This window comes from Typopeltis vanoorti, chromosome 20, assembly GCF_054136105.1.
Source record: "Typopeltis vanoorti isolate ZY-2024b chromosome 20, IOZ_Tvanoo_1.0, whole genome shotgun sequence".
In the NCBI taxonomy this organism is placed as follows: Eukaryota; Metazoa; Arthropoda; class Arachnida; order Uropygi; family Thelyphonidae; genus Typopeltis; species Typopeltis vanoorti.
The window spans coordinates 23,451,545-23,739,902 of record NC_143568.1 but is presented as its reverse complement, the minus strand read 5'-3'; the positions used below and the strand labels follow the sequence as shown (position 1 = coordinate 23,739,902).

General features: G+C 35.0%; 1 protein-coding gene across 1 annotated transcript; it reads left to right on the top strand.

The window, feature by feature from the left end:
- Positions 1-123,405: 123,405 nt before the first annotated feature.
- TfIIS (RNA polymerase II elongation factor) lies at positions 123,406-287,266 on the top strand. Its single transcript, XM_090410830.1, has 9 exons — positions 123,406-123,639; positions 150,330-150,398; positions 190,896-191,004; positions 214,259-214,498; positions 224,716-224,769; positions 235,502-235,656; positions 258,866-259,012; positions 271,189-271,260; positions 286,659-287,266. Exons 1-9 carry the CDS (start codon positions 123,571-123,573, stop codon positions 286,665-286,667), a joined length of 924 nt encoding a protein of 307 aa, XP_090266956.1. The 5' UTR covers positions 123,406-123,570; the 3' UTR covers positions 286,668-287,266.
- Positions 287,267-288,358: the final 1,092 nt, after the last annotated feature.

Sequence of the window (288,358 nt, the reverse complement as noted above, 5' to 3'; positions counted from 1 at the left end):
CCTTCGAAGATAAGATTTTATTAATGAAAGTAATGAAAGAAATAACCCTTGGCTTATTTTATCTTAAATAATAAACATCTTGTATTGAAAATATTCACTGATGACCTAGGGTATGAAATATTGTGGCTGGAGATGGGGAGGGAGGAGAAGAAATCCAAAATCGCCTATCCCAAAACAAAAAGTATGCCTGATTTAGGAATGATCCCTGTGTTCGTAGTTGTTCGCAATGAAAAATGAATAATTTTTTTCATTCAAATAGATACTTGGCGGTAATAAACATATAACAAATAGGCTTAATAAAATAACTGGAACCAATCGATTTTAAACAGGCTGCCTCTAAATTTCTCAAAGATCGAGGTCAGTTCTAAACCACGTTGGAAAAAACTTTTTAATGGAGAACAGCCAATGTTGTTCGACATCTGTAATATTCTCAATGTCTTGCATTATATACAGTCAAATAGCAGACATTTCTAAATATATATATATAAAATTCATTTATATAAATATATAAATATAAATATATATAAATTTCTAAATATGTATATATATATATATAGAAAAAAGAAAAAACACTAAAACACGGAAGCTTAAATAAACTATGAACATCATAGAGAGTCTCTATACATAATTAACACTAAATCGTTGCGGTTGTATTTAAAGTTATTCTTTCGTTAGTTGTATTGTTGGGAAAGTGCGTGCTAGTAGCATCTCGTGAACGCCGGTACATGATTACAGCTGTATGAAAATCTGGGAGGTTGTAGCTCAAGTTATTATTTAGATGAACATGATTGAAGATGATTTCTCTAGATTCCACGATTTTTCTCTCTAGTTCATCATTGCAACGGAAGATGTTAGTAGATTTTTCCCAGCAGACTTTGTGACTTTGGTTTTCGTCATTAGGATTAGCCGAGAAAAGGATATGACTAGATAATGCACTCGCTTGCTGTCTCTTGTAAGTAATGTCCCTCATGTGTTCTTCCATACGCAATTCGACAAATTTGTCAGTCTGTCCAAAATAAGGAATATCACAATCACACAATATTTTATATACACCAGGGTATTTGAGTTGATGATGACAAGGCTTTGGGTGGCTTATTAAGGAACGGATCTTTGGAAGTGGAGTGAACAAGGTTCTGATATTGTATTTTCTTAGAACGTTTGCTAATTTGTGTGAAACCGTACTTATGTAAGGAATAGATATATTGCCTTTGAATCTATTTGTTTCTTCTGAGTGATGTCTAGGAGGATTAAGAAGGAATTTTTCAATGATTCTCTTGGAATATCCATTAACTTCGAAAGAAGTTTTCAGATGGTTTATTTCTCTAAGAAGTTCATTTGGGTCATCCAGAAGAGAACAGGCTCTATGTCCCAAGGTGGAAATTATTCCAAGCTTATGAGGAGGGAAGTGATGGGACTGACTATGCAGATATCTGTTGGTATGTGTGGGCTTTCTATATATCGATATTTAGAGTTTACCACAAAGTCTGCTGGGAAAAATCTACTAACATCTTTCGTTGCAATGATGAACTAGAGAGAAAAATCGTGGAATCTATAGAAATCATCTTCAATCCTGTTCATCTAAATAATAACTTGAGCTACAACCTCCCAGATTGTCATACAGCTGTAATCATGTACTGGCGTTCACGAGACGCTACTAGCACGCACTTTTCCAACAATACAACTAACGAAAGAACAGCTTTAAATACAAACGCAACGATTTAGTGTCAATTATGTATAGAGACTCTCTATGATGTTCATAGTTTATTTAAGCTTCAGTGTTTTAGTGCTTTTTCTTTTTTCTTTCTTTTATAATCTCACCTGATGAAGGCTGTTAACCCGAAACTAGTCGTGTTTTTATATTAAAACCTTTATATATATATATATATATATATATATATATATATATATATATATATATATATATATATATATATATATATATATATATATATATATATATATATATATATATATATATATATATATATATATATGTGATATGTTCCATATATCACATATTTCAGCAAAATAGATTACTCATCTTGCCGACCGAAATATATTTAATTGTTTTTGATTCCGAACTGATAGTTTTTTTTTTCTCCCCGAAATAAAACTATCGGAGAGTACTGATAATGTTATGGAGTAAAAGGGTGAGAAATAACATTATTGGTTTTTATTGGGACTTTTAGTTACCGTACAATGAATCCTAAGAAGAAAAATGATTTATAGTCTACAAAACGTTGTATAAAGAAGAGATGGCCGATAAAATATACTTAGTGGAATACATTTCGGGTCCTCTTTGATAAGAGATGAATTATGTGACAGATCGATAAATCATACTTCTCTACAGTGTATTAACCACATACTGGGTATGGACATACTAGTCATGAATTTACACCACAGTATAATTACACTAATTACGTAAAATATTTAATGGGCATTTTTCATTAATTGGTATTAATTATCAGTTCATTAATAACTAATTATTAATGACTGGGAAGGAGGAAGAAGAAAAACGTAAAACCGGTTATTTATTTCTGTATATTAATGCAACAACGAAGGAAATTTCATGCAGCTCCTCTCTCTCTCTCTCTCTCTCTCTCTCTCTCTTTCTTTCTTAGCACTGATGTCATTCATCCTGAAAGTTAAAATTTTACTTGCAATTATATCTGAATTATTAAAGTAGCACTGCGCCGTATTATATATAGCTCCAAAAATTTTAATCTAGCACCTAGCTCCAAATCTAGCTCCTTCAGAACTAGTTTCAGCTCTTTTTATAACTTACTGTTAAAGAAATTGATATTTTAAGGATACTTGTGACATATTGATACTTGTTTACGTGCTTATATTATTCAATGATAAAGAAATTGTTTTAAAAGTTTTCCAGATGTTCGCATTTGATTAGGAATTGTATTGTAGGTTTGGTACGAGCATCGTACACGTTTCAAATACATGATGACGTCAGTCAGTCACGTGGCCCAACAGTCTGCCATTTTGTCCTTTTAAAGTTAATAGCATCGCTACAAGTTAGTCTTTGCACAGTGTTCTGGTTGGTAGTTACGATAGCGAGTGGGAAGTTTTCAAAGGTTTCAGGGCAACTCGTCCAATAATTTTCGTCCAATGAAAATCTCGTCCATTCCCACATTTCGTCCATTACTTTTCTCATCCAGTAGGACATTTCGTCCAATCCTATTTCGTCCAATCCTATTCATCCACTGCTATTTGTCCAATTGAAAATAATTGGACGAAATGCCCTGAAAGCACCTGGGTTTGAGGTTATTTGTCCAATCCTATTACTTTTTTCGTCCAGTAGGTTAGTCAGTTGACACATTGGTTGGTCAGGTTAGTTAGATTAGTCAGTTGACACATTGGTTGGCCAGATTAATTGGGTTGAGTTAGTCAGTTGACACATTGGTTGGTCAGGTTAGTTGGGTTGGGTTAGGTTAGGTTAGGTTAGTCAGTTGACACATTGGTTGGTCAGGTTAGTCAGTTCGCATAGTAGTAGGTTAGTCAGGTGACAATAATAGTCAGTTGACATCGATGGGACAAATTGAGATTGGACGAAATGTCCGACTAGACGAATCTAGTCATATCATCATCAAATTCTTGTCATATACCCTCAAGTTGAGTTGTGATTGGACGAAATGTCCGACTGGAACATTTCGTTCAATAGTAAAGAGTTGTATTACCTTCTTCAAAAATGAGCAAAGAGAAAAATAAAGCTTACAAGTAAAAATTTAGGAGAGATTGGTTGCAAATGGGAATGTTTAGTAAATGGTTATGTGAAGTTCCTGGTGACGCTACAAAAGGCCACACTATACGTTTTGCAGATGTGATATAGCTGCTAAATATTGTCAGCTTGTAAAGCATAGCGAAACTAAGAAACATCTTGCTGCAGTTCCATATAAGGCTGTTCCTATTACAAATATGCTTGTGAAAAAGTCTGATGAGACCGCGAACTTTGAAGGTAGGTTAGCATTATTTCTTTGTTGTCACTCATCATTCAACAGTTGCGATCATCTAGTAGATCTTTGCAAAAATATCTCCCAGACAGTCAAGTTATGCCAAAGGTAAAAATGCACCGAACTAAGTGCTCTGCAATTGTAAAGAATATTATAAGTGAGCATTTTGAAGAAGATCTAATTGCGGACACTGGAGATGAAAATTTCAACTTGCTAATAGACGAATCGAATGATATCACAGTGAGTAAGATTTTAGGAATGGCCATCATTTATTATAGCAGCAAATTCAACAAAATTATGCATACATTTCTGAGCATGGTGGTTCTATAAAAGTGTGATGCTAGTGGTATTGTGACTGCACTGAAAAAAGAGCTCTTGACCAAGAAACTGGACATTAAAAATCTCATTGCAATCGGTACAGACAATGCCAGTGTTATGGTTGGTGTCAATGATGGCGTTTATGAACAACTAAAGGCATATATTCTCTCCTTAATTTTAATTAGATGTGTATGCCATTCATTACAACTGGCAATGTCTCACACTTGTGCAGAATCTCTCCCAGGAAAATTAGAATTTTTAGTTGCCGAAACGTACAAGTGGTTTTCACATTCTTCTTCAAGATAAGCAGCATACAAAGAGCTGTATCAAACTATCAACAAAAATGATGCACCTCTGAAAATTGTAAGCAATTGTGCAACAAGGTGGCTCTCCATTGAACCTGCAGTAGACAGAATTCTCAGCCAGTGGTTGGAATTAAAAACTCACTTCGAAGTCGTCAGTGTGACTGAGAAATGTTACAAAGCTCAAATTTTGTGGGAGATGTACCGAGATGAAAGGAATATGTTGTATCTTTTATTTTTGCATTCTGTTCTAGTCCAAGTTCAGTAAGTTAACAAACTTTTCGCATCTAACAGTGCGGATAAGATGAGATTATTTGAAGACCTTTCTCCTTTGATTCGCTCTATTGCTAATACGTTAGTGCTACCATCATCCACAGTCGACCCTCTAGAGTCAGAGATTGATGACTATTTGGATCCGAGTACAAATCTTGGTTACAGATTTGAAAGAAAAATTTCAGAGTTGATGATACAAAAGAAAATAATGCAAAATGATGAACGAAATTTTAGAAATAGAGCACGATAGTTTCTTCTTGGCCTCTTCAAGCAGCTTAAGCAAAGGTTGCCTGAAAACTTGAATATTTTAAGAATGATGTCTTCTTTTTCTGTTGACAATATCCTAAAACATATAAAAGAACCTGCTACTCCCATCTTAGAAATAATACTGAAAACAGAAAAAGATATTGCTGCTGCTGAATACCAGTACAATACTATCCACTTAAATAAATGGGAAAAATATAGAAAACACCGAGCTATTCTGGACTGAAGTACGAGAATATAATGATGCATCTGGAATGAAGCCATTTAAAGAAATTGCTCAGTGTGTAATAAATTTATTAATACTGCCAAATTCTAATGCGGAAATTGAACGAATTTTTAGTTCCATGAATGTAGTTAAAAATAAATTAAGAAACAAGATGGAATTGCCAATGCTGACAGCTATTTTGCCAATCAAGTATGGCCTCTACAGACTATCATTTACCAGCATCTACACTGAGTAATATTGGAACGATGGCCACATATAATAAAACTGAAAATCTAAGTGAAAACGTGGGTGAATTAAGGGCAGAAGACCACATGGAAGATGTATTTAGCCACTTATATGCAAGTATCACTTCAACTTGAATACAGTAAGTAACTTAAAAGTATCAGCTACTACTTTTAAAATTTTAGCTTCCAATTTTTATTTTTAACTAATTTTTAGCTCTTTTTTTTTTTTAAGATTTAGCTGTTTTTAGTAATTTTCATTTGGCAACACTGGTGTATTTTACGGGCGCAAGGGCAAAAACCGAGACCATACTGTGCCATGTCAAAAGTTAAAAGCAGTCACAGGGTAAGAGTTGTCTGGAAAAACAGATTTATTTATTTATTTTTCATTGAAAGACGGTAACTAATTAGCTTCTATTTAATCCAGTCTGTGCTTTCACTTTCTCCTTATCTTAAACTCCATCCCTTTCTCCTTTCCCCACCTCTGCATGTGTGTGACACGTAAGTGAAAGCCTAACGTGGCTTGTCACTCCACCTTAAAGATTCTGATGTGCGACAAAATTGTTTTTCTTTCATTGTTAGTGTTTCGGAATTGCGAAATTTATCTTTGTAGGCAACGGCAGTTGATGAGGGATATGTAAACAGTCCCGCTGTGAAAATTGTAGAAGACATTAATCTTCACTTCACTCTTTACTATACAGATATCTTCCAGAAAGGTCCCCACTAATGTAAACAAACGCACATGTTCAACGAAAACAGCAATAGAGAATGAGTAAGAATTTTGTGTGTGTGTGTGTGTGTGTGTGTGTGTGTGTGTGTGTGTGTGTGTGTGTGTGTGTGTGTGTGTGTGTGTGTGTGTGTGTGTGTGTGTGTGTGTGTGTGTGTGTGTGTGTGTGTGTGTGTGTGTGTGTGTGTGTGTGTGTGTGTGTGTAGAGATATACACACAAACTGAATGCCATATATAATTTGAATCATTTTATCTGTTTCCAATTAGCTTCCAAATTAGCTGTTCGTTACTATGTTGCATCTTATGATGCATCTAGTAGTTTCATGAGTTTCAATTACAGCACTAAAAGCATTAACGAAATAAATTTCTTCCAAGAGAACATCAGAAAACATATAGCTGTCCTGTTGCAATATCTTATCTCGAAATGCTCTCTGCCTGAGGTTGTTCACTTTAAGCTGGGTGGGTGGGGGAAATCAGACGACAGGAGCTGATAGTGGCTTGTCAAGTGTTATACTTAGCAGAACTGTGAATGGGACCTGTCAGGGCCTTACGCCTAACAGGCTGCCCTTGTTGAAATTATTTTACGATGTTTGCTGTAGGGCGAAGGATGAATTACACTCCGGCATTCAAGTGACTTTTCACTGAAAGATCTTTCACACTGTTCCAGAAGTTATCTATGCACACTAAGCTAGATCCGTTAGCAAAGGTCATTTCCTTGTACACCGTAGAGAAATACATGTAGAGAAATCTCAAAATTAGGAGCTGCTTGGCCTATCATTGGCCTATTTAGAGACACACAAACAGAATATAATAAGATATTTCCCATCAGAAGAACTTTTTTCTGGCTCAAATATGTAGGAGAAAGCGTCTCTTAAGATATAAGGTAAGCATTCATGAGCAGTAGTAAAAACAGATTGTAATCCTGAACGATCCCAAAGTCCGCTAAAGATTCTCACTAGAAATTTAAACAGAAATAATAATGAAATAATAAATCAAAATGATTTCATTCAAAATAATCCCATGATATGTTTTTGGTCTAATGCAATCTCAAGTTGGCTACTAAAAAGGAGCATTTTATAAGCAAGAATTGCGCAAAGATAATTTGAATCTAAGACAAATTGTTCTCTTTGTCCTTTACAGATATATAGCAGAGATGGGTGTAATCTCGATTTCTTCAATATTTCTGAGTTAAGCCACACCAAGCTGTGGTAATAAGGCACAAGAGTTAAACAGTCTAATGTTCTAAAATGGCCGGCGTTTTTTTTTTTTTTCATATCTGCTAAAATACAAAATCGTCATTCGTGAGAAGGATTAGAAGTAGAGCAAAGCTAAGATCGGCACGCACACACACACACACACACACACACATCCCACAGTGGATTTGTAACAGCACCTCTCTGATTTCTTTTAAGCAGTCTTGCTTTAAGCAATCGAGTAAAGAAGACCGAACAAAGTGCACACCACGTGATAGTGCTTGACAGGCGTCCACTAAACACAAGTTATTTGAACTACAATCTAAGATATCACTCTGACCTTACTTCCATTCCGGTAACGAAAAACTTCTTTGTCATACCAATGTATATTGCTGAACCCTCACTAGAGATTTTATATATAGCGATGATCAATATCTAATTTAACCCAAATGACCGCGACATAGAAGCCTTAAGCCAGGGTTTCTCAAACTTTTCCTACGACAGAACACTTCACAAATCCTGAAATTTTAACGGAACACCTTGGTTACGGTCGAGTATCATCGATCTCGTATTCAATGTAAAGCTAAGCGCACACTATCGCCGCAGCAGGCTGTATCGCATCGCAAAAATACGACAGTGCGCACTACAGGCGTGCCGGGACGCATCGTATCGCATTGACTTGCTTGTGACCGCACGTTTCCTAGAATAGATACCTCCGTACTTTACTCTCGCTCGGAGGTGTCGACAACCGCGGACGGCTGAGTCAAGGCCAGCGCTGACTTTAATAGCACAGTCCACACGCAAAATGAGGAGCGCCTGTTTTTCAAACATGTTTGAACTTGTCGCAGCATTTGAAACCATTCCAGGCTCATATCAATTTTAATAATTTTTCATGAAACACTTATTCATTTTCCGCGGAACACCGGTGTTCCGCAGTACACAGTTTGGGAAACGCTGCCTTAAACAATGCACTTCTGATTTACATCAATGCCTAAGTAGTACTGTATATTATTTTACATGGGGGGGGGTCCAAAATAGATTTTATAAAATTGCTAACCCACTAAAATAATGCGTTGAATAATATTATTGCAGCACATTAATTTAAACGATTGTCCGCTAATTTCTTTTCTCTACTTTCAATTATAACTGAGTAAATAACATATAGCGCCTCCATAACTCAGTTGGTATAGATGAGCCCATGTTTGAAAAGACTGCGGTTCGAATCCGGTCTACGACATGAGAAACCTTTATCAGGTCTTTTCAATCAAATGGTGAGTTAGCCGATCTCACACGAAGATAATCATTCGTTTTACTTTGAAGCGAAGGTTATACTTCGCTTCTCATTTAATACTAATATATATTTGTCTTTTATGAGCATTCTCAGTCAAGTTATTCCAAGTGAAACGTAAACTGATATTGTAACTCTTTGAGCCCTTCTCAAAATGGTCAGATAATGCAGTGCCTCTTTTCTCTCTTTGCGCTGGAGTTTATCTTTGAGGAGAAACATTAAAAAGAAAAAAATGTAAGTCAAAATCATGATATGAAGAATATTAAAAATGTCTAGTCTTTCTAATCAGCTTGTTTTTCAAATAGGGTCTCGTATTCAGGGTGCACACAATCCCTATTTAACGCATCGGGTGTCTAACCCTCTGTCTGGAGTTATTCTGTGGCCAAATATTCTCATTCCTAGTCTGCTGAATGTATCAATGTGCTACCCCAGGGTATCGGATTACTGTTGTGCCCGGTTAATTTGACCACCTGCATTTCCTGGGCAGGGTGAGAACTTTAAGATTCCGAGGTTGTCATTTCCTAAGATTTATGTGAGGGTGTGATGTGACACTCCCTAGCTAAGCAGAACGATGAGTCCTTTAATACCGATGTTTATTTCTGCTGTGTATGCATGCTGTGCACTTGCTTATGTGTATGTTTATGTACGTGTGGGGGAGGGAGGAATAAGCGAAGTCTGATTAATTATATTAAGAAATAAACCAGGAAATAACATCCGGATGTTTGTGTTTCGAGAGAATCTTTGATAAATGAGCACACATCATTCAGGACGAACGTTCACAATTACTACCACCTTGACAGTGAGATTACTGCAGGTTAGCTTAATGAAAATCCACTGGCTTATTTCCAAGCTAAAAGAAATGGCCTACTTTAAATTTATTTCGAAGTAAAACAACTACTGTTCAGAGTTTTTTTGCAAAGGAATGTCAAAATTTTAAATGCAAATTCATAAGTCACAGAGTGGCCCATAAGTTATGAACCGTCTTTGTGAAGCCGAAAATGAAAATTTACGTGATGTGATTTTTCATAACTAATAAAAAATATCTTGTGATGTTAAAAAACGTATGTTGTTTCACAAAGACGGGCTCTTTCTACGGCATGTTACATGACTTATGGGCCACACTGTATTTACTGGCAAAAAAAAAAAAAAAAGAAGAAGAAGAAGACAAGTAGTGATAACTAACAAACAGTGTAACTCGTTATTACAGCTGTTACATGTGCTTCGAGCTATGCTTTAAAAATAGTTCTAGTGTAAAAGGTTTTTGTGTGGGAGAAATATGAGCTTCGTTCCATATAGAGCTCGGCATACATTCAACCTGTAATCGAGTTCTTGCAATATGTACTCCAACATTTTCGAAGCAACTGCAAATAGATGACATTTGTAATTTGCCTTTTAATTTTTGTGATGAAGTCAATTTTAATGTTCATACAATATTCTTAAAATCCCACAGAAGAAAAAAAATAATAATAAATAAGGATGGTGAGACTGTGAGGTGAAAAAAAAACTGTTCCTTTTCTGCCTAAACAGAAATCAAAATTTTTGAGTCTTGTAAACCAGTGGTTCCCAACCTTTTTCCACTTATGTACTCCTCTTAAACCCATTTCTATAAATTGTACCCCTTGTTTTTAAAATAGCTGTGATTCGAATTTTCTCAACTTGCCGGTTTGTTTACGCCGATTATAGCACTTCTTGATACATTTATCACCAGGTTTACGAAAGATTCTCCTAAATTCTCGTTTCACACAAATCTTGATTCAAACTGTGTGTGTGTGTCAAAAACACACTAAGTGTTTCTGCAGATATATTGCCAAGTTGAACCTAATGAGTAGAACGGGATGAGCGAAATACCCACAAAACTTTTGAAGAGGTGAACAAATATCTTAGATTAGATGAATACCAACAATTTGATTTTGAAAAATATTCCGATTTAAAATATTGTCATTCGTTTGTGGAAACTCTCTATATCGTGGAGTGAAAATATACAGCAGGCATGCCCAAACTGACTCTCAGTCCTCTTTACCTCTCTTAGAGGGCATTGCTTCTCCAAAAATGCTGGTGCCTCCAAGCAATCGCTAGGATGAATGAACACACTGTTTGCATAAGATTATCCACTTACATTCAGTGTTGAATTACAAGAAGCCAGTCAGCTCTTGACAAAAAAGGAAGCCGTATATTATATAATGTTATTCCTACCTTCTCTTAATTTTTTTTTATTTTAGGTTTTGCACAAAGACATTTTAAACTTCTCTAGATTTATTTTAACACTTATAGTACAAGTGCAGCTACTTTACACTAGTGAAGTATGAGAAGGCCAAGAATCACTTTAAGATATATACACAACAGTTAAATGAGTAGGTGGGTGTAGCGGGGAAGGGAGAGGGATACTGATAAAATAAAAAAAAAGAACTTTGTTTATTTTAAAAAATATTTTTCCTCCCAACAAGTGGAGCTGATTTTCAGTCATGCATCACTAAAAAGCATGGAGTGGTAACCCCGATAATTATATGATTATTTCAGAATAGGGTACTAACATCATATTAAGAAATCATGCTCAGTAATTACGTGATGTCAATTAAGGGAACCAACGTTTTGTTGCGATATTAACGTCATCGGAGCAACGTACAGGACAATTTATTTGAAACACCTCCGGCTAAGGGATGTACATATTAGTGTGACAGTTTTATATAGAACATGTCAGGTTCACCCGGTCTTAGGTGTATTTATTAGCGATCCCTTTTGCCATAGATAAATTACGAGGGCGGTGACTTCAAATGCATAGCGTAATGACAAAAGTCGACACCTCACAAATGAAGTCCTCGGCTCTTTAAGAATATGAAACAGAGACTGACTAAAATTATGTAAAATTCCATTGGTACTGGTGCTGCAGAATGAAGAAAATGACATCACCTGACTGCATTAACAATCAAGGTAAATAACCATCTGGTGTTACCAAGCAAAATAGTAAAAAAAGTGTAGACAGTCATTCTAAATAACCACATTTAAGGACCGACTACACTTTTGAAATATAATAATGGTTATAGTAAATGTAAAAACTGCGGTCAACAACATGAAGCCAGTAAAGAAGAGATAAAAATAAAAATAAAAAATAACCGTACAGAGTATCAGTTTAAATAGCAAATAATTAGTTAAGATCCTGCAACACTGATGATGGTTAAAAGCAAAAGAACTGAATTTTTAATCTCCTAAATGCAATTTAGAAAATTAATAGTGATGCCTTTATAGATGTCTAGAAAAACTGATATCCATATATTTACTGCGAAACGGAATTTCGCACGACGTTTTTTTTTTTTTTTTTTTTTTTTTTTTTTTTCTGCGCAGTATTGTTACGAATAGTAATGACCGCACGGTTAGCCTAGTGGCTTTGCGCTTCGCAACCATATGCATAGGGAAGGAGTGTCCCAGGTTCGATTCCCGTTGTAGACGTGAGGAATTTGAGGATCTTCCTCAGGCATAGCCAAGTTAGCCGGTCTTGGGCGCGGTCAGTAGGGTTTTTTCCGCCAGTTTATCTGGCGTTTTTCATCCCGCAAGCAGGCAAACCGGCCCCGTGAACATACGCCTCTACAGTCAAAAAAATATATCCCCCCTTCCCCAGCGGCAGACCAGGCGACGGGTCGGTTGGGAGTAGTACTAACAAGAAGTCGCATCTAAGTAACACGCGGACCCTGCATAGGAAGCGGGAATAATGCGTAGAAGAAGAAGATTGTTACGAATAGTCATAACTGTAATACTGATAACAAATAAAGAAAGATCACTTATTTAAAAATAAGTTTCAAAATGGCAATAAACGAGTCGAAATCGGTAAAATTGAATAGGTAACCCCTAAATTTACACATGCGTTTATATTTCTGCTGTAAGCAAAGGGTTTGTACACAAATTGCTCTCTCTCTCTCTCTCACACACACACAAAAAAAAAAAAAAAAAAAAATGACGCTCAATAACACTCGCAGTGAAAGCCGAAGTGATTGGGTCCATTGGACACTATAACCACTATTTCGAAATCAGTCAGACCTAACATATAACCATTATCGGTTACAGTAGTACTCGAAAACTCGGAGAGAGGGCGCTAATAATGCGTTTCGTACGCCTGCCTCGTTAGGATCCTAGCTTATTTCTAAAACAGTCACACACGCAACCTATTTTGGCTTAATTACAAGGTGAGTTTAATGGGTTTATCATGGCGGGTTATCTCCAAGGAATGCAACTGGATCATTGGATGGGATGTTAAAAATGTGGTGACTATTTGTCACAGATGGGGTGATAGATAGTGACTTATAAGGGTACGTCAAAAGTAGGGAAATCTATAACATACAGCAGCTAATAACCCCCCTAATGACAACCTTCTCTTGTCATCCTACAGGAGGTTATCTAACGCTAGGATGACACCGCTGCATTTATATTCAGCCTCAAACGGAATTTAAAATGATACACATATTTTGCTCGCGTATCTACTTGGTGTTTCCATGTGTGTAATAATATTATTTGCTGATGCGAGACGGAAAAATTGATGTTAATTACATATCGAAGCCTACCAACGGCGAAGACAAACATTTATCACAGCAACTACCGCACAGAATTTTGCAGTTGAAATGAATGCTGCTGTAAAGAGTTTTTATCGTGAATTATTATTTCTCTCTCGTTAGAAATTCATATACGCTCTCATTCTTTTTGAACACTTGTAGAACAATATTCTTAACTACTATTAGTGTAAATATGACTCATTAATACATGTGCTTGTCAGTTGCGTATAAAAACTGAAGCTTTTACTGCCGCTGGCTTTATGTACCAGAATTTGATATAACGAAATCTCAGGCATTTCAGTTTATTTTAGTGTAGTGTGGTGTCTTGAAAAAAATAACTTTTTTTAAGACAAAAAAGTTATTAAAATAACTCTTATATTAAAATATTAAAAAATAAAAAGTTTAACTTTTTTTTAGACGAAAAATTCCGTGCGGTAGTTGCTGTGATAAATGTTTGTCTTTCGCCGTTAGTAGGCTTCGATATGTAATTAACATTAATGTTTCCGTCTTACATCAGCAAATAATATTATTACACACATTGAAACACCAAACAGATACGCGACGAAATGAATGTCCTAGAGTATTATGCATTCAATAAGATGACAAACATCCTTCCAGCATAGCTGCAATTATAAATGTGAACATTAAATCGAAGAAAGTAATTGAAGCCTTACTACATTGGACTAAATTAAATTATAATGACTGATTTCTATTCAAAACGTTTGGAAATCTATTATCCTCAATTATATAAATACGAGTATATTTTTAATGTCAATAGTGTTTTATCCTAAAGTACTATGTGACTGCATGTATAAAAATGTGCACTGTAACACACGCATTTTAGTGTTCAGTTGTATTCTAATTTCTATTGTTCTTCTATATGATGATGTTCTTATAAGAAGAAGTAAAACGAAATAGTGGATGTTATTAATAAATTAATATTTGACTGTGGCAAACTTGAATTATGTAAATATTATTTGGACTAATTTAAAGACATAACGATATCAAAGTAAAACTACACAATACACTTAAAATTTAGAGACTGGTGACTGCATTCTATCTCTGCATCCCTCTCTGATGCCCTGAAGTAATCAAGGCATCGGAGAGGGATGCAGAGATTGCGCTTCTTCCATCATGAAGATTTCTTGATAAGAGCATTCTCCACCGAACCTCCATAGCTCAGTCGGTATCGACAATGTCGTTTTGTTTGGAAAGACTATTCTAGGAATGTAAATGTTTGTTTTTCATTTGAAGGCGAGTTAACTAGTCGTACGGGGGGGGATAGCAGGATTTTTCCTCCCGATAACTCAAGTTTTTCGTCCTGCAAACTGAAACTCTGCTCTAGACACCAAACAACTTTTTCTCTAGACACGAAACTCTGCTCTAGACACCAAACACCAAACAACTTGAAGTGGCTTGAAACTTTTTCAAGCCAATTCAAGTCTCCAATAAGGGTAGTGGTCGTTTCGCACATGGCGATGAAATTCGTCTCCCACCCTAAAAACAATCACATACATCCATGCCTATGGCTGGATTCGAACCAGCTGCCTATTAGTTGGAGAGCGGATACGCTAACCGCTCGACGAATGTTGCGATGATTTCATCATATTTTTTTATGTAAATCCCACTTAAGAAAGGATAAACGTACTGTGTATACTTTCTGAATACATTTTTACTCTGAGTAGGCTAGGGGTAGATAATCCAAGAATCCCGGTTTTAGAAACCAAACATGTTACTCCCGAACCATTTCAAGCTTTGAATAAGCAGGGCAATGATCTCACACCACGAGATAAAAATCATCGACTATCTAAACACATTCACAAACATCCATGCCACGCTGGAATTCGAACCCGTGGCCTGTAGGTTGGTGACAGAAGACGCCATCCGCTTTGCCAATCCAAGCCAACAAAATACATGGCGTATTAAAGGAAAGGGGCCACTACCCAGACCGTTTTCGACCTTTGCATCATACATCTCCTCCAGGAGATGTGCTTTGCATTAAGGGTAAATATTAAGATTAGTGATCAGAGCTTATTCTACTTTTACCATGAGTTGCCTTGGTCTTGCGCTACGTGCAGGGTCAGCTAGACTTGCAACACTTGAAGGCGCAAACTTGACTTATTTGTCTGTTTGTTTACTTGGGAAATGGAGTAAAACCAGGTTTAAAATTGCTTGGTATTTTTAACATTTATTATACCCAAGGTAAAATACTTTCTACACACACACACACACACACACACACACACACACACACACACACACACACATATATATATATGTGTGTGTGTGTGTGTGTGTGTGTGTGTGTGTGTGTGTGTGTGTATATATGCTTATATATATATATATATATGCTTATATATATATATATATATATATATATATATATATATATATATATATAAGCGTCATTCGTTTGACTCATGAGCGAGTCTATATTAGTACACTAAATTGGCTTTCTGAAAAAAAATAATAATAATAAAGAATCTAGTAAAAAAAAAAAAAAAAAAGTTTGACATTTGCAGAACAAAAGACATCATAATGTCTTTTTTCCAAAAAAGTCCAACCATTAAATACAGAAAACTGATCGTTTAACAAATTCAAATCATATGCCTGAGAAATTAAATGAGTCTATCGATAAACAAGGTACTTCCAAAAATAGATCAACATCGTATTGATTTCCAGTCGATAAAATCAGGCTAATAGCTTCGTGCTTATATTTTACACAACTTTTTTTTTTTTTTTCATTTAAACATCACGTTTTCGGTGACCTTGACACGCAGATCTTTTCTGTATAAAATCATTAATGTTTAATGCACCTGGCAAGTAGAAATAACAACTCTTTAAACGGTCTTGCGGCTCTCTTCATAAATTTAAAACAGGAAATGGCATTTGACGAGACCTATATAGTAAATTTGCCTGTCATCTCTTAAACACGTAATGCAGCATATATTAGGTAATAATGGGTACCATATCTTGTTATCGTGATCGCCCAGTTTGTTATAACCAGTGGCGGCTCGTGGCTTGAAATCGTGGGGGTGCTGCAACTCTCGAAATATACATACACACTGTAAGTACAGTGTTTAGATAAAATATCAAAATTATGGTAAAAGTTTTTAAAAAAATTAAACGTGAAAAAATATTATTTATCATCGATAAAATTATACAGTTTGGTATAATTCAAAATAATTTTAAAATAAAATATATTCTTCTTGTTTTGTTTCATGAAAAAATATTGTTCATTATCGATAAAATTATACAGTTTAGTATAATTCGAAATTATTTAAAAATAAAATCCATTATCATAACCCCAATAATGTTCTTAAATAAAAACGATAACAAATGTTATGTCGTTATTTGTAATGTCCCACTATTTAAAGAGACGGAGTAAACACGATAAGCACTACGAACACTCTTCTACTGGCGCAAACTGCACATAAACAACAGTGGAACTGCGCGACGGACAGTGCCGCATGACGCTTATAGCTCGCAAATCACTATGACGTGCGTATGCTTGCGCGCGTAGCAATATGGCACTGTGGTAAACACAGTGCTGCTAGCGCCCTCCTAAGTGCTACAAGATGGATTTTTATTATTTTTCATACAAAATAAGAACATTGTATAGGATTGTTGATGATAAAATTGAATATTACAAGCAAATATAAATAAATTAATAAAGATATTTATACATCGAGAAAAATTGGGGGTGCTGCAGTTCCACAGTGGCTATGCACGAGCCGCCAGGGGCAAATGCTGGTCTTGAAATTCACGCTTGCTCTTGTTATCATTCAGGGAGTGAGAAGTGTGATTGAAGTCTGATTAGTGGAATAATGAATTACTGACCATTTAATAAAACTATATATTTAGAAATTTATGTACATTTAATCATACAAATACAACATTTATTTTACAAATGATATTCTATCTTTTTCAGTTCAGTTACTTGAATACAAATTCTACCCTAAGGTTCCCAGTTCTTTATGAACTGGCCAACAACATCGTCATAAAAAGTTGGTTGTAACTTAATTTTCCCAAGCAACACGCACACTTGAAAAGAATGCTGAAGCTCACTGGCTAGAGCTACTTTCACTGCGTATGGTTTTATGCTTAAGACGACGTGAAGGGAGCGGAAATGGCTATGCGTGCGCATGAAATCACAGTGCTGCAGCGATGACCTGGAAGCTCCTACAACCGAGCAAGCCAAGGTAGTTTTGACTAGACGAGCACGCATCGGCCTTCGATACACAACGCAAAGCTCAATTATTGCCGCACAAGCTTCAGACGTCTTCTGTCTACAAAAATAAAAGCCTAAATGGAATGCTTATAAATGCATGCATTTATTAACAAATAAATATTACTTCTTTCTCAATTAATGAGCTTGCGCAGCAAGCATGGAGAATTCGCCACTGCGAGACGCCCCTGTATATAATGCTTTGAGAAGTGACTGTTCCCTGATGAGACGCCATGGAGGCATAAGAAACTAGTAGAATATTTTTCTTTAATAGTTATATTGTACATCTCGAAACTATTTCAACAACTATGAACATATCTAATTGACATGAACATGAAAAGCAATGACGTGTCGAACCTTCATATTCTTCTTTCCGTTGGGACAGTTATAAGGAGAGAGAAAAAAATTCATAAAAATTACTTTTGCAAAAATCTAAAAATTCATATATTATTTAAACTTATGGGTGACTGAAATTTGCTACAAAGGATTCTTATCCCATTATTGGGAGGTGGGGGAATATATTAAATTAATCTTACGTTATAAACTGAATATCCGGTATTAGCATGATGAATAAGGAATTTATTATTTCAATCACTATGAATTCAATCTGAACTCAGTTGTTTCGCCAGTCCCATTTTAAGAATAGAATTCACGTGAAATTTATGACTGCCCAATGTATCAATTTCTTAACTCTGATAGAGCGAGTAATAAATATGACGGTGATTGGCTCTAAGATCTCTAAGTGTGTGTCAGTTTCTTTCGTCACGTGAACGGCACGTGGATTGAACGCGATGCGATGCTGTATAGCAAACATTAATGACGTAACAATGTAACCGTTTGCTCGTATTTGAATGATTGATGTTCTCTTAAGTGTACGGAAATAAAAGGCATTAAAATTCTTTTCAATTCATTAACAAAACGAGGAATGATAACATTTAAAAAAATCTCTGATTTCCATGATTAAAACAAAAACGAAATTTCTTCATTTGCGATCATTTATGGATTCGGAAACGGTAAGCCACAATTGAACTTGTTAGACCGAACGATGCGCAAGGTTACTGCATAGTAGATTATCTTTCAAAAAAAAAAAAAAAAACTATTAAACCAGTAAGCATTACTTATGGATGTATACTCGTAACCAACAGAATATTCGGGTCAAGGTTTGATATTGCCAATTATTTTTAAAAAAAATTTCAAGAATCAAAGATGCCTATTAATACGTGTATGATGTTAAAGAGAATAAAATGTAGTTCGTTTATACCGATAATGCAAAGTATATAAAGAGGATAGATATCTATATATTTAGTGCGTGCTTTTGAACTTTCTGTACTCCCAGAGCTCTAATTGAATAATCTCATTTGTTGTTGAGTTAAATTAAATGAAAGCTGAAGTGACGTAGATTTGAGGAAAATTATAAAACTTCTTATCCATAATTTGATATTTGAGTTGAGAACTTAACCGATTTGTTCACAAAGATTTACTAGTTGGTTTTCCTTGCTTTAGCGTAAAATGAAAGCTGGAGTGGTATAGATTTGTAGAATCTACGCCTGCGTGCTTTGCATTTAAATCTAAGTCTTTACAACCGGGCAGATACGACCTACCCGTTGGTTGGAAAGACCTGGATCTGAATACTATCCAAGAGATACTGTTCTACATGGCGAGAATTTTATTCCAGAAATAAGCATACAAATTTTCCTGAGAATACTTGCAGTTGAGAGGCAGAGACGAACGTTGCCTCATGGGCTCCAGGTTTGAGAGAGAGAGATGGTGAAATTGATAGTGGATATTCATGTGGGCTCAGAACAAGACAAACGAATGAAAGTAAGATATTAAAGAGAGAGAGAGAGAGAGAGAGAGAGAGAGAGAGAGAGAGAGAGAGAGAGAGAGAGCGAAAAGACACAATTCCAGTTTCGTGTTATTTTCATGTCAAATGAACACATGAAAGGGAAAAGAAATTAAAGAAAACATTAAACAGGGGTAAAAAAAAATTATAAAAGCAAACATTTTAGTACTGTTCTTAAAAAGCTAACCAGGATTATATAAAAAATAACTTCCGAAGCAATCTTTAAATGAATGATTCACACAAGATGTGTGCAGGATTTTGAAGTTATTAACTAAATAAATAATAATTAAAGCTCAAATTTGTTGAAATGTCAACTAAGCGATGCAATGTTACGCATAAGTTGGTAACATCGACGCATGATTACAGAAAGCCACACCGATCTATTTAAATAGCGAAATCTTATCGTTTACACATAGCAACACGACATTTAAATAATGTATCTTATCTTTAGCTAGATGTCGACGTCTTGGTGAAGCGATCTTTGTTTGTACGTGAAAGAATGACAGAGTGATAACCTCGAGTTCAGCTCGAAAAGTTAACCAAAAAAAAAAAAAACATCGCCCAGGATACTGTCCTCTGAGTGCAAGTGGTCCAGCTACAAACAATGGAGTTGTAGCTGTTCGCTAGGCGAAGGTCAACGACACTCTTCTAATCCGGTCACGATAACATGTCCTCGTGCATTTAGGCTAAAGTTGTAAGGCAAGAAGCTCTCTACAAAGCAGTGTCATACATGATTTGTTCTCGAATGACACGTGGCATTTATCTGTAAAACTACAAATATTAATAATAAGTCCAGGCGTATATGTTAGTCATTAAAGAGAAGACTCTGAAATAGATATAATTCCGACAATATCTTGAAGAATTTCAGTACGAGAATCTACTATAACTACAAATAATGCCGGTAGATGGCAGAAGTGATATTCATATTCATGCCAATTACTTTATTGTGGACAAAAATAATAATATTGCTCAGAAAATTGAAAGCATTTTTAAATGAAAAAAAAAGTAAACGATGAGAAGATAAATATATGGAATAAACCGATCGGAATCGGTCGTGAGGAATAAATCAAATACAATTAAGGATATTCTAAAACTGTGAAGGGATATCAAACGAACTCATTTAACACTTACTGGAATGTATCTAAGGGTCATTTCATTCAATACGCGCTCTAAACTTTCTCCGATAGGTTGGCAAACTTGTCTGATGAAAAAGACGTTCGTCAAGGTTAAGACGCACTAGTACTATAACTTAGCCATCCATACACAGGCTATTATCTTCTGTTATTTATGTATATCCTGTCATCTAAAGCATCCTTTCAATATAGGAGCAATAAATTACTTCGCAAACCACACCGAGAAAAACTACCGCCATTTACAGTAGATAATTACAATAAATAATAACCACTACCTTTACACAGTTCGACCCAGGAACGCTTCCTCATTCATTAGCAGCGGACAGTCTTAAACTTGGGCTTCTTAATAGCTTTCAAGGATAAGATCAGATAGCTGGGGAAAAAAACTTACTTTGCTAGCAATCCTGGTTTAGAAGACATTTGAACAACTTACTCAGTTGCATAAAAAAGGAAGAAAAGAAAAATGATAAAAAAATGCTCAAAATATTCACGGGTGAGTGTTGTTTTAGGAGTAGCGTAAATGCAATTTACGCTAACTAAACCTTGGAGACAAAAGTATATTATTCAGTACTGGATTTGTCATGAGAGGCCAAGAAAAGATCCGGTCTGTAATCACATACAATAAAGTATTGTTGAAATTCCAGATTACAAGCAGTATAAATAATAATTATTCGATGAAATTATTTTCTGAAGTCTCTTCTCTAGCATATGTTATTTCCACTCAATATTTGGTGAAATCTTAAACTTCTCGTGCGCTTCTCCTAGCAACCTCAAAGAGCTTTCACAGAGGAAGACCATAAAGAAGAAAAAAAGCAACTTGAAAGTTTTCTGTCTGGTGGAAAATATAAGATCCTATAAGTGATCATTACAGTCATGTCGAAATCCTGTTAACCTTTCTTGCCTTTTACGTGTTCAATGCCACTCCTGAAGATAATGTGTATGTACTGAAGGTGGGGTGGGAGAGGTGACAGAGTTTTGTTATTTTAATTTTTATTGTTGATTCCTATTTATAAAGATAGATGGCTTTTAATTTGTAAATGCTGACATCAGCATTAAATATCAAGTAAAATGAATACATAAACGTATAGTTGTTTATTATGGTTTAATGTTTAAAATATCATAGTTACAATTATTTACTTTTAAGTCATTTATAACAATCGATTTAAAAAAAAAAACAACAACAACTGAAGAACAGGAATAACTGTCCCGAAAACTTAAAGGTTATACTACTAAATTGTTAAAAATGTGAGACATGCTATCGAACCATAAGATAATAAAAAACCTGCATTCTCGTATATAAAAACCAGACTCAAAATAGTCAAGTTAGTCAACATTTCGCAAGTGGCTGCTATATTTAAACTCCAGATATTAAAATGACTATATATATGGATAACTATATATGGAGAGTGACTACGTGTTTTCACGTAGTCACTCTCCATATATAATACTTTCCGTTTCCCCCTCTATTTTCCGATTTGTGACGATAGTCTGCAGAGCGACAGTTAGCAACTACATGAATTGTTTTCTTTTTCTTTTTTGTTTGTTTGTTTTTCCCTGTTCGTTGGGATAACGTATATTAGTAGTGTTTCGTCACGAGTGCCTTGCTACTGAAAGACACAGGGGTGCATACCCAGTGGTGAGTTATAAGGGGCTCGCCCGAGTCCTTTGTTAAATTTTTCTTAAATTTGAGAGTCCCTTGTTCTTATTGTTTACTTTTTTATTTTTTCAAAAAAAAAAAAAAACATAATTTTTTTAAATATATTAAGCAACAAACTCATACGGTAATCTAACAAAGTGATTTTATTAAATAAAATATTATATTTACTGTTACCACCATTTCACAAATAAGAATTCACTTTTGGTAATCATATAAATAAATGGGACTATAAAATAATGCATTTTATTCAACGGTGATAATCAACGGTACCTTAATTGGTACCGTTGATTATCACGCGAAGTATAAAAACAGAAGAGAAATACAACGTATTACAATATTATTGTGTTTAGATAATATTTATTTATTATTTATAGATTGTTTGTCATAAAAATTTCTATCGCAAACAAAACAAATTTATTTTGTTTATAAAAAATGCGGACTATTTCATATGTGCGATTATAACAGATTTTATTCTTATTATATTTTGATAGTTAAAAAAATGTTTTTCTTATGTGAGGTAAATTAACACAGATGATTGTGTGTAAATATTTCATGTTTAGATCATGAAATATTTGTTTAAAAATGACAGCCTTTAGAGGTTGATTGTCCCCTCATACGTTTTTGAATTAAGGAGTACACAAGCTGTATTAATAAAAATTTTTGTGTGAAATACGGCTTTTTTATTAACGATGCGAACCCTTTGTTAAAATTTCCATAGCTCATCACTGTGCATACATATCTATAATGGGAAGAACTTTATTAAGACACGGCATAAATTTTGCCACTAAAAATGGTTCGAATGAAATTAAAATGGAGATAATTCGACAAAATGTTTATGAAGAATCTTAAATACTTAACTTTAAAAAAAAAAAAAAAAAAAGTCGTTGCCAGAATGATGAAATAACGAGGAGGAACCGGACTTTTAAAAACAGTTGTTATGAATTTTGCGAAATTCACCCAAATCATAGGCTCTGCTGCTAAAGCAGAATGTAATTGTTCAAAACGAAAATCTGCATCGGGGATAGAGAACTCAGCCTTCTTTTAAATAACTTATACTTTATAACTTGAAAATCATAAAATAAAATATAAAAATTATTAATTTACTAAATAAATTTATTAAATACCATACTCATTAGAAAAAATAATTATAACCGATGGCTGATGGTATTTTTACAATAAAAATTTCGATACGTTTCATAATTTATTTTTAACAACATGCTGTTGTCTTTTTTAATGTACTTTTTTTTTAATTTTGATAATTATGAAGAAATAGAACATTTTTGCTTGCTTTTTGTACATAGCGTTATAAGAAAAATACAAAACTTTTTACACTGAGCATATTATCTCCATCAAGATAGCCTTGTGGTGATACCTCGGAGCAACATTTTAGCTTTCTAAACGGGTTTCTCATCCGCCAATGGTTTAGAATATCACAGAGAGCTATCAGAAATGCATATCGTTATATCGGTCACAAACAAATCAAGAAGTCGTTTCATATTCAGAAGAAAGAAAGTAACTGTATTATATCATTTGCATTTTACTAGCTGAGAACACTACCCCTCTCTCACCATGAAGTTATCACATCACCTGGAATAAATCTTTCCTGCAGGCTTAAATGAAGGCAAACGAGTTACTTTCTGCTGGAAATAACCAATACTAAGTTATGCTGGAGCATTAAAAGCTGTCAAAATCACCCCCCCCTCTCTCTCTCTCTCTCTGTTATTCTAACCAACCATAACACAACTTCTCGTTCGCCCACACTACTCTAGTGTCATCTAACCACATCGTTATCACAGAACACCTGCAAGGTGTTAGTTTCGTAACCACCGCCTTGCCTTTGAGGCTTATTCACTGATTATTTGTGACCGAACAGTCAAGATTGTCGATTTAATTCCAACCACTCCTTTTACACATCTCTGTTTACTGCTTGTCGTTCTAAAACGGCAAAGTGAAGAACTCTTGTATAAGACAAAATAAAATGGTTCAAGAATATTTTATGTAGTTAATGGATGCTAATAGTTAATGGATGAAAATCTTTAGTTAAATAGCCATGCCGGAGATTGTAGTCTTTGGCTTAGCTGTTTAAATAAAGAAACAGAAATATCTGAATAGGAAAATACGACAGTGTGGTATAAGAACTAGTGCATGAAACTTGTTTCCACTCTACAAACATCCGTTTGCCTTCCGTTTGGTTATTAACCTTTAAACTGGTCCAGTGTGTGTGTGTGTGTGTGTGTCACATGACTCAAACGTTTGCGTACTTTAATACCGGTCTTAAACTCTGATACTATTTCACAAAAAAATTTATTTATAAAGTTTATTCACATTATTTTATTATTGTTTTTTTTTTTTCAATTTCGTTGCAATTTGCAAGCAGGAAACCTTTGTTTATATTTCAAAAGTAAACAAAAACACTTTAATCACAATGATGAAGAATCATTTTTGTCAAGGTTCAATTAAATTTAAATTTATTTTAAAAAATACTTTTCTTGAGTAATTAATATATGCATTAAAAACATGCCTATTACTTTTAGGTAAATCTTTGCATTTTCGAGGGAGTGTCGAAGAAGAGAAGAAAATATTGTGAAGAATTTATTGAACCAATTCTTCAAAAAAAAAAAAAAATTTGACACTTACCTGTTCCTTGTCAGTCATTTTAGGATGGTAATATTACATGAATGAAACGTATATTAATAAGCCCATCAGTAATGATGAAATTAGAAAAACAATAGGGAGACAAAACCAGAACACTTAATTAATCTGGTGCGTATCAAATTAACACGAAAACTCGCTTAAAACATAAGCAGCAATACTACTTCTAATTAAAGTTTATAAACATCTTGTAGAAAAGGATGATACTGAAAAAGGGATATAGTTAAGGACCTACAAGTGCGGGCAATGGAACACATATTAGTTAAGATTTAAAACGCTTTTATTTTTTTAACTTGGACTTATTGATTATCCTTAAATAATATAGTTTTTAGGTTTTTTTGAATAGCCTTCCAACCAATCTGTTGCAAATTTGCACATACTTCGTAGGTCACAATGATATCACAATTGGTAAAAATGATGAAAATAAAAAAAATATTTTTTTATAAATAATAATTCAGGAAGATTTGCCTTGCACACTCTTAAATAAATCTACTTCTTCTCTCTGCAAAAAATAATAATAAATAAAATAAAATAAAAGCAGAGAACTTAAAAATACTTTAAGACGGCTTCGGTGAACAAGTCGATAACATCTCTGACTTGTAACAACAGGCTGCGAGTTTGAATCTCGCTGTGACATCGCGTGTGGGTGGTTTACGTTTTAATCGTGCGGTGTGAGACCATCCCCACTTTGCTTATTAGAAGCCTGAAGTGGCAGAAAAAGTTCTATGTTCGATCCTTGAATATGAGTTGAATTATAAAAAACACAGTGGCGACCGCCTTAAAAAAGAGCATTCTGATTTCCGAATAAAATTGATAGCAGCGATTTTTTTTATTAGTGCTGATCAAGTACATTCAATCATACTGACACCATTTAACTTATATATGAAACATAAAGGATAAACATAGAGTAAATACAAGGTAGCAGTGGTTTCTCTCCCGAAAACTCTTGTTTTTCATCCCGCAGAACAAACAAACTGGCCATAAGAATACACGAAAATAACGGACATAATACACTGGCCTCATAGCCTTGAGTGGCTTCGGCCATAAATCCAAAATAGCCAACTAATTAGGGTAAATGGTGTCATACTTTCAAAAGAATAACTTTCGAAAGTATGGTGTTATACTTTCTTTTTTATTTTTTATTTTTATTTTTTATTTTTTATTTTTCAAAAGAAAAAAAATTTGACATCCAATTGCTAAATGAAATCAACCAGTTAAACGCAGCTAATGTAACAGGTGGTAGGTCCTAGCTATAAATAAGAGATAAATTACATCTGGAAAACAGTATATGTTTTAGTATATGACAATGGATAAAGGTCATGACCTGGCTCACTGCGAATGGGGTTCTCACTAAATATTACAGACGTCTTCTTGCTAAGTGAAATTCACTGATTACAAGCGACTAATATACGACGAGCATCAGCTATAAATAACTGGTAGGTTGCGTCTAGAAGACTGTAATGCATTGGCAGACAGTATATGTCAGGGCAAAGGCTACGACCTCAATCACTACGGATGGGTTCCCGCTTTCAGTGGGAACTAGATGAGCCGGTAAGAGTATTTTGGAAATCGATACTCTGATAGGATACCTTGATGATCATGTACAAGAGTGTTTTCGGGTATACGGAAGGTTAATATCGGACATTCAGCCGAAACTGGATGTGTTTCTTGATTCAACAGGCATCCTCCTCGATGCCAAAACAAGTAGAGTTTAGCAGCCTTAGAGTTTCAAGTTTATTTTGCCTTAGAGTTTAGCAGCGTGTCATTCCTCTTGTCATTCTATGATTCTAACAGAATGATAAAAACGTCATTTATTTCATATAGTTTTATTTATTTTTCTTCTCGAGCACTTGGGCTTCCTTCTTTAACTATCCTTCAGGATAGTTAAAGAAGACTCGGCGATGTATTTACCAATGACCTCAATTACTAATTGTGTATTCAGAACGCCTACGTCAAAGTTGAATCGGCTGTCTTATATTTGCTTTTGACTTATAAAGATGACTGATTCGGCCTTTGCAGCAATAAAAAAAAAAGATTAGTAAACATAATACTCAAAATCTTAGTATCGTACCTTTGTTATACAAATATGCCTTCTTTACAAGAATATTTGCAAACAAACGAACTACAATAAATACTGAAGGGGTGGGATCCAAATAATAACTCTGAACTTATGGTTCATGTTATATTATTTACAAATAATAAACTGAGCTATACAGGCATTTACTGATAGCTAAACATGAGTGAACCATAAAATGCACGTAGCAAACATTTAACCTGTAAAACATATTTTTGTGCATGCTCTTCTGTTTGAGTAGTCACAAATAATTTCAAATGGCAATCGTATTCAGAAAATTTAATTAATCTATGCTTTACATTTTCATTAACTAGTTAAAAATAAAAATAAAAAATAACTCCTATTGAACGATATTAAGGTTCTACGCATATGCCGGTTCCATAAAGTCAGTCAATAAGCACGACTAACTACGCAAATACATAGAACTAAAGTGATAAAAGACACTAACATTGCTTATTGTAAAGAATGCAAGTCGCTCAAAAGGAGAGTAAAGTTATCAGAAACAACAGACTGCATTTCTTCATGCAGTCTGTATGTCTACATTTTTTAACTAGTTTATTTCGGCGTCAACATAAACTTCAGAACATAATATTTCAAATGTTCTAGCGTTTATCACAAAAACAAAACGAAAACAAGATTCCTCCTCCCTGCTATCCTCTTACATACCACGTATCTCACAATACTTTTCCCTTTGCTACTTGATAGATCGAAAACTGCCATAAGAACACGCACCTCAATATTATCAACATATTTGATAAAAAATAAAAAAAAAAATCACATGCTAAGGATTTCCATTTCCGTTCTTGTTAGTTCACTTTAAAATAATTTCACAAAGAAAAAAAAAAACTACAGGAAACTGACAAATTGTTTACATAGAATTTTTAAAATACATTTCTAGATTAGAATTTAATTCTTGGTTGAATAATTTCAATTATTTCTTGTAGAGAAGACTAAATTTAAAAATAAAAAACGTTAACTAAACAATTAATACTAAAAAATATAAAAAAATTCTGCATTGTAGAATATTTTCTGTGAGCATCGAGTTGAGAACAATGGGACGACAGCTAGATGGCAAACTCCTATTTACGCATATAACGAAAAATGACGAACAAAGTATGCAAATCGGCCAGAGTATACGTACACACAGAGAAAAAATACAATCAGTAGGGGTAGATGGCATTTTGTGTGTGTGTGTGTGTGTGTGTGTGTGTGTGTGTGTGTGTGTGTGTGTGTGTGTGTGTGTGTGTGTGTGTGTGTGTGTGTGTGTGTGTGTGTGGATTACAGATAGTGGCGTTGTGCGTGATAAATGAATAAGTAGTGTAGACGGTGGGGTTGTGGAATGGAGTACCCTCCCGGGATAAGTCCTTGAAGACGCCAGGTAATAATAATAATAATAATAATAATAATAATAATAATAATAATAATAATTATAATAATATACATTGCTATTGTAATTACTAATAACAAACTTCAAAATTTAAAAACAAGAAAGAAAAAAAAAAGAGGACGAAGAAGAATGTGAATATGAACATACTACTAATAATAATTAGAATTAGTCCAGTATGTTATTAAAGAATACAAAAACTTGGCATCGTTGATAGAAGGATGACGAAAATACTTGAATTCCCTTAAATTTGGAATTTAAAATTACTACTGAATTTAAAATTTCATTGTGTGTTTTCCTCACTCTTAAATAATAACAATACATTATTCAGACAATATTTAAAGTTTACTATTTTAGCGTTATCAAATTTGTTTATATTACTATAAATTCCAAATTAAATTGTTAATTTAAAAAAACGAATATTTGGCGTAAGCTACTGCCATTACCTGGCAGTAGCTTACGCCAGGTAATGGCAGAAATTATAACACTGTTTAAATCATGGAAAACTTCTGTAATATGTAAGGAGCAGAAGGGAAAAAAATTATATATAAACTCCACATGTACACAAGCAGTCTCAAAACCTATAACACGACAGCACCGCGTGTAGTGCACTGATCAGAGAAAGAGAGAGAGGACAAAGGAATATGTCAGTTCCAAAAGATGTTCCAAAAGACAGGGGCACATGGAATGAGTGAAGATGAAAAGTCAGTTTGCACCGAATGGCATATGGGTGAATCTGAAATCCACCAGTTTTGGAGAGTAATGTAATGGTACAGAATTGTATACGGATGGTGATCAGCAGCTGCCCTCGCTTACATGTGATCAGAGAGCAGTGACGGAAAGGTAGTGGCCAGTCCAATGAAGAAGCGCCCATATAGGAGAAAGAGTGTAAGCAAAAGCACAAAGTCCCGGGAACACCAGCACCAATGGAAAAACCAGATGAGAAGGAAGTATCCACCATGACACGATGAGTGATCAAAGGGCAGCAGGGAGGGAAGGAGGAAGACCACAAGATGGCAGCCTAGAAGGAAGGCCACGATGCTAGATCCAATCAAATGCTCCATAAATATGAAAAGTGACAACATAAAATTCTCCAAATCCCTCCACTGCCGGTGTCCAAAGATGGGTAAGAATAGAGAGGTCTGTCCTTGAACAAGAATGGTGAACTCTTTATTGGTATATGTAAACAAATCATTAGCAATTAATGGATACCCAGGCAATGAAAAGCTGGTCACGGACCTTCTCCAACACCTTTGAGAGCAGTGGAATAAGGGAAATGGGAAGATAGCATGATGGTCGACTCCCACTTCCTCTCCAGAAACAAGCTGGATAAAAGCAAGCTTCCATCTGGTCAAGAGGATCCATTACTATCAAAGCCGTCGAGTACTAATTGTGTGAACGGTAGGTTGAGACCTGATTTGTTGTCTAAATGAAAGCCAGAAGAGAATATGGATGCCAAGAGGTCAGCTCCATCTTCAGGAGCTGTTGCTATTGTTCCATCAGGATGAAAAAGAGGTGAAAATACGGTAGAGCAGAAGATTTGTCCAACAGCTCTGACAAATAGCTAAAAAAAGCTAGACTGCCATCCAAGCAGGAATCAAGCTTAGTGCATATGGATCCCACAACGTCTCCTTCATATCTGTTGATATTTTCACACTTGTTAAGGCTGTAATGGAAACTGAGTGATAGCAGGAATGTTTAACTAGTGCCATTGAATGCATGGCTCAAGTTAAACCTTGGGCTGCCTTGCGGATCCCAAGGGGAATAAAGTCATTCACCTCTGCAATAATAATTTCAGTTATTAGATCACAGCAAGTGTCCGGACAGGAGAGCGGAAGCAACAATCAGACCATGGAAAAGAGACATCGAAATTCCGAAGATCATCCTAAATGGCAGCAGTACCACTTGCAATAACACAAAACACGAGGGCAAGCCTGGCCGGAAGAAGGACAATCTGTAGAAAAAGAAATATGGGCAAAGTTGGAACAAAATTTCCAAGAGGAAGTTTGACTCGGAGGGAAAATGGTTAAGAAAAGGTTCAGGATGGGTACTGAGAAACTGATGAGAATAATCTGGAATTCGATAAGAAGAGTAACACTTTGCGTTAGATCATTACTGACAGCAGACAAGTCAACTTCGCTTCCTGCTTGGTCTATGAAGTTAGAGAAGAGGAGCCAGTCGGAATTGTGGATGTTGATATCTCTTGGGAAAATTGTCTCACGGCTTGGATTAGACTACATGTGATCAACTTCCAGAGACAGATAAAATAAAACGTCAGTATATAGCCATCAGAATTAGGAGAGCGGTAAAGGCAGCAAATAAAAGAAAACAAATTCAGGCAAAGAAATCTTGAGCAAAGCAGATCATATAAAGGAGATTCCAGGTCTGAACAATCTTTGGAATGGGATATCAGATCTGACATAAACATAAGATATTATTGATATTTTTGATTTTTTTTTTGTTGTTCTTTCTGTGGGGGATTTTTTAAAGCTTAATAACACTAATTTTTATGCTTTCATGTTAATGAAATATTAAGAAACTTTATAGAATGCGGGTGAAGGTCTTGTGAACATGACTCCCACATAAAGAGTGTCCAGACTTCAATCCAAGGGTGGCCTCAGGCGTAATTTGTATGAAGCTTTTTGAAATGTGTGTTGTCATGTCACGCATTGCTGCTTTTCCCATTAGATCGAGAAATGGACACCAATCAAATGTGAAATCAATGTGAAAAGCGGATATAACTAATTATCAGAGGCTGTCGTGATAAGTCAAACCATAATAATGATTTTTACTTTTTTAATTTAATTATAATTTTATTATTAACCTTTGCTGTCAAAATTGAAGCGAGCTTTCCCCTCCAACATTTTTGCATAAAGCACAAAAAAGTGTTTTTCGGAGAATGCTGCGTAATTAGTAGAGAGAACGACAGGAAAATGACCATATATAAAGTGAAAGAAATTAGCATACATTTAGAAACCCTGCCAAGTGCAGAAAGCCTTCTCAGAAAAAAATTCACCCAAAGGGTTCGATTTCTTATAATTGAACAAAACAATTTACATAACTGAGAAAAAAAGAAATAAGATTCAAAAATCATTAAGATTTTAAAATGGTACCAACAACCTTGCTTCCTTTTGCTTTCCAACTACAAGAAATAAACTTATAAAAAAACAACATCAAATATCAAAGTTATAAGAAATATTTTTAAACCAAGAACCTGTTTCATGTCCTTAAGACAGGGCGTGTGCTCCTATATCTCAAATTAATGCTTCCTAAAATTGGTTCCGGGAACTTCACTTAAAAAAGAGAATATGAGACATTAAAGGATCTGCGATTTTTATGATGGCGAACTTTATTTTGACAGAAACTTCTTTAACAATAAGCGTGAGAACAGCTCAGTTAACGCAAAACTTTCTTTTTTAACCTTCATAAGGAAAAGGAAAATTTAGTACAGAATTTAATCGTAATTAACAGAAAGGTTAATTTTACATATGGTTATTATTATTATTTTCAAAATTTAGTGAAATAATGATTAAAGACACGATTTAAAAAAAAAAAAAAGAAAACGAACAAACGCAGCAAACTAAAAGACAAATTTATAGTTTTCGTTAGTATCAATTAAACAAAACCATGAATATATATAAAAAAAAGAGAAAAAGTATAAAATTATTCGATTACAATATAACGAGAACAGGGACTTGAAAATGAAATCCAAGCACTTGTTGTTTTAGCTAATTTAAAAAAAAAAAAGACTTTATCGTTGATTCCTATCCTAAAAACAGACGTTTTTAGGATAGGAATTTCACACAAAGTATTCCATAATGGTTGAATGCGGCCTTCTTAATTTAATATAAGTTTTGAACTGAATCTTACTGTTAGATGTTTACTATCAACTGTTTACTGTTTTACTGTTTACTATCAACTGACCATTGATGATAATCATCAATGGCCAGTTGATTGCTCGGGATCAGGCTCTCATCATTAAAAAAATTTGCCGTACAAGTGCTATTGAAGTGAAAATAATTCGTAACTTTGAAAATAAAGATTGAAGAGATTAAAACATTGATGTGCACACTTAAGCCTTACTGTTATCCCTATTTAATTGTGGAAGAGGATATAATTTCGAATAAGACATAATTTCCTTCCTAATGCAATCATTAGCTGTATATTATCAAAATGAAATAGTATTCTACACAGATAATGCAAAATCACTATGCTCGAGAATTTCCAAACGGTCCATGGTACAAGTGTTGGTGGCCGAATGGACAACATGCCCACCCTTTAATCAGAGAGCTGATGGCTTGAATTTCACCACGGGAATATTTGGAAATGTCTTTTAGTGAATGATTTATTTCATCGTCTAATGAGAGACTTCTTGCTCTTACCGGTGGCCTGAAGTGGCTTGAAAAAGGTCTATTATTAGTCCTAGAGTTTCTTTTCTTTTCTTTTTTTAAGATTATCTAATCCTTAGTCCATCCATAGTATTATTAATAATGTAGTATATGGGTTTCCAAACTTTTCTTGATGGGATTAACATAAAAATAGTAATAATAAAATAAAACTCTCCAATAGGATAACTATGATACCCATGATTATATACTATTTTTTAGTACCCAAAGACCACAAATACTAACGAAATTAAGAAATTCCTTCAAGTATTGAATAATGCTTTAGAACTTGAGAATAATATTTCTTTCTTTCTTAATCCTCCTCTTCTACCTTTTACGGTGTTGAGGATAAGGTGGCTGGTCACCCTATGTCTCCCGGTGTGTCCTATGTCTATAGATGTGTGTGTTCACGGGGACGATTTGCCTGTTTTGGGGGACGAAAAACCCGAGTTTCCGAGTGAAAAAAAAAAAAAAAAAAAAACTAACTCCGTATGAAACCAGATAAAGATTCTTTACTTTACTGACGGGAATCGAACCCAGATTTTTCTGACCAAAATGCTTCGTCTATAACGACTGAGCTAAGGCGTCACGAGAACAATAACGCTTGCTATAAATTGTTTTAAAGTTAAGAGCAATGCAAATAAAAACATAAGCTTGAAATACCTCAAACAATAAAAAAAACTGATACGTCTTCAAAATTTAAAAAAAAATGCATGCACTTGGTTTATACATTTTTCCGTATAAATAAATTTGTATTTTAAATTTTATAAGCATTATTCAAGTTACCTTTTAGACAGAAAATAAATTAATATATGAATACATTATGCGTAATAAAGCACAAAAGAGATTTAAATAACAAGTAACATTTTTATCGATTAACAGCAGATGGTTAATACACTCCTGTCTTAGTTTTGAGATCTTCATTTACTGCTATCAGCCGCTTAATATCATTCAACTGTGTAAACTCAAGTTAGATATAAACTGAGAAATTAGACATCGTGAAACTATGAAGTCTCTAAAAGCGAAGTACAACATATATTACACTTCATTACATCAACTTTGATTTGACATTTTTTTGGAAAGGAGATTATCATTTTCGAATTTTATCTTACTGCACATACCACTTTTATTCTGTCCTGTCTTCCTTTTCATGTTAGGCTCAATGGCGGAAGGAAGTCCCCTCTCCTCACTTCAACCTTCATATGCAACTGGCTAACTCACCGTCAATTGAAAAGTCCCGATAAAGGTTCTTCGCATCCTGTACGGGATTCGAACCCAAGTCCTTCCAACCGCACAGCAGTGTCGATAATACCCCTGACTTAAGAAGGCTCTCACGTTTTTCTAAGAAGCTTAAAAAAAGGCATAGTTAATGACTACACGTCTTGTTCGCTATTAATTATAGCGAGCTTCCAATGCGATTCGAAATAAACGTCAAATTAGAAAGCCCTCTCGCTTGGTTTAGAAAAATGTAAGAATAAATGAAGCTTAATTTTACTGATCGACTGAAAGTATGTACACATAAACATATGAGATGGAAAACATTTCAAGCAAAATGTCCATTGTACTTGCACTGTTCAAATATGGTTATTTGAACAGTGTTAACGAAAATGTTAACGTCGGTAAAATCGTTAACATTTTCGTATAAATACACATTTGATAGTTAAATCAATTTTATTATTTGACACAGGACTATTTAACTAACAGGATCAATATCATATTTCATAGTTAACAATAATACCAAATAACTATAGCAAATTATTGCGTGGCTATTTATACTAAGAAGCCTTTGACTCTTCATATAATTACTGAGAATAACCATTTCTCTATAAGGAACCATTTATCACTGTAAAAACTTTTTACTTTTCTTTCTATCCATTTACAGATTGAAACAAATCGAAACAAATTGCTCTTTAAGCACGACAACTGGTTCAATTGAATTATTCCAGAAATGATTTAGTGTTTAGTAATTTATATCGTTACCACGTATACTGGGTTCATTTGCCAGCGAACAAAACTTCCTCTAAGGTTTTGTTCGCTAGAGATAATATTAATTTATAATGGAGGAAGCCGATAATAAATATTTAATCAAGATGAAGTTTATTTTACAAAGATTCATACATTAGAATATCAAGTGATTTGAATTTTAAGTTTGTGGCTCAACACGGCTGTCTACTTACTTTAATTTTTAGTATTGAATTTCTAGCATTGAATTTCTGAAGAATTTATTAATTCTTCATTAATATATACAAATTTACATTTATTAATATAAACAAACATTGCAAGAGAAGGTTTTATTTTATTTTTTTTAATCCTAAGCCTCTGGTAGTGATTTTAAATCAAACATATAGAAGCAGACAACGTTTGTAGATGAATGAGCACAAAATGCAGCGGCCTCTGTAATTAATTGCATTTTGTGGTACATACACTCTTTTTCTTATGCATTTTGTATTTGTTACTGGGTGGTAATTCTCTACTCATTTAAAATGTTCACATAAACAAGTGATTATATTATGGTTTTCTCGGGCTTTGAGAGAAAGTAAATCTCTCGATGTACTGTTAAGAGTAGTTCGAATGGAGGCATTATTAGTCATTGCCAGAAGCTACATGTTTCAATTGGAAGGCGTACGTACATAACTAAAGTCAAGTAAAAAAATAATGGGGAAAAAAATAACAATCTTCTCCTAGTTGTAGCTGATTGTTATGTTGCCAACTCTGAGATGCGTAGAGAAGAGACAAAAACATGGCCTCTGCAGCCCGTAGGCTAAAGTTCTTACCTGAGGGTCACATGCACCAGTGGCCATAAAAGTTGACCCCTTATTACAAGTCCGCGCGGCAAAGAACCATCACAGCCTCGCGTGAGTTTGAACTGCAGAAGGAAACCGAATTCTTCCTTCAACCAGACGAACGCCTGCGGTGCCGCTTGAAGTTGCTGATGACCTTGAAGAAGCCGGCCGGCAGAATAAAAATTTTCTCCAGCTTAGGCTGTAACTCTTGCAGATCACTGGAAAGGATAACATTGATTTAAAGCAACGAATAATGATTTTAAAGTCCGTGGCAGTTTAGGAATGCAAAGTGGCAATACAGGTTGTTAATCTCAGGCAAGTAAATTCAGAGAGAGAGAGAGAGAGAGAGAGATGATGATGATGATGAGTGAGGATTAAACAAATAATAATCAAAATTCTGCACATCTTTAGAAAGGTGTTTAAGCCAAACAGATTTATTTTTCTTCTTACACAAACACTTAGAAATTCTATTCATGAAAATAATCAACCTGTTTTCACCGATGACTGAGGGATTACATTAGGGGAAAGAAAAAAGTACAAAAATATTTTTAAAGTTCTATTAAGAGTAGAACATGAAAAATGAGCCCACCAGATGAAATAGTTAATAAGCAGCATAAAACGTCAAAGCATATAAATATACTGCACCCCAAGAGTTTCAGAAGTAAAGAGCCGGTATATTATGGATAATCGACTTCATTTTAAGCCTCCAATTATTATGATGATGGTGGAGGCGGTAGTAGTGGCAGCATCACCCCAGGTAATGAAAATCATCCAGACACCATCTATTTATTTAGTTATAACTTTCCATGAATTTGAACTATGAATATTTGAAATTACACAAACTCAAACTATACACAGTTAGGTTATCTTCTCCATTTTTCTTCCTTGTATATATTTTGAATGGCACGTCCCTTCCGGAGCTTGGAACTCCTAATACTCTAACCCAATAGTCTGGGTGTTTCTGAATCCTGGATAAATAACAAGTGTAGGTTCCCTAGTGAAATTTTTATTAATCAATTCAGCTGTGAATGTTTTAAACTAAAATCACGGATAATCACTCGAAAATTAAAATTAAAAAATAAAACTACAAATATTCTTTTGCCTATTAGTTGTAATTACCTTGATAAATATCACAAAATAAAAATATGATTCATTTAAATACCAAAAAATCATCGGTGATGACATTCTACATCAATGGTATTCAGCCTATATCTACTGGAACTCTTTTCCCAATAGAAGCCGTTTCTGAAGTCGCAATTAAAAAAAAAAAAAAAAAAATGAAGAAAGAAAAAAAAAGCACTATTATTCCCTCGCCAAAAATAACACCATTATATGTAAGCCCTCGCTACCTCCCGTCCTGTTCGGAGCTTTGGGGGAAGGACAGGGTAGGGGAACTAAGGGCTTCACTAATCTATTTATAGAGCGTGCGATATTTTTTAGTGGCACATGTGGAATTTTCTTAAATACTGTCATATAAACTAGCTGTTTATTATGTTAGTCAATGCACTTCTTTTCGGTCCTCAAGACGAGTCGAGTCCCTCATGAATTTGTGGCCTTCCACCCTTCTCTGTCTAAGCAAGCTCTTTCATGTGCCAACAGTTCTGAAAGCCCAAGCAGTTCTAAGGACTTTATGCCATATCAATTTCGATCTTCTCATGGGTTTTGCACACTCCATAGTGCCCTCAAACACCAAGCGAGGAAGTATGTCTGGTTCTATTCTCACAATGGCCAAGCCAACGGAGTTGATTGCATAACAGAATAGAATTGACTGATAGAATTGACTGATATTAATGATACGAAATTCGCAACCAACTTTTTATCGTACAACAATAAAAAGTTGGTTGCTGCTAAACGACAGTTATTGCTATGTCTGTTTGTTTGTTTGTTTTTTGTAATGAATATCTGATTGTGAAAATAGATCAATCCCAAATTTAAAATATACTGCGCCACAAATTCATTAAAACTTAGATTATTAAGAATTAATTTTTAAAAAATAGAAGGTAAAGAATCAACCAATGGTAATCATTCCCAGATAAAGATCATTCGCTCGTGTTAATTATTCACAAAAATCTTTACTTGGCAACTTCAAATCTCAAAATCAATTAATACAAAATGGGTAAGGAAAAATCGATAAAAGCGAGAGGAACATTAGCATACAATCACAATGAACTTTTTTTTTTTCATGTCCCGTAATGAAGTGAAACGGGGTGATTAAATCATTCGCAGGTTCTCTACTTCGCTGGTAAAGAACGTCTAAAAATGAATTTTACATTCAAATACTAGTAAAATAATTCCACTAAATTACCGCGTCTACATTATTCACTCCTATACGCTCTTCGGTCCTTTTTTAAAATCATCTTGTATCTTAATTCATAAATTTTACTTAACTGGAGGAATAAAAATACTCAAGTGAATATTTCATCAAATTCAGTAAAGCTCATGCGTTTCCTTCGCATAAGAAAAACTTGAGCCATGATTAGTGCGGTCCTTCTTAATATGAAGCCGGCCTGGTTGGCCGAGTGGTTAGCGTATCTGCTGTCCAGCCAAAAGGCTGCGTCTTCGAATTCCGCGTAGGCATGGATGTTTGTGATTGTCTTCCACCTTCATACATTCATTCACCCCAGTATAGATACACTCTCCCAATATGGACTGGATCACCATGGGAGCAGTAGACCCAAAACCTCCCTCAATGGGAGAGGCCGTCACTCTGCAGTGGGTAGAAAAATAGGCTATTCATCATCATCAACTCAATATAATGCGTATAACATTCAAGATAATTCAAGTTTATGCTAAACATTTCCATATATTCTTTGAAACAGCATTTGAGTGTGTTTTAAGTATGCACTTTACATTAGCTTTAATCTCTTCGACATTAAGAACTTGTTCTTTCTATGCAAACCAAGTGTTAGGACAAAGTGACTACCTTGGATCCAAAGCTTTCGCCACCCCGCACTCCACAACTGCGGGGTGCCGAAGAAAGAGCGAAATTAAAATATCTGAAAAATGAAAGAAATATGCAATCTACGTTTGTAAGATTCTCATGTAATCAAAGTTTCGAAGTAGTATCTTGTTAGAATCGCCGTAACGTTTCACTTTTCGAACAAATAGCTCACTACCAAGTAAGCCTGAATACCATGGTCATAAATAGGAACATACATACAAGTTACTAAAGGGATCATGCAGATGCAAAATGAGATTTTACAGTTTATGACAAGCAGGGGTAAAATTCGAAGGCATCTCTGGGAGTTATTACTGAAGGTTTCGTTAGGAAGTATATCAGGTCCAGATTTTTTAGCGTATGGTGAGTGTATGGAAAACGAACTACCATAAGATGCTGCGAGTGCGTCATATGATAAGTATTTAATGTGAGTGATTAAAAGGGAAATTCTTCCTTCGATGTTTTGGGACATGATTGACTTGGATTTTCTGGAGGAGTCTTCCTAATAACAATAATATTATCTAAATAATTTTATAATTACCGGAAAAATTCCGGTCGATACCACTGGATTTCAGAATGAAAATTTTCTGCACGCTAAATATAGTATTATTAATAAAAAAAAAAAAACATTGTTAGCACTGTTAAATAGGAATGCTAGAAACTACATTATAAAAGTTTGTGTCATCCTCTACTAGAACTTCTCTGTAGGATGAACAGCACAAAATGGATCCTTTGGTTGGTAAAAGACCTGTTCGATTCTCGTCGCTTTTATTTCAAGGAAATATTCCTCACGTGATTTCTCTGAAAGGAAAGGACTTTTTTCAACGGAACGTAAGATTGTCGTTCTCATGAGAAGGTGGTAGCAGTTTATCCTTAAGGATAATTCCATTTTTTATCAAACAGGCAAACAAGTATGAGAACATACAGATAAATCAATCACGAACAACGGTACACATCTGACATGTATTAAGTGACCTGGATGCAAGGTGTTGGCCGGGAATAGTCTGAGGATTAGGGGACCTAGTTCTTCGTGAGGAATGCCAGGATAGAACCCGTAATTATGCGCTAACAATATCAAAAACTTAATTTATGGGCAGGAAAATCTGGAACCTGGATAATGGAATCATAGTAAAAGGAACATGAGATAAGAAGGTGCCTAAGTAGATCTCGGGGCTGACCCGAAGGCTACACTCGACCAGCGTTCAACCAATCAACCACCCCTCATCACTACATGCTGTCCTACATCCAACTATCCATGTGATTCTTCAAATTTAAGCAACATCGCTGTTCATTTCGAGATTAATCTAGAAAGCAATGAACAAAAGAAGTCACTTTAGGTCAGCAGCTAAAAACGTGTGAACACAATACATGGTATTAGAAAAGCATATATTTGTAATAAATATGTGACTTGTTTTCATTTGGAAAAGTATTTATGACATCCAGAAGTATGCACGAAAGCGAGCTACAAGTTATCTTCCCATTCGAAACTAGATTTGGTATAGCGAATTTCGTATTTTTTCCCATTCTTCCCCACCACCCCCCATCCACACACACACACTTTCTTTTTCCCATGGTCGAGTGGTTAGTGCGTCCGCTCTCCAACTTATGGGCTATGGATTCAAATTCAGGCAAGGACATTTTGTGAATATCTTTAGAGTAGTAAATGATTCATCGCTCATTGTAAGATTGCCGTCCGCTTACTGGAGGCTTGGAGTAGCATAAAAATATTCCACATTTCGTCTTTAGGGTTGGGTTTCTGGATTATCGAATTTTTAGTTCACCCATAGTATACTCGTACTCTTCCACTAAAGACTAACAGCCTTCAGAGGTAAAAATAAAACAAAAGTAAAAGCACTCTATTCCTTGTATATGTTCTGGAAATTTGAAGATTGAGAGCAAAGCTGATGCACCAATACTGTCAGTCTAGCAAAAGTTTCGTAGCTTTCGAAATCGGACTTCACTGCAAACTGGCAAACAAGGGCCCACAACAAACATATTTCTTTAAGCTCTAATAATGATATAGAAGTACGATACATCATCATCAGTGAAATGTGGACCAGCTTGTCATATGTCAACATTTGAAAAGTTGCTGCAAAGGAAACCAATATTTTTTTTTTCAAAAATTTAATATGCTTACTTCGTGCAGAACTGTATAATCAAAGGTTTTGTAGTTAATACATATTCATAAGTCGCCCACATGAATTAGGCACAACTGCAATATTTAGACACATAATTTTCCATCCTCCTGGGAATTTCTGAGTAATATTCCTACTTGGGAAGATCGTTATTCTGTAACTAATTTAATAATTGCCTGTAGGGATAATATTCAGACGTCAACTCACAAGAGTCAATTTTTTCCCAAATTTCTGAGGTGTTTTTAGAATATATTCAATATATGCTTCTAAAGTTCAAATATTATTTTTACATTTGACACCAGAATGAAATCTGTTGTGATAATAATCAATGGAAAATTCCTCCATCATTATCGTATTACCGACCAGAAAAACGATAATAATGTAAATTAAATTTATTAAATGTTAATAAAAATATTCACGTGATATCCATGTATGTAACTAAACAGATAACATAATTAACATATTCAATACATATCAATAATTCACTCAGACCACACCCTTTCATTCCACGTCCAGCTGCACACTGGAAAACGAAAATACATTTCCATTATATCTGTTGTTTTATTTAACTGGATTCTAATCTGATACTAAATCTGAGCACTTCAAATCCAAAAATTCAACACAAAATATAATAAAGATATATCATCGATATAATTACACGGAACTGCTTGTTATGAGTGAGGCTACTCTATTTCTTTGAAATCACCATTCGTAAATGTTTGCTGTTGATTTATTTGTCATTAAGCTACTGATGAAAGTGACATGCAAGATGGGGAATTTGAGGTCGTGCAGACCCCAACTAACTTGAAGGTCCACTGCTGGGACGATGATAGATCACATACAGTGTCAGAGTCGTCACGTCTTTTACCCGTATCCCTCCCCTTCGCCACTATCTCAGTACCTCATCCCTTAAAGCGAGTATACCAGTCGTTAGAGCATATTAAAAAAAAAAAAAAGAAAAAGAAAGAAAAAATGGAGCGTACCAAATGAATCTTCATGAGTAGTGAATGCTTGTGAAGATGGTGTGTTATGCAAATACATAACGTTGTTTTACTGATGAAGGAGTTCACAAGAGTATTTTTAATTAAAAAAAAAAAACATGAACTATTGAGTGATTCCCAAATACATACCACTGCCGCACGTACAGCGTCGTACCTTCAGTGAACCCTTCAGCAGATTCTCTTATCTGAACATCCATTTATTTGATGTTCTTCTAAATTACTAGTCACGGTCCGATAGCTTAAATGTAAGCGTTTTGCTAATGCATGGATGAAAAGAGGCAGCAATGAGATGCATGTCTGTTGTAATGTAGCAATTAAGCAGATTTTTTCCCCTTTACAGGAAACAAAGAAGCCCAAAATAGCTACAGTGCTACAAAAAAAAAGGGAGAAAAGTTACATACAAACTTACCATTATTTTCGGTTTTGTTAGTATTCTGGACGCTCCCATGTAGAAGGGAAATTGTCAGCAAGAGCCGAAAACTACGTACAAAAGAACCCATTGCAAAGCACGTCACAGGCCGTTGCACGTGGCCCGCCGCACCCCTTGTCTGCACTGCCTTTTATCTGCTGCTGATGGAACGGATTCCCGAAAACTAACGTCTTCTCCACGCCAATGCCGATAGTCTTTTGAGCAATGCGTAGCGCAGTCGTGAACTAGCGTCCTGCGCACGGGTGAATTGACCTCAGACGCGGCAAAAAGTATGGCTATTGTTTACGTGGGTGATGCTCTTAGCCAGAACTAGTGGCGATGTGAGGTCGTGGACTGCAGTGAAGGGACGTTCCACGTCCGAAAGAATGTTTCCCTTCGGTTTCCATGAGTTGGGTGTGGGTAAACGATAAATCGAGTCGACCCCCTCACTCAACAGCGGAATCGCGAAAACAGATACGCACATACGACTCCATGTAACTTCAGTCCATTTATATCTTTGTGCGAAAAATAAAAGGTTGAAGTATTTTGTTCAAAATTTAAAGCTTTAAATCCACCCATGAGGATGCCAAAACAGAGTGTGAGCATGTATTGAGGGACATTTTGTTGAAGGAAACTAACAATAACAACAAATGTTTAAGGGGTATGTCTCTCCCATCTCTTAACACATACCTGAATTTTCATTTAGGAATTTTCTGCTAAAATTTACTTCCAGTTTTGATCCAGCTGGATAAGTTAATCTATCCTTTTACATTAATCCATGCTGCGGTGTATTTTTTTTTTATGTTGGGTCCATAAAAAATGAACCCAATGTGGGTGGGAATTTAATCCACTATTTTAATGTATTGTATTTAATACAGTTGCAAGTCTGCTATGGTAGAATAATTCTGCTAGCAATATGCCAAAATTGAAATAAATAAGGTATGGAGAGAGAAAGTAGATTAAAACTCTCTGGAGTTCAATGTCACAGGCACTTTTGTACTCTTCTCATAATTTCGACTGATATAAAGAAAATTATGATATACTGAATATTTTATTAACAAAATAATTTCATATTTCTTCTAAAAACAAATTCCCAAATTCACTTTCCGAAATTTCGAGCAACACATTTCTGTATCATTTAATAAAATTTTATGCAACAGGCTCCCTAAACTTACAAAGTGTAGGGACACAAACCTACCATGCCTATCTGGTAATCACGCAACGTGTGGGGCACACGTCAATTGTTTCATTAATAGCAATGAGCCATGTTTGTTTATTTGCTTCAAACTTCGCGTTATGTGCGATGAATTTAGAATTTATACGGTTACATTCAGATGAATGAAGCTCCATTTGTGAAATTAATGACTAAGAAGACAGCACCTATCAATACTGAATGAGTTTTTAACGAAGGATTCATGTGATCTCGGTAAAAATCGCTAAGTCATGCTGACGTCATAAAAGTTAGCCAATTTAATATGATTTGGTGTGTACAAAGTGTATACACCAGGGGTTCTTATCATCGGAAGGTGAATAGGTGTTCCGCGAGAAGTTCTGGAATTTGTCATTTTTAAATTAATTTGTGCTGACAAATTAATTTAATGATGGTTTAATTGACGTTTAATTAATTATTAAATAATAATTAATTATCAATTATTGATTAATAATAAAAATCAGCTAAATTACCAATTAATTATTAATTTATACATTACAAAATAACCAAGGTGTTCCGTGAAATTTTCAGGATTTGTGAAAAAGTTTGAGAAACACTGGTATACACTATTTCATTAAGTGTATATAGGAGAATATTGATATGGTTGTTTAAAGGCTATTTCTGTTAGTTTCATTCAAAAGATGCACACAAATTAAATTTCAACACGTAATTATTAATGTAATGTAATATTAATACAGTATAAACAGTATGAGAAAATAAAAAAAAAAGAAAGAAAAAATTTAATTTGGCGTTCAACCTTCGTTATGTGGCTGAACAGCGGTTTCTTTCTTCTCTTCATAAAGCTCGCGATTATAGGCTAAAGCGTCATCTATTTCTCTTTGATGAGGCACTAGGATCCATTTTCTCCAATCTTACCATTCCTGCTTTTGCAATCTCACAGAACGCTATTATCATCTCTTTCGTCACGAAACGTTTTGGTTCCTCTTCTGTCTTTGGAGCGTCAGCGACTTTTGCTGCTTCTTATCCCATGAGTTATTCATTGGTAATGCATCCCCCACGTGAGTCAATCAATCAATTCTACAAATCATGTTCATCAACTTCTAATTTATTTTAGTTGCTTCACTATTTTTTTTTTTTTTTCGTCAAGTCTTGAAAAGTTTCTTAACCATCCACAAACTGTGGCGGAAATCGTTTTTCAGACCTAATTCGTACAGTTTTATGTAACCTTTTCGAAATGTTCGTGCAATGTTTTATAGGACTACTAAAAATACAGAACGTCCGTGCTAGTAAAAAAGCCTGAAGAAGGCTGCGCATGCTCTGCGTGGACTGTCTGCTTCTGCCTCAGGTAGCGTGCGAGTAATGTAGGAGTGTTAATTAACATTTTTATAACTCGAAATTTTTTCCGTAGCCCTGTCGGGATAATTTGCGTAAGTCAAATTTTGTGATGGTGATTTATGGTTTTAATGGCGCAAGGACAGCAAAGGTCATACCGTGCCTTATCAAAAGTTACAGGGTAAGACAATTACAAACATCCATGACCGCAGCGGGATTCGAACCCGCGACCCGTTGGTTGGAGAGCGGGTACACGTTATTACCACTCCGCCAACTAGGCAGACAATAATTTAGTAAGTCAAATTCACGTGAGTCGGGGGCCTAGCTCTCATAATCGAAACTCTCTGGCTCACAAAATTCGTTATTGGGTCAAGTCTGCTGCTTAATAAATATTACGCACTAACACTCTGAGCAAACAGAAAAACAGAGAACCTTTCAAACTTTTTATTAAATGTTAAAACATATGTTTTAACATTTAATAGCAAAATAAATAACTAGTCATAGAAATATTTATTTACAACTAAAAATAAGGGACGTGCCCTAAATCGCAAACGTACAATTTCTGCAGCTTAAATTGAGTGATATGAGCTAAAAACTGAACTAAAATTAAGAGCTGCTGTAACTCAATAGGTATCGTGATGCTTTTTGGCTGGAAAGTCCTGGGTTCGAATCTCGTCTAGGGCGAGAACCCTTAGAATGGCTTTTCAACTGAAGGTGGGTTAGCCAATCTCATACTACGGAGCAAATTTTTTTTCTTTGAAAAATTCGGATTTTCCATCTCGCAAAACAAGTAAACTAGTCAAAAGAACCACGCAACTTACAGCCATAATATAATTAACAGGCAGACTAACTAGCTTAACCTAACAAAATGAAGGTTACAAAAGCAAGTACACGGCTGGTTGTCGGATGTAAAGGCTTGTAGGTACCACTGATGAATGAATGAATTAAAATTGATCCGTCAGGGGGGGGGGGTATCGACGTTTTCGCGAACGCACAATAGAAGTACAGTGTGCGCGCGCCTGCGCGGTATTGGAGGCATCTAAAAAAAAATATCATTAAAATTTTCATATTTTCATCTGTAATTCAAAAATCCCTAAAGCTTTCCATCTTTTTTTTTTTTAAATGTAGAAAATAAAAGTCTACATTCTAAATTTGTTTTTTCCACTTGTAAAATCAGCTGCTTTCAAACTTTTTTCTGATTAGAAGTGTTATTACGGAGTAACTGTCATGATTAGAATTAAAAAGTTTAATATCGTTTAATAAAATTATTTTTGGTATTAATTTTTAGTATTCTATTTTATTATTATATTATATATAATAACATTAGACTCTGCGCAAGGTGTTATTTAACTGAAGACACAATATTATTGTTGTCATTGTTGTTACCAGCGACCCCTCACCTCAATGAGTCTCTAAGTCCCTGATGGTCTCTGATAACAATAATAACACCCGTTTATTGAATGCATTCACTTCAACTTCGATACGTGCCTCCTCCTCTTCCAACCCTTTACAGAATTAAAAATTCCATCTACTCGTATCCTGTATGACCCTTTCAGAAGTAGGTCTCTATCATATATCACCACTCTTTCTCCTATTTGACAGTGTTTAAAGTCTACAAATTATCGATCTGTTATCATAATCTACATTCCACAATTCCAATATCATCTTTTAACATTCTCCTTTGCACCATATCCACTGTATCTGCATAAACTCCAAAAACCAGCGCACAAGAGCCCAGGAAAGGTCGTATGAAGGGCTAGCAAAGATGGAAAATGAAGGCTTAGTAAAGAGAGAAAATAATTTCCTTACTCATACATATCAATGTTCGTTTTAGCACTGCGATTATCCTCTGAACTTTTTTTGCAATCTTTGCAATATGACTCCAATATTAAACTTCTTATCTACTAAAACTTACCTAGCCTGATAAGTTTATTCTGGCATAATTTCGGCAGTATAATACACCACTATATATCTCATCACACCAAAGTACACAACTTTCCATTTACTAACATTGAACTGACAGCCATTTTTCCATGCCCACAATTCCAGCTTATTCAAATCATTTTGCGAGTACTGCGTATAGGTTTATTCCTGATTACTCTACTTTGCTTCATCAATATAGCTATGTACCTCCTATCAAATCCTTTCCAATGTCATTAATGCAAAGATTGAATAACAATGGACCAAAGACTGAACCCTGGTCACCTTAAATTCTGCAGACTAACATTCTCCATACACTAATTTTTGCAATCTGTCAGTTGAATATTCAGTTATCTTTTGGTTCTGATTTATTGAGGAGAAGAGGAAAGCTTCGTGTCACCATCCGCTACTGAATCTATCCTCTACATGTGAACAAACTATGACATTCAAATTTTATTTATTAATCTTTTGAATCTGGTAGTTCATTGCTTGCCTGGGTGGACAGTGGTACCCTGTCTTTGAACGTTACCAACAAAACAGGTGTGCCACAAGACTTCGTTTTATCACCTGCCACTCTTTCTCCTATACATAAAGGACCTACTCTCAATCACCACTAATCCTATCCACAGCTTTTCAGACATAAAGCATTAAGATCACCCAAACATTATGCAATACCTTAAACTCTGATATAAGGCATTTACACTATGCACTGGACAAAGAAAGGTGGAAGAAGATAAAGGGGGAGGCATCGGACATCAACGGGCAGTGTGCCCATGGTTCGTGATGATGATGATAACGCTAACTAACATTACTAATGCTGCGTTTCTTGAACAGCTGCAAGCTTTCCTATTCCATGACTGCAACCCTGTGGTTGTAGTCATTCCTTCTATTTCAAAGAGAAATAGACGGAATGAAGGAGAAGGAAATACGAGAAAGTTAGTCGAAGCTGAACTACGAATAAATGTTGATAAGCATCTGCTCTTACTTTTACAGGCTTAAGGGACAGTGAAAAACTGATGGTAATCAGTTTAGAAGAAGAGTGTCCATGAACATACCTACCGAAGAGGCAAACACAGAAAGTCTGTTATAAAGACACTTAAGTGAGTCTGTGAGAGAAAGGGGTTCGGATTGTTTATTAACCGGACTGTCATCTTCTGGAGAGCATCAATCATTTTCATGGAGCTGATGGCAGACACAAAATTTATTAGTGTAATTTATGAACGAAAGGGCCGTTCCTTCTGAGATTAAAACTCTATCCTATTATTGTTTTAAAAAATAATGGCACAGTATATGGCTACATGCAATTTATTTCAACTGTTCGATAACATTCATCCATTCTACCCTATCATGCAATGTTTATTTGCAAACCTAAAAGGGATTTAAAATTTTCAAATATTGCTTCAGAAGAAGCAATATTTGAAAATTTGAATATTTGAAAATTAGCAGTGAATTAAAATACTTTATAATTCGAGAATGCCACAAATATTTTCATACTTTCATGTAACAGAATAACGACTATTTGCTATTTCTCAAATATTAAACATGGCATTAGTTGATGCAATTATTAATGTTCCTTTTTGTGAACCTCGAGTCAAAATGTCTTTTTTTTTTTCATTTTTTTAATATTGCGATCGCAATCAGGCATACATTTCTTATTTTGGGTTAGTAACTAGGAATTTTAATACGTGCCCATATGCACTATCTGCTCCAATCATCTCCATGTAGAGTTGTAATTAAATTTAAATAAGTTCTGTTCGTATACCTGTTCATAGACTATTCATATCCCTGTAATATGAGATATTCGCAAAGGTGGTGATCTGCAGTCCATTCTTATAGTCGATATTTAGTGGATTTTATTTTATTCCGAAATTATGCTAAGAACGGAAGACCGCAAGATGCAAATTACATTGAGCTTTGTCAGTTTGTTGGAGATGGTGTAAAATGCTCGATTAACAAATATCTTTGTCTAAAAATAGTTATTTAAGATAAGTTAATTAAACTATTGCAATATATATGTTTAATTCAAGCTGTTATACTATTTTTGACATTTCATTTTTAAAGTGTTTTCCAAAATGACTAAGCATTTTGTAAACGCATCTCATTTGATTCGTTTTGCCCGTTTGTCCATAGCTCGTATATTTGGACTGTGACGTTCCAGTTTTACTGAAATTTGCTATTTGGAATCCTTACAAAATTTGATAAACAATGTGAATTTTTGTTTTTCAATGGAACACTTGCGGGGGTGGGGGGGGGACGTTTTGAAACTATATTTTTCATCAACCTTGCGTTGGCTTGATGACATTTAATACAATTTGATATTTAGGATATACACTGAATGCGTCCATCGAAAACTTTTGTTTTCGATCGGATCATTTTGTCAAAATTTAGCAAAAGAATTCGAACTGACGGCAATATTTCCGCGGTGTTGGAGAAGGAATTAATTTGTATGTAGGATCACTATTAAAATTTGTCGAATAAGTTTCAATTATGACTTCCATAGGGCCATCGGCCCATGTGCAGTAGTAGAGTTAGGAAAATGGGCATTATATGTCTACAGTGCATATCCAACAAATTAAGAAAGATCGTAGGCAATAATAAAAGAGCACGTTTCGTAATTAACATTCCGTATGGTGATATTCTATGTGATACTGACTGTGTCACAAATTTTAAAATAAGACAAAGAATCACCTTCGCCTGTCCAAGAGATAACATCATAACTAACAAAGATTCCAAGGAAACAATTCGTCTGGCTTGGTCAACAGATCTAATGGTCTCCCAGTGCAAGTTCTTGAAGGACTTATTCTAGGAACTCGAAAAAAGAGGCAGACCTAGAATAAACTGGACACACAACATAAAAAACAATTAGACAGGTGCATCACTTACAGAGCTGAAAGCTAAGTGTCAATCAAGGAATGAGTGGAAGATTTCTGTGGCAAATATTTCCTGATATCTACTCGATGGTTCATTGTGGACTATGGGAAGAAGAAAAGGATGGTGACACCATTCATTATAATAACTGAATCTAAAGCGGATTTTGGCATATGGGATGTAAATATGATTTTGTTTTGCGTAGATTTGCTTAAAATTATCCGAATAAAACCAAACTTGAAATAACTTCAAATTTTATTATAGATAATAAATATTATAATCATCAGCAATTCCTGATATGTACCCTCAAGAAGGCGGGTGATGTATACGATAACATGATAGCAGTACATAACTTCGTTTATATTATTACTAGCTTTCTATCAAAAAGTTTCTTCTAAATTAATCTGTTATTTGTGAGATCCTTTTGTTTGTTTGCTAAAGCTGATCTACATCCTTCAGCCTAGATATTAACATTCCTCTAGGCCTTTTTCTGCCATGCTCACATCAAATAATACCTTGCTAATATTTCCTTTCGCATTCTGTTTGATTCAGAGTAGTTCTTCTGACTCATTCTTGAATGCAAACAATGTCAAATTCCTTCTAATATATTCATTTTATATATTGATATTCATATATTCATATACTCTAATATATTCATATTTAATATGATTCTGCCACACCAATACCATCTATTCTCTCCCCTAATTTTTCTCAGAACCCTCATTTCCGTGGTATTTAATCAAATGTTTTATTTCTGACCTAACTTTCGGATATAGCGGTTAAACGATTGATTTTCACACCAGCTCTTATAAACACACTACCTACAGAAAGATCTGTAGATAGAGCATCTGTGTAACAGTTAGTAGAATAAATCAATGATAGAAAGAGAAGGAAAGATCGTGCATTAATCAAACTTCATTTCAGTAGGCGGTTGAAGATTTTAAAGGAGGCCGTTTCTGAACATTAGTATTTCATGGCTTTTTTTTCAATATGACTGAATTATTTTTTAAGTAGGATGGCTTCAATCCATGATTATTTAACGTATAGTAAAACGTATAGGAAAACGTCACTATATGTTTTGTGGATTTTTTTTATTTTCATTCTTCGTGTATGAAATCACTTTTAACAAATTTTCAAATCAAATAAGTTGTTTTGATTTCTGTATGTCTACTCTACTTATTATCAAGACAATATACATGTGCGGATTATAAATAGAAAGAAACTGATGTACTTTGCTAAAATTATGTCACGTTCACAGCACGTGACAATAAATAAACATGGTATAAATAATAAATAAATGTTTGAAACAAAATTATATGATTCATCGATGCTCCCTAAAGCCTAATGCTTAGTAGAGAACAGTCAGATTAATGACCCCCTTCCCTTCTCTCTCTCTCTCACATATACACTCATTCCACCAGTCGTCAAATACTCAGTTTACTGCATGCTCTGTCTACAAATATTTCTACCGGCAATGCGGCACGACGCTAGTAATTTTTGCGGAAGACATGCGCAGATATAATTTTAATTGCATAGCATTCATGAGCAGTTGCGCCATTGCGGAACTCAAAAGGAAACTTTTGAGTTGACGCCATTCTCAAGATACAGAAACGCTAGTTGATATTTATAAAAATAACTTTACGGTTTTCAGAGGATTAACAAAATAACCCAATACAATAACCCTCTTTTTTTTTTCTTTTTGGATGATGACGATGATGAAATAATGAATGCATTGTTTTATTTGCTTTAAAAATGCCATTCATCTCCCCACAGAGAATGCACCCGAGAGAATGTGTGAAATAATAAATAAATAAAAACGTGAAACATGTTTGACAACAAAATGGGATGGGATTTGCAATCCCATACATAAAGATGAAGGAGTTGTTTGTTTGTCTGCCAATATGCAAATCTGCACGCCTGGGCATAATTATCACCACCAAATTTGCATGAGTTTCCATCTGATTACAGGAAGGGTATGTTTGGACTTATTGAATAAATGTTTACCTTCTTCTTTATTACGTAGGTTTTAGTTCATATCACTATCACACGGTTAGGGTTTGCATGTGTGTGTGGTGGGGGGGGGGGTCTTTTGCAGAGGACTAACGGTGAATGGGCATTGTACTCGCCAATTTAAAAAGAGCACAAAATGAAATTTTGTTAAATTTTATTATATTAATGAATATTTATAATGAATATTTTCAAGTTATTTTAGTGCAGTAGGAGCTCCACAGTTCTATTACACTAATTTAATATAATCGTGGCACTTGAAAATAATGTTCATAGAGATTATTTTCTTTCTTTCTTTGTTCGATTAAGGATAGAGTTCAAAAATAACGTGGCTTACTAATTATTAATTACTAAAATTATTTAACGTCGTACTTTCAAAATATTTTCTAAACAAAAGTATTTAAATTTTAATGGGAGAAACTACTTTTTTAAATGACATTCATTTACGATGAAAAGCCAAAAGGCTATTTTTTTCTGGCGAGGTTGGTATAAGTTAAGGGGATAAAAATCCCTTATTGTTTTTCAGCCAGTAAGTGAAACTAAGATCGAACACTACGATCTGTAACGTTTCATGCCGACGAACTGTCAGCGTATCCAAGCGTATATACGCTTGGATATACGCTGACAGTTCGTCGGCACGACGAACTGTCATGGATGTCAGCGTATCCAAGAACTCTGTCTTGGATACGCTGACAGTTCGTCGGCATGAAACGTTACAGATCGTAGTGTTCGATCTTAGTTTCACTTACTGGCTGAAAAACAATAAGGGATTTTTATCCCCTTAACTTATGACATTCATTTAGTTGAATTTACGACATACATTAATACCACTGTTAAGGATAAAATAACGACTACGCAATAATAATTTTTTTTTTACTTATATAAACAAGTCCTTCATTATAAATCAAGGAAAAGAAGAGCAGGTCATCCACCGAAGAGACATGACGATAACGTCCGAGGCAGGAACAAACCATAACAGGCCTTATCCTTGAAGTACATAATTTCAATGTTTCCTTTCAATCATAAGAGGGTAGATACGATACAAGAAGCTTCTCAAGATATAGAAAAGTCCACCGTTCAACCAACAATCAAGGCCACCAGTCAGCACCACAGATGGCGTCCCTCTTAGGAATCTAATTATTACTATTACTGTTACTATTACTATTATTACGGGCAACTCTAGGGAGTCATTAGACTCATCGAGGGAGGCCCCAAATCATATTCATCACAACTATTCAACATTCATACAGTATCTATCATACCTCGCCTTAAACTCATTCACCGTCACAGCAACCACCACAGACTCAGGGAGCGCATTCCACTCATTCACTACTCTAAAAGTAAAGAACCCAGCTCTAACACCTTTACTAACCACACTTTTGCCCAGTTTTCATGGATGTCTCCTAGTCCTCCCACAACTAGCCCTGTTCTCAAAAATATCTTCTGAATTAATTTTATAGAAACCCTTCAGTAATTAGAATGTCTCAATCATATCTCCCCTCCTCCGCCTATCAACCAATTTTTGCAACCCACAAATCCTCAACCTGTTCTCATAAGGTTCATTCCACAGACCTGCTATCATCTTGGTCACTCGCCTCTGGATCCTCTCCACCTCCTCCCCATCAAGAAGAAACCTAGGTGACCAAATCTGGGCACAGTAGTCAAGATGGGGTCTTATCAAGGCTCGATACAGAGGAACAATAACCTGCTTGTCTCTGCTTGTCAACGTGTTCTTCAGCAACCAAGTGATTTGATGAGCTGATTTGGCCACTTTTGCAATGTGTCCCCTAAATTTCAATTCCTTATCCACCAACACTCCGAAATCTCGTCCCTCATCAATTTCCTGGAGCACAGTTCCACCAATGCAGTAAACTGCCGCCAATCTTTTCACCCCAAAATGCATAACCTTACATTTTGCCACATTAAATTGACATCCATTCTCCTTAGCCCAGACCTCCAATCTATACAAATCATCCTGCAAAATTTTGACGTCATCTGCATTCACTATTGCCCTACCCAACTTCGCATCATCCGCAAACAAATGAACTGTTCCTCTCAGATCCTTTCCTATATCATTAATGAACAAATTAAACAGCAGTGGTCCAAGAACAGATCCTTGTGGCACACCACTAGTCACAGGCCGTCTTGTGGACTCTACTCCTGAGTAAACCACTCTCTGATATCTCTCCGTCAACCACCCTCCTATCCATCTCACCAACCCTATGTCCATCCCCATATGCTGCAATTTACTGATTAGAATTCCATGTGGTATCCTGTCAAAGGCCTTAGCAAGGTCCAGTAGAATCACTGTAAACCCATTACCCTTATCCAGTTCAGCCGTCACTGTGTTATAATACGTGAGCAAGTTACTGAGGCATGACCTACCCTTCACAAAACCATGCTGTCCCCGATACAGTATCCCATTTTCTTCTATCCAATCTTGTATTTTCCTCTTGACTATTTTCTCTAAGACCTTGATAATGATTCCTGTTATGCTGATTGGCCGGTAATTTTGAACAGCAGCCTTGGAATCACCTTTGTGCAGCGGAACTATTTTCCCCTCTTTCCACCCCCTTGGGACTGACCTAGACCCGAGGCTCAAATTAAAAAAAATGGTCAAGGGCACTGACAATTCTTTAGCCGCTTCACGTACGACACGAGCTGATATACCATCCAATCCCACAGATGTATTGACATTGAGGTTCTGTAATAGACTAGTTACCTCTACTTCATTCATCACAATTCCAGTATAAGCTGATGGTTCTTCCATTCCTGCAAAGTCACCACCTGGATGATATACTCTTGCAAAGTGCTCGCTCAGTAATTCCACAATATCGACTAATTCGGTTACCTCCCTACCCTCAGCATTTTTTAAGATCATTCTACCATGAGCATTTTTCCTTTTACTTGCAACATATTGAAAAAACTGTTTGGGATTCTCTTTAGCCTGCATGGCCAATTTTCTTTCGTAATCTGCTTTTGCTTTTCTTAGCACCCTTGTTACCATCCTGGCCTGAGCTTTATACTGTTCCTGCGCCTGATGGTCACCTTTCTCCTTAAATTCCCTCCACGATTGTTTCTTTTTTTGCAGCTCAAACTTAATAGTGTTATTCATCCATTTAACCCCTACTTGATTTATTATTCGGACTCTTGGTATACAGTCAACCACTGCCTCCTTCAAACAGTTCTTAACTATCTCACATGCACTATCGACATCCAGCCCTTGAAGTTTTACATGCCATGGCACTGAGCCAAGCACACACCTAAGATTGTCATACTTACCAGCCCAGTAATTCCACATGTACCCTGTCTTAATTGTAAATTCCACTCCTTTAGCCACCTCCCAAGTCATGACCTTATGGTCACTCTCACCAATTGGTGGCAACATGGTCATGTTCGTTACAGCCACATTCTCAGTTGCAATTACAAGGTCCAGCACTCTCTGCCCCCTGGTATTTTCCACTACATGTTGCCGTAGATAGTTGTCCCTTAATAACCGCATAAAATCCAATTCCTGCCTCCCATGTGCCCTCTCCTCTTTCCAGTCAATGTTACCATAATTGAAATCACCCATAATAATTACCCTCCTTCCACTCATTTCTTCTATTTGCCTATGCATACTATCCCCACCATCTATTACATCACCTGGTCTATAGCAGCACCCAATTGTATATTTTGTTCTGCTAGATTCTATCTCACACCAAACAGCCTCAAATGTGCTCTTTTCTCTATCCTGCAGTTCAACTTCTATACTCCTTGGCTGCAGCTCATCAGCTATCATCAATAACACTCCTCCCCCCTTTTTATTCACCCTGTCACTCCTGAACACGCTATACCCGTCGCATTCAATCCCATTAGCGTTATCATCTTCTGTCAGACATGTTTCACTAATACCAACAACCTGTGGCCTGGAAGTGCCAACCATGGCCAAAAACTCTTCCTTCTTGTTCCTAATACTCCTGGCATTAGTGTACATGAATTGCAGAAGCCCATTTGTCCTATCCCTACTTTGATGCCTTATACTAACCATCCCATTCTGATTTGTTGTCCTTCGTACTCGCTCGGGCATAATATACTCATTCATACACTCAACTGCCTCCCTAAAGTCTGCATATCTACTTCCCCCCCCTTAATAAATCTAGTTTCCCTGAGTCTGTACATCCACTTCCACATCATTCATCAACACTTTTTCAAGTCTCCGTACACCAACTCCATTCAAATGTAACCCATCCATCTTATATAAGTCCTTTCGCCCATCGAACTCATTCCACACATCCACAAATTCCACACCACTCTCCATGCATACCCCACGCATAAAGTCATTGGCAATTATGGCCCGCCTTCTAAACACTTCGCTGTCATACCGCGGTAAGATACTCACCATCCTAACTCTCTCAACTCTTCTCTTTTGCTACCTCAAATAATTCCCTCACATCCTCTATCATTTCCATTTTGTCCTCTTTCAAATCATTTGTTCCTGCAACGATTATCATCTCTTTCACCCTCTGTTTTTGCAGTCGAATAGATTCGCTGACGTCCTTTATGTTCGCACCCGGCTGGTACGACTTCGTTAAACTCTCAACTATTACCCCTCTTAATAGCGAATCCCCATACAGCACTCGCTCCTTCATTTTATTGACGTTTACGAACATTCTATTATTTGCCGTCACAGACTTTCGCCGGTTATTTGTCCGTACATTCAGCACACATTTTTCCATACGCTCCAGTTGCCTTTTAGCTCTGTGTATCGCACCGTTCAAACGGGCAATTTCACTACTCGCATTTATCTCACCATTTTCATTAACAATCAAATCATCCATTTCGTTCTGTATTTCTACCTTCATTTACACTTTCAACGACGCTCTCACACCTATCTGGCGCTACCACGCAATTCTCTAGCACACCGCCATTTTCTACATTCTGACTATCGTTAACGATATCACTCTCGCCACACGAAACACGCTTGAAATCCTCATTCTCTTTACACACTTTCTGCACATATTAACTCCACTATCACTTTCTAACCAGACTCCCACCGCTCTTCGCAAGGCATACATCTCACAGACAGCACATTGCATAAATTCGTTTACATCAAAACTCTTAAACAAACATGGCGACCTGGCCGCCATTTTTTTCTTTATTGGTGCCATGTGTACGCTATCTTTTCTTAAAAATAATAATTAAAATAACAGAAAACACGCAAAAATTGCACAGACACACCAAGAAACCAAAAGCAAACAATACTACTTAAAATTCTAGTAAAATTTCTAATGTTAACACAAAATACTACTAATCTTTTCACGAGCTCTCGACAAGCCGACGATCTAATTAGTGCGACACTATGCCATGATTATGATCATTTCCACTTCTGTTGTCTGCGTGCAAGCTTCAATCTTGTACTGTACCTCGTTGATCTCATGGTAGAGACAAAATACTAGCTCTAATTATTAAGCAATATTCAAAACATATTGTCTCTTGAAGACAGGAATTGAGTCGCTCAAAATATGGGCTGCGTTGCAATGGTGTCCTCACTTAGTTATAAATACATCGACTTTCAACAAACGAAAAACTTTTCCTGGCTAATTGGAATCGTTTATTAAGAAAAATGGTAATATGACATTCAAAGCACAAGTCTTTCAAGGAAATATATCTTACTGAAGGAAAGAAAACAAATTCAGAATTAGTTTTTTTCCCTTTTATTCATAATATGTTTTAACGCTCTGAAAAAGAAAGAATTCATCACTATCACCAATGTTACAATACGGATTCCTTCTGAATTCTGCTCCTCTTGGTGCCCAACCGACTCCTCTCTCTTTTTTTTCGTGCGGCACGCCTCCTTTCCTTCTTGATCGTCATGTCGTTACTTAATTTTGTATGTGAATTTCACCTACAAAAGATCGTGAATCTCTCGCAATTTCTGTTTTCCAGTACCGCGAGTGGACGAAAGGATAAATAATCGTGAAACAGCGCTCTAGAGACCAAGGAAATTTTTCAAGATACTTCAAACAGACAGGGTGGTGAATTCATCTATCACCTAAAGACAATTACAAATGTTAATGCAAGAAGTGAGGTGAGTTCCAACCTATGCGATACAATGGTTGGAGAAAGCGTTATCCGCTTTCAGATAATTCGATAATATTCAATCAGATTACAAAAATGGTAAAATAAAATTCTGAAAAATCTTTTTGAAGTGTATTGTGAGCAACCTCTTCCTTTCGCCTCTTCCATCCCCTAGAATGACCCCTAACTAGTCTCCTAATTAGAGGTCACAGCATTTTAATGCATCTGGCATGACTCCTATGCTGTATCCCATATAGATATTATGTATGTAGATACACACATATTTACATGCATAAGTATTTGATATGTGCAATCGGGGGGTGGGGGTGGGGATTTGCCTGTTTTGAGGGATGTAAAAATCCCAATTTCCGGGAGAAAAATCCACTCCCGTGTGAGACCATCTAACTTATCTTTAACTGAAAAACCCTGATAAAGATTCTTTGCGTCACAGACGGAATTTTAATCCAGGTCTTTCATGCCCAAGGGATTCGTTGAAACCGACTGGGTTACGGAGGCGCAAACAACCTATACTTACAAAAAATAAAATATTCTACCAATTTCTTGGTGACCCGAAATCCGTGGGAATTAACCACCACTCATCCGCGAACATCTTTTTAATGCGCTGCTGACTAAACATATGAGCGAAATAAATCACTGCCATCCTGCCAGGGGCGAGTGAATAGCGTCTCCACTCTCCAACCAGTAGTGAGTCGTGGGTTCGAAACCCAGTGCGGGCATGATGGTCGACGAATATCTTTAAGTAATAGATGGATTTCATCGTCAATGTGAAACCATTACCCTGCGTAACGAAAGCTTCGAATGGCGATGGAAACTTTTTTATGTTTGGTCTCTAAGGAAAGAGTTTGCCTTAGGCTAATCCTTAGCCTATACACAGCTCCTAACCTTTCGTGAGTTCTTAACGCATCGATAAGCCGTTGAAGTGAACTGACTGGATTGCAAATATACTGACTTCAAATGTAATCCCAAAACAACAAAATGCATCATTACGTTTTTATTTTATTTTATTTTATTATTTTTCAGTTTTTCTCGATATTCTGTGTAGTAAATATGCTATTAAAAATATTGTTAAGGACTACAAAGAGTGGGTTACTAGAAGAGTTTCCTCACTCTCCCTTTTGGGAGGGGGGAGGGTGTAAACATATTAATTCAGATTTTTGGCACACCGACAGTCAACGTATTTTACTGCTATATTTAAACACGTACCCTCTCTCTCTCTCTCTCTCTCTAACGTCATTTTTCATTGCTTGTATTCTGTATCACAAGCAACTACAGATTACTGTTGTAATCCTTGAACCTGCTGTTTTTCCGCCAAGGGTCGCACTTCCGTCAGACTTGAAAACTGGTTTTACTAGGAAAGGTTTACTTAACAAGTTTACATCGTCTGACTTTCATGCATGTGTATCAACATACGGTTGACATCGTAACTAACCTTCAGATGGGAGTGCTTACTTTTCAAAGATGTCAACGATTTTTACTCGCAGATGGGCTACGGAAAGAATTGGTAATCAATAATTTTTCCCACCAAATTCAATTGAATAATCTACGAGCAAATGAACTTGGGTCGCATAATACTTAACAAATTATCCAAGTCTTGTTTGCAAAATAACTAAATATTTTTTTAAACGTAAGCAATAAAAAATTGTCTGGGTTTAATAACCTGTTTTTCTCCCATAATAAATAAATAAAAAAAGAAAGAAAAAAGGAAAACATGTAGTATAACGCGTGGCTGCTTCGAGAACTAGTGCAAGCGTGTAGTTACACGAGTCAGAAATTAAAAGAGGACGCCGTAATCCTTATCTGAAGTATTATTGGTAACTCAAAAATGCCTGATATTAACTGGTAATATATTTAAAATAACATGAAGTTTTATTATTTTTATACTGCGCATTACGCCGATACTGCAGAAAGCATACACCAATGCACCTCTAGGCATTGCATCCGTGATTTTTTTATATGTTGCATGCTATTACACTAAGAGTGAGAACTGTAGATGGATATAAAATATTATATTCAGGATCAGATAAAAGCCATGAAAGAGGTGGGCACTTATATTTAGTGCAGAGACGAGTAAAAGGTTGATAAATTGGAAGCTCATAAGCGAGCGAATAATAACAAATTAACCATAATACGATTACAATATATGCACCAACAAATTACAAGATCTTGAAGAGAGGAGAATTTTTATGAAACGTTGCAAAAATGTATAGAACAAGTACCGAAATATGACACGGTTATTCTGATGGGTAACATGAATGCCAAAGTTGACAAAAGAAATAATGAAGATGAGTGAGCAGTAGGTAACGAAGCACGAAATGAGAATGGTGACCTATTAGTAGAATTTTGTGAAATAAATAATTTTGTGATATTTAAGCATAAAGACATACATAAAATGACTTGGTCATCACCAGATGATAAAACCAAAACCCAATATCATCATATTGCAATCAAAGGCAATTTTAGGAGTTCACTCGCAGATGTTAAAGTAAGGTGAGGAGCTGATGTAGGATTAATCGTTACTTAGTAACAGCCAAAATTAAATTCAAACTACATGAGATTAAAAAAAAAAATAGATATCAGAATTGTCTATATTAAAAATGAATGAAATTAAAAAAACCTTTTCTCTTATGATTAAAATCGATTTCATATTTTGGGAAATGAGAAACTAGAAGGTGAGAAAGTAGAAAACCAGAAGAAATGATTGAAATGCAATGGAAAATTGTTAGAATGCTATATAATGAGGTTGCAATAGACTGTTTGGGTGCTAAGAACAGGGAAAAGAACGATTGTTATCAGACAAGACCTGGAGACTCATAGAAGAAATGCCCAAAGCTAAAGTGATGTTTGAAAGTTATAAATCCCAGAGAACTAAAGAAATTCATTTCAGCAATTGTAGAGAGGGAGAGAAAGACAAGTTAGTTAGATCTGCAAGAGGGGTTAGACGGAATTATGTGGGCAATTTGGAAGAAGCACAAAAAGGCTGAACCATTAGGGCACATTGGAAGACGATATGAGATGACAAGGAAAATATGCTCTGAAGAAAAGAAGCAAGTAAATGCTAGTGATAAAGATGGTTTGTTACTAACTGAAGAGGATAAGATTGTTAGAAGATGGAAAGAAGACTTTGATGAGATTCGAAATGTAGACAACAATATAACTGACATAAGTAGAAGTTTTCAATAATGGAAGAACCTCCTGTAAGCATAAATTTAAACCTATATCTAAAAATGAAATAACGAATGTAACAGAGAAAATGGAAAGTGGAAAGGCTTCAGGCAATGAAAATATAGCATTAGAAATGCTTAAGACAACTAAAGAAACCGCTGCTGATAAACTGCAACTGATCTTTAACCATGCGCTAGAGACCAAAAAGATACCTAAATAGTGGAAAGAAGCAATGATAATTACGATCCGTAAGGAAGAAGATCTCGCTAGATGTGAGAATTAAAAGAGAATTAGCCCACTGTCAGTACCTACAAAAATTTTCTGTATAAAATTGATAAATAGGATTAAAAATGAAGTTGAGAAGATATTAAGGTATGAACAAACTGGTTTAGAACAGGTGAGAGTAATGTGCGTCACATTTTGACTTTAAGGAACATCGAAGAAAGCATAGAATATAGAAGCCCATTATACCTAAATTTTACAGATTTTGCTAAAGCATTTGACGGTATTAACAGATAAACCTTATGGTTAATTATTAAAAGTTATGGATTTCTAAACAAATATGTGAGAATAATCAAAGAAATTTATAAAGGAAGTAAAAATTGTGTTATTGCGATCAATAACACAATTTTTTAAAATTGTGATCAATCATCAAACATGAAACAATCCAACATCCAAATAAGATCTGGTGTAAGGCAAGGTTGTGCAATGTCTGGGTTATTGTTTAATACCGTCATTGATTGAATTATGAGAAAAGTTAGAGGTGCAAGAACAGAAATTAAATGGACTGCTATGTCACAGTTCGAAGATCTGAATTATGTTGATGACATAGTTTTGATATTATCAAAATACAATGGTATACAAACAAAATCGGAACATAAAACAGCTGAAATATGACTAAAACAAAAGTGTTTAAACTAACAGAGACAGCAGAGAGATTCCTAGTGGCTTGGATATGGATCCTAGAAGGAAAACCGAAATGGGGAAGAAACAAATAAACTATGCAGAGAATAACCGGAAATGAAAGAAGATTGGCTGGCTGGAGAGAAGCCGAACTGGTGGATGAGGATAGAACCATCTGGAAAAAGCGGATCTCGGCCTTATGGGCCATAAGGCACGAAGAGGACAAGTAAATAAGTAGTACATGCCATTGGTCAAACTCCATTTCAGCATCATATTTGTAATGAAAACGTTTGACGTCTCCCCCTATCCTTCTTGATAAAATCATGAACACAAATAGTTATCGTACAAAACATGTATTTTATTCAAGTAACATACGAGTACTGTGTATATACATAGAATAATAAAAAAATTCGGGAACTTTCAATCAATTTCTTCTGTTTGTACTGATATCATTTTTTAAGTTAAGTTCATCTGACCACATTTTTAGGAATCTCGCGCCCTCCCAATTGGGGAGGAAAGATAACCCACACTTTGGAAACCCTAAATTATATGCGAACTTGCTGCTATTGTATTCCACAATGTATTATTATCTATAATAATCATAAGTACTTAGAATTATGAAAATTTACAATGCGGTATCAAATCTCAGCCGTGACTAATGTATTTAATTTAATTTAATAGTATTACTTAGTTGAGCATGTAGGTGTCGTTCTGAACTAAGCACTATCTGTGTGTATCCTGTGTTGATTATACTATATTTTTCCTTTGTGTACCACTTTGCGCATTTGTTTTTCGAATTACTGTACCGCTATACAGATTCCTCTAAAACTACTGAGTTCGATTAGCGTTATAAAAAAAAATTTTTGAACTTAAAAGAAAGAACAGATTAAATGAAATACAACTTAGTTTAAATATTAGATCAGCTAAGCTCACTGTAAATGGAACCGCCATGATATTAACCAACTTCCTTTAAAATTCTGATAATCAATTACAGTTGGATCTCGACTTCAAACCACTCGTACTTAGAACCACCATCCTATTAACACGTTCACTGAATACAACCTCACCGTAAATCCATTGCCCAAGATGTTATTGCTGCCTTCAAAGCATTTCTTGCAGAAATACTTTTGCTCAGAGACAATGCTGGTAGTGAGAACGAAAATCCTCAGACTTCTGGAAGGAATATAATATCTTCCATGGAACAAAGAATGTAGATGCAGTAAGGAGTGAAGTGAGAGCAAAGTGCATGAATGGTGTTTGGAAAAGGCAGCTGAAAATACGTGTTTATATATTCACAGGATTCGATAATAAAAGCTTTAAAAGAGATTGGTGAAAATACAGTGCTGGGAGGTAAAGGGTTGGATTCGGGGGTCGACAATGAAGAGAAGTAGCTAGTGGAAGCTATAGAAGAAGAGCTCTGAAATAAAAATATTATAGTGCTAGAAGCACAGAAAGTTGCAGAAGAAGAAGAAGAAGGGGAGAGAGGGGGGGGGAGAACAAAAAGAAGAAGCTGAACTCTCCCAAAAAACGTTTACAGCGAAAAAATCAGACATCTGTTAATAAGGCAATTCGATTGTCTGAGGAAATGCACTCCAACATGGAGAGATTTAGCAAAGTACTTATATTATTATGACTACTTTGCTAAATCTCTCAATGTGATTTAGCAAAGGCAAAATTTAAAAAAGCCAAACTGAACATTAAGCTGGATGTAATTTACATATTTTCAAATAAGCTTACTTTGACTGTGACCTCGAATGTCTCCTGGCCCTGATGGCATTCTTCCGGTTATACTAAAACCTGTGTTCCAGAACTCATACTCATCTTGTATTATCTCTTCAAGCTGTCATATTCATTTGACTGCTTGGATGCAAGCTTTTATCCAGCTTGTTTCTAAAAAAGGGAGAAAAAAGTCACCATCAAACTATCGCGCTATTTTTCTGACATCATTACTCTCAAAAATAATAGAAAAGATCATAAACAGCCAACTGCTCTGCTATAGGGAAGAGCAATTACTTAGTGATCAACAATATGGATTCTGCCATTCTCGTTCCACAACAGATCTCATATTCAACCTCACCCACTCCTCTCTCTACCCTTTTTTGCCAATATTCTTCTTACCAACCATGATAAATTTTATTTTCTTGCATTAACTCTCGCATCCAGGGTCGGATTTATGCGCCTCTTCCCCAGTATATATAACCTCAAATATACTACCTCTTAAAATTTATAACTTACGTTATAAATCACCACAACGATCTTAAACCTAGTCTTGCTCACATCTAATTTTCCTAGCATAAGCACATCTGGTCCATATCCTCTCCATTCCCCCCCCCCGACACACACACACACACACACACACACACACACACACACACACACACACACACACACACACAACTATTATTATTTTTTCTTTCCAAACACTACGTCTCTCCTGTTCAACTACTGGCACTTTATAAAGCTCAAATCCGCCTGATCTTAGAGTACTATACTTAGGTGCACCACCCAAAATACTGTTCCCGTATTTTGGGTGGTGCACCTAAGTCTTCTCTCAGAATGCTTCACTGTATTCAAAAGCGAGCAATTCGCTTAATCGATATCCACTCCGTCATTGATTTCCTCCAGTCACTTTCCCACAGACGCTCTGTTGCTGCCTTATGTCTTTTCTATACATATTTCCATAGGGGCTGTTCCGCTGAACTGGCTGTTATCATCACTAAACTTTCCTCTAATCATATATGAGCAAGCGCAGCTGCCAGTCAACACCTATATGCAGTTCAACTCCAAACTCATCGAACCAACTTCTTATCCTCTTCCTTCATTCCCTACACCTCTGCTCTTTAGAACAGCATACATTTTTCCACAATGATTACAACCTTCGGTCTTTAAAAAACCACACCAACAAATTCCTTTCTTCCGTCTAACTTGCTTCCCTCCCTCCACCTTTGTGTTATACATTCATGAGACCTCTCGTTTGTGGGACTTTGTTGCAATTCCTGAATTTTAAGACTTTTTTATTGATGACCTAGCATCTCCTACATCCGATTGTTCAATTAATAAAGCTGCAGTTTTGAATAATTATTCTTGTTCTATGTGTTTGCAGCTTTACTCGTGAGTGCAGAGAAGCGCTGTACATTCATGGTTCATTATTTATTATACTGTAGATACGCAGTAATTTTATGTTATAATTTGTAAACTGTATTATTTCACTAGAAACAAAGAGTAGAATTAGTTTTAAAAAAAAAAAACAGCTGTTTTCGAAAACAGACCTATCTAATGTGTAACCCACCCTCATGGTATTTCCAAGGTATCTAATCGGTGGGCGCAAAGGCAATCTCAGTAAATTACGATCCTACGGATCGCCTTTCACACATCTGTATACACTACTTTGTAAATGGAAGACCAATTTCTACCATAGCTGTTCACTATATGTCGTGATGAACAGCGTGCTTCCCTCGCTCGATTACTTCAAATTCTATTCGTTTTTTTGTTGAGGAATACTCCAATTCCTCAACTGGCAAACCTTGCAGTCTTCAACACAAGCACCCATGTCTTTCGCAACTAATACCTCATATAAACACTATTTCCATGTCACACTTCAGTGGACTGAAAACAACCTAGTCAGCTTCAATGCTGCCTAAACACAGTTGGCCTTTCCCGTCCCCTCGCAAAACAAAAAGTCATTTCATACCACCTTGCTTAATATCCAGCGTCTCGGACAAGATAAGATTTCTCTTTACTTCTGGCCTTTTATGACACATACTCTACGTCTTCGAAAAAAATTAGTGACGTTCTTCGCACGAATTGCTACGCTTCACAACTAACGCTGTACAAATCCCAAATCTGTCCAACCTTTGAATACTGTTCGCATTGGGGATGGCACAATGAAACTCTCCATAAAAATGCTTAATGCTGACCAGAAGCATGCAATTCAGCTAATCGATGGCCTACGATGACTCATATGCTTACTATCACAACCAATAGTCATCTCACAAACGGTCTGTTTCTACCTTCTACCTTTTATAGTACTACCTCTGAAAATTCTACAGAAATGCTATCTACCTCTATTGTCTTCTCTTCAAACCTGTAAAAACACAAGGGCAGCTGGTCAATATTCATAGTCCAAACTATAAACCCACCCAACCACCTGTATTTGTACGTATTTAAACTTTATTTTTTTGCGGTGGAAAGGAGGGGAAAAAATATTGTAAAATTTTTGTACTTTTGAATATTGAATGAAATTGGTGACAGGGATATGCAAGACCTTTCTTTTACAAGGAGAGTATTTTCTGATTTTTTAGTTACTTATTACATCAAAATGATCTTACTAAATTATATCAAATTATAAAACGGTGTGTAAAACAAATATGGTACAAAATAAACTTGAAATGGAAAGGAAGAAAATTTCTAAGAATTAAAGATTAGTCTCTGTAACGGATGGGTCAAGATTTGTGTGATAAGCCAATGAGCGTCTAACGTTGTAGTCATCACGCAAGTCAAGGTGAACTTAGATGTGCGACATTCTAGTAATACACTTAAAATTGTTGCATTCTTCACTGTTATGAATCCCATGTCATAGAATACAAGTCATAAAATCAGGTCATAAAACAATTGGAAATCAGGAGGGGAAAAAAGTGCATTAAATGAACGAATTTAAATGATTTTTTGTGATCAATATCCACAGTCTCATTCTGGATCAGGAATTAAAAAATTACTGATCCAGAAACAGTCACGGAAAGCAAAGCAAATTATGAACACACACTTATATCTGCAGAAGCACAGGGATTTTTTTCCGTTCATGATTATTAAGTGCGAACTTAACAATTAGATATATCTCAAACTTTTTCATTATCAATTTCTTTGGAAAATCACTAAGTGATTTGTGTTGGATGCATGTACTCTGATATCCAATGTAGATTCCTCGATCCACATTGGATATCAGAGTACATGCATCCAACACAAAGATGAAAAAGATGTCATTTGGAGATTACTGTTTAATTAGTAATACTCTGTTTCTATTTCAATAAACATATGTAAAATTGTTTTTATGAAGTACGATTCCCAGTGACTCAATGCATTGCCATTTTCTAGGGAAAAGAGGTACAGAAAATACATACTGCGTCACATCCCTATCAGAATTTACATAACTAATCGGTTGTAAAGATTTTGGCAGCGAATCACTAGTTGTAGACGAATCAGTTATATTTGTTAGCACTCTTGTTTTAAAACTATTTTTAACCTATACCTTTGAGATAAATAATAAATAAATGATCCCGAACTACAGCATCAATTCACTCTGTTATATATATATATATATATATATATATATATTCAAACAATTTTCTCTCCGTTAGAGAGAGTAAAATGCAGATAAAAATGTGATGCTACAGAAGAAAATTAAATACTCATTCTAACCAAAAATAATTCAATCTAGTATATCTAACATCCACTCTATTAACAAATACTATGTCTGTGATTTCGGTGGGACCATTATCAGTAATACTAAACGCACTATTCATATATCAGGCTCCAATCAAATATATCCAGTCATTATGGAGAAAAAACTCTGCATGAAGAAATATCAAGTTAGCACATTTTATGCTAACAAACAAACATGAGATTGCTAGTGTAAACGAAGTCCTTAGTCAAGGTAATTTGTTTACAGTCAGAAGTTACGAAATTAAACACGACGCAATTAAAAACAAATTACTGTCATTTAGCCCTGGCCAAAGATGAAAGATGAACGCTTTTCACAAAGAACATAACAAGTTATGCACAATAATTAAAAATATCAAACTTACAGTTTTACTAGATTACGCATTATATTCTTACAATAAGTTGAACACTAAATCCAAACATCCGTCCATCCACAATTTAACCAAGAAAAATGAAAAATTCTTTGCACTACTTCCCAATAATAGCAAAAATCAAAATAAACACGAGGTCACTTTCACGAGCGCCGCCTTTACGAAGTTAACATTAAAATCATAAAATATGTCAGAATAAATTTGTTATTTATCGCCGTAGTGGCGGAGAATTAATTCGCAAAACAAATAAAAATTATTTTAAATATCAAAATAATCTGATAAATTATTATTATTATTATTATTATTATTATTATTATTATTATTATTATTATTATTATTATTACTTGACACCCCCAAGGAACCCATGTTCTATATTCTCAGTATAAATATAAAAATCAATTGAAAGTTGCTTATATTGGTAAACACGTTTTTAAACACTATATGGTAATTGTCTGTTCAGTTTTTTCATTTTTTTTTTCATTGGGTAGGATATATTATATAGTAATTAATTATATAATATATCGTATTTTTATCATTTGTGTAACATTCAACAGTTACATACTTTCTGATATAAGAGGGGAAGAAGAAGGTCAGAAAACAAAAACAAAAACAAAAAAAATAATAATAAATAAATCCTCTGAAATGAGACTTTATCCCAATACCTTTAAAAGTATAGACTGTAACTCGAGAATTCACAAACAATTACAATCTACAGTAGCAAACCAATTAATCCGAACACTTGCATTTTATAAAGAAAAATTTTAATTTCACAAGAAAATAAGTACCAAAATTAAATCCCAACTTTACCTAATAATTTGTATGTGATCCTCTGTTCCTAATAAGTTCATTAATTTGCTTAGGTATGTACTCTATCAACGAAGAACACATTTTTCTTATTTCTGCATCTCGAAACCATACTTTCATAATGGGTCTTATCAGTGGCGGCGCGTGCCCATTTAGGTTGGGTTTGCTGTCATGTGGGTTATGCAACCCGTGTCACAAATTTCATGTCAATTTGACCGCATGCATGGGCGTGCGTCCGTAGGAAATTTTCCAGGGGGGGGGGGGGGCAAAGCTTGGAGACAAATAATTTCATCAATAAATTTTTATATAATGATTGATTTAATTAAAAAATTACATCAATAAACGTCTTTTAGCTTTTTTTCATGTAATCATTTGTCGATGTAAACTATAAATACAGTACATTATTTTCATTTGCATCGATTTTAATGATCTTTAATTCTTGGGGAAAAAAGTATTCAGAATTAATAGTTTTTAGCACAATTTCATATATATAAAAAAATTGATCGGCATATTTTATTAAAATTCAACTAATTAATTAATCCTAAATTAAATTATTTCAGTTTAAAAGCAAACAAATCATAAAATTAACAAGTAAAATAATATTAAATTACATACACTTACCTTTTAAAAATGTATTTATCTGTTTAAATTTGTTTCAGTATAAATTTACAATTCACACTTCACTCAGTGATTCACTAAACACAGAGGGCAAACTAACCAATCACTGTTCACAAATCAGAAAAAGATGAACCAAAAATAGGACCACGTTTTATTGCTGCAATAAAACACGTGTTCTATGGCTACCCCATCATGGGCCAAAACAGGCCAACCCATAATAAAATTTTAAGACAAACAAAAGGTCCCGGGTTCAAGGGTGTAAGATTACATATCTCAATCAATTTTAATTATGATTTGTGGAATTTTTAATTGATTCCGGGGGTGTCTCGTTCTCCCCCCCCCGTGGACGCCCATGACCGTGTGATTTCATTTTTATCGATGTATGAAAGTTTTGAGAAGGCATAACACATCAGTGCTCATCTTAATTGGTCCAATGCAGGATAACTTTGAATACTTCTGCATGGAGTGAAGGAACAATCTGTTTAGAATTTATTAGAAAACAACAATGAAGGAGAATGCTATAGTTGGTTGGTATATTTGAAATACTCAAAGATGAAAATATGTGAACCATCATTTATTATTATTATTATTATTTTCGTGACACCTCCAAAGAGTCCGAAGACTCATCGCGGGAGGACACCCATTGTACAACTCTCCATCTACACCTCTACACCGAACCTCATCTAATCATCTATATCAGCGCCATCTACTGCCCACCACCACAGCTAGTATTTTTTGACTGTAAATTGCATGTGTTCTGAAGGGCCGATTTGTCTGTATGCGGAATGTAAAACCCGAGTTTCTGGGAGAAAAAACCCTGCTACCTCCGTATGAGATCCGCTAACTCACCTTCGATTGAAAACGTCCATATAAAGATTCCTCCCGTTATGACGAGACTCGAACTTAGGCCTTTTCCAATTGAAGGGCGCAACATACCGTCGTTCTTCCAATTGCGCTACAGAGGCGCTTAAAAAAAATAGTGGTTGGTATACGTACGATCCGCTTAGAGGCGCTGTGATGTACGTGGCGTCGCTAATTTATAAGACATGTAAGAATAGGAAAGAATAAGTGTGAGTAAAAATACATTCATTAATGGTAAACGAAATATTAATAATTATCATTTGTGATATGTGTGTCCTATAAGTTGCTGGGTAGAGCGAATAGCACGATCCTATAAAGACTAAACATGAATATTTTGTTTAGTGAATTTATCATCATCATCATCAAATTCCTGACATGTCCCCTTAAGAGGTGTACAGGATATGATAGTGCTACATGAAAAATTTACATCATTATTAACTTCTAATCTACAATTTTTCTCTAAATCAGTCTATTACTTGTCAAGACTCCAACATTATAAGAGCTTATGGCACTTTGTATGGTATCAATCCACCTATATCTTGGTCTTCCTCTGGGTCGTTTCCTGCCATCCTGGCAGAGAACACCTGTTTTGCTAATCTTCCCTCACCCATTCTGTTCAAGTGACCATACCACCTGCGATTAGCTCTGCTAACAAAATTTGCTAACAAAAATGCCCTGGATGCTGACAAAGTCAAATTCTTTCCTAATATTTTCGTTTTTAATGATATTGCCATTGATGCCATCTGTACACGCCTCTAATCTTTCTCAGGACTCGCATATCTATGGTCTCTAGTCTTTGGTCAAGTGTTTTACTTCTGACCCAGCTCTCAGATCCATAACTTAAAACTGGTTGGAACACTGTCTTGTATGCAGCTAATTTAGTGTTATGACTAATTTCTCTCTTATTCCATGTGAATTTATTCAATTGACTTCCCACCATACCAGTTTTGTTGATTCTGTTGTCTATTTCCATATTTAATTTACCATCTTCACTAGAATCGTGCCTAAGTAGCAGAAATGTTTTACTTGTTCCACAGGTCCGTTCACAACACAGTTGATATTTTCAATAATTCTACCTATTTTCATTGTCTTTGTCTTTTTATTGCTGACCTTCATACCATGTCTATTACAACAGTTATTCAATTTAGTCAGGGAATCTTGCAAACTTGCAGCGGATTTATTTATAAGTATAACATCGTCCGCATAAAGCAAAGAACATACATTAACATCTCCATTTTTGATATCATGTTTAATACCACTTTCCTTCATAATGTAATCCATCCAGATAATGAATAACAGAGGGGATAATGTACAACCTTGTATCACACCAGATTTAACATTAAACCATCTTCCTGTACTTCCTTCAATTCTAACTGCTGACTTGCAACTGTAATAAAGACTAAGTATTGCTTGATATAATGCCCCATTGACACCATATAACTGTAGCATATTGAACAGTTTCTCTCTTAGCACCTTTCCATACGCCTTTTCCAGATCGACAAAACTTAAATACAGATCTTTGTTATATTCCCATGCTTTTTCAGCTAATTGTCGTAAAGTGAAGATCTGATCCTGACAGCCTCTATTTGGCCTAAATCCAGCCTTGTTCTTCACCAAGCTTTTCTTTCACAATTCTTCTCAACCGTTTCTCAAGTATACTTGCATATATCTTTCCAGGCACACTCAGTAGGGAAATACCTCTGTAATTCTCACGTTCAGTTTTATTTCCCATTTTATATATGGGTACTATTAGAGCTCTACTCCAATCATCAAAAATTCGTCCCTCTGTCCAGGCTTTCTGAACTATGCAGTGCAGCCACTGTAAGACTTTTATACCACCATACTTCAGCATTTCTGGTCGAATACCATCCTCCTGCTGCCTTTCCACATTTCAAGCCTTTGATGGCTTTTTCTACTTCAAGTATGGATATGTAGAAACACTTTCAATTTTTGTTGTTGTTGTTGTTGTTGTTGTTTGGAGTGTGGCATGGAGCGGTATCCTGTTGGAAGATGAGTTCTTTGTCTTTCTGGATCTGTGGGACCACTCTTTCCTCCGATATACTTTTATGTATTGGTCATTTTTCATCATACCGTCAACAGGCACAAGTGATCCTGGCCCGCCTGTCATGTGTAAAACAAACCCAGAACATCTTAGCTGGGTGCTTAGGAACTTGTTGAAGGTGGCCGGAAGAAGTCTTCACAGCTGCTCATTTGCAAACATAGGGTACTCGCTCTCCTTGGACAAAGAAATGGCTTTCATCTAAGAATATGACCTTCTTCCGCTTCTCAACAGTTCAATCTTTGTACACTTTTGCACACATGAGCCTCTTTTTCTGTCTCGACGAACTGTCATTTCAGAAACATTAATCCCACTAGCTTCCAAGTCTCTTGGAGGTGGATCCATTTTATAGCTACACAAAATGAATAAAACTCTAATGTCAACTTGTTTACACTACTAAAAACACACACCAATATTATTAAACATCATAGAGGCAGTTAAAATCCACAGCACCTACCAAAATAGTGAACTAAAACCAAAATCGAAAGTAGCTGAAAACCAAAACCAAAATTATTGTGAAGTGAACAAAATTTTTAGGCAAAATTTTTAGGCAACCTAAAAATTTGTCGACACTTGTTCGGATTAATTTGTTGTAGTCTATCAAGACACGTTTTACAAATCGACCTCAGAAGCTTTAGAAATCCCTTGTAGAAGATTAGTAAACCACATCCGAAATGTTATAAGAATTATAAAAACCATATTAGAAAATTTTTCAGTATAATTTTAAAATTTAAAAACTATTTATGTATTATTGTATATATAATAAAATAATAGGATGAATTACAATTTTCTTAACGGTTCTTGATAAACAAACCAAGAAACAAACAAATGATAACAATAACAGTTATTATACAAGCTGAATTTTTCCAGTGATATTAATTGAGAATCATTTGCTTTATTCTTAAATACAGATTTAAATATCAATAGGTTTGGGGATCTGTAGGGAAAGGGGGAGGGTGAATGAACAGCGTTCCTCGCTTGCTAGAGTTTACAGAGGTAAAAATCGTATTCAGATATTCAGTCTATACATGCCGCAAACTTTTTGCCTGAGTGTATACAGATTAAACATGCCAACTGAGTTCTTTCATTATCTGCTTATTTTCTATGTGTGTGTGTATTATTCTCTGATTATTCTTTCACCTTTTTTGTTTTACTGATAAAGCAAACATAGCAGAACTTGTCAGGTGTTAAATGACCTTTTTATTATTATTATTATTACTTTAAATAAAGATTTCTCACAGTTGCTCACATAGTCATAGAGCGGTCACAAACCAGTTGTGTTTACATTACCCTGTCATTAATGTTGTCGTTTTTACTATTTCCGGGATCAGAATCACGTAGAGCAAACTGGTTTAGCAAGAGGAAATTTTAGAAAGAGTCTGACAAAGGCAAATAACTTTTAAAGACGACATATAAAGTTTCTTTAAAAAAATCGCAGTGTGTGCGTGTGCGTGCGTCAATTACTGGGTTTCATTTGATCTTCATTAGAATTCTAAAATGCTCTTTTTTATTATCATTCCAAGAAACAAGTGAACAGAATTAATAAAACGAATGGTTCAGATAACTATCCAATCCAAATCATATTCTAGCTTGTACGCAGACCCAATATTTGATTTTTTTCCGCTCTCTGGAAATGACTGTGGTCTTATTGAAACAATAATAACTTAACTATTTATTAATTAATACTAATAACTTACTTAACTGTTTATTAATTAATTATTGTAAAGTATAAAGGACGAATGGAATCAGAGATTCTCTCAATCTAAGTTCGCATAAAGAGCATCAATCTCAACTTAAAACCAACTTAAGCAGAATGCCCTAAAAGAATGGCAGCCATGGGGTTATATTTCCGGCACGACAAGAACCAAACAATCCCTAATACAGCTCGGATACCATTTATCCCCTTTTCTTGGTCTCATCAAGTTGCTAGTGTCATATTGATCATGGTAGAGTTTTCAATGACGGTTGACCTAATTTAATTAAAATTATCCGTGGAATTGTGCGAAAAAAACGCATCAGTTGTGTCAAGTAATTCATATGAGATGAGTGTAGAACTATTTTAAATTAACTGGAGATAATAACGTACGTGTTTATATAACGACGTATAAAAACAGTTAATCACTTAGCGCAAATCGCACTAATATGAATTTAAAAAAATATTTCATTTCAGCGTAGATTTCAGGATCACATACTAAATAAATAATCAAGGAATGGTACTTATTTACGTACCACAAAGACAAATTAATTCGCTTTAATCTAATTTCATTAAAATCTAATTACATTAGATAATTATATTTTAGTTGCATTTAAATTTAAATTACATAAGCACCTAAAGGTTGCCTTTCTGTTGCTTATGAAATATTTTGAATTGTGATCAGTGGTGGACAGAAGGTATCCATATAGCTCGCAGTGTAGTAAGACCAGAGAGCCCAAAATTTGGACAGTAGAATTAGGATAAAAAAAAGTAATCACAAATTTCGCTGTGATAAATTTGTTTCCATGACAGTATCTGACCTGAATGGTTCACATCTTCGCATGCCACGAAACACAACAAATCTAGATCATAAATGAAGAATAACAGTGGCATATAATAGCTTCTTTCAGTTTAAATTTTCTAACATTAAAAGACAACCACAACAACAATAATAATATTATTATTCTAGGGCAGATTCTCTCCCTGTTCTCAACTCTTCACAAAGATAAGAATATTAGTAAATGGATCCATCTTGAAATATGATTATTTAGGATTAAACATTGCATAAACCCAGTTATTGTTTGGTTCACTTAACTGTACGTCTAATGAATATTATTCCTAAATAATGTTCTAATGGGTTTATGAATACACATTATTGATTTTAAATATAAAATCATGTTGATTTTAAATATAAAAAAAACGTTTCCCCTTGAATTAATTAACATTTTTAAAAAAGCATACCTCCTCCTTAACCGGACATATTACATTACGGAGGTCTTTGACGATAAGAGCACTTTTAGAAGCCCCAGACCCATTAACTTGAAGAAGATTCAATTCACAGCTTCTGGAGGGTGTTGTTGGACTGTTCTTTCTCTAGGCCACTGATCACGATACATAAAGTTATATTAGTTATAAATTCAGCCAGAAAGCATACTTTCATTTCATTATGGTAATTGATCAAGCAATTTTACCGAGAAAACTTAAAATAAAACCTGTCCAATAGGGACTAATTTAAAAGTATTCTTCATAAAAATCAACTATTAGCTGAAGTATTTCTGCATGCTATTTCATTAGTAAAAATGGAAAGGAAAAAGGAATATATTTTTTAAAATAATTTTAAACATTTAATTTGAAACAATTTTAAATAATTTAGCTGTAAATAATTTTAAATATAAAAAATTGTAATATATAATTTTGTAATTTTTTAATTTAATTTTGATATAGTAGAAAATAGATTGCTTGACACTCACTAATAGCATATTCTTAGTGGCCACTGGATCGCATTTTTCGATCCCTGTATGCGCACACACATACATAGATAAATATTAAAAGAATTAATCTTGTGATGAAAAATTAGAATTATGATTGGAATACTGATTATATATATATATATATATATATATATATATATATAGGGCCTGCTCTAGGCTTAGGCACAATAGGCAACAGCCTAGGGGCGCCACCATCGTAAAAAAAAGTAATAGTATTAAAGAGGACCAGAGAGTCGAAGCGTTGGTGGTACGAGCAGTGCCCATTCCACTCATTCATCACTGTCTAAGTAAAGAACCTAGTCCTCAACCTTACTAACCACACTCTAAAACAACTTCCAAGTGTGATCCCTTGATTTCTCCCTACTTCCCATGTATTGAAAATTTCTTCTGTGTCAATCTTATAGGAATCCCTTTAATAAATTATGTTTCTATCATATACCCTCTCCTCCGCCAGTGAACTAAACTTTTCAATCGACGCATCCTCAGTCTATCCTCATAGGAAACATTCCACAGACCTGTCACCAGGTTGGTTACTCGTCTCGGAACCCTCTTCACCACTTCCCGATACCTAAGAAAACCAGGTGACCAAATCTGTGTACAATAGTTAACATGTGACTGAATCATAGCTTTATAAAGACGGATAATAACCGCCCTATCTTTACATGTTCTTCAGCATCCAAGTAATCCTCTGAGCTATTTTGCAACTCTTGCAATATGTCCTCTGAATTTCAAATCTCTATCCACCATTACCCCCAGATCCATATTCTCGTCAATTTCCTGTAAACGGGTACTTTCATTATAATACGAAGTGCGTAATATTTTCATCCCGAAGTACATTACTTTATTTTACAACATTGAATTGGCAACCATTGTCCTTTGTCCACACTGCCAATTTATTTAAATCATCATGTAAAATATCTACATCGCCTTTATAAACTATTGCCCTCCCCAGTTTTGCATTATCAGCAAACAACTGAATATCCCCCCCCCCTTTCAAATATTTTGCTATATCATTAATGTATAAATTAAAGAGTAGTGGCACTAGTAAAGAGCACTGGAGCACTCCACTAGTCACTCTTATTCTCCATGATTACACTCCGCCATACACCGCCCTCTGATGTCTGTTTATCAGTCATCCCCTATCCATGCCACCAGCTTCATATTCATTCCCATTTGCTGCAACTTATGTAATAGTTTTCCATGCAGTATTCTGTCAAATGCCTTTCCGAAATCCAGCAGTTATTATGGTGGAGCCATTTCCTTTATCCAATTCTGCTGTAACCAGAAGCTTTGACGCAAGACTATAGAGAACTAATGTGTAAATAACAGGTGCTTCCTGGACGCATATGTTTGCGATAACTCCCATGGATTGAAGAGACTTCGCTTTGAAACCCATCTGTGAGCGATAAGAGGCACATTAATAAGGACTTTTGACAATCGATTCAAGGTGAACTGTCTTTTTTCTTGTTTATATATATATAGTAACAATAATTAATTTCTGTAGAATATAAATAATGTTGAAATGCTAAGTTTGGTCTTCAAATTTAAAATTCTTGTTTTCGTTGTAAAAAATGATATAGCTTGAAATTTGTAATTGCCATTTCTGATCTGATCTGATTTTCCATTTCAGTTGTTTCCGACCGTAGGTAACTCTTGGGCATTGCCCACAAAGTATTCCTGGTGAGATTTTTACAGGGCAGTTCACCATTGCTTTCCCCACGCCATATCCTCAATTGCCATTTATCATAGTACATTTCAGTGGTTCAAATATATTTTTTAGTTACGAAATTATTCCATGATTAAGTTATTTGCAAAGAGTGCCGTGAAAGGATATTTGCACATAAAAATAAAGGCAGTTATTTTTGCTTATGAATTGTACTATATGAAAAACTAAAAAAATCTGTAAAACAGAAGTCCAAATATAAAGTTCCAGAGTTGAGTAAACCAAGAGATTTGTTATAGCAGTGGCAAGAAAAGCAGCACATTCTCTCTCTCTCTCTCTCTCTCTCTCTCTCTCTCTCTCTCTCTCTCTCTCTCTCTCTCTCTCTCTCTCTCTCTCGACTCCATTGCTTCTCCCCATGTGGATTCAAGGAGAAAAGAAAGTAAAGTTGTTATCTCAGAGAGAAAGAAAAAATTCAAATGACAAAACCGGGTTGTATATTTTTGTATGTGTGGCAGGAACTTCCTGTTAAGTTGTACACACAAGCCCTATATCACTACAAAGCCCCTTAAAGTATAGGGATCATAGCGGGTGGTAAATCGTTCCTAAGAAGGTCATGGGATCCTGTGGGGACACAGGAAGAGAACGAATGGTCTGCAAAGAATTCTTAAGAATACGCGAAAAGAAATAAAAGCTCTATGTTTTCAGGTGCAGAGTTCAGAGCTGTGAGTAGATTTTTCCCATCCACTGTAATATCAGGTAATTTTAGAATCTCCTTTCTGCGTTTACTGGCTGCTGGTATATTCCTCTCTCTCTCTCTCTCTCTCTCTCTCTCTCTGTGTGTGTGTGTATCGGATAAACAAAATGTTTTAATGATAACAACCAATATATGATTTTTGTTTATTTGTGGGAAAAATCAAATATGAATTCAGAATGTTCAAAATTATTCATGCCTTTAAACAGTTTAGTCGCAAAAATGCTACCTTTTAAGTCTCTCTCTCTCTCTTCTCTTCGAAATAATTATTTCGATCACCATGGATGGCAACGTACGGGTTCCTAACTTTCAGAGTAAGTTATGGCACGTATTCTGAGTTTCATAACTGTCATGCTAAGAAAACTAATTAATTCGAAATAATGCTGTCAAATAATAAAAAAAATTAAAACAGTAAAAATGTAAAAAAAAAATTAAAAAATTAAAAAACAGTAATAAAAATTTAAAAAATAAATAAACCACTAAAATATGATATCCTTGATGACTATATCTTTTAAGTAGTGCAACTCCACGAAACTCATGCTGACTCTCATACATATCACTATCAGTTATAAAAAGGTCAATAGCTTTAGTTTCCTTACCGAAACATTAAGTTTTCAATTTGATAAGAAATTTATATTCCATCCTTCTTACAAATAGTTTTGTTTGGGGATGAGTGGCTCCATCTGTAGGCTTTTTCAGTAGTCACGAAACGTGTACAAAGCTAAGACACTACTTTTTTTTTTAATACCAATATATCTTCCAGTATCTTCAGGCAGTCTGTTGTTGCCCTATACGTAATGTGCTGCACAGCACAATTAACTGAACAGTACTATGAATGGATTAATGACGAAAAAAATGAAAGATGATCTAGTTGTGATAATTAAATTCCCTTATTTTATAATGTGGCACATAAGTTTCTCCAGATTATACGAAAAAAAAAAAAATAGTTATGAAGCCGAATTGTGGTTAACCCTATAAAAATTAAGGTCTGATAGTCAGTAACAGCAGTGATCAACTTATGTACACTTCAGTGGGTAAACTCAAGTGTTACTTTTTTTCATTCCAATCTCGGTCCCAGGCGCGTTATTCTATGGATTCACTGGAAGCCTTATATCCCCCCCCCCTCTCCCCCAGATACTATACTCTTTAGGACCCTATTTCGGTTACTTTTAAATATGTCTATGAACATTGGCCAGTAAAATAAAATACTAGAAACTGTTTAAAATTTTATACTTTTTATGTAAATTCAAAATTCGCAAACAAGATGGCGAGTCACTTGCGCATAAAAAAGGGAACACGTTTTAATAGAAAAACAATTTATTGTAGACACTGTTAACGTCATTTGCAGCAGGCGAGATGAAGTTCAACAATTTCTTCAATTTACAAAGGAAGAAAACCGATTGACAGTGAAAAAAAAAAAAAAAATGTGGAAGACACAGCATAAAGGGACTTCGCAACAACATTTCCCAATGGGCAGACCTTTTTGAAAACAAATTTTGTCAATTCCAGTTTCAAATACAAATGGCGATTTGTCATTTTTTGTGTTGATCCAAGCTAAATATCATTTCAGAAATAATTAAATTAGAGCAAACTTAACAATTTAGCATATTATTTATTGAAAAATAGATTACGATATAATTGACTAACTTTTCTAAACTAAAAGCTAGCAAATTACTTATTTTTTAAGCTGAAAGCTACTAAATATAATTATTTTTATTATTTTTCCATGGCATTTTTGTCGATTTGGATCCTTCCCCCCCCCCCTCTTTTACATCTCTAATAATCCCAGGTGATCAGATTTGTGTACATTAGTCCAGATGGGACCATACCCAAGCCTTATAAAGAGTTATAATATTTCACTGTTTGTCAGTTGGTTCCTCAATAACCAGATAACCCTATGAGTTATTTTCGCCTTTTAACAATATGACCTCTGAACTTTAAATGAGTCCACTGGCACTCTTAAATCCACAGCGCTCTCATTAATTTCTTATAGCCCACTTTCATCAATGTAGTACATAGCTGTATGTATGTATGTATGTATATATACGTGGGCTGTTCAATAAGTAATAAGACTAATTTTACTGTGGCGAAACCACTCATCACAATATTAATTTCTGTGGAATAAAGAAATGTTGGTGTATGTATTAACAAAAGAGGTTGATAGATGGCGTATACGGGCTGATGTGCCAGAGTGTCACGTGACTAAACGCAAGTGCTCATCGGCGCGTCTACGAGGTGCGACCAGTCATCGAAATGGAAGCGTCCTTGGAACAGCGTTATGCGATTAAATTTTGTGTGCGTTTGCAAAAATCGGCATCGGACACTTTTAACATGATACACGAAGCTTTCCACGATGAAGCAATGTCGAGGACAAGTGTTTTTCGCTGGCATAAAACTTTTAATGAAGGAAGACAAAATGTGGAAGATCTTGAACGTGAGGGAAGACCTTCAACGTCCATCACAGAGACAATGATCAACACAGCAGCAATTATCATCAAGCACGTCAAAAGGAAGCGTCCATTGCTGAAGAATGGCTTCTTATTGCACCACGATAATGCAAGGTCACATATTGCTGGTTATGTAGTGGACGTTTTGCAGAAGAACAACACAGATTCCACACCCTCCATACAATCCTGATCTCGAACCGTGCGATTTCTGGCTGTTTCCTCAGCTCAAAAAACCACTAAGAGGCCGCCATTTCGAAAGCAACAAAGCACGTGTAAAAGCTGCGGAGGCGGTTTTGAAAGAACTCTCAAAAAACGGACTCTCACATGTGTTTAAGAAGTGGACGCAACGTTGGGACAAATGCATCGCGTCTCACAGTAGTTACTTCGAAAAAGACCATGTAAATGATGACGATTAAAGGTAATCTGTTTTCTGTATAAATATAGTCTTATTACTTATTGAACAGCCTACGTATATATGTATTCTTGAGCTTCAACTCGGTTGTTATGGTACATTTTAAAAATAGATATTTAATGACTTTAAACTGAGATAAAATATTAAGTTTTAATGAAAATGATACAACTAGTTTCAGCCTTTTACAGCCTTCATCAGGTATCCCCTAAAGGTAGAACACAATAATAAAAACTGAAGTTACAAAAAACTGAGAATTACAGGCAAAATGCAATACATAATTGACACAAAAACGTTGTATTTTTCAAGTTGTTCTATCCAACGAGTCATTGTATGTTGCGTGCGAGCTTGCAAGTTCTCGTGAACGCCAGTATTGAACAACTGCAGCATGGCTATCAGGGATGTTGTAACTCAAATTGTTGTTCAAATGTTCAGGATTAAGGAGGATTTCCCTGGACTCCACGATTTTCCTTTCAAACTCATCACTGCAGCGAAAAATGTTTTCGGATTTATCCCAGCAAACTGAGTGACTCTGTAGATCATCATGAGGATTGTTTGAGAAAAGAACATGACTGGATACCGCAGATGCATGTGATCTTTTATAGGAGATGTCTCTCTTATGGTCCTCTATACGTAGTTCAATAGATTTGTTAGTCTGTCCAAAATAAGGAATATTACAATCGCACCATAACTTGTATACACCTGGATATTTCAGGTTGTGATGAATCGCTGATGTTTATCCATTAACGACTACCTTATCCAGGTCCCCAGTGTCGTGACGTTGTTCTCTTGATGTTCGAATCCGCCATCTTGTTAAAAGTCACTTTCATAAAATAAAAGAAAACTAATTGTAAATTGATCACTAATCTAAGGGTAGAGAAATTTCTATTATACTGCGCCACTCTATCCTTAGATAAGTCTATATGAAATAGTAGGATCAATTCAAAATTAGTTAGCAGTCTTTTCATTCATTCAGGCCGAAGTATTTATTTTCTGTCTTTGGGATTCCCGCTAGATTCGAATTTTTGTGAACGGTGCAGGAAAAAGAATTTCAGGCAAATACAACAGTTAGGTTAACAAATAAAGCATTTAATATAGGTCATATAACACTTACATAAATTTTACTTCTAATTTTAAACAATAGAAATAAGTCAAACATTAAGTCAAGTCAATTACATTAGCACAATCTTCCAAGTCTTCACATACACCTTCTTAGCTTCTGGGTTATAAAGTTTTTACACTTAAATGAATATAATAGAACATCCAATCTAATTAGTTTTCACACATTTTTCAGTCATGCTATAAGTTCAAAATATTACAGGATCTAATAGCTGAAAATATCTTTCAAACAATTCCTATCTCCAACTCTCAATCACGAAGGGTTTCCACAGTTAAAGTTAATAATTCACTATGATAGACCTTACCGGAAATGGTTCCTAGAACATCTATTATGTTGTGAGCTAACTTCTGGAATTTACTTATCACACTTAAAGAATAAAAACACATCTACAAAACTTATCCGCAGTTATACTTAAAGCACTATCAATTACGCTTCAGAATTCTTGACATCAATTAGGGCACTTCAACTATCCTTATTACCACTCATAAATTAATTAAAACACTGTGAGGTTCTCTTTAAGGCAAATCGGAAATAAGCTGCAATACTAGATCAGCTGGGTTTATTCAGAATTCTTCCTTGAATGTTCAGCTCTTTACTTTATCCGATTGTAGCTTTAATTTTCCTTCTATTATTACTGCTGATTTCAATTTCAGCTAACTATAAAATTCGCTACGTTCTTGCTCACTCATAAAAATTATCCGCTTAACTACTACCCTTAAGAACCTTTTATTTACTTCTACTTCTTTATTTTATCACCCTGCTTCCTCTCGCTTCCAAGTTTCCGTCCCTAACTCCTTACTTTTTACATATTTTTTTATTATTCTCTCTTTAGTCCACGCTCTGTTCCACTCGCGTTTGTTTATTTCACGTGTCTCCATGACAACAGACAAACATAAACATTCTCGCCAATGTTAGATAAGGCTATACTACTACATTGAGTCATTACATACCGTTAAGCTTTATACACAAATAGGAATAATTAGAATATTTGCTTTTCAATAAATGCGTAGTTAATATTGCAAATACAAGTTTTTATAATATTGACATAACAATAAATAAAATAGCTTAATAATATTTAATACAGAATCTTATTATCATTAACACATTTCTTTGATTAAATAATTAAATATTTGATATAATTAAGGTAGTTATATGATATCAAATTATAATTTACGTTATTTACATTAAATAATATTTACAAACGCAGCCTTTGTGATGGAAATTCATGTTGGATTCTGAATCAAATAACATTTATTCTATTTTCTACATAATTAGAATCCAACACCAGTTTCATATTCAAATCTATTTGCTCCAATTTATGTAGCAAAATTCCATGCAGTGTACTGCAAAATGCTTTTGCAGTGTTCAGCAGTATCATCGTGCAGCCATACCCATTATTCAATTCAGCTGTTACTTTATTATAAAAAGTGAGTAAATTACTGAGTCATGACTTACCTATCCTTTACAAACCATGATGTGCCCCACACATTATCCCATTCCTATCCACCACTTCCTGAATTTTGCCTTTAACCAATTTCTCCAATACGTCGACCTGAGATGCTATTTCTTTCGTGGAGCTTCCTTTATGCAACGGAACTATCCCCCCCCCCCCCTCTCTTTCTACCTCCTCATAACTAAGATTCATCAAACAATCCCGTAACAGGCACCCCGGATTTTTTGTCCTTTGCTTGATGTCCACTTTTCTCTTTAATTTCCCTCCACAAAGCTTTGGTTTAAACCCCAGCTTAATGAAGAGTATCGCTCATCCATTTAATTTTCACTGTATGAACCTATCTGACTAAGTACGCAGCCTACTACTCGTTCAAATACCCATTGACTACTTCTCATGTACTATTAATATCCTTCTCCTGCAATTTAGCATCTCCGAGCAATCTCCTGAGTTTGTCATAGTTACCAGCTTTTTTAATTCCACGTATAATTTTTTCTTTACGACAAATACAATATACGAAGGTGTGCTGAAAAGTTGTGATAATGAAAGAGATAGAACATGGAAAAGCATGAAAAAGAACAAAACATTACAATGATGAAACGTGGGGGTTAAAGGGTTTTAATATATGTCCTTTCTTACGGTTATATCAGTTGCTTTAATATCCTTTTTGTTCTAGGTGTTTATCAGAACTTTTCGCCCCTCCCCCCTCGATGTCTCCATATGGTACCAGGATTCAGGATTCCGAAATACCATAAAGGCCATGCTGGAGGCAAGATTTCAAAATATGAAATTACTGAATATTAGTGGATATGGAGAATTAAAAGATTTAAAGTGTTTTAAACACAATGCGTTTCTCTGTTTATAAACAAAAGGAGAGACAATCATCATTAGAATCATCAATCAGCATTAAATTTTTAAAACAAAACTAGAAAGCAGTTATAGAACACCGAATCCGGAGCCAGTATGCCGGTTATTGAGTTGAGAAAGGGATGGACAAGTAGATACTTGACTTTCCCTCTCGTGGAATATCCCGAGGGTCGAAATGTTAGTAGCATGTTTTATTTTCATAAGCACGAATGTTCACAATTCGGTTCCATGCTGGTTTGTTTTTAATAGTGAAAAGTATGTTTATATATCTATTCTGTAATATAAAATGATAAGCTTTTTTTTGTAACGTTTTTGTGTCACGTTTTTGTGTCATGTTTTTTGTCAAGTTATTTGAAACGTTTAGAAACTCAGGGGCTACTCTGAGTGTCGAGTCTTCAAAATTCGAGTCATCAGAATTCAAGGGAGAATCGGCCTACCAGTCAGGAACTCGGGGTGTTGGGTGCCATAGGCTCCGGTGGAGGGACCCTTTCGAGTCTTCAAAATTCGAGTCATCAGAATTCAAGGAGAACTGGCCTACCAGTCCGGAACTCGAGGAGTTGGGCGCCATAGAGGGCAGAAAGCCCCCTTTCGAGTCTTCAAAATTCGAGTCATCGGAATTCAAGGATAACTGGCCTACCAGTCCGGAACCCGGTGGGCTCGTCGCCGTAGGCGCCGGGAGGGGGTGGAGCCCCCCTTTTGCGTCTTCAAAATTCGAGTCACCAGAATTTAAGGAGAACCGGCCTACCAGTACGGAACTCGGAGGGGGTTGGGCGCCGTAGGCGCCAGGAGGGGGGGGGGCGGTACCCCTAGTATATAAAACTATTAGTTACTCCGGCCTCAGATTAAGTTACTACGTGTAATCTGTGATCGCTGTCAGTGTCTTAACTACTGTAAACGAGACGACGAATGAAAATGCTTCGTTAAAAGTGAGATCGTAAGCTCTTAAAGAACCGCTGAATTTGGGTGTGCGGAAGGATAGTAACAAGAGTTTTGATACTACTACATTCCAAATTTTCTTGGAAAAGATTGAGTTAATACTTCAGCATAAATTCATATCGTTTTGCTCAGTTTTGCTACTAAATACGGTTTGATTTCATCCAAATTGAGACAGACAACTTTTAGTAAACATTTCGTCGATATCTGTTTGGCTGGACATATTTGGGCATTCTGATATGTGAAAATACTTTTGAAGTTCCTTCCAAATTAATGGATACAAGTTTAATATTACCGAAGTTGTGATTTGGGGATATTATTATTATTATTTCTATTCACGTCTTTCATTTCAAACGGCTTAGAAAATATTCTACGTAAACAGAAAGAAAGACATGAAATGTAGATAGAAGTTCTCTTCAGTCGCCTGATGTCTTCTGAAAAAGTTTTTTTTAAAAAAATATCCATCTCACGACACTTTTCATAAGTTAACTCTTTGATCCCCCCTCGCAACTTTCGAATATTGTCGAGTGGATCAAAACCAAAGGATAGACGTTTCATTTAAAGGTGGGAAAGAAAGACTTTACAATACACTTTAGCCCATTATCAAGCAGAAGATAAATTTTAGAAATGAATCATACCAGAAAACCAAGAAGAAAGAACCATTAACGAACATCATTAAGGAGGAGACACTTATCATGATAAATTACCAACATATCTAAGTATGATGCGCTATACCAACCTGGTAGAATTTATACCGTAACGAAAATACAATAGCGTTTTTCTATTCTAGATCAGTGCTTCCCAAACTTATGGATGTAAAGGCCCCTTTGGAAAAATTAAAATATTTCCCGGCCCCATCGAAAAAAAAATTGTAATATAGACATATATTATTATAATATTTATTGTATTTATATTCGATACAAAGCAGTGAATATTGCAAAAATCAAATGCAACTCGTATATAGAGGCTAATGACTTCCCATCACATTTTTAGCATCTAATATACACATTTGCCATAGAACATTATCTTATTAGTTTATCTTATATTTAGTCTTAAAACATTTAACTTTTTTTTTTCATTATTTCACGCGCCCCCTCAACAAAACTAACGGCCCCCAAGGGGGCCGCGGCCTACAGTTTGAGAAGCGTAGTCCTAGATGGTTCTCTCACTATTTATTTCAAATATCGGTATTTGAAACTCGACGAATCAAGAAACAAATGCTATTGGAAAATATGAAATTGGGAACCGGAGACCACCACTACCTACCACTAGTATTTTCACAGACAATCTCATACATCCATGCCCATGGCGGGATTCGAGCCCCCAGCCCTTTGGCTGGAAAGCGGATACGCTAATCATTCGGCCAATTTTTTTTAACAACTTTATTATAAACTTTTGCAATTATTTACATCATAATGAATTATATATACAATATATACATCTGTTATACCATTATTTCAATCGAAGTTTCATTTTATATTATATCATCATGTTATAATGTAGTTGTTACATTACTGTTCTCTTAAAAAATGCCTTGACTTCCTTTACTTATAAACAGGGAATCTCATAACTGTTAGTTACATACACATTACTTTCTATTACATCAATTAAGATATAATTCAGCTTTTTTTTTTTTGCCACTCGGCCAATCAGGCCGGCTATATACGTTAATTTTATTTTTACAATATTTATTTTTCTTTGTATTTATTCTTTACCGATTTTTAACAACAAAACATTTTCTGTGGGAAAAATAATAAATAATGTATAATAATTAATATAAAATATAAAATATTTAAAATATATTTAAAAATATATTTTAGAAATATTTAAAACATAATAAAAATAAATAATAGATAATAAATAACGGATTCATTGAGAGCGGTTATGATGACAGAATTCGATTTTAGACTGCTTTTATAGGAGATAATAAAAGGAAAAAATGCACTTCTTTTTTTATTATTATTATTATTATTATTATTATTTTAACGGTGTCTCCATGGAGTCAAAAGACTCATCGCGGGAGACCCGACATTGACACACTAACCATTATTTACACAATACCTGTCATACCTCTCCTTAAATTCATTCACAGTCGAAGCATTCACAACCAGTTCTGGCAAAGCATTCCACCCATTCACAACCCTCCAAGTAAAAAATCTAGTCTTAACACCCTTGTTAACCACACTCTTACACAATCTCCAGGGATGGCCTCTCGTTCTCTCACATCCTGCATTGGTCTTAAGAATATCATCAGTATCAATCCTGTAAAATCCCTTTATCATATCTCCTCTCCTACGTCTATCAGCTAGTTTTTGGAGCCCACGGATCATCAATCTATCCTCATAGGGAACATCCCACAGACCTGCAACAATCTTTGTAACCCGCCTCTGAATCCTCTCTACCACTTCCGCATCACCAAGAAATCCTGGCGACCAGATCTGTGCACAATAGTCCAAATGCGGCCTTATTAATGCCTTATAGAGTGGAACAATAACTTCCCTGTCCCTGCTTGTTAGTGAGTTCCTCAACAACCATGTAATTTGATGTGATGTTTTGGCAATCTTAGCAATTTTTATGTAACAGAGTTCTTTGTTAATATTTTGCATTACTTTAATTCTTAATAATTCGGTCTTTGCGTTCACATACTACTAATTAATGTTCAGACAATAATAATTAAAATTATAATAACGGAATTAACTCACGCAAAATATTATTTATTAGCATAATTTTCGCCTGAGCATCACAGGCATCTTCGGTACATGTATAAAGCTAATTAAACAATAACTGACAATTCCAAACGGCGCCACCTAAGTAGCAAATGTAAGATAACTAATATATATATATATATATATATATTTTTTTTTTTAAGTTAGGAAATTTCCTAACGTAAAAAAAAAAAAAAAGTATTTATACAATTAAAAAAATTAAATTGTATATATATATATATATATATATATATATATTTTTTTTTTTTTTTTTAAGTTAGGAAATTTTATTGACCTTTTTTAGTTATCTTACATTAGCTACTTAGGTGGCGCCTTTTGGAATTGTCAGTTATTGTTTAATTAGCTTTGTACATGTACTGAAGATGCCTGTGATACTCAGGCGAAAATTATACTAATAAATAATATTTTACGTGAGTTAATTCCGTTATTATAATTTTAATTATTATGTCTACTCAAGGTATTTCCTTACTGAATCAATGTTCAGACAATCCCTTCAATAACGAACAATTATGGAATGTAAGCTGTAACTAAATCAAAAGAACAATCTCATTACACTATTTAAAATACATTTATTTATATTAAAGACAGCTTATGAAACTGTCAACTTCGATTTAGTATTCATTTAAACAGTGTTAAAATGGTTGTAATTTAATAATATTTTTATTCTAACTTTTTATTTTGTGATGTGTGCTAGACAACCCATTTACTTCTGAAGGGACAACCAATAACGAAATCTTTTTGATCATATACGTCCATATAAAATGTTATAAACGACCTTGAAGAAAGTGAAATCGAAATGTGGCAGCAAGGCAACACCCAGCCTGTTGTCAGATTAACTGATTCCGATCCATAATTCAATGCATACCACACCTTCCTGTCAAGGAATATAAGAGGCACGAGTGTCTAATACGAGAACTCATCGCTGTTGCAGAATATACTTCTGCCGGTCAGAAACGGACATCACTATCAGAGTTATTTATCTGTCTATTTAATGAAATGGGGACCATCTTTCTCCCTCCCCTTCCTCTTCAGATATAAAGATGGATGTCAGATCCTCACGGAACTTCGAGGAGTGCACAGCTACGAGAATACTGGAGCCACTCTTAATCTTGTTTATCCATCTGATTAACCATTTCTAACTTGAATTCACCCTTGAGAAATTATTTCTGTTTTTATCTCTCTCTCTCTCTCTCTCTCTCTCTCACACACACACACACTCGTGTGTGTGTGTGTGTGTGTGTGTGTGTGTGTGTGTGTGTGTGTGTGTGTGTGTGTGTGTGTGTGTGTGTGTGTGTGTGTGTGTGTGTGTGTGTGTGTGAAGACAGATTGTTTGTAGCATTAAAAATTACACTAAATGGACATGCTATAGGAACATATTTTCATTCATTGTTATGTTAATATAGCATAAGGAACTAAAAATCTCATTTATGATGTTTATCTGTCAGCTATATAAAGCTTTATCTTTCCATCACAAAATGCTGTTAGACTTCTCTTGACTCTCGGAAACTGACCGAGAGGTTAGGTCATGGCAAAGTTAAAAAACGTAAGCAAAACTACTGCCCGCAACAGGCATTTCTCTCTGAAACTTAATTAGCAAACCGAAATTACACAAATCTTGCATAAATAAATAAAACTTTTCACTTTAAATAGGAACGTTAAAGCTTGCCTGGTTGGCCGAGTTGATTGTACGTGCTCTTCAACCAACAGCCTGTGGGTTCAACTCCATTCGCAATTATGGATGTTTGCGGTTGTCTTAATAATTTTATTTGCAAAGGTTATCTGCTACACTGCCATTTCTTCTTCAGCGAGTTCACTTCCAAAATCCCCAGAAGGTACGAAATTGACAATGCAACGCCCAATCGGAGACGTCAAATGTGGAGGGAGGAAAAAATTCACTTTAGAGCTGGGTTTTTAATTTTATGGATATTCCCTTACACCAATATAACTAAAAGATATGAAGCACCATTTTTTAAAAGAAAAGCGTAGGAGTTTTTTTTTTTTTTTTTTTTTTTTAATTCCACAGTTTAAAAGCAAAAATTAATCTGCCCATTTACAAATAAACTGTTGGAGAACTATGGTAGTAGTAACATGAAATTATTATACGTTGGTTATCTCACTGATTGCAAATAGTATTTAATCCTTTGATGAGCACAGATTTCACCTACCAAAGTAATTTATCCTTGACAAATGATTAATCTAATGTCTATATGTAGATGTGTGTGTGTGTGTCTTCTCCGCACTCTTTGTAATTAAATATAAACTCATTTGATTATGAATTGTTAAACAAATGAACAAATTAAATATAAAACATATCGAACATATTTTTGAAAGTGTGATTATATTTTTTTGTTTGTTTTCTTTCAGATTTAAAATGCCATAATCACTTAACTTTTTTTTCCCCAATCGATCCCATTGTGAATTATAATGAAATTCACGGAAATTGCCGTTGCTTAAAACTACAAATGAATACCACAAGGCGAATTCAATGACAGATCAGAGAAAGTGGTGGTCCTATTGTTATTAATTTTCCGTTACTTCAAGCCTTCAGGCCTCACATTTTGTGTAAGGTAATAATAGAAATGGATAATAAGAGGACTAACATGTGTGTTCCCGAACAATTGCTAGACTCATTCCATCGCTTTAGCCTTGGGTGTTTTCTGCATTTGTCCCGACAAATGCTATGCAGTATATTATTCCACACAGAGACTGAGATACATTTTGGAGTGCAAGAGGCCCATCGGGAAAAGTGATTAACTAGTGTGTGTGTGTGTGTGTGTGTGTGTGTGTGTGTGTGTGTGTGTGTGTGTGTGTGTGTGTGTGTGTGTGTGTGTGTGCGCGCGTGTGCGTGTGTGTCTGGAGTTTGGGAGAGATGGCTTTTACAATTAGAACTAGGCAGTCTATTCAGACAAGGGACAAATATGGGGGAGGAGAAAGAAAAAGAGATACCAAAGGAGGGAAAATCAGTAGCCAAAAATTTTTCTATGCTATTACTCTGAAAGGGTTCTTTCTCTCCTTGCCATTGTGGTTTTATCGTGAATGGGTGGGGATGGAAGTACCTTCTCGCGTAAATTACCTGACGTAGTGAATATCAGGAGCATGCCCAAGTATTTAATTATAATAATAAAGAAAAGTTATTTAATACCACGTTTCTAGTAGGTAATATTTTCTCATCACCAAGCATCCCTATTGATCACGTGACAGTAAATTAGACCATATTTCAAGGGCGCTGCTATCTTCTAGCATCAGCGTTATATCTAACCAGTGGCTAAGTAAAAAGTTAAGCCTAATAGAGAATCATTTCACGTTTCCAGTGGCGATAAAGACTTTGACACCTGACTCGTGCTTCGTGGCTCAAGATTCTTACACTCTTACATGGCGGACCACGCCTACGCCTCAAATAATAAAATGCATGGGACAGGTATTTCTAGAATGGAAGTTATGCACGTGCATTTCTAACAGCCCTCTAACAGAGTTTGGCGTGCATGGTCATTGAAGTTCCTAATTTTCTGTAAAATGCACACGTAGCCAATGTTGATTTATGGCTCGTAATCATTATTTGACCATTAAAAAAGGTAAAATGATATTTCATCATAATAAGATTTCGTGTTATTTTTATTATGTCCACTGGAATTTAAATAGGTGGAAAAGGAAATGTAGGCTAATTGGTTAACGACTTTCAGCCACCATAAAGGAGTTAGATGCTCCTTTCAGTGTTCCCGGATCCGCTGCGAGGCAGAGTGCAATCATTTTAGTCCTTATTTGTTTTGCCTCTTTAATAATGACAATAGCATAGTTCTGCTATTGTTATTATGGGATAACTATACTTACATAACAGTATAATTTCTTTTAAATGGCTATTTCTTTATTCTGCACATTTGACTATAATTATTAAAATATTCATTCTATTTGTATTCTCAAGGGGTTATACAAGATATAACTGATTTGTCTTTTAACTAATAATTTGCTTCAAGCTGCAAATGAAGTGACCATACCATCTTAGATTAGTTCTGTTTATATATTTTTGAATATTACTAAAATCAGACTTTCTATTTTTTTCATTTTTAATAAGGTTTTTGCCATTGACGCTGTCTACTAACTCTGCTAATTTTCCCTTAGAATGGTCGTATATCTAGCTGGTTTGTTGATGTGCATTGACTTTCCCTCTTTTCCATATTAATTTATTCTGCTGGCTTCCCATCATGCCAGTCACACATATTCTGTCATGTGTTTAATACATAATAAAAACGCTTCATTAAAAATAATAAAATAGCTGAAATATATTGTTCTAGCAATTTGTTTAAAATGCACGTGATATTTTCTGTTCCTACTTATTTTCATCGTTTTCGTCATTTTTATGACGGACATTTAACATCAAATGTTCATCGCCACCAGGTATTCATACTAAATAACTAATCTTAAGAATTTTTGTAAATTTATTTCACATATCTTCATTTGAATAATGATAAAGAGCTGATATATCTTTGCTTATTAATGTACCTATCAAACTAAATAGCCACGAATATGAGACTCCTCACGTCGTCGACGGGAATCGAACTAAGGACACTCCTCCGGCAGGTATATTGTTGCGAAGCGCATAATCACTAGGCTAACCACGCGGATCTTAATTATATGAGTTGTTTTATTATCAGAACATTAAAACATTGGAACAGGTGCCGATTTGGGTACAATTCTGCTTAATATCTGATTTAACAATAATATGTTGATACTGTCATTCTTCAATACTAATTTCTGACAAAACTCGGAGCCAGACGCTATTTGGTATATTATTATAGTTATATCAACTACAACAATTATAATAAATAAACAAATGATTGAGGGTAGTAGCATTAATTATCAATTATTCTGGAAACCAGGATGGGGAGGAGGAGCTCTGTAGAATTTTATTATTTTTTATTTTATTTTTTTTAATTATTATGCCTTACAATAATTTTATCTTTAACGGTTTTCTTATCTTGTTCTCAAATATGTTTACTTAAATCTCACCTGGGACATTAAAATACTGTATATATATATATATATATATGGCTGTCTGGCTTTCTATATTTCTTTCTAATGGCTTTTTCTAACTCCGCTATTGAAAGAGATAGCAAGAAATGTCTATGTAGTGATATTTACAATGGGAAAAAATATCACATTCCTCAAAGAGGAAAAAAGTAGCATTCCGATATTTGCGACATTGAAAGTCTTTTTCGAAATCAAGCCATTTTACATCTTGTTCATTCTTAAACGGATCAACAGGCAACAACTGCAGCTCCATTCATCTACCCAACTACCAATAGTATCGAATTGAGACCGTGAGTGCGTTCAAACGGCCTTCACTAATTATTATGATCTAGATAAGACGACTATTATAAGTCAATACTTCCGAGTTCATTTAGAGTTTCCGTCTAACCCAGGATGTGGCCTCTTCCCTTAACACTTTCGTTGCCAACGCCCACTAGTTAGCATAAGGAATTTAATTAGATTTAATCCCCAAAAGATTTATTTGTGGAACGTCATACCTGAGAAAGATTCTTAATTGATTAGAGTGGGATACCAAAATTTATTATCTGTATTACTATTCATTTGTGTGTGTGTGTGTGTGTGTGTGTGTGTGTGTGTGTGTGTGTGTGTGTGTGTGTGTGTGTGTGTGTGTGTGTGTGTGTGTGTGTGTGTGTGTGTGTGTGTGTGTGTGTGTGTCGAACGGAACGAACTACTTACAGTTAAAAACAGCTAGCTGTGTTGTGCATATGTTTTCCTGATAAAAAAAAAATTCGATTTACTAAATCCCAAAGATAACTTTCGCCACCTTTATGATTTAAAAAACCAGCTCCATCTATCGGTTAGTGTGGTTATTAATTCAATTGACTGAATATTTCTCTACAACTTTGACTACAACATACGCATGAAAATAATAAAATAAAAACTGTACTATATATATATATATATATGTTAAAGATACGTGTGGGATCACCTAGACTTGCAATACTTGCAGGCGCAAACTTGACTTACTTGTCTGTTTGCTTACTTTGGAAATGGAGTAAAACCAGGTTTAAAATAGCTTGGTATCTTTAACATTTATTATACCCAAGATAAAATACTTTCTACATATATATATATATATATATATATATATATATATATATATATATATATATATATATATATATATATATATATATATATATATATATATATATATATATATATATATATATATATATATATATATATCAGAACGATATAACAAAATAAATAAATAAATAAAAGCTCTAATTAAAGGATAGATACCACCCAGAGAGAAGAGAACTTCGATATTGTTTCTCATTCTAATTAAAAAAATACACGCTGAAAACTAAGAGAGATCGGTTGTTTTTTTTTCATGTTTTCTCCTATACACATTAGTGGGTTATCTGTATTATAAATTTTGATGATGCACTACGGAGCTAAAAAGTAACAATAACAAATTATGGCAGTTCTTGGAGTGGAATTTTGATTACGCAATCTAGACTATCATGAGTAGTAACGTAACCCAACTGTTTGATATACAGCATTTTGGGCAGCGTTTTTGACATATGGTTGGGAACACTTGAAAATACTTTGAGAGAAGTGGGAGAGGACCTAAAGACAGAATATTTTTTATGCACATATTTTAAAGCTGAAAGCTTCCGCTGAAAAAAAAAAATTCCCAAGTGCCAGTAAATCAGTAAATACTTCGTGCTTCCTGAAAAAAATGTAAAAATATTTTGCAGGTGATTGCGATAAAAATGAAAATATCTCCCACTTAACAAGCGAATGCGAAAATGAGAGGAAGTTTACTTCTAGAAAGTCGAGTTTTTCATCTCGCAAAGAGGCAAATGTCCGCTAGAGAACACACAGTTTTCGGACTGAAAAAAAAAAATAATAATAATGAAATAAAATTAAAAAAAATAAATAAATAAAAATATATATATGTGTGTAAATAAGTTTTTTACCTTTGGAATAATGTATATTAGGGTTGCCAAGTAATTTTATAAACTTGGTTATTTTACTCCTAATCCCAAGTAAGCAAACGCCTGAACGTAGTTCAAGTCTAAAGATGGTGCAACACCAGGGCAACTCATTGTAAAGGTGGTTAAAGCTCTGATCACTATTCTTATTATTTTCCATAATGTAAAGCACATCTCACTAAGAGATGTATACTGCAATACGTTATGGGTGGAGTCACTACCCAGACAGGTTTCAACCTTTTTTGAGGTTTCCTCAGTGAGTAGCTAAACCCTAATAGTGTTTTCCATTTCTACTCACTGAGGAGACCTCAAAAAAAGTTGAAACCGGTCGGGGTAGTGACCCCACCCATAATGTACTGCAGTATACATCTCTTAGTGAGATGTGCTTTACATTATGGAAAATAATAAGAATAGTGATCAGAGCTTTAACCACCTTTACAATGAGTTGCCCTGGTGTTGCACCACCTTTAGACTTTAACTATGTTCAGGCGCAAACTTAACTATTTGTTTACATGGGATTAGGAGTAAAATAACCGAGTTTATAAAATTACTTGGTAACCCTAATATACATTATTCCCAAGATAAAAAACTTATTTACATCTATATCTCCTCCAGAGATTCTTATTCAAAATAAAAACACCTTGTAGCAACTTGTATAGGTAAAGTTGATAAGGCTCTGTATTACTAAAACCTTGGTGTTTAGGGTCTAGCTACTCACTGAGGAGACCTCAAAAAAGTTGAAACCGGGTTGGGTTGTGACCACGCCCATAATGTATTGCAGTATATACATTTCTTAGTGAGATGTGCTTTACATTATGGAAAATACTAAGGATAGTGATCAGAGCTTTATATACCTTTACAACGAGTTGCCCTGGTGTTGCACCACCTTTAGACTTGAACTACGTTCAGGCGCAAACTTAACTGTTTGCTTACTTGGGATTAGGAGTAAAATAACGAAGTTTATAAAATTACTTGGTAACCCTAATATATATATATATATATATATATATATATATATATATATATATATATATATATATATATATATATATATATATATATATATATATATATAATTTTTATTCTATTTAATTGTTATTCTAGTCTCGGTTACAGTCAGTATATATATATAAATATGAACATATCCCAAGTCCGAATTAATACTACAAATTTTTATCATATCCCTTCTGACGGGTATAATTTCCAACCTACGAAAGCTTATGAGAAGACACTTAAGAGTATTGGACTCGCTATCAACAGACTTATCTTCCTGAAACGTTCTAAATTCTCTTCTATTATTCCTAAATTCTTACAATTCAGAGAAGCCATTACCAGTGAAAAAGCACACAGAATCTACGAAAAAGCAAAATTAGAACTTTTAGGAGAGAGGATTAACGATACCAAACGTAATTTAGCTCTTCTCTTTTCTCAAAAATCATCTTTAGAAAAACATTTAGCGACCTCCTTAGACTGCGTATCATGGAATCACGTTCAAGAAATAAGTACACGTTGGGCATTAAGATCTCAAAACTTAAACAAACATAAGCTTATTAGAAAGTTTAATTCGCTAAAGACAACACAAAAACAACCAACCCCTAATAATCTTCATGGAAGAACTAAAAAATTAGTGATAAACCAATCGTCATATGTTCTAAATCATAACGAAGAACAAATTCTTGAAAAAGGTCTCAATTTTGTCCTTGCGCCTGAAACTATTCCCAAGGAAATGTTTTTAACTAATATGGAGAAAGCTGCATCACTACTTCCTGCCTCAGACGCCAGTTTACTTTGCATGGAAGCAATACTTGCGATTAACAATGCAAGACCTCCATCTGACAACATCTCCTTTGGCGAAAAGCTAACCATAACAAGTCTTAAGAATAACAAAGACATCGTTATCATACAAGCTGACAAGGGCAACGCAACTGTGGTGCTATATAAAACAGATTACCATGAAAAAATCTTGGCGTTATTAGAGTCAGATACGTACTTGGAAATTGAGAGAGAGATCCAACGAGGGAGATACATAACAAAACAAACAAGCTCTTACAAAAAGCCACAGAACTTCCACAAAACATACGCCTTGCCGCTCGCTCTTTACGTCCACTCATCCCAAGGTCTCCCAAAGATACACAAGGAAAACTGCCCACTGATACCAATTGTAGATAGTATTGACTCGCCTACCTTCAGCTTATCTAAGTTTCTGGCTTCATCTTTAAAAGGTTTTACAGGAAATTCTTCTTCATATATAAAAAAAACTCAACAGATTTCGTCTCGAAAATCAAAAATTTAAAACTCCAGTCTTCAGTTAGCATGGTGAGCATTGACGTGGTGGCTCTCTTTACAAACGTTCCAACTCAAGAGATTCTCGATATTTTAAAGAACAAGATTTCAAAAAAGATGAAATATTTTTTGAAATCTTGCTATTACATTCCTTGCTATCACATTGCGTTCACTCCGGCTACTTTCAATACGAGAAAAAAGTTTGCAAACAAAATAGGGGATTGGCAATGGGCAGCCCCCTGTCTCCTATATTAGCCAACATCTTTTTTGAAATTTCGAACAAAAGGTAATCTCCTCAGCTACTCTTAAACCAAAAATTTGGCTGAGATTTGTAGATGACATATTTCTTATCTGGGAACATGGCACGGATAACCTTCAGTCTTTTTTAAATCATTTAAACAACTTCCACCAAGATATCAAATTAACAATGGAGGTTGAAGAAAATAGATCTTTTCCCTTCCTGGATGTAAGACTTACTAAGACATCTGATTCTATTAAAATTTCAATCTTTAGAAAATCTACACAGATAGATACCTGCATGCTTCCTCACATCACTATCTTGCACAGAAAGTGGGTATCATCTCAACCCTAGAACATCGTGCCAGATCTATACTGTCAGATGATGAAGAGCTAAAAAATGAACTACAACATCTTCAAAGAACCTTCACAAGTAACGGCTACTCGTCGAAAATTATTAATAAGCATCTATACCACCGCCAACAAAACAATTCAGAAACACAAGACAACCCCAAAGGTTATATCTCCTTACCATACATCAGCTCGCTCTCCACGAAACTAAGAAGAATTTTACCAAAGTTCAACATAAAAACCTTTTCTCTACTCTTCCTAAACTAAGATCGATTTTAGGCAAATACAAACAAGCTCACAACTATCTACAATTCCCAGGAGTATACAAAATCACGTGTGACTGCGGGAAGCAATAGTATGGCCAAAGTGAAAAATCCATCCTCCTACGTCTGGAAGAACACCAGAGGGACATTGCCTACAAAAGAACTAAAGCAAGTGCCCTGTCAAGCCATGTACTATTTTCAGTAAACACAAATGATGAAGGCCGTCAACATGAGATAAACTGGACAACAACTTCAAACCTTCATATATGCCATGACGAGGTAGAACGCCGCATAGTCGAATCTAAGGAAATTGTTATGGACCCTCATCACATGCATAATAACCTTAGTTATAATCTACCGGACTCTTTCAGCTCTGCTATCCGATATTGGCACACTCGTGAAGTCAGACGCACGCAGATGCCCAACAATAGAACTTCAACATGGACTGTAGCTACAGTTCAAAGCTAACTGAATTTTATAATAGTCGTTTGTATAGTGATTTTTATTTGCTTTCTATGTTCCCACGCCTGAAGAAGTCGGACAATCCAATGAAACATATTGCGTTTTTGAATAAATTTAATTGTTATTCTAGTCTCGGTTATAATCAGTATATATATATAAACATCAATATAATGATACTACAGAGCTGGCTTCAACGCTTGGTGTAACACAACTACCTTGCTTATTGGAAACTGAAATGAAGTTAAGAAGGCAAGGTTATCTACTAATTGCTTAAAATACATGACTTAGAAAGTTTTATGATTCATGAACTAAAATTTGTGCTGCTCCATAAAGATAGTATCAGAACATGAAAACAAACCTCATTGAGAACTTGATCCTACGTGGCCTCTGGAATTCATCTCCAGAAGCAAAACATCTTGGATCAACTTCAAATAGAAAGAAATAAAATAACAGTACATCCTGATGGCAGCATTGTCAATGTACTGAGGTATTTCTCGAAGTTCGTAAAATATTTTAAACGATTCTTCACTTATTGTTCAGCAATTTCAAGGGTGATGAGATTTTAATTAATGAGGGATCACAATATGGATTCCAGCACAATCGAACGTTACAGGTTTGATTTTACTCATCTTCTAGAATGGGTGAAAGAATCTTAATATTTTAAGGACCCATAATCACATAATTTTTTTCTCATAGTTATCAGTTTTGTTTGTGTTTTTTGGTTTAATATGTAATATATAATTTTTTAGGGAAATATCACATACACTGGTGTCCAAAAGCTAAGGACGTAGTTATGGAATTAATGTACAGTGCTTACAAAAAACTATGCGAAGAGACATTTCAGTGTCGAATAACCCCGAACTTCGATGCAGCTCTTACTACTTAGTATGATACTTAGCCCAAATGATTCAGATGTTCCTCAGGAAAATTGGCCAACTTTTCCTTCAGAACAAAGCCTTATTTTCGGGAGGGGAATTTCGAGCAGCAGTGCGCGTCTCCTTATTGCGTCCCAAACGTGTTCTGTGGAGTTGAGATCTGGGGAACGTTCTGGCCATACGATTCGATTAATATCAATGGTCTCTAGAAGTATCTCCGCAGCTCGTGTATGACGTGATGTAGCATTGTTATCCATAAAAATGAATTCCTCGCTTACAGCACCATGGAACAATCGAACATAACGTTGACGAACGACGTTGAATCCAATTTTTGTGGATACAACGCTACTGAAAATGTGCTCTACGATAAGCTGTGGATAAAGGGTTGTAGACTACACGCCTTCGGGCATATAGGCCTGCTTGTCGCCGACGCTTTGCCACTGTCGAGATAGCGGCGAACCTGTGTTTGAATGGAGCTGATTTGCAAGCTGACCTGCAGTGGGGCGTCGATTATGTTTGCTGTTATAACCGAAAGTTTGTCTCCATGCTCCGTGGTAGAGTGAGGGAGACCTCTTGAGGAGAACACATTCCATTGGTCTGAAATGCTGCCCAGAGTCTGGATAGAACGCTGTGCGATTCCAAACGTTCTGGCAATATAAGTAATTCTGCGGCTTTCTTTAAGTTTTCCAATAATTGTTGTCCTCGTGAAATCATCGAGATGATCTTTGAGACATTACTAGACATCCAAGTTTGCAACTTTATTCCTTCACGAAAAAGGCTTCTTTCAAATACAATTCGCGTAGCGCAATCATTTATCCCGTTATGCTACCACGTGATCCCTTTGCGCGCGATTTAAAAATTGTGGGAATTTTCTAATCGAAATCGCCACAAGCTGATTCGTCTGAATGGTGGTTGTATTCTTCAGAAAAGTGTTCGTCCTTAGGTTTTGGACACTAGTGTATCTACTTTGGGGAAACAATACTTCTTGCTTCTACAACCCCCGATACTTTATAAATGAGATGTATGGTATTCGATTGTTTTATTTTGTGATTTGAGTAGCCAATTCACATGTGGCCTTCATTTTCTTTATCCTTCCCTTCCCTCATAAAACACAGAAAAGGAAGTTAATGATATAATGGATGTATGCCACAAACCTAATGAGCAAGTTAAAGAGGGTTATGTAAATATATTTGTGGTTCAGGAACTAAAAGAGATGTTTGACTCATCGTTAATAAGTAAAACTCTGTCAGTCGAGTGTTTATTTGTGTGTGCGTGTGGGAGGGGGGGGGTAAGGAGAGAGCTCAGGTATTTAATTAGATATTTCCAGATTTTATTTGAAAATTTATATATTAAAATTCGTGTCTTCTACACTCTGATTTTTTTTTTTTTTTTTTTTTTTTGTGGTTCCCACCCAGAAATGTTATTACTAAACCTATAGTACATTTGTACAGTGGGTGTGCTAAAGATTTTCACACCATTTTTATCAATTTTCGATAGGATTAAAAGGCCTGTAAAGTTAAAAGGGGAATAAAAAGCGTTAGCTAATTTTGATTTTGATTTTTTGTAATTTTTTTAAAAATATATGATATAAATAAAACTGGTGTGTACACGTGTGTAGCAGATCGACGTTATTATTATTATAATTATTATTATTTTATTCATATAATTGATACACAGTCAAAACAAAATATCATTCAAACGACAGTTTTGACTGGTAATAGAGATTCTACCTAAGAATCTAAGAACAGTCTGTCAGGTAGCGTTGTATAATATGAACTGTTCTAAGTAATGCTGTTTTTTTTTGTTGTTGTTGCTTGTTTGTTTTTTGTAGTTCATATGTAGTCACTTCGTTGAGATTTAATTCGTGTAAATAAAGAAGCTATCCAACTGGTTAGCTTCTTCAGGGGAATAAAAGCACCGAGTGCTCCGATGACTATTGGAATGACTTTGGTATGTTTAAGCAACAGCTGGCCAACTCTGATTGCCTGATCTCGATATAGTATTTAGTAATTTTTTCAGATTCTTTGTTGTTGATGTTGTTATCGGTGCGTACTGCGATGTCAATAATCCAAACTTGTCGATGTCCAATAACTGTGATGTCAGTTCTACTGCGTTCTCAAGACTGATCAGTTTGGATTCTAAAGTCCCAGAGAAGTTTTACTTTTTCGTTTTCCAATTAGGTCTTGATTTTATGTTTGCACAACTTATCAGAGATCGAAAATGTTATTTTTTGCATACATGTCAATGAATTATTTTGACCACTTGATTATGGCAGTATTTATAGTCAGTTTGGGTTATCTTTCTGCAGGCACTGATTAGATGTTCTACAGTCTCATCTTTCTGATTGCATAATCTCATTTGCTGTTATTATTGATGTTTAAATTTTTGCTTTGATTGCATTAGTTTGTAACGCCGCTTGTTCTTGAGCGGCTAGAATAAATCCTTCTATTTCCTTTTTAATATATCCATATTGTAGCCATTGCCAAGTCTTGGTCATGTCAATTTTTTCCTTAATATCTCGAAGAAATCGCCATGCAAGGGTTTATTTTTCCAGCACACATATCAGTTATTTTGTTGTTCCTTTTTGTAATCGGATTTGTTTCCTGTTGCTTTTAGAAGGCCCTCTTGTGTAATTGCTTGAAGCATTGGCTCAGAGCTATTGTCGATGTAATTTCTTAAACCAATTTCTTCTTCTTCCACAGTCTGTCTCACTTGCAGCAGATCCCTTTCACCTATTCTCCATTATAGGTACAACCGGTCAACATCACTTCGTGGATGTAATGCATGGGTCATTAATTTTCTAGTTTTGCGGTCCAATTTGTCCAGGTCTTTCTTTATGCAATCTGTTATGCCAGCTGTGTATTGGATCACTGTTATAGTCCAAGAGTTCATTGCTCGAACTGTGTTTAATCGATTAAGTTTCGTTTTCAGAATATTCCTAACTCTTTTGATATATGTTGCTGTTGCCTGTTGTTTAACTTTAGAGTGGAGAATATCAATGGCTTCTAATATTCCTAGGTATTATAGTGCTGAAATTGCTTTTATATATTTCTCCGGATTAAAATTAAAACTTCTAGCGTCATTAATATTTTCTTCGTTTAATAGATAAATTGCACATTTATCCAAACCAAATTATTATTATTATTATTATTATTATTATTATTATTATTATTATTATTATTATTATTATTATTATTATTATTATTATTGCATAACAGTAACAGTACCATGTATAACAGTAACGAGGACATAAATAGTGAAGTCTAAATCCCACTCTCTTCATAAAAGTTAACCCAAGCTTCGAAGTAGGTGGGATTAAATCGCCTCGCTAATCTACACGTAATCCTTATAATCAAAGAATGCAGATTATGTAACAAAACAGTCAGTAAAGTATATAACAATAAAGAAGATACTGAAGATACTGATTATTATGTGATAATATCATTAATATAATATTACTATGTAACATGAAAAAATGATGTAATAAATTATTCTTATTATTATTAAAAATTATTATTAACCAGAAATCTTCACGAAGTCCAAAGATTCATCGCGAGAAACCCCACATTAATCATTATTCACATAACACCAGACATACCTCTCTTTAAACTCATTCATGGCAAAGTACAACCACCTCTGGAATTGGATTAGGTTTGGCAGAACGATTGAAAAATAACTCGTAGGTTTTTTTTAAGATGTTGTTTTTTAATATAATTTACTCCGTTTTTTTATCTAATAGCATTTCTTTGAACTTTTACTTGTTTATAATTAAATAATGCGTAATTAAGCTGATGAGAGGCTGGTGGTATCTAAAATTTACTACAAGTAAAATGCAATAGTTCACAACATTTTCAATTTACTTGTAGTAAATTTTAAAATCAATGTAGATAATTTCAAAAATAAACATTGTCTTTATAAGCAACTTATAATGTCTTTATAAGCTTAATATATAATATAATTATATGTAATAACTTAATATATAATATAATTTATAAGCTTTATAAACTTATAATGTCTTTATAATTTTTCTGAATTTTAACAAGTGGAAAAGGGATATCCCAGTGTCCATTTTTGTAAGTAGGCGCTAGGAATCTCCTATTCTATAACATGGAGATGATTCGTAGATGGAGATGATTCGTAGTAGAGGTTCGTGTAGTGGTTGAGACAGTTGTAGGTGTCCTCCCGCGATGAGTCTTCGGACTCCTTGGAGGTATCAGGAATAATAATAATAATAAGATCTTTTCGGTACTTTTTTAAAGCCGATTTTTGAGTTATATGATCTGTCGTGTAGGGTTTTTAACTCCCAGAAAAACAAACAAAAAATCAGTTTTATTATTTATTTTTAGTTCCAGTTTATTCCGAGTAGATACGAGACGATTGCAGTTGTCTTTCGCAATTCTCTAAAAACATGGATAAAAATGAAATTGTTGTTGTTAGCGCATGGGAGTATCCAGGATACCAATATTGGCATTTGGAACTTCCTAGCCGGAGGAAAGTGCAGGTTATCATCAATCCCCCGAAGTGTTCTATGTCTGTAGATATGCTTTGTTCATAGGGCTGGTTTGCCTGTTTTGAAGGATGAAAAATCCTAGTTTCAGGGAGAAAACCCTCCATCTACGTATGAGATGGTGGGTTTTGAAATGAAATAACTATCATTAATGAAGATGTCAAAAACTGGCTGCCTAAAGTGGAGGAATGAAAACTCCTTTCTTCTTTTTTTATTAACTATTAATTATTTAGCAACAATAATTAATAGTTAATAAAAAATGGGGGGGGGGTAAGTGCAATACTGGAAATGCAACGATAATAGTTACTGACATAAAAGGTTATACATCGCGGTAAAAGTCTCAATTCATGTTGATACATGATTATTTTTATATTAACATGACTAATTAGTCAGAAAACTTTGGTAATTATAATTAGTAGAGTTTTCTGACATTATTTTAAATAATTATTATTTGAAAAATTGAAGTTTCGATTTTCTTGCACTTCAGGCTATTAAAGCCTGAAGGATCCTTTAGAGCAGCGCTTCCCAAACTGTGAGCTGTGGCCCCCTTGGGGGGCCGTAAGGTTTGCTGAGGGGAGCCGTGAAATAATGAAAACAAATTTAAAATGTTTTAAGATTAAGTAGATTTTTTTTTATCTTAAAAGAAACGTATTTAATTTTTATTATTTATTATTTCTGTTTTGTTATTTTTTTATATTTTAATGGAAAAAATCACCCATTGGCGTTGATTCACAAATTTTGCTTCCTGCGTATTTCGGCGTTTAATGAATATTAGTAAATATATGCTTGTTCATATAAGTTTCATTGATAAGAAGCACAAAAATGCTTACAAACGCAATATGTCGAATATAAATTGTATTGAATATAAATACAATAAATATTATAATAATATATGTCTGTATTACTATTTTTTTTTCGATGGGAGCCGTGAAATATTTTAATTTTTCCAAAGGGGCCTTTACATCCATAAGTTTGGGAAGCACTGCTTTAGAGCATTTCCGAACATGATAACAATGACACTACAAAATAGAATTCCTTAAATTCAATAAATAAATTGACTTATTTCTAGAACAGTTAATGTACTATATTATTTACAATACTATGAATCATATGTTTCCTTGATTAAAATATTTTGTACCTTAATTATAGGGTTACGCAAAGTGCAAAACGTTTTTGAACCGCTGACATAAAAGGTTATATATCTGGGTAAAAGTCTCAACTCATGTTGAGATGCATCAATCTCAACAATCATGCATCAACTCATGTTGATGCATGATTGTTTTTGTATTAACATGACTCCTTGGCTAAAGGTAGACAGTGAAAAGCGTTATGAAAAAACATTAAGGTGAAGAAATAGTTTAAAAATTTAAGGTATCTGAGTTTATCGTTTTACTAGGGTGCAATCACATTCAACGCCATCAGCTGTTTGCATCGGTGAACTGATAAGATAAACTAGTGTAATTCTAGAATTCGTCGGCATATGTTGGTGCAGTTAATATCTCACCATTATTCAAATATTTCGATCTGATTCAAAGTCGAGTATGATTACTAACTTTTTTTCCCCAAAACAACAGAGCACGCGCTTCAAATTTATAAATATATACGAAGATATGAAATAAAAGCAAAAAAGTTATAGTTATTCCTATTTTTTTTCTTGTTTATTCTTATAAAAGATGCTTAAAATGCTAAAGTGCTTAGCCATTCCTTGTTTGTCACTGTCATGTTTATGTGAATGAAAACAGCTGGTGCTTTGTCTGCCACAATCTCCTTCATTACAAGGCCACGAAATGTACTTAAAAGTCATTCAAGTTGGGAACCAAGTAAAATGAAGTATTGTGCACCCTGATAAGACCTCACATAGTGAAATTCGTAGGGAAATTCTTTAGTGTTTTTTTTTTCCTTTTTCGTTTTGAACTATAACATAGTGTCGTTTTCATTTGTGCTGTGTTTATATTTATAGGGATATACTTAACATAATAATGCGGATAATTTTAATTCTACATTTGTAGTATGTCATGCAAAAGTTATTATGCTGATTAACTAGGCATGTGGATTTCTGTTTGTATTTTGTTGAAGCAAGCTATATTTTCAAATCAAGCCAAACACTTGAAAAATGTATATGCATATAATTTAATCTTATCTTTCTTTACATATACACACACATACACTAGAGGGCGCATACTGAGGTAGCAAGAAAAGAGAGCGGATCAGCTGACTAAAGGAGTGGCTATAAACGAACCGTTAGAAAAGTTACCAAAAGTATTCAAAATTAGCTATAAAAACACTTCAGAAGAAATAAGTCTAAATTTGTGAGGAGAAGAAGAAGAATGGAAAATATCTAGAAACGGATAAAAAATAAAAGAATTCGTGTCAGGTATCAGAATCAGACTCCAGCTGAAAATAGACACGATTTGTTCAAGTTTAACCACGCTGTTAATGGGACAGAAAATTAAGACACAACGCACATGCGCATTCTTATTGTTTACATAAATAATAGCACCTATTTATGTATTTGCTCGGGTGTTTAACAGTAATTAACGTTTATCTATGTTTGCTATACAAGTAACCGCCGTATAACGTGGTACTTATACAACACGGTTTCGATATAACGCCGTCTAAAATTGCAGTAACCCTTGTTGAATGCGGTACTTATACAACACGGTTCCGATAAAAATACGGTCTACAAATTGTAGTAACCCTTTACCTTTTCATATGTTTTTCACAGCGCGACTTAAAAATCAAATTTTATCTTCGTTAAATTTGTGTCTGCCTGTATCCCGAATGTAATTATAAGTAGCGAATTTATATTAGGGGAAATATCCTTTAGCACGCATTTGTTTGCGTGCAAAAGACAATTTTCAACAATAAAACGTTAAATGTTGAAAATTGTCCTCGTTTCTGCCAGGAAAGTGCATTAAAAAGCATAAGTGTGTTCATCTCAAGCTGAGCACTTTATTTTTTGGTGAGTTACATACAATATGTAATGCTTGCTTTTTTTCTGGAAAAAAATATTTTTATAGTAATGGCCACAAACTATAACGAAAGGGAAAAACCAACATTGTAAACAAAATTAATTTCTCTCGAAAAAAAAAAATTCAAAATTTTGGATCGGTTGAAAAATGGCAAAAAAACAGGAGTTTTTGCAGGGACTTTGAATTTAAATTAATCAACAATTCGAACAATCAAACAAAATGAACATAAAATCCGAGAAAGTGTTTATTGCTGGGTCAACGATAAGTGCGAAGTTTGCTCGTGTACGCTATATTCTAATGGAAAAATGGAGAAATCTCTAATGATTTCGATAGAAGATTGCACCTCAAAAGAAAATTCCTATGGATGGAAATCTTATTAAACAAAAAACTTTCAAAGTTTATAAACATTTATAGTGCAGACCAGGTGTTCAATGCTGATGAATCCGGGTTATATTGGGAAAAATTTCAAAAATGCACCTATATTTCGAAAAATGAAAGATCAGCTCCTGGATTCAAAGTTTCCAAAGACAAAATTACTCTACTGTTTTGTAGTAATGCATCAGGTGATTACACGACAAAACCAGTGTTTATTAACCAATCCTCAAATCCTCGTGTTATGAAAGATTAAAATATGCACTATTTTATTTTGCCTAAAACATTTATGCATTATGTGCAATGAAGTTTAAGTACAATTTATAATTTTTATACTTTTATACAATGTATTTGTTTCATAGTTTATATATTTTCTTAACTTACATGAATTACCTGAATTAACTAAAAATATTTTTTTGTTGGATATGTCATTGTTGTTTATATAATTTAAAAAAAAAAGATTTCGGAACATAACCCTACTTTTTCTGTGTGATCTGAGACTCGCATAACGCGATTTATATAATGCGGCATTTCTGCGGAACCTAACATCCGCGTTATACGAGGGTTACCTGTAATAGACTTTGCGACTTGGAAGGACTGGAGATCCTGTAAATTTCTGAAGCTTTTTATTTCCATTTTCCATTTGACTTATCCAAAAGTATTACTCAATATTATTTAATTTTGCCTGTTGCTGTAATGTAACATAAATTACTCATAATGTTTGGATTATATAATATATCATAAATATATGTAGATAGAAAAATATAAATGTATATATAGATGTAAATATACAAATAAGTACATACAGAGGTAAAAACATAAATGCATATATGAATATTGATACAAAAATGTAAACATAAATGTAATATAAATGTTAGCCAATTATTTAGAAGCGACAAGTTGTATTGTATTCAACAGAGCATGCAGGAAATAAATTACCTCCTGCTAGGGTTACTATTGGGAGATACACACACACACACACACACACACACACACACACACACACACACACACACACACACACACACACACACACACACACACACACACACACACACACACACTTGTTAGTAGAATTAGTAATTAATTGTATATTGGTAATAAAATCAATAGCAAGTTATTGTTTACATAAGTAATAGCACCTATTTATGTATTCGCTTAGGTGTTTAGCATAAATTAACGTTTGTCTTTATGTTTGCTATAGACTTTGCCACTTGGAAGAACTGGAGATCCTGTAAAGATACTTATTTCTGAAGCTTTTTATTATTAAACACAATTCATCCTCGAGATTTTGGCATCTCTCCTTAGATTTGGGAACTTTGTGCAATAGTGCTATACGAATGTATTGGAATCTGTCATGATCACATGTTAAACCGACTGGTTTGCCATTAACCATCCCTCTGATGTCTGTCTTATTAAGAATTAAACAAGTGGTAGAATGCTAAAGGCCAAATAGAATATTAACTTTGCCTTAAGCGTTTCATTCACACTTTTAACTAGGAACACACACGTGTTTGCTCGCAAGTTTTTGGCAAGCGAAACATGTTTGGCGAGGTGTCAACAAACTTACTACGACAGAATCTGGGCAGTCGATCTATGTTTAGGATAAACTTTTACTCCACCCTGCTGTTTGACCCTCTCTTAAGTCATAGTGTTGCTCAGGGCCATATGTCTCCTTGAAGAATATAGAGGACGCTGCGGTAGGTCTCAGGGAATTGACTGCCAGAGGAAAATTATGGGTCTGTCATTTGAAATGTCAGGGACAAAGCATCCGAACTAGGGACCATCACACCGGTAAAGCTTTCATTTCGTCGCTTGAATAATAGAGCTTACGGTACTCTGGAACAAAAAATAGCGAACTTTTAAGCAAAATTTAGTTTAATTAATTAATTAATTAATACTGTTCTTTCGTTAATAAAATGTTAACAAAGACGCTGCAGAAGACAAACATCAGTTAAATGTTTTAAAATAATTTTGATAAATTATGTATAGCGGTTAATAATAAGTTTTGAATGAACCATAATATTAACTGTGCACTAATAATCGTGATGTTGCTGAAAACACTATTGATTGACTGGACTTGATCGGTATAAAATATAAACGCAGTCGATGTACCATTTTGAACGCATCATGAAAACACTTTTCATCATCTGCAGAGGAGCACTCGCGAAAACAATTAGGGTCAGTAGATAACATTTATGTTGGTTGAATAATTAAGCATTTTTTCTAATCAGAGGGAGATGCTATTAGTCTGAAAATTTCATATTACTTTCACATTTATGAGCTTATCTGAGGATAAGATTTATTTTCATTATCGGCTTTCCTAAAAATAACTATAAGAAAGTGTAAGAAACTATCCGCCCATGAAAATAATGATAATAATAATAATAATAATAATAATAATAATAATAATAATAATAATGATGCTTTTTAACTGGAGAAATAAAGACATATTATGAGTTTCTGAATCGCGAGTTAATGATACTGAAAATGAAGTGTAGAACAGTAATCATTATGCTTTCATAAGAAACCGAAAGTTTAAAAAAAAAGAAAAAAAGGGAGGGGAGGGTTATTGTTTATCAGGAAAGATTTAGACTAAGAGATCGATGATACTGGAATTCCTATTTGGGAGAGGATTTCGACAGATTATGCTGCTTAATTAGCATAGAGTCTATATAGATGCGGGTGTGCATGCGTGTATGTGGAGAAGGAAGTAGTGATAATATTATAGGCCGTTACTTAATGACATAAGTAAAAAGCAAATTATTATTAATAGATTTTAATTAAATATGATTAGGAAAATGAAATAAGTGATAACAGAACAGATATAAATTTTTGAGGCAAATTCGTGATCATTATCTGTACATGAATTTACCAGGAGAGATAAGATCTTGAATTTCATAATAACATCAGACGGATTAGTGATTGATCATATTAATTCCTACAGGCCTATGTGATAGTGATCATTTGACCTTGACAGGAGAATTAAGATTAAGGAAAGGAGCGATAATTAGGATGCATCAGGGATGGAATTTAAAGAAAGCTAACCTTCAAGATAAAATAAGATAATTAACAAGAATTAAATCAATTTAATGTCCCAAATTTATTTTGAGAAATAAATTTTATCGTAATTCTGAAATTTAGAAGGATCTCCATACCTCAATCTTTAAGGATGATGCCCTTTGGTTGAAAACACCAGGATTCGAATCCGGTCTATGATGCAACGGATCTTTATAAAGAGAAACCTATAGAAGTATGATTTTATATCATATACTGCATAAGAATAATAAAAAATTGAATTCTGAACATACTCAATTATATCCAGGAGTAAAATATGCTAATTGAATTTATAGCTAATTATGAGAAAACATATTAAATAACTTCTAGTATTTCAGCGAATAATTTTATTAGGAACCTGCTTTGTTGTAAGGGTGTGAGATAAAGAGATAGAGTAAGATTCTATTTTTGTAGGAACTAACAGTTATTTATTTCATTTATTATTGCAAATATTACATTGTTCCCAGTCAACAAATTAATGTATCGAAAGAAAAAAAATTCTGCAGAGAAATTTAATGGGTATAACATAGCGACGCCATATCACCTTAGTCAGTATACACTAACCAAATAAATAATAACATCAGTCAGCCACATTATGCTTCTTTAGCTGAAAATGATCATATCGAGAAAAAAAATTCTAATTAAAATGTTTCATATGCATACGGTAAAGACTAAGAGAGAGAGAGAGAGAGAGAGAGATAAAAACAATCAAACCAGCAGGGGTGAATTCAGCAGGGGTAAATCAGCAGTGGCGAATTCTCCATGCTTGCTATGCATGGTGCGCAAGCTCATTGATTGAGAAAGAAATAATTTTTATTTGCTAATAAATGCATGCATTTATAAGCATTCCATTTAGGCTTTTATTTTTGTAGACAGAAGACGTTAAGCTTGCGCGGAAATACTTGAGCTTTGCGTTGTGTATCGAAGACCGATGCTTGCTCGTCTAGTCAAAGCTACCTTGGCTTGCTCGGTTGTAGGAGCTTCCAGGTCTTCGCAGCAGCACTGTGATTTCATGCGCGCACATAGCCATTTCACGTCGTTCACTCTGTTGCTTAAACACAGGTCATACGCAGTCAACGTAGCTCTAGCCAGTTATCTTCAGCCAGCCTTTACAAGTGTGCGTGTTGCTTGGGAAATTTAAGTTACAACCAACTTTTTATGATGATGTTGTTGGCCAGTTCATAAAGAAGAACCGTAGCGTAGAATTTGTATTCAAGTAGCTAAATTGAAAAAGATAGAATATCATTTGTAAAATAGTTGTATTTGTATGATTAAATGTACGTAACATTCTAAATATATAGTTTTAAATGGTCAGTAATTTATTATTCCGCTAATCAGACTTCAATCACGCCTCTCACCCCTCCTATTCAGTTAGCAATTCGGTTATTACATTGACTTATCACTGAATCATGAATGTTTTAAAATATCTTGGTGTGGTAGATGAACTTCATCTCCTGTTACGTGACCACCACCCTACTTATTGGAGATTATTACGCTCACCCACTTTATTAATGTGTGATATGTTTATAACTCTTCCTATGTGGGCTGACATAAGATTAAAACTGGCTTTAAATCAATAAATTATGTGACCTACTAGAAACACATTAATACTTCACCTTGTTATTGTAACGGAATGAAAAATATATCACTACACCTTTTATTCCTCAAAGGAACTAGGCTAAGTATTTTTATCCCTAACTTTTGGGAATCGGAAGTGGTAGGTCTTCGCCCTTAGCGGTCAATGATAGCCGAGATCATTCCTATCAATGATTTCAGAGAAGACATCGGGGAGAAAGTATGGCAGACAGTTGCCGCCATCGAGTGATCATGAACACTGTTGTTGTCTGAGAAATAGTGTGAGTTCTATGGTCGATTTTTCTAGGTGCAGAAGTAAAAATCCGGGAGCAAAGAAAATAAAAGAAAATGACTACTTGCCAGGATCCACTAATTCTGTAACTGTATATAAAAAAAAGAAAGAAAGGGGGAAAAAAAAGAAAAGAGAAAAGCTCCCCTTAAGTCAGCCATAAGATCGAACTTATATAGAATGGAATTTCTTTCTTTCTTTTTTTTTTTTTTAGTCCGAAAACTCGGGTTTTTCTTCAGGCGTTCTAGCATTATGATACAAGAAACGTCACCAGTTTTGTTGTTTAGTGGCAATGTAGCATTTATAGCATGTTGTTTTGTAGTGTAACTTACACAAAATAAATGTATGTAGTTTTGGATTAAGAAATGCACTTCTATATTCTGAATGAAAAACTAAAAACTGTATGAATATAATATATATATATATATATATATATATATATAAAGAGCTAAGTTTCATTCTGTAAAATTCTAGTTAAAATGCCCATTGAAAACTAATAATAATAATAATAATAATCCTCAGTACTTGCATATCTAAAAACCCTGCCAGCATTCACTTTCGGATGTATAATGTTAGGATAAGATGCATTCTCTTATGCCTAAATATATATTTTGGTATGTAAATTACGTGTGTTCCCTGACCAATTTGCCTGGCTGAGAGAAGAAAAACTGGAAAAATTTCTGATAATAGGTCTTTGCGTTCTAGAAGGGATTCGAAACCATATCTTTCCAGCCTTCGTCGAAACTGGATTCGTTGAAGTCGATTGAGCTGCGAAACTCACATTGCAAACGATTAATACAACTTGCAGACGATAATTCTTCGATGTAATAATAACAGTATGTATGAACCGTAGACTTTTTACGTTATCTGTTTATAGATAAATAGATAACGTATATACTGTAACTATCAGAAAGAAAGAGCAACTGGTGCATGCGTACAAGTTGAAAACAGTAGCGAATGCTGAAATGCAAGCCTTCACACCAGGGCCGTGCTTATGTACAGGCACACGAGGTTCTAGTTGTGCTCCCGAAAAATTAAGTCCAATTTAAGAACTCAGATAATGAGGGATGAACATTCTAGAGCCTCGGACCCCGTCCGTCTCGGGGAAATGTACAGGGTCGTACTTAAGCATTCCCCTCTCGGAGATGCTCAAGTACTGCCCTGCTTTCCACTATAGTGGAATCTTGTGCGCCATTCGCACAATCTCATTTCAAAGATGAAGCTCTTCATTTTTGTGCTATCGCTTGATAAAAGAAATTACAAATTTTGTTGAGGACTACGTATTGTTTGAATTGCTTGAAATGAAATTGTTTGAATTGTATTAATCGCTTGCAGTGTGAGCTTTCGCAGCTCAGTCGGCTTGAACGATTCCAATTTCAACGAAGTTGGAAGGACATGGTTTCGAATCCTTTCTAGAACTCGAAGAATCTATATCAGAATTTTTTCCAGTTTTTCTTCCCTCAGATAAGTCGCCTATACGCGTAAATTACTTGAGTAAAAATAAAGTATTTAACACAAAGCACGGTTTTCGGGATGAGTATGTCATCACATCAGCAGAGGAAATATGCAGCATGTGGATAGTTATATGAAGCAAGAACAGAATGCAAACAAACGTTACAAAGTACATTTTTGCCATCGCTCTGTATCACATTGCTGGTATAGTTAAGAAGCTAAGTAACAAATGAAACGCAGGCACTAGCTCGCATCATATAAGCATATTTAAAACGATATAATTTAAACGCAGCCAATACAGTGACGAGCTCGCAAAATATACGTAAGTACAATTCATGCAAAAGAAAATACTGTCTACAAAAATATGTATATATGCATATGGATGCATACATATATAAACAAAAAAAAATGTATAAGAAAAATATATATGTTAAAATATAAAAAGCACATCAGTAGAGCAAAAGCAACGGGCATTGTACCCTTCGACTGAAAGAGACTTCCGCTCGATTCTCGTCTTGACGAGATGAATCTTTGTATGTTTTTTTTTTTTTTCAAAATGAATATGAGTTAATCAATCTAATACGGTGGTGAGAGGATTTTTTCCCTCCCCGAAACAGGTTTTTCATCCCGCATACAGATAAGTCGGCAGTAGTATGGTAGCCAGTTCTGACCAAATCAAGATCAAGATAAGATAAGGAATCGTGATGTGATTGGTTGATAAGAAGATGACGTCATTGTGTGTGTGTGTGTGTGTGTGTGTGTGTGTGTGTGTGTGTGTGTGTGTGTGTGTGTGTGTGTGTGTGTGTGTGTGTGTGTGTGTGTGTGTGTGTGACGTCATGAGTTTGGAATGATGTTTGGAATTTCCCTGGGGGGCATATGTGTCAATGGGTTCAGTTCTTGTGTTTTGGTTCGCATATTGAATTATGGGTGATGGTAGAGATAAGGATTCGTGTTATGATTGGTGGGGCACTTCTGACAAGATCAAGATCAAGATAAGATAAGGAATCGTGGAGTGAATGTTTGTTATTATCAGATGAAGATAAGTGACATAATTTGTTAGTTGTAGATAAGTGACATAATTTATTAGTTGTAAATAAGTTACGCTATTGTTTTGAATGGAAAAGGGATATATATATATATATATATATATTAGTGGATAAAGATTCATGTCGTGATTGGTGGAACACTTTTAACCAGATCAAGATCAAGATAAGATAAGGAATCGTGACGTGAATGTTTCTTATTATCAGATGTAGATAAGTGACGTAATTTGTTAGTTGTAAATAAGTGACGTTATTGTTTTGAATGGAAAAGGAAGATATTATTAGTGGATAAGGATTCGTGTCGTGATTGGTGGGATACTATGAACAAAATAGGGGTAGGGTGAATGGGAGAAGCAACGTCAGTGTCTTGGATGTGTATTGTTATGAGTTGTGGATAAGTAAATGATTTGCGTATGGCATTATGGGGGATGGATAGTGATAAGATGATGCTTGGAATTTCGCTGGGGTCCCCCCCCCTTCTGCGAGGGACATCACATGTTGTGTTAGGTTCGCGTAAGCATTGTGGGTGTTATTTAGAGATAAGGAATCGTGACGTTATGTGTTTGGAAATTTCTGGGGAACATATGTCTCTCTGTGATATCACATGGTGTATTGGTTTGCCTATGGAATTGTGGGCGATGTTTTTGAGATAAGATATCTTGGAATTTTCCCAGGGTGACACACATCCATCATTGTCGTCATGTTTTGTCTTTGGTTGTCTATAGATGGCTGTACTAATTTTCCAATACATTTTGGGGTATTTCTTTCCTGTTAAAGGGTGGGAATTCTTAGAGTAGAATTCTCGGAATTCTTAGATATGGCGGCAGCGTTATAAAAAAAATTAAAAATAAAAAAAAATAAAAAATAAAAACTATCCAGTATTAGAATTGCGCTTATCCAAACATACGACCAGCAGATATTGTAATTACAAATCATTTGTTATGTTTAAGTTTAAAAAAAAAAATAACTTACATTTCTTTCCAGAATGGAGCATCTTGGAACTTTCGAGGGTTTTCTGAATATTCTAAATTGCTGATTTTAACATATATTCACAGCACAAAACACACAAACACAAGATCTGAAATGCAGTTGACTCTTTTTTCATTATCAGTTACTGGGGCTAACATGTATTCACAGCACAAAAACACACAAAACATAGGTGTTGAAAGATATTTCTGTAAATAACCAGAAAATCTAGTTGACTACTTAATTTAGATTACTATCCGATTGGTTCTCTGTATTAATTCCTTCCCACAGTTGCTCATGCTATGTTTTCCCAAACTTGGTGGGAAAGTCTATGCGTGGTTTTGTTGAGGATATGTGTTATTTCCTGTTTGGAATTCAGAGTGCTGTTAGAGTATGGAATTCTGACAAGTGAAATGATTTTTTTTAAATGGATTGGTTATTTTCTCTATTTTACTTTTAAAATTCAGTTTAACTACATATTCTAACAGAATAAGTGAGTAAAATTAATAAATAAATAAAATGTATGTGAATTTATTTTCCAACACTGTAGATTTCTCATTAAGTCTTATCTTAAAGATATGTCTCTTATCCGGTCACCAAATTGTTGTACCTAGGTGAGAAATCATGTGTTTAGCTTGGAACTCTCTGTTCCCGTGGGAAATTATTGCTGTAGTAAATTAATGCTTATATTTTTTTTCAACCAATATGACTATTAATTTTACCTTCGATTCCTTGTGCTCTTAACCTATTTCTGTAACTGAAATTTATTTATTTATTTTTTTTTTCTTTAGCATTAGTAATTTTAAGTAAGGATATGAGACAAACAAGGTTTCGAACTCCCCATTAGCATTTTCTTTTAGAAACTTCTTTTGCCAGCACAACAAATAAATAGTTACTTATTATTATTTCAAATGAATATTAGCTCTGTAATATATATTTTGTTAATTTCTATATTACCTTTTATTTGACTGTAATATTATTAACAAATTGTATTTACTGAATCTAACATACAGAAATTAAATAAAGTGAAAAAGACAGTATTTTTTTTTCTTATTCTTCTGATTTAACATTTGCGCTGATGTTCATAGTGTATGATTTGCCACTGGTGTTTCCGTGTAATTCACGCGATTTTTCTCCATATGACATTTCAAAACAAGTTGCACTATGGTTTTTACATAGTTCAACTATGTAAAACTCATTACCGTTAGTCCCAATTGACTGTTGTCCTCTCAGCCCGACATTTATTTCACAGTAGGGATATTTATATATATATATATATATATATATATATATATATATATATATATATATATATATATATATATATATATATATATATATATATATATATATATATATATATATATATATTTAACGCAATTGTTATATTAGATATTCTTTCCAATACAAATAAATAATTATTTATTCTTATTTCAAAATGAAAATTATCTCAGAATGAAAGAAAGAAAGAAAGAAAAAGTAAAGAACAAAATATGTTTACCTTCAAATAAATATTTATGATCACACCAAACAAGAAAGTCATCAGCTTTTTCAAAGTTTTGAAATTCATGCACATATTTTTTCATCATCTGGTATCATTTAAATGAAGAATGGGTCTGGCTATTAAGTTTGTTAATGTTTTTTGATTTTTCTCTTCCAATGGCGAGTATTTTTTTATATATGCACGTTGATTCACTTGTTATCTGCATGCTATGATACCTTTTTATTTTTTTGTCACTTTTCAGGTGAAATATTCTCCATTAAAATTCTGGCTATTAATTTAATGCCCAAATCCTTTTGCTTCCAAGAGTTGACACAGTTTCTTGAAATATTCGAGGGCTTGCAGGAACAAATAAGACTTTTAATTCACTGAGTGAATTTTCAAAAAAAAAGTCTCTGGTTAGTTTGTGGCATGAAATTTCACATGGAAAAAAAATTTTATGGTCTTACTTAAATTTGTATAACACATCAATGACACCCAATTTGTTCATTTAAATTTACACATTTTATTTGTGTGAAATATTATTTACTGAATCTATCATACAGAAAATAAATAAAGTGAAAAATACAATCTATTTTTTGTTCCTTAACCACCTTACCTGCCATTATGGATCAAATACGCATCCGCATACGCTTCGTATCCATATATATTTCAATGTAATATCAATGGTATAACAATTTAAATATGAACTTCGCATCCATGATAACTTGAACGTCTATAGACGTCTTGGCCGGTAGCGTGGTTAATCTTCTTATTGTTAAATTTGCACTGTTGTTCAAAGATTCTTCCCATGCTTGTGGAATTGCCATCATGTGGTTTTTGACAATGTGACTCTCATCTGAAAGTTAATTTTCATTTGGTGATCATTGAGAATTTATTACTGTAGTAAAATTAAGGGTTGCATATTTATTTTTTGAAGCCAATACATATATTTCTGAGCATTATTAAAAGCACAGAATCTTTCATTATGTTTCCAAAAGCATTTAAAGGTACACAATATGTTTTCATGTTTTGGGCATCCAATTTCATTTAAATCAAGAATAAGTCTCCTATTAACCTCGTTAATGTTTTTGATTTTTCTCTTCATTTGGCGAGCAATATTTGATATTTGCATGTTGATTCTATCATCCAATTTCTTAGTTTTTCCAGAGATAGTGAACCAATTTCTCACTTCAGCTATTGGTTATATTTTATTAACCAAGAATTCTGTTTTTTAGCGCTTTCAGGTAATTCTTTCCAACTACAAGGTGATTTTATCAATGCATATCTTACAATAATTCCACCAGAAATACAAATTTCTTTAGGAAATAAATGCGAAGTTTTATTCAAAAGAAATTATACCAATGATAACCGAAAATTCGTATTTTTCACCCATTGTAGATTTTGCATATTCGTTTTCCTTCATTCTTCTTCTTACATTACTTCATATGGCACCACAAATAAATAGTTATTTATTATTATTATTATTATTATTATTATTATTATTATTATTATTATTATTATTATTATTATTATTATTATTATTAGCTCTGATCTTATATTTTATGTTAACTTTCTGTTACAAAATTCTGAACAATTAGAACTTTTCACAAAGAAACTTTCAAAGAATTTTGTGGCTCACCCATTATTTTTACATCACCGAACACAAAAAACACCACAACACAATACAACAGCTGCTGTGGATGAACGATTACCTTAAGTCCAAAGTCACTCGACTCTGTGGTTTTTTTCTTATAGTACTGTTTAACCGTACCATGCCCGACCCTGACCATTCCTTCAAAAATGAACCTTTTGCGCTGATGACTGAACGACATGTTATTGCATACTGTTGGTGTGTTTTTATATTACTTTCTGTGGGGAAAGGTAAAATTTGTATTTGTGTTATCTGGAAAGTACAAACATTTTTTCTATACCAAACGTTAAAAGTTTAAGTCACGTTTTTGGGTTAAATTATCTGCTGTCTCTCTGTAAAACAACCAAATTCTAACAGTTCGGGTTTTCGATTATGTGAACGAAATGTTTTCAGATAACTCAAACAATGTCAATAGGTAGCATTAGACAATTTCTAAAATAATCAATTACATGGATATCAGTTTTCACCACTTTTTTCCCCGTTTCTGGCATTAATTTCACAGTAGTGATTTTTTTGACAATAATTAAACAGAATTGCATTAAGGTATAAAGTTATGGATTTAAACATCAAATTCTAATCAAAATAACTGAGAAAAAAATTCACTGTGGAAAAACACAACAACAAAAGCACACATCTTTGTTCATTTCAGTTTACAATTGCATATTTTATTTTGCTGAAAAAGTATATTCACAGAGAAAAAATCGAGCCATGTAATTACCTAAAAATATTTCACAATATTTAGTTTACGCTCTTAACATTTTCCAAAGAGTTCAATAAAGAAAATTTTCGTTACTCACTGTTTCTTGGTTACGTTACGTCAAAGTAGCTGGTCACACAAAAGAGTTTTTGGATCAGATACCATGGTAAGCACAGATCCATACATCTGATATTGTGTCAGTCTGGAAATGACACCATGCCTCCCTAAACTTTCTGTGTATTCTTTTGTAATAACCTGCCATTGCAGTCTGTTTCACGTTAGGCTTAATTACTGTAAAGGAAGAAAAGTCACAAAACAGATGCACCAGACACAGAACATTTAAAAGTTCTGGGAACGGGCCCCAGAGAGTCCCAGCTGAATTTAACCACTGCTTATAGGAGACATGATCACTATGCCCAATCATCCATATATTCGCCTCCTATTGGTCCATTTTGATAAGGTTTCATTGGCCTGACAACTGTTTCAAACTAGTTGGTTTTCATCAGAGACTAGGCAGAAACCTTAAGAGAGCAAAAATTCTCTTTCAATAATAAGGAACTTGAAATGTCAGAGCGGTGTATTTTCTGTAAGCGAACTCTCAGTGGGTACATAAAAGTATTTACTAAAATAAAGAGAAAAAGGGCTTCAGTTCGGCAATGCAAAAATTCCAGCATTATTTTCTTAATATTGAAAGAGAATTTTCTGGATTCTGGATTCCATGCTCTAAAACGAATCCTAAGGTGACACTATGAAAGGGAAATATGCACACTATATAGCATACAGATCTAATGTTTTCACAGAATGCAGTGTATAATTTTCTGGAATACTTGCCAGTGCTAAATGATGGGATTTCTATGTATACAAATGGGAGTTTTCACAAGATTAAAAAATATTGTGAAGGTAGTTGTAGCAAGTTGCATTTAGAATTAGAGCCAATTAAAAGGGACATTTTTATCTCGCTAAGAGCAGCAGTGATATGCTGCTATCTAATAATCCTGGTGAGTATCATAATATGCAGTATGGTTCATTTATTATAGATGCTTTATTGTTTAGTTGTTATCACTTTCTTTCAAGTTTTTTTTATTATATTATGTATCAAAGGTTGTAGTGGCTACATTATAAAATACTTAGATCTTGAACACACACTACAGCTTATCTATATTCTTGTTACTGTACGTGTTAACTAATTAAATACAACACTTTTGTAACAAAATCGAACTCTGTAACTGTGACTAGCACTCTTTACTACTGTTCAGTGCTTTTTGAAATCCTATTAATTTCATAAACACTTCCTGTTTTCTCACTATTTCAGTGAAATAATTTTTTTCTCCATTATCCTTTTATTCTGTTTTTACAGAAGAAACTATTAACGTCTCACCTCCATAGTCTCTTCGGCATTCAAATAAAACTCCAAGACATTGTCTGAAAAGTTCAACAGCTCCACTTCACATCAGCACAACTTTGGCACTATACAAAACTCAAATCTCTACAGCCCAAGATACCATTCTCACGTGTTTGGGTAATAAACCAAAATATTCCCTAAAATGTGTGCGCTGTCCTGAAGCGGGCATCGTTTATGAGATCTGCTTTAATCACTTCTTTCCAAAGTTTTATTTCTGATTTATCCTTCATCCATAGGTATTCTCATGGGCATTACTAGTTAACACCATTCTCCCACTTTCTTTTAAGTCTTAAAATTAAAACATACTTAACAGCCATTTATTGTCCAATACGACTACTAAGCCAACTTATTAAATTTAACAACAATCAGCAACGGAATACATTAAAAGTCAGGAATATTCTGAGAAGTAAACTTAATGGATTAAACACAGTGCAATAAAATCCTAGGCTGTACCAGTGATCTGATACATAGTAGATTGGACAAAACAACACCTAGACAAATTGGAACTTAAAACTAGAATATTAATGACTGTGTGTCATGCATTACATCCACGATGTGATGTTGGTCGGCTGTCTACCAAGAAGCATAGGTGGACGGGATGTGCTGTAAGTGAGACAGACTCACTTACAGCGCTCACTTACAATAGCACTGAGAAAATGCTTCAAGCATTTTCATACAAAAACTTTCTAAAAGCAATAGGGAAAAATCCAATTGCAAAAAGAAACAGCAAAATAACCAATATATGTGCTTGAAAAATAAACTCATGCATGTTCAGTTTCTGCGAGGCACTGAGTAAAAAACTAACATGCCTAAGACTTGACAATCGCTACAGTAAGGATATGTTATAAAAGAAACAGAACGGTTTATTCTAGAGAATAAAGAGAATATTGAGAACATAGTAATAACACTAAATCAGATTATGCAATCAGAAAGATAGAACTGTACAATATATGCTCAGTGTCTGCAGCAAGATAGCCCAAATTGATTATAAATACCACCACGATCAAGTAGCCCATATAATTCATAGGTATGTATGTAAAAATATGGTTAAAATATTTTCTGATAACTGTTGGCATCGTAAAATCGAGACGGTATTAGAAAGCGAAAGAGAATAATTCTTTGGAAGTTTAATATACAAACTAATCGTCCTTTAGAACGCAACAGACTTGACATCACAATTATGGAACATAGACAAATTTGGATTACCGACATCACAATGCAAAATAATAACATCATCAACAACAAAGAACTGGAAATAATATTAAATATTGCGATCTGCCAATTGAAGTTGGATGGCTGTGGTTTAAACAGGCCAAAATCATTCCAGTTGGAAAACAGTCCATTTTACTCTACATCGCAGATGTTTCAGGTAATATGTGCATTGCGCTTTACCACCAGTTAAATTATTGTTGGCTCACATCTTGTTTTGCGTGTGCTTCAACTGTGTGAATAAATTAATACTATTCATAATAATTATTATTTTGATGAGCTTAAGCTTTCATTGCTAAGAGAACTGAAAATATCATTTTAGTTGGCTACCTTGCTAGCAAGTATGGACATCTTGGCAAATTTTGTGTAATGGAATAAGTGAAAGCATAGAATAAGATGCGTCACTGTATCCACGAAAAAGGGATTGATTTAATCTCTCTCTCTCTCTCTCTCTCTCATTCACTCTCTCTCTCTCTCTCTCTCTCTCTCTCTCTCTCTCTCTCTCTCTCTCTCTCTCTCTCTCTCTCTCTCTTGTAAAGTTAATTTAGCATTGACATGCCTGCTATCAATTACACAGTCTTACAGATGTGGTTTAACATATTTGAATTTGGATACCTATTGAATGAAGGATACAATAGGTATCAACATAACATATACATGGAGTTGATGGTAGTAGTTGTGTTTAGAGAATTAAGTGGTAGGAGAGAGGGTGAAATGTGTGTAGCAGAGTAGAGTAGAGTGCCCTTCCCCAATGAGTCCTTTAAAATTTATTTTAAAAAAATCAGCAAAATAAATAAATAAAGTTTAGCTCAGTTGATGTGGCGTTTGCACACCATGGCACTTGACCGCAGGAAGGAAGACTTTGTTTCGAATCTAGTCGTCGACTAGAGGAAATTTTTCTAAGCCTTTTTTCCACCGTTCCCAAGCTGTTGATCTCCCTGAAACTAGGGTTTTTCGTCCCGTAAACTCAAGAAAATCGACCGTAGAACCCATATTATTTCAGACATTAAATATATTGTGTTAGGGACCACGAGATGGCGGACTTGTTGAGCCGTCTCTCTTCACTGCGTGCCACTTAATTAACGATAGCCTTGACCAGCTATCTCTGATTGGCTGCCAGTGGAGATTGAACTGCCTACCCAGTCTCCAAAAGTTAGATAGGGCTAAACGGCCTTGCCTACTCCCTATACGGCAATAAAAAGGCGTTAGCTGATTTTTTTTTTAGTATTAAACCACCAAAACTGCCTTGACGTGTTACATAAATAATTATAAGAATGCGAAGTGTTCTTTGAGGTTAATATAACATTTGGATCCTATAGGATTAGGTTAATTAAGATGAAATTATTAATTAGATGAAATAAAATTAATACGAAGAGTTTATGTTTTTGATATATTTTATCGGTATAGCCGTTTGGATGTTTTATATATTGTGGAGTCCTTTTTTATCACAATTTTTTTTAATTAAATGGCAGTTTGTGTCCCGTTTTCGGGAGGACAAAAGAGTTTTTCAGGACAGAAAAAACTGCAATGTCATACTTTTAAAGTTTATGACGTTTTATGGTCTAGTAATTCCTAATCAAAGAGGTGCATGCCACATCATTACTCTAACTTTTTCATTCAGGTGCATATCTCTTTGAAAACTAATTCGTTAAACCATTAAGCAAAACATAAAAATTTAGCGGTAATAAAAAAATCAGTAAATAATTTGTTAACTTTAATTGTCTTTGTAAAATGAAATTATTAAAGATGATTCATTCATGTTTACTTGAGAATAATTTGTTGTGATTCAGAATTCTTTGAAAATAATAATACAGTCTGGTATTTCGAAGACTCATTTATTTATAGATGGCACTACTTTACATTTTCCCGGCACGCATTATTGTGTTTGTTCTGTTTCCAGTAGTAGTGTAAATAAAACGGTTTCTTCGTTCCGTTGTTTGAATGAAATTTGTAGATTTCAGTGTATGATTAAAAATTACGTGTTATCCTTTGAACATTATAGAGAACACATGATAGGCACACCACTTCTCAGGTGTTACATTGTAATTTAAAAAATAAGCACAACAACAATATAAAGATGGGTTGTGAGGATGAAGTTCTCCAAATCGCAAAAAAGTTGGACAAAATGGTTGCAAATGGCGGACAGGTATTCATTTGTTATTGGTGGTCAGCTTGTTTGCTTCGTACACATAAGATTCATATGGTCCGAATCAGGGAAAAAAAAAAAAAACAAATTGCCTGGTGAAATTCACTTTTTTCCGTTTTGAATTTATATTCAGTATGCGGTATTTTCACCACAGTGTCATCGATTAAATGATATACTTTATATGCCTTAGTTTTGTGAAGATGAACAACTCGTGTATTTTTAATTTACTGAATTAATACAACTATATAATGTAAAGTAGTTTGTCACGTAATCTCACACGTTTTCAAAGAATTATAAAAACACCTCATTTGTAATATAAGTCATAAGAAAAACAGTCATTATATTAGTGAAATGAAATAATTAACAGTCATAAGACTTCTTTTCATTATGATTATCTCGTGGTTTCCGTCGCATCGAATTGATGTTTTGTTTCTGTTCTTCCCTGCTTGATTCAGGCTGATTGGATTTGTGATTTAATTATATTGTCTGACACGAACTGTTTTTAAGAAACTGTGCACCACAATTTTTCATTTGATTTGTATATTGTGTAATGTTAAAATCTTGCCATTAAATTTTTAATAGTTGTATCATACAGTTCAGTTCATTGAAATCACGTCTCAATGTTTTGATTTGCCTCAGCTGCATATTGGGTGTGAGGAGGAGTAATTTTTTTTCTTACTCCCTTCCCAACAGTTTATATATATATATATGTGCAACATACCTAAACTTCAGTCCTAAATTTCATTGAAATGAATTTGAATGAAATTATTTTTCATTAAAGTTGTTTTAAAGATTTTCTTCAGTGGTTTTCACTGAATTCTTTTACACACACACATACACTTTAAGGTTTCTGTGTTCAGAATATATAACCAGTTACTTAAGTTGCTTTTTTGAATTCATACGTTTGCAATAAATTCTTTATTTTCAGGCAAATTTTCAAACAATGCAATTTTAATGCCTGAGTTTTTAAAGCATGTTATCTAATGATTTCTGTGGTTTTTGCAGTGATTTAGTGACATAGGTCTTTTTATTCAAATTATCAAAGTTGATCGAAAGTGGATATCACTGTAATTGAAAAATTTGCTAATTATTAGCATATATATAGGTGGTGTAATGCAGATGACAGATTATGTAATGTGAATGGTAGAGTGGCCTCTTGTAATTAATCCTGAGACTTCATGGAGATGTATATGAAAGTACCAAGTAAAAATCCATTTCTCATTTTGTAGCATTTCTTTCTGTGTTATTGTTATTTTAACCTTTACATTAGGTTTCCATAACTCTGAAAAGTGACCAGAAAGCAAGTTGATTTATCACAGATGATGCGCTATATCTTATGATAAAATACTCATACAGCATACTACATAAAATTATGCTGCACACATTTTTGGCTGACAAAGAGTTTATTCTGAGGTGTAGTCAAATTCTGGCAGTCTTGTTTCATGTATGCTTTAAATTCCTACTTATCAAATAATATTATCATTTTCATATTGCTGTTTTGCTCTTTGGAAAATCAAATATTTTTGTCATTTCTTTGCAAAAAAAAAGTTGGTTTTTATCTGTCCCCCATCCCCAACCACCATTTAGTAAATAGTTTGGCTTCAGAATTATGCAGTGATTTTTCATTATCCAACCTTCAAATAATTAAACCTTTAGTTAACCAGGGAGTGCTTCAGCTTCAAAGCTATATAACTGAGAGGAGACCTCCACATAGCCTTTAAAGGAATGTGGAGAACCGATCAGGGCTTCTGATCTAATGTCCAATCCTCACCTTCTCGTGGTGCACCCTGTTAGGTATCTACTTGGATACTGAACAAAGAAGGATGGGCTGACAATTTGGGATTTAGCCGGCCAAATTGTATTCTTTATTGGGGCTTAAATCAAAATAAAAAACGATGGTACAAAACGACAGAATTTCATGCCAGCTAGGGCATCGCCAAGTTAACAAGGCCCAGGTTGTTTTCGCCAGGGCAAACAGCGAAACGTCACCTACTGGAACAAATCCTAAAACCCATCCCAACTCAATATCACCACAGTTCAAGATCAGTACTATCAACATAAGAAGCCTGAATGGCAAAGAAATGGACCTACAAATTGGATAAGCACCAGATTGACATAATAGGGGTGACTGAAACAAAAAAAAAAAAAAAAAAAAGCAAAAACTGGTGAGATCTTTCAGAGCAGTAAATGCAAAATGTTATATTCAGGCAATGCCAACCAAGGAAAAGAAGGAGTAGCTATAATATTCGACACTAAATATGAGGCTAATCTTCTTGAATGGCAAGCAGTCTCAAGTAAAGTTATGTGGGCAAATATGAGTATGGGGAACTGGACAATGAGACTTATTTGTGCCTATGGTCCCACAGAAGGTTCTACTAAGGTAGAAGTGGAGGAATTTTTTGAGGCTTTAGAGAAAGCAACTGAGACAATGAAAAAGGAAAAGTTGGTCCTTGTTGGGGATCTAAATAACAGAGTAGGAAATGATTGTCAGACATACAAACATATTTGGGGAATATTTGGAAAAAAGAGCAAAGCTAATAATAATACCTATTGGCAAATACCTGTTGGATTTCTGCTCAGGACATGGACTGGTTATTACTAACACAATGTTTCCATATAAAAATGTGCACAAATTCACAAGGAGAGAAGAGACAAGGAATTAGAAAAGTCTCATTGACTATGTTATTGTTTGATAGTGATAGTTTTCTCCCTGGTACAGGACACCAGAGTGTACCGAGGATTTGAAATTGGAAGTGATCACCATTTAGTCTTGAGCAGGATAAAATTGAATTTCATATTGAAAAGAATAACATGTAAGAGAGTTTTAAACAGAATAAAAGTTGATAGTTCTCATATATGAACTGAAGACTAAAATATACAAAGATTATTGAAAAAAAATAAAAGAGTTTGAGAACAGGAATCAAACCTTGGAGATTCAGTGGCAAGCCTTGAAGAAAACCCTGATTGATTCAGCCAGATAGGCATGTGGTGAGGTTGTCTGCAAGGATAGAAAAATCAAAACTCCCTGGTGGACACAGGAAGTTAAAGAGGCAGTGTAGGAAAAGAAGAAAGCATATCAAAAGTTCCTGGCAAAAAATAAGTCAGTTTGTGCTCTTTGAGAATACAGAGACAAATGCAAGAATGCTAAACACTGTGTAAAACTAGCTAAACAAAAGTCATAGGAGGACTTTGGCAAAAATATAGAAAATAAATATCAAGAAGATGGCAAAATATTCTGGAGGTTGAAGAAGCTTAGGAATGGAGGAAAGAGTGTTGTAAAAGGAGTTAGAGATGATTAAGGTGACATGAAAACGGGAGAAAAAGATATCCTTGAAGTATGGAGTAATTACTTTGAAAAACTGCTAAATGAAACAAGCAATGTTGACAGAACAGTGATAAAAAACCACTTACCAGGCATACAGTCAGGAATAAATATCCATACTTGAAGTAGAAAAAGCCATCAAAGGCTTGAAATGTGGAAAGGCAGCAGGAGTAGATGATATTCGACCAGAAATGCTCAAGTATGGAGGGTATAAAAGTCTTACAGTGGCTGCACCGCATATTTCAGAAGGCCTGGACTGAGGGACGAATTCCCGATGATTTGAGTGGAGCTCTCATAGTACCCATATATATATAAAGGGAAATAAAACTAAATGTGAGAATTACAGATGTATTTCTCTACTGAGTGTTCCTGATAAGATATATGCCAGTATACTTGAGAAGCAGTTGAGAAGGATTGTGGAAGAACGAGTGGAAGCTTGGTGAAGAACAAGCTGGATTCAGTCCAAATAGAGGTTGTGAGAATCAGATTTTCACTTCATGACAGATAGTTGAGAAATCATGAGAATATAACAGAGATCTGTATTTAAGTTTTGTAGATCTGGAAAAGGCATATGACAAGGTGCCAAGAAAGAAGTTATTTAATATGCTATAGTTATAGGTGTCAATGGGGCATTATATCACTCAATACTTAGTCTATATTTGAGTTGTAAGTCAGCAGTTAGAATTGAAAGAAGTACATTAAGGTGATTTAATGTTAAATCTGGTGTCAGACAAGGATTTACATTATCCCCTCTGTTATTCATTATCTATATGGATCACATTATAAAGGAAAGTGGTATTAAACCTGATATCAAAATTGGAGATGTTAATGTCAGTTCTTTGCTTTATCCGGACGATGTTATACTTCTAAATAAATCCACCACAAGTCTGCAAGATTCCTTGACTAAATTGAATAAATGCTGAATAAGGTCAGCATTAAAAAGACAAAGACAATGAAAATAGGCAGAAACATTTAAAATATCAACTGCATTGTGAATGGAAAACTTATAGAACAAGTCAGACATTTTAGCTACTTAGGTGCGATTTTTAGTAAAGATGGTAAATTAAATATGGTAATAGACAACAGAATCGACAAAGCTGGTATGGTAGACAGTCAACTGAATAAATTTATATGGAATAACAGAGAAATTAGCCAAAACACTAAATTAGCTGTATAGAAGACAGCTAATTTAGTGTTTACTATTCAAGCCAATTATAACTTATGGATCTGAGAACTGGGTGAGAAGTAAAACACTTCACCAAAGACTGGAGACTGCAGATATGAGAATTCTTAGAAAAATTAGGGGTGTGAACACATGGCATCAATGGCAATATCTTATTAAAAACGAGGATATTAGGAAAGAACTTGACACTGTCAGCATCCACGAATGTGTTAGCAGAGCTAATCTCAGGTGGTATGGTCACTTAAACAGAATGGGAGAGGAAAGATTAGCAAAACAAGTAGGAAAAAGACACAGAGGAAGACCAAGATATAGGTGGATTGATGCAGTAAATAGTGCCTTAGAAGATAGAAATATAAGATTTGATAATGTTGGAGTTTTGACAGGTAACAGATTGATTTGGAGGAAAATTGTAGATAGGAAGTTAGTAATGATGTAAATTTTTCATGTAGTTCTATCATATCCTGTACACCTCTTGAGGGTATCTATCAGGAATTTGATGATGATGATGATTAGTAACCAGCTGCTTGGATATTCTGAACAGCACTGTAACTGCTTATTCAGTTAACCATGCCCTCAGTTATTCATTTAACTGAATAGTAAATAAATTTTACAGTGTAACTGGATTAGTGAGAGAGAGCTGCAATGTCATCATCTTTGAACAGAACCTTAACAGTTAAAAAAGAAAAAAAAAAACCTTAAGATATGCGATTTTAAGTTTGCATTAGTATGTGCTTATCAAAAGACTTTTTTTTATTCCACATGAAACCACTTCAAAACATGAAAAAAAAATACACAAAAATTATGTTATAGCTTTCATCATAGATTATTATTTTGCAGCACTTTCATGAAGTCCAAGGACTAATTGCAGTACCCTACATCACACAATCCACAGTCTACACTACACAGTCACCATCCACCCATGCCATCTACTGCCCACTGGTAGTATTTTTTTCTCTTAATTGGATGTTTTCTGATTAATTTATTTGCATATGTGAGCATTAGAAAAAAAAAAGAATTGCTACCTCCATATGAGATTGCAATCACCTATCTCCATGTAAAGATACCTCTTGTCATCATAATAAGAATCAAACTCCAGTCCTTTTGATTTGAAGATTATGTTGTCCTGTTCTTCTAGCTGCATTATCTGGAGGTGCTTAAATATGCCTAAGGCCTGGCCTGAATATCACAATGGCTATTAAAACCCAAGAGATTGTTACATTTCTGATGTCATATCCAGTTGGTGTAATGGGCTGTAATCATAATAGGATAGAAAGTCTTTTCAACCATATGACTCATATATAGATCTCTACATCATGGTTTTCTCAGGATTTAAAAAAAAAAAAAAATTGCTGCATCATATTACAGTTACTGCTTGACTTACAATAAAGTTCTGTTCTGATGATCCTTACATAAGTCAAAAATCACTGTGTGTGTCATTTTATTATATATATATTCATTTTCATTCCTAATTCAATGGCCTCTTTCTTTTGCACAGTATCATTTTTTGCTTGATGTCCATTTTCACAAAGAAATAACCATTAAAAACATAACACATTTTTTTAATCACAAAATAAACATAATGAGAAATATGTAAATAAGTTTTAAAAAGAATCAAGTTGAGAAGCTCTCAGAAGTGAGCTGTAAATACAAATATTATTTGAGAAAAAATGAAAGGATTCAAACACAAGAACCAAACCTTAGAGACTCATTGATTGATTCAACCACTCTGAGAGGCTTGGGATGAAGTTGCCTGCAAAGATAGAGAAAAATCTGAACTCTGCAGCCCACTTTAGGTTAAGGAAACAGTCATGGAAAATAAGAAAGCATGTTGAAAGTGTCTAGAGAATGTTAAGCAAAATAGTGTATAAAAATAGCTAAACAAAAGTCTAGGCAACTTAAATATAAGCTATATATTGTTCTGTATCATGTTATTATTACAGTAACCTCTATTGAGTCAGTACACTCATTATCCAGAAACATGTCTATTATATTGAACCTTGAAATCATTTACACTCCTCATTCACAATGCACTCTAGCAATACATTCCACTCACCAACAATTTTATAAAAAATCTACTCTTACACATACCCCGCCTCCCTTTACTTACATCTTTATAAAAGCTCTTCCTAGTTTGCATCATTTGCAAACAACAATATTTCCCATCAGATCATTTCATTTATCATTGATGTACATATTAAAGCAGGTAATTAGTGGTATGCCACTAATCACCTGTCTTCTCCTGGACAGTTCCTCCATAAACCACTTTTTGTCCATCAACCACCCACTAATCAAAATTACTAGATTCCTATTCACCTCCATTTGCTTAAATTTATGTAACGGAGTTCTATGTGGAATCCTGTCAAATACCTTTGCCAGTACCGTCAACAGGGTTTAGCATAGAGGCAGCCTGCCTCACGGTGTGGCTTAATAAGGGCGCTCGATTAGCCATATTGTGGAAGGCGACATCACTACACTAGCAGTTCCTGTTAGCATAGCAAGTAAGGAAAGAAGTTTTTCCAAGCTTAAACTGATTAAAAATTATTTGTGAACAGCAATGACCCAAGAAAGATTGGTTGGTCTAGCAGCTATATCGATAGAGGTAGCCATAGCTTATAATTTAAATTTAGAGGAGCTTATAAACATTTTTATTGTGCGATATCCCCATAGTGCAAACATTTAATTAATATTATTATCTAATCGTTTTGCATTAATGTTTCTCTTGTAATTAAAATAAAATAGCAATTGGAGATTTTCTTACATTTTTGTCTTATAATCTATCAGGGGCAATATTTAATTGTTTGCTTCAGGGCTTGATCTAATTTGGCCAATTATGCCAGTTATCATGCCTCTATTTCACACCAAATAACCTTTAACTGCCTTCTTCATCCCTGTCCTCCTAATGGACTTCTACTCTTTTTGGCTTCGATTCTTGTATTATCAATAGCAAAACTCCTCTCCCTCCTATCCTGTTCCCTCTGAAGGAAACTGTATGCTTTTCATTCTATCGCTGTGACTATATCATCCTCATTCAACCAGGTCTCATTAATGCCTATAACTTTTGGCCAGGTTAAGCTAACGAGTGCTAAAATCTCCTTATTCCGAATGCTTATAGCATTTTTTTTATCTTGATTACCTTGATGGACCTGTGGTTTCAGTTAAGATTTCTCCATGGCTGCAGGTTGTAAAGAGTCCAGCCTCCTGTCTTGGGCTTTTCTTCTCCATTTTCTTCCAACTTTCTTAATCATTGGGTCTTCCCACCTTTAGGCTGGTCTTCCAGGTTTCCTTTTGGTATCTCTCGGATACCAGTTTGTAACTAACTGTCCATCGTAGATTGTTTTTATTATATCTATGAGTCCAGACTTCTTCCTGATTTCTGTGTGTCTTACGTGGTCTATTTTGTTTATATTGCATATTCTTCTTTCTATTGCACGTTGAGTTGTTATTAAGCTTTGTTGTGTTGTGTTCCCTGTTTCACTGCCATAAGTTAATGCTGGTAAGATGTGACTATTGAAAAGATGGGCTCTTATGTCTATATCTTTGTTTTGCTTGGTAATTGTTGATTTTATTTTGTTGAAGGCTATCCAAGCAGCTCTTTTTCTCCTTGCTATTTCATTTGATATATCATTATTCATTTTTATGGACTGGCTGAGGTAGATGTATTCTTCAACTTTTTCGATGGTGTGAGATTCTAGAGCGATTGTATGATCTCTACAGTATTTGTTTTTCATCCATCTTGTTTTGTCAGGGTGTATTTCCAATCCAATTTTTTGGCAGTTTTGGCTTATGTTATTCAGCATTGATTCTAGGAGTTTGGGTGAGTGTGATATTAATACCACATCATCAGTGAATAATAGGATATTTAATATTTCACCATCAATGTTTATTCCATCTTTCACGTCAATTTTTCGAATGATGCTGTCCAGAGTAGATGTGAAGAGATTAGGTGATAAGACATCACCCTGACGTACTCCTTTACCTAAGTTAATTTTAATCGGGTGATTGAAAAGGGTGATATTTGTTGTGCTTTCTTTGTAGATATCTTTTATGAGTTGGATGTATGCTTTTTCTACACCTTGTTCTATTAAAGCTTGGAATACTGCGTTATGCTCAACAATGTCAAATACCTTTTTAAAATCTATAAAAAGAAGTCAAAGTGGGATCTGGTATTCTCTGCATCTTTCTGTTAGCTGAGTAATAGTTTGAATGTGATCTATTGTTGAAAAGCCTTTTTTGAAACCATTTTTCTTTGTTATTTGCATTGATGGAGGTGCTTTGAAGTTCTTTGCAGCTATTTTCATTGATGGAGGTTTGTATTCGGTTTAGGATGATTCTGGCAAATATTTTGTGTGTGTGTGCTAATAGACAGATAGGTCTGTAGTTACTGATGTCTTCTTTATAACCTTTTTTTATGCAGAAGTATGGTCTTTGATGTTTTCCATTCAGTAGGTACTTTCCTTAATTGTATATATCGGATAAACCTTTCTGCTAGAGCTTTAAAGAGTATTTGTCCACCCATTTTTAATTCATCAGATTTTATACCGTCAATTCCTGGTGAACGGTCATTTTTCATATGGTGGATAGCCATTTTTATTTCTTCAGGTAGGACAGATGGTATTTCCAGATTATCCACCTTTCATTCCACAATTTCCCTTATACTTTATGTTGCTTAACCCACTAAAGTTGAGAGCTGCATTGAGCATTATGTGATCATTCTCCCATTTACTGACATCTAAGTTGTCTGGATCCACACTCACTTCCATTCTCTTCCCCCCCACCACCACAAAGACTTCTGACTCATTCAATTGAATGAGTAAGAAGTCTCATCCACATCATTCCTTCTGCACAATCTGCAAACTGACTCACTAGCTATCATGGCTCTCTGTTTCAGCTTTCCTCTGTCATACTGTGGCAATGGAGTCATAACTTTAATTTCTCTCTTTTTTTGCTTGTACTGGTAATACCTTCTTATCTTCTTGCATGCCACAGTTGTCTGCTAGATCATTCATATACCAGTCAAAATAAACATCTCCTTCATTCTCTGCATCCATGTGGCATTACAACATCCTTAATCTTGACTCCAGAGAAACATGATTTTGTCACTGTCCTCAAGCACTCCCTTTTATCAATGAATCTTCATACAGAATTCAATCTTTATTCTCTTGCTTTCACTCTTTCACACTCTGCTTTCTCCCCCCCTTCCATCTTCCCCTTCTTTCACTCCTGTGTCATACTATCTGTCAGGCAGTTCTCCATTCATTCAATCTTGCATCTTGTTCTGTAGAGAACTGCATGTAAGTGTGTTATCTTCTCCATTACCATATGATTATTGTCTTCATTTTCCACTATTTCAGTCATAGTATATGTATATAGTCTTTCATCTCACTTTTTAAAAAATATTTGATATTTTTAGTGATATTGGTTTTAAAAAAAAAAACACTTTGATATCAAAATTTGCTGATTATTTGCATGACTGTAGTATTTGTTTCTAAATTCAAAAGTGTGGAATGCTGATCGAACTCATGTTCTGGCCTCACTAGTGTAGAGTATGTCAGACATCAATGAATTCTGGCCAGTTTATAACAATCAGATCCTCTCCTTATAACTCTACATTGGTGGGCCTGATAGTCTGGATGTATCCCTCAGAGTAATTAAAATATTTGACTGGAACACGATATCTGGGTGTGAACTAATGTACGCAGGCATCAAGGAGTGGCATGACATCCATACTCCTCAGAGGAAAGGATCAACCTCTGTTTTCTGCTAGGTATATAATGCCAGTCTTTTACTGCCATTTTATTTATTAGAGGCTTGAAATGATGAAATACCATGTTTGGACTTCGGAACCTGAACCCAGCTTACTTTTTCTCTATTTCTTTCAGCAGGCAGTATGAGTGGCATTTTCAGAGTTATGCCAGTTATCATGGAAGACTCAACATTTGTTTTCACTGGCAATCTACAGAATATCAGATATTCTAACCACAATCTACAGAATAGTTTGGTAAAATTATCCATCTGTCATGACTCGATAAAGAATCTCTTACTGTATATTCCATACCTCTTCCACTTTCAACTCAAACAACCACCATGAAAAGTCAAGAAAAAAAACAGATTGAATGTGGATAAAAGCAAACCTTCCATATTAATCTAGGTTCGCCACAAATATGTATGATGTTAATTCCACCCTCAAGAATGTTCATTTCTATCTCCAGTCTGCAAAACCACAACTGTTTTTTTCCTAATAGACATTCAAGTTTCATCTTCTTCAATTGCTACTCATCTCAATGTCCCTAATTACATCCTTTTTTGACTTTTCATCTCAAAAGTGGCAGTTCTGTGCATCACTTTGATATACCACCTTAATATCTCCTTCTTTGATCTCATTAGAATAAAATATTTTACTGCATTCTATCATTCTCGTAGGGGCTTATACGTTGGTTATGCATTTCTAAATCACTTAGGGAATTGAACAACGTAGATTCGAATATAAATTAAATTATAGTTTAATAAATATTTCCGATATTTCGGCAACGTCACGTTGCCATTTTCAAAAGGAACTTACAAAAAGGCACGTGCACGCAGGCACTACAACACAGTAACTGAGAATGAAGATATGAAGCTATCGTTCTCTTAGAAGTCCTGATGGTGCCCTCTAGCGGGCTAAGTAGATGTTCTTGGCCGTTGGGCTGAAGGTCTGCTGATGTATGCTTCCCAAATTTGGGGCAGTCGGATACAACCAAATTTGTTGAGGTTTGGAGAGTTTCTTAGGGCTGAGGCTGATTCCATAAATAGTCTTTCGAATTTGTATTTGCTATGGTGTATTACTCTAGCTTTCTTCCACCGTATTCTGTGGCGTGTATCCAGAGCATGGTCTGCAAGACCAGAATGGCTGTACTTGTGAAACTGGATGTAGTCCTTGTGTTCAGAAATTCTGATATTTGCTGTCCTGCCTGTTTGGCCAAAGTAAGACAGTTTACAACGGCAAGGGACCTGGTATACACCAGGTACGTCTAGGGGAAGTGGTTGGTCTTTGGTGGAGCGAATGAGGGATGCCAATTTTCTGTAAAGCCTGTAACAGGAGGTGAGGTCGTGTTTTTTTAAAATTTCGGTAATTTTTTCCGAGGTGCCTCAGATGTAGGGAATGGTGATGGATTTAGAGTAATCTTTGTTGTGGAGGGGGGGGGGGGCTGTGGTTTGTAGGTTTTAATATTTTTTGGATTTTTTTTGGGGGGGTTGCCATTGGCTGAGAAAGTGTTGAGGATGTGATTTAGTTCAGTGTTTAGGGCCATGCCGTTAGAACAAATTAGTTTAGCCCTGTTGTATAGTGTTTTTACCACTCCATATTGTTGTGAGGGGGGGGGGGGTTGTTGGTGAATGTATCTGCTTGTATGGGTGGGTTTTCTCAGTTTATAGAAAACCCACCCATACAGGCAGATACATTCACCAACAATCCCCCCCCCCCCACACAACAATACAGAGTGGTGAAAATGCTATACAACAGGGCTAAACTAATCTGTTCTAACGGCATGGCCCTAAACACTGAACTAAATCACATTCTCAACACTTTCTCAGCCCCCCCCCCAAAAAAAAATCCAAAAAATATTAAAACCTACAAACCAAAGCCCCACCCTCCCCCTCCACAACAAAGATTACTCTAAATCCATCACCATTCCCTACATCCGAGACACCTCGGAAAAAATTACCAAAATTTTAAAAAAACATGACCTCACCTCCTGTTACAGGCCTTACAGAAAATTGGCATCGCTCCACCAAAGACCAACCACTTTCCCTAGACCTACCTGGTGTATACCAGGTCCCTTGCAGTTGTAAACTGTCATACTTTGGCCAAACAGGCAGGACAGCAAATATCAGAATTTCTGAACACAAGGACTACATCCGGTTTCACAAGTACAGCCATTCTGGTCTTGCAGACCATGCTCTGGATACACACCACAGAATACGGTGGAAGAAAGCTACAGTAATACACCATAGCAAATACAAATTCGAAAGACTATTTATGGAATCGGCCTCAGTCCTAAGAAACTCTCCAAACCTCAACAAATTTGGTTGTATCCGACTGCCCCAAATTTGGGAAGCATACATCAGCAGACCTTCAGCCCAACTGCCAAGAACACCTACTTAGCCCGCTAGAGGGCACCATCAGGACTTCTAGGAGAACGATAGCTTCATATCTTCATTCTCAGTTACTGTGTTGTAGTGCCTGTGTGCACGTGACGTTGCCGAAATATCGGAAATATTTATTAAAGTATAATTTAATTTATATTCGAATCTACGTTGTTCAATTCCCTAAGTGATTTAGAAATGCATTCTATCAAATTCATTTACTGTCTCTGTTGCTCTTGTCATGACACCAAGCCACCTGAACTTTTTTGATTTCCTTTTTTTAAATGTTGATTTTCTCTAATAATGAAGGCATCTTCATTGCAGATATTAATGTTCATTACCTCATCTGGCTATACATATCAAGACATTTGCTGTCACCAGACAGCAAATGTCTTAGTATGCACATGAACAAATTGTTCATGTGCATACCAGAATACCAGATAATTCTAACCACTATCCACACATTCTTCTTCCTCATTATAAACAACATGAATATATTGTTCATGTTGTTTGTCCTCTGTTCAATTCATAAATTTTGTATTGATTTCTTTTCACATGGAGCAGCATTTTGGCACTATCCACTCATCCGTGTGTGATTAGGCATTATAAGCAATTCTTATTGGTATGGAAATATTTATTCCACTTTAATTCTCATCCCTTGTTTAATCCTTTGTTCTTCAAGAAGTGTGCTGGAGCTATCCACTCAGCCAACAAGGCTGGCTATTAGCATATTGTAATTGGCTGTCAGCAAAATCTCCACTTCCCTTTTTTGTTTATTTCCAAGTATGAAATAGCTGCAAGCAAATTCTCATTGCATGCACTGATTTTGAAAAGGCCCAAACATGAATTTACATAGTCTCCAAATGCTAGTCATGCTTTCTGGTCTCATGCTATCCAAGTGAAAAAAGAGATTTATTTATTTAGAGTATGGTCCACACACGAAAAGTTACATTACAATAATGTTTAGTATATATAAACATTTAACATAAAATAGATAAAATACTTAAACATTATATAAAATGGATCATAAAGAAGACACTCAGAAATAGACTACAACCGTATGTCTAGGTTTCTTATCCAATCAACTGCACTTGGTGTAGTGTGGATGAAGTCCGACAGGTTTCCATGGTATGTATGTTGAGCACATTCTACTGTGATATGGCTAATTGTCTGGTGGAGTGATTCACAGTTGCACCTGGGTGAGGCATTCATGCCCCGTTTGTAAAGGTGGTCTGCACATCTGCCATGATCAGTGCAAATTCTGTTAAGTTTTCCATAGTAGAGTAGATCAAAACCCAAAGGCATCTGGGTTGGATCCACTAATTCTTGGAAGTTCCCTGGTGAAGTATTATGCCAGGACTCTTTCTACTTTTCCTTCATGTTAAAATTTGTCCCTGCAAGATTTTTTTGCTGTTAGGATTGGAAGGTACCTTGACTTTAGCCTATTTATTTCTAGGAGTGGGATGTCTTCGTAGATTGGGAGATCTTGGATTTCTATGATTTTGTTATATTAAAGTAAAGAATGTTAGATCTGTGGAGATGGAATGTAACTTAGCACTGGGAACCTGTCGGTTGGGGTTGATTTCACTGTTCCAGAAATGAGGTGCATGTGGTGTTAGGTGAGAATTGACCAAATACAAATGGGCACTCTTCAGCCATACAGGTGAGCAGTATTTGGTACTGGTTTTTCCCTTTCAGTTGTTTTCCAACTGTAGGCATTGCCATAAAGCATTCCTGGTGAGATTTTTACAGGATAGTTCACCACTGCTTTCTCCAACCCCTCAATTTTATCCGGGCTTGGGACCGGCATATGGCTGGGACATATTCATGATTGTAATCCATTTGTATTCAAGGGGGTCAGTTTGCCTGTTCTGGGGGACAAAAAATCAGAGTTTCCTGGTGAAAAAAAAACCCTACCTCTGTATGAGACTGGCTAACTCACCTTTCGACGAAAGGTGAGTTAGCCAGTCTCATACGGAGGTAGGGTTTTTCTCATACCTTTATCTGGTCTCTTTATCAACGAGACCAGATAAAGGTTCTTCATGTCACTGACGGGAATTGAACCCCAGGTCTTTCCAACCAAAGGGCTTCGTCTGAGTAGGCTATGGAGGCGCTCTGTTACTTATTAGTACTCCAATAGAGAGCCTCCGTAGCCTAGTCAGACCAAGCTCTTTGGTCAGAAAGACCTGGGGTTCAATTCCCGTCTTCTGACAGAATCAATCCACCTTGAACTTGGTTTTCTTCTGAGTCTCTTTCCTGCCATCTCAGCATGAAATACCTGTTTTGTTAACATTTCCTCATCCATCCATCCTATTTAAGTGGACATGCTATTTAGATTAGCTCTGCTGACACATTCTTGAATACTAATAATCTCAACTTCCTTTCTAAAATCTTCATTTTAATATGATATTGCCATTGATGCCATCAGTTCACTCCCCTAACTTTTCTCAGAACCTTCATGACAGTGATATGTAGTCTTTGATCGAGTGCTTTATTTCTAATCCATCTCTCAGATCCATAACTTTAAACTGGTTTAAATACTGTCTTGTATACTGCTACTTTCTGCTGCATGGAAATTAAATACTTTACTCTGCATTATATAGCTGCAGAGTAAACGAGACCAAGAGGAGTGCAGCAAAGCGCTGCTGCTGAGGCATCCCAAGTTCTGCAGAGTTTTTTGCAATATGTTGTTTTGTGTTTTTAACTTGGATGCTATATTAAAGAGATGTGGTTTAAAGGATAGAGTTGTATCCAAAGTGACGCCCAGATATTTCATTATCTGTTATAAATATTTTGTGATTGAAATAGGTTATCAGTTCCTTGTTAGCCTGATTATTGTTCAAGTGGAAGCATGAAACTTCTGTTTTACTAGGGTTTGGGCATAATCTCCATTTGCAGAAGTATGCATCTAGGATTGCAAGGTCATTTGTTAGTTTGTCCTTCATTGTAGTAAATATGGTGTGTGGTGACTAGAGCAATATCATCAGCATAACAAAACTTCTTGGAGGCTGTAGTGGGCAAGTCTGTAGTGTATAAGTTAAAAAGGAGAGGAGCCAGGATTTGACCCTTGTGGTAAACCATCATTCAATGTTCTTTGTTTACTTCTATCTCTATCTACCAATTGCAATCTTAGTCGCTTGTCTCTGAATCCTCTCCACCACTTCCTCATTCCCAAGAAACTCAGGAGACCAGACACAATCACTGTAATCCAGATGTGAATGTATCAAGGTGTTATAAAGAGGGAAAAACAAAGCTTCCTTATCTCTACTTGTTAGTGTCTTCTTCAACTTCCAGGTAATCTTATGAGCTACTTTAGCAATATGTCCTCTAAACGTGAACCCTTTGTCTACCTTCACTCCTAAATCTCTAGCTTCATCTGTTTCCTGGAGTACAGTTCCATCAGTGCAGTACACAGCTTGCAATCTATTTATCTCAAAATGCATAACTCGACATTTCTCCACATTAAACTGATACCCATTATCTTTTGCCCATACTGATAGCCTGTTTAAATTATCCTGCAAGCTCTCCACATCGCCTCGATTTGCTATTACTCTACCTAATTTTGCATCATTAGCAAACAACTGTATTTCTTTTCAGGTTATTTCCTATATCATTTATGTACAAATTAAATGAATCTTGTGACACACTACTAGTCACCTGCTTTCATCTGGATTCTGCTCCCCCATATACCACTTTTTGTTATGTGTCCAGCAGTTGCCCTCTTATCCACGTAACCAGTGTCATATTCATCCTCATTTGTTCTTATTTGCTTAAGAGAGTTCCATGTGGTATTCTCTCAAATTCCTTTGCAAAATCTAACAGAATAAGTCATTCCCTGTATCCAACTTATCTGTTACTCTATTATAAAAAGTTAGTAGATTACTAAGGCATGACCGACCCTTCACAAAATCATGTTGTCCCTTATAGAGTATCATATTCTTATCCACCCATTCTTGAATTATCTTTTTGACCAATTTTTCCACCACTCCTGAGATACCGGTTGGTGTGTAATTTGGATACTGTAAATTTGCATAAAATAGCAAGGGAGAGAGATGTTAGAGATAGTGTGGTTAAAGAGCGAGAGAAGAAAATGTAGTGTGTCTTATCCAGTTTTGATAGTTGTGAAGTGAAGAGATGGACATTGTTAATCAATGAGATGATATCCAATATGCTCAGTGTTCAGAAAGGAGAGGTTTGTAATTGGATAGTTTTGATTCAAGTAAATATCGAGAAATATATACAGAATATGCCTATAATAACTCATGGAGATAAAGTCTCTAACATGCACCTGAGCCAAGTTGCCCTGTTATGTGCCAACAGAAGTGATACCAAGATTGAAGTAATGCAGAAGTCATGGCATCTTGGCATCTCTACTTTATAGTATAACAAAGTGGAAAAGTTTTCAACATCTATCTTTAATCCCGAGTATTTTAGTAATAAGGTGTGACACTTTTTGGCTATTTGTATATGGAAATATAACTTCTGCATTACTTGGTATCAACCTTGGTATCACTTCTGGGTCGTGCTTTCCCATTGATGAGACCTCAATAAAGGTCGAAACTGGTCTGGGTAGCGATTCTTCCCATAATGAATGGTATTATATATATCTGTAAGGATATGTGCTTTGCATTATAGAATACTAAGGCAAGTGATGTGAAGTCATTAGCCTCTACGTATGAGTTGCCCAGTCATGAAGTTACTTCATTCACAAACTTTATTTGCTTACTCTTGGATAAAGGATTAAACCAAGAGAAGGCCTAGGAATGTATCCACAAGGGGATACATTCCAAGACATCCCACGGATAGTATTGAACCCTATATATACTATGTTTTTTCCTATACATACATACCTATGATAAAGTTTAATTTATAAATTAGGCACCGTAAGAGATTAGCATCAATATAGGGTGTCATGTTTCTTACCAGTTGCTGAGACTGACCATGAAGTGATCGCCTTGGTTGTGGTTAGCCATAGGAAGACTTCTGTGGGGAACAATATTTCTGGAACTACAAGTCTGGTAATTATGAGAGGCTTAGGGGAAAGCTTGGAGATAAAGCATCGAATGAGGAGTTAAGCAGGAAGGAGATAAGTACTGTTTGGGCACTGACCAAGAGATATTTAACAACAGTGTATTCGGGAGGTTAAAAGGCTGAATATAGTAGTTGTTAAATGGATGAATGAAGGGATTAAGGACAGCAAAACTGCAATCTGAACATAAATTAGGAAATCAGGCCAAGGAAAAGCCTAGAGAGTTTTTCCAATATGTGGCAAGTAGAAGAAAGAATGATTATGATAAGAATATGCTAATAGATAAATATGGTAAGAATTGGTTAATGTGGAAGACGTTTTTATAGAATTAGGGTGCCTCTTAAAATAGTAAATTTTGAATGGTTTAAGTTTCATATGAGGCACCTGCTCATTGTTTTCACAATGATAAAAAAGATATGCAAAAATTTGAAGAGATTTAGAGTATGTTGAGGGATCGTGATGGTTAGTTTCTAATATTGCTCACAATAAAATTGTGTAATTTGCTTTTTTTATTGTAAAATTGTACGTTAGTACTCAAAGTGAATTTTTACTTTTTTTTATATTAAATTACTAAGTTTAACATTTATTTTTCAAATGAACATCTACCTCAGTTATAGAGGTAATGTTCATTTGAATGGCAAAATGAATGTAATTATTCAAACAGATTAATATAAAATTTACAAATTCTTTTACTGTTATTTTAGCAGTATTGCTTTCTTGCAGTCTGGGGTACTTCTTCCTGTAGTCACTTATAGCCAACAAAAGAAACTGTTTTTGGTCTTTATCACTGGTGTGCAGTTTGTTGTATTCATTGCCAGCCTGGTTGACTGAGTGGCTAGTGTGTCTGCTCTCCAGCCAAAAGGTTGCGGGTTCGAATTCTGTCGTAGGCATGGATCTTTGATTTGCAGAGTGGGTATGCCCTCCCTCAATGAGTCCCTTGGACTCCTTGGAGGTGTCACGTAATAATAATAATAATCTATCAGGACTAGGCCTCTTTCTGCAGTGTCTTGACAACTCCTATGCATGGAACAGTCTTTTTTACTGAATGGAATATCTTGTCTTCATTCAAGTCAGCAGAATCTGTGTTGAGGAAATCATTGAACTCCAGTGATAGACAACGTCTGATTGTTTGATGTCACAAAGTCTTCCAGTTATAGAGAAATGATTTTGGCTGGGTCTATCATAGCAAACATTGCTCATTTCATTGGACTGTCTTTGGACTTTTTCAATGCATTGACAATTTTTCACTTCACTCAAAAGAATCTTTGTCATCAAAAATGGCAAATATGATCAGTTTCTCTGAAATGTATCAAAGAATTTTCGAAGTGCAACATTTGCGATTGCTTCATTTACTTTCCTGTATACAGATAAATGTATACAGCAGATGGATATTTGAACCAGCTTTTAACATAGAGTTTCTACGTACTCCTTCTTTGCTTCTGAATTCTTCACCTTGTTTTTGCTCTTTCCAAGATTTTCCCATTCTCTAAATATGCCTTCAACTTTTTTGTCTGTTACATGCATTTTCAAACTGTAGGTATTCTGCCTTTCCCCAGATTGCCAAAATATGTGGAATGGGCTGCCCCTCTTGTTGTTTGTTAAATTGCCTTTTTTTTTTTTAGTAATACAAAAATTCCATGACTTGTTTTGTGGGAGTTTTAAATGGGACAGTGTGAGTGGCATCTGTCCAATAAGCCATGTTTCCATTGACTTCAAAGTAGCAATACTACTTGCCATTGTGCTTGCCACTTTTATAACATAACTGAAGACTTTTTAACAATGCTATGTTACAGTTACCTGAATATGAGGGGGTACCCAAAAATAACTGGAATCTGAACTTGGTGTGCGTGCATTTTCAAGTTATGGGTGATGCCTCTAAGCATCGTGAGTGTGCAGTTTTCCGCACCAGTCTGGCAAGTGGTCATCCTGTGTGAACTGGTTTGTTGTACTGGACTTTTTTTTTTTGTTAGTGCTTACAAGCAAGTTTGGAGATTTTGTGATGGCTGACCACAAGGAATAGAGGATGTGTGCAAAATTTTTTTTTTTTTTTTTGGGATAAAATTACATCTAGAACTATTGTTATGCTTTGACAGGCCTTTAAGGATGATACTTTAGGTAAAACACAGTCTACAAGTGGTTTTTCTGTATCAAAAATGGGGATGTCACATTATTATTATTACATGACACCTCTAAGGAATCCAAAAACTCATTGAGAGAGGGCACCTACTCTACAGCTCTCCATCAACTACAGCAAACTGCATCATATACTGCCCACCACCACCATCACTAGTATTTTCATAGACGATCACAACATCCATGCCCACAGCAGGATTTGAACCTGCAGCCTTTTGGCGGGAGAGCAGATATGCTAACCACTCAGCCAATCAGGCTAAGGAAATGATGATAACATCAAAAAGGTTTGCCAGGCAATCAATGAAGATCGTCAAAAGACCATTGAGCAAGTTTCCGAAGAGGCTAATTTGTCATGGAGTTTGGGCCAGCGAATTTTAACAGAAGATTTAAAAATGAAACAGGTATCTGCTAAATTTGTGCCTCATTTGCTCATAGGAAAAAAATTTTTTTTAAAAAATCATGTGAATGTTTGCTGGGATTTGAAGGGACAAGTTTTTAATGACCAGAACTTTCTTTCAAAAGTTGTACCTGGAGACGAGTCTTGCTGCTACGGTTATAATCCAGAAACAAAACAAGTATCATGCTAATGGAAACATGCAAATACAATAGTTCTTGAGAAAAAACAACATGGCAATTGTACCCCATCCTCTCTACTCACCCAATCTCTCTCTCTCACTCCATGTGACTTTTTTTTATTATTCCCATGGATAAAGAAAACTATGAAAGGGCAGCAGTTTGTTGATGGGGACAAAGTGAAAGAAAAGTCACTGGAGCCCATAAAAAGTATTCCAGTTGAACAGTTCCAGGACTCTTCAACTGGAATACTTATTAAAATTCTTTTCATTCTTCTAGGTGAACATGTCTTATCATTCTGTTTCCAGCAGGAAAACATTGGGATAAGTGCATTGCCTCACTTGGAGAGTACTTGGAAGGAGACTAGAATATGGCATTATTAACTTTAATAAAATAAAAAAAAATAAAAAAAATCCAGTTATTTTTGGGTACTCCCCATATGCGGCGAGAAAAGCAGTTTGAAAATTCAAGAATATTCTTGTTGAAACATGTTCAGGTTGCAAATATGCACATTATAATTTGTTTATGCTATTTCAGTATACAAACTTTGACACACAATCGTGATTCCTAAACATTCAATAAATTTGTTAAAATTTTTACTGAATTTCTTACCTGAGAGTGTGGTGATTGAGTTTAATATACAGTTTGATGAGTTTGGACAATGTGTGCCTCCTGCAATGAGTCTTTTGACTCCATGGAGGTCTGGTATTAATAATAATAATATAATGCCCTCGTATTGGGAAGAAGTGACCTGAATGCAGAACTGTAGATATCTAAGGCTAAGGGATTAAAGAAAATATTCCCTATGTTGGCTTTGAAATAAGGAAGAACTAAGAAACTTAATCTAGGTGTTATACGTTTGGGAAATAAAGCAACTGGCATAGAAATGGGTATCAGATGTATTGGGGTGGAAGGGGGAAATTAACCTGAGGACTGATAATTTCTGTGCAACAGTAGCTCTGCTTTATGGAGAAGGTGTTGGGGAATTAGCATTGCCTTTGATTTGTTTGTTTGTTTGATAAAAGTCTTTAAAGGAATGGAAGCAGGTGATAGAATTACTGCAGTAATTCTATCACCTGATAGAATTACTGCAGTAGAGATTGCATTTCTGCAGTGATAATTATCATCACATGGCATCTTCTGAGAATTCATTACAGGAATCATTGTACACTGCATAACATTATTTAATTCACCATCTATCACCTATTAAATAGTAGTTTTATTCTCTTATTGCATGAGTTCTCTGTGCAATTTGCCTGTTTTGTTGAGCAAAGAACCTGTAAATGGTTCCTGGCTAACTCACCTTCAATTGAAAAAAGCCCATATTGAAATTTTTATCATTCTTCTAGGTGAACTATAGAGGCACTTCATAAGATGGTAAAGTTAGTTACATTACTGGATAAAATAATGGCTGGAGTCTAGGTGGAAGCTAGTATTAGTTTGTTAACAGAAACTCAGTTTTAGTAAGCTTTATGTTTTGATAAGCTGATGCAGTAGCAAACAAGGAGGAAACCATGTAATATTTCTAGATTTTGCAGACACTTTTGATAAAGTGATAAATTTAATTAATTTGTAATAGCATGAAAGAGAAGGATAAGAATTTATTTTATTATGTTATACAGTGCACTCATTTGGATTTTGAGATGAAAATTTTAAATAAAAACTATGGAAAGGTAGAAAAGTATTATGGTGAAAATATTTGGTTACCAAATAGGCATTAGAGATATTGATTGGATGGGAAAGAAGGTTTCCAAAGGATAGAACAAGGGAAAGGGACAATGCTCCATATTCTACAACTGAAAAAAAGAGAAACCCCTACTTTAAAAATAATTTTTTTTTTTTTTTTTTTCATTTTTGCATGGAGATTGATGTCAGCAAGTAGAATTGAAGGAGATATAGGAAGGTGGTATGATGTTAAATCTGGTATGAGCCAAGAGTGCTTGCTATCCTCCTCCCTGTTATTCATCATTTATATGGATTACATTATGAAGAAAAGTGACATTAAACCTGATAATCACAATGGGGATGTTAATCTCAGCTCTTTACTTTTATGCAGATGAAGTTACACTCTTCAATAAATCCAGTACAAGTTTGCAGGATTTCTTAATTAAATTGAATAACTTCTGCATTAAATTAAATTTAGTATCAAAATCAGAAATAAAAGAGAAGGACCATGAAAATGCATTCCTTATGAGAGAGTTCATTGTGCAAACAGTAAATGATTTTAAAATATAGTCTAGTATGATAAACTTGGTGACACCCATAGCAAGCCTCATGTAATGAGTCTTCTTACTTCATAGAGGTTCAATGATAAGGCAAATGAACTGCAACAAGAGTATGAGTCATTCAGACTGATGGCATTTCTTTTGAGTCAATCTGGTGTAAGATTGAGGCCAATGGTACAAAATATAAAATTGGTTGCTATTATAAGCCAATGGACACCAGGGATGATATGGAAGACATGCATCGCCAGATTAATACGATGAGTGTAAGTCCAGCAATTATTATGGGAGGCTTCAACTTCAGAGAAATAGATTGCAAGGAGGAAAGATCACTTGGCAGGAAAGAAATGGAATTTATACACTTACTGAGCGATAATTACTTGAAGCTGAATGTGATGGAAGATAATTGGTATATGAGAGTGTTGGATCAGAAGTCCTGTCCATAACTCCATTGATCAGGCTCCATTGCTTCCAGTTGAGATTAGTTTGAGAAACTGATCATTTGGTCTTGGCTTTGGAGGTAGCAAAACATGTGGAACATCTAGTTAAGGAGTATATGTGGAACTGGAAAGGCAGGTAATTATGACAAGCTTAGGAGGCAGTTTGAAGCAGTACCATGACATAAGTGAAGGATGTTCACAGTGCATGGGGTATTATCCAGGGGTATCTGGAGGAAGCAATATCACACTGTATACCTAAGGTCAGGAGGATAAGTTAGGTTGGAGTTAGATGGATGAGTGGTATCATCAAGCATGAGCTGCAAAGAAAGAAAGTGTTGTGGAGGATATATAAGGAGAAAGATGATGAGTTAATTCATCAACAGTACAGGGATCAGGCAAGATAGGTAACCTGCATGGTAAGGAAGACAAAATCAGATTATGAGAAGAAATTAGCCAAGCAGCCAAAAGGAAATCCCAAAGAGATTTTTCATTGTGTCTTATGAGTTTTTTCATTTCATAATTTTCATTATGAGGAAGAATAGGTATGATAGGATAACTTGAATGAAGCAGTAGTAGAGAGGTGACAGAGGGAAACAAAATTGTTGAGCTACTGAGTCACCACTTTGCAAGGGTATATCATCCAAGGTGAAGATATTGTTATGGCAGGGACTGATCTGAGAACAGAGGTTGATGAATTGGAGGTACTTAAGATATTGTAGCTGTGGAATTGGATGGGATATTGGCTTGCATTTTAAGTGAAAGTTCAGGGGGAACTGGAGATGTCTTTGTGTAAGCATTTTAATTTAAGTCTCAGCTCTGGTAAAGCCCTAAGAGAGTGGAAGAAGTGCAAAATAATTCCTTTGCATAAAGGAGGATCTAAGTCTGTGATAGCAAATTATAGACCAATCAGTATCTCAGGATTGGTGGTAAAAGTACTAGAAAATTTGGTCTAAAAGATAATTCAGAAATGGGTGGATAAGAATTTGAGAGGCAGCATGGTCCGTGAAGGGTTGGTAATGTTTTAGTAATCTATTAACCTTTTATAATAGAGTGACAGCTGAGTTGGATAAAGGGAATGAACCACATGATGATACTGCTGGATTTTGCAAAGGCTTTTGACAGGATATTACATGAAACTATTAAGTAAACTGCAATAAATGGGGATGGATATGAAACTGGTGATTTGTATAAAAAAAATAGCTGATGGAAAGATACCAAAAAAATATACGGAGGAGCAGAATCCAGGAGAAGGCAGGTGAATAGTGGTTTACTTCAAGCTCTGTGCTTGGACCACTCCTTTTTAATTTGTACATAAATCATATAGGCAATAATTTGAAGAGAGATATTCAGTTGTTTTCTAATGATGCAAAGTTGAATAAGGTAATAAAATAGTTAATCAAGGTGATGTAGAGAGCTTGCCAGATGATTTAAATAGGATGACAGTATGGGCAAAACATAATGGAGGTCAGTTTAATGTGGAAAAGTGTAATGTTACACATTTTGGGATATATGGGTAAAACATAATGAATGTCAGTTTAATGTGGAAGAGTTTCAAGTTATGCATTTTGGGATACAGAGATCACAAGCTGTGTACAACATTTAAGGACCTGTAGTCCAGGAAATTGATGAATACTATTATCCCCAGGGATTTGAGGATAGTAGTAAGAGATAGAGTGTTGAAGTTTAGAGGGCATATTGTTAAAATAGCCAGAGTACATTTATATAGGAGCTATTACAAAAGTGGTTACTGATTAAAAAAAAAAAAAAAAAGTATTCACCTAAGTGTTCGGGAGAAAAGTGTTCTTTATTGGAAGTAGTTTTTGAAAAGGGATGAACTGACTTATAAATTACCAGAATGTCATAAAAAAATCCAAGAAGCATTTTTAAAATTTTATTTTATATCTAGACAACTATAATTTCAGTTTGACAACATATTTGATACTTTTTTTTTCCAATTTAAGAATAAAGCCAAGTAACATGACAACTTGACTTCCTATATATAAACTTCATATATATGAAGACTAATTATGTATTAATTAATACAGCAATAGGAGAGTTAAACCTGTCTGCTGTGTCTGTCAGTTTGTTCATAACTTATTTGAATTGTATTACACCAAACAAAATACTAAATTATAAAAGGATATTTATTAACTGGTTTATATTTTGCTGGCTTTCAAGCCAGCATCCTCAGAGCAAAACAGCATGTTACACTTTACATATGACTAAGTGAAACAGTTTAAATTGTAATGGAATTTAAACTCAAGTCCTGATTTAGCACCCTCTAATGTTGCATCAGTGAAGTTATTACAGTTGTGTATGATTGATCTTAAGATGACTGTCTCCCAAATTTCTGGCAGATTAATTCAGCCATACTTGTTAAGGTTAGGAGAATGCTTCATAGCCATTTCTGACTTTAAAATTCACTCTCAGGCCTGCAGTGACCTCCATATATTGGTTTTCTTTCATCTAATCTTGTGTGAAGTAATGTCCAAAGCATGGTCTGCCAGTTGTGACTTGCCAGTAATGAATGTAGGGAATGTATTTCTTATGTTCTGCAAGGCAGATGCTAACAGATTTTTCAGTCTTGCAGTCATAACTCCATCCTCTAGCACATCCCAGACTGTATGAAGTTCCCTGTAACTGTGACTTGGGCTTACTGTGTCAGACAGTAGGCCAAGGTGTGGGTTACAGAATGTACATCACAACACGGTAACATTTGAAAAGAGAAAAAAAGATGAAGTTTTGAATTTTGAGTTCTCTCATTTAGTAGGCCACATTTTTGCAATAAGTTCATTGAATGAAATTGCCTGTTGCATGCCTCAATGCTTTCACCATATGTTTTGGGTATATTCCCTAATAGTAAATGCTTTGTATGCATGATAGGAATAAGGAACACTCACATAATTTGTCATACAACTTTTATGTAGTATAAAAAGAGTTATTTTTTATACTTTGAAAGCATGTAATTCATTAGTTTAAACAGTAATGACATTTAAACACATTCTAGTTCTTAAGTCCAGATAGGTAGAGATTTGTGTTCATAGAAGGATCTCACTTCAGTTTAAATACTCTTGATATATGTGTGCCAAAAGCAACTGGCATTTTGATTCCTATTCAGTGCTCATATCTCACTTCAAAACTACATTCTGATTAGACAGTAATGTTTGTTTTCTTTTCTGCTCTAGTTGTGTGATAAATGAGTGTATTGTTAGCTGAAATTTTCAGCTTTTTTTTTTTATTTACAGTTTGTATCTGCAGTTAGTCTTTTGCAATTTATCATCTTGCCATTGTCTTTGCATGCATTATTTCAGGAGAATGTTTCAGCATAAGAACTTTGAAGCTTTACTTGTGAGATAGAATGAGCATTTTTTTTTCTTTCAAAAACCAGATGAAGTGAACTGTGGAAATACATAAATTTGAGAGACAACTGAAGAGTATGCTTCACAGAAATCAAACTATACATATATAGAAAGTTACTGCACCACTACAGATAACTATATTCTTACATATTATATTATTTGTTAGTCTGCTTTTCAGTTATTGAAGGGAAGTCTTATAATCTCATAGGCATTAAGTTATACAGCTAAATTATGAATAAGCTATCACTTTTTTTTTTTTTTTGTAACGATTGTGAAATATGACTGATATTAATTAATGGTGATTGCAGGCACAAGACCAAGCTCTTGACTTATTAAAGGCCCTCCGAGATCTTCCAATAACTCTGGATGTGTTGCAGGTATTTTATTTTCTTCTTAAATGTTTTTTGAAGACTAGATTAAATGTTATTTAAGTTTCCTCTGAATTTTAATGATAATCCCAAACAAATAAAAGCTTTATTAAACTGACGTGCTTTAGGTAGATTGATTTCACAGTTCAGAAATATCAAATAAAGTTATATTATCACTAGCAGATTACCAGATTTGTTAAAAACTGAACAGTACTTATTTCAAATGATAAGGTTAAGAGATGGTTGTAATTCTCTTAATAGCCATGAAAGTAGTTGAAATGTTTAGACTACCCTTGGAATTAGAAAACTGTTTTTGTACATAATCTGGTAGGCTATTTTGAAACATTAATACAAATATAAACTAGTTTCCTTCAGAAAAATCCATGGAAGATAAATACAACTAAAAATACTAATCCAAGAGAAATAAATTAAATCAAAACAGAAATCAAATAAATAGGGGAGAAAAGAATGAGAAAGTTTCAAATTTGGAAATATCTGGTTTCTCCCATCCATCTTCAGAATTGGGGGAAAATAATAAATGAAATGCAGCATAACCTTCAGTGACCATGTGAGTGGTATTTTTTTTTTTTTTTTTTTTTTTTTTTTTTTTTGTGGATTAAAAATAACAGGAATAAAACAGTACTCCTTAATATTGGGGTTATCTGTTTTTAGAGACGAGCATTCTTGAGCACCTTAATGTTTTGTAATTTGGTTGTATATTGACAATTCATACATTGATTTTCAGTTTCAAAATACAGGTAACTCTCGTATAACGCAGTATGTATACAACGCGGTTTTGATAAAAAAAAACACGGTCTACAAATTGTACTAACCCTTTATCTATTTTTTTTTTTTTTTATGCGTGACTTAAAAATCAAATTTTATCTTCGTTAAATTTGTGTCTGTCCGTATCGCACATGTAGTTATAAATAGCGAATTTATATTAGGGGAAATACCTAATATAAACCCTTTAGCAGGCATGTACGTCAATTGTTTGTTGTAAAAATATAAGTTGTCTTCGTTTTCTGCCAGGAAAGTGCTTTAAAAATCATAAAAGTGTGTTAATCTCAAGCTGAGCACTTTATTTTCTGGTGAGTTACATACAATATGTAATGCTTTTTTTATGTAAAAATGTTATTTTAATAGTTATGACCACTTAGAAGGCTTTTGCGATATGGTTGAAAACGAAATTAGTGAATTAATTGATTGGAAAATAGATTTAAATTTGGAGGAACCGGTATACTTAACAGATGACGTCGAACCAAATGAAGGGGAAAGTTCTGCCAAAGATTCTGATTGTGATAATCCATTAAAGAATTCAGTTTAAAGAAATTAGCAGAAGTTTGCACTTGGCAAGAAAGTTAGGAAGTTATTTTACGGATAACGATCTCTCAATGGAGCACTCCAGAAAATTCACGAGACAATTGAATATTTGTTTAGCTCCATATTATGAACTAATAAAAAATTGCAGCATAGTGGTAAGCAAGGTCTTATTACTGACTTCTTGTTAACTAAACCAGCCGAAGTATGCAATGAGAATTATACAAATGATGTCCAAGGGATTTCAAGTGATGACGACTTCCGGCCACTCATAAATAATGAACATCTATGGAATGTTCATTTTGAAGACAGTGATGACGATTAAATTATGCACTTTTTTGTTTTTTGCCTAAAGCATTTTATGCATTATATAAGCAATGAAGTTTACGTACAATTTATATTTTTATAAGTTTACACTATGTATTTTGTTTTATAGTTTGTATGTTTTCTTAACTTACATGAATTACCTGAATTGAATAAAAATATTTTTTGTTGGATATGTCATTGTTGTTTATATAATTTAAAAAAAAAAACGATTTCGGAACCTAACTCTACTTTTTCTATGTGATCTGAGTCTCACATAATGTGATTTACATAACACGGCATTTCTACAGAACCTAACATCCACGTTATACGAGGGTTACCTGTATGGTTGTTCCTTGGTGGTATAGATGCTTTAATTGCCTTATTTATTTTGATTACTTTATTTTTTTCTACTCATTTTGAAAGTATGCATTAAATAGGAATGAGAACTTACAATCCTAAAATGCTCTTTCAACCCTTTTAAAAAATCTGATCAAGTGTTCATCTTGTAAACATGGATTTTGTAAACGACCCTACATACAGTGTGGAAACATCTTGATAGACACATACATTTTTGTATTATGTTGTGATATTCAAAAATTCCCAAAATTGTAAAAGGAATCAAAGAATACCCTAGATGTCTGGAGTAATTACTTTGAAAGATTGGTAACAAATGAAATAAACAGTGACGAAACCTTAGTAGAAAATTTTCAAGAGAAATGTAATCGATAACTGACAATGGTAAATGTCCCCTGTTAAATATTTTTATTTATGTGATTTATACTTAATTAGTTTGTTTGTTACTTGATTAAATCCTTTCTTATTCAAAACCTTATTCAATTAAAGTCCTACCAGCTGTTCTATAGTTATGTTGTTGCTTTCTCTATATTTTACTGCTTTATATCTTCCTGTTCTATCTTTCTATTGCTATTTTTCTTCTTCAGATATCGGGCCTAATATGCTTACATTTATTTATGTCTAGGACTGTTTCCTCTTCGGATACTGGCAAATTTTTATTATGCTGCGCCAGCCAGTATCCTATAGTAGAAAAGGTTCCTACTCAGGGTGACAATACTAGACTCTTAGCTGTTCTCACACAATACTTTAATGCTGCTGTATAGATTCAGACTGCAGTCGTGACCTAAATCTATAATTATATACACTTCCTAATTCCTTCCTGCCAAAATAGGTTCTATTTTTATAAGTGGTAGTTAGGAATCGTAATCAGGCATGACTCAGGTTCAGGTAAATATGATAAGTTTATTGGAATATCTAAACAGAATACACAAAAAATTCATACACTTAATTTGACCCAATACTAAATGAAAAGACTTGAGTTAAGAGGTTAATATGTTCTAAATTAATTAAAGGTCATAAAGCATGCGAAACACAATAACTGCATATTGGGATATGAATGATATGAAGTTAAACTAAAATTCCTTTCTGTAATGCTATTCATAAGATAATATAAACAAACATTCTAATGTTACTCAGTTATTAAAATCCACAATTCTGGTCTCTTCCAAATAATTCTTACTCTCTCAAAGGAGGTTAATTTTCTAATTAGAGACTGTCCACAGAGTTCTTTAGAATACTGTTCTTAATTTCACATTCGCAAACAATCTTCTGTCTTCTAATGAATTTTATACACAAAAATAGAGTAATTTCACCTTACCGAACTTTATCCGCATCTTTTCAGCACCACGTGTACATCTGGTTACTTCTTGTCTATTGGCTGTCCATATGACAACGTTTTATTTCATTATTTCTGACGTGAACGGACTTAAATCTTTGCGTTTCAGGAACAACTCAATGGGACTTCTCAGCGACGGCTTGATTCTGCTAGGACTGGAAATTTTTACCTTCAGCTCTGCATAGAATCCTTCTCCATTTTCAAGAAAGCCTGCTGTCTGACATCTTATCTTAGCACAGACGCTTCATTCCCCCCCCCCCCTTAAGCAAACTCCCACTAACTTCCGAGCCACCAAACAGGAAAATGATACGACAAGAGAGACCGATACAGTGGTCATCCCCCTTATATTCTTCATTAAAGCGTCCCCTTTTTCGGAGTCCCTTATGCGCATGACCCATATCTTTTCACCCCTTGGGTTCATCCCCTGATTTCCTGATGCCGTTATGCTCTTGGATTCACAGAATACGCATCAACGTACGTTCCGTGTAAGCTACTGCCACCAGCATTACGCTGGACATGTGTAGTTTTATACCTTCCAAGAATTATTATTTAGTAACTATTTGATGACTCACAGTTAATTTTACACAGCTTAAGTGAGGCTTAAATTAAGTCAGATTATCCCTCTTTTAAGACATACTCTAATAAAATCTTAATATGAACACAATAGATTAAATATATCATACATGAAATAAAGAATGCAAACTTTATACATAAAGTGAAGAAGTTTCACTTTTAATTTCAGCTGATGTGCAGGTATTTCTCTTTTTAGTAAGTTTAATACATTGGATTCTGAATGAATGATTTCTTTGCAAGATTCCTTCATTCAGGATCTAACACCCAACCATTCCAGATGCCTAAGCCGCTATATCCTTTTGCCAAAAAAGAGATCAAAAAAATACTGTCCAAATTAGACACAAAAACGTCTTTGCCCTGATCGTATTCCTCCTATTATCCTGAAAGTTTGTGCACCAGAACTTATTTCTATCCTATCGTATGTTGCCCATATATACTCTCTTACTCAACTGGTATTTATCCCACAGATTGGAAATTAGCCTATATACAACCCATTCCCAAGAAGGGCGACAAGTCACTACCATCCAACTACTTCCCTATTTCGCTCACCTCAGTCCTCTCTAAAGTAATGGAAAATGTCATCGATTCCCAACTCCTACACTATGTTGAAGGCACCCACATAATAAAATAACTGCCAGTATGGATTCCGTCGCTGCTGATCAACAAGAGATCTGCTCACATATATCACCCATCTCTGGATAAATGACAAGATGCCATGGAGAAGTTTGGTGAATCTCAAGTGGTTGCACTTGATATCTCCAAAGTGTTTAACTGGGTCTGACACAAAGGCTTACTAAGCAAACTACCATCATTTGGTCTGTCTTAGGACTTCTGTAGTTGGATTGCAGCTTTCTGTCTGGATGCACACTGTGATGGAGGATGATTCCTTATCCTCTCACCATTCAACTAATGTCAGGGTTTCACAAGGTTCTGTCCTCTCACCAACCCTCTTCCTACTATATATCAGTGACCTACTTCAGTTGATCTCCAACCCAATACACAGTTTTGCAGATGACAGCACATTGTACTCCTCCCTTTCATTTGAACACGACTTGCCTCAACCTGCAGAACATCAACCACCACCATCCTCAATTCTGATCTCCAAGCTATCCTCCAATGGGGTTCAGATAACCTCGTCAATTTCAGTGCTAATGAAACCCAGTTCTGTCTTATTTCTCATAAAAACCTTGAAACCCACAGAACAAGTTTCTTTTCCTCTTCGTTCATGTGGAACAATCTTCCCCCTGCTGTGTTTCCCAAAGAATTCAACATACAATCATTCAAATCAAATGTAAACAAGTTCCTCCCTTCCCAACCCACTACCATACATGTTACTAATGTAGTATAGGTTGATCAACCAACCTCTTGTGTATGGGCTCAACATAAAAAATAATAATTAGATAATATTCAATTAGAAATGCTGAAATATGGAGATATGAAAGTTTTGCAATGGCTACACTGCATAATTCAGAGGATCTGGTTAGAAGGTCGAATTCTAGATGATTGGAGTAGAGCTCTCTTAGTTCCCATCAGCTTCCATAAAAAGATGGAAGCTGAATGTGATAATTACAGAGAAATTTCTAGACTCAGTGTGTTCCAGGTAAAATTTATGCAAGCTGGCAAAGGTTGGTCGATTGGTAGAGCCTCTGCTACTAATGGCTCAGTTAAGTAAGTTTGAGCGCGTTTAGTAGTTGGAAGGGGACCAATCGTTCGATGCTGTTGGCACGCTCTCCCTCGATGAGTCTTTTTCAAGTATTATTATTATTTAACACCTGGAGGTGTTAAATAATAATAATACTTGAAAAAGGGCTGAGAAAAATTGTGAAAGAGAAACTGGGAGAAGAACAAGCTGGATTCAGGCCAAATAAAGGTTGTCAGGATCTCGTCTCATCTATTTATCATAAAATGATAAATAGATGAGATGAGAGGTAGATGATATGGAGTAAATGCAACACTATACAGAGCAATACATAATCTGTATTTAAGTTGTAAGTCAGCAGTTAGAATTGAAGGGAATACAGGAAGATGGTTTGATTTGAAATCAGGTGTAAGACAAGGATGCACTTATCTCCATTATTATTTATCATCTATATGAATCACATTATGAAAGAAAGTGGCATTAAACCTGATATTAGAATTGGAGATGTGAAACTTATCTTTTATGTAGATGATGTTGTACTCTTAAAGACATCCAGTGCAAATCTTCAGGTATTTTCTAACTAAATTGAATAACAACTGTAACAAATTTTCATGCAAAAATCAACAATAAAAAGACCAAAACTATGAAAATTGTCACGAATATAGAAAACTTCAGTTGCATTCTGAATGGGACTATAGAACAAGTAAAATATTTTGGCTATTTAGGTACAGTTTTAGGTAGAGTGAAAATGGCAAATTAAATATTTAACTAGACAACAGAAATTCAACTGGCTCCCTGCCATACCAGTAAAACTGGTGAATAAATTTATATGGAATAAGATAGAAATTAGCTATATTCAAGATGGTGTTCTAACCTGTTTTAAGTTATGGATTTGAGATTTGGGTTAGAAATAAAGTATTTAATCAAAGATTAGAGATCACAGATATGAAAAGTCTTAGAAAAATTAGGGGCCTGAAAAGATGTCATCAATGACAGAATCATATTTAAAAAAAAAAAAAAAAAAGAAGATATTAGTATGGAACTTGACATTATTTGCATTCAAGAATGCATAAGCAGGGCTACTCTAAGGTGGTATGGTCACTTAAATAGAATGGGAGAGGAAGGGTTAGCAAAACAGGTGTTTGATGCCAAGTTGATCCCAGGCAAAAGACTCAGAAACAGACCAAGGTCTATGTGAATTGATTCAATCAGAAATACCTTAGAAGCACAAAATGTTAGATATGACAGCACTGGAGTGCTGACAACTAACAGATTAATTTGGAGGGAAATTGTTGATAGGAGATTAATAACAATTTAATCTTAATCATATAGTGCTATCATAGTAGCCTGAACGCTCCATGAGAGTACATATCATGAAATTGATGGTGAGATCATTTGGATCTATAATAAATTTTGAAAATGTTAATAAATTCTGTCAGTATACTGTGAAAAAAATGCAAGTAATGCCCAGTATTTTATTTTGTTATTTAGAAACTATTTACATGACTACTGATGAACTATAATGGTTTATGTCACACACTTCATTTCTTATTTTATTCTGAAGCTCATAACAAATATAAATCCCCGAAGAAGATATCTGGAGACCACCAGATTTGAAATTTTTATCTACTTTTTTTTTCTTTAAATTTCTGTTTTGGTTGAATTTTTTTATTTATTTATTTTTTTTTATTATATTATATTCATTTTGTTTAGTACTCTTAGGTGTATTTGCCTTTTCATGGAATTTTAAGAAAAAAACAATTAGTTCATATTTCTGTTTCTGAATTATCCATTAGACTTAACAAGGGGTATTTCATAATTGTTGACTGTCTTTTGTACTTATAATTTGAAAAAAACTGCTGATATATTGGTAATAAATGAAGTGCTCAGGTACATAGAGCACCCCCCTCCCCAAAGTCGAGGAGGACTTAGAGAATGAATGAATATTCTTACTTCATTTTTCAAATGCTGAAAAGGTACGCAAACTATATATTTTTGGTTTGCATATGTTTTTATCTGAAAATCTATTATTATTATTTAGCAAATTATATAATTCATATAGAAAGTGATAAGGGAATAAACAGATGGATATGTAATATGTTGTTACATTACAACATATTACATATCTTCCTAGATAAGAGAAACACTGGGTAATCACTAATATGTTTAATGGTCCTGACTGAACTGCCATGATCACAGTATGGTGAGTCATTCCATTTTCATTGGTGGGGGCATCTGTTTGCATCTTCCATATTCTGTCCTAATTTGGTTAAGTGTAGTCCATAAATGTCTTTGATGGTCAATGCCCTTTAGTCTGTTCCAAACTAATTGAAACATCAAAGGCCTCTTGTAACATTTTTACAGCAGCTCTCCAGGCAAGTCATCTTAATTTTAGTGTCTAAGTAGGTGTGTGGGTGATCTCTTTATGTATACGCAAGTCACTATTCTCAGTAATTTTATTCCTTAGATTACATAAAATCTTTTTCTCTGCATACTGGACGAGGAGTACTGTTGACCTCATTGTTCCAGAGATAGATCTCATAGCTTGGTGATCAAGTACTCATACCATCAAGGTATGAGTACTTGATCACACTGGGGCACACTATTCATGTGCTGTCACACCCCATGAAGAGCCTGCAAGTTTCTGCATATATGCCGATAATCTTTGTCAAGTGATATTTGGGTCAGGAATCTATCCAGAGTCACCCCAATATACTATGAGATTCTTTAGTTTTTCACCATGCCATTTTTTAAATAAACTTTAGAAACAGAATGGTTTTTTAATTTGTATGGGGGTTTCTTCCGCTTCTCCACTGTCCCTTAGGACTGGTTGAGCCCTCCTAGTGATGGATTAAGTATGTTTTTTATGATTCTAAATCCATGTGTGTGTTTACGGGTCAGTTTGCCTTTTCTGAGGGATGAAAAACTCTAGTTTCTGGGTGTAAAAAACCTCTACCTCTGTATGAGACAGGCTAACTCACCTTTAGTTGAAAGAGACCAGATAAAGGTTTCTCATGTCATGGACAGGAACCAAATCCAGGTCTTTCCAACCAAAGGGCTTCATCTATTCCGACTGAGTTACGGAGGCTTAATAGCATGGTGAAACTTCTTGAAAGATTGCTGTACAATAGGATTTCCTCAAATCATCTGAATTATATTCATACAGCTTGTTTCAGTATTGAAATACTGCAAACTGGCATGATAATTATAAACTATAAAAACAGAGGAAAACTCATATTAAAACTTATTTGTAGAATTTTTGCCTAAAGATAGGAGCATAGTTTATTTAAATGGAAAGCTGACTTCAGTTTTAATCAGATGGTTGTAAGCACCACTAGTTACAGTGAATATACTAACAGAGGACTTATCAAAACTTAACTACTTTAAATAACTACTACTTTAACTACTTGAAGGGAGGTGCTGTGAGTTGCAATTGCAGTGTCATTTGCATGCATAAATTCCTTAAGACAATAGTGGGATATCATACCTGAATCCTTTTGTCTGACAGCATATTATTAAGAAGATTATCGATCTTGAGAGAAGGGATGATCACTAGCAATTTCAAGAATAGCCCTTCTCTCTCCAAACAATGTTATAAGCTGCTAAAAAAGATGAACAGAAACAGTCTCTCTCTCTCTCTAGGCATTTATTGAAATAATTTTCAGTATGGTGGTCAAATCGTTCCTGCTGCATGTATGCAATAAACAAACTATAAAAATGGAAGAAAATTCATGTTAAAACTTTTAAAATGCATTTGTCATATGGATAAGACACAGGAAAAGATATTTTGCAAATGTGATGTTTCAAAAAAAAAAAAAGGTTAATGTTTATATATATGTATGTATATATATATATATATATATATATATATAAGTTCTAGTGCTGGACTCAAGTCTTTGCTAAAAACTAGGCCTTAGTAGTGGAGTGTGTGAAGCTGGTGTTATTCACAGACTTAATGTATTTGTCTTTCCTAGTCTTGTCAGGAAAGCATGTAATAGTCCAGAAGCTATGGAGTTATTAAAGTTGTCCTGTAATTCTTGAAATAAATCTTTCACTTTCACCTCTCCATCCATAGATGCAGTGTATTTGATAGCCTACTCTTGGAATTTCCCACAATAACTTCAACTGCTCTCTCATGTATTCTTCAAAGGTCTCATTATACAACAAATGCTCTCTCATAGTTGCTACCATTGGGTTTGACCTCCTTCAAGTAGGAGTCATTTTGCTTTCCAAAAGGTCTCCAGTCAACTTTATGAAAGTTCCAACTATGCTAGGTGATAGATTTGGTAATCAAAATACAAATTCCTCCTGCATAAATGATAGGAAAATGTTGACTTATGTGCAAAACCTTGAAATACTTTTCTGCTAATTTAGTCTGTTATCATCATTGAAATTGAAGATAGGAAAAGATCAAGATTGCACCCTCTTTTCCATTGAGTGGAGTAGAAATTTTGTTGTCTTTCCAGTTAATTAGCATGTTTCTATTAAATTCAGAACCTATATGGTCTTGGTATATCCATAAAGAATGGGAATATCAAACCACACTGATTATGTGGCCTTGGGTTTTGATGCTGAGGAAGAATAGGATTCTCCCAGATTATACCAGGAGGTTGGTCTACATTTGTGATATTATCCCAGAGACCGCTGCAGAAGTAATGATGATGCACTATGAGTAATGAGATTGTCCCTCTAAATAGTTGATTATCATCTTCTCTATGGATCTCTTTCAACACAAAGACATCAGTTTGGTATAATCCTTGTTAGGTAGTCACATTTGAATCGCCTTCTGTGATGGGTTGACATAGTTTCTGGATAGTGTCATTTCTATCACATGGCCTGTATCTGTGATTTCCAGCAGGGAAGTATGTGCTATCATTGCTGTATACTTTATCCAGGGTGCACCATGAGGAGGCAGTCTACTTTGCACTCCTGATTATATTAAACGTTATCATTAAGAGCCTTCTCAGTGTAGTTAACAAATATGAATTTGAAGTACTTTTTTCTGTGAATTTTTAATATGAACAAATGTTAATTACAGTTTTTCTCGAATAGTATTTTGACAATTATAATAGATATTACTGTACTTTATGCTATGTTTTTTCAGCTTGCTATCCTTGAAAATATGAACGCCAAAGGGGGAAGGCACATGAAAAACCTCGATACTCAGTGACAACTAGGTCTTTTGATATAAGCAATAAATTAAAAAAAAAAAAAAAAAAACTCAGAGATGAGTAAAATATCCCCAGTAGTCCCAACTTTGGGGTCCACACATAGATCACAGCTGAGAGAGCAAAGCAAGCTCTAGCTTTTTCTGTTTGGTCTCAACAAGATAGCTAGTATAGAAATAACATACATAATGATTAATTAAAATAACTCTTTGAATCAGTAATCTTGAATGTTTTTCTCGTTATTAGGTAAATGATTACTGAATTTTGTACTTCAATGAATATTCATACTATTAAGTGGGAGTTGCCTTCAAATGCTTCAGATGCATTAGCTCTAAATAAAGTGATTTTTTTTAATTTAACTTTCACAGCTTACACATGTAATAAAAATTATATAGAATTTAGAATAAATATTAAGAAAGATATAGAAACATTAAATATTTCTTTAACATTTATATTTAATATTAAATATTAAAGAGAAAAATATAGAATTATATAGAATAAATAGCAAATATGACATGAGTAGGGGCCTTGATAGACACCTGATATGGAAAGAAGTGATCATGTATTCATTGTAGATGGTAGGAAGGAAGTTAGTTTCCTATCTGGTTTGAAGGAAGCATACAGATTAAATTTATAAAGAACTCTTGCTATGTGTTTTGAGGTTCCCTTAAGGTAGGGTATTGAAATTCTTTTCACATCAGATTGTAGTCAGGTAAAATAATGATAATTATCAATAATTTTTGAATGGTAGTTTTGTTGTATCTGTTACATATCAGATTGCTTTTAATTTTATTCAGTTCATCTAACAAATGGGAATCAGTAGTTACTTTCTCTGGGAACAACATATCTTTGAAATTGGCATTGAAACACTAAATTTATAATAATATGTCAGTTTAGTCTTATAGAAAAAAAAAGTTGTTCCTCTTTGGGACAATGCTTCAGCTAAGTTAAAAGAGTTAGGACATAAGTTTTTTTTTTTTTTTTTTTTTTTAGACCTCACAATGTTTAGTATCGTAATTGTAAATATTCCTGTTGCATTCCCTCAAGGAGTGCAGGATACTCCATTATTTGAACACAGTTAAGATTTCTAGTTTCATAGCAGCAGTTTTCTTGCCAAGTGGTTTGCTATTTAAGAGGTTTGATTTTTGGGTTTCTTCTTTTTTCTGTCTTATAAAACTTTCAAACCACAATTTACATGTTTATGCAGAAATTATATAGATACATGAATGTTTTACAGATACCTTGTTTCATGAACTTAAATTCAACATTGGCCATCTTTGGCCATGTGACTCTTGGCAGATTTTTCACTGAATATTTATAAATGGACACAACTGTTTTGATTCATTCAGCCACCATTATCTAACTCTTTTGAAGATGCTTGCTTTCTTCATAATAATTATTATTACTTAACTGTTAAGGAATAATCATGAATGACCTCTCCCATAATGGAGATAGGTAGTTCATTAAATCTCTTCAAGTTTATACGATGCAGTAATGTTTTCTCACTTTTTTTTATGTAGCTTTCCATAAGAAATCTGTTTTTTATGTATTACTTTATCTTTCTTTCAGCAAATGCTTCGTCTTGTCTTCTCAGCCTCAAATTTTAGAATCTTTCTTGTATATTTTTATATGGTTTATAAATATGTAAGAAATATAAGCACTTCCATAAAAAAAAAACATATAAAAGGCAGCACTTCCATGTGGAAATGCTGTCATTGTAAAAGCAGGGTAGCCCAGTTTATTCCACTATTGTAGATATTTCTGTTTTGGAAAAGTTCTTCCATACTTATAGGATGTGATAGCATTGAACAAATCATAATCATTGTGAAAATGTCATCTGTGTGATAACAGCTAGAAATGTCAGACAGGTATAAGAAAAATTACATAGGGGGCGTATATGAATTACAGAAGTTGACACAATATGCTCAAAAATATAGTAACATAACATCAATACACTGTATGATTTTCTCCAACAGTTAAACAATCCAACACTGGTGGACCATGCTCAATACCAGGGTATTAATAGGATTCTGTGACAACAAATTCTATTCTTTCAACAGAGCAGATGTTCCTCAAAGTGGCTAATGCTGTGCTACTCCAAGGTTCTCCATACATTTTCAGTCTGGTGATCATTCTTGCTGTGTCATTGGATACCTTGTCTGCACAGTGAGCCTAGTGACTTTGAGCTTCGCAACCATTTGCCTGGGGAAGGAGTGTCCTAGGTCCGATTCCTGTTGGTGACGTGAGGAGCTTAAGGATCTTCCTCAGCTATAGCCAAGTTAGCTGGTCTTGGGCATGGACAGCAGGGTTTTTTCCCACCATTTTATCTGGGGTTTTTCATCCCACAAGCAGACAAACCTTCCCCACGAACACACGGATCTACAATCATAAATACTTAACCCCATGTTGGGGCTCAACTCGCCCCAATAGATATGAGGGAGAAAAGGGAGGAAACTCCATACAAATAAATAAATAAATTGGATACCTTCAGTTTTAAGATAGTCTTCCACAATTTGAGCTTAATGGGAATATAGCATTGTCATGCATTTAAAGAAACTTAGTGAACCACAACCCTAGTCACACATAGGATTCGAAGATCCATTTTTGGTACTTCTGCACAGTTACAATATTCCTATCAAAAACATGAAGGGGGATGAGGCTATTGATCATTATTCTGCCCTACACAAGAACACTACCTCCACATTCAGGGCCATCTTAACAAGTTTGAGCGCCCTGTGCTAAAAAAACTTGCACCCTTAATCACATTGGATTGAGCAATAATTAAATAATACATATAAACATAAAAATCATTTTGTACTTAAAATTGTATAATTTAGAAAGTGTTTAAAAAATTAAAAACTATTAATAAACACATATAATTAAAACATTTTATTATTGTCGTGTAATTTTGAAAATAATTTATTCTCCTAATTATTATTGAATATTATATCCTATAAATGTTATACACAAACACAATGTCAATGTATTTATAATAATCACAATTCACAAATAGTCAAGTATTCACAACACACCACAATATATTTGTAAAGGTGAATGTAATTCAAAATATTAACAAGAGAGAAACCAGAAACAGTATTAATATTAAATGATTATAGTTGTAAAATGACTGCACTACTTAAGCACGCAGACCACAGACTACACTTATTTCTGAGTATAAATACACCTATATAATAAAATGCCAGTGGTGCAGCTGAAAATGAAATTATATATTTTGTCAGCAATTTTTAAAATAAATATTAAATAAATTAGATTGCTTTTCTAAATAAATTGTTTTATTTAGAAAAGCAATCAGGCCATCATTAAGATTAAAAATGTTTTTGAAAATATTAATGATTTGCTTAGTTAGCTTATAAAAAATCCTAATAATATTTTTGTTTAATTTATCATCATCAACATCAAATTACTGCCATGTACCCTCAAGGGGTGTACAGGATATGATAGTACTACATGAAAAAAATTACATCATTACTAACTTCCTATCTACAATTTTCCTCCAAATCAGTCTGTTACTTGTCAAGACTCCAACATTATCAGATCTTATATTTCTATCATCTAAGGCACTTTGAACCATATCAGTCCACCTATATCTTGGTTGTCCTCTGGGTCGTTTTGCTGCCAACCTGGCAGAGAACACTTGTTTTGCTAATCTTTCCTCGCCCATTCTGTTTAAGTGACCATACCACTTGAGATTAGCTCTGCTAACGCATTCCTGGATGCTGACAATGTCAAGTTCTTTCCTAATATCCTCGTTTTTAATATGATATTGCCATTGATGCCATCTGTTCACGCCTATAATCTTTCTCAGGACTCTCATATCTGTGGTCTCTAGTCTTTGGTCAAGTGTTTTACTTCTGACCCAGCTCTCAGATCCATAAGTTAAAACTGACTTGAACACTGTCTTGTATACAGCTAATTTAGTGTTCTGACTAATTTCTCTCTTATTCCATATGAATTTATTCAATTGACTTCCCACCATACCAGCTTTGCTGATTCTGTTGTCCATTTCTATATTTAATTTATCATCTTCAGTAAAAATCGTGCCTAAATAGCTGAAATGTTTTACTTATTCCACAGGTTCTCCATTTGCAACACAGTTGACATTTTCAATGATTCTGCCTATTTTCATTGTCTTTGTCTTTTTATTGCTGACCTTCATACCATATCTATTACAACAGCTATTCAATTTAGTCAGAGAATCTTGCAGACTTGTAGCGGATTTATTTAGAAGTATAACATCATACGCATAAAGCAAAGAGCTGACATTAACATCTCCAATTTTGATATCATGTTTAATACCACTTTCCTTCATAATGTGATCCATATAGATAATGAATAACAGAGGGGATAATGTACATCCTTGTCTCACACCAGATTTAACATTAAACCATCTTCCTGTACTTCCTTCAATCTAACTGCTGACTTACAACTCAAATAAAGACTAAGTATTGCTTGATATAATGCCCCATTGACATCATTTAACTGCAACGTATTGAATAGCTTCTCTCTTGGCACCTTGTCATATGCCTTCTCCAAATCGACAAAACTTAAATACAGATCTTTGTTATATTCCCATGCTTTCTCAACTATCTGTCTTAAAGTGAAGATCTGATCCTGATAGCCTCTATTTGGCCTGAATCCAGCTTGTTCTTCACCAGGCTTTTCTTCCACAATTCTTCTCAACCGTTTCTCAAGTATACTTGCATAGATCTTGCCAGGAACACTCAGTAGGGAAATACCTCTGTAATTCTCACATTCAGTTTTATTTCCCTTTTTATATATGGGTACTATGAGAGCTCTACTCCAATCATTGGGAATTCGTCCCTCTGTCGAGGCTTTCTGAACTATGCAGTGCAGCCACTGTAAGACTCTTATACCACCATACTTCAGCATTTCTGGTCGAATATCATCTACTCCTGCTGCCTTTCCACATTTCAAGCCTTTGATGGCTTTTTCTACTTCAAGTATGGATATGTATTCCTGACTGCATGCCTGGTCAGTGTTTTTTACCACTGTGCTGTCATCACTGCTTGTTTCATTTAGCAGTTTTTCAAAGTAATTACTACATACTTCGAGGATATCTTTTTCTCCCGTTTTCATGTCACCTTAATCATCTCTAACTCCTTTTACAACACTCTTTCCTCCATTCCTAAGCTTCTTCAACCTCCAGAATATTTTGCCATCTTCTTGATATTTATTTTCTATATTTTTGCCAAAGTCCTCCTATGACTTTTGTTTAGCTAGTTTTACACAGTGTTTAGCATTCTTGCATTTGTCTCTGTATTCTCTAAGAGCACAAGCTGACTTATTTGCCAGGAACTTTTGATATGCTTTCTTCTTTTCCTTCACTGCCTCTTTAACTTCCTGTGTCCACCAGGGAGTTCTGATTTTTTTTATCCTTGCAGACATCCTTACCACATGCCTCTCTGGCAGAATCAATCAATGTTTTCTTCAGAGTTTGCCATTGTATCTCCAAGGTTTGATTCCTGTTCTCAAATTCTTTCATTTTTTCTTCAATAATCATTGTATATTTTAGTCTGCAGTTCACATCTGAGAGCTGCTCAACTTTTATTCGCTTTAAAACTTTCTTACATGTTATTCTTTTCACTATGAAATTCAATTTTATCCTGCTCAAGACTAAATAGTGATCACTTCCAATTTCAGATCCTCTGTACACTCTGGTGTCCTGCACCAGGGAGAAAACATCACTATCAACAATAACATAGTCAATGAGACTTTTCTTATTCCTAGCCTCTTCTCTCCATGTGAATTTGTGCACATTTTTATGTTGAACATGATGTTAGTAATAACCAGTCCATGTTCTGAGCAGAAATCCAACAGATATTTGCCATTATTATTAGCTTTGCTCTTTTCTCCAAATTTTCCCAAAATATTTTTGTATGTCTCACAATCATTTCCTACTCTGCTATTTAGATCCCCAACAAGGACCAACTTTTCCTTTTTCATTGTGTCAGTTGCTTTTTCTAAAGCCTCAAAAAATTCCTCCACTTCTACCTTAGTAGAACCTTCTGTGGGACCATAGGCACAAATAAGTCTCATTGTCCAGTGCCCCATTCTCATATTTGCCCGCATTACTCTACTTGAGACTGACTGCCATTCAAGAAGATTAGCCTCGTATTTTGTGTTGAATACGATGGCTACTCCTTCTTTTCCTTGATTATCATTGCCTGAATATAACATTTTGTATTTATTGCTCAGAAAGATCTCACCAGTTTTTGTCTTTTTTTTGTTTCAGTCACCCCTATTATGTCGATCTGGTACTTATCTAATTCTTCAGCTAGCTCCATTTCTTTGCCATTCAGACTTCTTATGTTAATAGTACTGATCTTTAACTCTGGTGATGCTGAGTTGGGAGTTTGTTTTCAGATTTGTTCCAGTAGCTGACTTTTTGCTGTTCGCCCTGGTTCCCCTGGTGAAAACAATGGGGATCTTGTTTAACCGGGTGATGTCCCAGCCTGCATGAAATTTTGTCATGTTGTACAATCATTTTTTATTTTGGTTTAACCAATAAGAATACAATTTGGTTGGCTAAATCCAAAATTGCCAGCCCATCCTCGTTCGTTCAGTATCCAAGTAAATACCCAACAGGGTGCACCACGAGAAGGTGAGGATTGGACATTAGGTCAGAAGCCCTGGTCGGTTCTCCACATTCCTTTAAAGGCTATGTGGAGGTCTCCTCTCAGTTATACACTTTTTACCCTTAAGCACCTCTTGTGTAATTTAAACAAAAATATTTAATTTTTTTTTTGGAAAAAAAACTCGTTTCCTCAGCATCCTTAAATCAATGGTGCTACAGCCCATTTAGGTCAATGGATAAGGAGGCCCTATCCACATTAAGTGTTCCTTTCTCTGTTGTTGGAGGGATTATATCTTAATCCTCATTCTCTCTAGATCAAACAGTGTCTAGAATTTGTTTGTATGCTAAAATTGGATTTATCATAGAACAAAACTATATCCCATTTGTCAGGGCTCCAAGTCACACTTTCATGGTGCCAGTTTTGATAAGCTCTGCAGTGGTTTGTGGTTAATGGGATATTAACCACTGACTTCCTTCCATAAGAGTCCGCTTGAATTGGGCTCTTAGGTCCAGTTAGAAATGTTTTCACCTGTAGCCACAGCAACCTCAAGAGACAGTTGATAATAGGACATTGTAGGAATCCATCTTGCCTGTCAGAACCAAATAGCAGTCTTTTCTGATTGACATAGCCCTTGGTCAACTTTGGCCAGCTCTTCGTAATTTTCCTTTCTCCTGAAACTGCATCCATAACGCTGAGATAATACTTCGTAACATAGTAAGCCAGTGTGCTACCTTCACCTGTGACTGTTCTGCTTCAAGTCATCCAGTGGTTCCACCTCAAAGAATCTTCTAAACAATGATGACTTGCCATTCTGAAAGTACTAGAGATGTGGCTAACCTACTGAGCAAGCAGAAAATAAAAATGAAGCAATGTGGTCACAGTCCGTGTTTTTATGGACATGAGTAATTTGCATTGACCTTTAAAGTGCAATATGAATGTAATCCAGCACCTAAGCCTAAATACTTATAATTTGCATTATGTGTGTGGAACTGTTGAGTAGTAGATCAGTTTCTATTGGATACTCAGGATTTGCATGCCATAATGCCTATCAGAGTTTTGTCTTTGTAGACACTGTTAAAAATAAAACATTCATAAAAAACATTTTGATGACTTAATTCTATTATGAATTAATTAATTTTGAAAATTGCAATCAAGTGTGCAAATAGATAAAAAAAAAAAAAAAGGACATGAACATTCATCTCCTTTCTAATATATTTTGACTTGCATTGTTATTGTTTATTATTATTGTTTTGACTTGAAATATTTAGCTGCCATATTTTATATTGTTTTAAAGGGTCACAACATAAATCTCTATTAAGAGAAATAGCATTGCTTATCAGTCATCATCAATGTTAATTACTATTTTGTAGTTGTTGTATGACTTTTTTTTTTTCTAATAATCTCTGCCTATAGTACATTAGTAACATAGATGGGCAGAAGAGCGAAGAGAAAGAAAAAACTTGTTAACAGACAGTTGAAGACCTGTAGATTGTCCTGTGTAGAAAATACATGGGGTTGATTGGTTCCAGAATTATTCCAAAAATTGTTTTGAAATACACAGCAGCAGAAGGAATGAATGAATGAATGAAGAAAACTTTGTTATGTGACTTTGGAGTTGATCTACAAAGGGATGTTGAATAACTGCCACATGTGTTTTAACAGATTAAAAAGACAATGACAAAAATTATTGATGCCATTATCATGAAGAAAGCAGGCATCTTTCAAAAGAGTTAGAGAATGGTGGCTGATGACAGTGTACTGAGTCAAGCATTTTTAGGGAGCTCTTAGAGATACTATCCCAAATGTGAGAATTTTATTCGATGGTTGAATGGATTTGTGATTTGTATAGAGTTAACAACTGTTCACAGGTGAAGTAACACAAGTAACACCTTGAGAAAATGAGAAAAAGCATGATTTTTTTGAATGTTGAGGAAGTAATATTAATAATGTTTATGACAAGAGATATACAAGGTGTGCTATTAAATAATGAGACAAGGTGTGCTGTGAATCATGTACTCATAGCAGTGGGATGTATTTGCTCTGTGAATGACCTTGAAGGTTCTAGAAGCAGTTAAGATAACATTGTTCGCTGTCACTTGTAGTTAGTCTGTAGAAATAATGTCTAACTTGAGCAGTGCATTAATCTCAGATTCCTTGTGAAATTGAAGAAATCACTGACTGAGTGTTTGAAACTGTTGCAGGAGGAGTATGGTGATATGTAATGTCATGTGTGCAAATGTTTGAATGGCACAAAAGCTTTGCTGAAGGTTGAGAAAACGTCAAAGATGACGAACGACTGGGTCTCCCTGTTACGGCAGCAGCCGAACAAAATGTTGTGAAAATTAATGAAATTGTCCCCAACGATCGCCAATTAAGCATTTGGATGATAGCAGACATGGTGCATATCGATAAGGAGACTGTATGACAAATTTTGCATGAGCAATTGAACATGAACAAAGACTGCACCAAAATGGTTCCCAAAAACTCTCAGGAGCAGAAAGACGTCCAGAAACAAATTTACACTGACATCATGGAACGGCTGACAGTGGAGCTGGACTTGCAGGAGAAGATGATCACGTGTGACGAGACATGGATTTTCCAGTATGATTCAGAAACAAAGAGATAATCGATGCACTGGAAAACTCCCACTTCACCAAGAATGAGCAAGTCAAAACTGAAGGCACTGCTGATAGTTTTTTTTATATATATATATATCAATGCTATGTTAATTGTTGAATGGGTACCAGAGGATCAGACAGTTAACCAACATTATTACCTTGAGGTTTTAGCCAAGCTGAGAGAACGAGTGAGGAAGAAGACATCTGATCTGTGGAAGAACAATGCTCGGATTCTCCATCAGGACAATGCGTCTGTAAAGCAGTATCTGGCTGACAAGAAGATTGCAGTGTTGGACCATCCACCTTACTCACCGGACTTAGCTCCATGCAACTTTTACCTTTTTCCAAAGTTGAAATCCACATTGAAGAGCACCCATTTTCAGTCAGTGGATGAGGTAAAGGAGAAAATGGCAGCGCTACTGAAGCAGATAACATCTGATGATTTGCAGCACTGCTTCCAACAATGGAAAATTCTTATACAACAGTGTATAGATAGAGGAGGGGAGTATGTTTATGTTAAAGGGAGATAACAATTAAGTTGTACAATTTTTTGCAACCAGTCTCGTTATTTAATAGCCACACCTCGTACATCACATGTAATTTAATAGGGATTGGATCTTGATTTGACATGGGAATTGAAAAGAACCACCATCCTGTTTATTAGAGTCCTAGAGTAGCTTGGAAAAAATTCAGTGTTCCATGTTTGATCTGTAGATCAGGGTTTCCAAAAATATAAAAAAACAAAGAAAAAGAAAGTGTGAGCGATGAGGAATAGGTTATTTTGCATGGTGGCAGAATGCATTACTTGAGAGTGTGGTGAGTGTAGAAATGTTGAATTTTGTTTTAAGGCACCATCAGATGAACTTGGTATGTGATAGTGCACACTTTCTAATTTTGCCTAAGTATCTAGGGCATCTTTAGTATGAATCTAACCTTAAGCAAAGCACAAATAACATAACAAAGACTTAACCATGAAAACATCAGCTGCATGTGAATAAAGAAGCATAGCATGGTCCAAAGTTGCTCTAAAGTTGCACTGACATTTTTGTATATGTTAAAAATTAACTAGGAAGACTGTGTGAGAAGATCATAAAGAGGATAACTTAACCCATCAGATATGTTTGAATTTGGGTAATGTAGCAAGATTTTGCAGCTATCTTTATATGCTCATTCTATAAGAAAATACAATTTCTATGGGACTCAGTCTTTTTCCAGGGAATCTTATGTTTGGAGGTGATGATATGTTTAACAAGTCCACATTGTTCTGGCTTATGGAATCTAATACAGTCTACATGTTCATCATGATGAACAGCCATATATTGCTGAATGATATAATCACGTAATCACAAGAAAGATATTTATTTAACCAAATATTTCGGTCTGGAAATAGCAGACCATCGTCGGTGGTATTACAAGAACAGTTTAAAAAATATACAAGCTAGAATACTAACAATAGATCGTTGAAATTAGAACATGCCGCGTGATGTTATATCACTAAGTATGAAACGAAATATTTTGAAGTAGAAACATGATTGAATTTGCTATTAAAAAAAAAAAAAAAAAAAAAAAAAAAAAAAAAAAAAAAAAAAAAATTAATGGGTAATCTTGATTAGGCTTTCCCAGATTTTTGATATAGATATGCAGTCATTACGATTCAGGTTGGGATGATGGAGCAAGGCCTCCACGCTTTCCTTGAACAAACGTTCGAACCTATAACGGGATCTATGTAAGAGGCGCGTTTTGGACCAAAGGATGCTGTGGTCAGTTTCAATCCCGTGTTGAGCCAAACCAGACTTTTCAGGTTTATTGTGAAGAATGGATGATTGATGTTCTTGGATTCTTTTTTCAAGAGAACGTCCAGTCTGTCCAAAGTAAGAGAGATCACAGTTGCAAGGAATTTGATAAACTCCAGGAAGAGATAAAGTTGAGCGTTTGTCTTTAGGAGAAGGAAATTGAGAAGACAATTTGTTAATAGGAGAATACGTAGCTGTTAAATCATATTTCTTCAAAATTCTTGCGATAGGTTCTGAAATACCGGAGATATAAGGAATAGGTACTCGACGTATTGAATCTTTGTTGTTTTGTGGAGGATTATAAGATGTAAGAAGACGTTGAATACTTTTTTCAGAAAAGCCATTGAGTTTCATGTGTTGCTGGATAGTAGAAAGTTCTTTCTGTAGATAATCAAAAGTAGAACAATTAGTTTTGGCTCTTTTGATGAGACATTTTATAATTCCTGTTTTATGACATGGATGATGGGCTGATTCTTTCAGAATATAACGACCTGTGAATGTTGGTTTCCTGTATACTGTAGTTGTAAGAATATTTGAAGATGATCTGATGAGGAGAACGTCTAAAAAAGATAACTGGTTGTTTTCTTCTAATTCCATAGTAAACTTTATTTGCTATTTGGCCTCACAGTAAAAACACTTTATCTTCCTTTTTAAACAGTATTAATTCCTTACATCATCGCATAAAGTTTACTATGGAATTAGAAGAAAACAACCAGTTATCTTTTTTAGACGTTCTCCTCATCAGATCATCTTCAAATATTCTTACAACTACAGTATACAGGAAACCAACATTCACAGGTCGTTATATTCTGAAAGAATCAGCCCATCATCCATGTCATAAAACAGGAATTATAAAATGTCTCATCAAAAGAGCCAAAACTAATTGTTCTACTTTTGATTATCTACAGAAAGAACTTTCTACTATCCAGCAACACATGAAACTCAATGGCTTTTCTGAAAAAAGTATTCAGCGTCTTCTTACATCTTATAATCCTCCACAAAACAACAAAGATTCAATACGTCGAGTACCTATTCCTTATATCTCCGGTATTTCAGAACCTATCGCAAGAATTTTGAAGAAATATGATTTAACAGCTACGTATTCTCCTATTAACAAATTGTCTTCTCAATTTCCTTCTCCTAAAGACAAACGCTCAACTTTATCTCTTCCTGGAGTTTATCAAATTCCTTGCAACTGTGATCTCTCTTACTTTGGACAGACTGGACGTTCTCTTGAAAAAAGAATCCAAGAACATCAATCATCCATTCTTCACAATAAACCTGAAAAGTCTGGTTTGGCTCAACACGGGATTGAAACTGACCACAGCATCCTTTGGTCCAAAACGCGCCTCTTACATAGATCCCGTTATAGGTTCGAACGTTTGTTCAAGGAAAGCGTGGAGGCCTTGCTCCATCATCCCAACCTGAATCGTAATGACTGCATATCTATATCAAAAATCTGGGAAAGCCTAATCAAGATTACCCATTAATTTTTTTTTTTTTTTTTTTTTTTTTTTTTTTTTTTTTTTTTTTAATAGCAAATTCAATCATGTTTCTACTTCAAAATATTTCGTTTCATACTTAGTGATATAACATCACGCGGCATGTTCTAATTTCAACGATCTGTTGTTAGTATTCTAGCTTGTATATTTTTTAAACTGTTCTTGTAATACCACCGACGATGGTCTGCTATTTCCAGACCGAAATATTTGGTTAAATAAATATCTTTCTTGTGATTACGTGATTATATCATTCAGTCTTATGTCGCAAGTATCCTTAAAACAACATATATTGCTGTTTTGGCCAAAGTATGATAAAACACACAGCAAATTTGATAGATAGTAGGGTATGCTAAAGGAGGTTTGACCATTGCAGAGCAAAGAAAGAAGAAATGTTTATTAATCAAACAAAAAGACACTTTGAGACTAATGGATTTGAATAATGTGTACATTCATTCAGTGACACCTTTGACATATGTGTTGAGCATACAGTCGACAAGTTCTTGGGAGATTGGAAATAGAGAAAGTCAGTAACTGTTAATGACCTTGTTTACCATGGTTTGAGTGAAATGTTAGACAAGAGCGTACTTTTTTATAAATTGTATTTCTTGTGTTACTAATGTCTTGGCAGAACACAGTAAACAAGCTTCATTATTAAAAGATTTAATGGTACCTTTTTTTTTTGGTTGTGATGATGGTGGTGTGACTGAGCCTGAGCATGGATATAAAGTCCAGTGTGGACTTTCTTACAAAAGACAGAAAATTGAATGCTGCCATCTTGCTGATGAATCATATGTAGTCAAGTAGGGAAACTCATTGGTCCTTTCGGATTTTGAGAGTAAACTCAATGTGAAGACAAATGCTGTTGTGCTTTGTAAGAAGTCATGAAATCCAGATAGGGAATTTTGCATGCTGCATTGTTATTATCCATGTATGTATCTGTGTCATACTGAGGGCCTAGAATAGATGCTGTAGAGTAGTCCCAGTCCAAACCATTCTGACCCTCGTGAATTCCTTTAAGCAATTCATGAGAAATCAAAGAAAGGACACTGTGGAGAAGTCTTGTTAGAGTAACTAATGTTTATCTAATGGGAACATTTGTATATATATATATAGAGAGAGAGAGAGAATATGAATTTTGATTAAGAGGTCATTTCAGTTTAGATGAAGCTCTGAGATTTTTTCTTTAAAATAGAGACTGTTTTAGATAAATGATATGGATTTACCTCTGAAGGATGTTAGTAAATTAGAAAGGTGCTTTGTGACTTTGCCACAAGGCAAACCTATTAAACAAGGTTAACCTATATCAGATTATAAATGAACATCTGCTTTATGGATTTTGGGGTGACCATGATTCGAGTTTTGGTTTTCTTCACCTAAACTGGCAACATCGTCAGTGAGGGAGTTTCTTTCAGTGACTAGAAATTCAATCATCAGAAAGAGGATGAAAAGTGGTATGTCACGTAGCATTCAAATAGGTTTCCTAGGGTATTCTTTTCTGTCTTAAACCATAACTGCTTTTCTCCCCTTATCTACCTTTATGATTACAAAATTTGTTTCTCTCTTTTCAATTTTTCAGATTACAGATTACAGATTTTCATACAATGAATGTATGAAAATAGGCATAAACATTGAAAACATCAACTGTATCCTGAATGGTGAACCTATAGAACAGGTGAAACATTTCAGATATTTAGGCACAATTTTTAGTGAAGCCAAAGTAAATATGGAAATAGATAACAGAATCAGTAAAGTTGGTGTGGTAGGAAGTCAGCCGAATAAATTTATATGAAATAAGAAAGAAATTAGTCAAAACACTCAATTAGCTGTATACAAAACAGTGTTCAAACAATTTTAACTTATTGATCTGAGATCTGGGTTAGAAAAAAAACACTGATTGAAGATCAAGACAACAGATATGAGGGTTTCTGAGAAAGATTAGTTGAGTGAACAGATGGGATGACTTCTGGAATTTCTGCTCCTCCTTTCGTTGGTTTGACTATTGTTTCCACTATCTGAGCCTAACCTGCTATGAATGAGTTACAGAAATTATGTTTACTAGCATGAAGACCTTCATCTCCAATTTAAGGCATAATCCACATCTGCTTTCTAAGTCCTGGTTCAACTAAAAGTTTATCAAAGCAGTCAAAGAAAAAAAAAATTAGCTTACCGCAAGTGGATCACTTCTAGAACTCCAGCTTCATACTCTGGCTACACCAAAGCACACAACATATGCAAATCAGTCATCAACAGATTCAAATCTGATTTCATAAGGGCTAACAACAAAAACTTGCCTCCTGCTGAAATGGAAGCCTTGCCTTCTGGTCTGCCACTAAGGCTGTTGGATCTAACTTCTACTCACTTCCACTTCTCTCACCCATCCTGATGGCATCACTCTTTTCCTCAAACTTCTGCATTGATCATCAAGAGAAATCACCTCCTACCATACCATAATACGAGCACCGTATGTCTCCTTTAGTTTTTTGACAAAAAAAAAATTGGCAGACTACTAAAAAACTTGGATACTAAATCTTCCGGTCCTGATGGCATCTTTCCAATTGTTCTCAAACCTTGTGCTCCAGAATTAACACTGTCCTGCATAATCTCTACAGTCTATTATATATAATCTGGTTCTTATCCCAATGCATGGAAGCAATCTTATATCCATCCTATTCCTGAAAAGGGTGATAAAAGTCAACCATCAAACTACCAAACAGTTGTCACATCCCAGTCCTCTTCAGAATAATGGAGAAAGTCATCAGATAGCTAATTCTTTCATTACTTAGAGGCCCACCAATTAATCAGAAACCACAGTATGGATTCTGGCATTCAAGAACCACAGCTGATCTTATAGTTTACATCCCCACCACTGGACACATGCCATGGAGAGGTTTGGAGAAACTTGTGCTGTTGGCATATTTCCATGCCTTCGATTATGTATGTCATCATGGCCTGCTTAACAAGTTGCCATCCTCTTTAATTGGGTAGCCAGCTTTCTCTTTGAGCTTCACCATCAGTGCTGGAATGTCTCAAGGCTCTGTCCTTTCACCTACTCTCTTTCTCTTGTTCGTAATTGGCCTATCCACAATCACCACTAATCCCATCCACAGCTTTTACCTAATCTCGTTCTCTTGTTCATAATTGGCCTACCCACAATCCACCACTAATCCCATCTGCAGCTTTCAGATGATAGTACTCTCCTCTTATTTGACAAACCATGAGGTACTCTGACATCTCAGGCCACAGGGTCAACAACTAGTGCCTTAAACATTGAACTTCATATTATCCTTCAATGGCGCAAGGACAACTTTGTCATGTTCCATGTCACAAAAACAGTCTTGCCTTTTCTATCGTAAAAGAGATCTCAGCTCCCACAACCTAGAAACTGGCCTATATACAACCCATGCCCAACCTAATAAATGACTGACAATATGGATTCCGTCTCTGCCGATCAACAGGAGATCTGCTCACATATGTCACCCATCTCCAAAGCATTTGACTGGATCTGGTACAAAGGTTTACTAAGCAAACTACCATCATTTGGTCTGTCTCAGGACTTCTGTAGTTGGATTGCCAGCTTTCTGTCTGGAAATACACTGTGTGTGATGGTACATGGTTCCTTATTTTCTCACCATTCAACTAATGCTGGGTTCCACAAGGTTCTTGCCCACTCACCAATCCTCTTCTTGCTATATATCAATGACCTACTTCAGTACATAGTTTTGCAGATGACAGCAGATTGCACTCCTCCCTTTCATTTGATAAACCTTACTCTACACAACTCACCTCAACCTACAGAACATCAACCACCACCGCCACCCTCAATTCTAATCTTCGATCCATCCTCCAATGGGATTCAGACAACTTCATCAATTTCAGTGCTAATAAAACTCAGTTTTATCTTATTTCTGATAAGAAAGAAAGAACCAATTTTTCCAGTATTCTTTTCGACGATACCCAAATTTCCGGAGTATTTGAGATTTCTCTTCTTGGAATTATCCTGACATCAAACCTCTCCTGGCATAAACACATCACAAACATTACATCCTCAGCTTCAAAAAAAAACTAGAATTTCTCTTTCAGTCAAGATGTTACTTCAGCCCTGAACAGCTGTTAACTTTATACAAATCACAAATCTGCCCAGCTATTGAATACTACTCTCACATAAGGGGTGGGGCCCCTAAAAGCTCCCTCAAAATGCTTGACTCAATATACAGAGAAGAGTAATTAGACTTATTAATGACCCAAATCTTACCAACTCGCTCCCCTAACTATCACAGATGTATAGTTTCTGCAATATGTACATTCTACAAATATTTCTATGGGAAATGCTTATCTGAAATAACATCAGGAATATCTCCACTTAGTATTAAGCTTGTTGGAACATGTACAGCTGCTGCTGCTTAACATCCCTTCACAGTGCACCCTGAAACCAAACAGAACAAGTTTTTTTCCTTCATCCCTGCAACTGCTGTATTGTGAAGCAGTCTTCCTCCTTTTGTGTTTCTCAAGGAATACAATATAGTCTTTCAAATCAAATGTGAACAAGTTCCTCTTTTCCCAATACAATACTAATGTACTGTAGGTTGATCAACCAACCTCTTGTATATGGGCTTGTCATAAAAAAAAAAAAAATAATAATAAAAAAAACATTCACCTAACTTTACTCTCCATACACACAAATCATCAGACAAGATCAGATCTCTCTCTCTCTCTCTGCTTGGAATAAAGTTTACCTCCAGTCTCTCCTGGCATAAACACGTCACACAAATAGCCTCTTCAGCATCCAAGAAACTAGCCATTCTCTTTTGTTCAGAATTCTGTTTTACACCCAACCAACTCCTAACTATATACAAATCCCAAATCCACCCATGCTTAGAATACTGCTCACATGTTTGGGGTGGTGCACCAAAAATTTACCTTAAAATCTTTGATACTCTTCAGAGGCAAGCAATTAAGCTCATTAATGATCCCTCTTTTACATATTCACTTCAACCTTTATTTCACAGATGTACTGTTCCATGGTTGCTGCTGTAGTGAATTGCAACTATTATTCCTTCACTTTCAGTTGCACCTGTTAATTCAAGAGCAGCTGCTACCCACCATCCCTTTATTGTGCAACTGCAGGTCCAAACCTGCTTCTCCTCTTCCATTCCATCCCACCTCTGTCCTCTGGAACAGCCTTCCTCATGAAGTATTCAAAAAAACATCAGTACACTTCTTAGTCCTCATGTGCACTCCACACATGGCACTGATGTGCTTATAGGTCTCTTGACCTCCCATGTATGGGATCAGTATAAAAAAGAAAGGAAAAAAAATGACAACATTGGCAGTATCATATTAAAAATGACGATAGGAAAAAACTTGCCGTTGTTAGCATTCAAGAATGTGTTAGCACAACAAATCTCAGATGCTATGTATAGTCACTTAAACAGAATGGGAGAGGAAAGATTAGCAATACAAGTGTTCTTTGCCAGGTTGACACGAAAAGACTCATAGAAAGACCAAGATGTAGGTGGATTAATACAGTTGAAAAACTGCTTTAGAAGACAGAAATATAAGATCTGATAATGTTGGAGTCTTGACAGACTCCAACATTATCTTGGCAGATTACAGATTCATTTGAGAGAAAATTATTGATCTGAAGTTAGTAATGGTGTAACTTTTCATGTAGTACTATCATAACATCAGGAATTTGATGATGATGATGATGATTTAGACTTGTAGAGAATTTGTCACTTTAAAACAAATATGGTTAGCTATCTATGAAGGAATATTAAGTGGATATCTGTTGTAAGGTCTGTTGTAAGGAAAAAATCCATAAAGAAGCAAAAAAAAGAAGTCAAAACAAATCATAGTCACCCAGATTATATGGTCTCCCCAAAACCCCTAAAGCAGACATTACGTTAAACCCATCTTTGACTGCATAAGGAAAACTTAGTAATTGTTTCAGATTTTCAGCAGAAAAAACTACTTGTGTATACACCTCTGCCAAAATGCATTCTTCACTAAAAGTTAAGGATGGGGACAGACTATTATCCCACTGACAACAGAAGCTAAATTCTTAGGACTTGTTTTTGAAACGAGAAACTTACATTCCCTGCACATGTTTGTCAACTATGAAAAAAAGTTCAAAAAAGTATTGAATATCCTTTGCACTCTGTCCTCTGCTGAATGGAGTTCAGATTGATCTTCTATGGTTTGCTTTGTCACGTACTTGTTTGATCAAAGCTTGATTTGGGGGTCACGGCATGTATGATTCTGCAAGGGTGAGTACACTGTGATTGTGGTATCTGTCTATCATCAGGTTATATGAATGGCTATTGGTGAACATTTTCCGTTCATTCTTTTTGTTGTAGCAAATCAGCCTACTTATTCACCCTAATAGAAACATGTTTCTTAACTATGCTCTAAAAATAGTCTCTTTCCAAACACCCTATGTGAATAAATATTTTTCCCTACGCTGGGAGGCTCGATGTAAAAGATTATGCAAGCTATTGGCACGAATGTTGATAACATTATCTGCATTGAACACTATAGTATTCTACATTTTGCAATGTAAAATACTATGTATCCTACATTTTGCAATGTCCCACTGTGCCAGCTAAGGAAGTCATACTCCATCAGTCTACCTGCAGCTGTTTAATGCTCACAGAGCAGAGCCCTCTGATTTTTTACCTGTCCTATGCTGATTGTTTGAGATCCGAGACCTCTGCTGGTTGTGCTGTTGCTCCACTTGAATGCAGTAACCTTATAGCTAAGCTGTATGCCATTCTGCTTGCCTTTATACACACAAAAGAAAACTGCTACCAAAAATGTGTAATTTATACCCTTCATTTTGATGTTCAGTATTGCTGGGTTTCTCAGCCATATTGGATTCAAGTGAAATGAGACTACATGTGCTGCTGCTGGATCAGATCATATTTTTTCCTCTGCTGTTTGTCAGTTCCTATACAGCCTACAGGCAGTTAATAAGAACAAAGGTAATTGTCATTAGTACTCATCTGGCAAGAAGCACTGAAAAATAAATTGCCTGAGATTCTAAATAATGCATTATCAGTCTAGGCTATGTATGGAAAAAAGGAAGTTGTACTTGTTAGACTCCAGCTAAATCACCATTATCTTATACATTCTTATCTATTGACTGCTGTCAATCCTTCATACGTATGAACAATGTAACACTTGTTTCAACATATACCATGTTCTGGGGAGTTCTTCACTCAAGATAGAAATGCAGTTTTTATTAATTTGGCTGAGACATATGCACTTAGGCAGATCTTATCAGACTCATACATATTGCATGAAGTTTTTTTACTTTTTTAACAGAGAATTAAGTGACATGAAAAGATTTGATCATCATAAATGCAATTATGTATAGATATGACTTTGCTCAGTTTTTTAAAATTTGTTTTCTTGTTCATCATCAGTTATTTTCTGCTCACTGCTGGACAAAGGCCTCCCAAAAAGTCATTCATTCATATCTTGAGCTTTTCTATGCCACTAAGTTCTTGCCATCTCTCTAATCTCATCCTCCCATTATCTCTTTGGACTTCCTGTAACTCTCTTTCCATCCCTAGGATACTATTCTGATATCAGTTTTGTCCAGTTTTGAGTGTTACTTCTTGCAGTATGACCTGCCCATTGCCATTTGGGTCTTTCAATTGCTGTTATAATGTCTCTCACCCTAGTCTGAGCTGGATCACAGCTCAGACTAGGGTGAGAAAGTTGCTACTGCACTTTCTATCTAGAACTGTAATACTGAGTAATGATCTTTCATTTTCCTCTGGATAATACTCAACTTGTTGGTCAATTTTTTATAGTAAAAGTCCATGTTTCACTTCCATGTGTCATGACCAGAAGTATACAACTGTCGAATATTTTTCTTTTAAAGTAGATTGGGATACTTCCTTTGAATGCTTCACGGTGTTTTCCAAAGACCGTCCGACCAAGTTGAATTCTACGTATAATTTCTTCTTTACTGTCACCCTCTGCTGTGATCTTTTGTCTTAGGTAAACATAGAAGGCTACTGTATCAATTTCCTGGTGTTCCATTTGTACAGGCATTTTTAATAATGTATTTATTATACATTATTTTTGTTTTGTTATTGTTTATATTTAATCCTTTCTTTTTACTTTATGCATTCAATGTAGTGATCATTTGTTGAAGTTCTTCTGCAGAGTTTTCTAAAAGAACAGTGTCATCAGTGAATCATAGGAAATTTAGTTCTTTCTCATTTACCATAATTCCTTTATTTTTTCATTCCAGGTTTTTAAAAATTTCTTCTAGGGCTGCTGTAAATCATTTAGGTGAAATGGCATCTCCTTATCTAACTCCCTTTTTTTATAGGAAATTTCATATCTGTTCCTAATTTTGATGCACTTGAATTTTTATACATATGTCTAAGTATATCAATGTAAATTTTTTCAATTCTTTGATTTTTAATGACTTACATTAAGCAATAGGTAATGTGATTGAAACAAATGCCCTTTCAAAATCAGTAAATGCTAGACCTAAGCGTTTTTGGTATTCATTTGTCTTTTCAATTATCTGTACATATATATGATCAATGGTGCTGTAATGTTTTCTGAATCCCTGCTTGTTCTGGAGGTTGGCAAAAATCTAGACTGTTTTGTATTCTGTTACTAATGATTTTGTAAATATTATACATATTATCTTGTACATATTATTTATTAATTTAGCTATTCATTATTTTTTATAGCCTTGTTTATTGCTGCAATCTTTGGAATGGTGCAATATGACCTTTGCTGTCCTTGCAGCAGTAAACCACAAGCAACCATCTTTACCAACTTCGGTGTTTCTAGCATATCTCTTCCATCTATTACTCATACTTTGAAAACCATATTCTCTTAGTCTATTCTTATATGCACAATACTGTTGGATTCAGTATTATCTTGATTACCTGCTACTGGATCATTTTTAAATGTCTTCTGATCCTCTGAATCCAGGTGACCATATCTGAGTATAGTAGTCTAGATTATGGCTATATGAAAGCCTTGTGCAGTGGAAGAATGACTTCTATACTCCTACAGTTTAGTGTCTTTTTTCAACATTGCAGTTATGCAGTGTGATGTCTTAACCACCTTAGCAATGTGTCACCTAAACTGTAACTCTACAATAATACCTCTCCCACTTAAATTCTAGCTTCATTGACTTTGTAGCAAATTACCATTAATATATAGTACCCTGCCTGCAATGTCCTCCATCCAAAATGCACAACTTTGGATTTAGTAAGATTGAACTGATATCCCAAATTTGGGAGACTCTCATTATGAGAACTTCAGCCCAACGGCCAAGACTACCAAATTAGCCCGCAAGAGGGCACCATTAGGACTTTAGGAACAAAATTAGTGTCTTAATTTCTACCTCATTTGCTTTGTTAGTCCCTTTAGTGCACATACCATATCTTTATGTTCCTGAAGATGACAATGTGACATTGTCGAAATATAGAAGTGATTCATTAAAGTTATCTTTAATTAATTTACTTTACATGCGTTGTTAATTCCGTAAATTAATTACCAGTTATGAACTGATATTTATTGTCATTTTCCATAGAACCAATTTCTTTAGATCAACATGCAAGGATCCTTAAGCAGAGGTGTCCTTTATCATCTTTTGCAACTCTCTGTTCATTGACAAATAATTGTATGCTACTGTCAGACCAGTCCTGGTATTATTAACATACAAGTTAAACAACAGTGGCCCAAGTACAGAACCCTGTGATTCCCCACTGGTCACCCTCATTCTCTTAGCATTTAAAGTCAAAATTTAAAGTGTAAAATATGAGCGAAACCTATATTTAACAAAGCCATGCTGTCTTCTGTAGAGGATTAACATGCTATCTACCCATCACTTGGATGTGGTTCCTAATTAGTCTCTGACACATTTATGACCACACCAGAGATATAGATCAGTTGTATGGTGAGACCTTAAAACTATAATTTTAATTATTTAATAATCTATAATTATGGATCCTTTCTTTTAGTGTTACACTGTGATCAGCATTCATTTTAGAAATTATGGACTTCACAACAACCATGTTATATGTAACTATTTTAATTTCCTGACATTTCGACCTTCATATTAAGGTAATCATCTGTAGTATACACAAATATACAAGGACAAGTTGAGTTACATTTTACACAGTATGCTAAAGAGACGATAATTTGATCAACTGTTATTCTACTGGCATGACCTCTAGTGAAAATATAATATATATATATATATATATATATATATATATATATATATATATATATATATATATATATAAAATATTAAATAAAAATAACAAATAAAATTAAAAAGTTAATTAGAAACTACATCAAAGCTATATAGCTATATTCTGTTTAAGATAACATCAGAGAAACATTCTTTCATATAGATAGTTTTCCTTACAGTAACAATGATGTGCTAATTTAACATGACAATTGTTATATTAGAGTTAAGATTCTGTATTATCTACAGTGCTGTTTATAGTTAACTCTTAGGGAGAAAGGTTCCTTAGGTAAAATATGTGCCTTCCATATGCTTGAGATTTTCAGACCATCATTATTGTTAAGATTAGGGTGGTTGATAAGAATCTCATAGGCTTCCTTAAATTTATGTTCATACCATGTTTTGGTGTGATGTAAACAGCTGGTGCTTTTCCAGTCAATTCTATGTAAAATGGTCAGGGTGTGATCAGAAAGGCCAGCTTCACCATAGTTATTATATTTAATGTGTCGTTTATGTTCCTTTTGTCTGATAAGAATTGTGCATCTGCTTTCCCCTATATATGGTAGATAACAGGTGCAGTAAATATGGCATACTCCAGGGTGGGTCAGCAGAGGGAGTGGGTCTTTGGATGAGTTGAGTAAGCTTTTTAATTTTTCAGGAGGTTTAAAGGTGGCTTTAAGGTTGTATTTCTGTAGTATTCTGTTTATTTTATCTGATGATTGTATGGAATGGTAATAGTTTTATTGTAGTCTAGTAGTTTATCTTTGTTTTTTAGTGAGGTCTTGTAGAGAATTTTGTTGATAGTGTTTTGACTGTAACTATTTTTTAGGAAAATATTACTGATAACTTCAAATTCATCTTTAAGCGCTTGTTCATTGGAGCATATCTTCAAAGCCCTGTTTTTTAGAGTATTAATGACACCTAGTTTTTGTGTTGGATGGTGGTAGGAGTTTATGTGTATATATTGGCCAGTACGTGTCGGTTTCTGGTAAACAGAGAAGGAAGGACTGCCAGAAGGAAGACATATGACAAGTGTATCTAGAAATGGAAGCGTGTTCTGCTTTTCAATCTCAATTGTGAACTGTATGCGTTTCTGTTGTTTTCTTAAGAAAGTGTCTTATGTCTGTCGGCCATGTGGCCAGATAGCGAAAACATTGTCAAGGTATCTAAGACAGACTGGTTTTAAAGCAGAGGAATCTAGAGCACGTTGCTCAAAATATTCCATATAAAAGTTAGCAATGGGGGGGGGATAATGGCAAGCCCATGACTGTGCCTTCTTTTTGTAAGTAGAAAGCATTTTTCCACACAAAATAACCAGAAGGTATCTAAGTTCCATATAAAATTAATATTCCATATAAAAGTTAGCAATGGGGGGGGGATAATGGTATCTAAGTTTCATATAAAATTAATATTCCATATAAAAGTTAGCAATGGTGGGGGAATAATGGTATCTAAGTTCCATATAAAATTAATATTCCATATAAAAGTTAGCAATGGGGAGTGGGGATAATGGCAAGCTCATGGCTGTGCCTTCTTTTTATAAGTAGAAAGCATTTTGCCACACAAAATAACCAGAACGTAATACATGCATAAAGAGCGCTGTGATATCTGGAGGGAATTTGTCCTGTAAAAGAAGGACTGTGTCATTGAATGCGACATTCGTAAAGAGGGCAGAGACATCAAAACTGATTAATAAATCATCTTTTTCTAATTTAATGTCTTTGATTATGTTTATAAAGTGTTGTGAGTTTCTGATATAGAAGGGGGAATGACCTTCCAACTCCTTGAGCGGTGACGCTAATTTCTTGGCTAGGTGATAATTCGGGCTGTCTATACTTTCTGGAGGGAATTTGTCCTGTAAAAGAAGGATTGTGTCATTGATTGGGACATTCGTAAAGAGGGCAGAGACATCAAACTGATTAATAAATCATCTTTTTCTAATTTAATGTCTTTGATTATGTTTCTGATATAGGAGGTGGAATGACCTTTCAACTCCTTGAGTGGTGACGCTAATTTCTTGGCTAGGTGATAATTCGGGCTGTCTATACTTTCGAATATCGGCCAGAGTGGTGTGTTTTGTTTGTGTATCTTTGGTAGACCTTAAATTCTCGGAGAACGAGCATAGTGCTGAAGTAGTTTTTTGACTGTATCTTCGGCCAATGTAGTAACTGATATAAGTAGCTTTTCTGTTTTTATTATTCTATTGGTTGGGTCGTAGTTAACAAGTTGGTATATACTGTTGTCCTTAATATGAAGGTCAAAACATCGGGAAATTAAAATAGTTACTTATAACACTGCTGTAAAGTCTATAATTTTTAAAATGAATGCTGATCACCATGTAACACTAATAGAAAGAATTCTTATAATTCATGTAGATTCGAACCACAAGCGATGAAACCAAAAGGGTAAGTTGAAGATTCATGTTTCTGGTTTGATCAATCAACTGGCATTTTTAACGCTGTAGAGATAACAATATCATTCCGAATTGCATCAAACTTAAAGAAAATTTACCTCAACAAAGGTGCAACGAATATACCATTTACCTCAACAAAGGTGCAACGAATATACCACAGCATGGAAAAAGCATTACTCAGAGAACAGATCCAGGCTACTAGGAAAAACTTGGCCTTTACTCCAAACCAATTACAAAATTTAAAATCTGAACTTTCAAGTTACTTGAATGCAGATATTTCGGTTATCCTCGAGAAGATTATCGAACAAAGAAAGAAAACCTCATATCCAAATTTCATAGACTAAAAGATCGACAAAACCAATGGACATATTTGAATTTCTCCACAGTGAATGTTAACAACCAACCAGAAGCAAGAAACAACAGGAGCCACCAATTCCCTTCAGGTAACAATAAAGTAGTCAATCTATCCACCCACGCCTTAAACAAAGATGAACTCTCGCTGCTCAGCAAAGGTATAGCAAAGGTATTTTGCCATAGCACCCAGATCGATTAACAAACTGGATTTTATTTGTAATATTGAAAGAGGCTTAATATTCATCCCAACTATCATAGGATAAAATACGTTTAGAAACCGTCAACATTTTAAATGTAAATTATAAGAAAACATTAACAAGCAACTTAACAAAACACAAATTTAGTGGTGAAATCACTAAAATCAAACTGGACATCTTAATAACTAGAGCCGATAAAGGCAGTGTCACCATTATTCTAAATCGAACCACTTATTTAGAAAAAACGAATCTGCTAGTCTCGGACAACAGTACATATCAACTTGTTAACTTTGACTCAACCAATAGAATAAAAAAGAAAACAGAAAAGCTACTTAAAGCAGTTACTACACAGTCCGAAGATACAGTCAAAAAATTACTTCTGCACTATGCTCGTTCTCTGAGAATTTACTGTCTACCAAAGATACACAAACAAAGCACACCACTCTGGCCAATAGTTGAAGGTGTACACATCCCGAATTATCACCTAGCCAAGAAATTAGCATTAACACTCAAGTAGTTGGTAGGTCACTCCCCCTCCTATATCAGAAACAACACTTTATAAACATAATCAAAGACATTAAATTAGAAAAAGATGATTTATGAGTCAGTTTTGGTGGTTCTGCCCTCTTTACGAATGTCGCAATCAATGACACAATCCTTCTTTTACAAGACAAATTCCCTCCAGATATCACAGCGCTCTTTACGCATGTATTACGTTCTGGTTATTTTGTGTAGCAAAATGCTTTCTACTTACAAAAAGAAGGCACAGCCATGGGCTTGAAATTATCCCCCCCCCCCCCCCATTGCTAACTTTTATATGGAATATTTTGAGCAATGTGCTCTAGATTCCTCTGCTTTAAAACCCAAAGTCTGTCTTAGATACGTTGACGATGTTTTCGCTATCTGCCACATGGCCAACAGGCATTAGACACTTTCCTCAGCAAAGTGTCATTAGACGCTTTCTTAGCAAACAACAGAAACGCATACAGTTCACAATTGAGATTGAAAAGCAGAACACACTTCCATTTCTAGAGACACTTGTCATATGTCTTCCTTCTGGCAGTCCTTCCTTCTCTGTTTACCAGAAACTGACATGCACTGGCCAATATATATACACATAAACTCCTACCACCACCCAACACAAAAACTAGGTGTCATTAATACTCTAAAAAACAGGGCTTTGAAGATATGCTCCAATGAACAAGCGCTTAAAGATGAATTTGAAGTTATCAGTAATACTTTCCTAAAAAATAGTTACAGCGAAAACACTATCAACAAAAAATTCTCTACAAGATCTCACTTAAAAAATACAGATAAACTAGACTACAATAAAACTATAACCATTCCATACATTAAAGAGACATCAAATAAAATAAACAGAATACTACAGAAATATAACCTTGAATCCACCTTTAAACCTCCTGCAAAATTAAAAAGCTTACTCAACTCATCCAAAGATCCACTCTGGAGTGTGCCGTATTTATTGCACCTGTTATCTACCATATATAGGGGAAAGAGGACGCACAATTCTTATCTGACAAAAGGAACATAAACGACACATTAAATATAATAACTATAGTGAAGCTGGCCTTTCTGATTATACCCCTGAACATTTTACATAGAATTGACTGGAAAAGCACCAGCTGTTAAATCACACCATAAAATGGTGTTTAAATTTATGTATGAACATAAATTTATGGAAGCCTGTGAGATTCTTATCAACCACCCAAATTTTAACAATAATGATGGTCTAAACATCCCAAGCATATGGAAGGCACATATTCACCCCAAGTAACCTTTCTCCCTAAGAGTTAACTATAAACAGCACTGTAGATAATCCAGAATCTTAACTCTGATATAACAATTGTCATGTTAAATTAGGACATCATTGTTACTGTAAGAAAACTATCTATATGAAAGAATGTTTCTCTGATGTTATCTTAAACAGAATATAGCTTTGTGTAGTTTCTAATTAATTTTTTGGTGTTATTTGTATTTTTTTATTTAATTTTTTTTAATATATATATAATATTTTTGCTAGAGGTCATGCTGATAGAATAACCGTTGATCAAATCATTGTCTCTTTAGCGTACTGTGTGAAATGTAACTCAGCTTGACCTTGTATATTTGTGTTATACTCCAGATGATTACCTTAATATGAAGGTCGAAATGTCGGGAAAATTAAAATAGCTACTTATAACACGGTTGTAAAGTCCAAAATTTTTAAAATGAATTATAATTATGGAGTCTCCATAATTATAAAATCATACATATACCAGTAAAAAATTTTTATTGTACAAATATTTCATCCTGTACATTGTAAGATGAAATGTTTGTGCAATATAGAAGTTTTACTGCATTGTGTGATTTTATAATTATGATCTGTCTGTAATTGGTTGCTTCTGTCTTAGCATCCTTTTTTGAAATCGTCTTAGTTGTTTTTTACTTTTTCAGCATTGTTTCTGTTGTTCCTTCTGATGCCAATGATTCATACAATACATAGGATGAAATATTTGTACAATACATTTGTATATGGAGTTGAGAACACTATATAATATAATATATAATATTGTATATACACTATATAATCCATTGTGACCAATCTATTTCATAGATCTCTGTTTAAATATGAATGCTTATTAAGAAAGTGCTGAAACCCTCTTCATTGACTGAACTTTAATTGGAATGACTGTCTTACCATCCCTAAAAGAGCCTCCATCGGGAATCGAACCCAGGTCTTTCAGACCCTTTGGTCTGAAAGACCTGGGTTCGATTCCCGTCTATGACGTGAGGAACCTTTATCTGGTCTCTTTCAACTAAAGATGAGTTAGTCTTGTCTCATACGGAGGTAGAGGATTTTTTCACCCTGGAAATTCAAGACTGGCCCTTGAACACATGGATCTACAGTCGTAAAATACATACTTAATCCTTCATTAGGAGGTCTCAATCAATCCTAAGGGACAGTGGAGGAACGAGGGATCCCCATATGAATAAATAAACCATCCCTAAAGTTTGGGAAATTATTAATTAATATTTTCAGCCCACACTGGTTTTAACCTAACAAATATGCATCTGTGCATATTTGTGCATGTATAGAGGCATTATAAAGTAATGCATGTGATGTACTGTTTCTGTTGTTCAAATAATCACAAACAATGACTCACACTGATATCTTATGATATGTAAGATGAAATATTTGTACAGTAAATAATTTTTACTGCATTACATGTGGATTTTATAACTATAATCGATCTGTAATTGGTTGCTTCTTTCCTAGTGCCGTCCTCGTATAATGAAATTGTCTTGGTTTCCTTCACTTATTCAGAACTGACCTTATGTTTTGATTCAAACTGAACAAAGTCAGAGGCACTGCTCATTCTGTTGCACATTCTTTCAACATCCTTGCTGATATCCTGTTTAGTCCCATTTCTGCAATCAAATTCAACTTGTACATTAGCTTTAATACTTACCAAGTTGTACACCAGCTTAATTTCACTTCAATATCCAGGTAGTTAATGGGTCTCTGCCTAGGATGTGTATCTTATTAAAGTGATCACTGAACAACTCTGCTTTCTCTAAAGCATTTAACACATTCCTGCCTTCTTTTCTTTTAATTTTACACAGTGATCAACATTTGTCATAGTAAAATCACCTGTAAAACTCAATATTTCAGACAATAATATAGTGTTAGACACCACAAGATAGCAGTTGTCTGTAATACACTCCTCCCCAGATGCTAATTAAAATCACTATAGTCTTGGGTGAACTATTCTGTGGATGGCTTAGGGCAGAAGCTAGTTGCCCAATAGTCTTCATAAAGTTAGGACTGAACGGCCTTGCCTGCCTACTTTGGAGAAGATAACATGTTAGCAGATCTATTTTATTTATATAAAAGGTATTTGAAAACCTGTAATACCTTAATATATGTGAATGCATTCTAGTTTAGATAATAATTATTTATTATTATTTAAGAAAATTTTAGGTTTAACCATTGTGTGCTAAAATCTCAAGACTAAATGAAAATTTATTTTGATAATTTAAACTTTATTTCTTTCTTTTTCTCTTTTTTTTTTTAATCACAGAAAACCAGGATAGGAATGACAGTAAATTCTTTGAGAAAGTCTAGCAATGATGAGGAAGTAATAACACTGGCTAAGAATCTCATCAAGAGTTGGAAGAAATTGCTGTCAGGTAAGGTTTTTTCCTCCTCCTCTTCTGTTTATTAGGCTAGGATAAAATACCATAAAACTATTTACTGTTTCATGTATCACACACACTCTCTCTTTTATCACCTCCTTGACATCTGACCCTTCGAAACTTACCTTGCATCCAAAAATAAGTAATCATTCTGGTGTCTGCTATATGCAACAGTGACTTTTAGCAAACACTGGTATAAAATTCATTCATTATAACAGTGCTGACAAGTTCTTGCCAAAGTCCTATAACAATTATAAGAAAGTCCTACAGGAAATAAGAATTCCAAGTTAAATTCAATATAGATAACTATTCACTATAATAAGCCTATTCTTGAGTCTTTATGCAGTGTACTGTAGTGAGGGTAAACCGTATCTGTGTTACTATTTATTATCTGACTGCCAAAGTCTTACTCGGTGTTTGAAAATTCTGAAAATTAGTGTTACCAATGTTCATTATTTGCAGTTTCACTTATTGTCCAAACATTAAACTATCTATCCTAACAATCAGTTATTTTAAACATTTTCCCCTCTTTCTGAGAAATAGATGTGTAGATGTCAAGTTACTCAATCATATATGCTGATTTCAAAGATATTGGGACAAATGAGCTCAAACATGTGATATGGATACAGGTTTCAATAATGATATCAAGCAATGGTTTTCAGACTGGGAAGTGAAACTTTGAATCAAGAAGGCGCAAAAAATAATATACATTGTGTATTATCATTATATCATTACATATTCATGCTAGATGCATTAACCACTTCAGCAAGTAAACTGTTCCACTGTACACTGCTCTATGAGAGAAAAATCTAGCTCTCACCCTTTTCTTAACCACACACACAAACTAACTTTCATGGATGCCCCTCTTCCCACCTTGCATATAATGAAAAATTTCATCAGTTGATAAACTTGTAACATTATTTCAGAAGTTTATAGAGTTCTATCATATCATTCCTCTTTCTGCTGTCTACCAGTGTCAGCAGTCTCTACAATCTCAATCTACCCTCGGCATCTACATTTCATAATCCTGATATCATTTTTATTACTCTCTCTTTGCACCCTTTTTTCTTTCTTTTCTTTATCTCCTCCAAAGCTAGAACAAATCTGCATGTAGTAGTCCAGGTGAAGTTGTATTAAGACCTTGTAAGGAGTCAGAATGGCTTCCTTATCCTAACATGTCAGTGTTCATTTAACATTGCAATTATTCTCTGAGTTGTATCTACAATTTTTGCAATGTGACTTGGAACTTTACTTTCTTCTCCTCCATAATTCTAAGATTCCTAGCCTCATCAGTTTCTTTTGACATAACTCCACTAATATAATATGCTCGTGGAAATCTCATATGCCAAAATGCATAAACTTTACAGTTAATAATTGAATTGACAGCCTTTTCTCACTGTTCCAGGTTATTCAAATCATGCTGTAAATGATATATATCAGTAGTATCTCTAATTGGCCTGCCTATCTTTGCATTATCGGCAAACAGTTAAGTATCTCCTGCCAGGTCCTTCCCGATATCATTAATGTATAGATATCCCAAAAACTGGTCTCTGTGAAACACCACTGGTTACCTTAAATCTGGTAGATTCACATCTGCCATATACCACTTTCTAATATCTATCCTTCAGCCACCTACTTATTCAGGTCAATAGTTTATATTCCAATCCCATATTCTACAATTTATGCAACAGCCTTTCATGGTATCCTTTAAAAAATCTAACGGTATCATAGTATATCTGATCCAGCTCAGCCATAACATTATAAAATACGAGCAAATTGCTAAGACATGACTTCCCTTTAGTAAACACATGCTGTTCTTTGTCAAGTTTAACTTGTCTCTCAACCCATTTCTGTATGCAAGTTCTTACTGACTTTTCGAAAATCTTCACCACTACTCCAGAGGTAGTGACTCAGTAGTTAAGCATGGCAGTGTTTGCACCACCCTCAATAGAACTATCCTATATTCTTTCCACTGTTGTATCTTTCCAGAGCTGAGACCCAAGATATACAAACATGTAAAAATCAAGCCATCAGGCTGAACATTCCTTTAGTACATGTGCTAATATCCCATCTTTCCCTATTGCTGAATTTGAACAATCTCATCTGCTTTTGATGTGAGGGTACTTTCTGCATTCACTAAAGTTATTCTTCGACATTCTTTTTTTTTTTCTTGCTGCATAGCAATAAAATTCATTTGGGTTGCTTTTTACTGCACACCCAATTTATTTTCATACTCTGATTTAGTTTTCTGTATAACACTTGTGACTGTTCTGGCTTGCTTATTATAGACTTCATACCTCCTCTCATTCTCATCACATTTCTACGTCATCTTCTTTTTATGGATCTCTTGTTTAATAAAGTTGCATTTTTTTCACTCTCGCCCTGTTTGTTCTTTGAACTGTAGATACAGATGTACACATTTAGATACTGTTTCATTTAAGCACCTTTTCAAAGCTTCCCATGAATTGCTGATATCATTCAGTAACTAATATCGTTGGACCAAAGATAGTATTCTCCTGAGTTTATCATAATGTTCAGCTTTGTAGTTCAACATGTAACCTATCCTAATTGGAACATCCATATATTTAGCTACTTCCTAGGACAGTATGGCATGATTGATGTCACCAACTGGTGGCAAAACATCATCATCAAATTCCTGACATGTACTCTCAAGGGGGTATACAGGATATGATAGTGCTACATGAAAAACTTACATCATTAGTAACTTCCTATCTACAGATTTCCTCCAAATCAATCTTTTACCTGTCAAGACGACATTATCAGATCTTATATTTCTATCTTCTAAGGCACTTTTTAATGTGTCAATCCACTTATATCTTGGTCTTTCTCGAGGTCTTTTTCCTGCCGACCTGGCAGAGAACACTTGTTTTCCTAATCTTTCCTCTCCCGTTCTTGAATACAGCTAATTTAGTATTTTGACTAATTTCTCTCTTATTCCATATAAATTTATTCAGTTCCTACCATACCAGCTTTGTTGATTCTGTTCTCTGTTTATATATTTAATTTACCATCTTCATTAAAAATCGTGCCTAAGTAGCTGAAATGTTTTACTCATTCTATAGGTTCTCCATTCACAATGCAGTTGATATTTTCAATGCTTCTGCTTATTTTCATTGTCTTTTTCTTGTTATTGCTGACCTTCATACCATATCTATTACAACAGTTATTCAATTTAGTCAGGGAATCTTGCAGACTTGTAGCAGATTTATTTAGAGCTGACATTAACGTCTCCCATTTTGATATCAGGTTTAATACCACTTTCCTTTATAATGTGATCCACATAGATAATGAATAACAGAGGGGATAATGTACATCCTTGTCTGACACCACATTTAACATTAAACCTGTACTTCCTTCAATTTTAACTGCTGACTTGCAACTCAAATAAAGACTAAGTATTACTTGATATTATGCTTTATTCACACCATACAACTGTAGCATTTTGCATTGCTTCACACCTTGTCATATGCCTTTTCCAGATCTACAAAACTTAAATACAGATCTTTGTTATATTCCCATGATTTCTCAACTATATGTCATAAAGTGAAAATCTGATCCTGACAGCCTCTATTTGGCCTGAATCCAGCTTGTTCTTCACCAAACTCCTCTTCCACAATCCTTCTCAACCGTTTCTCAAGTATACTTGCATATATCTTACCAGGAACACTCAGTTAAAAAATACCTCTGTAATTCTCACATTCAGTTCTATTTCTCTTCTTTATATATATGGGTACTATGAGAGCTCTACTCCAATCATCTGGAATTCGTCCTTATGTCCAGGCCTTTTGAACTATGCAGTGCAGCCACTGTACAGGGTGGCCATAAAATAACTTTCCCTCTTCGGAGGCATCTGTAGCTGAAACCAATAAACGGAATGAAACCAAATTTTATATTGAGACTTTTGAAGGCATGGGGAGATGATTTCTGCGAAAAAAAGATTTTGTACCAAAAGTCGCCGACAGGGGAAATCTTGGCGCTGGTGGAGCCAAAAGCAGTCAAATATTTGCAGTAAATGCAGGTAAAAAGGATTATGCAAATTTTACTGTGCGTATGTGACAGCAGCGCCACCAATTCCACTTAAAAAGGGGTTGGGAACGTTCAGGCAGTTATTCGAATGACTGACGAATTATGCTCAATATGCATCCTACCTTGCCTTCTCGTGCTTTACTTATTGTTTTGAAAGTGAACATAAAATGGGCTGTTATGAACATCCGACTTCTTACACTCAGCTGTATAGCATGTCACACAGATGCAATTCGTTGTACACAAGAAAGGTCAGCACATTGAAAATCGTCTATGTGGTCCAGGGGACCCTGATTCTGATGAATAAAATATTTCCTGTGAGTTCAATCACTACATTAATTTCTCACAAGTTTTTTTTTAGTTTAATTATTATTATTCTTTTTATCATTGTAACGCACCACATATCCAGCTGGAATGAGGTGATGTGGCTGTCGATTACACCGTCGAAATGTTGTTATTCCATCTGCCTTTAACGTAATTATCCACTTGTTTTCGGCTCTGCCAGCGCCAAAATTTCCCCTATTGGCGACTTTTGATACTAAATCTTTTTTTCACGGAAATCATCTTCCCATGCCTTCAAAAGTCATCATCATCATCAAATTCCTGAAATGTACCCTCAAGGGGTGTACAGGATATGACAGTACTACATGAAAAAATTACATCATTACTAACTTCCTATCTACAATTTTCCTCCAAATCAGTCTGTTATTTGTCAAGACTCCAACATTATCAGATCTTATATTTCTATCGTCTAAGGCACTTTGTACCATATCAATCCACCTATATCTTGGTCTTCCTCTGGGTCGTTTTCCTCCCAACCTGGCAGAGAACACTTGTTTTGCTAATCTTTCCTCTCCCATTCTATTTAAGTGACCATACCACCTGAGATTAGCTCTGCTAACGCATTCCTGGATGCTGACAATGTCAAGTTCTTTCCTAATATCCTCATTTTTAATATGATATTGCCATTGATGCCATCTGTTCACGCCTATAATCTTTCTCAGGACTCTCATATCTGCAGTCTCTAGTCTTTGGTCAAGTGTTTTACTTCTGACCCAGCTCTCAGATCCATAAGTTAAAACTGGTTTGAACACTGTCTTGTATACAGCTAATTTAGTGTTCCGACTAATTTCTTTCTTATTCCATATGAATTTATTCAATTGACTTCCCACCATAAAAGCTTTGCTGATTCTGTTGTCTATTTCTATATTTAATTTACCATCTTTAGTAAAAATCGTGCCTAAGTAGCTGAAATGTTTTACTTGTTCCACAGGTTCTCCATTCACAACACAGTTGACATTTTCAATGATTCTGCCTATTTTCATTGTCTTTGTCTTTTTATTGCTGACCTTCATACCATATCTATTACAACAGCTATTCAATTTAGTCAGAGAATCTTGCAGACTTGTAGTGGATTTAGAAGTATAACATCATCCGCATGAAGCAAAGAGCTGACATTAACATCTCCGATTTTGATATCAGGTTTAATACCACATTCCTTCATAATGTGATCCATATAGATAATGAATAACAGAGGGGATAATGTACATCCTTGTCTCACACCAGATTTAACATTAAACCATCTTCCTGTACTTCCTTCAATTCTAACTGCTGACTTACAACTCAAATAAAGACTAAGTGTTGCTTGATATAATGCCCTATTGACACCATATAACTGCAGCGTATTGAATAACTTCTCTCTTGGCACCTTGTCATATTCCTTTTCCAAATCGACAAAACTTAAATACAGATCTTTGTTGTATTCCCATGCTTTCTCGACTATTTGTCGTAAAGTGAATATCTGATCCTGACAGCCTCTATTTGGCCTGAATCCAGCTTGTTCTTCACCAAGCTTTTCTTCCACAATTCTTCTCGACCGTTTCTCAAGTATACTTGCATAGATCTTGCCAGGAACACTCAGTAGGGAAATACCTCTGTAATTCTCACATTCAGTTTTATTTCCCTTTTTATATATGGGTACTATGAGAGCTCTACTTCAATCATCGGGAATTCGTCCCTCTGTCCAGGCTTTCTGAACTATGCAGTGCAGCCACTGTAAGGCTTTTATACCACCATGCTTCAGCATTTCTGGTCAAATATCATCTACTCCTGCTGCCTTTCCACATTTCAAGCCTTTGATGGCTTTTTCTACTTCAAGTATGGATATGTATTCCTGACTGCATGCCTGGTCAGTGTTTTTTATCACTGTGCTGTCATCACTGCTTGTTTCATTTAGCAGTTTTTCAAAGTAATTACTCCATACTTCAAGGATATCTTTTTCTCCTGTTTTCATGTCACCTTTATCATCTCTAACTGCTTTTACAGCACTCTTTCCTCCATTCCTAAGTTTCTTCAACAACCTCCAGAATATTTTGCCACCTTCTTGATATTTATTTTCTATATTCTTGCCAAAGTCCTCCCATGACTTTTGTTTAGCTAGTGTTACACACTGTTTAGCTTTCTTACATTTGTCTCTGTATTCTGTAAGAGTAAAAGCTGACTTATTTGCCAGGAACTTTTGATATGCTTTCTTCTTTTCCTTCACTGCCTCTTTAACTTCCTATGTCCACCATGGAGTTCTAATTTTTCTATCCTTGCAGACAACCTCATCACATGCCTCTCTGGCAGAATCAATCAATGTTTTCTTCAGAGTTTGCCACTGAATCTCCATGGTTTGATTCCTGTTCTCAAACTCTTTCATTTTCTTTTCAATAATCTTTCTGTATTTTAGTCTACAGTTCACATCTGAGAGCTGCTCAACTTTTATTCGCTTTAAAACTTTTACATGTTATTCTTTTCAATATGAAATTTAATTTTATCCTGCTCTAGACTAAATAGTGATCACTTCCAATTTCAAATCCTCTGTACACTCTGGTGTCCTGCACCAGGGAGAAAACATTACTATCAACGATAACATAGTCAATGAGACTTTTCTTATTCCTTGCCTCTTCTCTCCATGTGAATTTGTGCACATTTTTATGTTGGAAGATGGTGTTAGTAATAACCAGTCCATGTCCTCAGCAGAAATCCTACAGATATTTGCCATGATTATTAGCTTTGCTCTTTTCTCCAAATTTTCCCAAAATATTTTTGTATGTCTCACAATCATTTCCTACTCTGTTATTTAGATCCTCAACAAGGACCAACTTTTCCTTTTTCATTGTGTCAGTTGCTTTTTCTAAAGCCTCAAAAAATTCCTCCACTTCTACCTTAGAAGTGGAGGAATTTTCTGTGGGACCATAGGCACAAATAAGTCTCATTGTCCAGTTCCCCATTCTCATATTTGCCCACATTACTCTACTTGAGACTGACTGCCATTCAAGAAGATTAGCCTCGTATTTTGTGTTGAATACTATGGCTACTGTTTCTTTTCCTTGATTGTCATTGCCTGAATATAACATTTTGTATTTATTGCTCAGAAAGATCTCACCAGTTTTGGTCTTTTTTGTTTCAGTCACCCCTATTATGTCGATCTGGTACTTATCTAATTCCTTAGCTAGCTCCATTTCTTTGCCATGCAGGCTTCTTACGTTGATAGTACCTTTAACTCTGGTGATATTGAGTTGGGGTTTGTTTTCAGATTTGTTCCAGTAGCTGACTTTTCGTTGTTCGCCCTTGTTCCCTGGCGACAACAACGGGGGCCTTGTTTAACCGGGCGACGCCCCAGCTGGCAGGAAATTTTGTCGTGTTGTACAATCAATTTTTATTTTGGTTTAACCAATAAGAATAAAATTAATTCGGCTAAATCCCAAATTGCCAGCCCATCCTCGTTCGTTCATTATCAAAGTAGATACCCAACAGGGTGCACCACGAGAAGGTGAGGATTGGACATTAGGTCAGAAGCCCTGGTCGGTTCTCCGCATTCCTTTAAAGGCTATGTGGAGGTCTCCTCTCAGTTATACAGCTTTGACCCTTAAGCACCCCGCTAAAAAGAACATTGTCACTTAACCGCACCTTGACCTCTCTTGAAAAAAACAGTTTATTTCTTTGGCAGAAAAAGTTCTTCTCCTGTAAACTACTTCATCTTGGAAATAACTATAGATTTCCTATTCTCAGTGATACAAAAAGTTCAGACTTAACAATAAAATCTTCAAATTCAAACACTACCCAGTGTTTCTCCTTAAATGCCTTCTAATAAAAAAAGTCCCACAAAAATGGTTCTTCTTTCTACTTCATGTTCAAGACTCACTATCTTTTCCTCCTCCTTCCTGCATGAAGGATTCCTGAGGAAAAAAATTATCAAACACTTAAAAATCAACTCACTGTATCCTCCAAAATAGCCATTAAAATATTACTGCATTAATGTAACCTTTAATATCCAATAAACATTTCTCTTCCTATATGAGACAAAACTTCATTTATCAAGTTCCAAAGTTCCTATAAATTTCTTCCACAACTGTTATTCCAGTTACATTTGTAACATAAAAGCTAAATAACTTTCATTCTGAAAGATCACTACTAACAGAACTTTTTTCTAACTTGTTTGAAAAACTCTTCCATATTACTACATATCTATCTCTCACTTAAACCGCTCTATCCAGCTGTTTAAGAACAGTAAATCAATGATTTCAATGCTATCCAGCAGTGAAAGAACGTGGTAACTAGTTACCACGTTCTTTCATGCATACATGCTTCAGCACACGATACTTCCGGTTCTGCTTCAATTGTGAAGTAAGATAAAACCGTCACCATTACATGTTATCTTTTTGGTGATTTGCTGTAAAAGTCTCGATATAAAATTTGGTCTCATTCCGTTTATTGGTTTTAGCTAAAGATGCCTCCAAAGAGGGGAAAGTTATTTTATGGCCACCCTGTGGCCATGAAATAACTTCCATACTATATACTCTATACATCTTGAGCATTTCTGGTCGAATATCATCTACTCCTGCTGCCTTTCCACATTAGGCTTTTGATGGCTTTTTCTACTTCAAATATGAATAGGTATTCCTGTTGAGTGTTTTTTACCACTGTGCTGTCACTGATTGTTTCATTTAGCAATTATATCAATTAATCATACTTCAAGGTTATCTTTTTTTATCAGTTTTCGTGTCACCTTTATCATCTTTAATTACTTTTATAGCACTCTTTCCTCGATTTCTGAGCTTCCTCAACAACCTCCAGAATATCTTGCCCCATTCTTGATATTTATTTTCTATGTTCTTACCAAAGTCTTCCCATGACTTTTGTTTAGCTAGTTTTACACATTGTTTAGCTTTCTTACATTTGTATCTGTATTCTCTAAGAGCACAAGCTGACTTATTTGCCAGGAACTTTTGATATGCTTTTTTCTATTCACTAACTCTTTAACTTCCTGTGACCACCATGGAGTTCTGATTTTTTTCTATCCTTGCAGACAACCTCACCACATTCCTCTTTGGCTGATCAAAGAGGCATATGGTGAGGGCTTGCCAGTGAATCTCCAGTGTTTGGTTCCTGTACTCTCATTTTTTCTTGAATAATTTTTGCATATTTTAGTCTATATCTCAGATCTGAGAGCTGCTCAACTTTTGTTTTAAAACTTTCTTACATGTTCTTCTTTTCGATATGAAATAACATTCACATGGTGTGAATGTAGCGAAACATTCACATTCTTAACTGATGTCTTGCAACAGCTCAATAAATTCTTCAATTTTATCATGAGACTTCTCTTTTGCTTAATCAATATTTTGGATAGTTTTAAGTCACCCATAATAATTACTTGTTTAGTGTCCGTTAGGGTAATTTGGCAATGCATTTTTTCATCTCTAGCAAATGAACTGCGAGATCTATAGCAGCACTGCACTATATGTTTTATCCTGTTAGCTTTGCTTTCACACCAGATAGCTCAAACTCACTGGTATATGGGACATTAACATTGCTTTCATGAGTTTCTATTCCACATTATCTGATATTAGTAGTAGTAGTACTCCTCCCTCATCTTCTATTTCTTCTTTTCTTAAAATATCTTATGCTTTACACTCCATTCTATTTACTACATCTGACTCCGATAGCCAGGTTTCACTACTACCAATAATCTTAGGCCAAAAGGTATTCAGAAAGGCAATAAACTCTGCTCCTTTAGTATTGCATTTGTGCATAGACAACTTATATTCTGGTTTTTTGTTATACTTATATCTACAGTCTGCTTGGCTCAGTTAGGTAACTTTCTCTTTTCTATACATGACACTCAAAAAGCATAAATTTCCATCCTCTCACTAGATTCATATCATTGTCACTTTTACATACCATAGCTGAACTTACACATTTTAACCATTCCTGGCATGGTGATCTAGATTCCCATTACTTTTTTCATTAGGTTTCAACCCAGTTAATAATTTCTTCTGGCTCCTGATACAAATCCATTCAAGTGGAGGCCATCCTTCTTATACAAATCTTTTCTACCTGCAAACTTACTCTGCACATCAAAAACTCACAACCATTTCTTCTACACAGCCTATTCATTAAATCAGTTCTATTGTATCCTTGTAATAAGCTAAAAGTTTTAATTCTCTCACTTTTTTTCCTTGCTTTTTCCAACAAGCCTTTCACATCTCTCTCTCTCATACTACTATATTTATCACTGCTTAAATTATTAGTTCCAACAAGACTACAATTTACTTTACTTGTCTTTACTTTTCTTTCTGTTTCTCTATTACATTTGCCATATCTTTAATTTTTGCTCCCAGGATGCTCATAGTAGTGACTCCTTTGCAAGCATAGATTTTGTTATCGAATCACTGTACCATATTACTTCTTTTTTTCTTATATTCTAACCAACTTCTCTTGTTGTTGATATAATTATTCATTGTTACCTTACCTGCTTTTTCTTCTTCTTCATGTTATTTTTCTTGTCCTGTCTGAGTTTCTTCAATTAAAAAAATCTAAAATAACCTAAATTTAACAATATATCTGCAATTATATTACTGAATGCAATAAATATAATAAATCCAATAAAAACTACAATAATTACTAAAAATACACCAATTAATTTATGAAAACTCAATAAATCAAAGACAAAATGTCACCAATTTTACTGGAGCTTTCTAAAAACATGACTGAACACCAATAATTAGTTATTTTTTCTTTTTATGAAAACGTAGATTTTTCAGCCATTATATACTTAAATCTCAAGACATAAAATAGAATTTGTTTTAAAAATTTGCAATTTCTTTTTTTCTTTAGGAAACTGTGAATGACAGATTTAGAGAATTTAATCTAAAATTCTCATAAGTCTCTGGCTGTCAGACTGTGTTGTTGAGTGGATCCCATTGGGGGGGGGGGGGGATGGTATGTGTGTTAAGGCTCCAGATGAAAAACCATGACTTGTCTGTTTGTCTGTGGTGCAAGTCTATGCACCTAATCTGGAGTCAGAATATTCTGCCTTCCTAGAGGAAGTGGATGCTGCTTTTGACAGGGTGGCAGACATGGAATCAGTCCTGCTAATGCGTGACTTCAATGCACATGTTGGAACAGATGACCAGACGTGGATGGATGTGGTTGGGCGGAACGGCGACCCTGACCTTAACGCGAATGGGTTGAAATTATTGGACTTCTGCTGTTCTAACAGCTTGTCCATAATGAACACCTTCTTCCAGCACCGAGAAGTCCATTAGTATTCCTGGTATAGAGATACACTTGGACAAAGGTCTCTGGTTGATTTCTTTATAGTCTCACAGACCTATTTTTTTCAGTATTGGACGTTTGTGCGAGGAGAGGGGGGGAGAACTGTCAGCTGACCACCACCTTGTTGTCTGCACTCTGTGGCTTCAGAAACCAGATGCTACCATCAATGCTGGTTGGCCTAAGCAGCTATACTGCATGAAATGGGAGGCACTGGAAAATGAGACTGTGAGGAGCAATTTTGCAGATGACATTTCCTCCAGGTTCAAAGAGATTCCCAAGTATACTGCAGATGTTGAGGAGGAGTGGGAGCTGTTCAGAACTTTGCACTCTCATGCTGTGGTAGAAAGCGGCTCGGCATGGCGACGGGCAATGAGAAAAGGACACCTTGGTGGAACCAAGAAGTCCAACAAGCTGTCTGGGCAAAAAAGGAGGCCTACCTTACATGGCTTAGGGTCAGGTCACCTGAGATGCGTTTCCAGTATGCCGAGGGGCGGAAAGCTGCTGCTGAGGGGCAATAAAGACAGCAAAACAGAAGGCTCTTGAATGCTTGGGAATCCTTTGGAGAAAGATTAGACTCATCCTACGCAAATGCAAACAAAGTATTTTAACCTAACCATCTGCCACCTTCGAGAGAGGAAATCATGCACAGCAAGGGCAATTAAGGCCTCTGGTGGTACACTATTAACAACCGAGAAGGATATCCTCCACAGATGGAGGGAATACTTTGAGAACCTTTTTAATCCAGAGGTGGCCCTGCGGTTGTGGATATCCAAGAAGTGCAGATCGGGGCGATGACTAGTCTCACAACAGAAGAGATCCATTTAGCAATACAATTGCTAAAATCGGGCATGGCTGGTGATGATTAAATTTGGCCCGAAATGCTAAAAGCCTTAAATCGAGACGGTGTTCTCTGGTTGACTCGAGTGTGTCAGGCTGCTTGGATATCTGGGCAACTACCAAAGCAATGGCAGACAGGCATAATAATACCAGTCTTCAAGAAGGGAGACCAGATGGACTGCAGCAACTATCGTGGCATCTCTCTGCTCAGCCTGCTTGGGAAAGTGTATGCAAGGTGCTTAGAAAAAAGGTGCAGGAACATAGTTGAGTCAAAGTTCCAGGAAGAACAATGTGGCTTTTGCCCCAGTAGAAACACAACTGACCAAATCTTCACTTTAAGGCAAGTCTTTGAGAAATCTTGGGAATCTGCCAAGAATGTCTACACATGTTTTGTAGACTTGGAGAAGGCATATGACCGGGTTCCTCGGGATAAGTTTTGGCAAGTAGTACAGGAGTACGGAGTGGATGGCCAACTATTAGCTGCCATCAAGTCCCTGTGTGATTGCGCAGAGTTTTGTGTCAGGGTAAACAGCATGAGGTCTGAACCTTTCACAGTCTCCGTTGGCCTCTGCTAAAGGTGTGTTCTGTCACCCCTCCTTTTCATAATATTTATGGACTGGATTGATAGGTGCAGCCGAGGCAGTGAGTGTGTCAGAATTGGAAGATGTATCATTGGACGTCTGCTTTTTTCAGATGACCTAGGTCAGCTTAGCTCCTCCACAGATGTCCTCCAGCAGACCCTGGATAGGTTTGTAGCTGTTTGTGCAGAAGCTGGAATGAAGATCAGTGTGGCCAAAACTGAAACATTTGTGGTCTCAAGACAAGCATCTCAGTGCACTCTACATGTGAGCGGAGTCCTACTGAGGGAGGTGGAGAAGTTTAAATACCTTGGGTCCATATTCATGAGTGATGGAAAGTGGGATGTAAAGCTAGATACTCGAATTGGCTCAGCAAGTGCAATATTGCGGGAGCTTGACCGTTCGGTAGTATTGAAGCAGGAGTTCAGCCAGAAGGCAAAGCTGGCTGTCTTCAATACAGTCTATGTCCCCCTCCTCATCTATGGTCATGAGAGTTGGGTAATGGCCGAAAGAATGCAGACATGAATCCAAGCATCTGAAATGAGGTTCCTTCGAGGGATTGCGGGCTGACAAGACTCGACAGAGTCAGAAGCTCTGCAATTCGGGAAACCCTCAATACTCAACCGCTGCTTCTCCATGTTGAGAGATCACAGTTACGTTGGTACGGGCACCTGGTCAGAATGCCACGAGAGAGGCTCCCTCAGCAGTCCTCCTTTGTCTAGCCAGAGGGTGGGAGGCCACTCACTGGATAGATTATATCCAAAACCTTGGGTGGACAGGCTTGGGAATCCCACCAGAACACCTGAGCTTGGTGGCGGAGGATCGTGACCATTGGAAGTTCCTCTTGCAGCTGCTACCCCCACAACCCAATTAGGAAAGGTGGTCCTTGAAGATGTATGTAATCTAATCTGAAATTAAATTTATAACTTAAGAGTGATTTCATAGGAAACAATTATTGAAGACTAGTTTCCTATGAACAGCTTTCTTTCAGATTGGTTTATTACAGCCAGTTTTTACTACAACAAATACTTATACAGGGTGGTTCAAAATTCCACATACAAGCTTTGAAGGGATGTAGAGAACATCAAAATCTACCATATTCATATAGGAAAGCATGATCGGAAATGTCACCGGAAGGTACTAACAGGGACACAAAGATATTTTTGAAAATACCTGGAGTTTTCCGGATATTAGCAGTGCCGATGGTGATTCTTGTCATGAGGTCCATGTCAGAGACAACAGGTGTTTCGTACACCATGGCTTTAAGGTCCCCCACAGAAAGAAATTAATGCTCGATAAATCAGGTGAGCGTGAGGGGTCATGTGACGGGTCCACCATGCCCAGTTCATCGAGCCCTAAAGGACCTGTCCAAATACTGACACACAGAAATGCCAAAGTGGGCTGGAGCCCCATCATGTTGGAACCACATCTGCCAATGCACAGTCATTGGAACATTGTTCAGTAAATCCAGCAGAACTTCTTCCAGAAAGGTCCGATACTTCTAGGAGTCCATTCGGGGTGGTAACAGGCATGGGCTGACTAAACAGTCAGCGACGATACCTGCCCATACATTAATGGCAAAGCATTGTTATGCAGCAAGTGATCGCACAGCACATGGGTTCTCATGGACCCACACATGAGCATTGTAGTGATTGAAGACCCCTTCGCAAGTAAATGAAGCTTCATCCGTGAGTAAAACACGAGTTGGAAAATCCGGGTCTACTTCACTTTTCTGCAGAAACTACTGCACGAATTCCACATGTCTAGGATAATCTTCGGCCATCAGTAACTGGACCTGTTGCAGATGAAATAGATGTAAGGACTCGAGTGCGGAACATGCAATACACTGGATCAAGATACTCCTATAGCAGAGGCAACACCACATGTGCTTGTCTCTGGATTATTGTCCATCAGATGCAACACCTCCTCTTCCAATGCGGGATTTCGTGTTGATCATGGTTGCCCACTATCATGCCTGGAATCCCTAAATGATCCATATTCACACAAATTTTGATGCAAATGCACAAACGTTTAGTGACTCAGTACACATCTCAGTGCTCGTAAAATGACACATGTTCTTCGTATGACGTCAAAAGCTTGAATGAGGAAGCCTCAATTGCTCACCTGGAGTACTGGTGAACAGCACCACCTATCATTTTCGGGTGGCTTTTCTGGTCATGCTTTCCTATGTGAATATAGTTGATTTTGATGTTCTCCACCTCCTCTCAAAGTTTGTAAGTGGAATTTTGAACCACCCTGTATGTAGTGAACATGCTTCTATAACAAACTACCGAAATGTTCCTGTTCAAGCTTGCCTTCATCGGTGCCGTGCTAAAGGAAATTCACCATAGCAAACTTTCTACTATATGGAAGGTTTGATATATTATTAGCCCTATCCTTTTCTCTATGTGTTCTCAGAACATTTCTGTACATCTTGGATTCATTGCATATTTTGTGTTAGGTCTCCAGCAAGAATCTATTACAGGAACCTTTCTTTATACCAAGACAGCTTGTATAAGGAAAAAAGGAACAGTCCTCTAATGATCTAAACAGTTTCTCTCATTCTTTGCTAGAACCTTCTAGGAGACATTGACAGAAATAAGTCTTATTGTCTAGTTTCCAGTTTGAAATTTAACCACATTACTCTACTTAAATAGTAGAAATAGATACTAGAAATACTAGAAAACAGATAGTTAAACCTACTAGTTTTGCCACATGTACTAGAGGTTTATTCTGCGTTAGGAAGAACAAAAAAAAATATACAATAAGCAGCACACAAACGAATAAACACACGAACCATTACACAACTAAAACTGAATATATAGGAACTGTTACATCTAACAGTTCATAACATATGTAATGATTCCCTACATAACTAAAGCTCTTTGGTTTGAGTTATGTAATGGTTCATGTGTACTACTTATTGTATATTTTTTCCTTCCTAACCCAGAAAAAAAAAAGCTACTAGCATATGTGTCACATTCATTTTATGGTTGGAAGAAATCTAAATACTCATTATAAAGTTTATCTCAGTTTAGCATATTGAATACTATTGCTATTCCTTTCTTTTCCTCATCTGCATGAATAAATCACTGTATATTTATTATTTAAAGTATAAAATCTGAACCTTTGAATTCAGCATGGGAAAACATTGCTTAAGGATGGTATAGAGGATGAGAATGAAGAATTGACGCCATGGTTTGATTCAAAATGAAGGTTTAATACATGGTGTAGTGTCTTAAGTGAAAAGCATTTTATTAAAATTCACTAATAAAGCATTTTGTAAACATTTTTGGATAATTGGTATTATTTTTATATTATGTTAATTAGCATGTTACTGTATTAATATATTAGTATATTAATATATTTTGTATATAAATATTTGAATTTAATAAATGTATGCCATGAATAAATATAAGCATGTAGTTTTTTGTTTGTATTTTAATTTATTTAAAATTCTGATGAAATCTTGCCAGCATGGTCATGCAGATTATAATATACAGAACCAGAAATTGATATAATACATATCAAACAATTTTACTTGATTGTCTTGTACAGAATATCTACTGTGATTTATATGTTTTATATTTATCTTTACACATTACTTTTACTTTAACATAAGTAAAAATAATGTGCAGGATGTCATCAGAAAGTGCAAACTTTGTGGTTGTCTTATGCCAGTGAGTATAGCACACAATAAATATTTTAAAAAGAAATTTTGGATTTAGACTTATATGCCCAATCACCTTGTACACTGGCATATATGGTAATTAAGCCTAATATTTTTTTTCTAGTATAAAGCTAGCATAATCATAACTAACACAATTACTAAAAGCACTTAAGGAACAATTAAATCATTCATATAGAAATTATGGACTTTACAACCGTGTTATAAATAACTGTTTTAATTTCCTGATGTTTCGACCTTCATATTAAGGTTCATATTCATCAATCTGGGTGCTACGACAGAATTTAGACCTTTGCTGAGTAGCAAGAGTTCATCTTTGTTTAAGGCATGGTTGGATAGGTTAACTATGTTACCTGCAGGCGATTGGTGGTTCTTGTTGTTTCTTGCGTCTGGTTGGTTGTTAACGTTTACTGTGAAGAAATTCAAATATGTCCGTTGGTTTTGTCGATCTTTTAGTCTATGAAATTTGGATATGAGCTTTTCTTTCTTAGATTGAATGATACGGTTCACCGTGTTGTCTGTAATCTTTTCAAGGATAATCCAAATATTTGCGTTCAAGTAACTTGAAAGTTCAGATTTTACATTTTGTAAAATCTGAACCTGGTTTTGAGTAACTGACAAGTTTTTTCTCGCAGCCTGGATATGTTCTCTGAGTAACGCGTTCTCCATGCAGTAGTATATTCATTGGGCCTTTGTTGAGGTAAATTTTCTCTTTAGTTTGATGCAATTCGGAATGATATTGTTCCTACAAAATTTTAAAAATGCTAGTCAACTGATCAAACCAGAAACATGAATCTGCAACTTACTGTATTGATTGCATTGCTTATGAGTCGAATCTCCATGAATTATCAGAATCCTTTCTTTTAGTGTTGCATGGTGATCAGCATTCATTTTAGAAATTATGGACTTTTTTTTTCACCAGAGGTCATGCCAGTAGAATAACTGATGATCAAATCATTGTTTCTTTAGCTTACTGTGTGAAATGTAACTCAGCTTGTCCTTGTATATTTGTATATTCTCCAGATGACCTTAATATGAAGGTCGAAACATCAGGAAATTAAAATAGTTATTTATAACACGATCGTAAAGTCCATAATTTCTAAAATGAATACTGATCATTGTGCAACACTAAAAGAAAGGAACAATTAAATCAAGTATATAATTATGCTTGAAATGTGTTGGCAGAGCTAATCTAAAGTGTTATGAATGCTTTAACAGAATGGAAGAGGTAGGATCAGCAAAACAGGTTTTGATGCCAGGATGAGAATGGCAAAAATGAACTTTTTTTTTTCTTTTTTTTTTTTCAGGATGGTTTTTTTTACAAGGGAAAAAAATAAAACTAGGGTGACTAGTTTTTTTTCCTTGTCTGAGATATGACCAAGATCTACGTCAGGGGTCTTGGACCTTTCAGACAGTGCAAGCCACATTAAAAATTTCAGTGAAGCCCGCTGACCACTAAGCTATACTGCAGTATTTAGAATTGTAAGATGCTTTCCAGGTTCACAAGAAACTCTGTGCATTTGATACTTTACATAAAATCCTATAAAAAAAAAAAATCGACTTTAAGAATCAAAACTTGAAAAAAGATAATTTAATGAAGAAAACATTCATTTTTTACAATTTCAATGGGAAACTTGGCAATGTTTTTCCTTGACGAGCTTGTCAATGTTGGCATCAATGTTGGAAGTCGCTATGCACAGAGTATTCTCGAGATGTTGGTCCGTAATCTCAGTTCTTGTCTTGGACTTTACATACTTCATTCTGGAGAAGAACTGCTCACATAAGTATGTGCTTCCTAACAAAGCGCACATCTTCAAAGCATGCCGGCAAAGATTAGGGAATGCATCCTTAGAAATGTAGTCTTTGTAAAATGTAAGCAAGGGCACATTGAATAATTTTTTTCTCAAAGAAGAGTTGTTACTTATCCAGACATTTCGGCAGCATTGACACTGAATGGCATTGAAAATAAATCTAAAGAAGACTGTTGGTTACGAAAATTACTAAATCTCTCTTCGAACTCACTTCGCAACATGGCTAATTTTGTAGTGTATTCATCAAGATACGAACAGTTGGACTCAGCAAGAAGCTGAAAATGAGTTAAGTCTGTTTTTGTAAGTTGTGCCTCCCAAAGTTTGAGCTTGGCCACAAAAGCTTTAATGTGATCAAAAAGAGTGTGCACCAGTTGATCTTTGGATTGTAGGCACGTATTTAAGTCATTCATATGCAACGAGATGTCGTTCACAAAGGCAAAGTCTGTCATCCACTTCAGACTGCTAAATTTCACAATCGGATTCCCCTTGGTTTACACGAACTGCTGTATTTTGCTCCTTAAGTCAAAGACTTTTAAGAACCTTTCCTCTGCTCAGCCAACGTACATCACTATAATAAACCACATTGCTGTGATCCGCTTCGCACTCTCGAGTCAAAAACTCTTGGAATTGACGATGATTCAATCCTCTTGTCCTAATAATGTTGACGACAGTCGCAATAACTTTCATGACATTCTCAAATCCGATAGTTTTTGCTCAAAAATTCTCCTGGTGGATTAAACAGTGGTAATGGATGAAATCTTTTCCTTCTAGTTTCGGTTCTTTCCATAGCAGAGCAACAAACCCTTTGTTCTTTCCCACCATAACAGGGGCACCATCAGTTACCACACCCTCAAGGTTGGTTGAGCTGAGGGTCAAAATGCTGGAGCGTTTTCTTGGCGGCTTCAAGAATATCAGTGCCTTTCGTCATTCCCTTCATAGGTACGAGTGCTAACAATTCTTCTGTCACATTGAATTGTTGATCAATGCCACGGTGTTAAGTCGGAGTGAAACAAAATATTAAAGAAAATTATGTTTCACTCGGACTTAACATAGTTCTCACTCTCTTGGAGCAAGTAATGATTTTTTCAGAAATGAATAAGCACTTGTATAGCAATCTTAATGTAGTTTTATGTCTTATCTTTTATTGTAGTGAAAAAAATGTTATTATTATGTATGACTGCTTAGTCTCAAATACTATGTAAGTACCTAACAATTGCTGGGAGAGAAATAATATTCAAAATTGCAAAATGGCCGACTTCAGAAACACATAATACAGTGTATAGGCATGTCCGTTAGTAAGCACGGTGCCTCCCCCCCCCCTACTGCTACACTCCGTAGGTTACGAGAGGATTTCGCGTGCGGCGCTAAGTGACGTGAAGAAAGATGACGTAGATGTCGATGACGAAAGAGAAATGAGTGGCGCAGTGTTTAAAAGTGCATGTAACGCTGGAGACATCGCTTTTAGACGTTTTTTCTGCTATCCTCTAGATACACTTGTCACTCGTCTTCCTTCTGGCAGTCTTTCCTTCACTGTTTACCAGAAGCCTACACATACTGGCCAATACAGCAATCCCTCCATAGTGCATCATTTTTTTAATACCGAAATGCAATTAATGCACCTCTAAAATTCGATTTGTGCATCTGGGTACATCTTAAAAATAAACGTTACAGATATTAAAAATTTCCTAGGTATACTTTTTTTATGGCTGTTTTAAAAAGTCACTCACCAGGATGAAATAATTTAGTTACCGATTTAAAACATTTTACAAAGTTTTTTTTTTTAATGGCATACCATGCTACACTATTTCCACATACACTATGTTCCAAATTTACTGCCAAAATTGATGTTGTCTGCTTATCACATAGCATTTTGCAGATCATATCTCGTGCCTCCTTTGCAACTGTTTTCTTTACTTTTTTATTTTAAAGTATTTTCCCAACCGTTAATCATGAGTAAAAGAATTAGTGAGCAAAAAAGTGGAAGTGTGAAAAAGATTTGAAAAGTAATCTCATTGGAATAAAAACTTGAAATAGCAAAGAAAAATGAACAAGCAAGTCCTGAGCAAAGAGATGACAAGAACACAAAATGGATGAATCAACTATAAGAGCAATTTTAAGCAAAGCTGCTGAATACAAAGGAAAGGTAAGGCTGCTTCAAGTTCACCATGCATGCAGACCACTCGAAATCAAAGTATTATGATGATTGAATTAGAGAGACTTCTTTCTACGTGGAACAAAGATTGTAACCAAAAACAGATCCTGCTAAATGCTGACCTTATTAAATCAAAACCATTAAGTCTCTTTACAACATTTAAAGAAAAGGCCATCAATGATGGAAAAGAAGAATTCCACACTAGTGCTGGGTGGTTTGAGCTTTTCCGAAAGAGAAATAGTCTACATAATGTTCTAATCATCGGCAAAGGTACAGATAAGGAGGTGGTCGGTCACCAATTAATCCAGAGATTTTGAAGAAAATTGTGGAAGGAGGTGGCTCTTGTGACCAACAAATATTTAATGTCGATGAGACTGGCCTTTTTTGAAAGCAAATGCCTTCCAAGACTTTTTCTGGCCAAATCAGAGAAATCTCAGCCTGGTTATAAAGTCGGAAAATCAAATGAAATTACTGCTAGCAATATGCGAGCTGTTTGGAAGCATATTCTTCCATGTTGTGGAAATGATTTTAGAGGCTTTTCAAACGAAATGGATAATGTTGTTGAGGAAATTGCCGACATTGGACATGAACTGGATTTTGATGAGATTGACAATGATAACGTCCAAGAGTTAATTAAATCTCATTCTGAGGAATTGAGTGATTCCAACCTGCTAAATTTAGATGCACAGTGGGAAGATCCTGAAGAATATGAAGAAAATTTAACCACTGATAGTAAGCCCAAAAGAGATTTCACAGACACAATTTGAAACTATTTTTTGTACAATCGAAGTTTTTAAGTAGCAATTCTTAGAGGCTTATTCTGATTAAGCGACAAGCAGTAAATTTTGCAGAAGAGTAGAAGAGACAATAAGGCCATACATTCAGTTGTATAAAAAAAAAGAAACAGAATGCCCTCCAAACTACGTTAGCTCAATTCTTTGTTAAGAAGTAGAATAATTTATATTCTGAATGTTTTTCAGCTTCATAGTTTTCCTTTCCCTGAGACATACCTTAATTCTTTTATTAAAAAAATTAAGGATCAAAGAATGAATTTGTGAAATGAATTTACTTTTTCCCATAGGTTATTATATTCGATTAGTTCATTTTCGATTAATATGACCATTTGAAAGAACATGTTAGGTGCATTAATTGCGGGATTGCTGTATATACACATAAACTCCTACAACCACCAACACAAAAATTAGGTGTCATTAACACACTAAACAAAATAGCGCTTTGAAGATCTGTTCAAGTGAAAATATGAATTAAAATGAGTGAAAATATGAGTTATCAGCAATACCGTTCTGAAAAATAGCTACAGCCAAAACACCATCAACAAAATCCTTCACAAGATCTCACTTAAAAAAATAAACTAGATTACAATAAAACTGTAACCATTCCATACATTAAAGGAGTATCAGAGAAAATAAACAGAATACTACAGAAATACAATCTTAATGTCATCTTTAAACCTCCTGCAAAATTAAAGAACTTATTCAACCCATCCTAGGATGCACTTCCTCTGCTGGCCCATCCTGGAGTATACCGTATTCATTGCACCTGTAATTTGCTATATAGGTGAAACAAGATGCACAATTCCTATCCAAAAAAAGGAACATAAACAGCACATTAAATATAATAACTATGGTAAATCAGGCCTTTCTGATCATGCCCTGAATACTCTACATAGAATTGACTGGAAAGGCACCTGTTGTTTACATCGCACCCAAACATAGTATGAATGTAAATTTAAGGCCTGTGAAATTCTCATCAACCACCCTAACTTAACAATTATGATGGTCTAAAAATGCCAAGAATATGGAAGCCATGTATATATCCACATAACCTTTTCATCCAAGAGTTAATTATAAATAGGACTGTAAGTAATCTAGGATCTTAATTCTAATATAACAACTCTCATGTTAAAACACCTTTTGCTGTAATAAAACTATCTATGAATAATTTTTTCTGATAATGTTATAAATAGAATATAGCTTTGTAGTTTTTATTTATTTTTTCACTAGAGGTCAGGCCAGTAGAATAACTGTTGATCAAATCATTGTCTCTTTGGCATACTGTTTGAAATGTAATATAGCCTGTCTCTGTATATATATATATATGTGTATATTCCAGATGATGACCTTAATATGAAGTTTGAAACATCAGGAAATTAAAGTAATTATTTCTAACACAGTTGTAGTCTCCATAATTTGTCTGAAATGAATGATACATATAATATTTTGAGCAGTATAATTTGCTCTATATTTTCAGCATATAATATATTTGCCTTGATTTGATTGTTCGTATACTTTCAGTAGTCAGTTTGTTTAGCTTCATTATGTTAAGTGTTACATTACACTAAAGAAATATTAGCTTTATAATTTTACATTTTTTTAACATATGCATATTTTGCAATTAGATTAATGTTTGTCAAAGCATTGCAGAATAGATTCCCCTCCCCCTCAAATTAAGATCTCATTTTCTCAACATAATTCTAGTGTATAAACTATGTAAAATTATTCTGATAATTTTTAAGGTTCTCCAGGTAATCCCAAAAGTGATGGAAATGGCAATGCAAAAGAGAAGGCAGAAACATCTAATGGAAATAGCAGTTCAAGTGCGGCCAATCAGTCTTTATCACAGAATAGTGATATAGGTGTTAATCAAGCAGCTGTGAAACAGGTGCCACCAAAACAGACATCTTTCCCTGCAGACACCACCAATGCTGTTCGTTTAAAGTGTCGGGAAATGTTGGCAAATGCATTGAAAGGAGATGGTAATTTTTTTTAAAAAAAATTTTCTTTATTTTGCTCTCATTTTTCAACTGTTTTGTACACGATTCAGGTTACATTGGCTTAGAGAGAGAGAAGTGTAATGATTACCTCTCCCCCCCTTCCCCCAAATTTAGGAGGTTCTCATTTTATGAAAACATCAAAAATAGTTATAATATTTATTAATATTAATTTCTAGTACACAATAGCCATTTTCAAAGTAAACTGATTGCTATATGTACTATATGTACTTTGTATTACTTGTTCTTTGATTTACTTGTTGTTTCTACACACTGATCATGCACTGTTATTTTCAGTACGAAATATTTTTACTTTTATTAAAGTTGATTACTGTACTTATTGTGTGATTTTGTTGTTTTATCATCATCATCAAATTTCTGACATGTACCCTCAATTGATGTACAGGATATGATAGTACTACCTGAAAATTTTTCATCATTACTAACTTCATATCTACAATTTTTCTCCAAATCAGTCTGTTACTTGTCAAGACTCCAACATTATCAGATCTTATGTTTCTATCGTCTAAGGCACTTTGTACAGTATCAATCCACCTATATCTTGGTCTTCGTCTGGGTCGTTTTCCTGCCAACCTGGCAGAGAACACTTGTTTTGCTAATCTTTCCTCGCTCATTCTGTTTAAGTGACCATACCACCTGAGATTAGTTCTGCTAACGCATTCCTGGATGCTGACAATGTCAAGTTCTTTCTTAATATCCTCGTTTTTAATATGATATTGCCATTGATGCCATCTGTTCACGCCTCTAATCTTTCTCAGCACTCTCATATCTGCAGTCTCTAGTCTTTGGTCAAGTGTTTTACTTCTGATCCAGTTCTCAGATCCATAAGTTAAAACTTTGAACAATGTCTTGTATACAGCTAATTTAGTGTTCCAACTAATTTCTCTCTTATTCCATATGAATTTATTCAATTGACTTCCTACCATACCAGCTTTGTTGATTCTGTTGTCTATTTCCATATTTAATTTACCATTTTCACTAAAAATCATGCTTAAGTAGCTGAAATGTTTTACTTGTTCTATAGGTTCTCCATTCACAATGCAGTTGATATTTTCAATTTTTCTGCCTATTTTCATTGTCTTTGTCTTTTTATTACTGACCTTCATGCCATATCTATTACAACAGTTATTCAATTTAGTCAGGGAATCTTGCAAACTTGTAGCGGATTTATTTAGAAGTATAACATCATCCGCATAAAGCAAAGAGCTGACATTAACATCTACAATTCTGATATCATGTTTAATACCACTTTCCTTCATGATGTGATCCATATCGATAATGAATAACGGGAATAATGTACATCCTTGTCTCACACCAGATTTAACATTAAACCATCTTCTGTACTTCCTTCAATTCTAACTGCTGACTTACAACTCAAATAAAGACTAAGTATTGTTTGATATAATGCCCCATTAACACGATATAACTGTAGCATATTGAATAGGTTCTCTCTTGGCACCTTGTCATATGCCTTTTTCAGATCGATAAAACTTAAATACAGATTTTGTTATATTCCCATGCTTTCTCAACTATTTGTCCTAAAGTGAAGATCTGATCCTGACAGCATTTATTTGGCCTGAATCCAGCTTGTTCTTCACCATGCTTTTCTTCCACAATTCTCAATCGTTTCTCAAGTATACTGGCATAAATCTTGCCCAGAACACTCAGTAGGGAAATAAGATTTCCCTATTCAGTAAGATTTGACTGAAATGTTGTCTCCACCTTTCCTGTTGTTTTTCTATTGACACTAAAATTTTTCCATTTAGATCCTTCTTCACTGGGACATTCTATTGCACAGCTTCTCCAGAAAGTCTTGTGCCCTCGATGCCAGTTCTTTGAACCATTGCCATTTATCTTTTGTAGCAACTCTGTTTAACTTTTTTTATTTAAAATATATTTATTTTTAAGTTCATTTTCCTTTTGGAGAGTATTTCTTGCACATAATTTCTGCTTTATTTTTTTTACTTTCATCAACTATTCTCCAAGGTTCCAGTGATAACTATTTCTCTTTCTTTCTTTTAGCTTATTCTAAAACCTGTTCTACTGTACTAATAAGGTCCCTTTCCTGCACTTTTGGCTGTTGGCAGTATGATCTCTTTGATTCTGTGTTTTGCCATCTGGTGTCACCCAGGTTACTTTATTATTATTATTATGTGACATCTCTAGGGAGTCCAAAGACTCATCGAGGGAGAATGTGCCAACACCATTGAACGATTGGCCCTTCTAACTACTAACCGTGCTCAAACCTGCTTAACTGTTTTGCGAGCCATTAGTAGCAGAGGCTCTATCAATCAACCAACCTGCGCTTTCCCTCATGCTGGAATTGTGATACCTATTACTAAGTTATATATTTGCCCCACAGTTACACCAATAATTCACCATTTTCTCTCCCATACTATGCTTACCAGTTAGATTATCTGACCCCTGATTATTTGTACCAACTCGAGCATTGAAGTTCCCCATTAGAGGTATGCTCTTTATATCATGTGTCATCATTAAGGTCTTATTAAGGAGACTGTAAAATTTTTCTTTTTCTTCAGAGGATGTATTTGCAGTCGAGGTAGAGAACTGAACAATTCTTATTCTTCCAAATTCTTTTTGAGATTTACCATTATTATTCATTCTAGAAATTGGTTTCCACCTAATCATTGCTTGACTAAATCTTTTGTTCATGGATTCCAACTCCATGTTGTTGTGTATCAGTTATATTGGGCATCCCTGAAGCCGGGTTAGAAGTAAAACATTTGATCAAAGACTGGAGCCCATAGATATGAGAGTCCTGAGAAAGATTAGGGGCATGAACAGATGGCATCAATGGCAATATCATATTTAAATTGAGAAAATTAGGAAAGAACTTGACATTGTTAGCAGAGCTAATCTCAGGTGGTATGGTCACTTAAACAGAATGGGAGAGGAAAGATTAGCAAAACAAGTGTTCTCTGCCAGGTTGGCAGGAAAACGACCCAGAGGAAGACCAAGATATAGGTGGATTGATATGGTAAAAGTGCCTTAGATGATGATAGAAACATAAAATCTGATAATGTTGGAGTCTTGACAAGTAACAGACTGATTTGGAGGAAAATTGTAGATATGAAGTTAGTAATGATGTAAATTTTTCATGTAGTACTATCATATCCTATACATCCCTTGAGGGTACATGTCAGGAATTTGATGATGATGATATGAACAAAAGGCTTTATTAATTTCTTATTTATTTGGTGTGTTGTTGTATAGTTTATTCTTATGAAGATTATCCTCAATTTCTTTGCTTTCTTTAGATAACCATTTATTTTTTTCCAAGCTTCATCTCTTTTTTTAATCTGTCTATTCAGATAATTATACTGTGAAATTGGTTGCTAATCTTCTATGGTAATATTTCTTGGTTAATCTAAGGTTTATTTATACTGCATTCCCTTCCTAGGATATTTTCAGCTGCTTCAGTGATTGTCCTTGAAAACTGTTGATTAGAGGAGTCAGGTTCAAGAGAATCAGCAGGGATTTTGATTTTAGTTTTCATAAGTATAATCAATTAGGTTCTGAATTCTTCCATCTGAGGAGATCCAGGTCCATTTTCATGATCTTTTATGTGAGAAAAGTGTATTGGTTATCATGGATTATTCTGCAAAGAAAATTCCATTAGTTTCATACTCCTGTCATATGTTTCTCCTCATTCAAAAGGGCCAATAAAAGGGAGAAAATAACTTTCTGTATGTATTCTGATTTTTGCATTCCAATCCCCTTGTAGTATTAGAAAGTCTTTCTTGTGTGTTTTGCAGATCAGGTGAAAATGATTGGAGAAGCTCTCAAAGTTCCTGTCTGTAAAATAAAATTAAAAAAAAAAAAAAGGAATAAAGCTGAATGTGAGAATTATAGAGCGATTTCTCTACTAAGTGTTCCAGGTAAGATTTATGCAAGCATACTTTAAAAGAAGCTGAGAAAAATTGTGGAAAAGAAACTGGGAGAAGAACTAGCTGAATTCAGGCCAAATAAAGGTTGTCAGGATCAGATTTTCACTTTATGGCAAATAGATGAGAAATCATGAGAATATGACAAGGATTTGTACTAAAGTTTTGTAGATCTGGAAAAAGCATACAACAGGGTTCCCAAGAAAAAAGCTTTTCAAAACACTATGGGTAAATGGAACATTATACACCTCCAAATCAAAAAATTAGAATAATCAAAGTGTTGACTGGTTTGCAATTCTAATTTATTGCATAGAAAATATTAGCAAATATGAATTAGCATAATCTAAATCTACGTACTTTGTAGATTTTATATAACTATGTAAACATATAAAAATGTAATATAAATTATAAAAAAAACTGTTATTTGAAAATATTCACAAAATTAGAATAATTTTTAATGCGGTTCAAAATACAGGGTATTTCAAAAAGAACATCCAGATTTGAAAATTGTATAGCTCTGCAACCACAAACCACAAATGAATGCAACTTGTACCATGTGAACGGCCTTGGCCCAGAGTTTGATATGACAACCGGCAGGTAGAGAGCACATTGAGCATTTGTAATTGTGGTGAGTGAAACTTTAGGCCTTACTTCACACTTGGTAATTTATTTTATAACTGTACCACATTTTCATTATTAAATATAATTATTTGAAATTGGGTCATTCTTTTTGAAACACCCTGTATTTAGAATAATGCAAAAATAAATGCACAGAAATTACAGTCAAAGGGAAACAACATGATAATTAGTATTTTGTTGCATTCCTCTTAGCTTTTATGACTGTTCATAAATGGTTAGGCATATTATTTACTAGTGGCTCACAGTCTTTTTTTTATCAAAACATGCCCATATAGTTTGCAGACTAGAAACAAGTTCTTTTTTCCTCTCTTGAGGCAACTTCTTGAAGATGTTTCTTCATAATTCCATCCAAAATCTCAATGGGGTTTAAATCTGGTGAGTTTGCCGGCCAAGGAATTGCATTGATTTTCCTTTGAGCCACATAATAGTGGTCTTGGAAGTGTAACAAGAAGCTGAATCTTACTGAAAAAGGAAATGACCATCACATAAATCTTCCCATGCCGGTAACATAAAGTGCTCAAAAATTTCTTGGTACACTTTAAAATTGACTCTGCACAATACAAAGCCTACCCAGGACCCTCTGCAATCATACACGCTCATACCATGACAGAGGTTGCAAATTTCACTGAACATTTCATGCATTCTTTATCAAATGTTTCTTGCTTGAGGTGCCAAACACATATCCCTTGATGACCATGGGTCACACAAAACATACTTTAATCACTTAAAATACCTTTTTCCAGTCCTCTTGATCCCACAACAGTCTTTGCTTACACCATTGCACTCTAACTACTTTTTGCTTGGAAGTCATAAGTCGCTTCATCTTAGACTCACTTGATTTAAAACCCAATTTTGAAGTCTTCTCAACATTATACGTTTAGACACATTCACACCTCGTTCTTTCCATCTTCTGTGAAAAAAAGTACCTTACACTTTTTCTTCATGATATTCTTCAATCTCCTCTCATCTCTTGATGTAGTTATTACCTTTCGTGCAGTGATTATTTTGAAAACTCAGTTATTATTAGATTATGAGATGGTATTATTAGAATACCATCTCAGTACTCTACTCATGCTTGCTTGAGAATATTTCAATTCCTTAGCTATGAATTGTTGAGTTTGGTCTTCTTTGTGTAGACACACCATACAAAACTTCTTAGCTTCCGATATGTCACTCATTCGACCCATGTTTAGCAAATGATTAACTGAAATCTATGCACAAACGATTCCTCACACATAAGTCAGTCCTGCAGCTACTGAAAACCAATTGGAAAAATTTGGAATATTCTAATATTTTAACCAAGTTAAAAATTATTCTATAGTTCGCCCACTGTTTGTAGGTCCCTGCTTCGCATCTTTCCAAGAATAGTCGATTCATGCTGAAGGGGAGAAAGAAATGAAGGATGTCCGAATTGGTTGCCAACACGCGAAATTACGTGCTTTATAGGTAAAATTTTCCAACTGTTATACAAGCAACATAGTTAACTACAATAATCATAAAAGAGAAGTTAATTTTCCGACCGGTAATAATAAACAACTCATCCCACAATTCGGACTGATTACCCTATTATCGGAATGGGTTCTCCTTTTTCTGAGATGGGCAGAAGTGTTGAGGGACCTCTAATCAGTGGGCAAACTATAATTTTGTGAATGTTTTCAAATTACAGTTTTCTTATAATTTATATTACATTTTTATATGTTTACATGGTTATATAATCTATAAAGTATGTAGATTTAGATGATGCTAATTCATATTTGGTAATAATTATTTACTATGCATTAATTAGAACAGCAAATCATTCAGCACATTTTCTTTGATTATTCTAATTTTTTTATTCGATGGTGTACAGCACAATATATAGTCTGTATTTAAGTTGTAAGTCAGCAGTTAGAATTGAACAGAATACAGGAAGATGGCTTGATTTAAAATGAAGTGTATTGGAGATATCAAACTTAGCTCTTTGCTTCATGCAGATGATGATATACTCATCATACACATCCAGTGCAAGTCTCCAGGTATTCTCTAACTAAATTGAATAACAGCTGTAACAAATTTGGCATGAAAATCAGTAATAAAAAAGACCAAAACTATGAAAATAAGCAGAAACGTTGATTTTTAATTTCATTCTGGATGGAGAGTCTATAGAACAAGTAAACTATTTGGACACGTTTTTTTAATGAGGGTGGCAAACTAAATTTGGAAATAGACAATGGAATAAGTAAAGCTGGTTATGGTGAGGAGCCAGCTGAATAAATTTATATGGAATAAGAAAGAAATTAGCCTAAACATGAGGTCAACAATATCCAAGACCTTACTCATACCAGTTTTAAGTTATGGATTTGAGAGTTGGGTTAAAAATAAAGCACTTGATCTGAGACTAGAAAGAGTTATGTGAAAAATTAGAGCAGTGAACAGATGTTCATTGGCATCTTTAGTAAATCTTTAGCTTACATCTTTAGTAAATCTAGTAACTAATAATTAAATATATCATTCTCTTTAATTATTGCATCAATGGCAGAATCATATTAAAAATGAAGGCATTAGGAAGAAAGTTGACATTCAAGAATGTTTGAGCAGAGCAAATCTAAGGTAGTATGGTCACTTAAACGGAATGGGTAAGGAAAGATTAACAGAAAAGGTGTTTGATACCAAGATGTCAGGAAAGAGACCCATAGGAAGACCAAGTGTATGCAGATTGTCAGAAGTACCTTAGAAGCATAAAATTTTAGATATAACAATATTGGAGTGCTGACAAGTAACTGACTAATTTGGAGGAAAATTGTTGATAGGAGATTAATAATAATGTAAACTTAATTTTGTAGTGCTGTCATAGTACTCTGAACACTTCTTGAGGATACTTATGAGGAAATTGATGATATGTTTTCAGAATCTCCTGAAAGTAATAAAAGATCACTTTCTTTTCTCTTCAAGAAAAACCTATTTTCCAAGGTCTTTAATGCTGAGTGCGAACCATTGAGAGAGGTATGTAACCTTCATGGAAGGGAATTAAGGACTGTGGTAATCTTTATTGTATACACTACCGCATTCAGATGAATAGCCAACGTATACTACTGTGTGCTTCTAGATCACCAAACACATATTTGGAAAATACTGCTCCTGTTTTAAGTGGGGGAGGGGGTAGATATGTGCTAACACCATACCCTGCCCATGATTGTAGTTGTTGTATCAGTAGCAAGTCATATGAGAACACCATCTATATATGCACATTCTGTGAATCATCATCTGGCTTAATCTGACTTCATAATTTATGGATGAATGGCTGAGATGTCACAACACAATGGCTGAATTTGGCGAGTTATTTTTGACTGATTTGGCAAAAGCAGATAATTATAGAGGTAATTTAATCTAGCTCTTAGGGAAAATACTGGTAGGTTTTTTACCTCTGTATTCTTCATCTTACAAATAGTGAGCTGGAGAAACACTAGTACTCCAAAAAGACCTTGCTATAAAGTGGAAGACTATCCTGGGGATTAGCACATAGTGTCCAGAACACTCTTCATTTTAAATAAGGTAGCTGTAAAAACACAAAAACTATCAAAAATTTGAGACTCCTCTGCAAGGACAACGAAACTGATTACCCATGCATCTCAGCAAAGTTCAGCCTCGACCATAGATGGCAACGCTATAGGCAAGAGATTTTTTTTTCTAAGTTGGTACATCTGTCATTAGCATCCATGTGAAATTGCAAGTCATTCTATCAAGCAGTTTGTTTTATAGAGCTGCCTGAAGCAAAAGTGTTGTCTATATCCCTTGAAATGGATAAAAATGAGCATCGTGCAGTTATAAAATTTTTGTAAAAGAAGGTTTAATGCCAAAAGAAATTCATTCGAAGTTCATAAAAGTTTATGGGCACTCTTCTCCTTCGTTTTCGAAATTAAAAAATGGGCTGCCGAGTTTAGATGTGGCCGTACTAGCCTTGAAGAAGATCCACATGAAGGAAGTCCAAAAAGTGTAACAACACTAGAAATTATTGATCAAGTGCACGATATGGTATTGAATGACTGGTGAGTCGAAGTGCATGAAATTCTTCAAAAGAATGTGTAGGATATATTTTACACGAAGAATTACATATTGAAAAAGCTTTGTGCAAGACGGGTGCTGTGCTTGCTCACAGCAGATCAAAAATGTACTCACATGAAAATCTCTGAACAGTGCTTGGAGCATTTTAACAAGAATAAAACTGATTTTGTGTGTTGATTTATTACTATGAATGAGACTTGGATTCACCATTACACACCAGAATCCAAACAACAGTCAAAACAGTGGACAGAAGCTGGTTGTTCAGTGCCAAAGAAGACAAAGATTTTTCCATCAGCAGGAAAGGTCATGACATCGATGTTTTGGGATGATAAAGGCATTTTGTTTATTAATTATCTCGAAAAGGGTAAAACAATAACCAAGGAATATTATTCCAATCTTTTAACCAGACTAGAGAAAAAAAATTCGTGAGAAAAGACCTGGTTGTTTGCAGAAGAAAAACATCATCTTTCATCAGGATAATGCACCTGCCTACAGAAGTGTTTTGGCAATGGGAAAATTAAGGGATCTGCACTATGAATTATTGGAACATCCACCCTATTCTCCAGATTTGGCTCCCTCTGACTTCTATCTCTTCGCAAAACTAAAACTCTTCCTCGCTGGTCACCTTTTTTCTTCAAATGAAGAGGTGATTGCAGCTGTAGAGGGGTATTTTGCAGATCTTACTGAGAATCACTACAGGGATAGGATAATGGTGCTGGAGCATCGCTGGAATAAATGTAGTAGTCTTAACGGAGACTATGTTGAAAAATTAAAAATAATTTTGAAATTATAAATTCGTTTTTTCATTGTTGGGCAAGAACTTTTCAGACCACCCTCATATAAAAAGATTTTGGTTTGTAGTTTCTCTGAAGTTATGAATAATCTAATTGATCAGCCTTACATCTAATTTCTATCATATTGGGTTGCCTCTTCTCATATTTTGTCATTGTACAGACTTATTAACCCTAGTATTTCGGCTCAGAAAGTAGAGCCCTGTTCACATCTTACATTTGATAATACCCAGAGTCTCAAACAAAAGCAGACTTTTTTCATCCTGTAAACAAGATTTTTTTTTTCTTTCAGAAAGTACAAAGTTTCAGTTGTTTAAAGCAAACAAATAATTTTCTCCTCTCTATCCAGTCCATAACCTATCAACAGTATAAATGATAACTAAATACTTAAGGAATTGACAGCGTACACTAGAAATATAAATTAATCAACTTTAATATATACTTTCCGATATTTCCTTAAGTATTTAGATATCATGTTTAACCAGCGTATAAGCCATTTATACAAGAACAACAGTATAAATGTTTGGATTTTCTTTTTTGGATGGACTTGCTTTCAGATAGCATTGAACCAGGTCCTGAGGTTCTAATTTTGACATTCCATGTTCTTTTCTACTGTTTCTATTTTGTTTCATGGTGTTTTTAGAGTAGGGATTATTAGTTCATTTCTAAAGCATTAAATTATTTTAACTTTTATAATGGGCATAGCATAATTTTAATATTTTCATTAAAAATATCTGCTGTATATTTAATTTGTAAAATAATAATGATTTGGCTTATTATACATTACTCTTAATATTTTTACTAGATTTATCAGATGAGCCATTTGATCCTGATGATGCTGGTGCTAAGATTGAAGATTATATCCTTTTATTAAGTGTTTTGTTTATCTACTAATTGTCCACTTGTGATCAGTTATATAATTCCTCAATTATTTGAGTGTTTTATTTCTCAAATTTCACATTATCAATTATCATATTATCATTCTTACAATATAGAAAACACCTGTAGTGAACTCACTCACTTACTCAACAAAAGAAAAGTCCCCATCAGAAAACTTAACAGCTTCCTTGCTCTTCTAAAGTAACTTCACTATAATAATATTCCTTTGAGTTTGCAGTATCACTACAGCAAACTCAAAGTTTTGACTGTATTTTAAGATACTTTAAGACTTTTCATCTCAACAGTTGTAACTGAAAAGTTCGTAAGGAAAGAGAAGTAAAAGTAATGAAACTAGAACATTTTTTAGATACTATATATTATTGTTCTTAGGCTCCATTTTAGTTTCACATTACTTGAATAAGATGATCATGTGTAAATTATATTTCAGTAGCACTATTTCAGATTATCATAGACCAGGTATAAATCTTCAAAAACAGTTGCATATATTCAACATAAGTTTCTGTTAGGTATTCTATGTTTATACCTGGTCTGAAAACTCAGAGATTTGAACCACTGATGTTTTGACAGCAAGCCATAAAAAAAAAAATAGTAAGGAAAGATGAAACACAGTCCATCTCAGGATTTGAATTCTTCTAATGTAACTGTTGAGAAACAACCACATTGACTGTATTTCATCATATATACCCAATTCTTACTGTAATAAGTTATCAGTAATGCCAGTTTGTCTCATTAGCATTAGTGCTAAAGAGAAATGCAATATAGCATACTTGTACTATAACAAATTATTCCTTTGATCTCTACAAGTTTACCATAGTGAAAGTTGGTTGTATTACTATTGCTACTATTTGATGATCATAATATGCTTGTAGTTTTAAAATTTGAATGATATGTAGGTGCTATTAAAAATAAAAGGAATGGAAAACTCATGTTAAGTAACTTAATCTTTAATGGTAGAGTTTTCGCTTAAGTGTCAAAGGCACATTATGTTCCATAATGAAGATGTCAAATGGAACGGCATAATATAATAATAACAGATTCATAATTATAAAATATACAGGAGTTATGCAAATAATGAAAACCCTTGTTATAAATACATTTCTTTATTAGTATGGTGTTGAACTACCTTTTGCCTTCAGTACAGCCTGAATTCCTCTTGAAATGGACTCAAGTAAGTTTTTGAATAGTTTCTGGCAGAATTTTATACCATTCTTCTTGAAGAACATTTTCAAGTTGTTTTAATGACAGAGGTGGGATTCTTTTTATTATTCTAGTGTCCAAAACTGACCAGAGTGATTCAATAATGTTCAGATCTGGTGATTGTGCTGGCCAGAAAGATGTTGAAGTTCACCTTCGTGTTCTTCAAACTGTGAAGAACACGAAGTTCTTCATACTGCATTGTTGTTGTTTGGATAATGGGATGCACTTGGGATTACCCAAAATGTCCAAATAAATACTTGCAGTAATTCGGACATGAAGAGTAATAATGGGATCAACAGAATGCCACAATATTGCTGCTAGACCATCACAGAACCACCCCATATTTTACTGTTGGAACCATGCATTCTGGATTGTAGGCTTCCTTGGATGTTCTCCAAACATCAACTCGTCGACTCATCTACCACATCACTCATTTCAAGTTTTCCAATGTTCAGGTTTGACAGTCGTGACACCATCATTTATGCATCTGAGCATTTTCAGTAATCAGAGGTTTAACAGTTGCAGCCCTGCTGTGAATATTGGATTTATGAAGCTCGCTTCAGACAGTTTTTATGGAAAGGTTCTTCAAGATGAATATTCAGTTCTCCTATTACCTGTCTGAAGTAATTCTGTGATTTTTCAAAACAACCCTTCTCAATGTCTGAAGATCTCTGTCATTTATTTTGTCTCGCTGTTTCTCTTTGATGATATTAGTAAAATATTGTCCTATGATCTGTGTATGCTGACATAACCTTAGAAATAGTCGATCTCGATACACCTAATAATGTGGCAGATTTTGTCGCTGATGCTCCTGCTAATGCTCACCAGCGATTTGTCCTTTTCAAAGTCAAACGTCTACCATTTTCTGATTTTTTTTAACATGATTTATTGCTCAGTTCAATCACTAATGCACTTGCATGAGAACTACAGACTGTAAACAAAACAAGAACATTCAGCCAACAAAAACAAATTCTATTCCTAAATATCTTAGTGTTTCCATAATTTTTTGTTTGACCCCTGTATACATAAACATGTCCAACTTTATAAGTTCCCAGGTTTACGAGTTGAAAGTATAAACATTAATTTCAATAAATAGATGCTAAGCATTCATAAATATGGCATTTAAGATCTCCACTCATATAGCTATACAGTACTACTGTGCTGAGTTTATTGATACAGTATTCTGTCCTCAGTTTATGGATAATTTAGAAGATATCAGCTCTTTCTTTTAAGGTTACACGGTGATCAGCATTCGTATTTATGAATTTAGGGACACAAAACACACATGTTGAAATGATTATTTTACTAATTATTAATAAAATAACACTTGATGTTTCGACCCCTGTATATTGAGGTCATCATCAGAAGGGATACATGTGTATAGGAACCAAGCTACATGCTGTTGCACACTATCAAGGTAAATTAAATCTACGCTGTTAATTAATCTTTTTCTTAGCCTGACCTCTAGTGATTAAAAAAAAAAAAAAAAAAAGATTAATAAAATAAAATAAATAAAAACTACAATGATGTTTCGACCCCTGTATATTGAGATCATCATCAGAAGGGATACATGTGTGTGTATAGGAACCAAGCTACATGCTATTGCACACTATCAAGATAAATTAAATTTACACTGTTAACTAATCTTTTTCTTAGCCTGACCTCTAGTGATTTAAAAAAAAAAAAAAAAAAAAAAAAGATAAATAAAATAAAATAAATAAAAACTACAATAAACTCTGCTGAAGTCCTCATGTACTAAGATTCTTCTGGAATTGTACAGTTCTATCCTGTACACCCCTTGAGGGTACATGGCAGGAATTTGATGATGATGATGATATTGTTATAGTACAGTTCAGGTTGCTATCGAATGTTCAGGAGAGAGGGGGAAAAAAGAAATAAAATAAAATAAATAAAAACTACAATAAACTCTGCTAAAGTCCTCATGTACTAAGGATTCTTCTGGAATTGTACAGTTCAGGTTGCTATTGAATGTTCAGGGAGAAAAAAAACACTTCACCAAGTTTTCTTGTATTGAGATTTTTCTTTGTAGTTGCTATGAAGGTTACAAATGGGGTCCTTCACATTCTTGGAATGGTTAGACCATCATTTTTATTCAGATTTGGATTATGTTTGAGCATTTCACATGCTTCTTTGAATTTCCCTTCGAACTAAGTTTTGGTGCGGTGTAGGGACTTGGTACCTTTCCAATCAATTCTGTGGTATGTTTGGAGTGCGTGGTCAGAAAGGCCAGTTTTTCCAAAATGGAGGTATTTAATGTGTGTGTCATTTGTTATAGAAGATATCAAGCTCCAGCAAAGATCATAGAAAATGAAACAGAAGTGGTTATTAATATTGTTAACTAATTGCATCTTGAGGTATTTCCAACTGACATCACTGATCTGCTTCAAGTATACAATGGAGAGCTAGAAGAAAGACTTCCTTGAAATGGCAAAATGCAAAGAAGCTGAGAAAGAAGATTTAACAGCTGAAACTTCTGTTCATTCCTTCACTTTTAAGGGACAGGACTTGACAAACCTGTTCAAGACATAGAAAAAGCAGTTGAGATTTTCGAGTTGCATGATTCAAATTTGAGTACACTAAACAAGTTGCTACAGATTTTAAAAAAAATGCTATGTACTATCTGAAATTTAGAGGAGGACTGTCTTGGAAACAAATGGATTCTTATGATTTGCTTGATTTTAAAGGCTATTTTCATTTCTTTGGATAGATAAATCATTGTTTAATCAAAAAGTATTGCTTTGTTGGCCTTTATTTAACATCTATGGTTAAATTTCATTGTTGAAAACATAACCTCTGTTTTTAATATTGTCTATGAAAATAAATTCCTGCTTTGCAAGTTTGCATTTTATGAATGTGCTGTGAACAAATTAACTTGTAAAATCAGGACCTATCCACCTACCTACACACACACACACACACATGCACAATTGAATAAACCAATTAGGAAAGTTGGAAAAAAGTACTATTTTCCAGAAAGGAGATAAACCTAGACCACCAGATCTATTTAAGTTTGAACCACAAAGTAAGATTTCATAAATTTCCTTATAAAAACATGCTGTAAGAAAACTGTTCTTATGTAAGATTTTATTCTCATTTCAGAGAGCTCTGTACGTAGAGATGGCATATTCAGAAAGACCAGATTATTCAGTTTCAAGGATCTGGTAGCCACCGGGAAAATTAAATGGAGGAGCTTGTTCTCTTTGGTGAAGAGAGAAGGGTGTTTTTCTGACAAAATGTCACATAGATGTTAAGAGACTTCAAAATTTTTGCAGTATGTTTAGATATTCCTTTAAGATGGTGGAATAAGAGTAATTTCTTCTTGACCAGAAGAGGCAGGAACTCTATAGCTGTTGAAAACTTTGTTAATGAAGGCTTCACTGAAACCATTTGAACAAGAAGTTCGACTTAATGTAATGCAATGCAATTCTTTATGAAGTATGCATACACATAGAGTATGGCATGATGTATTACAGTCTTAATAGTCCCAATTTTTTGATAGTGACGGTACAGTTCTGCATATAACATATGGCCTGTGTTGAATTTTCTTCACAAATTGTGGGCACGCACACACACAGTAAGGCACAAAAAACAGTTCTGAATAATACAATATGTTATGGAGTAAATGGGTATTGAAGTTCAGTGCTGTTTTTCTTGTGTGTGCCATGCCATATATATATGTATGGTATGGCACAAAAAAAAAGTACTAACCTCAGGGCTGGTTTTATCATTAGGCGAACCTAGGCAATCGCCTAGGTGCGTTAAGACTTTGGGGCACCAGATTTTGCTACGAAGTTCTGAGAAAAATTACAATCTTCGAAAAAAATTAGTAAAACCTTGATTAATAATAAAAAACTGAAATAAGTCAAGCCATCCTGGTGCTCACTGATGATCCTACATTATTTTCGCCTTTCTCTATTTCTTCCACTCCCCTGCTCTTTGTATACTTAACCTCAAGTGCAGAGATTTTTCCTCCTTCTGGCATCTGTCCCAAGATGAGCGGGAAAGTTCCGGGGTATCCCTCAAACTAACAATCAGTGGTCACGACTAACTGACTGTTCTCACTTCTTATCTTCATTCCCTATAGACTTAATTCTGTTGATTTTTAGATTAAGCCTTGTTTTTGCAAGCTCTCTGAGGTCAGAGAAGTTGGGGATTACGTCATTCATTTTCTCACAGAATCGTCTTGTTAATTCAGTTCAGTTTATTCTAAATCGGTATAAGAATGCCATGGGAATTTTCATAGAAATTGCAGTGGCAGGGATTCTGATTGGTAGTTTTCACGAAAGAAGACCTCTGATTGGTCTTTCTCTTCACTCTCTTTACTTGTCATCATCCCCACTCCAGCATTCTTCTACTGATTTCAGATTAGTTCGGTCAAGCTTTTTTGTAGGTGACAGTTGAGTCCAATGGCTAATAGTTTTGGTACTTGTATCTAACATTCTTACAGCAGCTGAAGAACGTTTGTGGCCAAAATAGCCAGTATTCTCCATAGAGCAGTATTTCTGTAAGTAATACCTGTTATTCATTTCGTATCATTTAAACATTACTAAAATCAATAAAATTTCAGAGATTGAAGCTCAATGAAGATGATATTTACAAGAGTGGCATACAGTGCGCTCACCTCTATCGGTAATTTTGAATGATTTTCAAGCATTTTTTCAATAATAAAATGAGGTACGATTAAATGAATGATGCGTAAAAAGATTAACGACGAAATATGAAAAAGATATTGATATTAAATGTTTTAAAGATGAAGTTCTTCATTTCATAAAATATGCTCAAGATGAAAAATCTCTAGTCCAAAATCTCTAACGTACAACTTGTTAATTGACCGACTGCAATCTACATTTCCTAGCGTAGAAAGGTTTCTACTAGAAACCATTTAAAAAATCTTCTTGAAAAATATTTACACAATTCATTAAGTCAGATGCATTTGAGCAATTTGTCAATTATGTTCATAGAAAATGATATTGTTGAATTATTAGATTATGAATGTATGATAGATAAGTTATATAGTTATAAGATAAATATAATTGATAAATAATTAATAGCAAGGTGAATTCCAGAAAATACTTCCTCATTAGATGTCCTGTCATACATATGCAAAAATAATTTAGAAAATAGTGTTCCAAATGTGTTTATTTCTCTCGGAATTTTTTCGAAATTACCAGTATCAATAGCAAGTTCAGAAAGGAGTTTCTTGAAATTAAAACTTACAAAAACTTACATTCGCTCTATGATGGCTCAAGAATGACTCACTGGTCTAGCAATAATATCTATAGAGCATGAAATTGCATCTACAATCAATATAGATGAATTAATTCAAAACTTTGCCAAAGCAAAAGCCCGAAAGATTAATTTTTCATAATTTTTGTATTTAAGATGTAATAATTTTCTTGTTATACAGATATTTGGAGTAATCATATATGTATACAAATGTAGTGGTTTTGATTAATAAATTTTTTTTAATGTTCATAATATTATTTTTATAAATATCCACATGTGTAGGTGTACATGTGCTTATGTGAGTATGACAAAATATATATAGAGAGACAATGTATATGGGCACCTAAATTTTCTTTGCCTAGCGGCATCAGATACTCTCGGACTAGCCCTGACTAAACTTGATATATATATATATATATATATCATTTGATATGGACAACTTAAAAATGGACTAGCCAAACAATGCCTTAGAAGAAGACCATTTCATCATTTTGGCACACTATCTTATCCACCTGAAACATCACTGTAGAGAGAGTGCCACTGTCGTCTTCCATGCAAGTGACTGTCCTTGTTATTGTAGTCTCTATTCAGTGTGAAATGCCTTTGATAATGCTAGCTTGAGCTAACAAAACATTAGATTGTAAATACTTAAATTAGCTATTAAATTTAGTTATTTCATTCCTTTGTCTACGTAGTTTATTCCAAAAATTTTCAACATATGGAACTTGATATGGTTATACGTGGAGTTTGATTTATATGAAAATTGTTGTAATTCAGTCTCTGAAAGTGACCAAACTGCAAGATGTCATCCACAAAATGAAGCCATGTATGAGTTTGAGGGAATATAATATTAAAAAATTGACTTTATAAGCATTCCATAAAATAGTTTATTAATGAAAGAGAGATAGGACTCACCATAGGTATTCCTTCAATTTGTTTGTATGACTTGTTTTGTTTAGTGGATATCCTGTATTGATTGTAATACTGTCTGGGAAATCTTGTAAGAAATGAACAGTTTCTAATAGTGATATGTTGATGAATAAAGATACCACGTCAAAGGAGTCATTATTTTGGTGTAAAGAAACAGAGATCCTTAATTTTTTCTTTGAACTTTGCTTTTTTTTAATGTAAGATCTAGAACTAGTAAAGTTGCAAAGGAGACACTATATGTGGCACTCTCTTGCATGATGAATATGCAAATCTGGTTTACATGTAGTAACTGTTTTAAGATGTGTCAGGCATGTCTTCTTAAAAAGGTTAAAAATAATGTCGAACTCCTCTTTACACATGTATCTCAAATTATAATATCAACATTTTAGGTGGGAGATGAATTTCATTCCTTGGTGTGAGACCACCTCCCCGTTTATTGGAGGCCTGATATAGTTTGAAAGAGTCCCATTTGTAATCTCTAGAGCAGGGTTTCCACATTATTTCAAAAATTATAAAAATATTAAAAAAATACATAAAAATTAAAGGGAAAAAAAGTTCTTTACTCATCCTAGCTGTGTTCAGAAGAGGGCAATCAGATTGGTTAATGATCCCTTCTCTGTTACCAGTACAATCCATTTCCTATAAATAGATGCTTAGTGTTTTCTCTTTACTTCTACAGTTTAGTGGTAACACCATTATATCTGTTCTATCAGTTTTCAGTTCAACCCAAGACCTGCTGGTCATGGTTTATTTCTACTACCTCTGTTCTGTGGGATATGCTCCTTCCATATTTTAAGAAACTACATCTGTAGACATTAAAATAAAATGCCAGTAATCCTTAGATGGCCACAGTCATCAGTAGGTCTGGTCGTTTAAGGATGGGATTCTGTATGGTGAAAAAAAAAAAACTTCATGCTTATCTTTTATATCATGAAGGAAGGAAGCAATCATTCAGCAATTAATCTTTGTGTACATATAAACTGACACTATTCATTACTTGCTTTAAAATGTGTATCCTAACTATTGTTACCACACAGTACTTCCTAATTAAATATGCAGCACCGATGATTGTGAATTTTATGATATCTTTCATTCAGTTTTTCCACAAGTTCTTATCAGAACTAGCCAGTACAGGTACTTACACCATCAGTTCCCAACCACAGAATTTGGTCAACTCTTAATTCACATTTTTTCAGTTGGTAAAAAAAAAAAAAAAAAAAGCAGATGCAAAAATTCTTCCATGAGAACAAAACTTGAATCACAATCATTAATAATAATCTGAATGGCATCTTCGACAATCTCTGTGTTCATTATCTTTCTATCAAATTGGTTTGAAACCCTTTTTATCTTAGCTGTCAGGTTTTACAAAATTTATAAAAGCTGGTTATTTGCAGTATCAGCCTCCGTAGCTCAATCGGTATAGACGAAGCTCTTTGGTCAGAAAGACCTGGGTTTGATTCCCATCCATGACATGAGGTACCTTTATCTGATCTCTTTCGACGAAAGGTGAGTTAGCTGGTCTCATATGGAGGTAGGGTTTTTTTTTCACCTGGAAACTCGAGTTTTGCATCCCTCAAAACAGACAAACTAGCCCTGTGTACACATGCATCTACAGACATGGGACACTCTGGGAGGCATAGGGCTAACCACCTTATCCTTAAATTATTGTTGAGACGTCCAAGAATAGTTGGAAGGTCGTGGGCACTTAAGTGCCTGTTAGAACCACTGATGATGATGATGATGATTTGCAGTATCATTTGCCTTTGACCATATTCTGAGTGAGGCGTGTTTTTAAAATTATCAGATATTTGAGCCTATATGACTTTTGGTATTAGTGTTGCTCTCTGGTTGGAATGACAGATGCTTAGTTTCTTCTCTTTACTACTTCTACAGTTTAGTGGTGACACCATTATATCTCTTCTATCAGTTATCAATTCAATCCAAGACCTGCTGGTCATCCTCTTCATTTATTTCTACTACCTCTGTTCTGTGGGATATGCTCCTTCCATATTTTAAGAAACCACAATCTGCAGGCATTAAAATCAATTCCCATCGAGAATGGGAAATATCTTTACATAAATAGCTTTTAAGTTGAAGACGAAGTAGTTATTCTCATACAGGGCCATTGTTTCCTATCCCCATGGGAGCCTCCATAGCTCAGTCGGTATCAGTGATGCCCTTTGGAAAGGCCTGGGTTGGAATCTCATGTAAAATGTGATGAACCTTTAGCATTAACTGCCTCATTGTGACAATAATTAGATCTCTATAAAGCTAAGTTATCAGGTATTATCTTGGCAGTTTCATTCAAGCACTCAGAATAAACTAATCTCCTATGAAAGGTTTTGCATGCAGTTCAAGTTAAATGAGATAGTAGATGTTTTTTTGGTGCTTGTTTCTTTGATACTTTGTCATGTTTTAAGTAAAGCTATTAACTTGGTTAACTCTCTATCTCCAAAATTTGTCATACATATCCTTATGTGTTTCTGTAGGGACCAAAGGATTTGTCTGTTAGAGAATGGAAAGTTTTCTGCAGTGCATGACTAGAATTTGTGGAAATTCTTATACAGGAATGGAAATAATAGCAGACTGTTATATTTTCATCATTCTTTTTTCCAGAATGTTTGTAATTCATTTTCCTTATTTTATTTTTATTCCATTTATGACTTGTAAGAGTACAATTCATAAATCCATAACTACATTGAATACTATTAAAACAATAATATTTGATGCATCACTTTATGAATATAGTATGTGACTAATACATATACGAGTGTAGCTTGTGATTGATAACCTCTGTGTGACATTAAATGAAACACACCCATCTCCTGAGGTAATCTCACTCAGACATTATATGTAGATATATCTTATAAAAGAAGATGGTTGTTGTCATCAAAGTTTTCAGTTATAATTAAAATTTTAATTGCTCCTATGATTAACTCTCACTTGGAATTTGTCACCTGGCTACTGATTAATGTGTGAGACTAACATGTTAGCATTACATGCAGGATAGATAAGGATTAGTAGAAAAAGTTCCAGGGCCAAATTTTGGCCAGTAAGCTGATGTGGATACTATCTGCTTACCAGCTAACAGTCCATGTGTTTGAATTCCATTGTGGACATGAATGTTTGTAAAAGTCTGCTTCTTGTATAGCTCCTTGAGTTTATAAAGTTTTATTTATTTATTTATTTTTATATTTTTAATGGAGCATTGAAATGCATGTATAAAGGCTTAATTTTTGAACTGATTTTTGCTGCTAATAATGTGAGTTTAGTGCGCATAAACACAGCATATACACATGGTACTTAACTTGGTTCAAGTATATATAATGAATTTAAGGATACCAACATGAAATACAAGAACAGGGTTCGCAGCAGAGTGTCAAATCTCAAAGATTCCAAAAATCCAGGTCTAAGGATAAACGTTGTAAAAGGTATTATTTCTCCTGAAAAAATTGCTGTAATGACAGCAGAGGTAAGTTCTTAATATTTCAGTTTGATTAATATTTAATACTTAATATTTTAAATATAAAGCATGCCTTTTTAGCTTTTTCTGTAGTACAAATAAAATTTTACTTTTGAAGATATTTCAGAACTTTTATTTAACTACAAAGATAACTAACCATTTTAATAAATATTGATATCATTCTTAATTTTTTTTTTCAGTGCCCATAATTTAAAGAATTTATTCCTGGCTAGTATACATCTAATTGAGTTTTCGGCATTCTACTTTGCTTGAATCTGAAGAAGTTCTTATATAGTTAGTGTGACGAAATTTTTTTGGACATGTGCAGTACAAAGCTCCTGTACCAAGTGTATACATAAACTAGGATCTGCTGGTTTATTCATTATTTATTTCAGGGTTATGTCATGCTTTATTGAAAAGTCATAATTTATGAAGTATGTTTGTTTGTTGCACCTGTGCACAATTTCTGCTCATCAAATTTCAAAATAAGCACAGCAAACTAAATCTGCTTCCAACTGGGAAAAACTGCTTTGAAATCTTTAAGATGTTAAGGTTTTCTGAAATGAAAACAGTGAATAGAATTTTAAACATTTGATTTTTTTTTTTTTTTTTAATTTCACTTGAGGTACATATGTTGATTTGGTAAATGCTAAAGTTGAAGATTTGACAAGCCAAAAAGATTAAATGTGGTGTGGCTCTAGACAATTGTCTATTCTGATAAACTGCAGCATTTATAGGAGGATGTGAAGTGAAAATAACTGGAAAAGTAGTGTACTAGAGATTAGGTTCACCACTGTTATTCTATTCACCCATTCTCATTCCCTAGATGTGGCACTCTGCAATCTTCTTTCCACAACAACCAACTTATAAGAAGACTTTTTGACATCATCATGATTCAGATTTTGAGAGAATTATGAAACATTGTCCCTTGATAAATTAAAGATGCTAAGAAATTATATTCTTTTTTTCATCTTTATCCAAGTATAAGCAAAACAAAATTTGTGAGTGAAGTAACTTCACTCGTATATAGAGGCCAATGACTTCAGATCAGTTGCCTTAATATTTCATAATGCAACACACGTATCCTTAGTCATTAGCTTCTATATACAAGTAGCCCAGTCGTGAAGTGATTTCATGCACAAACTTTGTTTTGCTTATGCTTGGATAAAGAATGAAACCAAGAATATAATTTCTTGGCATCTTTACTTTATACTATAACCAAGTGAAAAAGCTTTCAACATCTTGCTCTAATCCAGAATATTTTAGTAATAAGGTGTGATATTTTAAGAATATGCATTGTTGTTCTCCTATACTTGTATTGTAATATCTTTATTTTCTTATATCTTTATTCTGTATTACTAATTAGCAGTGCACTTTTTGTCTCATAACCTTAATCACTTACTCTACTGCATATTATGTTTATCCACCTTCTGTATTTATTAGTTGTATGCCTATGAACACTGAAAAATTTATTTGTCAGACTGCCCCATCAGTGTTTCAAATATTCGGCATAAGACTCAATAAAACTTCCGATAGATCTCTCTCTCTCTTACTAGTGTAACTTCCTTCAACAAAGTTTACATAAACAGTCGTGATTCTTAAGTAATAAAACTGCACTTTTAATGCCTTAGTTGTTTCCCGCTCACAAGTCCGATTTATTTAGGAACAGTGCAGTTGTAAAATAAAGGATCAGGCAGCACTCTTTTAACAAATAATTAAAACACATTTATTTACATTAATATGAAATAAACATGAATCAAACGACAGGGAGATTGCTTTCTCTACCCATCTAAAAAATCTTTAGCATAAAATTAGAACCCTTTCACTTCAAAACTAAATAATCTCTTTAACTCTAAAACTTATTTACTCTCTGCTTACAAATTGAATTTATTAAACTTCTAGTTTACTCGCAAAGAGGTTATTTTTACAAATTAGATATGAACTTCTAACATGCCAATTGACTCTCTTATGGACACTTATTATTACTATTAAACTAATTCTTAACAGTCCATATACACCATATCTTCTAGATTATAAGAGAAAATACAGAGGCTCTGTATCGCACATACTGTCAAGAGTCTTTTACTAAAGTCTTTATTGCTTTTCTTTCATCTCGAGTTTTAGGCTTCCTTCAGGAGTGTCTTGCTACAGTGGTATCACTTTAGAATATTAGCAGGCTTTTTGACTGCAATCTGTGGTACTCGAATAGCACATATACAAGAGGTTTCAGCATGCAGGCAAATTCTCCTCTGGATCCTTACTTCAGGAACTTCTGTTTCTAATTGCTGGCACTTCTGCTACTAATTGCCGATGACTGTAACTGCCGCCGACTGGCTCTGGCTCTTTTCAGTAACAGCGCTTTGCCTTTGCTCTCTTGGCACCTGGATCTCGACTCTCCTCTTGAGTAACTGGGATCTTACCTCACCTCTTTTCTCTGCTGTCACTGCTCTGGTTCGAACTCTGCTTATGGTCTGCAGCTCACCTCCACTCTGGTTCTGACTTCTGATGACTCTGTTGATGACTGGAAGCCCTTCCAATAAATGAAACTGCTGCCAACTCTGTCTTGACTAGCAACCAGATTCCTTCTTTCTGTCGACAATGGAAGCCTTCTCTGGGGACCTGAAAACTCTCTCTCTCTCTCTCTCTCTGGCGGCGACTGGAAGTCCTCCCTGCTCGCTCTATCCCTTTTTATTATGCCTACTCTCAGACCTTGCATGAAGGGTTGTAATCCCCTAAGAATTCACCATGACTCTTTCATTTTCTTTTAAGTTCAACCCGCTCTTTGTTCTCTTCCGTGCACTCTTTTAATCGTAAGTTGCCAGCCAGCGGAAAGTTGTTTGAACCTTTCTGGTCTCTCAGGCACTGACTTTGGAGGTGTTTATGCCAGAGCTTGTAAGCATTTTCTCATACACAAAATTCGTAAACAACCTTTTTTTATGCCATCATAGAGAGCTATTACACAACGTTCCGGCGGCAAAACATTGCCTCTGTTTTTAACACTCTAAAATATTCTTGTTAAAGGAGTATATACAGTTAATTTCCAAAGGGTTATTTACAATAATATCTAGCATAAAATATACAGTGACAAAGTTATTTTTACAATATTCTCATGGGACTTGACCTCTGTAAAAAAAAAATCTATGTAAAGTGCTTTGGTATTTTTAAGCTACATAGAGTTTTTACAATATCTTCTGACTACTTGTGTATGGAAATATGACCTCTGCATTACTTCAACCTTTTTATCACATCTTGGTCTGGCTCCCACTGATGTGCTTTAGCATTGAAGTGATCACTGTGCTGAGATATGAGCAGCTCTGCTTAGTGACAGGCTTCTGCCTGTTTCTGAGTGGAGCCAATGCTGAGTTTATGGCTCTGCTCAATGGCAGAGCCACCACTCAGGATTCCTCTTTGTGGCCAGGTTACCCACCTGGGTGTCACTGAGTGGGACCACCCTGAGCAAAATGATCCTTCGGGTTACTCACTGAGTTTAGAATAATCTGGGAGTTTTTAGAGTTCCCTTCACTTATATAGTGAAACCTGTCTAGGTAGTAGCCCTTCCCATAATGCATAGCATTATACATGTCCGTAAAGATATGTGCATGCATTATGGGATACTAATGCAATTGATGTGAAATCACTAGTCTCTCTATACAAGTAGCCAAGTCATGAAGTTACTTCACTTGCAAATTTTGTTTTGCTTACACTTGAATAAATGATGAAACCAAGAATATAATTTCTTTACATCTTTAATTTATCAAGGGATAATGTTTCATAATTTTCTGCAAAATCAAAACACTAGTGGTGATCTTCGCCACAAAATTATCTTTTCATTGATCTTCATTACATCAATGAAAAGATAATTTTATCTTATGTGTCTAAAGACATGAATATTCTAGTCAAGCAGTTTGTGATCTACATTCATCAAGTTATATTGAAGTTAACTAGTGATACAGAAAAACTGCACAAAAATTCATTTTCATGAATGAATGATTTTAGTAATATTTAAATGCAAATCAAATTTCTATTCCCAAAAGTTGAACTAGAAGTTTTATATCAAGTAATGCTTGCTATGAAATATCAGACATCATTCTGGAAAATGTTAGTAACATAAGCAAGTTCCATTCCCTCTGAAGACAGGGTGAATAGTAGGAAAATCTCTAATATGGTGTGACTACATAGGTATCTTCATGTGATGGCTTTCTAAAAATGGAAAAAGATAATGAGCCATTCGAAAGACTTGTCTAGGAAGTGCAGACAATTAATGCTAAAAGCAAATCGGTATCTGGACTGTGGGATCAGATAGCAAATATATCATCTACACAGGGCTGTGTTCAGTCCTTTATATTCTCTCTCTCTTTTCTATATATATATATATTTTTTTAAATTTTTTTTTTCAAGGGTTGTTTCGGTGTATACTAAAGCTGTATCATCAGCAAAGGATATCATTTTGCCAAAAAGTTTGTATTTACATAGATCATTAACATATATTATAAATGGGATGGGTCCTAGTACAGACCATTGTGGGACTCCGTATTTTATTATGTTTGCGGTGCTTTTAAATATACCATAGCTGATATATTGTTTTCTATTATTCAGATAGGATCTGAACCAGTCATTAGTAATTCCCCTAATGCTGTATTTGGATGTTTTCAATAGCAGTAGATCATGATAAACACAGTCGAACCCTTTAGATATATCAAGAAAAACAGCTGCTGTGTGCATTTCTTCGTTTATTCCACTATAGACCTTTTTATGAAACTTCAATAGTGCTGTCAGCTTGTCTCTTTATATATAAGGAGGCCACATACTACACTCACTAGCTGCCATACTTGTTTTTGAATTTCATTCACGCTGCTTGCACACGCGCATCCAATGGCAATCCATTCCAATCGTGCACCATTGTATGAGAGAAAAATCTAGCTCTCACACCCTTTCTTAGCGGCATTCATTCTTAGTTTCCAAGGATGCACTTTTGTCCTTTCCCCACCCTCCATAAAATGAAATTAAAAATTCCATCAATTGAAATCCTGTATGACTTTTTCAGAAGTTTGTAAGTCTCAATCATATCACCCCTCTTTTTCTTGTTTGCTAGTGTCTGCAGTCTACAAATTGTCAGTTTGTTTTTATAATCAGTATTCCACAATCCTGATATCATTTTAACTCTCCTTTGTACTCTCTCCACTGTATCAGAATCACTGTGGAAACCAGGAGATCAGACCTGCACACAATAGTCCAAGTGAGGTCTCTTATTAAGGCCTTGTAAAAAGACAAAAATGACATCCTTATATTTACATGTCAAGGTTTGTTTCAGCATTGCAATTATCTTTTGAGTCATGTTTGCAATCTTTGTCACATGGCCACTGAACTTCAACTTCCTATCTCCTAATCCCTACCCTGATCAGTTCCTTCAACATGATCCCATTTATATAATACGACATTGGATATCTAATCATGCCACAGTGCATGACTTTGTTAGGAGGGTACCCAAAATAACTGGAATTATTTAAAAAAAAAAAAAAAAAAAAAAAATTCTAAAGTTTATGATACCATATTCTAGTCGCTTTCAAAATATTCTCAATGCGAGTCAATGCACTTGTCCCAACATTTTTTTCCATTGTTGGAAACAGTTTTAGAACTGTTCAACTGGAACACTGTTTATAGCCTCCAGTGACTTTTCTTTCTATTCATTCAAGACTCATCCCTGGTCAACTTTTGAAAAGAAGTTTTAGTCATTAAGAACTTGCTCCCTCAAATTGTGGCAAATGTTCACATGATTTTTTTTTTAATCCTCTTGAGCAAACAAGGCACATATTTAGCAGACATTTGCAATTCTCTTAAAATTCACTAGCATGAACTCCATGATAAATTCACATCTCTTGAGAAACTTGCTCAATGGTCTTTTGACGATATTCATTGATTGCCTGGCAAACCTTGTCAATGCTTTCATTATTTCTGCTTGTCGAAGGTCAATTAAATTGTGGTTGGTCTTCAACTGACATGTCCCCGTTTTTGAAATGGGAAAATCTTGTAGACTGTGTTTTACCTAACGCATCATCCTTAAAGGCTTGCCAAAGCATAACAGTAGTCTCAGCTGTGGTTTTGCCCAAAAGAAAACAAATTTTCATGCACACACTCTGTTCCTTGTGGTCAGCCATCACAAAATTGTCAAACTTGCTCAAACGCACTAACAAAAAAGCAGCCAGAACAACAAACCAGTTCACACAGGATGACACCACTTGCCAGACTGGTGCAGAAAACTGAACACTCGCGATGCCTGGCAGCATCATCTATAACTAGAAAATGTATGTGCATGTATGCTAAGTTCAGATTCTGGTTATTTTTGGGTACCCCTCATGCATTTACTGACAACCATTTTCCCATGCCCACAATTCTTGCATAATTCAAATCATTCTGCAAGTGCTGCATATCAGCAGCATTCCTGATTACCATACCTATCTTTGCATCATAAACAAATAGTTGTGTGTGTCGTCTGTCACATCCTTCCCAATGTCATTAATGTACAGATTGAATAACAGTGGACCAAATACTGTCCTTGTGTCGATTGTCCTTGTCTAGTTCAATGGTGATATTACTATAGAATGTAAGTAAGTTGCTAAAACATGACCTTCCTTTAGTAAACCAGCGCTGTTCGTTGCAAAGCAAAGATACTCTGTCAACCTATTTCTGAATGTGAGCCCTAACCAATTTTTCCAAAATCTTCACCACCACTCCTGAGATACCAATTGGTCAATAATTGGATATGCATTGGTCTTTGCACACCCTTGTGCAATGGAATTAGAATATATTCTTTACATTCCTGCAGAATCTTTCTTGTTCTGAGGCTCAAATTATATACCTTGTCAAAGGAATAGCCAGTTCGGCTGAACACTCTTTTAGCACCCGTGCTGATATCCATCAGTCCCTATTGCTGAATTCTTATTCAATTTGTGCAACAAATTTAATACGTCCTCTTCATACACCTGAGTTTCTTCATCCAGTAAAGAGATAGCTTTTTCAAAATGGGCAATCATTAGTTAAACAACCTCTCTTGCATCTGTCACCTTCACACCATCTGCATTCAGTAGAGTTATTCTTTCATGTTCATTCTTTCTTTTACTTGCAGCATATTGATAGAATTCTTTGTTATTGTCTTTAGCTTGCAGAGCCAGTTTCTTTTCACACTCAGACTTAGCTTTCCAACAGTTGTGACTCTTCTTGTCTGCTGCTTATAATTTTCATAATGGATGTCATCCTTATGCACACAATATTCCTTCCTCATCATTGTTTTGTTACGAATCTCTTGCTTAATAAGATTACACATCCATTTGCTTCCTATCCTATTATTCTTCGAACTCTCAGGACACATTCTGATATTGCCTCATTTAAGTATTTTTTAAATGCTTCCCATCCAGGAACTGATTGTGCTGAACTCAGTATGCTCCTCAGTTGGCATAATTTCCTGTTTTGTAATTCAGCATGTATTACAAAAGTAATACATGCTTCTTTAAAGGCTCCAAGGTTTCCGTATTTGTGACAGCACACCTGGGCTATTAATATGAATGCGATGCAGTGCTTATGTGTCAAAAAGTGTCCTCTTCATGAAGCATTAGCATATTGTGTTTAATTTTAGGAATTATGTGAAGCCAATGAACAATTAGGAGAGTTTTAAACAGGAATAACTGCAAAAAAATAATATCAGTGAAATTGCTATTCCATGGGTGTGCACCACACACCTTGCACGATCTGAATATATTCCCCTGATATATACAGTTTATTTATTTATTTAGTATTATTTATTTCTTTATATTTTGTGATGCAATGGATTTACTTTGGAAGCTGTCTGACATAATAAAAGAAACTCAAATGATTAAAACTGAGGGATAACAATATAGAAAACTATTTATTATCTTGAACGCACACCTAGTTTAGTCTTCCTAGAAGACTTCATTGGGCATCATATAAAAAGAGAAATATGAGATATACATTACTAGAGAACAAAAACTATAAATTAGGTTACAAATGGATTGCTGACATTTGAAGGCATTCTGAATTTCACAGTATTGTTGGGCATGTTCACATGGGTATGATTTTGCATATGCCAAGTTAGATGGTTGATGAGTTCTGATCAGGGTGGTTATAGCTTAGGTTAGTATTAAGGTGGACTGGATTGAGGACACTTTTTGTTAGTTCAACAGTTCTTCTCTCAATCTCATCATAGTAACTTAAAATGTTTTCATTTATGCCAGATCTCTAGGTGAGTGGCAGAATCATCATCATGAGGGTTATTATTATTAAGCGAGACCTCCAAGGAGTCAGAGACTCATTGATGGAGGCCGCATACTACACACACCAGCTATCATACTTACTCTTGAATTCATTCACACTGCTTGCACTCACAACAAACAATGGTAATCCATTCCAATCACGCATTATCCTATGAGAGAAAAATCTAGTCTTCACTCTTTCTTAGCAGCCTTCATTCTCGGCTTCCAAGGATGCCCTCTTGTTCCTTTCCCCACACCTTCAAAAATTGAAAAATTTCATCTCAATTGACTTGTATGACCCTTTCAGAAGTTTGTAAGTCTCAATCATATCATCCCTCTTTCTCCTGTCTGCTAGTGTCTGCAGTCTACAAATTCTCAATGTCTTCATACTCAGTATTCCACAATCCTGATATCATTTTTAACACTTTCCTTTGTGTTCTATCCAATATATCAGAATCACAATGGAAACCAGGAGATCAGACCTGCGCACAATAGTCCAAGTGAGGTCTTATCAAGGTCTTGTAAAGAGGCAAAATAACATTCTTATCTTTACATGTGAATGTTCATTTCAGCATTGCAATTATCTTTTGAGTTGTATTTGCAATCTTTTCCACATGACCCCTGAACTTCAACTTCCTATCTATTAACACTCCATGATTCCTATCCTAATCCCACCAATATAATACGACATTGGATATCTAATCATGCCGAAGTGAATAACTTTACATTTACTGACATTGAACTGACACCCATTTTCCCATGCCTACAATTCCAGCCTATTCAAATCAGCTGCATTCCTGATTACTCTACCTATCTTTTACATTTACTGACATTGAACTGACACCCATTTTCCCATGCCTACAATTCCAGCCTATTCAAATCAGCTGCATTCCTGATTACTCTACCTATCTTTGCATTATCAGCAAATAGCTGTATGTCACTTGTCAAATCCTTCCCAATATCATTAATGTACAGATTGAATAACAGTGGACCAAGCACTGATCCTTGTGGTACACCACTAGTTACCTTAAATTTTGCAGACTCACATCTCCTGTATACCACTTTTTGATATCTGTCAGTCAGCTATCCTCTTATCCATGCTAATATTCTATAACCTAGACCCATTTTCTCCAATTTATGCAGCAGTCTGCCATGCTGTATTCTGTCAAAAGCCTTAGTAAAATCCAAGAGTATCATGGTGAATCCATTCCCCTTGTCTAGTTCAGTGGTAACATTGTCGTGAGCAAGCAGCTAAAACATGACCTTCCCTTAGTAAACCCATGTTGTTCATTGCAAAGTAGAGATTCACTCATCATCATCATCATCATCAAATTCCTGCCATGTACCCTCAAGGGGTGTACAGGATATGACAGTACTACATGAAAAAATTACATCATTACTAACTTCCTATCTACAATTTTCCTCCAAATCAGTCTGTTACTTGTCAAGACGCCAACATTATCAGATCTTATATTTCTATCGTCTAAGGCACTTTGTACCGTATCAATCCACCTATATCTTGGTCTTCCTCTGGGTCGTTTTTCTGCCAACCTGGCAGAGAACACTTGTTTTGCTAATCTTTCCTCTCCCATTCTATTTAAGTGACCATACCATCTGAGATTAGCTCTGCTAACGCATTCCTGGATGCTGACAATGTCAAGTTCTTTCCTAATATCCTCATTTTTAATATGATATTGCCATTGATGCCATCTGTTCATGCCTCTAATCTTTCTCAGGACTCTCATATCTGCGGTCTCTAGTCTTTGGTCAAGTGTTTTACTTCTGACCCAGCTCTCAGATCCATAAGTTAAAATTGGTTTGAACACAGTCTTGTATACAGCTAATTTAGTGTTCCGACTAATTTCTTTCTTATTCCATATAAATTTATTCAATTGACTTCCCACGATACCAGCTTTGCTGATTCTGTTGTCTATTTCTATATTTAGTTTACCATCTTCAGTAAAAATTGTGCCTAAGTAGCTGAAATGTTTTACTTGTTCCACAGGTTCTCCATTCACAACACAGTTGACATTTTCAATGATTCTGCCTATTTTCATTGTCTTTGTCTTTTTATTGCTGACCTTCATACCATATCTATTACAACAGCTATTCAATTTAGTCAGAGAATCTTGCAGACTTGTAGCGGATTTATTTAGAAGTATAACATCATCCGCATAAAGCAAAGAGCTGACATTAACATCTCCAATTTTGATATCAGGTTTAATACCACATTCCTTCATAATGTGATCCATATAGATAATGAATAACAGAGGGGATAATGTACATCCTTGTCTCACACCAGATTTAACATTAAACCATCTTCCTGTACTTCCTTCAATTCTAACTGCTGACTCACATCTCAAATAAAGACTAAGTATTGCTTGATATAATGCCCCATTGACACCATATAACTGCAGCGTATTGAATAGCTTCTCTCTTGGCACCTTGTCATATGCCTTTTCCAAATCGACAAAACTTAAATACAGATCTTTGTTATATTCCCATGCTTTCTCGACTATTTGTCGTAAAGTGAAGATCTGATCCTGACAGCCTCTATTTGGCCTGAATCCAGCTTGTTCTTCACCAAGCTTTTCTTCCACAATTCTTCTCAACCGTTTCTCAAGTATACTTGCATAGATCTTGCCAGGAACACTCAATAGGGAAATACCTCTGTAATTCTCACATTCAGTTTTATTTCCCTTTTTATATATGGGTACTATGAGAGCTCTACTCCAATCATCGGGAATTCGTCCCTCTGTCCAGGCTTTCTGAACTATGCAGTGCAGCCACTGTAAGACTCTTATACCACCATACTTCAGCATTTCTGGTCGAATATCATCTATTCCTGCTGCCTTTCCACATTTCAAGCCTTTGATGGCTTTTTCTACTTCAAGTATGGATATGTATTCCTGACTGCATGCCTGGTCAGTGTTTTTTATCACTGTGCTGTCATCACTGCTTGTTTCATTTAGCAGTTTTTCAAAGTAATTACTCCATACTTCAAGAATATCTTTTTCTCCTGTTTTCATTTCACCTTTATCATCTCTAATTCCTTTTACAGCACTCTTTCCTCCATTCCTAAGCTTCTTCAACAACCTCTAGAATATTTTTCCACCTTCTTGATATTTATTTTCTATATTCTTGCCAAAGTCCTCCCATGACTTTTGTTTAGCTAGTTTTACACACTGTTTAGCTTTCTTACATTTGTCTCTGTATTCTGTAAGAGTAAAAGCTGACTTATTTGCCAGGAACTTTTGATATGCTTTCTTCTTTTCCTTCACTGCCTCTTTAACTTCCTGTGTCCACCAGGGAGTTCTGATTTTTTTATCTTTGCACACAACCTCACCACATACCTCTCTGGCAGAATCAATCAATGTTTCCTTCAGAGTTTGCCACTGAATCTCCAAGGTTTGATTCCTGTTCTCAAACTCTTTCATTTTCTTTTCAATAATATTTCTGTATTTTAGTCTACAGTTTACATCTGAGAGCTGCTCAACTTTTATTCGCTTTAAAACTTTCTTACATGTTATTCTTTTCAATATGAAATTCAATTTTATCCTGCTCAAGACTAAATAGTGATCACTTCCAATTTCAAATCCTCTGTACACTCTGGTGTCCTGCACCAGGGAGAAAACATCACTATCAACAATAACATAGTCAATGAGACTTTTCTTATTCCTAGCCTCTTCTCTCCATGTGAATTTGTGCACATTTTTATGTTGGAACATGGTGTTAGTAATAACCAGTCCATGTCCTGAGCAGAAATCCAACAGATATTTGCCATTATTATTAGCTTTGCTCTTTTCTCCAAATTTTCCCAAAATATTTTTGTATGTCTCACAATCATTTCCTACTCTACTATTTAGATCCCCAACAAGGACCAACTTTTCCTTTTTCATTGTGTCAGTTGCTTTTTCTAAAGCCTCAAAAAATTCCTCCACTTCTACCTTAGTAGAACCTTCTGTGGGACCATAGGCACAAATAAGTCTCATTGTCCAGTTCCCCATTCTCATATTTGCCCACATTACTCTACTTGAGACTGACTGCCATTCAAGAAGATTAGCCTCGTATTTTGTGTTGAATACTATGGCTACTCCTTCTTTTCCTTGATTGTTATTGCCTGAATATAACATTTTGTATTTATTGCTCAGAAAGATCTCACCAGTTTTGGTCTTTTTTGTTTCAGTCACCCCTATTATGTCGATCTGGTACTTATCTAATTCCTCAGCTAGCTCCATTTCTTTGCCATTCAGGCTTCTTACATTGATAGTACCGATCTTTAACTCTGGTGATGTTGAGTTGGGGTTTGTTTTCAGATTTGTTCCAGTAGCTGACTTTTTGCTGTTCGCCCTGGTTCCCTGGCAAAAACAACGGGGGCCTTGTTTAACCGGGCGACGCCCCAGCCGGCATGAAATTTTGTCATGTTGTACCATCATTCTATATTTTGGTTTAACCAATAAGAATACAATTTGGTCGGCTAAATCCCAAATTGCCAGCCCATCCTCGTTCGTTCAGTATCAAAGTAGATACCCAACAGGGTGCACCACGAGAAGGTGAGGATTGGACATTAGGTCAGAAGCCCTGGTCGGTTCTCCGCATTCCTTTAAAGGCTATGTGGAGGTCTCCTCTCAGTTATACAGCTTTGACCCTTAAGCACCCCGTAGAGATTCACTTCAACCGATTTTTCCAAAATTTCCACCACCACTGATGAGATACTAATTGGTCGATAGTTGTATACATCGATTTTTGCACCACCCTTGTGCAGTGGAATTACCATAAATGCCTGTGGAATATTCCCTGTTCTGAGACTCATATTAAACAGTCTGCTTAAAGGAATTGCCAGTTCAGCTGAACACTCTTTTAGCACACATGCTGATATCCCGTTAGTCCCTATTGCTGAATTCTTATTAAATTGATGCAACAGCTCTAATACCTCGTCCTCATATCATTTTTAACACTTTCCTTTGTGTTCTATCCAATATATCAGAATCACAATGGAAACCAGGAGATCAGACCTGCGCACAATAGTCCAAGTGAGGTCTTATCAAGGTCTTGTAAAGAGGCAAAATAACATTCTTATCTTTACATGTGAATGTTCATTTCAGCATTGCAATTATCTTTTGAGTTGTATTTGCAATCTTTTCCACATGACCCCTGAACTTCAACTTCCTATCTATTAACACTCCATGATTCCTATCCTAATCCCACCAATATAATACGACATTGGATATCTAATCATGCCGAAGTGAATAACTTTACATTTACTGACATTGAACTGACACCCATTTTCCCATGCCTACAATTCCAGCCTATTCAAATCAGCTGCATTCCTGATTACTCTACCTATCTTTGCATTATCAGCAAATAGCTGTATGTCACTTGTCAAATCCTTCCCAATATCATTAATGTACAGATTGAATAACAGTGGACCAAGCACTGATCCTTGTGGTACACCACTAGTTACCTTAAATTTTGCAGACTCACATCTCCTGTATACCACTTTTTGATATCTGTCAGTCAACTATCCTCTTATCCATGCTAATATTCTATAACCTAGACCCATTTTCTCCAATTTATGCAGCAGTCTGCCATGCTGTATTCTGTCAAAAGCCTTAGTAAAATCCAAGAGTATCATGGTGAATCCATTCCCCTTGTCTAGTTCAGTGGTAACATTGTCGTGAGCAAGCAGCTAAAACATGACCTTCCCTTAGTAAACCCATGTTGTTCATTGCAAAGTAGAGATTCACTTCAACCGATTTTTCCAAAATTTCCACCACCACTGATGAGATACTAATTGGTCGATAGTTGTATACATCGATTTTTGCACCACCCTTGTGCAGTGGAATTACCATAAATGCCTGTGGAATATTCCCTGTTCTGAGACTCATATTAAACAGTCTGCTTAAAGGAATTGCCAGTTCAGCTGAACACTCTTTTAGCACACATGCTGATATCCCGTTAGTCCCTATTGCTGAATTCTTATTAAATTGATGCAACAGCTCTAATACCTCGTCCTCATACACCTGCATTTCTTCATCTAGTGAAGAACTAACAGTGAGCTCAATGTTGCGTACACCAGGTTGATAGCTTTTAACAAAATGGGCACTCATTAACTGAACAACCTCTTCTGCATCTGTAACCCTCATGCCATCAGGATTTTGAAGAGTCATTCATTCTTTCTTTTACTTGCAGCAAATCGATAGAATTCTTGTGGGTTGTCTTTAGCACACAGCGCCAGTTTCTTTTCATACTCAGACTTTGCTTTTCGTACAACAGTTGTGACTATTCTATCCTGCTGCTTATAACGTTCATAATGGACGTCATCCTTACGCACACAGTATTCTTTCCACATCGTCCTTTTTTTACGAATCTCTTGCTTGATAAGATTACACATCCAATTGAATCCCTCTCTATTTATTCTTTGAACTCTCGGGATACATTCTGATATCGCATCATTCAAGTGTTGTTTAAATGCTTCCCATGCACTCCCAATTTTTTTATTTTTTCCATCCAGCAACTGATCCCATTCCACTGAACTCAGTATATACTCCTCAGTTGGTCATAATTTCCTGCTTTGTAGTTCAGCATGTAACCTTTTCTGAATGGAACTTAGTCATAAACTTAGTCACTTCTCAAGTGAGTACTGCATGATCACTGTCGCCAACCGAAGGCAGAATAGTTACATCTTTAACTGAAATGCCCTTTGACACTATAATCATATCTGACACTCTTTGCCCTCGAGTTCCTTCTGTCACATGCTGCTTGAGGAAGTTGTCCCGCAATAGCTCAATAAATGCATTTTCATTCTTCTGATGAGATTCTACTGCTACCCAATCAATATTTGGATAATTAAAGTCTCCTATTATGATTACTCTTTTCACGCTTATCTTTTCTATTTGGTGATGCATTTCTTCATCACTAGCAGCCGATCCACCAGGTCTGTGACAACACCCCACTATGTAATTAGTCTTGTTAGATTCCACCTCACACCAGATGGCTTCAAACTCACTGCCATATGAAATATTGTTAGTAGTATTACTACAATCATAGGTCTCACGTCATCTGATATTTAGCAGCACACCCACTCCCCTCATATCCTTCAATAAATAGTGTACCCTTTACACTCGATACCAGTTAGTATGTCTGATTCTGATAGCCAGCTCACTAATACCTACAATCAGAGGTCGCAACATATTGACTAAGGCAACAAACTCTATCCCTTTGTTTCTGATACTCCTAGCATTCATGTACAGACATAATAATCTACTTGTTTCTTTTTTTGTATTGTCTTGTTTGCAGTCTACCTGACACAGTTGGACAACTTGCAGATCGCTATTATTCTCTAATGCCTTACACACGTAGACATCTTTGCACACATATGATGGGTCCGAACCAAACGAACACAAATCCGAAATCGTTCTCTCCTCATCAACATTTCTATGACAACGCCCATTCCCGTCATTAATACAGTTATATAATAGTGTCGCACTTACACTCACATTCACACCATTCCTCCCTTTATAATTTAGTTTCCCTGACTCTCTGTGTTAGGTCTTATACCAATTATTAGTTTTTCTAGACTCCTGATACCAAACGCATTCAGGTGTAGGCCATCCCTCTTATACAAATGCAATCTTCCCTCAAACTTGTGCCACACATCCATTCCTTCTACATAGCCTGCTTATCGAATCATTTGCCATCATAGCTCTTCTTAATTCATTTTCATCATAGCAAGGTAAAATACTAACGATTTTCACTTTCTCGCTCTTCACTCTCGCCTCTTCCAACAACTCTTTCCTCTCTCTCTCTCTCTCATGCTGAACTTATCGCCACTTAAATCTTTTGTACCTACTACAACTACGATTTCATTTACTTTTCTTTTCTGATTTTGAATTGCTTCCTTTATATTCTTAATTTTCGCTCCAGGAAAACTCGATGTTATAATTCGCTCATCTATAGCATGTTTTATTATAGAGTTGCCATACTAAATAACTTCTTTCTTTGCCTGTGTTGTTTTTTTTTTACCATTACATTTCTTGCACTTTTTTGGCACCATTTCAAACATATACTAAATATTAAAATATCTAATAAAAAAATATGTGATAAAATAATGGATATTATTTCTGGGAAAACGCCTATGTTACCCCTCTTAACAAACTATTATATTTACGGCTATTTTGCCTGCTTCTGTTTAGGAGTGCCCCTGTTTAAATGCCATTGGCTTTTTACTCTCGGATTCTTAGGGCATTGTAGATGTATATTTACCAATAAATATATGTAGCATAAGGAAGAGAAATTTACACATACCTTTTTCTGGGTGTTGTGGCTTTTCTTCTTTCTGCGATGTCCAAACTACTGTGTGTGGGAGGGGGGGAGAATTAAAATAGAAATGGAAAAAAACCCAGGTTTTTTGAATAATATATATATATACATATATATTATATTATTAGGGATGGGCGGAGCATTTTTTTATATTTATATAGGGTGGGAAAGGGTGAAACAGGTTGAAAACAGCAACTGATTTTTGGAGGGGGTTGACGGGGTGCGGTCTGTTTCGACTATGCTTGGTCGTCGTCTGAACACATGTCGCCTAACTCTCCCCGACACACACACACACACACACAGTTGTTTGGACATCGCAGAAAGAAGAAAAGCTACAACACCCAGAAAAAGGTATGTGTAAATTTCTCTTCCTTATGCTACATATATTTATTGGTAAATATACATCTACAATGCCCTAAGAATCTGGAGTAAAAAGCTAATGACATTTAAACAGGGGCACTCCTAAACAGAAGCAGGCAAAATAGCCGTAAATATAATAGTATGTGATAAAATACTAAATAGACTAAAAAACATTAAAATCTACACTATTATACTATAAAACGCTAATTTTCTAAGGGAAAACGCAATAAAAACAACAATCACCAATTTCACAGGAGCACCAAATTCGCCACCCAGCCACAACGTATCCTTGAACCGCTATGTTAACAGAATTAAGAACATGATTATATGTAGAGTTGTGGCTCTAGTTCTCCCATAGGTGATGACTCTCACACATGCTCTTCTATACATAGTTCAGTGGATTTTTCCATCTGACCAGAATATCGTGCATTGCAGTTACACTGAATATGTTAAACCCCTCAATATTTTAAGCTGTCATATTTTGGTTTTGCTGTAAAAGCCAGGAACTAAGTTTGGTTAGAGGTGTGAAAGAGGTGCAGATTTTTTATTTATTTATTTTTATTTTTTTGCCTAACACTTTGGTGAAACTTAGCTGATCATGTTATGCACTTGATGAAGTCCTAGAACATGAAACTAGTCATACATTCAAGATAATAAATAGTTTTCTGTGTTGTTACCCCTCAGTTTTAGTCATTTAAATTTCTTCTATTATATATATATATATATATATATAATATTACAACCATTTCTGGAGGCAAGACTTGTATGTTGGTTATTCATGATGATATTAATTAATTAGAATAACTTTTGATTAATATTTCCAGTATTTCAGCAGAGTCCATCTGCCATCATCAGGAAACAATGAATAAATTGACATAAAGTTCTTAAGATGTATACTTCCCAGATTTGAAGCAGTTTCATAGAATCAAATTTGTTTAGGTTTGGATAGTTCCTTAAGGCTCAGGCAGATTCTAGAAAAATTTCTTCATATTTAAATTTGCTCCTGTGGAGTAAGGTGACCTTTTTCCATTGTATCTGATGCCAGGTGTCCAAGTCATCTTCGGCGTAACCTGAATAGATGTAGTCTTTGTATTTGGCAATTCTTATGTTGGCTGTCCTGCCTGGCTGTAGTAGGATAGCTTACAGCCACATGGTACTTGGTAGACATCTGGCAGGTCTCAGCCAATTTTTTATATAGTCTGTAGGTCTATAGTGGTTACAAAGTTATATCTCATGAGAATTTCTGAAGTGTTATGGTTATATAGGATTGTAATAGATGTGGTGTAATCTCTGTTATGAAGGTGAGAGGGGTGTGGTTTTGGGGGTTTAATATTTTTTGGATTTGTTGGGGATTGAAGGTATTGTGAAGGTGTTCAAGTTTACTGGTGAGAACATTTGGGGCTGATCAATTTTGCCTTCCTGTTACAGGGTTTTAATAATCCCATACTATGGGCGGTGGGAACTGTTGGTGAATGTATCTGTGTGTGTGGTTTTCTGTAAACTGAGAATGCCAAGGATCCATCAGGTTGGCATGTAATCAAGGTGTTTAGGAAGTGGAGACCGTTGTTTTTTCTTTTTACAAGTTAACAGGGTCCTAGGATGCTAGTTAAGATGTGTTAAAATTAGAATTAGGAAGGTGTTAAAAGCCTCAGAGCCTTAATGAACTACCCAAAAACTAAAGCACTTGTCCTTAGAACTTCAACTCAACAGCTAATAAAACTAGGGTGACCAACTTTTGAACATAAAAATAAGGGAGATTGTGTCACGACAAATTTTAGCGAAATTTTTGGGACGTGAATCCTACATTAATTGATAGGATGGTTTATATTTAAAATATACAAATAGCAATTTAAATTATAGCACATCAAAATATTTAATATAATTATAAACATTTATACTTACATACAATTAAAATATCCATACTTCTTAGATAAACTTATTTATATTTATCAACAGATGCTGCAGCAGCAGCTTTGATTTTCATTTTGATTTACATACCATCCAACATTCACAATTATCTTTGTGAATGTTGGATGGCACGGGTTTTAGCCACAAGTACTGTTCTTCCCATTTCTTCAGATAAACACACAAATATTTACATTTCTTTTTTGGTTGCCTTTTTATTACTTTCCTTTTCACCGTCACTATCCATCACAAAAATATGCTACGGCACTCGATGTTCAAGGATACTAAAAATACTTTGAGAATGAATGCAGACACAACAGCTGGTAAGAATGCAAGATAGGAAACAGACAAACAAAATCCGGAAGTGTATACTGAAAATCGCTACCAACATTTTGATTATTCTGAATGGGTGTCGATTATTAAAATGGCCCCAAAGGTTACAAGGTCAACGCAATGATATAACATCTTTGCCGGAACACCCATGTATATTTGTTGGCCAGAACAGAATTGTATAGATTAGAAATTTCCAAACTATCGATATTAGTGTCAAATTATGTTTTCCGGTTATAATATACGTTGAAAAATTAACGACAATGATTGATTATGAAAAATACGGGAGTATTTGAAGATCAATATGGGAGCCGGGATGATCCAAAAAAATTAGCTAAAATACTGGAGTTCCTGGGAAAGTTGGTCACCCTAAATAACACCCTTTCCTGCCCACTAACTGGAGGGGGGGGGGGGACTGTTTAGGACTTTAGACTTGCATTGTTGTTCTGCATCGGTCATACTTGCCTTATGTAGTGCACGTATCAGTTTGATCATTGTTCCATGATGATGGCAGTTGGGCTCTGCCAGAATATTGGAAATATTAATTCAGTGTTATATGTAGCTTCCTTAAGTAATATTATTATCAATAACTGACATTTAAACCTTGCTACCAGATTTACTGTAATCCATGGAAATTGAACAGCATACACACCCATCAGGAAAATCTTCAGAGTTAACAGTAAGTTAACTCCGGAGATTTCTAGACAACTGAACAGGCTAGTCTTTCTAAAATGCTGCTATGATTACAATGTCATCCCTAATTGTGTTAAATTAAAACATTTTAAACCACCGAAGAACCCTCTTCCTATATAAGTGCACTAGCTTTGCCCTTTTGTGGAAACCAGTTGGTGCCACATGTTTTCTACTCACTGACCAACCAAGCTGTTCATGCACTGGAAGATGAGCTTGCTGCTATACTGATCTCTGGATGATCCTTTCAGATGTCTTTGACACTTCAGTGGTTTCTAACCAAGCCACTTTCTGCTGCCTTTGATGTTATTGTAATGTCCCCATATTATGGACAAACAGAATGTGATGTTTCTAATGAGCCCATTAGAAACATCACATTTGAGAGACTAAGGAGTATCAGCTCTGTCCAGTCATATACAAAATTTTGCACATCCTAATGACAACCAGTCTGTTAGACACTTAGTAAAATGGGAAACGTCAGAGATCTTACACCATTACTATCATGGGATTAAGAGGAAAATAATAGAACTTACAAAAATAATAATCAACCCTGTCAATTGAATGTAAATCGCAGCTGCAACATATCAGATTGTTATTGAACTGCTATGGTACATATGAGACTACCATGCACATATTCAACAATATCAGTAGGTATAGAATAGTTTCAAAATGACAGCAGCACTTTTTCAGTGTAATGACAGATACACAAACAATTTTCAATTCTTTGTGTATCTTTTTTTTTTCTTTTCTGTTTTTGCACACTATATGAAGTACTCAGGAGTAGGACGAAACTAATTGTGTTCCTTTTTTTTTTTTTTTAAATAATGATAAGAATAGTTTGCTGTGTTTGTTCCCTTAGTTTAATTAGTCATCATGTATTACCAATATATACATAATGTACCTGTTAAATAATGTGACAAAATTCATATAAAAATAAAGTGTAACTACAGAAAGATGAAGCATTTATTTATATTCAGTATAATCTCGTCCTAACTAAATACAACATTTCCGTTATTCATACGGTTTTTAAAATGCAGCAGGCAGGCTTCTACAGGTATAACATTAAGATCACACTCTTCTGGATGACTTCCATTGAGTCAGAGTTGCATCCTTTGGATTTAGTTTACAGAGTACCAGATGTGTTGGATTTGGACATGAGAAGCTATTTAATACACAATGTGCAGGCACATTGTCACTGCCTGCTGTTTATTTTGTACTACAACCCTTGCATTCATTTGTGTTGATTCAGATGCATTCCATAACATTGAAATAATACTGAATCCTAACCATTTGAGCAGCCACAACAAATTTTTCATGAACATTTCCATGAACGTAAAACGAAATCAATCAGCATCATTTTGACTCAAGGTTTCTGTATTAAAACCACGAAGTATTGCTGATTACCATTCGATACTTCACCATTTTGTTTCCAGATCATATTAGAAACACCATGATTCATCTTCACTCACAATTCTCTTTAAAATGGTAAGATCTGTTTTTGACATGAGGCACTAACACTTTCACTCGAACAGCATGTACTTGCAAAATAATGAAGGCTATCACAGCATGCATGTGCTTGTTTGGAAAGTGCACACTTAACAATTAAAATGATATCTTATTTTTCTCAATTCTATTTACGGTGTGTCTGTAAAAAAAAATTTGTCTCATTATTTAATGGGCACACTATGTTTGCATATATTGTGTTCTATACTCTGCTAAAGGGGAGGGGAGGGGATGTATTGCAGTCCCATCCAGTTGTTTGTTTCTATACTTTTCCTTTCTACGTAAACCAGCATGAACATCTGAGTAATTCAAAATTGTTGGCGAGGGGGGGGGGGTGGATAGAGGAACTTTGGCCCTTAATAAGAGCAAGAATCTCTTTTAGTGGTATTTGTTAGTGATAAACAGAGAAGCCATATCAGACATTTCTGTACAATAATATGAACTATGAGAATAGAAGTCATGAATCTTTTCTTACACTTGTTTAGTTTTGTGTGTTATGTTGATAGAGCTATTATATAATTTGGTGTTGCATTATACTATAGTAACTCTCAGTTAATCTAGCTTACTAGATATTAAACATGGAATGCTTCAAGATTAGGCAATTATTTTTCATTTTTCTACATCATCATCAGCCATTTTCTGTCCACTGCTGGACAAAGGCCTCCCTTAAAGTTTTCCATTCATTTCTATCTCGAGCTTTTCAATGCCATTGAATTCCAGTCTCTTTAATCTCATCCTCCCATTTTTTCTTTGGTCTTCTTGTAGCTCTCATTCCATCTCTAGGATATCAACTTTGTTCCATTTTTGAGAGTTTTGCATCTTGCAATATGTCCTGTCCATTGCTATTTGGATCTTTTCTGAGCTTTAATCCAAGTAATGATCTTTTCATTTTCAACTTGTTAGCAATTTTTGTGTCAAAATTCACATTTCACTTCTATATGTCATGACTGGAAGTATACAGCTGTTGAGTATTTTTCTTTTAAGGCAGATTGAAATGTTTTCCCAGTGTTTTCCAAAGGCTATCCAACCAAGTAGAATTCTACATATAATTTCTTCTTCACAGTCTCTTCCTGCTGTGATCTTTTGTCCTAGGTAAACATTGGAAGTTATTATATCAATTTCCTGGTGTTTCATTTGTATCAGCTTTTTTAGTGCTATATTTATTATACATTATTTTTGTTTTGTCTTTGTTTATATTTAATCCTTTCTTTTTATATACTGAACAGATATTCTGTAAAGAATGGCAGAAATGTGGAGGCTATGAAAAGAAGTGCAGTTGCTTCTTATGAAAAGTGCCTTTTAAAGAGAAAAAACATTTTCAAAATGTGATAAGTTCATCAGAAGGAGGCTAAGTCTTATCTTTCACTTTTGTCTTTCAATTTCTCTTCTACTTGTTTAATTTGCAAGTCATACTGAAGATGTCCTTGATACTAGGGCAAAAATTCTGTGCTAAATAAAGAATATTACAGGCATGTTAAATCTGTAGTAAGTTATTTAATTGTGGCTTACATTCTCATTCATTGTGTAAAGTCTTATCCTAAGTATCAGTTCGTTCTATAATTGTCTTCTGTTTATTGTATGCAAACTAAGGTGGACACTTGCACATACAGCCTATAGTAGGCTACTCCAGATATAAACATAACTATCCTGTAGTGTGCACTTGATATGTTTGCATGTCTGAATTCATGATTTGTTAAGATTGTACAAGGTTCTAATAGGAATTAATCTTTTGGGCTAGTCTTAATCTCTCTCTCTCTAGTACATCCAAAAAGTTAAGCATATGTACACATACTGCATATATTATTCAATTGAAGTCTATTAATTGTTTGATTTTTTATATGTAGGAAATGGCCAGTGATGAAATGAAAAAGCTAAGACAGAAATTTACTACCGAGTCTATCAATGATCATCAGATGGCACTAACAGGTGGAACAAAAACAGATCTTCTGAAATGTCCAAAATGCAAAAAGAGCAATTGTACATATAATCAGGTACATTGTATTATTTCCTTTCTTATTAGCTATATGAAAAATGTAAAAGAAAATAGTTTATATTCACATGATATGATATATCAGGGGTGTTCAACCCATCAATCGTGGAGCAATTTTTGGTCAATCTCTTGTGTATTCCTCCTTACAAATTTAATTAAAACTGAAAACATAATATTTTATTTATCATTATTTGTATTATTTTTAATTCGCTTTAAGTATATTGCTATTGTTTATTTATTTTTCGCTAAAATTGTCAAATCAGTAATTTTCTTATAAGTCCGGGTAAATGAATTAATTTGGATCAGTGCAAGTCAAACAGCGAGCTGAGTGAATACGATTATAAGCAAAGTCTAAAAACTCGATTGTAGCTTAAATATTCAAAGCACATAACATCGATTTTTTATTTAGGTTAAGTCCCATATAAATATTGTAAAAAAATAAACTTCGTTTGTCTCAGTATAGTTTGTATTAGATGTTTTTGTAATACAAAAACTCTGAAGCTAACTGTATATACTGCTTTAATAAGAATATGTTAGAGTGTTAAAAACAAAGGCAATGTTTTTGTTGCCGTAACTGTACATGGCGGCATTGGAAAGATTGTTATTGAAACTTGTATGCATGAGAAAGGCTTGCAGACTCTAAGTGTAAAACATCTCCGAAGTCAGTCAGAAAGAGTTCAAACAACTTTCCGATGGCTGGCAACTTACAATCAAAAGAAAGTGGAAGAGAACCAAAGGCGTGTCGAACTTGAAATTTAAGATGAAAGACTCATACTGATTCTTTGGGGGTTGCCAAACTTCATGCGAGGTCTCAGAGGAGGCCTAATAAAAAGGGACTGAAGCAAGCAGAAGAGGGCCCCGGTTCCAGAATTGCTGTCAGAGAGGAGGCCGCCCGGTCCAGAGTCGCTGTCAGAGAGAGACAGAGAGGCTGCCCGGATCCACGTTGGTTGCTTGAGAGAAGAGTTTCCTGCTTCCAGAAAGGAGCTTCTCGGTTCGAGACGTCGCTAGAGAGAGACTACTTCTAGGCCGCAGACAAGGTCTCAAATTGCCAAAAGAAAGAGTTCCAATTGCCGGAGAAGAGTTTCCAGGCCAGAGAGGGATCCAGTTAACAGTTGGCAGCAGTTCTAGCTTGTTGAAACTGCAGAAAAAGAAGGCAGTCATCCAGGCATTTTTGGCTAGCCCAAGCAGAGGAGAAAAGGTAAGGCAAATTTCCCAAAGCACCTTCACTTGTTTTTCTTTTCACCAAGGGAGAGTAACCTTTTGCCCGAGCTGAATGAGCCCACAGCCCGCTACGTTCCCGATGAGATGCAGCCGAGCCAAAATTTCCTGAACAAGATCTGAGACTAAAGAATTGCCATAGAACTTTTAGTGAAAGACTTTTGACTGAATATGAGATACAGAGCCATTGTTGATACAAGAAAGACTTTTAGGATATATGTTTAAAAGTGTTAAGAAAATGAAAGGAAATAACTGAAGAAGAATTAGAAATCAGCCTGAAAGAAACAAGAAACGGAAAATCACCTGGAGTTAATAAGCTAGGTTCAGAACTATATAAATACGCAGGAACAAGATTCAAAAAAAGACTCTTATTATTTTTAAATAAAATTTACTCAACTGGTATCCCCCCAATAGAATGGAAAAAAGCAATTGTGATTCCTATCTTTAAGAAAGGTAATAGAGATGACCCTAAAAACTATAGAGGTATCAGTATACTAAATTCCTGTTACAAAATATACAGCAGAATCTTAAATAACAAACTAATGAAATATTCCAAAAACTTTATTCTAGAGATACAGAATGGATTTAGAAAAGGACGATCATGTATAGACCCAGCCTTTTGCCTAAAATTAATAGTAGAGAAAAGAAGAGAATATAATTTGGAAACACATATTGCATTTATTGACTTTGAAAAAGCATTTGACAAAGTTAAAAGAAACATATTATTTAACATATTAAAAGAAAGACAAATACCAAATAATATCCTAAAAGCTATCACAAGTATATATGAACATAATCAAATACAAATAAGATTAAATCATGAGCTATCATATACAAGAGAGATAAACCAAGTGGTCCGACAGGGATGTCCCCTCTCAGCAACTCTTTTTAATATCTACTTAAATGAAATAATAATAAAATGAAGGAAAAATTTACACCAAGGAATTAAACTTTCACCTACAGTTAACTTAAACACTCTCCTCTTTGCAGACGACCAAATAATAATTACAAATTCTGAAGATAACTTACAGAAAGCTATTTTAAATCTAAATGAGATATCCAAAGATTATGGTATGATAATATCAACAGAAAAATCAAAAACTATGCCTTTAAAGGACAAGATCCAGCAAGAACTAAAATAGTAATAGATAACAAGATCTTAGAACAAGTGAATTCATTTAACTACCTAGGATGTATGATCACATATGAAAATGAAAAAGATATAAACGTAAAAATTGCAAAATATTTAAAAATAACAGGTGTAATTAACTCTATATTTAAACCAAACCTACTTCAAAAACAAACCAGGCTAAAAGTATACAATACATTAGCCTTACCGGTCTTAATGTATGGAAGCGAAATCTGGACAATAAAACAAAAAGACAAACAAAGATTAACAACAGCAGAAATAAAGTTTATGAGAAAAACTGCAAAGTATACCCTATTTGATCACAAAAGAAATGAAGATATTATGAAAGAATTAAACCAAGAACCAGTAATAGAAAAAATTAAAAAATATAAACATAAATGGATGGAACACGTTCAAAGAATGAAAACAGAAAGATTACCAAAACAAGCCTTAAAGTACAAACCATTAGAAAAAAGAAAACCAGGACGTCCTCTTAAATGATTCAACGATGAATTCTAAGGCCGGAACAGGCCATGCTAGGCCTAAATTCTTGATACGTATGATGATGATGATGTTTAAAGTGTTAAGAAATGTCCATAAGAGAATCAATTGGCATGTTAGAGGTTGATATCAAATGTGTAAAGATAACTTAACACAGATTTAGGTAACCTCTTTACGAGTAAGCTTAGAGATTAATAAGTAAAAATTTGTAAACTGAGAGTAGGTAACCTTATGTGTTAAAGAAAGTATTTAATGTTGAAGAAAGAAGGTTCTTATTTTTGCTAAAGAGTTTTTATAGATGGATAGAGAAAGAAATCTCCCTAACGTTAAAATTGTGTATATTTCATAGTAATGTAAATAATTGTCATTTGACTTTCTTGTTAAAAGAGTGCTGCGTGTTTGTTTATTTGCAACTGCACTGTTTCTAAAATAAATCGGACTTGTTGAGCAGGAATCTAAGTGAGTTGGCCAAAGCGTGAAATTAAGAAAAAAGAATAGACCACAACTGTTTGTGAAAGTTTTAATGTAGGAATTTCTGTTAGAGAAAGAGAAATCTACCAGCCATATATTTGAGTTCTTTTTGCTAATCAAAGAACATTGGCAAAAACATTTTGGCACAGTCTCATTTTAAATAAATTTTCTAATATCTTAGGCATAAGACTTATAATGCGAAAGGTAGATAAACATAGCGCGTAATAAGATAAACAAGAGAGATTCTGAGAGAGAGAACGCACGCACAGCAAATTAGAATAACGGAGAATAAAGTATAGACTGAAAAACATAACAAGTAATTAATAGAAATTACAAGTATACAAAGTTAAATAATAATAAAAGTTTACACTGTCACAGTAATGACTGGATAGCAAAAGTAGACGTATAACAAAAGCACATTGTAAGCGTTTCGTTTAATTTGAGGATAATCATGAGTGTATCAAAGAAATCGAGGACATATCATTTTCACAAGGCATGGGAAACTGATTTTTTCTTTACAATGCTAAATGGAAAGTGTTGTTGTTTGATTTGTAATTCATCTGTAGCAATTCCAAAAAAAGGTAATATTGAGAGACATTTTTGATCACTACATGTAAAATATGATGAAGATTTTCCCAAAAATTCCGAAATACGTAAATCAAAAATTATAAATTTAAAGGCAGGACTTTCTGGACAACAAAATATGATTTCGAAAGTAACAAATAAGCCATTATCAGTCACTATTGAATCTTTGAAAGTGTGTCATTTATTAGCAAAAGCAAAAAAGCCTTTTACTGATGGAGAGTTAATAAAAGAATTGTTTCTTGCAGCAGCAGAATCTTTATTTTCTGATTTTAAAAATAAAAATGAAATCATTTCGAATATTAAAGATTTCCAACTTTCCAGAACAACGGTTATGAGAAGAGTTGAAATTTTAAGTGCCAATCTGAATACTCAGTTAATGTCAGACATTCACCAACGTGTTGCGTTTTCATTACAATTTGATGAATCAAATAACTTTACTGATATTGCTCAGTTAATGGTATTTATTCGCATGGTATTTCAAGATTATTCAAGTAAAGAACTTTTGAAAATTATACCATTATTGGAAGGACTAGGGGAGAAGACATTTTTCCAGCATTTGATGAATTTGTGAAACAACACCAACTTCCGCTTTTTAAACTTGTGTCTATTACTACTGATGTTGCTCCTGCAATGATAGGTAATAAATCAGGCTTCATTTCATTATGTAAAAATGATGACAAATATCTAGATTTTTTAACGTACCACTGTATTATTCACCAACAAGTACTGAAGAAACAGTGTAGTAAAAGATTAAACACAAAAGTTGTTTTGGATGTTACATTTAAAATTGTAAATTCTGTTCAAGGAAAAGCCCTGCAACGGCAGTTATTTAAATTACAGGCAGATGATGATAGGGAACTTCTGTTGTACAATAATGTTCGCTGGCTCAGCAGAAGTCAATTTTTAGAAAGATTTCTTGTATTAATTAATGATATAAAAAATTTTCTTGATGAAAAAGGAGATATTTATCCACAATTGAGTGATAAAAGATGATTGTTACACTTAATTTTTAGTAGATTTCTGTACGAAATCAAGCAATTTAAATTTAGAGTTACAAGGTAGAGATAATTTTTTTTTTTTTTTTTTTTTTTAATTTTGGTTTAACCAATAAGAATACAATTTGGTCGGCTAAATCCCAAATTGCCAGCCCATCCTCGTTCGTTCAGTATCAAAGTAGATACCCAACAGGGTGCACCACGAGAAGGTGAGGACTGGACATTAGGTCAGAAGCCCTGGTCGGTTCTCCGCATTCCTTTAAAGGCTATGTGGAGGTCTCCTCTCAGTTATACAGCTTTGACCCTTAAGCACCCCCTACATACAAAAATATTTTGGGAAAATTTGGAGAAAAGAGCAAAGCTAATAATAATGGCAAATATCTGTTGGATTTCTGCTCAGGACATGGACTGGTTATTACTAACACCATGTTCCAACATAAAAATGTGCACAAATTCACATGGAGAGAAGAGGCTAGGAATAAGAAAAGTCTCATTGACTATGTTATTGTTGATAGTGATGTTTTCTCCCTGGTGCAGGACACCAGAGTGTACAGAGGATTTGAAATTGGAAGTGATCACTATTTAGTCTTGAGCAGGATAAAATTGAATTTCATATTGAAAAGAATAACATGTAAGAAAGTTTTAAAGCGAATAAAAGTTGAGCAGCTCTCAGATGTGAACTGTAGACTAAAATACAGAAATATTATTGAAAAGAAAATGAAAGAGTTTGAGAACAGGAATCAAACCTTGGAGATTCAGTGGCAAACTCTGAAGGAAACGTTGATTGATTCTGCCAGAGAGGCATGTGGTGAGGTTGTGTGCAAGGATAAAAAAATCAGAACTCCCTGGTGGACACAGGAAGTTAAAGAGGCAGTGAAGGAAAAGAAGAAAGCATATCAAAAGTTCCTGGCAAATAAGTCAGCTTTTACTCTTACAGAATACAGAGACAAATGTAAGAAAGCTAAACAGTGTGTAAAACTAGCTAAACAAAAGTCATGGGAGGACTTTGGCAAGAATATAGAAAATAAATATCAAGAAGGTGGCAAAATATTCTGGAGGTTGTTGAAGAAGCTTAGGAATGGAGGAAAGAGTGCTGTAAAAGGAATTAGAGATGATAAAGGTGAAATGAAAACAGGAGAAAAAGATATCCTTGAAGTATGGAGTAATTACTTTGAAAAACTGCTAAATGAAACAAGCAGTGATGACAGCACAGTGATAAAAAACACTGACCAGGCATGCAGTCAGGAATACATATCCATACTTGAAGTAGAAAAAGCCATCAAAGGCTTGAAATGTGGAAAGGCAGCAGGAGTAGATGATATTCGACCAGAAATGCTGAAGTATGGTGGTATAAGAGTCTTACAGTGGCTGCACTGCATAGTTCAGAAAGCCTGGACAGAGGGACGAATTCCTGATGATTGGAGTAGAGCTCTCATAGTACCCATATATAAAAAGGGAAATAAAACTGAATGTGAGAATTACAGAGGTATTTCCCTACTGAGTGTTCCTGGCAAGATCTATGCAAGTATACTTGAGAAACGGTTGAGAAGAATTGTGGAAGAAAAGCTTGGTGAAGAACAAGCTGGATTCAGGCCAAATAGAGGCTGTCAGGATCAGATCTTCACTTTACGACAAATAGTCAAGAAAGCATGGGAATATAACAAAGATCTGTATTTAAGTTTTGTCGATTTGGAAAAGGCATATGACAAGGTGCCAAGAGAGAAGCTATTCAATACGCTGCAGTTATATGGTGTCAATGGGGCATTATATCAAGCAATACTTAGTCTTTATTTGAGTTGTGAGTCAGCAGTTAGAATTGATGGAAGTACAGGAAGATGGTTTAATGTTAAATCTGGTGTGAGACAAGGATGTACATTATCCCCTCTGTTATTCATTATCTATATAGATCACATTATGAAGGAATGTGGTATTAAACCTGATATCAAAATTGGAGATGTTAATGTCAGCTCTTTGCTTTATGCGGATGATGTTATACTTCTAAATAAATCCACTACAAGTCTGCAAGATTCTCTGACTAAATTGAATAGCTGTTGTAATAGGTATGGTATGAAGGTCAGCAATAAAAAGACAAAGACAATGAAAATAGGCAGAATCATTGAAAATGTCAACTGTGTTGTGAATGGAGAACCTGTGGAACAAGTAAAACATTTCAGCTACTTAGGCACAATTTTTACTGAAGATGGTAAACTAAATATAGAAATAGACAACAGAATCAGCAAAGCTGGTATCGTGGGAAGTCAATTGAATAAATTCATATGGAATAAGAAAGAAATTAGTCGGAACACTAAATTAGCTGTATACAAGACTGTGTTCAAACCAATTTTAACTTATGGATCTGAGAGCTGGGTAAGAAGTAAAACACTTGACCAAAGACTAGAGACCGCAGATATGAGAGTCCTGAGAAAGATTAGAGGCGTGAACAGATGGCATCAATGGCAATATCATATTAAAAATGAGGATATTAGGAAAGAACTTGACATTGTCAGCATCCAGGAATGCGTTAGCAGAGCTAATCTCAGGTGGTATGGTCACTTAAACAGAATGGGTGAAGAAAGATTAGCAAAACAAGTGTTCTCTGCCAGGTTGGCAGCAAAACGACCCAGAGGAAGACCAAGATATAGGTGGATTGATACGGTACAAAGTGCCTTAGACGATAGAAATATAAGATCTGATAATGTTGGAGTCTTGACAAGTAACAGACTGATTTGGAGGAAAATTGTAGATAGGAAGTTAGTAATGATGTAATTTTTTCATGTAGTACTGTCATATCCTGTACACCCCTTGAGGGTACATGGCAGGAATTTGATGATGATGATGAGGTAGAGATAAAAATTTAATTGACTTTAGTTTTGGCTAGTTAGTAAATGTTTATTAAGTGTTAGTTGTTAAGAGGGGAAAAAATATTATAATGAATACTCTAGATGCAAATGTGTATTTTATTAATGATAAAGAAGAAAACTAGTAAATAAACCTTTTGACTTTAGTTTTGTCCTCTGTTAGTAATATTTTTATTAACTGTTAGATCTTTGTGGAGAGGGGGAATACACGTTGAGGCTAAGTTTATATACACCACATACACACACACACACATATACATGACTATCCTTTCAGAAGTTATGCAATATATACAGGTGTAAATCTTTGGCTTGCATCTGTATGTATATCAGCAATCAAACTGTTTTTATAGAGATGAACTGAAGCACCATACAAGACTCTACTAATTTCTTGTAGAAAGTTGGTGGTATTTTGCTTCACCCTTTTAATCATTAGTGAGCTCCATTGATATTCATAGAGCTATCTTAGCTGTGCTCTAATTGTGCATTCTGATTCTAGTCGGGGCTATTTGCTTGCTGCTGCAATATTGTTATTTTCTTCTAACTACTTATTCCACTTATTTATAATCGTTTGCTTGGAGTTTTATTGTGTTGAAAGGCGTAAACACCACTACCATAAAATTGCTGCATCACTGTCAGACCTAGTGGTCATGATTTCATTTACTATGACCACTGGGCCTAATCCATACTACAAGATGCATCTTCACATTACATTGCCACTTGAAACATCTTAACTGGAGCAGTATTGAAGTGAAACATGTTTGGATTTGGTATCCTTCAAATCCAAACATGCTCATCAAACTGGAAGAGCATGTATTGGGTTGCGTTCAGTTTATGCGTTAGTACAAGATTACGCTGCTTTGCCTGTCGCTATTGTTGTGCTACTACGCAACGCTATTGCATAGTTGAAAGGCGACATTTCACATAACCTTTCAGTGAATTTTCGTTCGACCTATTTCAGTTGCGTGTGTGTAACATATTTTTTAAAATGGAATGAAATGATGTACATTACTGGCATATTTTGCTTTTTTATTTCAAAAAAGGCAAACGAGCTGCGTTGGCCCATAAAAAAAATATGCAGCGTATATGGGGGGATGGTGCCTTAACAGAATACGTTTGCCAAATTCCGTTCTGGTGATATAGACATCAGTGATGCTCCTTGCGCCGATCGCACAACCGAGGTTGATTCGAGTGCTGTGAAGGATATCGTCGACAAAAATCCGTCACAAACAGTGCAGGAGATTGCTGCAGTACTGAACATATCCCATACTAGCGTTGAAAACCATTTGCATAAGCTGGGATATGTTTCAGAACTCGATGTTTGGGTGCCACAAGAATTGACAGGCCAATATGACTGCTCGCATACCCATCTGTGATTCGCTGTGACATCGCCAAGAAAACGACCCATTTTTTTGAAGCAGATGCTTATGGGAGATGAAAAATGGATCATGTACGATAACGTGGTATGTAAAAGATCATGGGGCATAGGAGCAAACCGCCGCAAACAACCTCGAAAGCAGGATTGCACCCAAAGATGATCATTCTCTTTGTGTATGGTGGGATTATAAAGGTGTTGTCTACTATGAGGTGTTACCGTCAGGCAGAATGATTGATTCAACTTTCTCTTGCTCACAGTTAACGCGACTGGCCTGTGCAATTAGCACAAAACGTCCTGAATTGGCAAATCGGAAAGGAGTTGTCTTTCACCATGACAACGCACATCATCATTAACAACCCAAAGTGAATTGTTATGTCTTGGCTGGGATGTTTTGCTACATCCTCTGTATTCACCAGACCTGGCACCTTCCGATTACCACTTATTTCAGTCGTTGCAGAATTCTCTGAATGGAAAAACCTTTGCTAATGAGGAGGCTATCAAAAGACACCTGGATCAGTTTTTCACCAGTAAACCTCAGGAGTGTTGGATCGTCCTTAGTACATCCTGTCTTTTGATCCACCATCTTGTTTTAATGTTGTTCTTATTAAAGTTAATTAATTGTATGTTGATTACTAATTCAAATATAGGGAAATTTCTACTATACTGTGCCACCCTATACTCAGATTAGTCTGTGCAAAATGGTGGAATCAAATATTAATTAACTTTATCAGTCTAATTTTTATATGTAGCCCGAATTTGACATCAACATTTAAGGTTCCTGCTAGGTCCGATAATTTTATGAACGGTGCAGTGAAAAAGAATCAGGCTAACAACAAATTGAAATCAATAAAACAAAACATTTAATGCAGGATTATATAATATATACATAAGCATACTTTGGATACAAGATATTGCAAAATTAACTCTATTCAAGGACTCATAATATTCACTCAACTCTTGGTATCAACATTGAGTCTTTAAAATCTAATTTCTCCCTAACAAACAAAGATAGTTCTAAAGTTCAATATCACAGCAAATATTTTAACAATTGTATTCTCTAATTATCCTTTAGTCAGAAATCACATTGTTCAGTCAAGAGGTAGTTATCACTTTAAGGGGGAAAGACTATTAATCTTCTAGCTTTGGCTAATTTCAGCATAAACACCACAGTTAATGTTAGGATTTAACAGGAGGAGTTAATTCTTATAACTTCACATGTTAGGATTTAACAGGAGGAGTTAATTCTTATAACTTCACTCTAAAATGCTATGAAGTACAACTGTTCTTACCGGAATAAATCCTTGCACATATTATTTACTGAGGCACACTTAAAACTTTAGTTAACTATCACACTGGAGCTACACATTTCAAAAGTAATCTTCTTTAAATTAACTTAATCTTTAATCTCAGCACATCACAAATGCAGACACACTGCACTAGAAAATTCCTTTTCCATATACTGCTTTGCAATAAATTCAACCTTTCACTAATCTTCCTTAGAAGCACTGGAACTCGTCATAACTTTAGAATTCCTTATCTATATTCTGAGTTGCCAATTTACATCCCGATCCTTCGTAATTTAATTACAGCACTTAATTCCTATTACTACAGCCCCTTACTTAACTCTGTGCTGCTAATAAATTATTTCCTCATCTCTATTGTACTGTTCTGAGTGCCGTTACTGTGCTGAGAGCTCCAACTGTACTCAGTCCCTAGTTTCCCAGTTCTAGTGCTGACTGCCGACTGCTCTTGTTTACTCTCGCTTTCCATTTATATACCTTCACTCCTTTTTCCTGCCAAAACTTGTTCTCACCGTCTAGCTTATATCAATTCCATCTCACGTCCATAACTCACGTGTTACCACGCTCGCGCTTTCTACTTTTAACTCCGTCTCCATGACAACAATTAGAGCAGTGCATAAGCATTACATAACATTTTACCTTTACATGCAGAAATAAAATAAAAGGATATTTTTCAATTCAAATAATATACAATTAAATATGATGAACACAAATTCTTCTACTATTAATATAGGAATAAATAAAATAATCTGAACGTTATTTTTATACAGAGTCCTTTCCATTATTAATACATATCTTAGATTAAATAATTAAATAAAAAACTCAAAGGTAATTATATGAATAATAGTTTATAACAAGAGATTTACATTAAATAATATCTACAAATGTAGCCTTTGATATGGTGGATTATGTTGGATTCTGAAGGGAGTATTAATAATTTTAATTTCTCTTCATTCAGAATCCAACAGGAGTTTTATGAATGCAGCATAATGAAGTTGGTGTTCAGATGGCAAGGGGTCATTGATAAAGAGGGTCAATATATAACTGACTAGTATGTATTATATATATTAAATAAAATGTGTTTCATTCCACTCTGAAAAACCTAACGAACTTATTTGCCAACCCAATAGTAGTAGTATGATTTTTCACTACTCCATAGGACCAATTTTCATTGGTCTAGGCTCTCTGTACATTGCTCAGTGATGTATTAATGTTGGGGAGGGGAGGGGGGCCTTCATGGGCTGAAACACTGTATGTCATGGAATCACACGTGAGATGTCTTGCTGCTACTGTCAGTCTCCAGAGTCTTAGGGATCCAGTCTTCTCAAGGAGCATTAGCTTATTTTGTTTAGCATTTTAGACTTACGTGATCTTGTGCTGTGCACAACTGGTGGATTTCCATTTCTTTTAGCATAATTATTGCATAATAACATTGTACTTTAATCTTTGATTGGTGCCCAATACCACACACAGATATTTCTGCCAAATGACATTTGACCATCATTACCCCTTCAAAAATGCTATCGAATATCTTTATCAAAATTTTGTATGTGCAACATGTACTAATCATCCAGTATGCAAGTTAAATGACATATACAAAGTATGTATAAGGACATGGAGTGATTTAATTACTCTATTTAGCCTGATGACTTTCTTTCATGAATAGGAATATTGTCAATAATCATTGAATTTTCTTGCTACAAGTTTTATGTACTTGATGTATTTTAATTTTATTCATTATTAGGTCCAAACGAGGAGTGCAGATGAACCCATGACTACATTTGTCTTTTGTAATGAATGTGGAAACAGGTGGAAGGTAAGACTTATTTTTAAACACAGAGAAATTCAGTAATGGGCAGCTGATCTTAAAGCTAAATAATTGGATATTATTTAGCTTTAGCTCCAAATGAATTTCCTTTTTGTTTACAAGAAAAATCACTTATTTTATTATTTTATTTATTTTTTGTGATTTTCTCATCCTCTCCCAGTAAGTAGTTTATAGGGTCTGGTCATTTCTGCACACAGTATAATGGACATACCACCTAGATAGCATGTTCTAAACTTATAATCTAATAATTATAAATGTAAATAATAACTGCAACATATACAGTTTAAAAATGTTCACATTCAAATGGCCAGGTGTTAAGAATGGTGCTGCTCAGTATCACTTATTACGAAAAATATTGAACAGAATTTCTGTCTCAAGTTATGTTACTGCTCTGGAAACAGGATATTACTCATTTATAACATTCTATGTTAAAAGAATGATGATATCCACAGAAACATTTCTCTAGGTAATATATTTCACCAACTTCACTTCATTTTGAAAAATATATCGTGAGTGTGAAAAAAATTTCTTGTTTTGTTTGTGGCTCCAGTCATGAAATCTAAAATATGGCCGCCTTTCCTTCATGGTTACATGGTGATTAGCATTTGTTATTAAAAATTATGGAAACAACTACTGTTATATTAAAACTTCAGTTCAATATAGACCAAAATATTGATGTTTTTCAACCTTCATACAAAGGTCATCATCTGGAGCATGTACATATGTACATAGAAACAAGCTACTTTACAGTTCTACATTATATTCTAAAGTTAAAGTAATTTGGTCAACTGTTAAAACTACTGGCCTGACCTCTGGTGAATAGGAAAAAAAAACACCTCTATACATCAAAGCTAAAGTCCTGTTATCAGAACAAAATCTAGATGGTAGCAAATAAGAGCTGAAATTATTGCTTGGAGTCCTCAAGTAAGGGTATGCTGGAAAACTTGAATTTAAGTGGGCTGAATGTGTGTCATCCAAATTCTTTGGATTTTTATGCCATCATTATTGTTAAGATTAGGATGGTTGATCAAGGATCAAGAAATCTTGTGATTTCTTGATCCTTGATCAACTTAATGTGATTAGAATCTATCTTCGGCATTAACCAGGCAAAATCACCTAAAAGTAATGTTTCCAAAGCAGAAACAGAACTCCAAGCACTAAAAAATTTAAAAGAAAATGGAAATATTATAATCCTTTCTGCTGACTAAAGCAATGCAATCCTAGATACCAAAGAATATTTTTACAAAATGACAGTTCTACTGTATGCAGATACTTACTCTATTCTTGATAATGATCCTACACGAGAATTATACGACTGGACTAATAACCTCCTCAAGACTACTTTTGAATTCTGTAAATAAGATTATCTCTTTGGTTCCTGCATTCCCTCATTCCTTGCATGTGTGGGGTTCCAAAAATACACAAAGAAAACACCTCCACTAAGACCAGTTGTAGATTTGAATTCCCTACTAAGTTATCCAAACATCTGGCAAAATTATCAAAAGCTTTTACAGGTTCTTTTAACTCCTACATTAAGAATTCTGAACTCTTTGTTTACTTGATTAAAGATATACATCTACAAAAGGATGAAATTTTAGCCATCTTTGATGTCACCTCTCTATTTACTGATGTATCTACAGAAGAAGTATTAGTTCTTTTACAAGATAACTTCTCTAAAAAAAATCTTGACACTCTTAAGTCATTGTTTAACTCAGGCTACTTCAATTTTGGAAATACGGTCTACAAGCAAAATTACGAGTTAGCCATGGGCAACTTTCTGTCACCCATACTAGCAAATATATACTTAGAAGCTTTGAAGGATGAAATTTTAGCCATCTTTGATGTCACCTCTCTCTATTTACTAATGTATCTACAGAAGAAGTATTAGTTCTTTTACAAGATAACTTCTCTAAAAAAAATCTTGACACTCTTAAGTCACCACTGTTTAACTCAGGCTACTTCAATTTTGGAAATACTGTCTACAAGCAAAATTACGGGTTAGCCATGGGCAACTTTCTGTCACCCATACTAGCAAATATATACTTAGAAGCTTTGAAGGATGAAATTTTAGCCATCTTTGATGTCACCTCTCTATTTACTAATGTATCTACAGAAGAAGTATTAGTTCTTTTACAAGATAACTTCTCTAAAAAAAATCTTGACACTCTTAAGTCACTGTTTAACTCAAGCTACTTCAATTTTGGAAATACGGTCTACAAGCAAAATTACGGGTTAGCCATGGGCAACTTTCTGTCACCCATACTAGCAAATATGTACTTAGAAGCTTTTGAAGAAAAAAGCAATAAACTTCTTTCCATGGGGTGCTTAAGGGTCAAAGCTGTATAATTGAGAGGAGACCTCCACATTAGCCTTTAAAGGAATGCGAAGAACCGACCAGGGCTTATGACGTAATGTAAAATCCTCACCTTCTGATGGTGCACCCTGTTAAGTATCTACCTGGATACTGAATGAACGAGGATGGGCTGGCAATTTGGGATTTAGCTGACCAAATTGTATTCTTATTGGCTTAAACCAAAATACAAAATGATGGTACAACATGACAAAATTTCATGTGGTTGGGGCGTCACCCGGTTACACAAGGCCGGCGTTGTTTTCGCCAGGGAACCAGGGTGAACAGCAAAAAGTTAGCTACTGGAACAAATCTGAAAGCACACCTCAACTCAACATCATCAGAGTTAGAGATCGGTACTATCAACATAAGAAGCCTGGACAAAGAAATGGAGCTAGCTGAGGAAGTAGATAAGTACCAGATCGACATAATAGGGGTAATAATTGGACTTTTGAATCCTGTAAATAATTAAGATTATCTCTCTGGTTCCTGCATTCCTGATTGAAATAAAAAAGACAAAAGCTGGTGAGATCTTTCTGAGCGATAAATACAAAATGTTATATTCAGACAATGACTATCAAGGAAGAGAAGGAGTAGCCATAGTATTCAACACTAAATATGAGTCTAAACATCTTGAATGGTAGGCAGTCTCAAGTAGAGTGATGTGGGCATATATGAGAATGAGGAACTGGACAATGAGACTTATTTGTGCCTATGATCCCACAGAAGGTTCTATAAGGTAGAAGTGGAGGAATTGTTTGAGGCTTTAGAGAAGGCAACTGACACAATGAAAAAGGAAAAGTTGGTCCTTGTTGGGGATCTAAATAGCAGAGGAGTAAATGATTGTCTGACACACAAAAATATTTTGGAAAAATTTGGAGAAAAGAGCAAAGCTAATAATAATACCTATTGGCAAATACCTGTTGGATTTCTGCTCAGGACATGGACTGGTTATTACTAACACCATGTTCCGACATAAAAATGTGCACAAATTCACATGGAGAGAAGAGGCAAGGAATAAGAAAAGTCTTATTGACTGTGTTATTGTTGATAGTGATGTTTTCTCTCTGGTACTGGACACCAGAGTGTACAGAGGATTTGAAATTGGAAGTGTTCACTATTTAGTCTTGAGCAGGATAAAATTGAATTTCATATTAAAAAGAATAACATGTAAGAAAGTTTTAAAGCGAATAAAAGTTGAGCAGCTCTCAGATGTGAACTGTAGACTGAAATACACAAAGATTATTGAAGAAAAATGAAAGAGTTTGAGAACAGTTTCAGCCCTTTCTAACTATATATCCATACTTGAAGTAGAAAAAGCATTTGAAATGTGGAAAGGCAGCAGGAGTAGATGATATTCGACCAGAAATGCTGAAGTATGGTGGTATAAAAGTCTTACAGTGGCTGCACTGCATAGTTCAGAAGGCTTGGCCAGAGGAGCAAATTCCTGATGATTGGAGTTGAGCTCTCATAGTACCCATATATAAAAAGGGAAATAAAACTGAATGTGAGAATTACAGAGGTATTTCCCTACTGAGTGTTTCTGGTAAGATTTATGCAAGTATACTTGAGAAACGATTGAGAAGAATAGTGGAAGAAAAGCTTGGTGAAGAACAAGCTGGATTCAGGCCAAATAGAGTCTGTCAGGATCAGATCTTCACTTTACGACAAATATTTGAAAAATCATGGGAATATAACAAAGATCCGTATTTAAGTTTTGTCGATCTGCAAAAGATGCCAATAGAGAAAAGTTATTCAATACGCTGCAGTTATATGGTGTCAATGGGGCATTATATCAAGCAATACTTAGTCTTTATTTGAGTTCTAAGTCAGCAGTTAGAATTGAAGGAAGTACAGGAGGATGGTTTAATGTTAAATCTGGTGTGAGACAAGGATGTACATTATCCTCTTTGTTATTCGTTATCTATATGGATCACATTATGAAGGAAAGTGGTATTAAACATGATATCAAAATTGGAGATGTTAATGTCAGCTCTTTGCTTTATGCGGATGATGTTATACTTTTAAATAAATCTGCTGCAAGTCTGCAAGATTCTCTGACTAAATTGAATAACTGTTGTAATAGATATGGTATGAAGGTCAGCAATAACAAGACAAAGACAGTGAAAATAAGCAGAATCACTGAAAATGTCAACTGCGTTTTGTACGGAGAACCCTGGAACAAGTAAAACATTTCAACTACTTAGGCATGAATTTTAGTGAAGATGGTAAATTAAATATAGAAATAGACAACAGAATCAACAAAGCTGGTATAGTAGGCAGTCAACTGAATAAATTTATATGGAATAAGAGAGAAATTAGCCAAAACAATAAATTAGCTGTATACAAGACAGTGTTCAAACCAGTTTTAACTTATGGATCTGAGAGCTGGGTCAGAAGTAAAACACTTGACCAAAGACTAGAGAACACAGATATGAGATTACTGAGAAAGATTAGAGGCATGAACAGATGGCATCAGTGGCAGTATCATATTAAAAACGAGGATATTAGGAATGAACTCGACATTGTCAGCATCCAGGAATGTGTTAGCAGAGCTAATCTCGGGTGGTATGGTCACTTAAACAGTATGGGTCAACTTAAACAGAATGGGCGAGGAAAGATTAGCAGAACAAGTGTTCTCTGCCATGTTGGCAGAAAAATGACCCAGAGGACAACCAAGATATAGGTGGATTGATATAGTACAAAGTGCCTTAGATAATAGAAATATAAGATCTGATAATGTTGGAGTTTTGACAAGTAGCAGACTGATTTGGAGGAAAATTGTAGATAGGAAGTTAGTAATGATGTAAATTTTTCATGTAGTACTATCATATCCTGTACAACCCTTGAGGGTACATGGCAGGAATTTTATGATGATTACTTCTTTCCATTGAAACCAAGATGGTGGAAAATATATATAGATGATGTTTTCTTGCTTTGGAGCCATGGTCCAAATTCAAGAACTCTTGGAGCATCTTAACAACCAACATCCTAGGATAAAATTTACTGCAGAACTAGAAGTTAACAGTTTACTTTCTTTTCTTGATGTAAAACTTACTCGTTTGTTTGAAAGACCAAAAATCTCCATCTATAGAAAGTCTACATGTACCGGAAGATATCTTTGCACTCAGTCCTGTCATTATTATTATTATTATTATTGTTCCGGGAAACTCCAAGCAGTCGACAGACTCATCGAGGGAGGCCCTAACATCCTGTCTGGAACAACTATTTAACATTCACACAGTATCTATCATATCTTGCCTTGAACTCATTCACGGTCGTAGCACCCACAACAGACTCTGGAAGCTTATTCCACTCATTCACCACTCTCCAAGTAAAAAACCTAGCTCTAACACCCTTGTCAATCACGCTTTTGCCCAGCTTCCATGCATGGCCCCTAGTCCTCCCACCACCAGTCATATTTTCAAAAATATCTTCTGGATCAATCTTATAAAAATCCTTCAGTAATTTGAATGTCTCAATCATGTCACCCCTCCTTCGCCTATCGTCTAATTTCTGCAACCCACAAATCCTCAACCTATTCTCATAAGGTTCATTCCACAGTCCTGCTATCATCTTGGTCACTCGTCTCTGGACCCTCTCCACTTCCTCCCCATCACGAAGAAACCCTGGTGCCCATAACTGGGCACAGAAGTCCAGATGGGGTCTTATCAAAGCTCGATACAGAGGAACAACAACTTGTTTGTCTCTGCATGTTAAAGTATTTTTCATAAGCCAAGTGATTTGGTGAGCTGTTTTAGTCACTTTTGCAATGTGGCCCCTAAACTTCAACTCCCTATCCACCAGCACTCCCAAATCCCTGGCCTCATCAATCTCCTGGAGTACGGTTCCACCAATGCGATATACTGCTGCTGTTCTTTTCACCCCAAAGTGCATAACCTTACACTTTGCCACATTAAACTGACATCCATTTTTCCTAGCCCAGTCCTCCAAACTATCCAAATCATCCTGTAAAATTTTGACATCCTGTGCACTCACAATTGCTCTACCCAACTTTGCATCATCAGCAAACAAGTGAACACTTCCTCTCAAATCCTTTCCAATATCATTGATGAACAAATTGAAAAGCAGTGGTCCAAGAACAGAGCCCTGCAGCACTCCACTAGTCACAAGACGTATTTTTGACTCCACTCCTGAATAAACCACTCTCTGGTATCTCTCCTTCAACCACCCTCCTATCCATCTTACCAACCCTATATCTATCCCCATCTGCTCCAGTTTACTGATTAGGGTTCCATGTGGTATCCTGTCAAAGGCCTTGACAAGGTCCAGTAGTATCACTGTAAACCCATTACCCCTATCCAGTTCAGCCATCACTGTGTTATAAAACGTGAGCAAGTTACTGAGGCATGATCTACCCTTCACAAAACCATGTTATCCCCCATACAATATCCCATTTTCATCTATCCAATCCTGTATTCTTTTCTTGACTAATTTCTCTAAGACCTTGACAATGATTCCTGATATGCTAATCGGTCGGTAATTTACAACAGCAGTCTTGGAACCACCTTTATGCAGTGGAACTATTTTCCCCTCCTTCCACCCGCTCGGGACTAACCCGGACCCAAGACCCAAATTAAACAAAAATGGTCAAGGGTACTGACAATTCTTTAGCTGCTTCTCATACTACACGAGCTGGTATACCATCCAATCCCACAGATGTATTGACATTGAGGTTATGCAATAGACTACTCACCTCCACTTCATTCACCACAATTCCTGTATAATCTACTGGTTTATTCGTTCCTGCAATGTCACCACCTGGATGATATATTCTTGCAAAGTGCTCACCCAGTAACTCAGCTATCTCAACTGATTCAGTTACCTCCCTACCATCGACATTCTTTAAAATCATTCTGCCATGTACATTTTTCCTTTTACTTGCTACATATCTAAAAAACTATTTAGGATTCTCTTTAGCCTGCATGGCCAATGTTCTTTCGTAATCCTTTTTTGCTTTTCTTACCACACTCGTCACCCTTCTGGCCTGCGCTTTATACCGTTCATGTGCCTGCCGGTCATCTTTTTCCTTAAATTCCCTCCATAGTTGTTTCTTTTTTTGCAGCTCAAGCTTAATGGTGTTATTCATCCATTTAACCCCTACTTGATTTATTATTCGGACTCTAGGTATACAGTCAGCCATTGCTTCATGCAAGCACTTCCTAACTACCTCCCATGCACTATCAACTTCTAGTCCTTGCAGTTGTACATGCCATGGCACTGAGCCAATCAAACTCCTAAGCTTGTCATACTTTCCCGCCCGATAATTCCACATGTACCCTGTCTTAATTGAAAATTCTGCACCTTTAGCCACCTCCCAAGTCAAGACCCTATGATCACTCTCACCGATTGGTGGCAATGTGGTCATATTTGTTACAGCCAAATCCTCAGATGTAATTACTAGGTCAAGCACTCTCTGACCCCTAGTATTTTCCATTACATGCTGTCGCAGATAGTTATCCCTTAATAACCGCATAAAATCCAATTCCTTCCTCCCGTGTGTCCTTTCCTCACTCCAATCAATGCGACCATAGTTGAAATCTCCCATAATAATCACCCTCCTTCCACTCATTTCTTCTATTTGCTTGTGCATACTGTCACTACCATCTTTTCCATCACCTGGTCTATAGCAGCACCCAATTGTATATTTAGTTCTGCTAGCCACAATCTCACACCAAATGGCCTCAAATGTGCTCTTTTCTCTATCCTGCAATTCAACTTCTATTCTCCTTGGCTGGAGCTCATCAGCTATCATCAACAATACTCCTCCCCCCATTTTATTCTCTCTGTCATTCCTGAACACACTATACCCATCACATTCAATCCCACTAGCTATATCATCTACAGTCAGCCATGATTCACTAATACCAATAACCTGTGGTCTGGAAGTGCCAACCATGGCCAAAAACTCTTCCTTCTTGTTCCTAATACTCCTAGTATTAGTGTACATGAATTTAAGACCCCCATTAGCCCCAACCCTACCTTGATGTCTTATATTAACTATCCCACTCTGGTTTGTTGTCCTTATTTGCTCTAGCATATTATATTCATTCTTACATTCAACTGCCTCCCTAAGGACTGTATATCTACTCCCCCCCCCCCTTAACAACTCTAGTTTCCCTGAATTTGCACATCCACTACATTCAGCAACACTCTCTCAAGTCTTCTTACACCATAACCATTCAAATCCAGGCCATCCATCTTATATAGATCCTTTCGCCCATCAAACTCACTCCACACGTCCACAAATTCCACACCACTCGTCATACATAACTCATGCATAAAGTCATTCGCAATTATGACCCTCCTTTTAAGCATTTCACTGTCATACTGTGGCAAAAGACTAATCATTCTAACTCTCTCACTCTTTTCTTTTGCTACCTCAAACAATTCATTCAGGTCTTCTATCATTTCCATTTTATCTCCTTTCAAATCATTCGTACCTGCCACAACAATCATTTCTTTCACCCTTTCCTTTTGCTCTCTAATAGACTCAGTTACATCCTTTATGGTCGCACCAGGTTGGTACAATTTTGTCAAATCCTCTACTAACACACCTCGTACTAACGCGTCTTTATACAGCACTCTATCCTTCATTTTGTTCATGTTCACATTCATACGCCTATTTTTCCTATCATACCTTTTATTACTGGTTAGTTCATTCAGTCGACTTTTGTTCATGCACTCTAGCTGCTGTTTTGCCCTTTCTATCGCACCATTCAACAACGCGATCTCACTCAATGCATCTATCTCATCTTTTTTATTCTCTGAGAAACCATTAATACTATCATTCACACTTTCATAATTCTCATGTACAACCTTGCCGTTTCTTATCATATCGCTATTTTCTTCATTCTGAAGTTTGACAAAATTATCACACTCACGATCCGAAATACACTTCAATTCCTCATTCTCCCTACATTTTCTACACACATTCAATCCTTTATTATCATCTATCCGCACTTCGTAAAGCGTACATTTCACAGCTAGTACACTGACTCATTTCTTTTATACTACCGTTCTTTGATAAAGATGGCGAACCATCATTACTGGCCGCCATTTTCCTTCATACAGGTGCCATAATTATTGCAACGTGTTTTATCAAATAATAAGTTATAACACACCAAAAACACACAAATAAACCCACTAAAATACACAAGGCAAACAAAACCACGCAATATTAAGTAATTTTATCAACGATAACTGAAAATAATACTTATCTTATCAGGAGCTTGCATGAACACTACACACTACGATATAACCTCGAACCCGACTCCGAGGAATTCACCTCAAAAGTTTGGTATTATTTCTGCTTTTTGAACCTGTGGTCTCATCAGCGATAAAGAAGAGATCACCAAAGAATTAAAGCTGCTTTTATGAATTTTTCAGAAGAATAGTTATCATATACAATCTATTTCTAAACTCTTGTTTAATCCTCCTACACACCGTGCTTAAGAGTGTAATGATATGAAAGGTTATGTCACTATTCCATATATCAGCTCTATTTCTAACAAATTGGAAAAAATCCTCAAGAAATATAAGATTCTTACCTTATTCACCCATTAAGGAAGCTTTGATCCTGGCTTTGACCAGCAAAACTTGAACATATAACAATTTAAAGTGTCCAGGTGTGTACTGTCTTTGATTTGGCTGTAGTTCTCCATATTTTGGACAAACAGAGAAATCACTCGGGCTTCATATCGAAGGACATCTCAGAGATATCACCTATGATAGAACCAGGGCAACAAGTTTCCCAAATCTTTAGTTTAACAGGAAGTTTAACAGATCTGCTGACATGCATGTAGAAGAACACATGAAATACATTTGCTGTCATAACAACGGTCAGTGTGGACTAGCCGACCATGCTTTGGATACTTTGGAGATAATCAAATGAGGAAAAAAAACGACTTTGTTTCACTGCAATAAATATAAACTTGAAAATATTTTCTTAGAATTGCCAGCAGATTTGTTAAACCAGCCTAACTTTAATAAATACGAATGTCTAAACTTCCCAAGATTTGGGAAACTTTAATTTTTTAGGCCTTCTTGTCCAATAGCTGAGGCTAGCCAACAGTGCCCATTGAAGATGCCCTTCATATGACTAACCTTTTAGACTAACTTTTTTTCACTTATTGTTTTGAGTGTTTTTGTGCATGCTTTTACAGTTTTGTTAGGGATACAAGATTGTATCCCTAACAGTTGTCTCTGTGATAGAGAGACATATAGGATCCAATAAAGCTGTATGTTATTGTTTCTTGGAACTGTATTCATTTCATTAAGCTCAATACTAAGTGACCTCCTATTTAGTTTTGAATACTATAGCTAATTGTTCCTTTTCCTGATCAGTATTACCAGCATATAACATCTTGTATTTATCTTTTAGTAGAATCTTGCCAGTTTTTGTTCTCTGTTATGTTGGTTCGGTACTTCTCTAATTCTTCTGTCAGCTTTTTTCCTTTGATTCTACTTAAGCTGATGGTTCCTTTATTGAATTCGAGTCTGTTCCAGTAGTTGACTTTTAACTGTTCACCTGGTTCTTAAAAAAATAACAGTGGTTCGTTGTTTAACCATACAACATCCCAGCCAGCATGAAATTCCATCATATTTACCTTCATTTTAAGCCAAATTGACCCAATGATGATTTCCAGATGATTCTCCACTTTCCTTAAAAGAATGTTTGGAGGTCTACTCCCAGTTATCTAGCTTTGACCCTTAAGCAACCCCCCCACCCTTTCAACAGTGACTTCCTGATAACAACCATCAGGTGAAACATTTAGCTTTTTTTGATTGTAGGGATAGTCTGAAATATATGTCAATAATTGACTGATTTCAACCATAGTAGAAGAATCATATCAGTAGCTAGTTGATGTAACTCCTGTATTATTTTATCTTTAATAAAAACTATTAGCTGATTCTTTAAAAATCCTAGATATGATAGCAAATGGATCAGAACATAATATATACGAGGGTGGTCTGAAACGTTTTCGGCCTCAACCATAGATGCCAACACTGTTGGTAAGATTTTTTTTTCTATGTTGGTACATTTGTCAAAAGCATCCATGTGAAATTGCAAGTCATTACATAAAGTAGTTTGTTTTATACAGCTGTCTGAAGCAAAAGTGTTGTCTGTATCCCTTGAAATGGATAAAATTGAGTATTGTTCAGTTATAAAATTCTTTGTAAAAGAAGGCTGAATACCAAAAGAAATTCACTCGAAGTACATAAAAGCTTATGGGCACTTTTCTCCTTCGTATTCGACAATTAAGAAATGGGCTGCCGAGTTTAAACATGGCCGTACCAGCCTTGAAGATGATCACGTGAAGGACGTCCAAAAAGTGCAACAATACCAGAAATCATTGATCAAGTGCACGATATGGTATTGGATGACCGACAAATCAAACTGCGTGAAATTGTTGAGACTATAGGCATTTCAAAAGAACGTGTAGGATATATTTTGCATGAAGAATTGCAAATGAAAAAGCTTTGCACAAGATGGGTGCTGTGCTTGGTCACAGCAGATCAAAAACACACTTGCATGAAAATCCCTGAACAGTGCTTGAAGCATTTTAACAATAATAAAACTGATTTTGTGTGTTGATTTATTACTATGGATGAGACTTGGATTCACCATTACACACCACAATCCAAAAGCAGTCAAAACAGTGGACAGAGCCAGTTGTTCAGTGCCAAAGAAGACAAAGTCGGTTCCATCAGCAGGAACGGTCATGGCATCGGTGTTTCTTGATGCTAAAGGCATTTTGTTTATTAATTATCTTGAAAAGGGTAAAATAATAACCATCATCATCAAATACCTGCTACATACCCTCAAGGGGTGTACAGGATATGACAGTACTACATGAAAAAATTACATCATTACTAACTTCCAATTTTCCTCCAAATCAGTCTGTTACTTGTCAAGACTCCAACATTAGCAGATCTTATATTTCTATCGTCTAAGGCACTTTGTACCGTATCAATCCACCTATATCTTGGTCTTCCTCTGGGTCATTTTCCTGCCAACCCTGGCAGAGAACACTTGTTTTGCTAATCTTTCCTCTCCCATTCTATTTAAGTGACCATACCACCTGAGATTAGCTCTGCTAATGCATTCCTGGATGCTGACAATGTCAAGTTCTTTCCTAATATCCTCATTTTTAATATGATATTGCCATTGATGCCATCTGTTCATGCCTCTAATCTTTCTCAGGACTCTCATATCTGCGGTCTCTAGTCTTTGGTCAAGTGTTTTACTTCTGACCCAGCTCTCAGATTCATAAGTTAAAAAAAAACTGAATAATAATAAAATAATAACCAGGGAATGTTATTCCGATCTTTTAACCAGACTAGACGAAAAAAATTCGTGAGAAAAGACTTGGTTTGCAGAAGAAAAATATCATCTTTCATCAGGACAATGCGCCTGCTCAGAAAGGTGTTTTGGCAATGGGAAAATTAAGAGATCTGCACTATGAATTGTTGGAACATCCACCCTATTCCTAAGATTTGGCTCCCTCTGACTTCTATCTCTTCCCAAAACTAAAACTCTTCCTCGCTGGTCACCTTTTTTCTTCAAATGAAGAGGTGATTGCAGCTGTAGAGGGGTATTTTGCAGATCTTACTGAGAACCACTACAGGGATGGGATAATGGTACTGGAGCATCGTTGGAATAAATGCATTATTCTTAAGGGAGATTATGTTGAAAAATAAAAATAAATTTGAAATTATAAATTCGTTTTTGCATTGTTAGGCCGAGAACTTTTCACGCCATCCTTGTACAATAATTCATTATTTAGAGATTAAATAAATATGGTACTTAAGGTGTGTTTTTTGCATCACGTGTAAAGATGAAAGCATTAAATTGATATTTATTAACTTAATACTTTCGCCAGGAAATTCCGATTTTTCTTCCTTTCAGACAATTTCATTGTTTGCTTTGTTTGCTAAATCAGCCAGCTACTGTTTTCCTCAGATTTTGCCATTGGTATCTAAGGTTTGATTCTTGCTTTCGAACTCATTTTTTCTCCAATAATTGTACGAGTCCACCATTCATATCTAAAAGCTGCTTGCTTTTGATTCTTTTTTTTAACTTTAATACACCTTTTTTTTTTTTTTCAATATGATACTCATTTTTATTCCTCTTACAACTAAATGGTGATTATTTCCTATCTCAAATCACCTGTATACTCATATACAGTACTGCTGAGATATGTCAGTCTCTTTCTATTTAAGCACATCATTACTTCATTTTGGGTGTTTAATTTTCATTTATGCATTATGTCATGAATAGCTGTTGTAATAGATATGGTATGAAGGTCAGCAATAAAAAGACAAAGACAATGAAAATAGGCAGAATCATTGAAAATGTCAACTGTGTTGTGAATAGAGAACCTGTGGAACAAGTAAAACATTTCAGCTACTTAGGCACAATTTTTACTGAAGTTGGTAAATTAAATATAGAAATAGAGAACAGAATCAGCAAAGCTGGTATGGTGGGAAGTCAATTGAATAAATTCATATGGAATAAGAGAGAAATTAGTCGGAACACTAAATTAGCTGTATACAAGACAGTGTTCAAACCAGTTTTAACTTATGGATCTGAGAGCTGGGTCAGAAGTAAAACACTTGACCAAAGACTAGAGACCGCAGATATGAGAGTCCTGAGAAAGATTATAGGCATGAACAGATGGCATCAATGGCAATATCATATTAAAAACGAGGATATTAGGAAAGAACTTGACATTGTCAGCATCCAGGAATGCGTTAGCAGAGCTAATCTCAGGTGGTATGGTCACTTAAATAGAATGGGAGAGGAAAGATTAGCAAAACAAGTGTTCTCTGCCAGGTTGGCAGGAAAACGACCCAGAGGAAGACCAAGATATAGCTGGATTGATACGGTATAATGTGCCTTAGACGATAGAAATATAAGATCTGATAATGTTGGAGTCTTGACAAGTAACAGACTGATTTGGAGGAAAATTGTAGATAGGAAGTTAGTAATGATGTAATTTTTTCATGTAGTACTGTCATATCCTGTACACCCCTTGAGGGTACATGGCAGGAATTTGATGATGTCATCAGGAGTTTGTAAATAGTTGAAACACAGTGTTTATATATATATATATATATATATATATATATATATATATATGTGTGTGTGTGTGTGTGTGGTAGTTTCCAAGTGAAAAGTAGAATTATTCATAAAAAAGTGTATTGTGCACATTTTCATGTTCAAAACTCGGGATCGAGATAAACTGTGGGCATCACCTAATGATTATCATGTATGTTAAACAATTGATGACAGAAAACCTGAAATGGCAGGGCTAAAACGCAATGAGATTAAGTTTTACTGCCTGAAGGACAAACAACAAACCATATGTCAATCGTATCTGATGTCAAATTGAGCATCAGTGTGATTTGAACCAATCTTAAGTGAGCTGAATCTGTTAGGTAGTGAGTACATACTCCTATGAACATGTATGAATACCACCTACTTATGTAGTAAAGTGATACCAACGCTGACATTAATTCATACCACTTAATTCCCGATTAGAACTTCTTGCAGCTTCCAAAGAATGAGAATTCTTTTGCTAAAAATATAGCATATAGGCTAAAACAAAATTAATAAATTAATGTGCAACTATGCTCATAAAACTATAGTTGGAAACCTTCTCTCTCTCTCTCTAGAGGTAATCACTTAGCTGAATATGAGAAGAATGAAATATGTTTATGTTTAAAGAGTTATATTTTTTACTTTCTGTTGCCCCTTTCCCCCTTTGAAATTACTGATTACAGAACATTCATTTAGTAATTCATCAGTTGTAAACTAAGTCAACTGAACAAAGCCCTTTTATTATTAATCCGGCATTAGTAAGGTGGGGTGTCATAGACCCCAAAGGTATAGAAAGAAATAACTGTGACGCTGCCACTTTACTAATGCCAGGTTAAGTTAATAATAACAATACATTCTTTTAATAATCAGTTTTTAGGTAATAATAGATTATTTTGTTTTTTCTTTCAGTTTTGTTAAACATTTTGGAATGAAAAGTTAATTTGCTGCAGTAGAGGATTAACTGATGGCTGCTGTGAACATCTTCATCCGCTCCCTTCCCATAGCCACACATAAGACTGCTGTACATAAATTGCCTATTTCAGTAAAACTTCATCTTTTCTGCATCACACATAAAATTTGCCCTTTAAATTGACATTTTTATTTACAGGAGTAGTAATAGCATGCAGGCACATAAATATATGTGCAAACCAAATTGAATGTAACAATGTTTTTTCAACTAGTTACAGAATGAATTTATATAAGACATGCATTAAAGTGGACTGAAAATAAACAAGACATGCAGTTAATCATATTTAATAATTTTAAACTTTTATCATTTAAAACATACAAATTTATTCATTGTTATATATTGGAGACAGTTTTTTAATAACTTTTTTTTTTTCAAAAAAAAAATATTTATTCATTAGGAAAAAAAGTCATGCTTTGTAAATGGTATTTTTTAAACTGAACGATGAAATTTAAATTTCATGCATGATGCTGGAAAAAGCAAATAAACAAACAGTAATTTAATATAAAGAAATGTGATGCATCTTGACATGAATAAAGTGTTAATATCATTAATGTTTATTCAGTTTATAAAACAAAATAGAAGTGCACACAAAATAATTTTATGTATTCTTTTATCACTAACAGAAATGTAATTTCTCTGAACATTTTTAAATTCCCACATAAGAGATTGCAAAACTGATAAAATTAGGCTGTTATGTACTTATACCAAGTTCTTAATATATTTTTTTTTTTGTTGTTTTTTTAACAAGACCCGTTTTGTTTATGGAGATAGCAGTAATAGGAGTAATAATACAGTAGGTTTACATTTTTGTCTGTCAGCTAATCTGGTTACAGACTTATTGCACACTCGTACATCATAAGCTAAGATTTCTTCTCTGTTTCCCCCCCCCTTTTCTTTTGACTTTGAGAACAAAATTATATGAAATGAACTTTGTTTTTGAAGGAGCAAGAAATCCTATTCTGTGAAAAGATGTATCTGCAGAGAAACCAAAAAAAAAAAAAAAAAAAAAAACATTTTCTATCAAAAAGACTTGGTTCCCAAAAGTGATAAACTTTTCATTAATTGGGGAATTCTGATATTCTGTTGAACCTTGTAATTTTATTTTATTTATATTTTTGTTTTTCATTTTTATTCCTAGGAATATAGAATCACACTTTGGAATTTTGATTATAAAGGTAATGTGGTTCAGACAACTGTCTTAAACTCAGTAATATAGAATCATGTAAACACAGTAAATTGTTATTTTAACTGCTAAAGCATCAGATATGTTGGAAAGAACAGTTCAATCCATTTTCAGTGAAAGGACAGATTAGCTGACTCTGTAAGGCAGGTGCTGCAATATGCCAGAGATATATATAAAAATATATATGTAAGTTAAATCCATTTTATGTATTTATTAATAATGAGTATAAGCAAAGAATAAAAAGAATGAAATTTTATTATTATTAATTTTTGAAAAAAATTTAATAATAATAATTTCCACCTTTTAAGATCAGAATCTCCCACAATTTCAGTGTTGAATAAACCAAATCCTTGAATATTAAAAAAAAAAAAAAAAAAAAAATCAGCTAACGCCTTTTTATTCCCTTATACGGGAGTAGGCGAGACCATTTAGCCCTATCTAACTTTTGGAGACTGA

Bases quoted from the DNA above. Each gene is read 5' to 3' on its own strand.
- TfIIS (XM_090410830.1), top strand. From the start codon at position 123,571: ATGGGTTGTGAGGATGAAGTTCTCCAAATCGCAAAAAAGTTGGACAAA. The intron at 123,640-150,329 runs GTATTCATTTGT...TGGTGATTGCAG, and splicing joins TGGTTGCAAATGGCGGACAG to GCACAAGACCAAGCTCTTGA. The intron at 191,005-214,258 runs GTAAGGTTTTTT...ATAATTTTTAAG, and splicing joins TTGGAAGAAATTGCTGTCAG to GTTCTCCAGGTAATCCCAAA.